Source organism: Hemitrygon akajei, unplaced genomic scaffold (assembly GCF_048418815.1).
Source record: "Hemitrygon akajei unplaced genomic scaffold, sHemAka1.3 Scf000186, whole genome shotgun sequence".
In the NCBI taxonomy this organism is placed as follows: domain Eukaryota; kingdom Metazoa; phylum Chordata; class Chondrichthyes; order Myliobatiformes; family Dasyatidae; genus Hemitrygon; species Hemitrygon akajei.
In genome coordinates, this window is record NW_027332072.1 from 247,174 (window position 1) to 510,046 (window position 262,873).

The 262,873-nt window shown below is 48.2% G+C and overlaps 1 protein-coding gene across 1 annotated transcript; it reads left to right on the plus strand.

Annotated features, from left to right (window-relative positions):
• The first annotated feature begins 52,785 nt into the window (after positions 1–52,785).
• LOC140724304 (calretinin-like) lies at positions 52,786–223,125 on the plus strand. Its single transcript, XM_073038757.1, has 10 exons — positions 52,786–52,950; positions 54,346–54,423; positions 54,831–54,887; positions 76,813–76,890; positions 77,265–77,320; positions 133,235–133,274; positions 136,884–136,901; positions 214,637–214,690; positions 217,769–217,840; positions 222,894–223,125. Exons 1-10 carry the CDS (start codon positions 52,786–52,788, stop codon positions 223,005–223,007), a joined length of 732 nt encoding a protein of 243 aa, XP_072894858.1. The 3' UTR covers positions 223,008–223,125.
• The last annotated feature ends 39,748 nt before the right edge of the window (positions 223,126–262,873 follow it).

The following is a 262,873-nucleotide window of genomic DNA, read 5'->3' on the forward strand; positions in this document are numbered from 1 at the left end:
ATCTTTATCCTGCGTTCAATGTAGACTGTGAGTGGTAGAGTGACGGCTCGATGATAACACAGAATCTTTATCCTGCGTTCAGTGTAGACTGTGAGTGGTAGTGACGGCTCGATGGTAACACAGAATCTTTGTCCTGCGTTCAGTGTAGACTGTGAGTGCTAGAGTGACGGCTCGATGGTAACACAGAATCTTTATCCTGCGTTCAGTGTAGACTGTGAGTGGTAGAGTTAAGGCTCGATGGTAACACAGAATCTTTATGCTGCGTTCAGTGTAGACTGTGAGTCGTAGAGTGACCTCTCGATGGTAACACAGAATCTTTATCCTGCGTTCAGTGTCGAGTGTGAGTTGTAGAGTGACGGCTCGATGGTAACACAGAATCTTTATCCTGCGTTCAATGTAGACTGTGAGTGGTAGAGTGACGGCTCGATGGTAACACAGAATCTTTATCCTGCGTTCAGTGTAGACTGTGAGTGGTAGTGACAGCTCGACGGTAACACAGAATCTTTATCCTGCGTTCAGTGTAGACTGTGAGTGGTAGAGTTACGGCTCGACGGTAACACAGAATCTTTATCCTGCGTTCACGGTAGACTGTGAGTGGTACAGTGATGGCTCGATGGTAACACAGAATCTTTATCCTGCGTTCACGGTAGACTGTGAGTGGTACAGTGACGGCTCGATGGTACCACAGAATCTTTATCCTGCGTTCAGTGTAGACTGTGAGTGGTAGAGTGACGGCTCGATGGTAACACAGAATCTTTATCCTGCGTACAGTGTAGACTGTGAGTGGTAGAGTGACGTCTCGATGGTAACTCAGAATCTTAATTCTGCCTTCAGTGTAGACAGTTTGTGGTAGAGTGACGGCTCGATGGTAACACAGAATCTTTATCCTGCGTTCAGTGTAGACTGTGAGTGGTAGAGTGACGGCTCGATGGTAACACAGAATCTTTATCCTGCGTTCAGTGTAGACTGTGAGTGGTAGAGTGACGGCTCGATGGTAACACAGAATCTTTATCCTGCGTTCAGTGTAGACTGTGAGTCGTAGAGTGACCGCTCGATGGTAACACAGAATCTTTATCCTGCTTTCAGTGTAGACTATGAGTGGTAGAGTGACTGCTCGACGGTAAAACAGAATCTTTATCCTGCGTTCAGTGTAGACTGTGAGTGGTAGAGTCACGTCTCGATGATAACACAGAATCTTTATCCTGCGTTCAGTGTAGACTGTGACTGGTAGAGTTACGGCTCGATGGTAACACAGAATCTTTATCCTGCGTTCAGTGTAGACTGTGAGTGGTAGAGTGACGGCTCGATGGTCACACATAATCTTTATCCTGCGTTCACGGTAGACTGTGAGTGGTACAGTGAAGGCTCGATGGTAACACAGAATCTTTATCCTGCGTTCAGTGTAGACTGTGAGTGTTAGAGTGACGGCTCGATGGTAGCACAGAATCTTTATCCTGCGTTTCGTGTAGACTCTGAGTTGTAGAGTGACGGCTCGATGGTAACACAGAATCTTTATCCTGCGTTCAGTGTAGACTGTGAGTCGTAGAGTGACCGCTCGATTGTAACACAGAATCTTTATCCTGCGTTCAGTGTCGACTGTGAGTGGTAGTGTGACGGCTCGATGGTAACACAGAATCTTTATCCTGCGTTCAATGTAGACTGTGAGTGGTAGAGTGACGGCTCGATGATAACACAGAATCTTTATCCTGCGTTCAGTGTAGACTGTGAGTGGTAGTGACGGCTCGATGGTAACACAGAATCTTTATCCTGCGTTCAGTGTAGACTGTGAGTGTTAGAGTGACAGCTCGATGGTAGCAGAGAATCTTTATCCTGCGTTTCGTGTAGACTGTGAGTGGTAGAGTGACGGCTCGATGGTAACACAGAATCTTTATCCTGCGTTCAGTGTAGACTGTGAGTGTTAGAGTGACGGCTCGATTGTAGCACAGAATCTTTATCCTGCGTTTCGTGTAGACTGTGAGTGGTAGAGTGATGGCTCGATGGTAACACAGAATCTTTATCCTGCGTTCAGTGTAGACTGTGAGTGGTAGAGTTACGGCTCGATGGTCACACAGAATCTTTATCCTGCGTTCAGTGTAGACTGTGACTGGTAGAGTTACGGCTCGATGGTAACACAGAATCTTTATCCTGCGTTCAGTGTAGACTGTGAGTGGTAGAGTGACGGCTCGATGGTAACACAGAATCGTTATCCTGTGTTCAGTGTAGACTGTGAGTGGTAGAGTTACGGCTCGATGGTCACACAGAATCTTTATCCTGCGTTCAGTGTAGACTGTGAGTGGTAGAGTTACGGCTCGATGGTAACACAGAATCTTTATCCTGCGTTCACGGTAGACTGTGAGTGGTACAGTGAAGGCTCGATGGTAACACAGAATCTTTATCCTGCGTTCAGTGTAGACTGTGAGTGTTAGAGTGACGGCTCGATGGTAGCACAGAATCTTTATCCTGCGTTTCGTGTAGACTCTGAGTTGTAGAGTGACGGCTCGATGGTAACACAGAATCTTTATCCTGCGTTCAGTGTAGACTGTGAGTCGTAGAGTGACCGCTCGATTGTAACACAGAATCTTTATCCTGCGTTCAGTGTCGACTGTGAGTGGTAGTGTGACGGCTCGATGGTAACACAGAATCTTTATCCTGCGTTCAATGTAGACTGTGAGTGGTAGAGTGACGGCTCGATGATAACACAGAATCTTTATCCTGCGTTCAGTGTAGACTGTGAGTGGTAGTGACGGCTCGATGGTAACACAGAATCTTTGTCCTGCGTTCAGTGTAGACTGTGAGTGCTAGAGTGACGGCTCGATGGTAACACAGAATCTTTATCCTGCGTTCAGTGTAGACTGTGAGTGGTAGAGTTAAGGCTCGATGGTAACACAGAATCTTTATGCTGCGTTCAGTGTAGACTGTGAGTCGTAGAGTGACCTCTCGATGGTAACACAGAATCTTTATCCTGCGTTCAGTGTCGAGTGTGAGTTGTAGAGTGACGGCTCGATGGTAACACAGAATCTTTATCCTGCGTTCAATGTAGACTGTGAGTGGTAGAGTGACGGCTCGATGGTAACACAGAATCTTTATCCTGCGTTCAGTGTAGACTGTGAGTGGTAGTGACAGCTCGACGGTAACACAGAATCTTTATCCTGCGTTCAGTGTAGACTGTGAGTGGTAGAGTTACGGCTCGACGGTAACACAGAATCTTTATCCTGCGTTCACGGTAGACTGTGAGTGGTACAGTGATGGCTCGATGGTAACACAGAATCTTTATCCTGCGTTCACGGTAGACTGTGAGTGGTACAGTGACGGCTCGATGGTACCACAGAATCTTTATCCTGCGTTCAGTGTAGACTGTGAGTGGTAGAGTGACGTCTCGATGGTAACACAGAATCTTTATCCTGCGTTCAGTGTAGACTGTGAGTGGTAGAGTGACGTCTCGATGGTAACTCAGAATCTTAATTCTGCCTTCAGTGTAGACAGTTTGTGGTAGAGTGACGGCTCGATGGTAACACAGAATCTTTATCCTGCGTTCAGTGTAGACTGTGAGTGGTAGAGTGACGGCTCGATGGTAACACAGAATCTTTATCCTGCGTTCAGTGTAGACTGTGAGTGGTAGAGTGACGGCTCGATGGTAACACAGAATCTTTATCCTGCGTTCAGTGTAGACTGTGAGTGGTAGAGTTACGGCTCGATGGTAACACAGAATATTTATCCTGCGTTCAGTGTAGACTGTGAGTGGTAGAGTGACGGCTCGATGGTAACACAGAATCTTTATCCTGCGTTCAGTGTAGACTGTGAGTGGTAGAGTTACGGCTCGATGGTAACACAGAATATTTATCCTGCGTTCAGTGTAGACTGTGAGTGGTAGAGTTACGGCTCGATGGTAACACAGAATCTTTATCCTGCGTTCAGTGTAGACTGTGAGTCGTAGAGTGACCGCTCGATGGTAACACAGAATCTTTATCCTGCGTTCAGTGTAGACTGTGAGTGGTAGAGTGACGGCTCGATGGTAACACAGAATCTTTATCCTGCGTTCAGTGTAGACTGTGAGTCGTAGAGTGACCGCTCGATGGTAACACAGAATCTTTATCCTGCTTTCAGTGTAGACTATGAGTGGTAGAGTGACTGCTCGACGGTAAAACAGAATCTTTATCCTGCGTTCAGTGTAGACTGTGAGTGGTAGAGTCACGTCTCGATGATAACACAGAATCTTTATCCTGCGTTCAGTGTAGACTGTGACTGGTAGAGTTACGGCTCGATGGTAACACAGAATCTTTATCCTGCGTTCAGTGTAGACTGTGAGTGGTAGAGTGACGGCTCGATGGTCACACATAATCTTTATCCTGCGTTCACGGTAGACTGTGAGTGGTACAGTGAAGGCTCGATGGTAACACAGAATCTTTATCCTGCGTTCAGTGTAGACTGTGAGTGTTAGAGTGACGGCTCGATGGTAGCACAGAATCTTTATCCTGCGTTTCGTGTAGACTCTGAGTTGTAGAGTGACGGCTCGATGGTAACACAGAATCTTTATCCTGCGTTCAGTGTAGACTGTGAGTCGTAGAGTGACCGCTCGATTGTAACACAGAATCTTTATCCTGCGTTCAGTGTCGACTGTGAGTGGTAGTGTGACGGCTCGATGGTAACACAGAATCTTTATCCTGCGTTCAATGTAGACTGTGAGTGGTAGAGTGACGGCTCGATGATAACACAGAATCTTTATCCTGCGTTCAGTGTAGACTGTGAGTGGTAGTGACGGCTCGATGGTAACACAGAATCTTTATCCTGCGTTCAGTGTAGACTGTGAGTGGTAGAGTGACGGCTCGATGGTAACACAGAATCTTTATCCTGCGTTCAGTGTAGACTGTGAGTGGTAGAGTTACGGCTCGATGGTAACACAGAATATTTATCCTGCGTTCAGTGTAGACTGTGAGTGGTAGAGTGACGGCTCGATGGTAACACAGAATCTTTATCCTGCGTTCAGTGTAGACTGTGAGTGGTAGAGTTACGGCTCGATGGTAACACAGAATATTTATCCTGCGTTCAGTGTAGACTGTGAGTGGTAGAGTTACGGCTCGATGGTAACACAGAATCTTTATCCTGCGTTCAGTGTAGACTGTGAGTCGTAGAGTGACCGCTCGATGGTAACACAGAATCTTTATCCTGCGTTCAGTGTAGACTGTGAGTGGTAGAGTGACGGCTCGATGGTAACACAGAATCTTTATCCTGCGTTCAGTGTAGACTGTGAGTCGTAGAGTGACCGCTCGATGGTAACACAGAATCTTTATCCTGCTTTCAGTGTAGACTATGAGTGGTAGAGTGACTGCTCGACGGTAAAACAGAATCTTTATCCTGCGTTCAGTGTAGACTGTGAGTGGTAGAGTCACGTCTCGATGATAACACAGAATCTTTATCCTGCGTTCAGTGTAGACTGTGACTGGTAGAGTTACGGCTCGATGGTAACACAGAATCTTTATCCTGCGTTCAGTGTAGACTGTGAGTGGTAGAGTGACGGCTCGATGGTCACACATAATCTTTATCCTGCGTTCACGGTAGACTGTGAGTGGTACAGTGAAGGCTCGATGGTAACACAGAATCTTTATCCTGCGTTCAGTGTAGACTGTGAGTGTTAGAGTGACGGCTCGATGGTAGCACAGAATCTTTATCCTGCGTTTCGTGTAGACTCTGAGTTGTAGAGTGACGGCTCGATGGTAACACAGAATCTTTATCCTGCGTTCAGTGTAGACTGTGAGTCGTAGAGTGACCGCTCGATTGTAACACAGAATCTTTATCCTGCGTTCAGTGTCGACTGTGAGTGGTAGTGTGACGGCTCGATGGTAACACAGAATCTTTATCCTGCGTTCAATGTAGACTGTGAGTGGTAGAGTGACGGCTCGATGATAACACAGAATCTTTATCCTGCGTTCAGTGTAGACTGTGAGTGGTAGTGACGGCTCGATGGTAACACAGAATCTTTATCCTGCGTTCAGTGTAGACTGTGAGTGTTAGAGTGACAGCTCGATGGTAGCAGAGAATCTTTATCCTGCGTTTCGTGTAGACTGTGAGTGGTAGAGTGACGGCTCGATGGTAACACAGAATCTTTATCCTGCGTTCAGTGTAGACTGTGAGTGGTAGTGACAGCTCGACGGTAACACAGAATCTTTATCCTGCGTTCAGTGTAGACTGTGAGTGGTAGAGTTACGGCTCGACGGTAACACAGAATCTTTATCCTGCGTTCACGGTAGACTGTGAGTGGTACAGTGACGGCTCGATGGTAACACAGAATCTTTATCCTGCGTTCACGGTAGACTGTGAGTGGTACAGTGACGGCTCGATGGTACCACAGAATCTTTATCCTGCGTTCAGTGTAGACTGTGAGTGGTAGAGTGACGGCTCGATGGTAACACAGAATCTTTATCCTGCGTTCAGTGTAGACTGTGAGTGGTAGAGTGACGGCTCGATGGTAACACAGAATCTTTATCCTGCGTTCAGTGTAGACTGTGAGTGGTAGAGTGACGGCTCGATGGTAACACAGAATCTTTATCCTGCGTTCAGTGTAGATTGTGAGTGGTACAGTGACGTCTCGATGGTAACACAGAATCTTTATCCTGCGTTCAGTGTAGACTGTGAGTGGTAGAGTGACGGCTCGATGGTAACACAGAATCTTTATCCTGCGTACAGTGTAGACTGTGAGTGGTAGAGTGACGTCTCGATGGTAACTCAGAATCTTAATTCTGCCTTCAGTGTAGACAGTTTGTGGTAGAGTGACGGCTCGATGGTAACACAGAATCTTTATCCTGCGTTCAGTGTAGACTGTGAGTGGTAGAGTGACGGCTCGATGGTAACACAGAATCTTTATCCTGCGTTCAGTGTAGACTGTGAGTGGTAGAGTGACGGCTCGATGGTAACACAGAATCTTTATCCTGCGTTCAGTGTAGACTGTGAGTGGTAGAGTTACGGCTCGATGGTAACACAGAATATTTATCCTGCGTTCAGTGTAGACTGTGAGTGGTAGAGTGACGGCTCGATGGTAACACAGAATCTTTATCCTGCGTTCAGTGTAGACTGTGAGTGGTAGAGTTACGGCTCGATGGTAACACAGAATATTTATCCTGCGTTCAGTGTAGACTGTGAGTGGTAGAGTTACGGCTCGATGGTAACACAGAATCTTTATCCTGCGTTCAGTGTAGACTGTGAGTCGTAGAGTGACCGCTCGATGGTAACACAGAATCTTTATCCTGCTTTCAGTGTAGACTATGAGTGGTAGAGTGACTGCTCGACGGTAAAACAGAATCTTTATCCTGCGTTCAGTGTAGACTGTGAGTGGTAGAGTCACGTCTCGATGATAACACAGAATCTTTATCCTGCGTTCAGTGTAGACTGTGACTGGTAGAGTTACGGCTCGATGGTAACACAGAATCTTTATCCTGCGTTCAGTGTAGACTGTGAGTGGTAGAGTGACGGCTCGATGGTCACACATAATCTTTATCCTGCGTTCACGGTAGACTGTGAGTGGTACAGTGAAGGCTCGATGGTAACACAGAATCTTTATCCTGCGTTCAGTGTAGACTGTGAGTGTTAGAGAGACGGCTCGATGGTAGCACAGAATCTTTATCCTGCATTTCGTGTAGACTCTGAGTTGTAGAGTGACGGCTCGATGGTAACACAGAATCTTTATCCTGCGTTCAGTGTAGACTGTGAGTCGTAGAGTGACCGCTCGATTGTAACACAGAATCTTTATCCTGCGTTCAGTGTCGACTGTGAGTGGTAGTGTGACGGCTCGATGGTAACACAGAATCTTTATCCTGCGTTCAATGTAGACTGTGAGTGGTAGAGTGACGGCTCGATGATAACACAGAATCTTTATCCTGCGTTCAGTGTAGACTGTGAGTGGTAGTGACGGCTCGATGGTAACACAGAATCTTTATCCTGCGTTCAGTGTAGACTGTGAGTGTTAGAGTGACAGCTCGATGGTAGCAGAGAATCTTTATCCTGCGTTTCGTGTAGACTGTGAGTGGTAGAGTGACGGCTCGATGGTAACACAGAATCTTTATCCTGCGTTCAGTGTAGACTGTGAGTGTTAGAGTGACGGCTCGATTGTAGCACAGAATCTTTATCCTGCGTTTCGTGTAGACTGTGAGTGGTAGAGTGATGGCTCGATGGTAACACAGAATCTTTATCCTGCGTTCAGTGTAGACTGTGAGTGGTAGAGTTACGGCTCGATGGTCACACAGAATCTTTATCCTGCGTTCAGTGTAGACTGTGACTGGTAGAGTTACGGCTCGATGGTAACACAGAATCTTTATCCTGCGTTCAGTGTAGACTGTGAGTAGTAGAGTTACGGCTCGATGGTCACACAGAATCTTTATCCTGCGTTCAGTGTAGACTGTGAGTGGTAGAGTGACGGCTCGATGGTAACACAGAATCGTTATCCTGTGTTCAGTGTAGACTGTGAGTGGTAGAGTTACGGCTCGATGGTAACACAGAATCTTTATCCTGCGTTCAGTGTAGACTGTGAGTGGTAGAGTTACGGCTCGATGGTCACACAGAATCTTTATCCTGCGTTCAGTGTAGACTGTGAGTGGTAGAGTTACGGCTCGATGGTAACACAGAATCTTTATCCTGCGTTCACGGTAGACTGTGAGTGGTACAGTGAAGGCTCGATGGTAACACAGAATCTTTATCCTGCGTTCAGTGTAGACTGTGAGTGTTAGAGTGACGGCTCGATGGTAGCACAGAATCTTTATCCTGCGTTTCGTGTAGACTCTGAGTTGTAGAGTGACGGCTCGATGGTAACACAGAATCTTTATCCTGCGTTCAGTGTAGACTGTGAGTCGTAGAGTGACCGCTCGATTGTAACACAGAATCTTTATCCTGCGTTCAGTGTCGACTGTGAGTGGTAGTGTGACGGCTCGATGGTAACACAGAATCTTTATCCTGCGTTCAATGTAGACTGTGAGTGGTAGAGTGACGGCTCGATGATAACACAGAATCTTTATCCTGCGTTCAGTGTAGACTGTGAGTGGTAGTGACGGCTCGATGGTAACACAGAATCTTTGTCCTGCGTTCAGTGTAGACTGTGAGTGCTAGAGTGACGGCTCGATGGTAACACAGAATCTTTATCCTGCGTTCAGTGTAGACTGTGAGTGGTAGAGTTAAGGCTCGATGGTAACACAGAATCTTTATGCTGCGTTCAGTGTAGACTGTGAGTCGTAGAGTGACCTCTCGATGGTAACACAGAATCTTTATCCTGCGTTCAGTGTCGAGTGTGAGTTGTAGAGTGACGGCTCGATGGTAACACAGAATCTTTATCCTGCGTTCAATGTAGACTGTGAGTGGTAGAGTGACGGCTCGATGGTAACACAGAATCTTTATCCTGCGTTCAGTGTAGACTGTGAGTGGTAGTGACAGCTCGACGGTAACACAGAATCTTTATCCTGCGTTCAGTGTAGACTGTGAGTGGTAGAGTTACGGCTCGACGGTAACACAGAATCTTTATCCTGCGTTCACGGTAGACTGTGAGTGGTACAGTGATGGCTCGATGGTAACACAGAATCTTTATCCTGCGTTCACGGTAGACTGTGAGTGGTACAGTGACGGCTCGATGGTACCACAGAATCTTTATCCTGCGTTCAGTGTAGACTGTGAGTGGTAGAGTGACGGCTCGATGGTAACACAGAATCTTTATCCTGCGTACAGTGTAGACTGTGAGTGGTAGAGTGACGTCTCGATGGTAACTCAGAATCTTAATTCTGCCTTCAGTGTAGACAGTTTGTGGTAGAGTGACGGCTCGATGGTAACACAGAATCTTTATCCTGCGTTCAGTGTAGACTGTGAGTGGTAGAGTGACGGCTCGATGGTAACACAGAATCTTTATCCTGCGTTCAGTGTAGACTGTGAGTGGTAGAGTGACGGCTCGATGGTAACACAGAATCTTTATCCTGCGTTCAGTGTAGACTGTGAGTCGTAGAGTTACCGCTCGATGGTAACACAGAATCTTTATCCTGCTTTCAGTGTAGACTATGAGTGGTAGAGTGACTGCTCGACGGTAAAACAGAATCTTTATCCTGCGTTCAGTGTAGACTGTGAGTGGTAGAGTCACGTCTCGATGATAACACAGAATCTTTATCCTGCGTTCAGTGTAGACTGTGACTGGTAGAGTTACGGCTCGATGGTAACACAGAATCTTTATCCTGCGTTCAGTGTAGACTGTGAGTGGTAGAGTGACGGCTCGATGGTCACACATAATCTTTATCCTGCGTTCACGGTAGACTGTGAGTGGTACAGTGAAGGCTCGATGGTAACACAGAATCTTTATCCTGCGTTCAGTGTAGACTGTGAGTGTTAGAGTGACGGCTCGATGGTAGCACAGAATCTTTATCCTGCGTTTCGTGTAGACTCTGAGTTGTAGAGTGACGGCGCGATGGTAACACAGAATCTTTATCCTGCGTTCAGTGTAGACTGTGAGTCGTAGAGTGACCGCTCGATTGTAACACAGAATCTTTATCCTGCGTTCAGTGTCGACTGTGAGTGGTAGTGTGACGGCTCGATGGTAACACAGAATCTTTATCCTGCGTTCAATGTAGACTGTGAGTGGTAGAGTGACGGCTCGATGATAACACAGAATCTTTATCCTGCGTTCAGTGTAGACTGTGAGTGGTAGTGACGGCTCGATGGTAACACAGAATCTTTATCCTGCGTTCAGTGTAGACTGTGAGTGTTAGAGTGACAGCTCGATGGTAGCAGAGAATCTTTATCCTGCGTTTCGTGTAGACTGTGAGTGGTAGAGTGACGGCTCGATGGTAACACAGAATCTTTATCCTGCGTTCAGTGTAGACTGTGAGTGTTAGAGTGACGGCTCGATTGTAGCACAGAATCTTTATCCTGCGTTTCGTGTAGACTGTGAGTGGTAGAGTGATGGCTCGATGGTAACACAGAATCTTTATCCTGCGTTCAGTGTAGACTGTGAGTGGTAGAGTTACGGCTCGATGGTCACACAGAATCTTTATCCTGCGTTCAGTGTAGACTGTGACTGGTAGAGTTACGGCTCGATGGTAACACAGAATCTTTATCCTGCGTTCAGTGTAGACTGTGAGTGGTAGAGTGACGGCTCGATGGTAACACAGAATCGTTATCCTGTGTTCAGTGTAGACTGTGAGTGGTAGAGTTACGGCTCGATGGTAACACAGAATCTTTATCCTGCGTTCAGTGTAGACTGTGAGTGGTAGAGTTACGGCTCGATGGTCACACAGAATCTTTATCCTGCGTTCAGTGTAGACTGTGAGTGGTAGAGTTACGGCTCGATGGTAACACAGAATCTTTATCCTGCGTTCACGGTAGACTGTGAGTGGTACAGTGAAGGCTCGATGGTAACACAGAATCTTTATCCTGCGTTCAGTGTAGACTGTGAGTGTTAGAGTGACGGCTCGATGGTAGCACAGAATCTTTATCCTGCGTTTCGTGTAGACTCTGAGTTGTAGAGTGACGGCTCGATGGTAACACAGAATCTTTATCCTGCGTTCAGTGTAGACTGTGAGTCGTAGAGTGACCGCTCGATTGTAACACAGAATCTTTATCCTGCGTTCAGTGTCGACTGTGAGTGGTAGTGTGACGGCTCGATGGTAACACAGAATCTTTATCCTGCGTTCAATGTAGACTGTGAGTGGTAGAGTGACGGCTCGATGATAACACAGAATCTTTATCCTGCGTTCAGTGTAGACTGTGAGTGGTAGTGACGGCTCGATGGTAACACAGAATCTTTGTCCTGCGTTCAGTGTAGACTGTGAGTGCTAGAGTGACGGCTCGATGGTAACACAGAATCTTTATCCTGCGTTCAGTGTAGACTGTGAGTGGTAGAGTTAAGGCTCGATGGTAACACAGAATCTTTATGCTGCGTTCAGTGTAGACTGTGAGTCGTAGAGTGACCTCTCGATGGTAACACAGAATCTTTATCCTGCGTTCAGTGTCGAGTGTGAGTTGTAGAGTGACGGCTCGATGGTAACACAGAATCTTTATCCTGCGTTCAATGTAGACTGTGAGTGGTAGAGTGACGGCTCGATGGTAACACAGAATCTTTATCCTGCGTTCAGTGTAGACTGTGAGTGGTAGTGACAGCTCGACGGTAACACAGAATCTTTATCCTGCGTTCAGTGTAGACTGTGAGTGGTAGAGTTACGGCTCGACGGTAACACAGAATCTTTATCCTGCGTTCACGGTAGACTGTGAGTGGTACAGTGATGGCTCGATGGTAACACAGAATCTTTATCCTGCGTTCACGGTAGACTGTGAGTGGTACAGTGACGGCTCGATGGTACCACAGAATCTTTATCCTGCGTTCAGTGTAGACTGTGAGTGGTAGAGTGACGGCTCGATGGTAACACAGAATCTTTATCCTGCGTTCAGTGTAGACTGTGAGTGGTAGAGTGACGTCTCGATGGTAACTCAGAATCTTAATTCTGCCTTCAGTGTAGACAGTTTGTGGTAGAGTGACGGCTCGATGGTAACACAGAATCTTTATCCTGCGTTCAGTGTAGACTGTGAGTGGTAGAGTGACGGCTCGATGGTAACACAGAATCTTTATCCTGCGTTCAGTGTAGACTGTGAGTGGTAGAGTGACGGCTCGATGGTAACACAGAATCTTTATCCTGCGTTCAGTGTAGACTGTGAGTGGTAGAGTTACGGCTCGATGGTAACACAGAATATTTATCCTGCGTTCAGTGTAGACTGTGAGTGGTAGAGTGACGGCTCGATGGTAACACAGAATCTTTATCCTGCGTTCAGTGTAGACTGTGAGTGGTAGAGTTACGGCTCGATGGTAACACAGAATATTTATCCTGCGTTCAGTGTAGACTGTGAGTGGTAGAGTTACGGCTCGATGGTAACACAGAATCTTTATCCTGCGTTCAGTGTAGACTGTGAGTCGTAGAGTGACCGCTCGATGGTAACACAGAATCTTTATCCTGCGTTCAGTGTAGACTGTGAGTGGTAGAGTGACGGCTCGATGGTAACACAGAATCTTTATCCTGCGTTCAGTGTAGACTGTGAGTCGTAGAGTGACCGCTCGATGGTAACACAGAATCTTTATCCTGCTTTCAGTGTAGACTATGAGTGGTAGAGTGACTGCTCGACGGTAAAACAGAATCTTTATCCTGCGTTCAGTGTAGACTGTGAGTGGTAGAGTCACGTCTCGATGATAACACAGAATCTTTATCCTGCGTTCAGTGTAGACTGTGACTGGTAGAGTTACGGCTCGATGGTAACACAGAATCTTTATCCTGCGTTCAGTGTAGACTGTGAGTGGTAGAGTGACGGCTCGATGGTCACACATAATCTTTATCCTGCGTTCACGGTAGACTGTGAGTGGTACAGTGAAGGCTCGATGGTAACACAGAATCTTTATCCTGCGTTCAGTGTAGACTGTGAGTGTTAGAGTGACGGCTCGATGGTAGCACAGAATCTTTATCCTGCGTTTCGTGTAGACTCTGAGTTGTAGAGTGACGGCTCGATGGTAACACAGAATCTTTATCCTGCGTTCAGTGTAGACTGTGAGTCGTAGAGTGACCGCTCGATTGTAACACAGAATCTTTATCCTGCGTTCAGTGTCGACTGTGAGTGGTAGTGTGACGGCTCGATGGTAACACAGAATCTTTATCCTGCGTTCAATGTAGACTGTGAGTGGTAGAGTGACGGCTCGATGATAACACAGAATCTTTATCCTGCGTTCAGTGTAGACTGTGAGTGGTAGTGACGGCTCGATGGTAACACAGAATCTTTATCCTGCGTTCAGTGTAGACTGTGAGTGGTAGAGTGACGGCTCGATGGTAACACAGAATCTTTATCCTGCGTTCAGTGTAGACTGTGAGTGGTAGAGTTACGGCTCGATGGTAACACAGAATATTTATCCTGCGTTCAGTGTAGACTGTGAGTGGTAGAGTGACGGCTCGATGGTAACACAGAATCTTTATCCTGCGTTCAGTGTAGACTGTGAGTGGTAGAGTTACGGCTCGATGGTAACACAGAATATTTATCCTGCGTTCAGTGTAGACTGTGAGTGGTAGAGTTACGGCTCGATGGTAACACAGAATCTTTATCCTGCGTTCAGTGTAGACTGTGAGTCGTAGAGTGACCGCTCGATGGTAACACAGAATCTTTATCCTGCGTTCAGTGTAGACTGTGAGTGGTAGAGTGACGGCTCGATGGTAACACAGAATCTTTATCCTGCGTTCAGTGTAGACTGTGAGTCGTAGAGTGACCGCTCGATGGTAACACAGAATCTTTATCCTGCTTTCAGTGTAGACTATGAGTGGTAGAGTGACTGCTCGACGGTAAAACAGAATCTTTATCCTGCGTTCAGTGTAGACTGTGAGTGGTAGAGTCACGTCTCGATGATAACACAGAATCTTTATCCTGCGTTCAGTGTAGACTGTGACTGGTAGAGTTACGGCTCGATGGTAACACAGAATCTTTATCCTGCGTTCAGTGTAGACTGTGAGTGGTAGAGTGACGGCTCGATGGTCACACATAATCTTTATCCTGCGTTCACGGTAGACTGTGAGTGGTACAGTGAAGGCTCGATGGTAACACAGAATCTTTATCCTGCGTTCAGTGTAGACTGTGAGTGTTAGAGTGACGGCTCGATGGTAGCACAGAATCTTTATCCTGCGTTTCGTGTAGACTCTGAGTTGTAGAGTGACGGCTCGATGGTAACACAGAATCTTTATCCTGCGTTCAGTGTAGACTGTGAGTCGTAGAGTGACCGCTCGATTGTAACACAGAATCTTTATCCTGCGTTCAGTGTCGACTGTGAGTGGTAGTGTGACGGCTCGATGGTAACACAGAATCTTTATCCTGCGTTCAATGTAGACTGTGAGTGGTAGAGTGACGGCTCGATGATAACACAGAATCTTTATCCTGCGTTCAGTGTAGACTGTGAGTGGTAGTGACGGCTCGATGGTAACACAGAATCTTTATCCTGCGTTCAGTGTAGACTGTGAGTGTTAGAGTGACAGCTCGATGGTAGCAGAGAATCTTTATCCTGCGTTTCGTGTAGACTGTGAGTGGTAGAGTGACGGCTCGATGGTAACACAGAATCTTTATCCTGCGTTCAGTGTAGACTGTGAGTGTTAGAGTGACGGCTCGATTGTAGCACAGAATCTTTATCCTGCGTTTCGTGTAGATTGTGAGTGGTAGAGTGATGGCTCGATGGTAACACAGAATCTTTATCCTGCGTTCAGTGTAGACTGTGAGTGGTAGAGTTACGGCTCGATGGTCACACAGAATCTTTATCCTGCGTTCAGTGTAGACTGTGACTGGTAGAGTTACGGCTCGATGGTAACACAGAATCTTTATCCTGCGTTCAGTGTAGACTGTGAGTAGTAGAGTTACGGCTCGATGGTCACACAGAATCTTTATCCTGCGTTCAGTGTAGACTGTGAGTGGTAGAGTGACGGCTCGATGGTAACACAGAATCGTTATCCTGTGTTCAGTGTAGACTGTGAGTGGTAGAGTTACGGCTCGATGGTAACACAGAATCTTTATCCTGCGTTCAGTGTAGACTGTGAGTGGTAGAGTTACGGCTCGATGGTCACACAGAATCTTTATCCTGCGTTCAGTGTAGACTGTGAGTGGTAGAGTTACGGCTCGATGGTAACACAGAATCTTTATCCTGCGTTCACGGTAGACTGTGAGTGGTACAGTGAAGGCTCGATGGTAACACAGAATCTTTATCCTGCGTTCAGTGTAGACTGTGAGTGTTAGAGTGACGGCTCGATGGTAGCACAGAATCTTTATCCTGCGTTTCGTGTAGACTCTGAGTTGTAGAGTGACGGCTCGATGGTAACACAGAATCTTTATCCTGCGTTCAGTGTAGACTGTGAGTCGTAGAGTGACCGCTCGATTGTAACACAGAATCTTTATCCTGCGTTCAGTGTCGACTGTGAGTGGTAGTGTGACGGCTCGATGGTAACACAGAATCTTTATCCTGCGTTCAATGTAGACTGTGAGTGGTAGAGTGACGGCTCGATGATAACACAGAATCTTTATCCTGCGTTCAGTGTAGACTGTGAGTGGTAGTGACGGCTCGATGGTAACACAGAATCTTTATCCTGCGTTTAGTGTAGACTGTGAGTGCTAGAGTGACGGCTCGATGGTAACACAGAATCTTTATCCTGCGTTCAGTGTAGACTGTGAGTGGTAGAGTTAAGGCTCGATGGTAACACAGAATCTTTATGCTGCGTTCAGTGTAGACTGTGAGTCGTAGAGTGACCTCTCGATGGTAACACAGAATCTTTATCCTGCGTTCAGTGTCGAGTGTGAGTTGTAGAGTGACGGCTCGATGGTAACACAGAATCTTTATCCTGCGTTCAATGTAGACTGTGAGTGGTAGAGTGACGGCTCGATGGTAACACAGAATCTTTATCCTGCGTTCAGTGTAGACTGTGAGTGGTAGTGACAGCTCGACGGTAACACAGAATCTTTATCCTGCGTTCAGTGTAGACTGTGAGTGGTAGAGTTACGGCTCGACGGTAACACAGAATCTTTATCCTGCGTTCACGGTAGACTGTGAGTGGTAGAGTTACGGCTCGATGGTAACACAGAATCTTTATCCTGCGTTCACGGTAGACTGTGAGTGGTACAGTGACGGCTCGATGGTACCACAGAATCTTTATCCTGCGTTCAGTGTAGACTGTGAGTGGTAGAGTGACGGCTCGATGGTAACACAGAATCTTTATCCTGCGTTCAGTGTAGATTGTGAGTGGTACAGTGACGTCTCGATGGTAACACAGAATCTTTATCCTGCGTTCAGTGTAGACTGTGAGTGGTAGAGTGACGGCTCGATGGTAACACAGAATCTTTATCCTGCGTACAGTGTAGACTGTGAGTGGTAGAGTGACGTCTCGATGGTAACTCAGAATCTTAATTCTGCCTTCAGTGTAGACAGTTTGTGGTAGAGTGACGGCTCGATGGTAACACAGAATCTTTATCCTGCGTTCAGTGTAGACTGTGAGTGGTAGAGTGACGGCTCGATGGTAACACAGAATCTTTATCCTGCGTTCAGTGTAGACTGTGAGTGGTAGAGTGACGGCTCGATGGTAACACAGAATCTTTATCCTGCGTTCAGTGTAGACTGTGAGTGGTAGAGTTACGGCTCGATGGTAACACAGAATATTTATCCTGCGTTCAGTGTAGACTGTGAGTGGTAGAGTGACGGCTCGATGGTAACACAGAATCTTTATCCTGCGTTCAGTGTAGACTGTGAGTGGTAGAGTTACAGCTCGATGGTAACACAGAATATTTATCCTGCGTTCAGTGTAGACTGTGAGTGGTAGAGTTACGGCTCGATGGTAACACAGAATCTTTATCCTGCGTTCAGTGTAGACTGTGAGTCGTAGAGTGACCGCTCGATGGTAACACAGAATCTTTATCCTGCGTTCAGTGTAGACTGTGAGTGGTAGAGTGACGGCTCGATGGTAACACAGAATCTTTATCCTGCGTTCAGTGTAGACTGTGAGTCGTAGAGTGACCGCTCGATGGTAACACAGAATCTTTATCCTGCTTTCAGTGTAGACTATGAGTGGTAGAGTGACTGCTCGACGGTAAAACAGAATCTTTATCCTGCGTTCAGTGTAGACTGTGAGTGGTAGAGTCACGTCTCGATGATAACACAGAATCTTTATCCTGCGTTCAGTGTAGACTGTGACTGGTAGAGTTACGGCTCGATGGTAACACAGAATCTTTATCCTGCGTTCAGTGTAGACTGTGAGTGGTAGAGTGACGGCTCGATGGTCACACATAATCTTTATCCTGCGTTCACGGTAGACTGTGAGTGGTACAGTGAAGGCTCGATGGTAACACAGAATCTTTATCCTGCGTTCAGTGTAGACTGTGAGTGTTAGAGTGACGGCTCGATGGTAGCACAGAATCTTTATCCTGCGTTTCGTGTAGACTCTGAGTTGTAGAGTGACGGCTCGATGGTAACACAGAATCTTTATCCTGCGTTCAGTGTAGACTGTGAGTCGTAGAGTGACCGCTCGATTGTAACACAGAATCTTTATCCTGCGTTCAGTGTCGACTGTGAGTGGTAGTGTGACGGCTCGATGGTAACACAGAATCTTTATCCTGCGTTCAATGTAGACTGTGAGTGGTAGAGTGACGGCTCGATGATAACACAGAATCTTTATCCTGCGTTCAGTGTAGACTGTGAGTGGTAGTGACGGCTCGATGGTAACACAGAATCTTTATCCTGCGTTCAGTGTAGACTGTGAGTGTTAGAGTGACAGCTCGATGGTAGCAGAGAATCTTTATCCTGCGTTTCGTGTAGACTGTGAGTGGTAGAGTGACGGCTCGATGGTAACACAGAATCTTTATCCTGCGTTCAGTGTAGACTGTGAGTGTTAGAGTGACGGCTCGATTGTAGCACAGAATCTTTATCCTGCGTTTCGTGTAGACTGTGAGTGGTAGAGTGATGGCTCGATGGTAACACAGAATCTTTATCCTGCGTTCAGTGTAGACTGTGAGTGGTAGAGTTACGGCTCGATGGTCACACAGAATCTTTATCCTGCGTTCAGTGTAGACTGTGACTGGTAGAGTTACGGCTCGATGGTAACACAGAATCTTTATCCTGCGTTCAGTGTAGACTGTGAGTAGTAGAGTTACGGCTCGATGGTCACACAGAATCTTTATCCTGCGTTCAGTGTAGACTGTGAGTGGTAGAGTGACGGCTCGATGGTAACACAGAATCGTTATCCTGTGTTCAGTGTAGACTGTGAGTGGTAGAGTTACGGCTCGATGGTAACACAGAATCTTTATCCTGCGTTCAGTGTAGACTGTGAGTGGTAGAGTTACGGCTCGATGGTCACACAGAATCTTTATCCTGCGTTCAGTGTAGACTGTGAGTGGTAGAGTTACGGCTCGATGGTAACACAGAATCTTTATCCTGCGTTCACGGTAGACTGTGAGTGGTACAGTGAAGGCTCGATGGTAACACAGAATCTTTATCCTGCGTTCAGTGTAGACTGTGAGTGTTAGAGTGACGGCTCGATGGTAGCACAGAATCTTTATCCTGCGTTTCGTGTAGACTCTGAGTTGTAGAGTGACGGCTCGATGGTAACACAGAATCTTTATCCTGCGTTCAGTGTAGACTGTGAGTCGTAGAGTGACCGCTCGATTGTAACACAGAATCTTTATCCTGCGTTCAGTGTCGACTGTGAGTGGTAGTGTGACGGCTCGATGGTAACACAGAATCTTTATCCTGCGTTCAATGTAGACTGTGAGTGGTAGAGTGACGGCTCGATGATAACACAGAATCTTTATCCTGCGTTCAGTGTAGACTGTGAGTGGTAGTGACGGCTCGATGGTAACACAGAATCTTTGTCCTGCGTTCAGTGTAGACTGTGAGTGCTAGAGTGACGGCTCGATGGTAACACAGAATCTTTATCCTGCGTTCAGTGTAGACTGTGAGTGGTAGAGTTAAGGCTCGATGGTAACACAGAATCTTTATGCTGCGTTCAGTGTAGTCTGTGAGTCGTAGAGTGACCTCTCGATGGTAACACAGAATCTTTATCCTGCGTTCAGTGTCGAGTGTGAGTTGTAGAGTGACGGCTCGATGGTAACACAGAATCTTTATCCTGCGTTCAATGTAGACTGTGAGTGGTAGAGTGACGGCTCGATGGTAACACAGAATCTTTATCCTGCGTTCAGTGTAGACTGTGAGTGGTAGTGACAGCTCGACGGTAACACAGAATCTTTATCCTGCGTTCAGTGTAGACTGTGAGTGGTAGAGTTACGGCTCGACGGTAACACAGAATCTTTATCCTGCGTTCACGGTAGACTGTGAGTGGTACAGTGATGGCTCGATGGTAACACAGAATCTTTATCCTGCGTTCACGGTAGACTGTGAGTGGTACAGTGACGGCTCGATGGTACCACAGAATCTTTATCCTGCGTTCAGTGTAGACTGTGAGTGGTAGAGTGACGGCTCGATGGTAACACAGAATCTTTATCCTGCGTACAGTGTAGACTGTGAGTGGTAGAGTGACGTCTCGATGGTAACTCAGAATCTTAATTCTGCCTTCAGTGTAGACAGTTTGTGGTAGAGTGACGGCTCGATGGTAACACAGAATCTTTATCCTGCGTTCAGTGTAGACTGTGAGTGGTAGAGTGACGGCTCGATGGTAACACAGAATCTTTATCCTGCGTTCAGTGTAGACTGTGAGTGGTAGAGTGACGGCTCGATGGTAACACAGAATCTTTATCCTGCGTTCAGTGTAGACTGTGAGTGGTAGAGTTACGGCTCGATGGTAACACAGAATATTTATCCTGCGTTCAGTGTAGACTGTGAGTGGTAGAGTGACGGCTCGATGGTAACACAGAATCTTTATCCTGCGTTCAGTGTAGACTGTGAGTGGTAGAGTTACGGCTCGATGGTAACACAGAATATTTATCCTGCGTTCAGTGTAGACTGTGAGTGGTAGAGTTACGGCTCGATGGTAACACAGAATCTTTATCCTGCGTTCAGTGTAGACTGTGAGTCGTAGAGTGACCGCTCGATGGTAACACAGAATCTTTATCCTGCGTTCAGTGTAGACTGTGAGTGGTAGAGTGACGGCTCGATGGTAACACAGAATCTTTATCCTGCGTTCAGTGTAGACTGTGAGTCGTAGAGTGACCGCTCGATGGTAACACAGAATCTTTATCCTGCTTTCAGTGTAGACTATGAGTGGTAGAGTGACTGCTCGACGGTAAAACAGAATCTTTATCCTGCGTTCAGTGTAGACTGTGAGTGGTAGAGTCACGTCTCGATGATAACACAGAATCTTTATCCTGCGTTCAGTGTAGACTGTGACTGGTAGAGTTACGGCTCGATGGTAACACAGAATCTTTATCCTGCGTTCAGTGTAGACTGTGAGTGGTAGAGTGACGGCTCGATGGTCACACATAATCTTTATCCTGCGTTCACGGTAGACTGTGAGTGGTACAGTGAAGGCTCGATGGTAACACAGAATCTTTATCCTGCGTTCAGTGTAGACTGTGAGTGTTAGAGTGACGGCTCGATGGTAGCACAGAATCTTTATCCTGCGTTTCGTGTAGACTCTGAGTTGTAGAGTGACGGCTCGATGGTAACACAGAATCTTTATCCTGCGTTCAGTGTAGACTGTGAGTCGTAGAGTGACCGCTCGATTGTAACACAGAATCTTTATCCTGCGTTCAGTGTCGACTGTGAGTGGTAGTGTGACGGCTCGATGGTAACACAGAATCTTTATCCTGCGTTCAATGTAGACTGTGAGTGGTAGAGTGACGGCTCGATGATAACACAGAATCTTTATCCTGCGTTCAGTGTAGACTGTGAGTGGTAGTGACGGCTCGATGGTAACACAGAATCTTTATCCTGCGTTCAGTGTAGACTGTGAGTGTTAGAGTGACAGCTCGATGGTAGCAGAGAATCTTTATCCTGCGTTTCGTGTAGACTGTGAGTGGTAGAGTGACGGCTCGATGGTAACACAGAATCTTTATCCTGCGTTCAGTGTAGACTGTGAGTGTTAGAGTGACGGCTCGATTGTAGCACAGAATCTTTATCCTGCGTTCAGTGTAGACTGTGAGTGGTAGAGTTACGGCTCGATGGTCACACAGAATCTTTATCCTGCGTTCAGTGTAGACTGTGACTGGTAGAGTTACGGCTCGATGGTAACACAGAATCTTTATCCTGCGTTCAGTGTAGACTGTGAGTAGTAGAGTTACGGCTCGATGGTCACACAGAATCTTTATCCTGCGTTCAGTGTAGACTGTGAGTGGTAGAGTGACGGCTCGATGGTAACACAGAATCGTTATCCTGTGTTCAGTGTAGACTGTGAGTGGTAGAGTTACGGCTCGATGGTAACACAGAATCTTTATCCTGCGTTCAGTGTAGACTGTGAGTGGTAGAGTTACGGCTCGATGGTCACACAGAATCTTTATCCTGCGTTCAGTGTAGACTGTGAGTGGTAGAGTTACGGCTCGATGGTAACACAGAATCTTTATCCTGCGTTCACGGTAGACTGTGAGTGGTACAGTGAAGGCTCGATGGTAACACAGAATCTTTATCCTGCGTTCAGTGTAGACTGTGAGTGTTAGAGTGACGGCTCGATGGTAGCACAGAATCTTTATCCTGCGTTTCGTGTAGACTCTGAGTTGTAGAGTGACGGCTCGATGGTAACACAGAATCTTTATCCTGCGTTCAGTGTAGACTGTGAGTCGTAGAGTGACCGCTCGATTGTAACACAGAATCTTTATCCTGCGTTCAGTGTCGACTGTGAGTGGTAGTGTGACGGCTCGATGGTAACACAGAATCTTTATCCTGCGTTCAATGTAGACTGTGAGTGGTAGAGTGACGGCTCGATGATAACACAGAATCTTTATCCTGCGTTCAGTGTAGACTGTGAGTGGTAGTGACGGCTCGATGGTAACACAGAATCTTTATCCTGCGTTTAGTGTAGACTGTGAGTGCTAGAGTGACGGCTCGATGGTAACACAGAATCTTTATCCTGCGTTCAGTGTAGACTGTGAGTGGTAGAGTTAAGGCTCGATGGTAACACAGAATCTTTATGCTGCGTTCAGTGTAGACTGTGAGTGTTAGAGTGACAGCTCGATGGTAGCAGAGAATCTTTATCCTGCGTTTCGTGTAGACTGTGAGTGGTAGAGTGACGGCTCGATGGTAACACAGAATCTTTATCCTGCGTTCAGTGTAGACTGTGAGTGGTAGAGTGACGGCTCGATGGTAACACAGAATCTTTATCCTGCGTTCAGTGTAGACTGTGAGTGGTAGAGTGACGGCTCGATGGTAACACAGAATCTTTATCCTGCGTTCAGTGTAGACTGTGAGTGGTAGTGACAGCTCGACGGTAACACAGAATCTTTATCCTGCGTTCAGTGTAGACTGTGAGTGGTAGAGTTACGGCTCGACGGTAACACAGAATCTTTATCCTGCGTTCACGGTAGACTGTGAGTGGTACAGTGACGGCTCGATGGTAACACAGAATCTTTATCCTGCGTTCACGGTAGACTGTGAGTGGTACAGTGACGGCTCGATGGTACCACAGAATCTTTATCCTGCGTTCAGTGTAGACTGTGAGTGGTAGAGTGACGGCTCGATGGTAACACAGAATCTTTATCCTGCGTTCAGTGTAGATTGTGAGTGGTACAGTGACGTCTCGATGGTAACACAGAATCTTTATCCTGCGTTCAGTGTAGACTGTGAGTGGTAGAGTGACGGCTCGATGGTAACACAGAATCTTTATCCTGCGTACAGTGTAGACTGTGAGTGGTAGAGTGACGTCTCGATGGTAACTCAGAATCTTAATTCTGCCTTCAGTGTAGACAGTTTGTGGTAGAGTGACGGCTCGATGGTAACACAGAATCTTTATCCTGCGTTCAGTGTAGACTGTGAGTGGTAGAGTGACGGCTCGATGGTAACACAGAATCTTTATCCTGCGTTCAGTGTAGACTGTGAGTGGTAGAGTGACGGCTCGATGGTAACACAGAATCTTTATCCTGCGTTCAGTGTAGACTGTGAGTGGTAGAGTTACGGCTCGATGGTAACACAGAATATTTATCCTGCGTTCAGTGTAGACTGTGAGTGGTAGAGTGACGGCTCGATGGTAACACAGAATCTTTATCCTGCGTTCAGTGTAGACTGTGAGTGGTAGAGTTACGGCTCGATGGTAACACAGAATATTTATCCTGCGTTCAGTGTAGACTGTGAGTGGTAGAGTTACGGCTCGATGGTAACACAGAATCTTTATCCTGCGTTCAGTGTAGACTGTGAGTCGTAGAGTGACCGCTCGATGGTAACACAGAATCTTTATCCTGCGTTCAGTGTAGACTGTGAGTGGTAGAGTGACGGCTCGATGGTAACACAGAATCTTTATCCTGCGTTCAGTGTAGACTGTGAGTCGTAGAGTGACCGCTCGATGGTAACACAGAATCTTTATCCTGCTTTCAGTGTAGACTATGAGTGGTAGAGTGACTGCTCGACGGTAAAACAGAATCTTTATCCTGCGTTCAGTGTAGACTGTGAGTGGTAGAGTCACGTCTCGATGATAACACAGAATCTTTATCCTGCGTTCAGTGTAGACTGTGACTGGTAGAGTTACGGCTCGATGGTAACACAGAATCTTTATCCTGCGTTCAGTGTAGACTGTGAGTGGTAGAGTGACGGCTCGATGGTCACACATAATCTTTATCCTGCGTTCACGGTAGACTGTGAGTGGTACAGTGAAGGCTCGATGGTAACACAGAATCTTTATCCTGCGTTCAGTGTAGACTGTGAGTGTTAGAGTGACGGCTCGATGGTAGCACAGAATCTTTATCCTGCGTTTCGTGTAGACTCTGAGTTGTAGAGTGACGGCTCGATGGTAACACAGAATCTTTATCCTGCGTTCAGTGTAGACTGTGAGTGGTAGAGTTACGGCTCGATGGTAACACAGAATCTTTATCCTGCGTTCAGTGTAGACTGTGAGTGGTAGAGTGACGGCTCGATGGTAACACAGAATCTTTATCCTGCGTTCAGTGTAGACTGTGAGTGGTAGAGTTACGGCTCGATGGTAACACAGAACCTTTATCCTGCGTTCAGTGTAGACTGTTAGTGGTAGAGTTACGGCTCGATGGTAACACAGAATCTTTATCCTGCGTTCAGTGTAGACTGTGAGTGGTAGAGTGACGGCTCGATGGTAACACAGAATCTTTATCCTGCGTTCAGTGTAGACTGTGAGTGGTAGAGTGACGGCTCGATGGTAACACAGAATCTTTATCCTGCGTTCAGTGTAGACTGTGAGTGGTAGAGTTACGGCTCGATGGTAACACAGAACCTTTATCCTGCGTTCAGTGTAGACTGTGAGTGGTAGAGTGACGGCTCGATGGTAACACAGTATCTTTATCCTGCGTTCAGTGTAGACTGAGCGTGGTAGAGTTACGGCTCGACGGTAACACAGAATCTTTATCCTGCGTTCAGTGTAGACTGTGAGTGGTAGAGTGACGGCTCGATGGTAACACAGAATCTTTATCCTGCGTTCAGTGTAGACTGTGAGTGGTAGAGTTACGGCTCGATGGTCACACAGAATCTTTATCCTGCGTTCAGTGTAGACTGTGACTGGTAGAGTTACGGCTCGATGGTAACACAGAATCTTTATCCTGCGTTCAGTGTAGACTGTGAGTGGTAGAGTTACGGCTCGATGGTCACACAGAATCTTTATCCTGCGTTCAGTGTAGACTGTGACTGGTAGAGTTACGGCTCGATGGTAACACAGAATCTTTATCCTGCGTTCAGTGTAGACTGTGACTGGTAGAGTTACGGCTCGATGGTAACACAGAATCTTTATCCTGCGTTCAGTGTAGACTGTGACTGGTAGAGTTACGGCTCGATGGTAACACAGAATCTTTATCCTGCGTTCGGTGTAGACTGTGACTGGTAGAGTTACGGCTCGATGGTAACACAGAACCTTTATCCTGCGTTCAGTGTAGACTGTGAGTGGTAGAGTTACGGCTCGATGGTAACACAGAATCTTTATCCTGCGTTCAGTGTAGACTGTGAGTGGTAGAGTGACGGCTCGATGGTACCACAGAATCTTTATCCTGCGTTCAGTGTAGACTGTGAGTGGTAGAGTGACGGCTCGATGGTAACACAGAATCTTTATCCTGCGTTCAGTGTAGACTGTGAGTGGTAGATTTACGGCTCGATGGTAACACAGAATCTTTATCCTGCGTTCAGTGTAGACTGTGAGTGGTAGAGTGACGGCTCGATGGTAACACAGAAACTTTATCCTGCGTTCAGTGTTGACTGTGACTGGTAGAGTTACGGCTCGATGGTAACACAGAAACTTTATCCTGCGTTCAGTGTAGACTGTGAGTGGTACAGTGACGGCTCGATGGTAACACAGAATCTTTATCCTGCGTTCAGTGTAGACTGTGAGTGGTAGAGTGACGGCTCGATGGTAACACAGAATCTTTATCCTGCGTTCAGTGTAGACTGTGAGTGGTAGAGTGACGGCTCGATGGTAACACAGAATCTTTATCCTGCGTTCAGTGTAGACTGTGTGTGATAGAGTGACGGCTCGATGGTAACACAGAATCTTTATCTTGCGTTCAGTGTAGACTGTGATTGGTAGAGTGACGGCTCGATGGTAACACAGAATCTTTAACCTGCGTTCAGTGTAGACTGTGAGTGGTAGAGTGACGGCTCGATGGTAACACAGAATTTTATCCTGCGTTCAGTGTAGACTGTGAGTGGTAGAGTTACGGCTCGAGGGTAACACAGTAACTTTGTCCTGTGACGGATATAGACTGTGAGTGTTAGAATGTGATCTCGATGGTAACACAGAAACTTTCTCCTGTGTTCAATATTGACTGTGACTGGTAGAGTTACGGCTCGATGGTAACACAGAATCTTTATCCTGCGTTCAGTGTAGACTGTGAGTGGTAGAGTTACGGCTCGATGGTAACACAGAATCTTTATCCTGTGTTCAATATTGACTGTGACTGGTAGAGTTACGGCTCGATGGTAACACAGAATCTTTATCCTGCGTTCAGTGTAGACTGTGAGTGGTAGAGTGACGGCTCGATGGTAACACAGAATCTTTATCCTGCGTTCAGTGTAGACTGTGAGTGGTAGAGTGACGGCTCGATGGTAACACAGAATCTTTATCCTGCGTACAGTGTAGACTGTGAGTGGTAGAGTGACGTCTCGATGGTAACTCAGAATCTTTATCCTGCGTTCAGTGTAGACTGTGAGTGGTAGAGTGACGGCTCGATGGTAACACAGAATCTTTATCCTGCGTTCAGTGTAGACTGTGAGTCGTAGAGTGACCGCTCGATGGTAACACAGAATCTTTATCCTGCGTTCAGTGTAGACTGTGAGTGGTAGAGTGACGGCTCGATGGTAACACAGAATCTTTATCCTGCGTTCAGTGTAGACTGTGAGTCGTAGAGTGACCGCTCGATTGTAACACAGAATCTTTATCCTGCGTTCAGTGTCGACTGTGAGTGGTAGTGTGACGGCTCGATGGTAACACAGAATCTTTATCCTGCGTTCAATGTAGACTGTGAGTGGTAGAGTGACGGCTCGATGATAACACAGAATCTTTATCCTGCGTTCAGTGTAGACTGTGAGTGGTAGTGACGGCTCGATGGTAACACAGAATCTTTATCCTGCGTTCAGTGTAGACTGTGAGTGTTAGAGTGACAGCTCGATGGTAGCAGAGAATCTTTATCCTGCGTTTCGTGTAGACTGTGAGTGGTAGAGTGACGGCTCGATGGTAACACAGAATCTTTATCCTGCGTTCAGTGTAGACTGTGAGTGTTAGAGTGACGGCTCGATTGTAGCACAGAATCTTTATCCTGCGTTTCGTGTAGACTGTGAGTGGTAGAGTGATGGCTCGATGGTAACACAGAATCTTTATCCTGCGTTCAGTGTAGACTGTGAGTGGTAGAGTTACGGCTCGATGGTCACACAGAATCTTTATCCTGCGTTCAGTGTAGACTGTGACTGGTAGAGTTACGGCTCGATGGTAACACAGAATCTTTATCCTGCGTTCAGTGTAGACTGTGAGTAGTAGAGTTACGGCTCGATGGTCACACAGAATCTTTATCCTGCGTTCAGTGTAGACTGTGAGTGGTAGAGTGACGGCTCGATGGTAACACAGAATCGTTATCCTGTGTTCAGTGTAGACTGTGAGTGGTAGAGTTACGGCTCGATGGTAACACAGAATCTTTATCCTGCGTTCAGTGTAGACTGTGAGTGGTAGAGTTACGGCTCGATGGTCACACAGAATCTTTATCCTGCGTTCAGTGTAGACTGTGAGTGGTAGAGTTACGGCTCGATGGTAACACAGAATCTTTATCCTGCGTTCACGGTAGACTGTGAGTGGTACAGTGAAGGCTCGATGGTAACACAGAATCTTTATCCTGCGTTCAGTGTAGACTGTGAGTGTTAGAGTGACGGCTCGATGGTAGCACAGAATCTTTATCCTGCGTTTCGTGTAGACTCTGAGTTGTAGAGTGACGGCTCGATGGTAACACAGAATCTTTATCCTGCGTTCAGTGTAGACTGTGAGTCGTAGAGTGACCGCTCGATTGTAACACAGAATCTTTATCCTGCGTTCAGTGTCGACTGTGAGTGGTAGTGTGACGGCTCGATGGTAACACAGAATCTTTATCCTGCGTTCAATGTAGACTGTGAGTGGTAGAGTGACGGCTCGATGATAACACAGAATCTTTATCCTGCGTTCAGTGTAGACTGTGAGTGGTAGTGACGGCTCGATGGTAACACAGAATCTTTATCCTGCGTTTAGTGTAGACTGTGAGTGCTAGAGTGACGGCTCGATGGTAACACAGAATCTTTATCCTGCGTTCAGTGTAGACTGTGAGTGGTAGAGTTAAGGCTCGATGGTAACACAGAATCTTTATGCTGCGTTCAGTGTAGACTGTGAGTCGTAGAGTGACCTCTCGATGGTAACACAGAATCTTTATCCTGCGTTCAGTGTCGAGTGTGAGTTGTAGAGTGACGGCTCGATGGTAACACAGAATCTTTATCCTGCGTTCAATGTAGACTGTGAGTGGTAGAGTGACGGCTCGATGGTAACACAGAATCTTTATCCTGCGTTCAGTGTAGACTGTGAGTGGTAGTGACAGCTCGACGGTAACACAGAATCTTTATCCTGCGTTCAGTGTAGACTGTGAGTGGTAGAGTTACGGCTCGACGGTAACACAGAATCTTTATCCTGCGTTCACGGTAGACTGTGAGTGGTAGAGTGACGGCTCGATGGTAACACAGAATCTTTATCCTGCGTTCACGGTAGACTGTGAGTGGTACAGTGACGGCTCGATGGTACCACAGAATCTTTATCCTGCGTTCAGTGTAGACTGTGAGTGGTAGAGTGACGGCTCGATGGTAACACAGAATCTTTATCCTGCGTTCAGTGTAGATTGTGAGTGGTACAGTGACGTCTCGATGGTAACACAGAATCTTTATCCTGCGTTCAGTGTAGACTGTGAGTGGTAGAGTGACGGCTCGATGGTAACACAGAATCTTTATCCTGCGTACAGTGTAGACTGTGAGTGGTAGAGTGACGTCTCGATGGTAACTCAGAATCTTAATTCTGCCTTCAGTGTAGACAGTTTGTGGTAGAGTTACGGCTCGATGGTAACACAGAATCTTTATCCTGCGTTCAGTGTAGACTGTGAGTGGTAGAGTGACGGCTCGATGGTAACACAGAATCTTTATCCTGCGTTCAGTGTAGACTGTGAGTGGTAGAGTGACGGCTCGATGGTAACACAGAATCTTTATCCTGCGTTCAGTGTAGACTGTGAGTGGTAGAGTTACGGCTCGATGGTAACACAGAATATTTATCCTGCGTTCAGTGTAGACTGTGAGTGGTAGAGTGACGGCTCGATGGTAACACAGAATCTTTATCCTGCGTTCAGTGTAGACTGTGAGTGGTAGAGTTACGGCTCGATGGTAACACAGAATATTTATCCTGCGTTCAGTGTAGACTGTGAGTGGTAGAGTTACGGCTCGATGGTAACACAGAATCTTTATCCTGCGTTCAGTGTAGACTGTGAGTCGTAGAGTGACCGCTCGATGGTAACACAGAATCTTTATCCTGCGTTCAGTGTAGACTGTGAGTGGTAGAGTGACGGCTCGATGGTAACACAGAATCTTTATCCTGCGTTCAGTGTAGACTGTGAGTCGTAGAGTGACCGCTCGATGGTAACACAGAATCTTTATCCTGCTTTCAGTGTAGACTATGAGTGGTAGAGTGACTGCTCGACGGTAAAACAGAATCTTTATCCTGCGTTCAGTGTAGACTGTGAGTGGTAGAGTCACGTCTCGATGATAACACAGAATCTTTATCCTGCGTTCAGTGTAGACTGTGACTGGTAGAGTTACGGCTCGATGGTAACACAGAATCTTTATCCTGCGTTCAGTGTAGACTGTGAGTGGTAGAGTGACGGCTCGATGGTCACACATAATCTTTATCCTGCGTTCACGGTAGACTGTGAGTGGTACAGTGAAGGCTCGATGGTAACACAGAATCTTTATCCTGCGTTCAGTGTAGACTGTGAGTGTTAGAGTGACGGCTCGATGGTAGCACAGAATCTTTATCCTGCGTTTCGTGTAGACTCTGAGTTGTAGAGTGACGGCTCGATGGTAACACAGAATCTTTATCCTGCGTTCAGTGTAGACTGTGAGTCGTAGAGTGACCGCTCGATTGTAACACAGAATCTTTATCCTGCGTTCAGTGTCGACTGTGAGTGGTAGTGTGACGGCTCGATGGTAACACAGAATCTTTATCCTGCGTTCAATGTAGACTGTGAGTGGTAGAGTGACGGCTCGATGATAACACAGAATCTTTATCCTGCGTTCAGTGTAGACTGTGAGTGGTAGTGACGGCTCGATGGTAACACAGAATCTTTATCCTGCGTTCAGTGTAGACTGTGAGTGTTAGAGTGACAGCTCGATGGTAGCAGAGAATCTTTATCCTGCGTTTCGTGTAGACTGTGAGTGGTAGAGTGACGGCTCGATGGTAACACAGAATCTTTATCCTGCGTTCAGTGTAGACTGTGAGTGTTAGAGTGACGGCTCGATTGTAGCACAGAATCTTTATCCTGCGTTTCGTGTAGACTGTGAGTGGTAGAGTGATGGCTCGATGGTAACACAGAATCTTTATCCTGCGTTCAGTGTAGACTGTGAGTGGTAGAGTTACGGCTCGATGGTCACACAGAATCTTTATCCTGCGTTCAGTGTAGACTGTGACTGGTAGAGTTACGGCTCGATGGTAACACAGAATCTTTATCCTGCGTTCAGTGTAGACTGTGAGTAGTAGAGTTACGGCTCGATGGTCACACAGAATCTTTATCCTGCGTTCAGTGTAGACTGTGAGTGGTAGAGTGACGGCTCGATGGTAACACAGAATCGTTATCCTGTGTTCAGTGTAGACTGTGAGTGGTAGAGTTACGGCTCGATGGTAACACAGAATCTTTATCCTGCGTTCAGTGTAGACTGTGAGTGGTAGAGTTACGGCTCGATGGTCACACAGAATCTTTATCCTGCGTTCAGTGTAGACTGTGAGTGGTAGAGTTACGGCTCGATGGTAACACAGAATCTTTATCCTGCGTTCACGGTAGACTGTGAGTGGTACAGTGAAGGCTCGATGGTAACACAGAATCTTTATCCTGCGTTCAGTGTAGACTGTGAGTGTTAGAGTGACGGCTCGATGGTAGCACAGAATCTTTATCCTGCGTTTCGTGTAGACTCTGAGTTGTAGAGTGACGGCTCGATGGTAACACAGAATCTTTATCCTGCGTTCAGTGTAGACTGTGAGTCGTAGAGTAACCGCTCGATTGTAACACAGAATCTTTATCCTGCGTTCAGTGTCGACTGTGAGTGGTAGTGTGACGGCTCGATGGTAACACAGAATCTTTATCCTGCGTTCAATGTAGACTGTGAGTGGTAGAGTGACGGCTCGATGATAACACAGAATCTTTATCCTGCGTTCAGTGTAGACTGTGAGTGGTAGTGACGGCTCGATGGTAACACAGAATCTTTGTCCTGCGTTCAGTGTAGACTGTGAGTGCTAGAGTGACGGCTCGATGGTAACACAGAATCTTTATCCTGCGTTCAGTGTAGACTGTGAGTGGTAGAGTTAAGGCTCGATGGTAACACAGAATCTTTATGCTGCGTTCAGTGTAGTCTGTGAGTCGTAGAGTGACCTCTCGATGGTAACACAGAATCTTTATCCTGCGTTCAGTGTCGAGTGTGAGTTGTAGAGTGACGGCTCGATGGTAACACAGAATCTTTATCCTGCGTTCAATGTAGACTGTGAGTGGTAGAGTGACGGCTCGATGGTAACACAGAATCTTTATCCTGCGTTCAGTGTAGACTGTGAGTGGTAGTGACAGCTCGACGGTAACACAGAATCTTTATCCTGCGTTCAGTGTAGACTGTGAGTGGTAGAGTTACGGCTCGACGGTAACACAGAATCTTTATCCTGCGTTCACGGTAGACTGTGAGTGGTACAGTGATGGCTCGATGGTAACACAGAATCTTTATCCTGCGTTCACGGTAGACTGTGAGTGGTACAGTGACGGCTCGATGGTACCACAGAATCTTTATCCTGCGTTCAGTGTAGACTGTGAGTGGTAGAGTGACGGCTCGATGGTAACACAGAATCTTTATCCTGCGTACAGTGTAGACTGTGAGTGGTAGAGTGACGTCTCGATGGTAACTCAGAATCTTAATTCTGCCTTCAGTGTAGACAGTTTGTGGTAGAGTGACGGCTCGATGGTAACACAGAATCTTTATCCTGCGTTCAGTGTAGACTGTGAGTGGTAGAGTGACGGCTCGATGGTAACACAGAATCTTTATCCTGCGTTCAGTGTAGACTGTGAGTGGTAGAGTGACGGCTCGATGGTAACACAGAATCTTTATCCTGCGTTCAGTGTAGACTGTGAGTGGTAGAGTTACGGCTCGATGGTAACACAGAATATTTATCCTGCGTTCAGTGTAGACTGTGAGTGGTAGAGTGACGGCTCGATGGTAACACAGAATCTTTATCCTGCGTTCAGTGTAGACTGTGAGTGGTAGAGTTACGGCTCGATGGTAACACAGAATATTTATCCTGCGTTCAGTGTAGACTGTGAGTGGTAGAGTTACGGCTCGATGGTAACACAGAATCTTTATCCTGCGTTCAGTGTAGACTGTGAGTCGTAGAGTGACCGCTCGATGGTAACACAGAATCTTTATCCTGCGTTCAGTGTAGACTGTGAGTGGTAGAGTGACGGCTCGATGGTAACACAGAATCTTTATCCTGCGTTCAGTGTAGACTGTGAGTCGTAGAGTGACCGCTCGATGGTAACACAGAATCTTTATCCTGCTTTCAGTGTAGACTATGAGTGGTAGAGTGACTGCTCGACGGTAAAACAGAATCTTTATCCTGCGTTCAGTGTAGACTGTGAGTGGTAGAGTCACGTCTCGATGATAACACAGAATCTTTATCCTGCGTTCAGTGTAGACTGTGACTGGTAGAGTTACGGCTCGATGGTAACACAGAATCTTTATCCTGCGTTCAGTGTAGACTGTGAGTGGTAGAGTGACGGCTCGATGGTCACACATAATCTTTATCCTGCGTTCACGGTAGACTGTGAGTGGTACAGTGAAGGCTCGATGGTAACACAGAATCTTTATCCTGCGTTCAGTGTAGACTGTGAGTGTTAGAGTGACGGCTCGATGGTAGCACAGAATCTTTATCCTGCGTTTCGTGTAGACTCTGAGTTGTAGAGTGACGGCTCGATGGTAACACAGAATCTTTATCCTGCGTTCAGTGTAGACTGTGAGTCGTAGAGTGACCGCTCGATTGTAACACAGAATCTTTATCCTGCGTTCAGTGTCGACTGTGAGTGGTAGTGTGACGGCTCGATGGTAACACAGAATCTTTATCCTGCGTTCAATGTAGACTGTGAGTGGTAGAGTGACGGCTCGATGATAACACAGAATCTTTATCCTGCGTTCAGTGTAGACTGTGAGTGGTAGTGACGGCTCGATGGTAACACAGAATCTTTATCCTGCGTTCAGTGTAGACTGTGAGTGTTAGAGTGACAGCTCGATGGTAGCAGAGAATCTTTATCCTGCGTTTCGTGTAGACTGTGAGTGGTAGAGTGACGGCTCGATGGTAACACAGAATCTTTATCCTGCGTTCAGTGTAGACTGTGAGTGTTAGAGTGACGGCTCGATTGTAGCACAGAATCTTTATCCTGCGTTCAGTGTAGACTGTGAGTGGTAGAGTTACGGCTCGATGGTCACACAGAATCTTTATCCTGCGTTCAGTGTAGACTGTGACTGGTAGAGTTACGGCTCGATGGTAACACAGAATCTTTATCCTGCGTTCAGTGTAGACTGTGAGTAGTAGAGTTACGGCTCGATGGTCACACAGAATCTTTATCCTGCGTTCAGTGTAGACTGTGAGTGGTAGAGTGACGGCTCGATGGTAACACAGAATCGTTATCCTGTGTTCAGTGTAGACTGTGAGTGGTAGAGTTACGGCTCGATGGTAACACAGAATCTTTATCCTGCGTTCAGTGTAGACTGTGAGTGGTAGAGTTACGGCTCGATGGTCACACAGAATCTTTATCCTGCGTTCAGTGTAGACTGTGAGTGGTAGAGTTACGGCTCGATGGTAACACAGAATCTTTATCCTGCGTTCACGGTAGACTGTGAGTGGTACAGTGAAGGCTCGATGGTAACACAGAATCTTTATCCTGCGTTCAGTGTAGACTGTGAGTGTTAGAGTGACGGCTCGATGGTAGCACAGAATCTTTATCCTGCGTTTCGTGTAGACTCTGAGTTGTAGAGTGACGGCTCGATGGTAACACAGAATCTTTATCCTGCGTTCAGTGTAGACTGTGAGTCGTAGAGTGACCGCTCGATTGTAACACAGAATCTTTATCCTGCGTTCAGTGTCGACTGTGAGTGGTAGTGTGACGGCTCGATGGTAACACAGAATCTTTATCCTGCGTTCAATGTAGACTGTGAGTGGTAGAGTGACGGCTCGATGATAACACAGAATCTTTATCCTGCGTTCAGTGTAGACTGTGAGTGGTAGTGACGGCTCGATGGTAACACAGAATCTTTATCCTGCGTTTAGTGTAGACTGTGAGTGCTAGAGTGACGGCTCGATGGTAACACAGAATCTTTATCCTGCGTTCAGTGTAGACTGTGAGTGGTAGAGTTAAGGCTCGATGGTAACACAGAATCTTTATGCTGCGTTCAGTGTAGACTGTGAGTGTTAGAGTGACAGCTCGATGGTAGCAGAGAATCTTTATCCTGCGTTTCGTGTAGACTGTGAGTGGTAGAGTGACGGCTCGATGGTAACACAGAATCTTTATCCTGCGTTCAGTGTAGACTGTGAGTGGTAGAGTGACGGCTCGATGGTAACACAGAATCTTTATCCTGCGTTCAGTGTAGACTGTGAGTGGTAGAGTGACGGCTCGATGGTAACACAGAATCTTTATCCTGCGTTCAGTGTAGACTGTGAGTGGTAGTGACAGCTCGACGGTAACACAGAATCTTTATCCTGCGTTCAGTGTAGACTGTGAGTGGTAGAGTTACGGCTCGACGGTAACACAGAATCTTTATCCTGCGTTCACGGTAGACTGTGAGTGGTACAGTGACGGCTCGATGGTAACACAGAATCTTTATCCTGCGTTCACGGTAGACTGTGAGTGGTACAGTGACGGCTCGATGGTACCACAGAATCTTTATCCTGCGTTCAGTGTAGACTGTGAGTGGTAGAGTGACGGCTCGATGGTAACACAGAATCTTTATCCTGCGTTCAGTGTAGATTGTGAGTGGTACAGTGACGTCTCGATGGTAACACAGAATCTTTATCCTGCGTTCAGTGTAGACTGTGAGTGGTAGAGTGACGGCTCGATGGTAACACAGAATCTTTATCCTGCGTACAGTGTAGACTGTGAGTGGTAGAGTGACGTCTCGATGGTAACTCAGAATCTTAATTCTGCCTTCAGTGTAGACAGTTTGTGGTAGAGTGACGGCTCGATGGTAACACAGAATCTTTATCCTGCGTTCAGTGTAGACTGTGAGTGGTAGAGTGACGGCTCGATGGTAACACAGAATCTTTATCCTGCGTTCAGTGTAGACTGTGAGTGGTAGAGTGACGGCTCGATGGTAACACAGAATCTTTATCCTGCGTTCAGTGTAGACTGTGAGTGGTAGAGTTACGGCTCGATGGTAACACAGAATATTTATCCTGCGTTCAGTGTAGACTGTGAGTGGTAGAGTGACGGCTCGATGGTAACACAGAATCTTTATCCTGCGTTCAGTGTAGACTGTGAGTGGTAGAGTTACGGCTCGATGGTAACACAGAATATTTATCCTGCGTTCAGTGTAGACTGTGAGTGGTAGAGTTACGGCTCGATGGTAACACAGAATCTTTATCCTGCGTTCAGTGTAGACTGTGAGTCGTAGAGTGACCGCTCGATGGTAACACAGAATCTTTATCCTGCGTTCAGTGTAGACTGTGAGTGGTAGAGTGACGGCTCGATGGTAACACAGAATCTTTATCCTGCGTTCAGTGTAGACTGTGAGTCGTAGAGTGACCGCTCGATGGTAACACAGAATCTTTATCCTGCTTTCAGTGTAGACTATGAGTGGTAGAGTGACTGCTCGACGGTAAAACAGAATCTTTATCCTGCGTTCAGTGTAGACTGTGAGTGGTAGAGTCACGTCTCGATGATAACACAGAATCTTTATCCTGCGTTCAGTGTAGACTGTGACTGGTAGAGTTACGGCTCGATGGTAACACAGAATCTTTATCCTGCGTTCAGTGTAGACTGTGAGTGGTAGAGTGACGGCTCGATGGTCACACATAATCTTTATCCTGCGTTCACGGTAGACTGTGAGTGGTACAGTGAAGGCTCGATGGTAACACAGAATCTTTATCCTGCGTTCAGTGTAGACTGTGAGTGTTAGAGTGACGGCTCGATGGTAGCACAGAATCTTTATCCTGCGTTTCGTGTAGACTCTGAGTTGTAGAGTGACGGCTCGATGGTAACACAGAATCTTTATCCTGCGTTCAGTGTAGACTGTGAGTGGTAGAGTTACGGCTCGATGGTAACACAGAATCTTTATCCTGCGTTCAGTGTAGACTGTGAGTGGTAGAGTGACGGCTCGATGGTAACACAGAATCTTTATCCTGCGTTCAGTGTAGACTGTGAGTGGTAGAGTTACGGCTCGATGGTAACACAGAACCTTTATCCTGCGTTCAGTGTAGACTGTTAGTGGTAGAGTTACGGCTCGATGGTAACACAGAATCTTTATCCTGCGTTCAGTGTAGACTGTGAGTGGTAGAGTGACGGCTCGATGGTAACACAGAATCTTTATCCTGCGTTCAGTGTAGACTGTGAGTGGTAGAGTGACGGCTCGATGGTAACACAGAATCTTTATCCTGCGTTCAGTGTAGACTGTGAGTGGTAGAGTTACGGCTCGATGGTAACACAGAACCTTTATCCTGCGTTCAGTGTAGACTGTGAGTGGTAGAGTGACGGCTCGATGGTAACACAGTATCTTTATCCTGCGTTCAGTGTAGACTGAGCGTGGTAGAGTTACGGCTCGACGGTAACACAGAATCTTTATCCTGCGTTCAGTGTAGACTGTGAGTGGTAGAGTGACGGCTCGATGGTAACACAGAATCTTTATCCTGCGTTCAGTGTAGACTGTGAGTGGTAGAGTTACGGCTCGATGGTCACACAGAATCTTTATCCTGCGTTCAGTGTAGACTGTGACTGGTAGAGTTACGGCTCGATGGTAACACAGAATCTTTATCCTGCGTTCAGTGTAGACTGTGAGTGGTAGAGTTACGGCTCGATGGTCACACAGAATCTTTATCCTGCGTTCAGTGTAGACTGTGACTGGTAGAGTTACGGCTCGATGGTAACACAGAATCTTTATCCTGCGTTCAGTGTAGACTGTGACTGGTAGAGTTACGGCTCGATGGTAACACAGAATCTTTATCCTGCGTTCAGTGTAGACTGTGACTGGTAGAGTTACGGCTCGATGGTAACACAGAATCTTTATCCTGCGTTCGGTGTAGACTGTGACTGGTAGAGTTACGGCTCGATGGTAACACAGAACCTTTATCCTGCGTTCAGTGTAGACTGTGAGTGGTAGAGTTACGGCTCGATGGTAACTCAGAATCTTAATTCTGCCTTCAGTGTAGACAGTTTGTGGTAGAGTGACGGCTCGATGGTAACACAGAATCTTTATCCTGCGTTCAGTGTAGATTGTGAGTGGTACAGTGACGTCTCGATGGTAACACAGAATCTTTATCCTGCGTTCAGTGTAGACTGTGAGTGGTAGAGTGACGGCTCGATGGTAACACAGAATCTTTATCCTGCGTACAGTGTAGACTGTGAGTGGTAGAGTGACGTCTCGATGGTAACTCAGAATCTTAATTCTGCCTTCAGTGTAGACAGTTTGTGGTAGAGTGACGGCTCGATGGTAACACAGAATCTTTATCCTGCGTTCAGTGTAGACTGTGAGTGGTAGAGTGACGGCTCGATGGTAACACAGAATCTTTATCCTGCGTTCAGTGTAGACTGTGAGTGGTAGAGTGACGGCTCGATGGTAACACAGAATCTTTATCCTGCGTTCAGTGTAGACTGTGAGTGGTAGAGTTACGGCTCGATGGTAACACAGAATATTTATCCTGCGTTCAGTGTAGACTGTGAGTGGTAGAGTGACGGCTCGATGGTAACACAGAATCTTTATCCTGCGTTCAGTGTAGACTGTGAGTGGTAGAGTTACGGCTCGATGGTAACACAGAATATTTATCCTGCGTTCAGTGTAGACTGTGAGTGGTAGAGTTACGGCTCGATGGTAACACAGAATCTTTATCCTGCGTTCAGTGTAGACTGTGAGTCGTAGAGTGACCGCTCGATGGTAACACAGAATCTTTATCCTGCGTTCAGTGTAGACTGTGAGTGGTAGAGTGACGGCTCGATGGTAACACAGAATCTTTATCCTGCGTTCAGTGTAGACTGTGAGTCGTAGAGTGACCGCTCGATGGTAACACAGAATCTTTATCCTGCTTTCAGTGTAGACTATGAGTGGTAGAGTGACTGCTCGACGGTAAAACAGAATCTTTATCCTGCGTTCAGTGTAGACTGTGAGTGGTAGAGTCACGTCTCGATGATAACACAGAATCTTTATCCTGCGTTCAGTGTAGACTGTGACTGGTAGAGTTACGGCTCGATGGTAACACAGAATCTTTATCCTGCGTTCAGTGTAGACTGTGAGTGGTAGAGTGACGGCTCGATGGTCACACATAATCTTTATCCTGCGTTCACGGTAGACTGTGAGTGGTACAGTGAAGGCTCGATGGTAACACAGAATCTTTATCCTGCGTTCAGTGTAGACTGTGAGTGTTAGAGTGACGGCTCGATGGTAGCACAGAATCTTTATCCTGCGTTTCGTGTAGACTCTGAGTTGTAGAGTGACGGCTCGATGGTAACACAGAATCTTTATCCTGCGTTCAGTGTAGACTGTGAGTGGTAGAGTTACGGCTCGATGGTAACACAGAATCTTTATCCTGCGTTCAGTGTAGACTGTGAGTGGTAGAGTGACGGCTCGATGGTAACACAGAATCTTTATCCTGCGTTCAGTGTAGACTGTGAGTGGTAGAGTTACGGCTCGATGGTAACACAGAACCTTTATCCTGCGTTCAGTGTAGACTGTTAGTGGTAGAGTTACGGCTCGATGGTAACACAGAATCTTTATCCTGCGTTCAGTGTAGACTGTGAGTGGTAGAGTGACGGCTCGATGGTAACACAGAATCTTTATCCTGCGTTCAGTGTAGACTGTGAGTGGTAGAGTGACGGCTCGATGGTAACACAGAATCTTTATCCTGCGTTCAGTGTAGACTGTGAGTGGTAGAGTTACGGCTCGATGGTAACACAGAACCTTTATCCTGCGTTCAGTGTAGACTGTGAGTGGTAGAGTGACGGCTCGATGGTAACACAGTATCTTTATCCTGCGTTCAGTGTAGACTGAGCGTGGTAGAGTTACGGCTCGACGGTAACACAGAATCTTTATCCTGCGTTCAGTGTAGACTGTGAGTGGTAGAGTGACGGCTCGATGGTAACACAGAATCTTTATCCTGCGTTCAGTGTAGACTGTGAGTGGTAGAGTTACGGCTCGATGGTCACACAGAATCTTTATCCTGCGTTCAGTGTAGACTGTGACTGGTAGAGTTACGGCTCGATGGTAACACAGAATCTTTATCCTGCGTTCAGTGTAGACTGTGAGTGGTAGAGTTACGGCTCGATGGTCACACAGAATCTTTATCCTGCGTTCAGTGTAGACTGTGACTGGTAGAGTTACGGCTCGATGGTAACACAGAATCTTTATCCTGCGTTCAGTGTAGACTGTGACTGGTAGAGTTACGGCTCGATGGTAACACAGAATCTTTATCCTGCGTTCAGTGTAGACTGTGACTGGTAGAGTTACGGCTCGATGGTAACACAGAATCTTTATCCTGCGTTCGGTGTAGACTGTGACTGGTAGAGTTACGGCTCGATGGTAACACAGAACCTTTATCCTGCGTTCAGTGTAGACTGTGAGTGGTAGAGTTACGGCTCGATGGTAACTCAGAATCTTAATTCTGCCTTCAGTGTAGACAGTTTGTGGTAGAGTGACGGCTCGATGGTAACACAGAATCTTTATCCTGCGTTCAGTGTAGACTGTGAGTGGTAGAGTGACGGCTCGATGGTAACACAGAATCTTTATCCTGCGTTCAGTGTAGACTGTGAGTGGTAGAGTGACGGCTCGATGGTAACACAGAATCTTTATCCTGCGTTCAGTGTAGACTGTGAGTGGTAGAGTTACGGCTCGATGGTAACACAGAATATTTATCCTGCGTTCAGTGTAGACTGTGAGTGGTAGAGTGACGGCTCGATGGTAACACAGAATCTTTATCCTGCGTTCAGTGTAGACTGTGAGTGGTAGAGTTACGGCTCGATGGTAACACAGAATATTTATCCTGCGTTCAGTGTAGACTGTGAGTGGTAGAGTTACGGCTCGATGGTAACACAGAATCTTTATCCTGCGTTCAGTGTAGACTGTGAGTCGTAGAGTGACCGCTCGATGGTAACACAGAATCTTTATCCTGCGTTCAGTGTAGACTGTGAGTGGTAGAGTGACGGCTCGATGGTAACACAGAATCTTTATCCTGCGTTCAGTGTAGACTGTGAGTCGTAGAGTGACCGCTCGATGGTAACACAGAATCTTTATCCTGCTTTCAGTGTAGACTATGAGTGGTAGAGTGACTGCTCGACGGTAAAACAGAATCTTTATCCTGCGTTCAGTGTAGACTGTGAGTGGTAGAGTCACGTCTCGATGATAACACAGAATCTTTATCCTGCGTTCAGTGTAGACTGTGACTGGTAGAGTTACGGCTCGATGGTAACACAGAATCTTTATCCTGCGTTCAGTGTAGACTGTGAGTGGTAGAGTGACGGCTCGATGGTCACACATAATCTTTATCCTGCGTTCACGGTAGACTGTGAGTGGTACAGTGAAGGCTCGATGGTAACACAGAATCTTTATCCTGCGTTCAGTGTAGACTGTGAGTGTTAGAGTGACGGCTCGATGGTAGCACAGAATCTTTATCCTGCGTTTCGTGTAGACTCTGAGTTGTAGAGTGACGGCTCGATGGTAACACAGAATCTTTATCCTGCGTTCAGTGTAGACTGTGAGTCGTAGAGTGACCGCTCGATTGTAACACAGAATCTTTATCCTGCGTTCAGTGTCGACTGTGAGTGGTAGTGTGACGGCTCGATGGTAACACAGAATCTTTATCCTGCGTTCAATGTAGACTGTGAGTGGTAGAGTGACGGCTCGATGATAACACAGAATCTTTATCCTGCGTTCAGTGTAGACTGTGAGTGGTAGTGACGGCTCGATGGTAACACAGAATCTTTATCCTGCGTTCAGTGTAGACTGTGAGTGTTAGAGTGACAGCTCGATGGTAGCAGAGAATCTTTATCCTGCGTTTCGTGTAGACTGTGAGTGGTAGAGTGACGGCTCGATGGTAACACAGAATCTTTATCCTGCGTTCAGTGTAGACTGTGAGTGTTAGAGTGACGGCTCGATTGTAGCACAGAATCTTTATCCTGCGTTCAGTGTAGACTGTGAGTGGTAGAGTTACGGCTCGATGGTCACACAGAATCTTTATCCTGCGTTCAGTGTAGACTGTGACTGGTAGAGTTACGGCTCGATGGTAACACAGAATCTTTATCCTGCGTTCAGTGTAGACTGTGAGTAGTAGAGTTACGGCTCGATGGTCACACAGAATCTTTATCCTGCGTTCAGTGTAGACTGTGAGTGGTAGAGTGACGGCTCGATGGTAACACAGAATCGTTATCCTGTGTTCAGTGTAGACTGTGAGTGGTAGAGTTACGGCTCGATGGTAACACAGAATCTTTATCCTGCGTTCAGTGTAGACTGTGAGTGGTAGAGTTACGGCTCGATGGTCACACAGAATCTTTATCCTGCGTTCAGTGTAGACTGTGAGTGGTAGAGTTACGGCTCGATGGTAACACAGAATCTTTATCCTGCGTTCACGGTAGACTGTGAGTGGTACAGTGAAGGCTCGATGGTAACACAGAATCTTTATCCTGCGTTCAGTGTAGACTGTGAGTGTTAGAGTGACGGCTCGATGGTAGCACAGAATCTTTATCCTGCGTTTCGTGTAGACTCTGAGTTGTAGAGTGACGGCTCGATGGTAACACAGAATCTTTATCCTGCGTTCAGTGTAGACTGTGAGTCGTAGAGTGACCGCTCGATTGTAACACAGAATCTTTATCCTGCGTTCAGTGTAGACTGTGAGTGGTAGAGTTACGGCTCGATGGTAACACAGAATCTTTATCCTGCGTTCAGTGTAGACTGTGAGTGGTAGAGTTACGGCTCGATGGTAACACAGAATCTTTATCCTGCGTTCAGTGTCGACTGTGAGTGGTAGTGTGACGGCTCGATGGTAACACAGAATCTTTATCCTGCGTTCAATGTAGACTGTGAGTGGTAGAGTGACGGCTCGATGATAACACAGAATCTTTATCCTGCGTTCAGTGTAGACTGTGAGTGGTAGTGACGGCTCGATGGTAACACAGAATCTTTATCCTGCGTTTAGTGTAGACTGTGAGTGCTAGAGTGACGGCTCGATGGTAACACAGAATCTTTATCCTGCGTTCAGTGTAGACTGTGAGTGGTAGAGTTAAGGCTCGATGGTAACACAGAATCTTTATGCTGCGTTCAGTGTAGACTGTGAGTGTTAGAGTGACAGCTCGATGGTAGCAGAGAATCTTTATCCTGCGTTTCGTGTAGACTGTGAGTGGTAGAGTGACGGCTCGATGGTAACACAGAATCTTTATCCTGCGTTCAGTGTAGACTGTGAGTGGTAGAGTGACGGCTCGATGGTAACACAGAATCTTTATCCTGCGTTCAGTGTAGACTGTGAGTGGTAGAGTGACGGCTCGATGGTAACACAGAATCTTTATCCTGCGTTCAGTGTAGACTGTGAGTGGTAGTGACAGCTCGACGGTAACACAGAATCTTTATCCTGCGTTCAGTGTAGACTGTGAGTGGTAGAGTTACGGCTCGACGGTAACACAGAATCTTTATCCTGCGTTCACGGTAGACTGTGAGTGGTACAGTGACGGCTCGATGGTAACACAGAATCTTTATCCTGCGTTCACGGTAGACTGTGAGTGGTACAGTGACGGCTCGATGGTACCACAGAATCTTTATCCTGCGTTCAGTGTAGACTGTGAGTGGTAGAGTGACGGCTCGATGGTAACACAGAATCTTTATCCTGCGTTCAGTGTAGATTGTGAGTGGTACAGTGACGTCTCGATGGTAACACAGAATCTTTATCCTGCGTTCAGTGTAGACTGTGAGTGGTAGAGTGACGGCTCGATGGTAACACAGAATCTTTATCCTGCGTACAGTGTAGACTGTGAGTGGTAGAGTGACGTCTCGATGGTAACTCAGAATCTTAATTCTGCCTTCAGTGTAGACAGTTTGTGGTAGAGTGACGGCTCGATGGTAACACAGAATCTTTATCCTGCGTTCAGTGTAGACTGTGAGTGGTAGAGTGACGGCTCGATGGTAACACAGAATCTTTATCCTGCGTTCAGTGTAGACTGTGAGTGGTAGAGTGACGGCTCGATGGTAACACAGAATCTTTATCCTGCGTTCAGTGTAGACTGTGAGTGGTAGAGTTACGGCTCGATGGTAACACAGAATATTTATCCTGCGTTCAGTGTAGACTGTGAGTGGTAGAGTGACGGCTCGATGGTAACACAGAATCTTTATCCTGCGTTCAGTGTAGACTGTGAGTGGTAGAGTTACGGCTCGATGGTAACACAGAATATTTATCCTGCGTTCAGTGTAGACTGTGAGTGGTAGAGTTACGGCTCGATGGTAACACAGAATCTTTATCCTGCGTTCAGTGTAGACTGTGAGTCGTAGAGTGACCGCTCGATGGTAACACAGAATCTTTATCCTGCGTTCAGTGTAGACTGTGAGTGGTAGAGTGACGGCTCGATGGTAACACAGAATCTTTATCCTGCGTTCAGTGTAGACTGTGAGTCGTAGAGTGACCGCTCGATGGTAACACAGAATCTTTATCCTGCTTTCAGTGTAGACTATGAGTGGTAGAGTGACTGCTCGACGGTAAAACAGAATCTTTATCCTGCGTTCAGTGTAGACTGTGAGTGGTAGAGTCACGTCTCGATGATAACACAGAATCTTTATCCTGCGTTCAGTGTAGACTGTGACTGGTAGAGTTACGGCTCGATGGTAACACAGAATCTTTATCCTGCGTTCAGTGTAGACTGTGAGTGGTAGAGTGACGGCTCGATGGTCACACATAATCTTTATCCTGCGTTCACGGTAGACTGTGAGTGGTACAGTGAAGGCTCGATGGTAACACAGAATCTTTATCCTGCGTTCAGTGTAGACTGTGAGTGTTAGAGTGACGGCTCGATGGTAGCACAGAATCTTTATCCTGCGTTTCGTGTAGACTCTGAGTTGTAGAGTGACGGCTCGATGGTAACACAGAATCTTTATCCTGCGTTCAGTGTAGACTGTGAGTGGTAGAGTTACGGCTCGATGGTAACACAGAATCTTTATCCTGCGTTCAGTGTAGACTGTGAGTGGTAGAGTGACGGCTCGATGGTAACACAGAATCTTTATCCTGCGTTCAGTGTAGACTGTGAGTGGTAGAGTTACGGCTCGATGGTAACACAGAACCTTTATCCTGCGTTCAGTGTAGACTGTTAGTGGTAGAGTTACGGCTCGATGGTAACACAGAATCTTTATCCTGCGTTCAGTGTAGACTGTGAGTGGTAGAGTGACGGCTCGATGGTAACACAGAATCTTTATCCTGCGTTCAGTGTAGACTGTGAGTGGTAGAGTGACGGCTCGATGGTAACACAGAATCTTTATCCTGCGTTCAGTGTAGACTGTGAGTGGTAGAGTTACGGCTCGATGGTAACACAGAACCTTTATCCTGCGTTCAGTGTAGACTGTGAGTGGTAGAGTGACGGCTCGATGGTAACACAGTATCTTTATCCTGCGTTCAGTGTAGACTGAGCGTGGTAGAGTTACGGCTCGACGGTAACACAGAATCTTTATCCTGCGTTCAGTGTAGACTGTGAGTGGTAGAGTGACGGCTCGATGGTAACACAGAATCTTTATCCTGCGTTCAGTGTAGACTGTGAGTGGTAGAGTTACGGCTCGATGGTCACACAGAATCTTTATCCTGCGTTCAGTGTAGACTGTGACTGGTAGAGTTACGGCTCGATGGTAACACAGAATCTTTATCCTGCGTTCAGTGTAGACTGTGAGTGGTAGAGTTACGGCTCGATGGTCACACAGAATCTTTATCCTGCGTTCAGTGTAGACTGTGACTGGTAGAGTTACGGCTCGATGGTAACACAGAATCTTTATCCTGCGTTCAGTGTAGACTGTGACTGGTAGAGTTACGGCTCGATGGTAACACAGAATCTTTATCCTGCGTTCAGTGTAGACTGTGACTGGTAGAGTTACGGCTCGATGGTAAAACAGAATCTTTATCCTGCGTTCGGTGTAGACTGTGACTGGTAGAGTTACGGCTCGATGGTAACACAGAACCTTTATCCTGCGTTCAGTGTAGACTGTGAGTGGTAGAGTTACGGCTCGATGGTAACACAGAATCTTTATCCTGCGTTCAGTGTAGACTGTGAGTGGTAGAGTGACGGCTCGATGGTACCACAGAATCTTTATCCTGCGTTCAGTGTAGACTGTGAGTGGTAGAGTGACGGCTCGATGGTAACACAGAATCTTTATCCTGCGTTCAGTGTAGACTGTGAGTGGTAGATTTACGGCTCGATGGTAACACAGAATCTTTATCCTGCGTTCAGTGTAGACTGTGAGTGGTAGAGTGACGGCTCGATGGTAACACAGAAACTTTATCCTGCGTTCAGTGTTGACTGTGACTGGTAGAGTTACGGCTCGATGGTAACACAGAAACTTTATCCTGCGTTCAGTGTAGACTGTGAGTGGTACAGTGACGGCTCGATGGTAACACAGAATCTTTATCCTGCGTTCAGTGTAGACTGTGAGTGGTAGAGTGACGGCTCGATGGTAACACAGAATCTTTATCCTGCGTTCAGTGTAGACTGTGTGTGATAGAGTGACGGCTCGATGGTAACACAGAATCTTTATCTTGCGTTCAGTGTAGACTGTGATTGGTAGAGTGACGGCTCGATGGTAACACAGAATCTTTAACCTGCGTTCAGTGTAGACTGTGAGTGGTAGAGTGACGGCTCGATGGTAACACAGAATTTTATCCTGCGTTCAGTGTAGACTGTGAGTGGTAGAGTTACGGCTCGAGGGTAACACAGTAACTTTGTCCTGTGACGGATATAGACTGTGAGTGTTAGAATGTGATCTCGATGGTAACACAGAAACTTTCTCCTGTGTTCAATATTGACTGTGACTGGTAGAGTTACGGCTCGATGGTAACACAGAATCTTTATCCTGCGTTCAGTGTAGACTGTGAGTGGTAGAGTTACGGCTCGATGGTAACACAGAATCTTTATCCTGTGTTCAATATTGACTGTGACTGGTAGAGTTACGGCTCGATGGTAACACAGAATCTTTATCCTGCGTTCAGTGTAGACTGTGAGTGGTAGAGTGACGGCTCGATGGTAACACAGAATCTTTATCCTGCGTTCAGTGTAGACTGTGAGTGGTAGAGTGACGGCTCGATGGTAACACAGAATCTTTATCCTGCGTACAGTGTAGACTGTGAGTGGTAGAGTGACGTCTCGATGGTAACTCAGAATCTTTATCCTGCGTTCAGTGTAGACTGTGAGTGGTAGAGTGACGGCTCGATGGTAACACAGAATCTTTATCCTGCGTTCAGTGTAGACTGTGAGTCGTAGAGTGACCGCTCGATGGTAACACAGAATCTTTATCCTGCGTTCAGTGTAGACTGTGAGTGGTAGAGTGACGGCTCGATGGTAACACAGAATCTTTATCCTGCGTTCAGTGTAGACTGTGAGTCGTAGAGTGACCGCTCGATGGTAACACAGAATCTTTATCCTGCTTTCAGTGTAGACTATGAGTGGTAGAGTGACTGCTCGACGGTAAAACAGAATCTTTATCCTGCGTTCAGTGTAGACTGTGAGTGGTAGAGTCACGTCTCGATGATAACACAGAATCTTTATCCTGCGTTCAGTGTAGACTGTGACTGGTAGAGTTACGGCTCGATGGTAACACAGAATCTTTATCCTGCGTTCAGTGTAGACTGTGAGTGGTAGAGTGACGGCTCGATGGTCACACATAATCTTTATCCTGCGTTCACGGTAGACTGTGAGTGGTACAGTGAAGGCTCGATGGTAACACAGAATCTTTATCCTGCGTTCAGTGTAGACTGTGAGTGTTAGAGTGACGGCTCGATGGTAGCACAGAATCTTTATCCTGCGTTTCGTGTAGACTCTGAGTTGTAGAGTGACGGCTCGATGGTAACACAGAATCTTTATCCTGCGTTCAGTGTAGACTGTGAGTCGTATAGTGACCGCTCGATTGTAACACAGAATCTTTATCCTGCGTTCAGTGTCGACTGTGAGTGGTAGTGTGACGGCTCGATGGTAACACAGAATCTTTATCCTGCGTTCAATGTAGACTGTGAGTGGTAGAGTGACGGCTCGATGATAACACAGAATCTTTATCCTGCGTTCAGTGTAGACTGTGAGTGGTAGTGACGGCTCGATGGTAACACAGAATCTTTATCCTGCGTTCAGTGTAGACTGTGAGTGTTAGAGTGACAGCTCGATGGTAGCACAGAATCTTTATCCTGCGTTCAGTGTAGACTGTGAGTGGTAGAGTGACGGCTCGATGGTAACACAGAATCTTTATCCTGCGTTCAGTGTAGACTGTGAGTGGTAGAGTGACGGCTCGATGGTAACACAGAATCTTTATCCTGCGTTCAGTGTAGACTGTGAGTGGTACAGTGACGGCTCGATTGTAACCAGAAACTTTATCCTGCTTTCAGTGTAGACTATGAGTGGTAGAGTAACTGCTCGATGGTAAAACAGAATCTTTATCCTGCGTTCAGTGTAGACTGTGAGTGGTAGAGTCACGTCTCGATGATAACACAGAATCTTTATCCTGTGTTCAGTGTAGACTGTGACTGGTAGAGTTACGGCTGGATGGTAACACAGAATCTTTATCCTGCGTTCACGGTAGACTGTGAGTGGTACACTGAAGGCTCGATGGTAACACAGAATCTTTATCCTGCGTTCTGTGTAGACTGTGAGTGTTAGAGTGACGGCTCGATGGTAGCACAGAATCTTTATCCTGCGTTTCGTGTAGACTGTGAGTTGTAGAGTGACGGCTCGATGGTAACACAGAATCTTTATCCTGCGTTCAGTGTCGACTGTGAGTGGTAGAGTGACGGCTCGATGGTAACACAGAATCTTTATCCTGCGTTCAATGTAGACTGTGTGTGGTAGAGTGACGGCTCGATGGTAACGCAGAATCTTTATCCTGCGTTCAGTGTAGACTGTGTGTGGTAGAGTGACGGCTCGATGGTAACACAGAATCTTTATCCTGCGTTCAGTGTAGACTGTGAGTGGTAGAGTGACGGCTCGATGGTAACACAGAATCTTTATCCTGCGTTCAGTGTAGTCTGTGAGTGGTAGAGTTACGGCTCGATGGTAACACAGAATCTTTATCCTGCGTTTAGTGTAGACTGTGAGTGGTAGAGTGACGGCTCGACGGTAACACAGAATCTTTATCCTGTGTTCAATATTGACTGTGAGTGGTAGAGTGACGGCTCGATGGTAACACAGAATCTTTATCCTGTGTTCAATATTGACTGTGAGTGGTAGAGTGACGGCTGGATGGTAACGCAGTAAATTTGTTCTATGATGGATATAGACTGTGAGTGTTAGAGTGTGATCTCGATGGTAACACAGAAACTTTCTCCTGTGTTTGATACATACTGTGACCGGAGGAACGATCGATCCCTGTTATCAGTTCTCACCCCTCCTGTCATTGCTCTGCACTACTGCGGAATAAATGGAAGAAAAGTTTGTGCACTACCCTCTGTTTTTAGAAGACGATACATTACAGAAATTGTTCTCCTCGATATACTGATGAATACATTATTAAAACACTGAATTTGATTTGTTAAGCATGGCTTTTCCTTCGTCATTTACTGAACTTCTAAAACCCTGTACCCCTCTTAGCAATGAATTTCTCGATTCACCTAGCAACTGATGTCAGTCTAAACTATCAGTAACACCATTATCTTTCTGATTTATTTCCCAAACTCTGCAATGTTTCCTATGTTCCTGCCAACTGGGAACATTGCAGAACTGATGGATTTCTGAATGAAGCTACTAATTCTGAGCCAAGAATTCAGACAGACAGATCCAGGGGGTTGGTTGAACATTGGTCCCTGGATTTCCCACCATCTCTTTGCTAATGTTATTTACTTTGTTCCTCACTGTCATCAGGCCCATTGGTTCCCAACAACTTGTTTGAACATAGAACAGTACAGCACAGTACAGGCCCTTCGGCCCACAATGTTTTGCCGACCCTTAAACCCGGCATCTCATATAACCCTCCACCTTAAATTCCTCCATGTACCTGTCTAGTAGTCTCTTAAACTTCACTAGTGTATCTGCCTCCACCACTGACTCAGGCAGTGCATTCCACTCACCAACCACTCTCTGAGTGATAAACCTTCCTCTAATATCCCCCTTGAACTTCCCTCCCCTTACCTTAAAGCCATGTCCTCTTGTACTGAGCAGTGTTGCCCTGGGGAAGAGGCGCTGGCTGTCCACTCTATCTATTCCTCTGAATATCTTGTATACCTCTATCAGGTCTCCTCTCATCCTCCTTCTCTCCAAAGAGTAAAGCCCTAGCTCCCTTAATCTCTGATCATAATCCATACTCTCTAAACCAGGCAGCATCCTGGTAAATCTCCTCTGTACCCTTTCCAATGCTTCCACATCCTTCCTACAGTGACCAGAACTGGACACAGTCCTCCAAGTGTGGCCTAACTAGAGTTTTATAGAGTTGCATCATTACCCCGCGACTGTTGTTTGTGCAAGAGATACGAAAGAGTTATTTCAAGAGTCCAACAGTACAGAGAGAGGCCCTTTGGTCCATCTATTCCACACTGAGAACAGCACAGAGAGAGGCCCTATGGTCCATCTATTCCACACTGAGAACAGCACAGAGAGAGGCCCTATGGTCCATCTATTCCACACTGAGAACAGTACAGAGAGAGGCCCTTTGGTCCATCTATTCCACACTGAGAACAGTACAGAGAGAGGCCCTTTGGTCCATCTATTCCACACTGAGAACAGCACAGAGAGAGGCCCTATGGTCCATCTATTCCACACTGAGAACAGTACAGAGAGAGGCCCTTTGGTCCATCTATTCCACACTGAGAATAGTACAGACAGAGGCCCTTTGGTCCATCTATTCCACACTGAGAACAGCACAGAGAGAGGCCCTTTGGTCCATCTATTCCACACTGAGAACAGTACAGAGAGAGGCCCTTTGGTCCATCTATTCCACACTGAGAACAGTACAGAGAGAGGCCCTTTGGTCCATCTATTCCACACTGAGAACAGTACAGACAGAGGCCCTTTGGTCCATCTATTCCACACTGAGAACAGCACAGAGAGAGGCCCTTTGGTCCATCTATTCCACACTGAGAACAGTACAGAGAGAGGCCCTTTGGTCCATCTATTCCACACTGAGAAGAGTACAGAGAGAGGCCCTTTGGTCCATCTATTCCACACTGAGAAGAGTACAGAGAGAGGCCCTTTGGTCCATCTATTCGACACTGAGAACAGTACAGAGAGAGGCCCTTTGGTCCATCTATTCCACACTGAGAACAGTACAGACAGAGGCTCTTTGGTCCATCGATTCCACACTGAGAACAGTACAGAGAGAGGCCCTTTGGTCCATCTCGTCCATGTTGAACTGATAGTTTGCCTCTTTCCCTTGGATCCACATTTGGACCATGGCCCATTGAGTTACTTATCCAAACTTGTCTTAAATGTTGAAATCAAACCCACCACTTCCAGTGGCAGCTCGTTGCGCATTCTCACCACCCTCTGAGTGAGAAGGCCATATCTTTATTTCCCATTTTAGTTTCTCCAGCCATCCCTCTATTATATTTGGCACACCCTTCTTCTTTACCTTCACATAATTTTAAATATCTGTTCCACCGCTCTCTGGGAGCTACAGTTCACCCTCAGATCCTCTCAAAATCCTTTCCCCTTGACTGTAGATCTCTGTACTCTGGCTCCCTCTGATATGGGGAAAGGTTTCTGCTGGTCTACCTGATGTCCCTCAGAACGTCGTACATCTCAGGTCTACCTGATGTCCCTCAGAACGTCGTACATCTCAGGTCTACCTGATGTCCCTCAGAACGTCGTACATCTCAGGTCTACCTGATGTCCCTCAGAACGTCGTACATCTCAGGTCTGCCTGATGTCCCTCAAAACATCGTACATCTCAGGTCTACCTGATGCCCCTCTAAACGTCGTACATCTCAGGTCTACCTGATGCCCCTCTAAACGTCGTACATCTCAGGTCTGCCTGATGTCCCTCAAAACATCGTACATCTCAGGTCTGCCTGATGTCCCTCAAAACATCGTACGTCTCAGGTCTACCTGATGTCCCTCAGAACATCGTACATCTCAGGTATACCTGATGTCCCTCAGAACATCGTACATCTCAGGTCTACCTGATGTCCCTCAGAACATCGTACATCTCAGGTCTACCTGATGTCCCTCAGAACATCGTACATCTCAGGTCTACCAGATGTCCCTCAGAACGTCATACATCTCAGGTCTACCTGATGTCCCTCAGAACATCGTACATCTCAGGTCTACCTGATGTCCCTCGAAACATCGTACAGTTCAGGTCTACCTGATGTCCCTCAGAACGTCGTACATCTCAGGTCTACCTGATGTCCCTCAGAACATCGTACATCTCAGGTCTACCTGATGTCCCTCAGAACGTCATACATCTCAGGTCTACCTGATGCCCCTCTAAACGTCGTACATCTCAGGTCTGCCTGATGTCTCTCAAAACATCATACATCTCAGGTCTACCTGATGTCCCTCAGATCATCGTACATCTCAGGTCTGCCTGATGTCCCTCAGAACATCGTACATCTCAGGTCTACCTGATGTCCCTCAGAACATCGTACATCTCAGGTCTGCCTGATGTCCCTCAGAACGTCGTACATCTCAGGTCTACCTGATGTCCCTCAAAACATCATACATCTCAGGTCTACCTGATGTCCCTCTAAATGTCATACATCTCAGGTCTGCCTGATGTCCCTCAGAATGTCGTACATCTCAGGTCTACCTGATGTCCCTCTAAACGTCGTACATCTCAGGTCTGCCTGATGTCCCTCAGAACATCGTACATCTCAGGTCTACCTGATGTCCCTCAAAACATCATACATCTCAGGTCTACCTGATGTCCCTCTAAATGTCATACATCTCAGGTCTGCCTGATGTCCCTCAGAATGTCGTACATCTCAGGTCTACCTGATGTCCCTCTAAACGTCGTACATCTCAGGTCTGCCTGATGTCCCTCAGAACATCGTACATCTCAGGTCTACCTGATGTCCCTCGAAACGTCGTACATCTCAGGTCTACCTGATGTCCCTCAGAACATCGTACATCTCAGGTCTACCTGATGTCCCTCAGAACATCGTACATCTCAGGTCTACCAGATGTCCCTCAGAACATCGTACATCTCAGGTCTACCTGATGTCCCTCGAAACATCGTACATCTCAGGTCTACCTGATGTCCCTCAGAACGTCGTACATCTCAGGTCTACCTGATGTCCCTCAGATCATCGTACATCTCAGGTCTACCTGATGTCCCTCAGAACGTCGTACATCTCAGGTCTACCTGATGTCCCCGGAAACATCGTACATCTCAGGTCTACCTGATGTCCCTCAGATCCTCGTACATCTCAGGTCTACCTGATGTCCCTCAGAACGTCGTACATCTCAGGTCTACCTGATGTCCCTCAGAACGTCGTACATCTCAGGTCTACCTGATGTCCCTCAGATCCTCGTACATCTCAGGTCTACCTGATGTCCCTCAGTTCATCGTACATCTCAGGTCTACCTGATGTCCCTCAGAACATCGTACATCTCAGGTCTACCTGATGTCCCTCAAAACATCGTACATCTCAGGTCTACCTGATGTCCCTCAAAACATCGTACATCTCAGGTCTACCTGATGTCCCTCAGAACGTCGTACATCTCAGGTCTACCTGATGTCCCTCAGAACGTCGTACATCTCAGGTCTACCTGATGTCCCTCAGAACATCGTACATCTCAGGTCTACCTGATGTCCCTCAGAACGTCGTCCATCTCAGGTCTACCTGATGTCCCCTGAAACATCGTCCATCTCAGTTCTACCTGATGTCCCTCAGAACATCGTACATCTCAGGTCTACCCGATGTCCCTCAAAACATCGTACATCTCAGGTCTACCTGATGTCCCCTGAAACATCATACATCTCAGGTCTACCTGATGTCCCTCGAAACATCGTCCATCTCAGGTCTACCTGATGTCCCTCGAAACATCGTCCATCTCAGGTCTACCTGATGTCCCTCTAAACATCGTACATCTCAGGTCTACCTGATATCCCTCAGAACATCGTACATCTCAGGTCTACCTGATATCCCTCAGAACGTCGTACATCTCAGGTGTACCTGTATGTCCCTCAGAACATCGTACATCTCAGGTCTACCTGATGTCCCTCAGAACGTCGTACATCTCAGGTCTACCTGATGTCCCTCAAAACATCGTACATCTCAGGTCTACCTGATGTCCCTCAGAACGTCGTACATCTCAGGTCTACCTGATGTCCCTCAGAACGTCGTACATCTCAGGTCTACCTGATGTCCCTCGAAACATTGTACATCTCAGGTCTACTTGATGTCCCTCTAAACGTCGTACATCTCAGGTGTGACCCCTAACTTGAACAGCTCCAGGAAGAACAAACAAGAGCCTGTCCAGTCTCTTCCTCGTAACAAAGACGCTGCATTCCTGGTGAATCTGCTCTGCAGCCACTACCAAACTATCACATTCTGTCACGCTCTGATCATTTTCCTCAATCAGAGAACTTGTTTTCAGAGTTTTAAGTTAAGCTTGTCTCCTTGTTACACAGCACACTCCAGGAAATCCTGCTTCCTGCTTTAGTTTGCCTTCGCCCAGTCACGTACAACAGCAAGAAAGCATCAAATACGTTCTGTCAATTTGTCCTCCGAGTTATTTCTAGTGAGTTGAAGATTACAATTCCCTCTGGTTATTGCATTATCTCTACTGCATGCTTTATGCTTCGATTGGTAATATTGCTGTAACGATGGCCGTAAACTGCTCTCACGGTGGTTTATTTTATCCCTTGTCTTCTCTTAATGCCACCTGGGCTAAACTATCACTGCTCTTCCGGCACGCTTTCTACTCCGAAGGCAGAGGGGTGCCGTCAAATGGATCATCATTGGTTTGAAAAGGCCCGTGTTAAAAGCTCATGGGATTAAAATTAATGGCTTAACTGAAAGAAGTGTTAACTCTGAAGTGAAGGCCCATAATTCCCTGGGAGAAAACGGTACAAGTTTCTGTCACTGTGTAATCCTACCTGCACAGTGTCGAGTGAGCTCAAGTTGTTTCTCTTTTTTGTTTCACAGACCTGGAGGAAGTACGACGCAGACTGCAGTGGCTATATCGAAGCAAATGAGCTGAAGGTGCCTGTGTTTTCCTTTCAGTTTGTCTGAGCCACTCTGAATTATGTGGCCAGTATTCCATAAATCGCATCAGAACAGAGGTGGTGCTTGCTGTTTTGAAGGACTGGGTGAGATTGGGTGGCCTGGAGAGAATATACTGACTGGTACTTGGTAAGGTGGCCACTAACTGCTCATGTCAGTGAGATGGTCACAGGAGGGCTTAGTCATGTCTGATTCCTTGGAACAGGAGATAATTTCCAGAGTGGAACTTTTCCTAACATAGTCCCGGACAGAAATTCTCAGTGAAGGGGTCCTGGGCTGGATTCCTTGGTGGGATTGGCAAGTACGTCCGAAGCTGGGTTCTTCATCGAGACTGTTCAAGGGTGGGTCTCTCACTAAGTGCCGTGATTCTCTCGGGCTTGAACTCTCAGTGAGATTATCCTGGCTGTTAATGCTGAGTCAGATTCACTTTGAGATGGTCCTGGCCTGAGGTTCCCGTTTGAGTTTAACCAAGCCTGATTTTGTGTCTGACACAAGATTTCTTAATCACAATGTCTTACATTGGGTCCCCGCTGCTCTTCCCTCTGGAAAATTTCCAGTCTTACACTGGGCCCCCCGCTGCTCTTCCCTCTGGAAATTTTCCCGTCTTACACTCCCCCCCTCCCCGCTGCTCTTCCCTCTGGAAATTTCCCGTCTTACACTGCCCCCCCCCCCCCGCTGCTCTTCCCTCTGGAAAATTTCCCGTCTTACACTCCCCCCCTCCCCGCTGCTCTTCCCTCTGGAAAATTTCCCGTCTTACACTCCCCCGCCCCCGCTGCTCTTCCCTCTGGAAAATTTCCAGTCTTACACTGGGTCCCCGCTGCTCTTCCCTCTGGAAATTTTCCCGTCTTACACTCCCCCCTCCCCGCTGCTCTTCCCTCTGGAAATTTTCCAGTCTTACACTGGGCCCCCCCTCCCCGCTGCTCTTCCCTCTGGAAAATTTCCCGTCTTACACTGCCCCCCCTCCCCGCTGCTCTTCCCTCTGGAAATTTTCCAGTCTTACACTGGGCCCCCCCGCCCCCGCTGCTCTTCCCTCTGGAAATTTTCCAGTCTTACACTGCCCCCCCCCCCCGCTGCTCTTCCCTCTGGAAAATTTCCCGTCTTACACTCCCCCGCCCCCGCTGCTCTTCCCTCTGGAAAATTTCCAGTCTTACACTGGGTCCCCGCTGCTCTTCCCTCTGGAAATTTTCCAGTCTTACACTGGGCCCCCCCGCCCCCGCTGCTCTTCCCCCTGGAAATTTTCCCGTCTTACACTCCCCCCCCTCCCCCGCTGCTCTTCCCTCTGGAAATTTTCCCGTCTTACACTCCCCCGCCCCCGCTGCTCTTCCCTCTGGAAAATTTCCAGTCTTACACTGGGTCCCCGCTGCTCTTCCCTCTGGAAAATTTCCCGTCTTACACTCCCCCGCCCCCGCTGCTCTTCCCTCTGGAAAATTTCCCGTCTTACACTCCCCCGCCCCCGCTGCTCTTCCCTCTGGAAAATTTCCAGTCTTACACTGGGTCCCCGCTGCTCTTCCCTCTGGAAATTTTCCAGTCTTACACTGGGCCCCCGCTGCTCTTCCCTCTGGAAATTTTCCCGTCTTACACTGGGTCCCCGCTGCTCTTCCCTCTGGAAATTTTCCAGTCTTACACTGGGCCCCCCCCCCGCCCCCGCTGCTCTTCCCTCTGGAAAATTTCCAGTCTTACACTGGGTCCCCGCTGCTCTTCCCTCTGGAAATTTTCCAGTCTTACACTGGGTCCCCGCTGCTCTTCCCTCTGGAAAATTTCCAGTCTTACACTGGGTCCCCGCTGCTCTTCCCTCTGGAAAATTTCCCGTCTTACACTCCCCCGCCCCCGCTGCTCTTCCCTCTGGAAAATTTCCCGTCTTACACTCCCCCGCCCCCGCTGCTCTTCCCTCTGGAAAATTTCCAGTCTTACACTGGGTCCCCGCTGCTCTTCCCTCTGGAAATTTTCCAGTCTTACACTGGGCCCCCGCTGCTCTTCCCTCTGGAAATTTTCCCGTCTTACACTGGGTCCCCGCTGCTCTTCCCTCTGGAAATTTTCCAGTCTTACACTGGGCCCCCCCCCCGCCCCCGCTGCTCTTCCCTCTGGAAAATTTCCAGTCTTACACTGGGTCCCCGCTGCTCTTCCCTCTGGAAATTTTCCAGTCTTACACTGGGCCCCCCCCCCCCCCCCGCTGCTCTTCCCTCTGGAAAATTTCCAGTCTTACACTGCCCCCCCCCCACTGCTCTTCCCTCTGGAAAATTTCCAGTCTTACACTGCCCCCCCCCACTGCTCTTCCCCCTGGAAATTTTCCAGTCTTACACTGGGCCCCCCCGCCCCCGCTGCTCTTCCCTCTGGAAAATTTCCAGTCTTACACTGCCCCCCCCCGCTGCTCTTCCCTCTGGAAAATTTCCAGTCTTACACTGCCCCCCCCCCCGCTGCTCTTCCCTCTGGAAAATTTCCAGTCTTACACTGCCCCCCCCGCTGCTCTTCCCTCTGGAAATTTTCCAGTCTTACACTGCCCCCCCCCGCTGCTCTTCCCTCTGGAAATTTTCCAGTCTTACACTGCCCCCCCCCCCACTGCTCTTCCCTCTGGAAAATTTCCAGTCTTACACTGGCCCCCTGCTGCTCTTCCCTCTGGAAATTTTCCAGTCTTACACTGCCCCCCCCCGCTGCTCTTCCCTCTGGAAATTTTCCAGTCTTACACTGCCCCCCCCCGCTGCTCTTCCCTCTGGAAATTTTCCAGTCTTACACTGCCCCCCCCCCCACTGCTCTTCCCTCTGGAAAATTTCCAGTCTTACACTGGCCCCCTGCTGCTCTTCCCTCTGGAAATTTTCCAGTCTTACACTGCCCCCCCCCCGCTGCTCTTCCCTCTGGAAATTTTCCAGTCTTACACTGCCCCCCCCCCCGCTGTTCTTCCCCCTGGAAAATTTCCAGTCTTACACTGCCCCCCCCCCCCCCACTGCTCTTCCCTCTGGAAAATTTCCAGTCTTACACTGGCCCCCTGCTGCTCTTCCCTCTGGAAATTTTCCATCAGTTTCCCTGTGTTAAGTTTGCACACTCTCCTGTATCTGGTTTCTCCTGGGTGCTCTGGTTTCCACCCAGATCCCAAAGATGTGCTAGTTTATGTATTAATATGTTAATAGGATGCTGTTGATTTTGCCTGAGTTTGGGTAAATGGTCAAAAAGTTTGGCGAGAGGGAGAGAGTGGTGGCCGAGGAATCAGAGAGAGCACTGGACTGATGGAATTGCCCTGCTAGGACCAGCATGAAGCTGATGGAACAATGCCCTCCTTCACTGCCATAACAGAGATATACTCATACATCTTGCAGACCGGATTTTTGATTGGAAAATCCCACTCAGGGTTTTTAAGATTTGCCTGAGACTGAATTTCTTTGTCCAATTATTCAGACTTGATTAGACCATAAGACCATAAGACATCGGAGCAGAATTAGGCCATTCAGCCCATCGAGTCTTCTCCGCCATTCCATCATGGCTGATCCTGAATCCCACTCAACCCCATACATCTGCCTTCTTGCCGTATCCTATGGTGCCCTGACCAATCAGGAAACTATCAACTTCCGCCTTAAATATTCCCACGGACTTGGCCTCCACCGCACTCTGTCGCAGAGCATTCCACAGATTCACCACTCTCTGGCTGAAAAAGATTCCTCCTTACCTTTGTTCTAAAAGGGTTGCCCATCGATTTTGAGGCTGTGCCCTCTCATTCTAGATACCCTCACCATAGGAAACATCCTCTCTACATCCACCTTATCTAATCTCAATGAGATCCCCTCGCATTCTTCTAAATTTCAGTGAATACAGGCCCAAAGCTGCCAAACACTCCTCATATGTCAACACTTCCATTCCTGAAGTCATCCTCACGAATCTCCTCAGGACTCTGTCCAATGATTTGTTGATGGAATTGTCTGGTTGGTTTCATTGTGTGTTTGCCACAGACTGCTCTCCTTGGTGATACTGCTCAGAACAGACTTCCTGTTGGGCTTCCACCCAGCGTGGGTCTCTGCCTGACGGAGACCCATTTTGGATTTATTGACAAGGTTGCAAGAGACTGGAATTCATGATGAGGTTTTCCAGGCTGAAATTCTCAGTGTCTTTATTCCAGTCAGTAATTAGAACCATTTCACCAGGAAGATGGCAGAGTTGGTCATCGAAACATCGCTTATAATCGATCCTAACCCTGACTGGAAGCCCGAGGAGAGTTTATTCGTCACTAGATTTAACTTTATAAGAAGTGATGCCACAGCTGTCGAGCATTCAGATGTAGCCTGTGATTGCCACTTTGCTCCTGAGCTGCCTTTCCAGAGATTGTACCCCAACCTCCTGTAACTTCCTTAAACCCCTGGTTTAGAGCGATAGATACCAAACGCAGATGTGCTCAGAGAGGCACCTTGCAGAATCGGTAGATGTTGTGCACTTGGATTTTCAGAAGCCCTTTGACAGGGTGCCACACATGAGGCTGCAAGCCCCTGGTATCACAGGAAAGATTCTAGCCTGGATAAAGCAGTGGCTGATCAGCAGGAGGCAAAGAGTGGGGATAAAGGGAGCCTTTTTGTGGTTGGCTGCTGGTGACGAGTGATGTTCCACAGGGCTGTGTGTTGGGACCAATGCTTATTACGTTACATGTCAATGATTTGGATGATGCAATTGATTACTTTGTTCCAAAGTTTACAGATGTTATGAAGATAGAAAGTGTATGGTCATGTACTTTGGAGGAAGAAATGAAAGAGTTGACTATTTTCTAAATGGAGAGAAAATACCGAAAACCGAAAAATAAGGGACTTAGAGTCATTGTGTAGGATTCCCGAAGGGTTAATTTGCGGGTGAGTCTTGTGAGGAAGGCAAATGTGATGTTAGCATTCATTTCGAAAGACTTTATAAAGCACTGGTGAGGCCTCGTCTGGAGAACTGTGAGCAGTTTTGGGCCCCTTATCTTAGAAATGATGTACTGACACTGGAGAGGGTTCAAAGGAAGTTCACAAAAATGATTCCAGCATTGAATGGCTTGTAATGTGAAGAGTGTTTGATGATTCACTAGAATTCGGAAAACTGAGGGGTGACCTCATTAAAACCTAGCAAATGTATGCCTGCTTATCATGGATGAATGCCTCACAGACTGTCCTCAGCCAGCTTGATTCCATTCACAGAAAGGCTCTCAGGATTATAGGTGTAGATGAAGCCACAGCTCGTGAGAAGCTAGCCATCAGTAGCTTACACCACAGACGACAGGTTGCTGCAGCTACTGTGCTATACAAAATGCACACCAGCCACAGCCCTACAGACCTTCACGCCATGCTGCCTTCATCTTACGAGAGACGGCGCACCACACGATCAAGTTCATCTATGCCTGCTCATGCTGTTTCTGTGCCTGATGCCAGAACCTACACACTGGACAGAAGCTTCCTTCACTGTGCTATCAGAATTTGGAACAGCCTTCCAGATGCTGTGGTTGGAAACATCTGAGACGATGGGGTCCAAGCCTTCAAGAGTCGAGTGAACAAACACCTATCATCTCTGGGAGGGAAGTCACAAACTTCTTCATAAGCTATCATGAAGGGGACCAGGATGGCAATGCTTGGTTATGGGCAGGTAGGGTTAATACCTGACTTTCAAAAGCACTTGTGAGTTATGTTCCAGCTGGACTTAGTCCTTAAACTGCTGGAGAACAGTGCGGAAAGATCAGGTGCTGTTTTCTCCCGGTAGGGATTAGTTTTCAGTTCCAAGTGCTCCTGTCACATTTTGTCACCCTGTAACCTTACCCTTCAATCTCTCTGAATTATGGAGGACGGCATGTGTATAAATGTCTCTCTCCATCATGATCATCATGACTCCAGTATCTCTACTATTTTTTAAAGTTTCTTTATTGTACGTATGATTTTTTGTGTTCTATCGCTGAGCAGCAGCGACCCATCTGATTGGCCTATCAGAGTTCTCTTTGGGAACTAGTTGATCAGCCTTTCTGATCTGGCTATTGTTCACCATTCCACTTAATTAAAAAACATGTAAGGTTACGGGGAGAAGGCGGCTGGAGAATAGGGTTAAGAGGGAAATGGATCAGCCATGATAAAATTGCAGAGCAGACTCGATGGGCCAAATGGCCTAATTCTGCAACTTAGTCTGCATTTTCGAGTCGGGCAGTGACTGACCCCGGGCAATCTATCGCCTGGTGCAGACGCCCTCCAGCTGACCACCCTGTCTGGAAAAGCATCCACACCAAGCACTCTGACTGTCACAGTCCCCACTCCCGGAGGCTCCAGACAGGGTCTGTCCCTGGAATGTTTCCCACCACCCACGCCAAACGTTTCCCTTTGTCTGCCCCGGGCAAACGACATTTATACACATGCTGTCCTCCATAATTCAGAGAGATTGAAGGGAAACGTCGCCTGCTGCAGACACACTCCAGGTGAGCTCCCCTTCTGGAAAAGCATCTTCCCCATGCACTCTATCACAGTCCCCACTCCCGGAGGCTCCAGACAGGGTCTGTCCCTGCAACGTTTCCGGTTGTGGCTGCGATCTGCATCATGTCTGCCCCCGGGCAAACGGGATCCCTGTCCACTGGGGAGAGCCAGCACCGATAAGTGAGAGTGCGTCTGTGTGCGTACAACAGTGACTGGGATTGCCGAGCCTCCTGTCCACACTTCATCCACACGGAGAGTGAAATCCCCTCCCGTTTCTCTCTGACCTGCCCAGGTGCCCAGTGTGGGGCACCACACGGAGAGTGAAATCCCCTCCCGTTTCTCTCTGACCTGCCCAGGTGCCCAGTGTGGGGCACCACACGGAGAGTGAAATCCCCTCCCGTTTCTCTCTGACCTGCCCAGGTGCCCAGTGTGGGGCACCACACGGAGAGTGAAATCCCCTCCCGTTTCTCTCTGACCTGCCCAGTTGCCCAGTGTGGGGCACCACACGGAGAGTGAAATCCCCTCCCGTTTCTCTCTGACCTGCCCAGGTGCCCAGTGTGGGGCACCACACGGAGAGTGAAATCCCCTCCCGTTTCTCTCTGACCTGCCCAGGTGCCCAGTGTGGGGCATCCACACGGAGAGTGAAATCCCCTCCCGTTTCTCTCTGACCTGCCCAGGTGCCCAGTGTGGGGCACCACACGGAGAGTGAAATCCCCTCCCGTTTCTCTCTGACCTGCCCAGGTGCCCAGTGTGGGGCACCACACGGAGAGTGAAATCCCCTCCCGTTTCTCTCTGACCTGCCCAGGTGCCCAGTGTGGGGCACCACACGGAGAGTGAAATCCCCTCCCGTTTCTCTCTGACCTGCCCAGGTGCCCAGTGTGGGGCACCACACGGAGAGTGAAATCCCCTCCCGTTTCTCTCTGACCTGCCCAGGTGCCCAGTGTGGGGCACCACACGGAGAGTGAAATCCCCTCCCGTTTCTCTCTGACCTGCCCAGGTGCCCAGTGTGGGGCACCACACGGAGAGTGAAATCCCCTCCCGTTTCTCTCTGACCTGCCCAGGTGCCCAGTGTGGGGCACCACACGGAGAGTGAAATCCCCTCCCGTTTCTCTCTGACCTGCCCACGGTGCCCAGTGTGGGGCACCACACGGAGAGTGAAATCCCCTCCCGTTTCTCTCTGACCTGCCCAGGTGCCCAGTGTGGGGCACCACACGGAGAGTGAAATCCCCTCCCGTTTCTCTCTGACCTGCCCAGGTGCCCAGTGTGGGGCACCACACGGAGAGTGAAATCCCCTCCCGTTTCTCTCTGACCTGCCCAGGTGCCCAGTGTGGGGCACCACACGGAGAGTGAAATCCCCTCCCGTTTCTCTCTGACCTGCCCAGGTGCCCAGTGTGGGGCACCACACGGAGAGTGAAATCCCCTCCCGTTTCTCTCTGACCTGCCCACGGTGCCCAGTGTGGGGCATCCACACGGAGAGTGAAATCCCCTCCCGTTTCTCTCTGACCTGCCCAGGTGCCCAGTGTGGGGCATCCACACGGAGAGTGAAATCCCCTCCCGTTTCTCTCTGACCTGCCCAGGTGCCCAGTGTGGGGCACCACACGGAGAGTGAAATCCCCTCCCGTTTCTCTCTGACCTGCCCACGGTGCCCAGTGTGGGGCATCCACACGGAGAGTGAAATCCCCTCCCGTTTCTCTCTGACCTGCCCAGGTGCCCAGTGTGGGGCACCACACGGAGAGTGAAATCCCCTCCCGTTTCTCTCTGACCTGCCCAGGTGCCCAGTGTGGGGCACCACACGGAGAGTGAAATCCCCTCCCGTTTCTCTCTGACCTGCCCAGGTGCCCAGTGTGGGGCACCACACGGAGAGTGAAATCCCCTCCCGTTTCTCTCTGACCTGCCCAGGTGCCCAGTGTGGGGCACCACACGGAGAGTGAAATCCCCTCCCGTTTCTCTCTGACCTGCCCAGGTGCCCAGTGTGGGGCATCCACACGGAGAGTGAAATCCCCTCCCGTTTCTCTCTGACCTGCCCAGGTGCCCAGTGTGGGGCACCACACGGAGAGTGAAATCCCCTCCCGTTTCTCTCTGACCTGCCCAGGTGCCCAGTGTGGGGCACCACACGGAGAGTGAAATCCCCTCCCGTTTCTCTCTGACCTGCCCAGGTGCCCAGTGTGGGGCACCACACGGAGAGTGAAATCCCCTCCCGTTTCTCTCTGACCTGCCCAGGTGCCCAGTGTGGGGCACCACACGGAGAGTGAAATCCCCTCCCGTTTCTCTCTGACCTGCCCAGGTGCCCAGTGTGGGGCACCACACGGAGAGTGAAATCCCCTCCCGTTTCTCTCTGACCTGCCCAGGTGCCCAGTGTGGGGCACCACACGGAGAGTGAAATCCCCTCCCGTTTCTCTCTGACCTGCCCAGGTGCCCAGTGTGGGGCACCACACGGAGAGTGAAATCCCCTCCCGTTTCTCTCTGACCTGCCCAGGTGCCCAGTGTGGGGCACCACACGGAGAGTGAAATCCCCTCCCGTTTCTCTCTGACCTGCCCAGGTGCCCAGTGTGGGGCACCACACGGAGAGTGAAATCCCCTCCCGTTTCTCTCTGACCTGCCCAGGTGCCCAGTGTGGGGCACCACACGGAGAGTGAAATCCCCTCCCGTTTCTCTCTGACCTGCCCAGGTGCCCAGTGTGGGGCATCCACACGGAGAGTGAAATCCCCTCCCGTTTCTCTCTGACCTGCCCAGGTGCCCAGTGTGGGGCACCACACGGAGAGTGAAATCCCCTCCCGTTTCTCTCTGACCTGCCCAGGTGCCCAGTGTGGGGCACCACACGGAGAGTGAAATCCCCTCCCGTTTCTCTCTGACCTGCCCAGGTGCCCAGTGTGGGGCACCACACGGAGAGTGAAATCCCCTCCCGTTTCTCTCTGACCTGCCCAGGTGCCCAGTGTGGGGCACCACACGGAGAGTGAAATCCCCTCCCGTTTCTCTCTGACCTGCCCACGGTGCCCAGTGTGGGGCATCCACACGGAGAGTGAAATCCCCTCCCGTTTCTCTCTGACCTGCCCAGGTGCCCAGTGTGGGGCATCCACACGGAGAGTGAAATCCCCTCCCGTTTCTCTCTGACCTGCCCAGGTGCCCAGTGTGGGGCACCACACGGAGAGTGAAATCCCCTCCCGTTTCTCTCTGACCTGCCCACGGTGCCCAGTGTGGGGCATCCACACGGAGAGTGAAATCCCCTCCCGTTTCTCTCTGACCTGCCCAGGTGCCCAGTGTGGGGCACCACACGGAGAGTGAAATCCCCTCCCGTTTCTCTCTGACCTGCCCAGGTGCCCAGTGTGGGGCACCACACGGAGAGTGAAATCCCCTCCCGTTTCTCTCTGACCTGCCCAGGTGCCCAGTGTGGGGCACCACACGGAGAGTGAAATCCCCTCCCGTTTCTCTCTGACCTGCCCAGGTGCCCAGTGTGGGGCACCACACGGAGAGTGAAATCCCCTCCCGTTTCTCTCTGACCTGCCCAGGTGCCCAGTGTGGGGCATCCACACGGAGAGTGAAATCCCCTCCCGTTTCTCTCTGACCTGCCCAGGTGCCCAGTGTGGGGCACCACACGGAGAGTGAAATCCCCTCCCGTTTCTCTCTGACCTGCCCAGGTGCCCAGTGTGGGGCACCACACGGAGAGTGAAATCCCCTCCCGTTTCTCTCTGACCTGCCCAGGTGCCCAGTGTGGGGCACCACACGGAGAGTGAAATCCCCTCCCGTTTCTCTCTGACCTGCCCAGGTGCCCAGTGTGGGGCACCACACGGAGAGTGAAATCCCCTCCCGTTTCTCTCTGACCTGCCCAGGTGCCCAGTGTGGGGCACCACACGGAGAGTGAAATCCCCTCCCGTTTCTCTCTGACCTGCCCAGGTGCCCAGTGTGGGGCACCACACGGAGAGTGAAATCCCCTCCCGTTTCTCTCTGACCTGCCCAGGTGCCCAGTGTGGGGCACCACACGGAGAGTGAAATCCCCTCCCGTTTCTCTCTGACCTGCCCAGGTGCCCAGTGTGGGGCACCACACGGAGAGTGAAATCCCCTCCCGTTTCTCTCTGACCTGCCCAGGTGCCCAGTGTGGGGCACCACACGGAGAGTGAAATCCCCTCCCGTTTCTCTCTGACCTGCCCAGGTGCCCAGTGTGGGGCACCACACGGAGAGTGAAATCCCCTCCCGTTTCTCTCTGACCTGCCCAGGTGCCCAGTGTGGGGCATCCACACGGAGAGTGAAATCCCCTCCCGTTTCTCTCTGACCTGCCCAGGTGCCCAGTGTGGGGCACCACACGGAGAGTGAAATCCCCTCCCGTTTCTCTCTGACCTGCCCAGGTGCCCAGTGTGGGGCACCACACGGAGAGTGAAATCCCCTCCCGTTTCTCTCTGACCTGCCCAGGTGCCCAGTGTGGGGCACCACACGGAGAGTGAAATCCCCTCCCGTTTCTCTCTGACCTGCCCAGGTGCCCAGTGTGGGGCACCACACGGAGAGTGAAATCCCCTCCCGTTTCTCTCTGACCTGCCCAGGTGCCCAGTGTGGGGCACCACACGGAGAGTGAAATCCCCTCCCGTTTCTCTCTGACCTGCCCAGGTGCCCAGTGTGGGGCACCACACGGAGAGTGAAATCCCCTCCCGTTTCTCTCTGACCTGCCCAGGTGCCCAGTGTGGGGCACCACACGGAGAGTGAAATCCCCTCCCGTTTCTCTCTGACCTGCCCAGGTGCCCAGTGTGGGGCACCACACGGAGAGTGAAATCCCCTCCCGTTTCTCTCTGACCTGCCCAGGTGCCCAGTGTGGGGCACCACACGGAGAGTGAAATCCCCTCCCGTTTCTCTCTGACCTGCCCAGGTGCCCAGTGTGGGGCACCACACGGAGAGTGAAATCCCCTCCCGTTTCTCTCTGACCTGCCCAGGTGCCCAGTGTGGTGCATCCACACGGAGAGTGAAATCCCCTCCCGTTTCTCTCTGACCTGCCCACGGTGCCCAGTGTGGGGCACCACACGGAGAGTGAAATCCCCTCCCGTTTCTCTCTGACCTGCCCAGGTGCCCAGTGTGGGGCACCACACGGAGAGTGAAATCCCCTCCCGTTTCTCTCTGACCTGCCCAGGTGCCCAGTGTGGGGCATCCACACGGAGAGTGAAATCCCCTCCCGTTTCTCTCTGACCTGCCCAGGTGCCCAGTGTGGTGCAGCTGGTGCACAGACAAAGACCAGCTCTCCTGTCCAGCATCCTGCCGTTGTAGATGTGACCCGAGGCTTCCTGCAGCACTCTTCAGAGAGAGCCACCAACTGCCTGAAGCCCCTGTAAGGGGCAGAAATGTGGGTATGTCTCTTTCTAAACCCGCTCCAGAGGTTTTGCGGAGAGTCCTATCCCACGGGTAGAGAGCTGTAACTGGGCCAACTCGGTCAGTCCGTCCACTTGGGGCTGCTCGGTTAGACCATGTTTAGACTATGGTTCACCTGGTTTGCCCTCAAAGATGCAACTGTGGGCCCTGCCAGCAGTGAGTTTTGAGGACATGGGTGACTGAAGACACTGGTGTAAATGCCATAGTTTCCCTGGCGTGGAACTCGTTGCTGAGGACAGAGTGGCTGACTCGAGGCTGCGTGTTCTACATTAAACAGTTACCGAGTCACTTGAAGGCCGGGCCTGTCCCAGGAGTTGCCCGTGCACAGATTTGCAGCAATGAGAGTAATGACGGGGAGATGAGGGCAGAACCCCTCCCTGCCCCGCGTGATTCCACCTGCCTCCTCGTCTGTGTCCCTGTGTGCGTCTAGTAAACAGCAACCAGAAGTAAAGTTTGCCAGGAGCCCTCTGCTCCTGAAACCTTCACACAGTAATTCTCCTGTGCACGAGGAAGAAAGTTGGTGATGGATAATTTCAGCCCCTCCCCCACTTCACAATGCTTAATCCAGTTAGTGTTGATACAAACAGCCCAAGAGGAAATGACAGAGATTTCCAATGCCTTACCTGTTCAAGAAAAACTCCGTATGCAAGGGAAGGGCTCCTGAAGCCATGTATTGACACTTCCCCAGACGTGTTTAGCACTGAATCCACGCCCGTCAGCCGCCAGGTCTCCTCCCCTCTCTCAAAATGCTGGAGAACTCAGTGAGTCAGGCAGCATCTACAAGGGGAAATAAACAGCTGATATTCAGGCCCACACCTCATTTCCTTCAATAGAAGCTGCCTGATATACTGAGGAGTGTGTCTGTCTGTCTGTCTGCCCATCTCTGTGTGTGTCTCTCTGTCTGTGTGTCAGTCTGTCTATCTGTGTGTCTTTTATGTGTCTGCCTATCTGTATGTGTGTGTGTGTATCTATCTGTGTGTGTGAGTGTGTGTGTGTGTGTCTATCTGTGTGTGAGTGTGTGTGTATCTATCTGTGTGTGTGTGTATCTGTGAGTGTGTGTGTGTATCTATGTGTGTGTATCTGTGAGTGTGTGTGTGTATCTGTGTGTGTGTGTGTATCTATCTGTGTGTGTGTATCTGTGAGTGTGTGTGTGTCTATCTGTGTGTGTATCTATCTGTGTGTGTGTGTGTGTATCTGTGAGTGTGTGTGTGTATCTGTGTGTGTGTGTATCTATCTGTTGTGTGTGTATCTGTGAGTGTGTGTGTATCTGTGTGTGTGTGTGTGTGTGTATCTATCTGTGTGTGTGTGTGTCTATCAGTGAGTGTGAGTGTGTGTGCGTGTGTGTATCTATCTGAGTGTGTGTGTGTGTGCGTGCGTGTGTGTATCTATCTGTGAGTGTGTGTGTATCTGTGAGTGTGTGTATCTGTGTGTGTGTGTGTATCTATCTGTGTGTGTGTGTGTCTATCTGTGAGTGTGTGTGCGTGTGTGTATCTATCTGAGTGTGTGTGTGTGCGTGCGTGTGTGTGTATCTATCTGTGAGTGTGTGTGTATCTATCTGTGTGTGTGTGCGTGTGTGTATCTATCTGTGAGTGTGTGTGTGTATTTATCTGTGTGTGTGTGTATCTGTGAGTGTGTGTGTGTGCGTGTGTGTGTATCTATCTGTGAGTGTGTGTGTGTGCGTGTGTGTGTATCTATCTGTGAGTGTGTGTGTGTACGTGTGTGTGTGTATCTATCTGTGTGTGTGTGTGCGTGTGTGTGTGTATCTGTGAGTGTGTGTGTGTGCGTGTGTGTATCTATCTGTGAGTGTGTGTGTGTATCTATCTGAGTGTGCGTGTGTGTGTATCTATCTGTGAGTGTGTGTGTGTGTATCTATCTGTGAGTGAGTGTGTGTGTGTGTGTGCATGTGTGTGTGTGTGTGCATGTGTGTGTGTGCGTGTGTGTATCTATCTGTGAGTGTGTGTATGTATCTATCTGAGTGTGTGTGTGTGCGTGTGTGTGTATCTGTGAGTGTGTGTGTGTATCTATCTGAGTGTGTGTGTGTGCGTGTGTGTGTATCTATCTGTGAGTGTGTGTGTGTATCTATCTGAGTGTGTGTGTGTGCGTGTGTGTGTATCTATCTGTGAGGGTGTGTGTGTGTATCTATCTGTGAGTGTGTGTGTGCATGTGTGTGTGTGCGTGTGTGTATCTATCTGTGAGTGTGTGTGTGTATCTATCTGAGTGTGTGTGTGCGTGTGTGTGTATCTATCTGTGTGTGTGTGCGTGTGTGTGTGTGTATCTATCTGTGTGTGTGTGTGTGTGCGTGTGTGTATCTATCTGTGAGTGTGTGTGTGTGTACGTGTGTGTGTGTATCTATCTGTGAGTGTGTGTGTGTATTTATCTGTGTGTGTGTGTGTGTATCTGTGAGTGTGTGTGTGTGCGTGTGTGTGTGTATCTGTGAGTGTGTGTGTGTGTACGTGTGTGTGTATCTATCTGTGAGTGTGTGTGTGTGTGCGTGTGTGTATCTATCTGTGTGTGTGCGTGTGTGTGTGTGTATCTGTGAGTGTGTGTGTGTGTGTGCGTGTGTGTATCTATCTGTGAGTGTGTGTGTATCTATCTGTGAGTGTGTGTGTGTATCTGTGAGTGTGTGTGTATCTATCTGAGTGTGTGTGTGTGTGTGTATCTATCTGTGTGTGTGTGTGCGTGTGTGTATCTATCTGTGAGTGTGTGTGTGTATCTATCTGTGAGTGTGTGTGTATATATATTTATCTGTGTGTGTGTGTGTGTCTGTGAGTGTGTGTGTGTGCGTGTGTGTGTATCTATCTGTGAGTGTGTGTGTGTATGTGTGTGTGTATCTATCTGTGAGTGTGTGTGTATCTATCTGAGTGTGTGTGTGTGCGTGTGTGTGTGTATCTGTGAGTGTGTGTGTGTGTGTGCGTGTGTGTATCTGTGAGTGTGTGTGTATCTATCTGAGTGTGTGTGTGTGTATCTATCTGTGAGTGTGTGTGTGTGTGTGTGTGCGTGTGTGTATCTATCTGTAAGTGTGTGTGTGTGTGTATCTGAGTGTGTGTGTGTGTACGTGTGTGTGTATCTATCTGTGTGTGTGTGCGTGTGTGTGTATCTGTGAGTGTGTGTGTGTGCGTGTGTGTATCTATCTGTGAGTGTGTGTGTGTATCTATCTGAGTGTGCATGTGTGTGTATCTATCTGTGAGTGTGTGTGTGTGTGTATCTATCTGTGAGTGTGTGTGTGTGTGTGCATGTGTGTGTGTGCGTGTGTGTATCTATCTGTGAGTGTGTGTGTGTGTATCTATCTGAGTGTGTGTGTGTGTATCTATCTGTGAGTGTGTGTGTGTGTGTGTGTGCGTGTGTGTATCTATCTGTAAGTGTGTGTGTGTATCTGAGTGTGTGTGTGTGTACGTGTGTGTGTATCTATCTGTGTGTGTGTGCGTGTGTGTGTATCTGTGAGTGTGTGTGTGTGCGTGTGTGTATCTATCTGTGAGTGTGTGTGTGTATCTATCTGAGTGTGCATGTGTGTGTATCTATCTGTGAGTGTGTGTGTGTGTGTATCTATCTGTGAGTGTGTGTGTGTGTGTGTGCATGTGTGTGTGTGCGTGTGTGTATCTATCTGTGAGTGTGTGTGTGTGTATCTATCTGAGTGTGTGTGTGTGCGTGTGTGTGTATCTGTGAGTGTGTGTGTATCTATCTGAGTGTGTGTGTGCGTGTGTGTGTATCTATCTGTGAGTGTGTGTGTGTGTGTATCTATCTGTGAGTGTGTGTGTGTGTATCTATCTGAGTGTGTGTGTGTGCGTGTGTGTGTATCTATCTGTGAGTGTGTGTGTGTATCTATCTGAGTGTGTGTGTGTGCGTGTGTGTGTATCTATCTGTGTGTGTGTGTGTATCTATCTGTGAGTGTGTGTGTGTGTGTGCATGTGTGTGTGTGTGTGTGTATCTATCTGTGAGTGTGTGTGTGTATCTATCTGAGTGTGTGTGTGTGCGTGTGTGTGTATCTATCTGTGAGTGTGTGTGTGTATCTATCTGAGTGTGTGTGTGCGTGTGTGTGTGTATCTATCTCTGTGTGTGTGCGTGTGTGTGTATCTATCTGTGTGTGTGTGCGTGTGTGTATCTATCTGTGAGTGTGTGTGTGTGTACGTGTGTGTGTGTATCTATCTGTGAGTGTGTGTGTGTATTTATCTGTGTGTGTGTGTGTATCTGTGAGTGTGTGTGTGTGCGTGTGTGTGTGTATCTGTGAGTGTGTGTGTGTGTACGTGTGTGTGTATCTATCTGTGAGTGTGTGTGTGTGTGTGCGTGTGTGTATCTATCTGTGTGTGTGCGTGTGTGTGTGTATCTGTGAGTGTGTGTGTGTGTGTGCGTGTGTGTATCTATCTGTGAGTGTGTGTGTGTATCTATCTGTGAGTGTGTGTGTGTATCTGTGAGTGTGTGTGTATCTATCTGAGTGTGTGTGTGTGTGTATCTATCTGTGTGTGTGTGCGTGTGTGTATCTATCTGTGAGTGTGTGTGTGTATCTATCTGTGAGTGTGTGTGTGTGTATGTATTTATCTGTGTGTGTGTGTCTGTGAGTGTGTGTGTGTGCGTGTGTGTGTATCTATCTGTGAGTGAGTGTGTGTGTGTGTATGTGTGTGTATCTATCTGTGAGTGTGTGTGTATCTATCTGAGTGTGTGTGTGTGCGTGTGTGTGTGTATCTGTGAGTGTGTGTGTGTGTGTGCGTGTGTGTATCTGTGAGTGTGTGTGTATCTATCTGAGTGTGTGTGTGTGTGTGTATCTATCTGTGAGTGTGTGTGTGTGTGTGTGTGCGTGTGTGTATCTATCTGTGAGTGTGTGTGTGTGTGTGTATCTGAGTGTGTGTGTGTGTGCGTGTGTGTGTATCTATCTGTGAGTGTGTGTGTGTATCTGTGAGTGTGTGTGTATCTGAGTGTGTGTGTATCTATCTGTGAGTGTGTGTATCTATCTGTGAGTGTGTGTGTGTGTGTGTATCTGAGTGTGTGTGTGTGTGCGTGTGTGTGTATCTATCTGTGAGTGTGTGTGTGTATCTGTGAGTGTGTGTGTATCTGAGTGTGTGTGTATCTATCTGTGAGTGTGTGTATCTATCTGTGAGTGTGTGTGTGTGTATCTGTGAGTGTGTGTGTGTATCTATCTGAGTGTGTGTGTATCTATCTGTGAGTGTGTGTGTGTGTATGTGTGTGTGTGTGCGTGTGTGTATCTATCTGTGAGCGTGTGTGTGTGTATCTGTGAGTGTGTGTGTGTATCTATCTGAGTGTGTGTGTATCTATCTGTGAGTGTGTGTGTGTGTATGTGTGTGTGTGTGCGTGTGTGTGTATCTATCTGTGAGTGTGTGTGTGTGTATCTGTGAGTGTGTGTGTGTATCTATCTGAGTGTGTGTGTATCTATCTGTGAGTGTGTGTGTGTGTGTGTGTGTGTGTGTATCTATCTGAGTGTGTGTGTGTGCGTGTGTGTGTATCTATCTGTGAGTGTGTGTGTGTGTGTGAGTGTTGCGTCAGATTTCCAGCACCTGCAGAATCTCTTACGTCAATGAAAAACTTACTTGCTGCAGCAACGCAAACACATGGTATCACAAGGAAAATGCAAAATTTTCACAGTTGTTATATGATTGCTGTTATATTGAGTGTTGTTATATTGAAGTGGAGATTAGGGTTTTGCTGATTGGTTCAAGACCGAATGGTTGAAGGGATGTAGTTGTTCTTGAACCTGATTGAACTCCATCTGCCATTTTTCAGCGCATTTTTCCAGCAGAGGGATTTGGACCAGCTGGAAAAATGGGCTGACAAATGGCAGATGGAGTTTAATACAGACAAGTGTGAGGAATTGCACTTTCACAAGATCACAAGACAAAGGAGCAGAAGTAGGCCATTCGGCCCATCGAGTCTGCTCCGCCACTCCACCATGAGCTAAACTATTCTCCCATCTAGTTCCAATTTCCGGCTTTTTCCCCATATCCCTTGATGCCCTGACTAATTAGATACCTATCAATCTCCTCCTTAAACACCCTCAATGATTGGGCCTCCATGGCTGTATGTGGCAACGAATTCCATAAATCCAAGACCCTCTGGCTAGAAAAAATTCTACTCAACTCTGTTTTAAATGGGTGCCCTCTAATTCTAAGACTGTGGCCTCTTGTCCTGGACTCACCCACCAAGGGAAACAGCCTTTCCACATCTACTCTGTCCAACCCTTTCAACATTGGAAATGTTTCTAGGAGATCCCCTCTCATTCTTCTATACTCTAATGAATACAATCCAAGAGCCGTCAAACACTCCTCATATGTTAGCCCCTGCATTCCAGGAATCATCCTCGTAAATCTTCTCTGAACTCTCTCCAACATCAGTACATCCTTTCTAAGATAGGGGGCCCAAAACTGCATACAGTATTCCAAATGGGGTCTCACCAGTGCCCCATAGAGCCTCATCAACACCTCCTTCACTATTCCTCTTGAAAAGAATGCCAACATAGCATTCGCTTTCCTTACTGCTGATCCAACCTGGTGGTTAACCTTTAGAGTATCCTGCACGAGGACCCCCAAGTCCCTTTGCACTTCTGGTTTTTGAATTTTCTCCCCATCTAAATAATAATCTGCCTGATTATTTCTTCTTCCAAAATGTACAACCGTACATTTCTCAACATTATATTTCATCTGTCATTTCTTTGCCCACTCTCCTAAACTGACTAAGTCACTCTGCAAACTTTCCGTTTCTTCAACACTTCCTGCTCCTCTATCTGTCTTGGTGTCATCTGCAACCTTAGCCACAAAACCATTTAATCCATAATCTAAATCATCGATCTACAATGTAAAAAGAAGAGGCCCCAACATCGACCCCTGCGGAACACCACTAGTAACCGGCAACCAACCAGAATAGGATCCCTGTATTCCCACTCTTTGCTTTCTGCCTATCAGCCAATGCACACCCATTCCAATATCCTTCCTGTAATTCCATGGGCCCTCATCTTATTAAGCAGCCTTTTATGCGGCACCTTATCAAAGGCCTTTTGAAAATCCAAATACACAACATCCATAGCCTCTCCCTGTCAATCTTATTTGAAATTACCTCAAAAAATTCCAATAGGTCGGTGAGGCAGGATCTTCCCTTCATGAAACCATGTTGGCTTGGGCCTATTTTGTCATGCACCTCGAGGTATTTCATAACCTCGTCCTTGAGGATCGACTCCAATAACTTTCCAACTACCGATGTCAGACTAATAGTTCTGTAATTTTCTTTTTGCTGCCTCCCTCCTTTCTTAAACAGTGGAACTACATTTGTGACCTTCCAGTCCTCTGGAATGATGCCAGAGTCTACTGATTCCTGGAAGATTATTTCCAATGCCTCCACAATCTCCAAAGCCACCTCCTTCAGAACCCATGGGTGCAGAGACTTATCTATCCTTAGTCCATTTAGCTTCTCAAGCACTTTCTCTCTAGTAATCTTGACTGTACCTAATTCTATTCCCTGAGACCTCTGGCTATCAGGTATGTTGCTAATGTCTTCCACTGTGAAGACTGATGCAAAATACTCGTTTAGTTCCTTTGCCATCTCTTTGTTACCCATTGTAATTACTCCAGCATCATTTTCAATCGGTCCTATATCTACCCATGTCACTCTTTTACTCTTCGTATATTTAATAAAACTCTTACTGTCCTTTTTTATGTTAATTGCCAACTTCCTTTCATAATTCATCTTTTCTTTCCTAATGACTTTCTTAGTTTCCTTCTGTAAGTTTTTAAAAGTCGTCCAGTCCTCAGTTTTCCCACTAATTTTTGCTTTCTTGTACACCATCTCTTTTGCTTTTATTTTAGCCTTAACCTCTCTCGTTAGCCACATTTGTGCCATTTTTCCATTCATGATTTTCTTTTTTCTTGGAAAATATTTTTCCTGCACTTTCCTTATTTCTTGTAGGAATTTCATCAAATTTTGCTCTACTGTCCCTCCATCTAGCTTACTTTTCCAATCAACTTGGGCCAGTTCCTCTCTCATACCACTGTAATTTCCTTTGTTCTACTGAAATATTGATACGCTTGACACCAGCTTCTCCTTTTCAAATTTGAAACTGAACTCGATCATATTATGATCACTACTTCCAAGGGGTTCCATTACCTCTAGCTCCCTAATCGCCTCAGGTTCATTACACAGCACCCAATCCAAAACAGCCGATCCCCTGGTGGGCTTATGGACAAGCTGCTCCAGAAAGCCATCCCGTAGGCATTCTACAAACTCCCTCTCCTGAGATCCAGTATCTTCATGACTTTCCCAATCCACTTCCATATTAAAATCCCCCATAATTATCTTGACATTTTCCTTCTGACACGCTTTTTCTATTTCCAGCTGTAACTTGTAGTCCACATCCCAGCTGCTGTTTGGAGGCCCGTATATAACTGCTATTAGTGTCTTTTTACCCTTGCCATTTCTTAACTTGACCCATAGGGATTATACTTCTTCTGATCCTATGTCCCTTCTTTCTAGTGATTTGATATCATTGCTTACCATCAGGGCCACGCCACCCCCTCTACCTACCTTCCTATCTTTCCTATACACTGTGTATCCTTGGACATTCAGCTCCCAATCACATCCATCATTTAGCCATGACTTTGGAAGGGCAAACCAAGGTAGAATATACAAGGTAAATGGTAGGGCACTGAGGAGTGCAGTAGAACAGAGGGATCTGGGAATACAGATACAAAATTCCCTAAAAGTGGTGTCACAGGTAGATAGGGTAGTAAAGAGAGCTTTTGGTACATTGGCCTTTATAAATCAAAATATTGAGTATAAGAGTTGGAATGTTATGGTGAGGTTGTATAAGACATTGGTGAGGCCGAATTTGGAGTATTGTGTGCAGTTTTGGTCACCTAATTACAGGAAGGATATTAATAAGGCTGAAAGAGTGCAGAGAAGGTTTACAAGGATGTTGCCGGGACTTGAGAAACTGAGTTACAGAGAAAGGTTGAATAGGTTAGGACTTTATTCCCTGGAGCGTAGAAGAATGAGGGGAGATTGGATAGAGGTGTATAAAATTATGATGGGTATAGATAGAGTGAATGCAAGCAGGCTTTTTCCACTGAGGCTAGGGGAGAAAAAAACCAGAGGACATGGGTTAAGGGTGAAGGGGGAAAAGTTTAAAGGGAACATTGGGGGAGGGGCTTCTTCACACAGAGAGTGGTGGGAGTGTGGAATGAGCTGCCAGATGAAGTTGTAAATGCGGGCTCACTTTTAACATTTAAGAAAAACTTGAACAGGTACATTGTACAAGGCATTGGTAAGGCCGAATTTGGAGTATTGTGTACAGTTCTGGTCACCGAATTATAGGAAAGATATCAACGAAGTAGAGAGAGTACAGAGAAGATTTACCAAAATGATATCTGGGTTTCAGCACCTAAGTTACAGGGAAAGGCTGAACAAGTTAGGTCTTTATTCTTTGGAGCGTAGAAAGTTGAGGGGGGACTTGATAGAGGTATTTAAAATAATGAGGGGGATAGATCAAGTTGACATGGATATGCTTTTTCCATTGAGAGTAGGGGAGATTCAAACAAGAGGACATGAATTGAGAGTTAGGGGGCAAAAGTTTAAGGGTAACACGAGGGGGAATTTCTTTACTCAGACAGTGGTAACTGTGATAGATAGATAGATAGATAGATACTTTATTCATCCCCATGGGGAAATTCAACTTTTTTTCCAATGTGGTAGAGGCAGGTTTGGTATTGCCGTTTAAAGTAAAATTGGATAGGTATATGGACAGGAAAGGAATGGAGGGTTATGGGCTGAGTGCAGGTAGGTGGGACTAGGTGAGAGTAAGCGTTCGGCATGGACTAGAAGGGCCGAGTTGGCCTGTCTCCGTGCTGTAATTGTTATATGGTTATACGTGGATGAGAGTTGTATGGAGGGATATGGTCTAGGTGCAGGTCAGTGGGACTAGGCAGAAAAATGGTTCGGCACAGCTAAGAAGGGCCAAAAGGCCTGTTTCTGTGCTGTAATGCTCTGTGGCTCTATGGTGGTGTGAGACTTCAGACTTCCATACCTCCTGAAGATGTTGAGAAATGTTAAAGAGGGCTGGGCTACCGGCCAGCCATGGTCTAGTTGGATGGTGCTGTAGAGCTGGGGGTAACCATTGACCTGCTCCTTTGCTATAATGTCAGCCAGCTAACTGAGGCCTTCTCTCTCCACAGAGCTTCCTGAGGGACCTGTTGAAGAAAGCCAACAGACACTATGATGACAAGAAACTGCAGGAGTACACACAGACGATAGTGAGTGGTGGCTGGGCGCAGGTTAATTCTGCCGACACTCCCACCTCTCCCCTGTCCCAGCTGGAGTTGTGGCAGCCGGGCACACCCGCAAACTCCCGTAGGCATAGTTCTTCATGAAGTACCCTGTTTCCTGATTCTCCCTCCCCTGCCCAACGTACCACACAGCCTACCACTCCCCTCCCCCGGTGACCACTCTCAAATCCCAATCCGCAGGGAACCACCTTGGCCAGTCGCAGTCCAGCCCGGCTATCGGCTGTGAGCTCCCCCAAGCCCGGCACTCTCTCCCTGCCGGAGGGTCACCACTCAGCCTCCAGGAACTGGTGTCAGCAGCACTGGAATCAGTCACCAGGCCTTTTGTTCTTCTTCCTTTGCAGCTGAAAATGTTTGACGCAAATGGCGATGGGAAGCTGGGGCTCTCAGAGATGGCACGGTGAGATGGCTCCTCAAGATCTGGCAGGCTGTCAGTGGAATGGGGGTGAGAATGGGAGGGTGTGTCTAGACCTGATGAGAAGTCTTCAAGGTCGGGTAAGATTCATCGTATCCTGTTGGTTAGTTTTCTGGGTTCACCTGACACCAAGAGTTTTTAAAGAACAGTCCAAGTTTATTGTCCTGTGCACAGCTACGGGTGTGTGCAGAGATGCAATGAAAACTGGCCTGCAGCAGCATCACAGGCACATGGAAACAGAGACAGCATGCTCACGAGAAAAGATTCAACAGGAATTATACAAACTGATAACAAAAGAGAAAACATTTCAAACAAAGAAGTGCATTGTAGGGTAAGCCACAAAGTATTATAATACCATGTCTTTGCACTGTACTGCTGCTGCAAATTAACAAGTGTTTTACTTATGTTGAGCGAGAGGTCTCAACCTGTCAAAAAAATGAGGCTGTTGGAAAGTTTGGGAGATTCAGAAGGTACACCAGTCACTGGGGGCTGCTGGATTTGAGGATGTTGGAGAGTTTGGGAGATTCAGAAGGTACACGAGTCACTAGGATCTGCTGGATTTGAGGATGTTGGAGAGTTTGGGAGATTCAGAAGGTACAAGAATCACTGGGATCTGCTGGATTTGAGGATGTTGGAGAGTTTGGGAGATTCAGAAGGTACAAGAATCACTGGGATCTGCTGGATTTGAGAATGTTGAAGAGTTTGGGAGATTCAGAAGGTACACAAGTCACTGGGATCTGCTGGATTTGAGGATGTTGGAGAGTTTGGGAGATTCAGAAGGTACAAGAATCACTGGGATCTGCTGGATTTGAGGATGTTGGAGAGTTTGGGAGATTCAGAAGGTACACGAGTCACTGGGGGGCTGCTGGATTTGAGGATGTTGGAGAGTTTGGGAGATTCAGAAGGTACAAGAGTCACTGGGATCTGCTGGATTTGAGGATGTTGGAGAGTTTGGGAGATTCAGAAGGTACACGAGTCACTGGGGGGCTGCTGGATTTGAGGATGTTGGAGAGTTTGGGAGATTCAGAAGGTACAAGAGTCACTGGGATCTGCTGGATTTGAGGATGTTGGAGAGTTTGGGAGATTCAGAAGGTACAAGAGTCACTGGGATCTGCTGGATTTGAGGATGTTGGAGAGTTTGGGTGATTCAGAAGGTACACCAGTCACTGGGATCTGCTGGATTTGAGAATGTTGGAGAGTTTGGGAGATTCAGAAGGTACACAAGTCACTGGGGGCTGCTGGATTTGAGGATGTTGGAGAGTTTGGGAGATTCAGAAGGTACACGAGTCACTGGGATCTGCTGGATTTGAGGATGTTGGAGAGTTTGGGAGATTCGGAAGGTACACGAGTCACTGGGATCAGCTGGATTTGAGGATGTTGGAGTGTTTGGGAGATTCAGAAGGTACACGAGTCACTGGGATCAGCTGGATTTGAGAATGTTGGAGAGTTTGGGAGATTCAGAAGGTACACGAGTCACTGGGATCAGCTGGATTTGAGGATGTTGGAGAGTTTGGGTGATTCAGAAGGTACACGAGTCACTGGGGGATGCTGGATTTGAGGATGTTGGAGAGTTTGGGAGATTCAGAAGGTACACGAGTCACTGGGGGATGCTGGATTTGAGGATGTTGGAGAGTTTGGGAGATTCAGAAGGTACACGAGTCACTGGGATCTGCTGGATTTGAGGATGTTGGAGAGTTTGGGAGATTCGGAAGGTACACGAGTCACTGGGATCTACTGGATTTGAGGATGTTGGAGAGTTTGGGAGATTCAGAAGGTACACGAGTCACTGGGATCAGCTGGATTTGAGGATGTTGGAGAGTTTGGGAGATTCAGAAGGTACACGAGTCACTGGGATCAGCTGGATTTGAGGATGTTGGAGAGTTTGGGAGATTCAGAAGGTACACCAGTCACTGGGGGCTGCTGGATTTGAGGCTGTTGGAGAGTTTGGGAGATTCAGAAGGTACACCAGTCACTGGGATCAGCTGGATTTGAGGATGTTGGAGAGTTTGGGAGATTCGGAAGGTACACCAGTCACTGGGATCAGCTGGATTTGAGGATGTTGGAGAGTTTGGGAGATTCGGAAGGTACACGAGTCACTGGGATCAGCTGGGTTTGAGGATGTTGGAGAGTTTGGGAGATTCAGAAGGTACACGAGTCACTGGGGGCTGCTGGATTTGAGGATGTTGGAGAGTTTGGGAGATTCGGAAGGTACACGAGTCACTGGGATCTGCTGGATTTGAGAATGTTGGAGAGTTTGGGCGATTCAGAAGGTACAAGAGTCACTGGGGGATGCTGGATTTGAGGATGTTGGAGAGTTTGGGAGATTCAGAAGGTACACAAGTCACTGGGGGCTGCTGGATTTGTGGATGTTGGAGAGTTTGGGAGATTCAGAAGGTACAAGAATCACTGGGATCTGCTGGATTTGAGGATGTTGGAGAGTTTGGGAGATTCAGAAGGTACACGAGTCACTGGGATCAGCTGGATTTGAGGATGTTGGAGAGTTTGGGAGATTCAGAAGGTACACGAGTCACTGGGATCTGCTGGATTTGAGGATGTTGGAGAGTTTGGGAGGTTCAGAAGGTACACGAGTCACTGGGATCTGCTGGATTTGAGGATGTTGGAGAGTTTGGGAGATTCAGAAGGTACACGAGTCACTGGGATCAGCTGGATTTGAGGATGTTGGAGAGTTTGGGAGGTTCAGAAGGTACACGAGTCACTGGGATCTGCTGGATTTGAGGATGTTGGAGAGTTTGGGAGATTCAGAAGGTACACGAGTCACTGGGATCAGCTGGGTTTGAGGATCTTGGAGAGTTTGGGAGATTCGGAAGGTACACGAGTCACTGGGATCTGCTGGATTTGAGAATGTTGGAGAGTTTGGGAGATTCGGAAGGTACAAGAGTCACTGGGATCTGCTGGATTTGAGAATGTTGGAGAGTTTGGGCGATTTGGAAGGTACACAAGTCACCGGGGGTTGCTGGATTTGAGGATGTTGGAGAGTTTGGGAGGTTCAGAAGGTACACGAGTCACTGGGATCAGCTGGATTTGAGGATGTTGGAGAGTTTGGGAGATTCGGAAGGTACACAAGTCACTGGGGGCTGCTGGATTTGAGGATGTTGGAGAGTTCGGGAGATTCAGAAGGTACACGAGTCACTGGGATCTGCTGGATTTGAGGATGTTGGAGAGTTTGGGAGGTTCAGAAGGTACACGAGTCACTGGGATCTGCTGGATTTGAGGATGTTGGAGAGTTTGGGAGGTTCAGAAGGTACACGAGTTACTGAGATCTGCTGGATTTGAGGATGTTGGAGAGTTTGGGAGATTCGAAAGGTACACGAGTCACTGGGGGCTGCTGGATTTGAGAATGTTGGAGAGTGTGGGAGATTCAGAAGGTACACAAGTCACTGGGGGATGCTGGATTTGAGGATGTTGGAGAGTTTGGGAGATTCAGAAGGTACACGAGTCACTGGGGGCTGCTGGATTTGAGAATGTTGGAGAGTTTGGGAGATTCAGAAGGTACACAAGTCACTGGGATCAGCTGGATTTGAGGATGTTGGAGAGTTTGGGAGATTCGGAAGGTACACGAGTCACTGGGGGCTGCTGGATTTGAGAATGTTGGAGAGTTTGGGAGATTCGGAAGGTACACGAGTCACTGGGATCAGCTGGATTTGTGGATGTTGGAGAGTTTGGGAGATTCAGAAGGTACACGAGTCACTGGGATCTGCTGGATTTGAGGATGTTGGAGAGTTTGGGAGATTCGGAAGGTACACGAGTCACTGGGATCAGCTGGATTTGAGGATGTTGGAGAGTTTGGGAGATTTGGAAGGTACACAAGTCACTGGGGGCTGCTGGATTTGAGGATGTTGGAGAGTTTGGGAGATTCAGAAGTTACACGAGTCACTGGGATCTGCTGGATTTGAGGATGTTGGAGAGTTTGGGAGATTCAGAAGGTACACGAGTCACTGGGATCAGCTGGGTTTGAGGATGTTGGAGAGTTTGGGAGATTCGGAAGGTACACGAGTCTCTGGGGGCTGCTGGATTTGAGGATGTTGGAGAGTTTGGGAGATTCAGAAGGTACACGAGTCACTGGGGACTGCTGGATTTGAGGATGTTGGAGAGTTTGGGAGATTCAGAAGGTACAAGAGTCACTGGGATCTGCTGGATTTGAGGATGTTGGAGAGTTTGGGAGATTCAGAAGGTACAAGAGTCACTGGGATCTGCTGGATTTGAGGATGTTGGAGAGTTTGGGAGATTCGGAAGGTACACCAGTCACTGGGGGCTGCTGGATTTGAGAATGTTGGAGAGTTTGGGAGATTCAGAAGGTACACGAGTCACTGGGATCTGCTGGATTTGAGGATGTTGGAGAGTTTGGGAGATTCAGAAGGTACACGAGTCACTGGGATCAGCTGGATTTGAGGATGTTGGAGAGTTTGGGAGATTCAGAAGGTACACGAGTCACTGGGATCAGCTGGGTTTGAGGATGTTGGAGAGTTTGGGAGATTCGGAAGGTACACGAGTCACTGGGATCAGCTGGATTTGAGGATGTTGGAGTGTTTGGGAGATTCAGAAGGTACACGAGTCACTGGGATCAGCTGGATTTGAGAATGTTGGAGAGTTTGGGAGATTCAGAAGGTACACGAGTCACTGGGATCAGCTGGATTTGAGGATGTTGGAGAGTTTGGGTGATTCAGAAGGTACACGAGTCACTGGGGGATGCTGGATTTGAGGATGTTGGAGAGTTTGGGAGATTCAGAAGGTACACGAGTCACTGGGGGATGCTGGATTTGAGGATGTTGGAGAGTTTGGGAGATTCAGAAGGTACACGAGTCACTGGGATCTGCTGGATTTGAGGATGTTGGAGAGTTTGGGAGATTCGGAAGGTACACGAGTCACTGGGATCTACTGGATTTGAGGATGTTGGAGAGTTTGGGAGATTCAGAAGGTACACGAGTCACTGGGATCAGCTGGATTTGAGGATGTTGGAGAGTTTGGGTGATTCAGAAGGTACAAGAGTCACTGGGATCTGCTGGATTTGAGGATGTTGGAGAGTTTGGGAGATTCAGAAGGTACACGAGTCACTGGGGGCTGCTGGATTTGAGGCTGTTGGAGAGTTTGGGAGATTCAGAAGGTACACGAGTCACTGGGATCAGCTGGATTTGAGGATGTTGGAGAGTTTGGGAGATTCAGAAGGTACACCAGTCACTGGGGGCTGCTGGATTTGAGGCTGTTGGAGAGTTTGGGAGATTCAGAAGGTACACCAGTCACTGGGATCTGCTGGATTTGAGAATGTTGGAGAGTTTGGGAGATTCAGAAGGTACACCAGTCACTGGGATCAGCTGGATTTGAGGATGTTGGAGAGTTTGGGAGATTCGGAAGGTACACCAGTCACTGGGATCAGCTGGATTTGAGGATGTTGGAGAGTTTGGGAGATTCGGAAGGTACACGAGTCACTGGGATCAGCTGGGTTTGAGGATGTTGGAGAGTTTGGGAGATTCAGAAGGTACACGAGTCACTGGGGGCTGCTGGATTTGAGGATGTTGGAGAGTTTGGGAGATTCGGAAGGTACACGAGTCACTGGGATCTGCTGGATTTGAGAATGTTGGAGAGTTTGGGCGATTCAGAAGGTACAAGAGTCACTGGGGGATGCTGGATTTGAGGATGTTGGAGAGTTTGGGAGATTCAGAAGGTACACAAGTCACTGGGGGCTGCTGGATTTGTGGATGTTGGAGAGTTTGGGAGATTCAGAAGGTACAAGAATCACTGGGATCTGCTGGATTTGAGGATGTTGGAGAGTTTGGGAGATTCAGAAGGTACACGAGTCACTGGGATCAGCTGGATTTGAGGATGTTGGAGAGTTTGGGAGATTCAGAAGGTACACGAGTCACTGGGATCTGCTGGATTTGAGGATGTTGGAGAGTTTGGGAGGTTCAGAAGGTACACGAGTCACTGGGATCTGCTGGATTTGAGGATGTTGGAGAGTTTGGGAGATTCAGAAGGTACACGAGTCACTGGGATCAGCTGGATTTGAGGATGTTGGAGAGTTTGGGAGGTTCAGAAGGTACACGAGTCACTGGGATCTGCTGGATTTGAGGATGTTGGAGAGTTTGGGAGATTCAGAAGGTACACGAGTCACTGGGATCAGCTGGGTTTGAGGATCTTGGAGAGTTTGGGAGATTCGGAAGGTACACGAGTCACTGGGATCTGCTGGATTTGAGAATGTTGGAGAGTTTGGGAGATTCGGAAGGTACAAGAGTCACTGGGATCTGCTGGATTTGAGAATGTTGGAGAGTTTGGGCGATTTGGAAGGTACACAAGTCACCGGGGGTTGCTGGATTTGAGGATGTTGGAGAGTTTGGGAGGTTCAGAAGGTACACGAGTCACTGGGATCAGCTGGATTTGAGGATGTTGGAGAGTTTGGGAGATTCGGAAGGTACACAAGTCACTGGGGGCTGCTGGATTTGAGGATGTTGGAGAGTTCGGGAGATTCAGAAGGTACACGAGTCACTGGGATCTGCTGGATTTGAGGATGTTGGAGAGTTTGGGAGGTTCAGAAGGTACACGAGTCAATGGGATCTGCTGGATTTGAGGATGTTGGAGAGTTTGGGAGGTTCAGAAGGTACACGAGTTACTGAGATCTGCTGGATTTGAGGATGTTGGAGAGTTTGGGAGATTCGAAAGGTACACGAGTCACTGGGGGCTGCTGGATTTGAGAATGTTGGAGAGTTTGGGAGATTCAGAAGGTACACCAGTCACTGGGATCTGCTGGATTTGAGAATGTTGGAGAGTTTGGGCGATTCAGAAGGTACAAGAGTCACTGGGGGATGCTGGATTTGAGGATGTTGGAGAGTTTGGGAGATTCAGAAGGTACACAAGTCACTGGGGGCTGCTGGATTTGTGGATGTTGGAGAGTTTGGGAGATTCAGAAGGTACAAGAATCACTGGGATCTGCTGGATTTGAGGATGTTGGAGAGTTTGGGAGATTCAGAAGGTACACGAGTCACTGGGATCAGCTGGATTTGAGGATGTTGGAGAGTTTGGGAGATTCAGAAGGTACACGAGTCACTGGGATCTGCTGGATTTGAGGATGTTGGAGAGTTTGGGAGGTTCAGAAGGTACACGAGTCACTGGGATCTGCTGGATTTGAGGATGTTGGAGAGTTTGGGAGATTCAGAAGGTACACGAGTCACTGGGATCAGCTGGATTTGAGGATGTTGGAGAGTTTGGGAGGTTCAGAAGGTACACGAGTCACTGGGATCTGCTGGATTTGAGGATGTTGGAGAGTTTGGGAGATTCAGAAGGTACACGAGTCACTGGGATCAGCTGGGTTTGAGGATCTTGGAGAGTTTGGGAGATTCGGAAGGTACACGAGTCACTGGGATCTGCTGGATTTGAGAATGTTGGAGAGTTTGGGAGATTCGGAAGGTACAAGAGTCACTGGGATCTGCTGGATTTGAGAATGTTGGAGAGTTTGGGCGATTTGGAAGGTACACAAGTCACCGGGGGTTGCTGGATTTGAGGATGTTGGAGAGTTTGGGAGGTTCAGAAGGTACACGAGTCACTGGGATCAGCTGGATTTGAGGATGTTGGAGAGTTTGGGAGATTCGGAAGGTACACAAGTCACTGGGGGCTGCTGGATTTGAGGATGTTGGAGAGTTCGGGAGATTCAGAAGGTACACGAGTCACTGGGATCTGCTGGATTTGAGGATGTTGGAGAGTTTGGGAGGTTCAGAAGGTACACGAGTCACTGGGATCTGCTGGATTTGAGGATGTTGGAGAGTTTGGGAGGTTCAGAAGGTACACGAGTTACTGAGATCTGCTGGATTTGAGGATGTTGGAGAGTTTGGGAGATTCGAAAGGTACACGAGTCACTGGGGGCTGCTGGATTTGAGAATGTTGGAGAGTTTGGGAGATTCAGAAGGTACACAAATCACTGGGGGATGCTGGATTTGAGGATGTTGGAGAGTTTGGGAGATTCAGAAGGTACACGAGTCACTGGGGGCTGCTGGATTTGAGAATGTTGGAGAGTTTGGGAGATTCAGAAGGTACACAAGTCACTGGGATCTGCTGGATTTGAGGATGTTGGAGAGTTTGGGAGATTCGGAAGGTACACGAGTCACTGGGGGCTGCTGGATTTGAGAATGTTGGAGAGTTTGGGAGATTCGGAAGGTACACGAGTCACTGGGATCAGCTGGATTTGTGGATGTTGGAGAGTTTGGGAGATTCAGAAGGTACACGAGTCACTGGGATCTGCTGGATTTGAGGATGTTGGAGAGTTTGGGAGATTCGGAAGGTACACGAGTCACTGGGATCAGCTGGATTTGAGGATGTTGGAGAGTTTGGGAGATTTGGAAGGTACACAAGTCACTGGGGGCTGCTGGATTTGAGGATGTTGGAGAGTTTGGGAGATTCAGAAGTTACACGAGTCACTGGGATCTGCTGGATTTGAGGATGTTGGAGAGTTTGGGAGATTCAGAAGGTACACGAGTCACTGGGATCAGCTGGGTTTGAGGATGTTGGAGAGTTTGGGAGATTCGGAAGGTACACGAGTCTCTGGGGGCTGCTGGATTTGAGGATGTTGGAGAGTTTGGGAGATTCAGAAGGTACACGAGTCACTGGGGACTGCTGGATTTGAGGATGTTGGAGAGTTTGGGAGATTCAGAAGGTACAAGAGTCACTGGGATCTGCTGGATTTGAGGATGTTGGAGAGTTTGGGAGATTCAGAAGGTACAAGAGTCACTGGGATCTGCTGGATTTGAGGATGTTGGAGAGTTTGGGAGATTCGGAAGGTACACCAGTCACTGGGGGCTGCTGGATTTGAGAATGTTGGAGAGTTTGGGAGATTCAGAAGGTACACGAGTCACTGGGATCTGCTGGATTTGAGGATGTTGGAGAGTTTGGGAGATTCAGAAGGTACACGAGTCACTGGGATCAGCTGGATTTGAGGATGTTGGAGAGTTTGGGAGATTCAGAAGGTACACGAGTCACTGGGATCAGCTGGGTTTGAGGATGTTGGAGAGTTTGGGAGATTCGGAAGGTACACGAGTCACTGGGATCAGCTGGATTTGAGGATGTTGGAGTGTTTGGGAGATTCAGAAGGTACACGAGTCACTGGGATCAGCTGGATTTGAGAATGTTGGAGAGTTTGGGAGATTCAGAAGGTACACGAGTCACTGGGATCAGCTGGATTTGAGGATGTTGGAGAGTTTGGGTGATTCAGAAGGTACACGAGTCACTGGGGGATGCTGGATTTGAGGATGTTGGAGAGTTTGGGAGATTCAGAAGGTACACGAGTCACTGGGGGATGCTGGATTTGAGGATGTTGGAGAGTTTGGGAGATTCAGAAGGTACACGAGTCACTGGGATCTGCTGGATTTGAGGATGTTGGAGAGTTTGGGAGATTCGGAAGGTACACGAGTCACTGGGATCTACTGGATTTGAGGATGTTGGAGAGTTTGGGAGATTCAGAAGGTACACGAGTCACTGGGGGCTGCTGGATTTGAGAATGTTGGAGAGTTTGGGAGATTCAGAAGGTACACAAGTCACTGGGATCAGCTGGATTTGAGGATGTTGGAGAGTTTGGGAGATTCGGAAGGTACACGAGTCACTGGGGGCTGCTGGATTTGAGAATGTTGGAGAGTTTGGGAGATTCGGAAGGTACACGAGTCACTGGGATCAGCTGGATTTGTGGATGTTGGAGAGTTTGGGAGATTCAGAAGGTACACGAGTCACTGGGATCTGCTGGATTTGAGGATGTTGGAGAGTTTGGGAGATTCGGAAGGTACACGAGTCACTGGGATCAGCTGGATTTGAGGATGTTGGAGAGTTTGGGAGATTTGGAAGGTACACAAGTCACTGGGGGCTGCTGGATTTGAGGATGTTGGAGAGTTTGGGAGATTCAGAAGTTACACGAGTCACTGGGATCTGCTGGATTTGAGGATGTTGGAGAGTTTGGGAGATTCAGAAGGTACACGAGTCACTGGGATCAGCTGGGTTTGAGGATGTTGGAGAGTTTGGGAGATTCGGAAGGTACACGAGTCTCTGGGGGCTGCTGGATTTGAGGATGTTGGAGAGTTTGGGAGATTCAGAAGGTACACGAGTCACTGGGGACTGCTGGATTTGAGGATGTTGGAGAGTTTGGGAGATTCAGAAGGTACAAGAGTCACTGGGATCTGCTGGATTTGAGGATGTTGGAGAGTTTGGGAGATTCAGAAGGTACAAGAGTCACTGGGATCTGCTGGATTTGAGGATGTTGGAGAGTTTGGGAGATTCGGAAGGTACACCAGTCACTGGGGGCTGCTGGATTTGAGAATGTTGGAGAGTTTGGGAGATTCAGAAGGTACACGAGTCACTGGGATCTGCTGGATTTGAGGATGTTGGAGAGTTTGGGAGATTCAGAAGGTACACGAGTCACTGGGATCAGCTGGATTTGAGGATGTTGGAGAGTTTGGGAGATTCAGAAGGTACACGAGTCACTGGGATCAGCTGGGTTTGAGGATGTTGGAGAGTTTGGGAGATTCGGAAGGTACACGAGTCACTGGGATCAGCTGGATTTGAGGATGTTGGAGTGTTTGGGAGATTCAGAAGGTACACGAGTCACTGGGATCAGCTGGATTTGAGAATGTTGGAGAGTTTGGGAGATTCAGAAGGTACACGAGTCACTGGGATCAGCTGGATTTGAGGATGTTGGAGAGTTTGGGTGATTCAGAAGGTACACGAGTCACTGGGGGATGCTGGATTTGAGGATGTTGGAGAGTTTGGGAGATTCAGAAGGTACACGAGTCACTGGGGGATGCTGGATTTGAGGATGTTGGAGAGTTTGGGAGATTCAGAAGGTACACGAGTCACTGGGATCTGCTGGATTTGAGGATGTTGGAGAGTTTGGGAGATTCGGAAGGTACACGAGTCACTGGGATCTACTGGATTTGAGGATGTTGGAGAGTTTGGGAGATTCAGAAGGTACACGAGTCACTGGGATCAGCTGGATTTGAGGATGTTGGAGAGTTTGGGTGATTCAGAAGGTACAAGAGTCACTGGGATCTGCTGGATTTGAGGATGTTGGAGAGTTTGGGAGATTCAGAAGGTACACGAGTCACTGGGGGCTGCTGGATTTGAGGCTGTTGGAGAGTTTGGGAGATTCAGAAGGTACACGAGTCACTGGGATCAGCTGGATTTGAGGATGTTGGAGAGTTTGGGAGATTCAGAAGGTACACCAGTCACTGGGGGCTGCTGGATTTGAGGCTGTTGGAGAGTTTGGGAGATTCAGAAGGTACACCAGTCACTGGGATCTGCTGGATTTGAGAATGTTGGAGAGTTTGGGAGATTCAGAAGGTACACCAGTCACTGGGATCAGCTGGATTTGAGGATGTTGGAGAGTTTGGGAGATTCGGAAGGTACACCAGTCACTGGGATCAGCTGGATTTGAGGATGTTGGAGAGTTTGGGAGATTCGGAAGGTACACGAGTCACTGGGATCAGCTGGGTTTGAGGATGTTGGAGAGTTTGGGAGATTCAGAAGGTACACGAGTCACTGGGGGCTGCTGGATTTGAGGATGTTGGAGAGTTTGGGAGATTCGGAAGGTACACGAGTCACTGGGATCTGCTGGATTTGAGAATGTTGGAGAGTTTGGGCGATTCAGAAGGTACAAGAGTCACTGGGGGATGCTGGATTTGAGGATGTTGGAGAGTTTGGGAGATTCAGAAGGTACACAAGTCACTGGGGGCTGCTGGATTTGTGGATGTTGGAGAGTTTGGGAGATTCAGAAGGTACAAGAATCACTGGGATCTGCTGGATTTGAGGATGTTGGAGAGTTTGGGAGATTCAGAAGGTACACGAGTCACTGGGATCAGCTGGATTTGAGGATGTTGGAGAGTTTGGGAGATTCAGAAGGTACACGAGTCACTGGGATCTGCTGGATTTGAGGATGTTGGAGAGTTTGGGAGGTTCAGAAGGTACACGAGTCACTGGGATCTGCTGGATTTGAGGATGTTGGAGAGTTTGGGAGATTCAGAAGGTACACGAGTCACTGGGATCAGCTGGATTTGAGGATGTTGGAGAGTTTGGGAGGTTCAGAAGGTACACGAGTCACTGGGATCTGCTGGATTTGAGGATGTTGGAGAGTTTGGGAGATTCAGAAGGTACACGAGTCACTGGGATCAGCTGGGTTTGAGGATCTTGGAGAGTTTGGGAGATTCGGAAGGTACACGAGTCACTGGGATCTGCTGGATTTGAGAATGTTGGAGAGTTTGGGAGATTCGGAAGGTACAAGAGTCACTGGGATCTGCTGGATTTGAGAATGTTGGAGAGTTTGGGCGATTTGGAAGGTACACAAGTCACCGGGGGTTGCTGGATTTGAGGATGTTGGAGAGTTTGGGAGGTTCAGAAGGTACACGAGTCACTGGGATCAGCTGGATTTGAGGATGTTGGAGAGTTTGGGAGATTCGGAAGGTACACAAGTCACTGGGGGCTGCTGGATTTGAGGATGTTGGAGAGTTCGGGAGATTCAGAAGGTACACGAGTCACTGGGATCTGCTGGATTTGAGGATGTTGGAGAGTTTGGGAGGTTCAGAAGGTACACGAGTCAATGGGATCTGCTGGATTTGAGGATGTTGGAGAGTTTGGGAGGTTCAGAAGGTACACGAGTTACTGAGATCTGCTGGATTTGAGGATGTTGGAGAGTTTGGGAGATTCGAAAGGTACACGAGTCACTGGGGGCTGCTGGATTTGAGAATGTTGGAGAGTTTGGGAGATTCAGAAGGTACACCAGTCACTGGGATCTGCTGGATTTGAGAATGTTGGAGAGTTTGGGCGATTCAGAAGGTACAAGAGTCACTGGGGGATGCTGGATTTGAGGATGTTGGAGAGTTTGGGAGATTCAGAAGGTACACAAGTCACTGGGGGCTGCTGGATTTGTGGATGTTGGAGAGTTTGGGAGATTCAGAAGGTACAAGAATCACTGGGATCTGCTGGATTTGAGGATGTTGGAGAGTTTGGGAGATTCAGAAGGTACACGAGTCACTGGGATCAGCTGGATTTGAGGATGTTGGAGAGTTTGGGAGATTCAGAAGGTACACGAGTCACTGGGATCTGCTGGATTTGAGGATGTTGGAGAGTTTGGGAGGTTCAGAAGGTACACGAGTCACTGGGATCTGCTGGATTTGAGGATGTTGGAGAGTTTGGGAGATTCAGAAGGTACACGAGTCACTGGGATCAGCTGGATTTGAGGATGTTGGAGAGTTTGGGAGGTTCAGAAGGTACACGAGTCACTGGGATCTGCTGGATTTGAGGATGTTGGAGAGTTTGGGAGATTCAGAAGGTACACGAGTCACTGGGATCAGCTGGGTTTGAGGATCTTGGAGAGTTTGGGAGATTCGGAAGGTACACGAGTCACTGGGATCTGCTGGATTTGAGAATGTTGGAGAGTTTGGGAGATTCGGAAGGTACAAGAGTCACTGGGATCTGCTGGATTTGAGAATGTTGGAGAGTTTGGGCGATTTGGAAGGTACACAAGTCACCGGGGGTTGCTGGATTTGAGGATGTTGGAGAGTTTGGGAGGTTCAGAAGGTACACGAGTCACTGGGATCAGCTGGATTTGAGGATGTTGGAGAGTTTGGGAGATTCGGAAGGTACACAAGTCACTGGGGGCTGCTGGATTTGAGGATGTTGGAGAGTTCGGGAGATTCAGAAGGTACACGAGTCACTGGGATCTGCTGGATTTGAGGATGTTGGAGAGTTTGGGAGGTTCAGAAGGTACACGAGTCACTGGGATCTGCTGGATTTGAGGATGTTGGAGAGTTTGGGAGGTTCAGAAGGTACACGAGTTACTGAGATCTGCTGGATTTGAGGATGTTGGAGAGTTTGGGAGATTCGAAAGGTACACGAGTCACTGGGGGCTGCTGGATTTGAGAATGTTGGAGAGTTTGGGAGATTCAGAAGGTACACAAATCACTGGGGGATGCTGGATTTGAGGATGTTGGAGAGTTTGGGAGATTCAGAAGGTACACGAGTCACTGGGGGCTGCTGGATTTGAGAATGTTGGAGAGTTTGGGAGATTCAGAAGGTACACAAGTCACTGGGATCTGCTGGATTTGAGGATGTTGGAGAGTTTGGGAGATTCGGAAGGTACACGAGTCACTGGGGGCTGCTGGATTTGAGAATGTTGGAGAGTTTGGGAGATTCGGAAGGTACACGAGTCACTGGGATCAGCTGGATTTGTGGATGTTGGAGAGTTTGGGAGATTCAGAAGGTACACGAGTCACTGGGATCTGCTGGATTTGAGGATGTTGGAGAGTTTGGGAGATTCGGAAGGTACACGAGTCACTGGGATCAGCTGGATTTGAGGATGTTGGAGAGTTTGGGAGATTCGGAAGGTACACGAGTCACTGGGATCTGCTGGATTTGAGGATGTTGGAGAGTTTGGGAGATTCAGAAGGTACACGAGTCACTGGGATCAGCTGGGTTTGAGGATGTTGGAGAGTTTGGGAGATTCGGAAGGTACACGAGTCTCTGGGGGCTGCTGGATTTGAGGATGTTGGAGAGTTTGGGAGATTCAGAAGGTACACGAGTCACTGGGGACTGCTGGATTTGAGGATGTTGGAGAGTTTGGGAGATTCAGAAGGTACAAGAGTCACTGGGATCTGCTGGATTTGAGGATGTTGGAGAGTTTGGGAGATTCAGAAGGTACAAGAGTCACTGGGATCTGCTGGATTTGAGGATGTTGGAGAGTTTGGGAGATTCGGAAGGTACACCAGTCACTGGGGGCTGCTGGATTTGAGAATGTTGGAGAGTTTGGGAGATTCAGAAGGTACACGAGTCACTGGGATCTGCTGGATTTGAGGATGTTGGAGAGTTTGGGAGATTCAGAAGGTACACGAGTCACTGGGATCAGCTGGATTTGAGGATGTTGGAGAGTTTGGGAGATTCAGAAGGTACACGAGTCACTGGGATCAGCTGGGTTTGAGGATGTTGGAGAGTTTGGGAGATTCGGAAGGTACACGAGTCACTGGGATCAGCTGGATTTGAGGATGTTGGAGTGTTTGGGAGATTCAGAAGGTACACGAGTCACTGGGATCAGCTGGATTTGAGAATGTTGGAGAGTTTGGGAGATTCAGAAGGTACACGAGTCACTGGGATCAGCTGGATTTGAGGATGTTGGAGAGTTTGGGTGATTCAGAAGGTACACGAGTCACTGGGGGATGCTGGATTTGAGGATGTTGGAGAGTTTGGGAGATTCAGAAGGTACACGAGTCACTGGGGGATGCTGGATTTGAGGATGTTGGAGAGTTTGGGAGATTCAGAAGGTACACGAGTCACTGGGATCTGCTGGATTTGAGGATGTTGGAGAGTTTGGGAGATTCGGAAGGTACACGAGTCACTGGGATCTACTGGATTTGAGGATGTTGGAGAGTTTGGGAGATTCAGAAGGTACACGAGTCACTGGGATCAGCTGGATTTGAGGATGTTGGAGAGTTTGGGTGATTCAGAAGGTACAAGAGTCACTGGGATCTGCTGGATTTGAGGATGTTGGAGAGTTTGGGCGATTCAGAAGGTACAAGAGTCACTGGGGGATGCTGGATTTGAGGATGTTGGAGAGTTTGGGAGATTCAGAAGGTACACAAGTCACTGGGGGCTGCTGGATTTGTGGATGTTGGAGAGTTTGGGAGATTCAGAAGGTACAAGAATCACTGGGATCTGCTGGATTTGAGGATGTTGGAGAGTTTGGGAGATTCAGAAGGTACACGAGTCACTGGGATCAGCTGGATTTGAGGATGTTGGAGAGTTTGGGAGATTCAGAAGGTACACGAGTCACTGGGATCTGCTGGATTTGAGGATGTTGGAGAGTTTGGGAGGTTCAGAAGGTACACGAGTCACTGGGATCTGCTGGATTTGAGGATGTTGGAGAGTTTGGGAGATTCAGAAGGTACACGAGTCACTGGGATCAGCTGGATTTGAGGATGTTGGAGAGTTTGGGAGGTTCAGAAGGTACACGAGTCACTGGGATCTGCTGGATTTGAGGATGTTGGAGAGTTTGGGAGATTCAGAAGGTACACGAGTCACTGGGATCAGCTGGGTTTGAGGATCTTGGAGAGTTTGGGAGATTCGGAAGGTACACGAGTCACTGGGATCTGCTGGATTTGAGAATGTTGGAGAGTTTGGGAGATTCGGAAGGTACAAGAGTCACTGGGATCTGCTGGATTTGAGAATGTTGGAGAGTTTGGGCGATTTGGAAGGTACACAAGTCACCGGGGGTTGCTGGATTTGAGGATGTTGGAGAGTTTGGGAGGTTCAGAAGGTACACGAGTCACTGGGATCAGCTGGATTTGAGGATGTTGGAGAGTTTGGGAGATTCGGAAGGTACACAAGTCACTGGGGGCTGCTGGATTTGAGGATGTTGGAGAGTTCGGGAGATTCAGAAGGTACACGAGTCACTGGGATCTGCTGGATTTGAGGATGTTGGAGAGTTTGGGAGGTTCAGAAGGTACACGAGTCACTGGGATCTGCTGGATTTGAGGATGTTGGAGAGTTTGGGAGGTTCAGAAGGTACACGAGTTACTGAGATCTGCTGGATTTGAGGATGTTGGAGAGTTTGGGAGATTCGAAAGGTACACGAGTCACTGGGGGCTGCTGGATTTGAGAATGTTGGAGAGTTTGGGAGATTCAGAAGGTACACAAATCACTGGGGGATGCTGGATTTGAGGATGTTGGAGAGTTTGGGAGATTCAGAAGGTACACGAGTCACTGGGGGCTGCTGGATTTGAGAATGTTGGAGAGTTTGGGAGATTCAGAAGGTACACAAGTCACTGGGATCTGCTGGATTTGAGGATGTTGGAGAGTTTGGGAGATTCGGAAGGTACACGAGTCACTGGGGGCTGCTGGATTTGAGAATGTTGGAGAGTTTGGGAGATTCGGAAGGTACACGAGTCACTGGGATCAGCTGGATTTGTGGATGTTGGAGAGTTTGGGAGATTCAGAAGGTACACGAGTCACTGGGATCTGCTGGATTTGAGGATGTTGGAGAGTTTGGGAGATTCGGAAGGTACACGAGTCACTGGGATCAGCTGGATTTGAGGATGTTGGAGAGTTTGGGAGATTTGGAAGGTACACAAGTCACTGGGGGCTGCTGGATTTGAGGATGTTGGAGAGTTTGGGAGATTCAGAAGTTACACGAGTCACTGGGATCTGCTGGATTTGAGGATGTTGGAGAGTTTGGGAGATTCAGAAGGTACACGAGTCACTGGGATCAGCTGGGTTTGAGGATGTTGGAGAGTTTGGGAGATTCGGAAGGTACACGAGTCTCTGGGGGCTGCTGGATTTGAGGATGTTGGAGAGTTTGGGAGATTCAGAAGGTACACGAGTCACTGGGGACTGCTGGATTTGAGGATGTTGGAGAGTTTGGGAGATTCAGAAGGTACAAGAGTCACTGGGATCTGCTGGATTTGAGGATGTTGGAGAGTTTGGGAGATTCAGAAGGTACAAGAGTCACTGGGATCTGCTGGATTTGAGGATGTTGGAGAGTTTGGGAGATTCGGAAGGTACACCAGTCACTGGGGGCTGCTGGATTTGAGAATGTTGGAGAGTTTGGGAGATTCAGAAGGTACACGAGTCACTGGGATCTGCTGGATTTGAGGATGTTGGAGAGTTTGGGAGATTCAGAAGGTACACGAGTCACTGGGATCAGCTGGATTTGTGGATGTTGGAGAGTTTGGGAGATTCAGAAGGTACACGAGTCACTGGGGGCTGCTGGATTTGAGGATGTTGGAGAGTTTGGGAGATTCGGAAGGTACACGAGTCACTGGGATCTGCTGGATTTGAGAATGTTGGAGAGTTTGGGCGATTCAGAAGGTACAAGAGTCACTGGGGGATGCTGGATTTGAGGATGTTGGAGAGTTTGGGAGATTCAGAAGGTACACAAGTCACTGGGGGCTGCTGGATTTGTGGATGTTGGAGAGTTTGGGAGATTCAGAAGGTACAAGAATCACTGGGATCTGCTGGATTTGAGGATGTTGGAGAGTTTGGGAGATTCAGAAGGTACACGAGTCACTGGGATCAGCTGGATTTGAGGATGTTGGAGAGTTTGGGAGATTCAGAAGGTACACGAGTCACTGGGATCTGCTGGATTTGAGGATGTTGGAGAGTTTGGGAGGTTCAGAAGGTACACGAGTCACTGGGATCTGCTGGATTTGAGGATGTTGGAGAGTTTGGGAGATTCAGAAGGTACACGAGTCACTGGGATCAGCTGGATTTGAGGATGTTGGAGAGTTTGGGAGGTTCAGAAGGTACACGAGTCACTGGGATCTGCTGGATTTGAGGATGTTGGAGAGTTTGGGAGATTCAGAAGGTACACGAGTCACTGGGATCAGCTGGGTTTGAGGATCTTGGAGAGTTTGGGAGATTCGGAAGGTACACGAGTCACTGGGATCTGCTGGATTTGAGAATGTTGGAGAGTTTGGGAGATTCGGAAGGTACAAGAGTCACTGGGATCTGCTGGATTTGAGAATGTTGGAGAGTTTGGGCGATTTGGAAGGTACACAAGTCACCGGGGGTTGCTGGATTTGAGGATGTTGGAGAGTTTGGGAGGTTCAGAAGGTACACGAGTCACTGGGATCAGCTGGATTTGAGGATGTTGGAGAGTTTGGGAGATTCGGAAGGTACACAAGTCACTGGGGGCTGCTGGATTTGAGGATGTTGGAGAGTTCGGGAGATTCAGAAGGTACACGAGTCACTGGGATCTGCTGGATTTGAGGATGTTGGAGAGTTTGGGAGGTTCAGAAGGTACACGAGTCAATGGGATCTGCTGGATTTGAGGATGTTGGAGAGTTTGGGAGGTTCAGAAGGTACACGAGTTACTGAGATCTGCTGGATTTGAGGATGTTGGAGAGTTTGGGAGATTCGAAAGGTACACGAGTCACTGGGGGCTGCTGGATTTGAGAATGTTGGAGAGTTTGGGAGATTCAGAAGGTACACCAGTCACTGGGATCTGCTGGATTTGAGAATGTTGGAGAGTTTGGGCGATTCAGAAGGTACAAGAGTCACTGGGGGATGCTGGATTTGAGGATGTTGGAGAGTTTGGGAGATTCAGAAGGTACACAAGTCACTGGGGGCTGCTGGATTTGTGGATGTTGGAGAGTTTGGGAGATTCAGAAGGTACAAGAATCACTGGGATCTGCTGGATTTGAGGATGTTGGAGAGTTTGGGAGATTCAGAAGGTACACGAGTCACTGGGATCAGCTGGATTTGAGGATGTTGGAGAGTTTGGGAGATTCAGAAGGTACACGAGTCACTGGGATCTGCTGGATTTGAGGATGTTGGAGAGTTTGGGAGGTTCAGAAGGTACACGAGTCACTGGGATCTGCTGGATTTGAGGATGTTGGAGAGTTTGGGAGATTCAGAAGGTACACGAGTCACTGGGATCAGCTGGATTTGAGGATGTTGGAGAGTTTGGGAGGTTCAGAAGGTACACGAGTCACTGGGATCTGCTGGATTTGAGGATGTTGGAGAGTTTGGGAGATTCAGAAGGTACACGAGTCACTGGGATCAGCTGGGTTTGAGGATCTTGGAGAGTTTGGGAGATTCGGAAGGTACACGAGTCACTGGGATCTGCTGGATTTGAGAATGTTGGAGAGTTTGGGAGATTCGGAAGGTACAAGAGTCACTGGGATCTGCTGGATTTGAGAATGTTGGAGAGTTTGGGCGATTTGGAAGGTACACAAGTCACCGGGGGTTGCTGGATTTGAGGATGTTGGAGAGTTTGGGAGGTTCAGAAGGTACACGAGTCACTGGGATCAGCTGGATTTGAGGATGTTGGAGAGTTTGGGAGATTCGGAAGGTACACAAGTCACTGGGGGCTGCTGGATTTGAGGATGTTGGAGAGTTCGGGAGATTCAGAAGGTACACAAGTCACTGGGGGCTGCTGGATTTGAGGATGTTGGAGAGTTCGGGAGATTCAGAAGGTACACGAGTCACTGGGATCTGCTGGATTTGAGGATGTTGGAGAGTTTGGGAGGTTCAGAAGGTACACGAGTCACTGGGATCTGCTGGATTTGAGGATGTTGGAGAGTTTGGGAGGTTCAGAAGGTACACGAGTTACTGAGATCTGCTGGATTTGAGGATGTTGGAGAGTTTGGGAGATTCGAAAGGTACACGAGTCACTGGGGGCTGCTGGATTTGAGAATGTTGGAGAGTGTGGGAGATTCAGAAGGTACACAAGTCACTGGGGGATGCTGGATTTGAGGATGTTGGAGAGTTTGGGAGATTCAGAAGGTACACGAGTCACTGGGGGCTGCTGGATTTGAGAATGTTGGAGAGTTTGGGAGATTCAGAAGGTACACAAGTCACTGGGATCAGCTGGATTTGAGGATGTTGGAGAGTTTGGGAGATTCGGAAGGTACACGAGTCACTGGGGGCTGCTGGATTTGAGAATGTTGGAGAGTTTGGGAGATTCGGAAGGTACACGAGTCACTGGGATCAGCTGGATTTGTGGATGTTGGAGAGTTTGGGAGATTCAGAAGGTACACGAGTCACTGGGATCTGCTGGATTTGAGGATGTTGGAGAGTTTGGGAGATTCGGAAGGTACACGAGTCACTGGGATCAGCTGGATTTGAGGATGTTGGAGAGTTTGGGAGATTTGGAAGGTACACAAGTCACTGGGGGCTGCTGGATTTGAGGATGTTGGAGAGTTTGGGAGATTCAGAAGTTACACGAGTCACTGGGATCTGCTGGATTTGAGGATGTTGGAGAGTTTGGGAGATTCAGAAGGTACACGAGTCACTGGGATCAGCTGGGTTTGAGGATGTTGGAGAGTTTGGGAGATTCGGAAGGTACACGAGTCTCTGGGGGCTGCTGGATTTGAGGATGTTGGAGAGTTTGGGAGATTCAGAAGGTACACGAGTCACTGGGGACTGCTGGATTTGAGGATGTTGGAGAGTTTGGGAGATTCAGAAGGTACAAGAGTCACTGGGATCTGCTGGATTTGAGGATGTTGGAGAGTTTGGGAGATTCAGAAGGTACAAGAGTCACTGGGATCTGCTGGATTTGAGGATGTTGGAGAGTTTGGGAGATTCGGAAGGTACACCAGTCACTGGGGGCTGCTGGATTTGAGAATGTTGGAGAGTTTGGGAGATTCAGAAGGTACACGAGTCACTGGGATCTGCTGGATTTGAGGATGTTGGAGAGTTTGGGAGATTCAGAAGGTACACGAGTCACTGGGATCAGCTGGATTTGAGGATGTTGGAGAGTTTGGGAGATTCAGAAGGTACACGAGTCACTGGGATCAGCTGGGTTTGAGGATGTTGGAGAGTTTGGGAGATTCGGAAGGTACACGAGTCACTGGGATCAGCTGGATTTGAGGATGTTGGAGTGTTTGGGAGATTCAGAAGGTACACGAGTCACTGGGATCAGCTGGATTTGAGAATGTTGGAGAGTTTGGGAGATTCAGAAGGTACACGAGTCACTGGGATCAGCTGGATTTGAGGATGTTGGAGAGTTTGGGTGATTCAGAAGGTACACGAGTCACTGGGGGATGCTGGATTTGAGGATGTTGGAGAGTTTGGGAGATTCAGAAGGTACACGAGTCACTGGGGGATGCTGGATTTGAGGATGTTGGAGAGTTTGGGAGATTCAGAAGGTACACGAGTCACTGGGATCTGCTGGATTTGAGGATGTTGGAGAGTTTGGGAGATTCGGAAGGTACACGAGTCACTGGGATCTACTGGATTTGAGGATGTTGGAGAGTTTGGGAGATTCAGAAGGTACACGAGTCACTGGGATCAGCTGGATTTGAGGATGTTGGAGAGTTTGGGTGATTCAGAAGGTACAAGAGTCACTGGGATCTGCTGGATTTGAGGATGTTGGAGAGTTTGGGAGATTCAGAAGGTACACGAGTCACTGGGGGCTGCTGGATTTGAGGCTGTTGGAGAGTTTGGGAGATTCAGAAGGTACACGAGTCACTGGGATCAGCTGGATTTGAGGATGTTGGAGAGTTTGGGAGATTCAGAAGGTACACCAGTCACTGGGGGCTGCTGGATTTGAGGCTGTTGGAGAGTTTGGGAGATTCAGAAGGTACACCAGTCACTGGGATCTGCTGGATTTGAGAATGTTGGAGAGTTTGGGAGATTCAGAAGGTACACCAGTCACTGGGATCAGCTGGATTTGAGGATGTTGGAGAGTTTGGGAGATTCGGAAGGTACACCAGTCACTGGGATCAGCTGGATTTGAGGATGTTGGAGAGTTTGGGAGATTCGGAAGGTACACGAGTCACTGGGATCAGCTGGGTTTGAGGATGTTGGAGAGTTTGGGAGATTCAGAAGGTACACGAGTCACTGGGGGCTGCTGGATTTGAGGATGTTGGAGAGTTTGGGAGATTCGGAAGGTACACGAGTCACTGGGATCTGCTGGATTTGAGAATGTTGGAGAGTTTGGGCGATTCAGAAGGTACAAGAGTCACTGGGGGATGCTGGATTTGAGGATGTTGGAGAGTTTGGGAGATTCAGAAGGTACACAAGTCACTGGGGGCTGCTGGATTTGTGGATGTTGGAGAGTTTGGGAGATTCAGAAGGTACAAGAATCACTGGGATCTGCTGGATTTGAGGATGTTGGAGAGTTTGGGAGATTCAGAAGGTACACGAGTCACTGGGATCAGCTGGATTTGAGGATGTTGGAGAGTTTGGGAGATTCAGAAGGTACACGAGTCACTGGGATCTGCTGGATTTGAGGATGTTGGAGAGTTTGGGAGGTTCAGAAGGTACACGAGTCACTGGGATCTGCTGGATTTGAGGATGTTGGAGAGTTTGGGAGATTCAGAAGGTACACGAGTCACTGGGATCAGCTGGATTTGAGGATGTTGGAGAGTTTGGGAGGTTCAGAAGGTACACGAGTCACTGGGATCTGCTGGATTTGAGGATGTTGGAGAGTTTGGGAGATTCAGAAGGTACACGAGTCACTGGGATCAGCTGGGTTTGAGGATCTTGGAGAGTTTGGGAGATTCGGAAGGTACACGAGTCACTGGGATCTGCTGGATTTGAGAATGTTGGAGAGTTTGGGAGATTCGGAAGGTACAAGAGTCACTGGGATCTGCTGGATTTGAGAATGTTGGAGAGTTTGGGCGATTTGGAAGGTACACAAGTCACCGGGGGTTGCTGGATTTGAGGATGTTGGAGAGTTTGGGAGGTTCAGAAGGTACACGAGTCACTGGGATCAGCTGGATTTGAGGATGTTGGAGAGTTTGGGAGATTCGGAAGGTACACAAGTCACTGGGGGCTGCTGGATTTGAGGATGTTGGAGAGTTCGGGAGATTCAGAAGGTACACGAGTCACTGGGATCTGCTGGATTTGAGGATGTTGGAGAGTTTGGGAGGTTCAGAAGGTACACGAGTCAATGGGATCTGCTGGATTTGAGGATGTTGGAGAGTTTGGGAGGTTCAGAAGGTACACGAGTTACTGAGATCTGCTGGATTTGAGGATGTTGGAGAGTTTGGGAGATTCGAAAGGTACACGAGTCACTGGGGGCTGCTGGATTTGAGAATGTTGGAGAGTTTGGGAGATTCAGAAGGTACACCAGTCACTGGGATCTGCTGGATTTGAGAATGTTGGAGAGTTTGGGCGATTCAGAAGGTACAAGAGTCACTGGGGGATGCTGGATTTGAGGATGTTGGAGAGTTTGGGAGATTCAGAAGGTACACAAGTCACTGGGGGCTGCTGGATTTGTGGATGTTGGAGAGTTTGGGAGATTCAGAAGGTACAAGAATCACTGGGATCTGCTGGATTTGAGGATGTTGGAGAGTTTGGGAGATTCAGAAGGTACACGAGTCACTGGGATCAGCTGGATTTGAGGATGTTGGAGAGTTTGGGAGATTCAGAAGGTACACGAGTCACTGGGATCTGCTGGATTTGAGGATGTTGGAGAGTTTGGGAGGTTCAGAAGGTACACGAGTCACTGGGATCTGCTGGATTTGAGGATGTTGGAGAGTTTGGGAGATTCAGAAGGTACACGAGTCACTGGGATCAGCTGGATTTGAGGATGTTGGAGAGTTTGGGAGGTTCAGAAGGTACACGAGTCACTGGGATCTGCTGGATTTGAGGATGTTGGAGAGTTTGGGAGATTCAGAAGGTACACGAGTCACTGGGATCAGCTGGGTTTGAGGATCTTGGAGAGTTTGGGAGATTCGGAAGGTACACGAGTCACTGGGATCTGCTGGATTTGAGAATGTTGGAGAGTTTGGGAGATTCGGAAGGTACAAGAGTCACTGGGATCTGCTGGATTTGAGAATGTTGGAGAGTTTGGGCGATTTGGAAGGTACACAAGTCACCGGGGGTTGCTGGATTTGAGGATGTTGGAGAGTTTGGGAGGTTCAGAAGGTACACGAGTCACTGGGATCAGCTGGATTTGAGGATGTTGGAGAGTTTGGGAGATTCGGAAGGTACACAAGTCACTGGGGGCTGCTGGATTTGAGGATGTTGGAGAGTTCGGGAGATTCAGAAGGTACACGAGTCACTGGGATCTGCTGGATTTGAGGATGTTGGAGAGTTTGGGAGGTTCAGAAGGTACACGAGTCACTGGGATCTGCTGGATTTGAGGATGTTGGAGAGTTTGGGAGGTTCAGAAGGTACACGAGTTACTGAGATCTGCTGGATTTGAGGATGTTGGAGAGTTTGGGAGATTCGAAAGGTACACGAGTCACTGGGGGCTGCTGGATTTGAGAATGTTGGAGAGTTTGGGAGATTCAGAAGGTACACAAATCACTGGGGGATGCTGGATTTGAGGATGTTGGAGAGTTTGGGAGATTCAGAAGGTACACGAGTCACTGGGGGCTGCTGGATTTGAGAATGTTGGAGAGTTTGGGAGATTCAGAAGGTACACAAGTCACTGGGATCTGCTGGATTTGAGGATGTTGGAGAGTTTGGGAGATTCGGAAGGTACACGAGTCACTGGGGGCTGCTGGATTTGAGAATGTTGGAGAGTTTGGGAGATTCGGAAGGTACACGAGTCACTGGGATCAGCTGGATTTGTGGATGTTGGAGAGTTTGGGAGATTCAGAAGGTACACGAGTCACTGGGATCTGCTGGATTTGAGGATGTTGGAGAGTTTGGGAGATTCGGAAGGTACACGAGTCACTGGGATCAGCTGGATTTGAGGATGTTGGAGAGTTTGGGAGATTTGGAAGGTACACAAGTCACTGGGGGCTGCTGGATTTGAGGATGTTGGAGAGTTTGGGAGATTCAGAAGTTACACGAGTCACTGGGATCTGCTGGATTTGAGGATGTTGGAGAGTTTGGGAGATTCAGAAGGTACACGAGTCACTGGGATCAGCTGGGTTTGAGGATGTTGGAGAGTTTGGGAGATTCGGAAGGTACACGAGTCTCTGGGGGCTGCTGGATTTGAGGATGTTGGAGAGTTTGGGAGATTCAGAAGGTACACGAGTCACTGGGGACTGCTGGATTTGAGGATGTTGGAGAGTTTGGGAGATTCAGAAGGTACAAGAGTCACTGGGATCTGCTGGATTTGAGGATGTTGGAGAGTTTGGGAGATTCAGAAGGTACAAGAGTCACTGGGATCTGCTGGATTTGAGGATGTTGGAGAGTTTGGGAGATTCGGAAGGTACACCAGTCACTGGGGGCTGCTGGATTTGAGAATGTTGGAGAGTTTGGGAGATTCAGAAGGTACACGAGTCACTGGGATCTGCTGGATTTGAGGATGTTGGAGAGTTTGGGAGATTCAGAAGGTACACGAGTCACTGGGATCAGCTGGATTTGAGGATGTTGGAGAGTTTGGGAGATTCAGAAGGTACACGAGTCACTGGGATCAGCTGGGTTTGAGGATGTTGGAGAGTTTGGGAGATTCGGAAGGTACACGAGTCACTGGGATCAGCTGGATTTGAGGATGTTGGAGTGTTTGGGAGATTCAGAAGGTACACGAGTCACTGGGATCAGCTGGATTTGAGAATGTTGGAGAGTTTGGGAGATTCAGAAGGTACACGAGTCACTGGGATCAGCTGGATTTGAGGATGTTGGAGAGTTTGGGTGATTCAGAAGGTACACGAGTCACTGGGGGATGCTGGATTTGAGGATGTTGGAGAGTTTGGGAGATTCAGAAGGTACACGAGTCACTGGGGGATGCTGGATTTGAGGATGTTGGAGAGTTTGGGAGATTCAGAAGGTACACGAGTCACTGGGATCTGCTGGATTTGAGGATGTTGGAGAGTTTGGGAGATTCGGAAGGTACACGAGTCACTGGGATCTACTGGATTTGAGGATGTTGGAGAGTTTGGGAGATTCAGAAGGTACACGAGTCACTGGGATCAGCTGGATTTGAGGATGTTGGAGAGTTTGGGTGATTCAGAAGGTACAAGAGTCACTGGGATCTGCTGGATTTGAGGATGTTGGAGAGTTTGGGCGATTCAGAAGGTACAAGAGTCACTGGGGGATGCTGGATTTGAGGATGTTGGAGAGTTTGGGAGATTCAGAAGGTACACAAGTCACTGGGGGCTGCTGGATTTGTGGATGTTGGAGAGTTTGGGAGATTCAGAAGGTACAAGAATCACTGGGATCTGCTGGATTTGAGGATGTTGGAGAGTTTGGGAGATTCAGAAGGTACACGAGTCACTGGGATCAGCTGGATTTGAGGATGTTGGAGAGTTTGGGAGATTCAGAAGGTACACGAGTCACTGGGATCTGCTGGATTTGAGGATGTTGGAGAGTTTGGGAGGTTCAGAAGGTACACGAGTCACTGGGATCTGCTGGATTTGAGGATGTTGGAGAGTTTGGGAGATTCAGAAGGTACACGAGTCACTGGGATCAGCTGGATTTGAGGATGTTGGAGAGTTTGGGAGGTTCAGAAGGTACACGAGTCACTGGGATCTGCTGGATTTGAGGATGTTGGAGAGTTTGGGAGATTCAGAAGGTACACGAGTCACTGGGATCAGCTGGGTTTGAGGATCTTGGAGAGTTTGGGAGATTCGGAAGGTACACGAGTCACTGGGATCTGCTGGATTTGAGAATGTTGGAGAGTTTGGGAGATTCGGAAGGTACAAGAGTCACTGGGATCTGCTGGATTTGAGAATGTTGGAGAGTTTGGGCGATTTGGAAGGTACACAAGTCACCGGGGGTTGCTGGATTTGAGGATGTTGGAGAGTTTGGGAGGTTCAGAAGGTACACGAGTCACTGGGATCAGCTGGATTTGAGGATGTTGGAGAGTTTGGGAGATTCGGAAGGTACACAAGTCACTGGGGGCTGCTGGATTTGAGGATGTTGGAGAGTTCGGGAGATTCAGAAGGTACACGAGTCACTGGGATCTGCTGGATTTGAGGATGTTGGAGAGTTTGGGAGGTTCAGAAGGTACACGAGTCACTGGGATCTGCTGGATTTGAGGATGTTGGAGAGTTTGGGAGGTTCAGAAGGTACACGAGTTACTGAGATCTGCTGGATTTGAGGATGTTGGAGAGTTTGGGAGATTCGAAAGGTACACGAGTCACTGGGGGCTGCTGGATTTGAGAATGTTGGAGAGTTTGGGAGATTCAGAAGGTACACAAATCACTGGGGGATGCTGGATTTGAGGATGTTGGAGAGTTTGGGAGATTCAGAAGGTACACGAGTCACTGGGGGCTGCTGGATTTGAGAATGTTGGAGAGTTTGGGAGATTCAGAAGGTACACAAGTCACTGGGATCTGCTGGATTTGAGGATGTTGGAGAGTTTGGGAGATTCGGAAGGTACACGAGTCACTGGGGGCTGCTGGATTTGAGAATGTTGGAGAGTTTGGGAGATTCGGAAGGTACACGAGTCACTGGGATCAGCTGGATTTGTGGATGTTGGAGAGTTTGGGAGATTCAGAAGGTACACGAGTCACTGGGATCTGCTGGATTTGAGGATGTTGGAGAGTTTGGGAGATTCGGAAGGTACACGAGTCACTGGGATCAGCTGGATTTGAGGATGTTGGAGAGTTTGGGAGATTTGGAAGGTACACAAGTCACTGGGGGCTGCTGGATTTGAGGATGTTGGAGAGTTTGGGAGATTCAGAAGTTACACGAGTCACTGGGATCTGCTGGATTTGAGGATGTTGGAGAGTTTGGGAGATTCAGAAGGTACACGAGTCACTGGGATCAGCTGGGTTTGAGGATGTTGGAGAGTTTGGGAGATTCGGAAGGTACACGAGTCTCTGGGGGCTGCTGGATTTGAGGATGTTGGAGAGTTTGGGAGATTCAGAAGGTACACGAGTCACTGGGGACTGCTGGATTTGAGGATGTTGGAGAGTTTGGGAGATTCAGAAGGTACAAGAGTCACTGGGATCTGCTGGATTTGAGGATGTTGGAGAGTTTGGGAGATTCAGAAGGTACAAGAGTCACTGGGATCTGCTGGATTTGAGGATGTTGGAGAGTTTGGGAGATTCGGAAGGTACACCAGTCACTGGGGGCTGCTGGATTTGAGAATGTTGGAGAGTTTGGGAGATTCAGAAGGTACACGAGTCACTGGGATCTGCTGGATTTGAGGATGTTGGAGAGTTTGGGAGATTCAGAAGGTACACGAGTCACTGGGATCAGCTGGATTTGAGGATGTTGGAGAGTTTGGGAGATTCAGAAGGTACACGAGTCACTGGGATCAGCTGGGTTTGAGGATGTTGGAGAGTTTGGGAGATTCGGAAGGTACACGAGTCACTGGGATCAGCTGGATTTGAGGATGTTGGAGTGTTTGGGAGATTCAGAAGGTACACGAGTCACTGGGATCAGCTGGATTTGAGAATGTTGGAGAGTTTGGGAGATTCAGAAGGTACACGAGTCACTGGGATCAGCTGGATTTGAGGATGTTGGAGAGTTTGGGTGATTCAGAAGGTACACGAGTCACTGGGGGATGCTGGATTTGAGGATGTTGGAGAGTTTGGGAGATTCAGAAGGTACACGAGTCACTGGGGGATGCTGGATTTGAGGATGTTGGAGAGTTTGGGAGATTCAGAAGGTACACGAGTCACTGGGATCTGCTGGATTTGAGGATGTTGGAGAGTTTGGGAGATTCGGAAGGTACACGAGTCACTGGGATCTACTGGATTTGAGGATGTTGGAGAGTTTGGGAGATTCAGAAGGTACACGAGTCACTGGGATCAGCTGGATTTGAGGATGTTGGAGAGTTTGGGTGATTCAGAAGGTACAAGAGTCACTGGGATCTGCTGGATTTGAGGATGTTGGAGAGTTTGGGAGATTCAGAAGGTACACGAGTCACTGGGGGCTGCTGGATTTGAGGATGTTGGAGAGTTTGGGAGATTCGGAAGGTACACGAGTCACTGGGATCTGCTGGATTTGAGAATGTTGGAGAGTTTGGGAGATTCAGAAGGTACACCAGTCACTGGGATCAGCTGGATTTGAGGATGTTGGAGAGTTTGGGAGATTCAGAAGGTACACGAGTCACTGGGATCTGCTGGATTTGAGGATGTTGGAGAGTTTGGGAGGTTCAGAAGGTACACGAGTCACTGGGATCTGCTGGATTTGAGGATGTTGGAGAGTTTGGGAGATTCAGAAGGTACACGAGTCACTGGGATCAGCTGGATTTGAGGATGTTGGAGAGTTTGGGAGGTTCAGAAGGTACACGAGTCACTGGGATCTGCTGGATTTGAGGATGTTGGAGAGTTTGGGAGATTCAGAAGGTACACGAGTCACTGGGATCAGCTGGGTTTGAGGATCTTGGAGAGTTTGGGAGATTCGGAAGGTACACGAGTCACTGGGATCTGCTGGATTTGAGAATGTTGGAGAGTTTGGGAGATTCGGAAGGTACAAGAGTCACTGGGATCTGCTGGATTTGAGAATGTTGGAGAGTTTGGGCGATTTGGAAGGTACACAAGTCACCGGGGGTTGCTGGATTTGAGGATGTTGGAGAGTTTGGGAGGTTCAGAAGGTACACGAGTCACTGGGATCAGCTGGATTTGAGGATGTTGGAGAGTTTGGGAGATTCGGAAGGTACACAAGTCACTGGGGGCTGCTGGATTTGAGGATGTTGGAGAGTTCGGGAGATTCAGAAGGTACACGAGTCACTGGGATCTGCTGGATTTGAGGATGTTGGAGAGTTTGGGAGGTTCAGAAGGTACACGAGTCACTGGGATCTGCTGGATTTGAGGATGTTGGAGAGTTTGGGAGGTTCAGAAGGTACACGAGTTACTGAGATCTGCTGGATTTGAGGATGTTGGAGAGTTTGGGAGATTCGAAAGGTACACGAGTCACTGGGGGCTGCTGGATTTGAGAATGTTGGAGAGTTTGGGAGATTCAGAAGGTACACAAATCACTGGGGGATGCTGGATTTGAGGATGTTGGAGAGTTTGGGAGATTCAGAAGGTACACGAGTCACTGGGGGCTGCTGGATTTGAGAATGTTGGAGAGTTTGGGAGATTCAGAAGGTACACAAGTCACTGGGATCTGCTGGATTTGAGGATGTTGGAGAGTTTGGGAGATTCGGAAGGTACACGAGTCACTGGGGGCTGCTGGATTTGAGAATGTTGGAGAGTTTGGGAGATTCGGAAGGTACACGAGTCACTGGGATCAGCTGGATTTGTGGATGTTGGAGAGTTTGGGAGATTCAGAAGGTACACGAGTCACTGGGATCTGCTGGATTTGAGGATGTTGGAGAGTTTGGGAGATTCGGAAGGTACACGAGTCACTGGGATCAGCTGGATTTGAGGATGTTGGAGAGTTTGGGAGATTTGGAAGGTACACAAGTCACTGGGGGCTGCTGGATTTGAGGATGTTGGAGAGTTTGGGAGATTCAGAAGTTACACGAGTCACTGGGATCTGCTGGATTTGAGGATGTTGGAGAGTTTGGGAGATTCAGAAGGTACACGAGTCACTGGGATCAGCTGGGTTTGAGGATGTTGGAGAGTTTGGGAGATTCGGAAGGTACACGAGTCTCTGGGGGCTGCTGGATTTGAGGATGTTGGAGAGTTTGGGAGATTCAGAAGGTACACGAGTCACTGGGGACTGCTGGATTTGAGGATGTTGGAGAGTTTGGGAGATTCAGAAGGTACAAGAGTCACTGGGATCTGCTGGATTTGAGGATGTTGGAGAGTTTGGGAGATTCAGAAGGTACAAGAGTCACTGGGATCTGCTGGATTTGAGGATGTTGGAGAGTTTGGGAGATTCGGAAGGTACACCAGTCACTGGGGGCTGCTGGATTTGAGAATGTTGGAGAGTTTGGGAGATTCAGAAGGTACACGAGTCACTGGGATCTGCTGGATTTGAGGATGTTGGAGAGTTTGGGAGATTCAGAAGGTACACGAGTCACTGGGATCAGCTGGATTTGAGGATGTTGGAGAGTTTGGGAGATTCAGAAGGTACACGAGTCACTGGGATCAGCTGGGTTTGAGGATGTTGGAGAGTTTGGGAGATTCGGAAGGTACACGAGTCACTGGGATCAGCTGGATTTGAGGATGTTGGAGTGTTTGGGAGATTCAGAAGGTACACGAGTCACTGGGATCAGCTGGATTTGAGAATGTTGGAGAGTTTGGGAGATTCAGAAGGTACACGAGTCACTGGGATCAGCTGGATTTGAGGATGTTGGAGAGTTTGGGTGATTCAGAAGGTACACGAGTCACTGGGGGATGCTGGATTTGAGGATGTTGGAGAGTTTGGGAGATTCAGAAGGTACACGAGTCACTGGGGGATGCTGGATTTGAGGATGTTGGAGAGTTTGGGAGATTCAGAAGGTACACGAGTCACTGGGATCTGCTGGATTTGAGGATGTTGGAGAGTTTGGGAGATTCGGAAGGTACACGAGTCACTGGGATCTACTGGATTTGAGGATGTTGGAGAGTTTGGGAGATTCAGAAGGTACACGAGTCACTGGGATCAGCTGGATTTGAGGATGTTGGAGAGTTTGGGTGATTCAGAAGGTACAAGAGTCACTGGGATCTGCTGGATTTGAGGATGTTGGAGAGTTTGGGAGATTCAGAAGGTACACGAGTCACTGGGGGCTGCTGGATTTGAGGATGTTGGAGAGTTTGGGAGATTCGGAAGGTACACGAGTCACTGGGATCTGCTGGATTTGAGAATGTTGGAGAGTTTGGGAGATTCAGAAGGTACACCAGTCACTGGGATCAGCTGGATTTGAGGATGTTGGAGAGTTTGGGAGATTCGGAAGGTACACCAGTCACTGGGATCAGCTGGATTTGAGGATGTTGGAGAGTTTGGGAGATTCGGAAGGTACACGAGTCACTGGGATCAGCTGGGTTTGAGGATGTTGGAGAGTTTGGGAGATTCAGAAGGTACACGAGTCACTGGGGGCTGCTGGATTTGAGGATGTTGGAGAGTTTGGGAGATTCGGAAGGTACACGAGTCACTGGGATCTGTCGGATTTGAGAATGTTGGAGAGTTTGGGCGATTCAGAAGGTACAAGAGTCACTGGGGGATGCTGGATTTGAGGATGTTGGAGAGTTTGGGAGATTCAGAAGGTACACAAGTCACTGGGGGCTGCTGGATTTGTGGATGTTGGAGAGTTTGGGAGATTCAGAAGGTACAAGAATCACTGGGATCTGCTGGATTTGAGGATGTTGGAGAGTTTGGGAGATTCAGAAGGTACACGAGTCACTGGGATCAGCTGGATTTGAGGATGTTGGAGAGTTTGGGAGATTCAGAAGGTACACGAGTCACTGGGATCTGCTGGATTTGAGGATGTTGGAGAGTTTGGGAGGTTCAGAAGGTACACGGGTCACTGGGATCTGCTGGATTTGAGGATGTTGGAGAGTTTGGGAGATTCAGAAGGTACACGAGTCACTGGGATCAGCTGGATTTGAGGATGTTGGAGAGTTTGGGAGGTTCAGAAGGTACACGAGTCACTGGGATCTGCTGGATTTGAGGATGTTGGAGAGTTTGGGAGATTCAGAAGGTACACGAGTCGCTGGGATCAGCTGGGTTTGAGGATCTTGGAGAGTTTGGGAGATTCGGAAGGTACACGAGTCACTGGGATCTGCTGGATTTGAGAATGTTGGAGAGTTTGGGAGATTCGGAAGGTACAAGAGTCACTGGGATCTGCTGGATTTGAGAATGTTGGAGAGTTTGGGCGATTTGGAAGGTACACAAGTCACCGGGGGTTGCTGGATTTGAGGATGTTGGAGAGTTTGGGAGGTTCAGAAGGTACACGAGTCACTGGGATCAGCTGGATTTGAGGATGTTGGAGAGTTTGGGAGATTCGGAAGGTACACAAGTCACTGGGGGCTGCTGGATTTGAGGATGTTGGAGAGTTCGGGAGATTCAGAAGGTACACGAGTCACTGGGATCTGCTGGATTTGAGGATGTTGGAGAGTTTGGGAGGTTCAGAAGGTACACGAGTCACTGGGATCTGCTGGATTTGAGGATGTTGGAGAGTTTGGGAGGTTCAGAAGGTACACGAGTTACTGAGATCTGCTGGATTTGAGGATGTTGGAGAGTTTGGGAGATTCGAAAGGTACACGAGTCACTGGGGGCTGCTGGATTTGAGAATGTTGGAGAGTTTGGGAGATTCAGAAGGTACACAAGTCACTGGGGGATGCTGGATTTGAGGATGTTGGAGAGTTTGGGAGATTCAGAAGGTACACGAGTCACTGGGGGCTGCTGGATTTGAGAATGTTGGAGAGTTTGGGAGATTCAGAAGGTACACAAGTCACTGGGATCTGCTGGATTTGAGGATGTTGGAGAGTTTGGGAGATTCGGAACGTACACGAGTCACTGGGGGCTGCTGGATTTGAGAATGTTGGAGAGTTTGGGAGATTCGGAAGGTACACGAGTCACTGGGATCAGCTGGATTTGTGGATGTTGGAGAGTTTGGGAGATTCAGAAGGTACACGAGTCACTGGGATCTGCTGGATTTGAGGATGTTGGAGAGTTTGGGAGATTCGGAAGGTACACGAGTCACTGTGATCAGCTGGATTTGAGGATGTTGGAGAGTTTGGGAGATTTGGAAGGTACACAAGTCACTGGGATCAGCTGGGTTTGAGGATGTTGGAGAGTTTGGGAGATTCAGAAGTTACACGAGTCACTGGGATCTGCTGGATTTGAGGATGTTGGAGAGTTTGGGAGATTCAGAAGGTACACGAGTCACTGGGATCAGCTGGGTTTGAGGATGTTGGAGAGTTTGGGAGATTCGGAAGGTACACGAGTCTCTGGGGGCTGCTGGATTTGAGGATGTTGGAGAGTTTGGGAGATTCAGAAGGTACACGAGTCACTGGGGACTGCTGGATTTGAGGATGTTGGAGAGTTTGGGAGATTCAGAAGGTACAAGAGTCACTGGGATCTGCTGGATTTGAGGATGTTGGAGAGTTTGGGTGATTCAGAAGGTACACGAGTCACTGGGATCTGCTGGATTTGAGGATGTTGGAGAGTTTGGGAGATTCGGAAGGTACACGAGTCACTGGGATCTACTGGATTTGAGGATGTTGGAGAGTTTGGGAGATTCAGAAGGTACACGAGTCACTGGGATCAGCTGGATTTGAGGATGTTGGAGAGTTTGGGTGATTCAGAAGGTACAAGAGTCACTGGGATCTGCTGGATTTGAGGATGTTGGAGAGTTTGGGAGATTCAGAAGGTACACGAGTCACTGGGGGCTGCTGGATTTGAGGCTGTTGGAGTGTTTGGGAGATTCAGAAGGTACACGAGTCACTGGGATCAGCTGGATTTGAGGATGTTGGAGAGTTTGGGAGATTCAGAAGGTACACCAGTCACTGGGGGCTGCTGGATTTGAGGCTGTTGGAGAGTTTGGGAGATTCAGAAGGTACACCAGTCACTGGGATCTGCTGGATTTGAGAATGTTGGAGAGTTTGGGAGATTCAGAAGGTACACCAGTCACTGGGATCAGCTGGATTTGAGGATGTTGGAGAGTTTGGGAGATTCGGAAGGTACACGAGTCACTGGGATCTGCTGGATTTGAGAATGTTGGAGAGTTTGGGAGATTCAGAAGGTACACCAGTCACTGGGATCAGCTGGATTTGAGGATGTTGGAGAGTTTGGGAGATTCGGAAGGTACACCAGTCACTGGGATCAGCTGGATTTGAGGATGTTGGAGAGTTTGGGAGATTCGGAAGGTACACGAGTCACTGGGATCAGCTGGGTTTGAGGATGTTGGAGAGTTTGGGAGATTCAGAAGGTACACGAGTCACTGGGGGCTGCTGGATTTGAGGATGTTGGAGAGTTTGGGAGATTCGGAAGGTACACGAGTCACTGGGATCTGTCGGATTTGAGAATGTTGGAGAGTTTGGGCGATTCAGAAGGTACAAGAGTCACTGGGGGATGCTGGATTTGAGGATGTTGGAGAGTTTGGGAGATTCAGAAGGTACACAAGTCACTGGGGGCTGCTGGATTTGTGGATGTTGGAGAGTTTGGGAGATTCAGAAGGTACAAGAATCACTGGGATCTGCTGGATTTGAGGATGTTGGAGAGTTTGGGAGATTCAGAAGGTACACGAGTCACTGGGATCAGCTGGATTTGAGGATGTTGGAGAGTTTGGGAGATTCAGAAGGTACACGAGTCACTGGGATCTGCTGGATTTGAGGATGTTGGAGAGTTTGGGAGGTTCAGAAGGTACACGAGTCACTGGGATCTGCTGGATTTGAGGATGTTGGAGAGTTTGGGAGATTCAGAAGGTACACGAGTCACTGGGATCAGCTGGATTTGAGGATGTTGGAGAGTTTGGGAGGTTCAGAAGGTACACGAGTCACTGGGATCTGCTGGATTTGAGGATGTTGGAGAGTTTGGGAGATTCAGAAGGTACACGAGTCACTGGGATCAGCTGGGTTTGAGGATCTTGGAGAGTTTGGGAGATTCGGAAGGTACACGAGTCACTGGGATCTGCTGGATTTGAGAATGTTGGAGAGTTTGGGAGATTCGGAAGGTACAAGAGTCACTGGGATCTGCTGGATTTGAGAATGTTGGAGAGTTTGGGCGATTTGGAAGGTACACGAGTCACCGGGGGTTGCTGGATTTGAGGATGTTGGAGAGTTTGGGAGGTTCAGAAGGTACACGAGTCACTGGGATCAGCTGGATTTGAGGATGTTGGAGAGTTTGGGAGATTCGGAAGGTACACAAGTCACTGGGGGCTGCTGGATTTGAGGATGTTGGAGAGTTCGGGAGATTCAGAAGGTACACGAGTCACTGGGATCTGCTGGATTTGAGGATGTTGGAGAGTTTGGGAGGTTCAGAAGGTACACGAGTCACTGGGATCTGCTGGATTTGAGGATGTTGGAGAGTTTGGGAGGTTCAGAAGGTACACGAGTTACTGAGATCTGCTGGATTTGAGGATGTTGGAGAGTTTGGGAGATTCGAAAGGTACACGAGTCACTGGGGGCTGCTGGATTTGAGAATGTTGGAGAGTTTGGGAGATTCAGAAGGTACACAAGTCACTGGGGGATGCTGGATTTGAGGATGTTGGAGAGTTTGGGAGATTCAGAAGGTACACGAGTCACTGGGGGCTGCTGGATTTGAGAATGTTGGAGAGTTTGGGAGATTCAGAAGGTACACAAGTCACTGGGATCTGCTGGATTTGAGGATGTTGGAGAGTTTGGGAGATTCGGAAGGTACACGAGTCACTGGGGGCTGCTGGATTTGAGAATGTTGGAGAGTTTGGGAGATTCGGAAGGTACACGAGTCACTGGGATCAGCTGGATTTGTGGATGTTGGAGAGTTTGGGAGATTCAGAAGGTACACGAGTCACTGGGATCTGCTGGATTTGAGGATGTTGGAGAGTTTGGGAGATTCGGAAGGTACACGAGTCACTGGGATCAGCTGGATTTGAGGATGTTGGAGAGTTTGGGAGATTTGGAAGGTACACAAGTCACTGGGGGCTGCTGGATTTGAGGATGTTGGAGAGTTTGGGAGATTCAGAAGTTACACGAGTCACTGGGATCTGCTGGATTTGAGGATGTTGGAGAGTTTGGGAGATTCAGAAGGTACACGAGTCACTGGGATCAGCTGGGTTTGAGGATGTTGGAGAGTTTGGGAGATTCGGAAGGTACACGAGTCTCTGGGGGCTGCTGGATTTGAGGATGTTGGAGCGTTTGGGAGATTCAGAAGGTACACGAGTCACTGGGGACTGCTGGATTTGAGGATGTTGGAGAGTTTGGGAGATTCAGAAGGTACAAGAGTCACTGGGATCTGCTGGATTTGAGGATGTTGGAGAGTTTGGGAGATTCAGAAGGTACAAGAGTCACTGGGATCTGCTGGATTTGAGGATGTTGGAGAGTTTGGGAGATTCGGAAGGTACACCAGTCACTGGGGGCTGCTGGATTTGAGAATGTTGGAGAGTTTGGGAGATTCAGAAGGTACACGAGTCACTGGGATCTGCTGGATTTGAGGATGTTGGAGAGTTTGGGAGATTCAGAAGGTACACGAGTCACTGGGATCAGCTGGATTTGAGGATGTTGGAGAGTTTGGGAGATTCAGAAGGTACACGAGTCACTGGGATCAGCTGGGTTTGAGGATGTTGGAGAGTTTGGGAGATTCGGAAGGTACACGAGTCACTGGGATCAGCTGGATTTGAGGATGTTGGAGTGTTTGGGAGATTCAGAAGGTACACGAGTCACTGGGATCAGCTGGATTTGAGAATGTTGGAGAGTTTGGGAGATTCAGAAGGTACACGAGTCACTGGGATCAGCTGGATTTGAGGATGTTGGAGAGTTTGGGTGATTCAGAAGGTACACGAGTCACTGGGGGATGCTGGATTTGAGGATGTTGGAGAGTTTGGGAGATTCAGAAGGTACACGAGTCACTGGGGGATGCTGGATTTGAGGATGTTGGAGAGTTTGGGAGATTCAGAAGGTACACGAGTCACTGGGATCTGCTGGATTTGAGGATGTTGGAGAGTTTGGGAGATTCGGAAGGTACACGAGTCACTGGGATCAGCTGGATTTGAGGATGTTGGAGAGTTTGGGAGATTCAGAAGGTACACGAGTCACTGGGATCAGCTGGGTTTGAGGATGTTGGAGAGTTTGGGAGATTCGGAAGGTACACGAGTCACTGGGATCAGCTGGATTTGAGGATGTTGGAGTGTTTGGGAGATTCAGAAGGTACACGAGTCACTGGGATCAGCTGGATTTGAGAATGTTGGAGAGTTTGGGAGATTCAGAAGGTACACGAGTCACTGGGATCAGCTGGATTTGAGGATGTTGGAGAGTTTGGGTGATTCAGAAGGTACACGAGTCACTGGGGGATGCTGGATTTGAGGATGTTGGAGAGTTTGGGAGATTCAGAAGGTACACGAGTCACTGGGGGATGCTGGATTTGAGGATGTTGGAGAGTTTGGGAGATTCAGAAGGTACACGAGTCACTGGGATCTGCTGGATTTGAGGATGTTGGAGAGTTTGGGAGATTCGGAAGGTACACGAGTCACTGGGATCTACTGGATTTGAGGATGTTGGAGAGTTTGGGAGATTCAGAAGGTACACGAGTCACTGGGATCAGCTGGATTTGAGGATGTTGGAGAGTTTGGGTGATTCAGAAGGTACAAGAGTCACTGGGATCTGCTGGATTTGAGGATGTTGGAGAGTTTGGGAGATTCAGAAGGTACACGAGTCACTGGGGGCTGCTGGATTTGAGGATGTTGGAGAGTTTGGGAGATTCGGAAGGTACACGAGTCACTGGGATCTGCTGGATTTGAGAATGTTGGAGAGTTTGGGAGATTCAGAAGGTACACCAGTCACTGGGATCAGCTGGATTTGAGGATGTTGGAGAGTTTGGGAGATTCGGAAGGTACACCAGTCACTGGGATCAGCTGGATTTGAGGATGTTGGAGAGTTTGGGAGATTCGGAAGGTACACGAGTCACTGGGATCAGCTGGGTTTGAGGATGTTGGAGAGTTTGGGAGATTCAGAAGGTACACGAGTCACTGGGGGCTGCTGGATTTGAGGATGTTGGAGAGTTTGGGAGATTCGGAAGGTACACGAGTCACTGGGATCTGTCGGATTTGAGAATGTTGGAGAGTTTGGGCGATTCAGAAGGTACAAGAGTCACTGGGGGATGCTGGATTTGAGGATGTTGGAGAGTTTGGGAGATTCAGAAGGTACACAAGTCACTGGGGGCTGCTGGATTTGTGGATGTTGGAGAGTTTGGGAGATTCAGAAGGTACAAGAATCACTGGGATCTGCTGGATTTGAGGATGTTGGAGAGTTTGGGAGATTCAGAAGGTACACGAGTCACTGGGATCAGCTGGATTTGAGGATGTTGGAGAGTTTGGGAGATTCAGAAGGTACACGAGTCACTGGGATCTGCTGGATTTGAGGATGTTGGAGAGTTTGGGAGGTTCAGAAGGTACACGAGTCACTGGGATCTGCTGGATTTGAGGATGTTGGAGAGTTTGGGAGATTCAGAAGGTACACGAGTCACTGGGATCAGCTGGATTTGAGGATGTTGGAGAGTTTGGGAGGTTCAGAAGGTACACGAGTCACTGGGATCTGCTGGATTTGAGGATGTTGGAGAGTTTGGGAGATTCAGAAGGTACACGAGTCGCTGGGATCAGCTGGGTTTGAGGATCTTGGAGAGTTTGGGAGATTCGGAAGGTACACGAGTCACTGGGATCTGCTGGATTTGAGAATGTTGGAGAGTTTGGGAGATTCGGAAGGTACAAGAGTCACTGGGATCTGCTGGATTTGAGAATGTTGGAGAGTTTGGGCGATTTGGAAGGTACACAAGTCACCGGGGGTTGCTGGATTTGAGGATGTTGGAGAGTTTGGGAGGTTCAGAAGGTACACGAGTCACTGGGATCAGCTGGATTTGAGGATGTTGGAGAGTTTGGGAGATTCGGAAGGTACACAAGTCACTGGGGGCTGCTGGATTTGAGGATGTTGGAGAGTTCGGGAGATTCAGAAGGTACACGAGTCACTGGGATCTGCTGGATTTGAGGATGTTGGAGAGTTTGGGAGGTTCAGAAGGTACACGAGTCACTGGGATCTGCTGGATTTGAGGATGTTGGAGAGTTTGGGAGGTTCAGAAGGTACACGAGTTACTGAGATCTGCTGGATTTGAGGATGTTGGAGAGTTTGGGAGATTCGAAAGGTACACGAGTCACTGGGGGCTGCTGGATTTGAGAATGTTGGAGAGTTTGGGAGATTCAGAAGGTACACAAGTCACTGGGGGATGCTGGATTTGAGGATGTTGGAGAGTTTGGGAGATTCAGAAGGTACACGAGTCACTGGGGGCTGCTGGATTTGAGAATGTTGGAGAGTTTGGGAGATTCAGAAGGTACACAAGTCACTGGGATCTGCTGGATTTGAGGATGTTGGAGAGTTTGGGAGATTCGGAACGTACACGAGTCACTGGGGGCTGCTGGATTTGAGAATGTTGGAGAGTTTGGGAGATTCGGAAGGTACACGAGTCACTGGGATCAGCTGGATTTGTGGATGTTGGAGAGTTTGGGAGATTCAGAAGGTACACGAGTCACTGGGATCTGCTGGATTTGAGGATGTTGGAGAGTTTGGGAGATTCGGAAGGTACACGAGTCACTGTGATCAGCTGGATTTGAGGATGTTGGAGAGTTTGGGAGATTTGGAAGGTACACAAGTCACTGGGATCAGCTGGGTTTGAGGATGTTGGAGAGTTTGGGAGATTCAGAAGTTACACGAGTCACTGGGATCTGCTGGATTTGAGGATGTTGGAGAGTTTGGGAGATTCAGAAGGTACACGAGTCACTGGGATCAGCTGGGTTTGAGGATGTTGGAGAGTTTGGGAGATTCAGAAGGTACACGAGTCACTGGGGACTGCTGGATTTGAGGATGTTGGAGAGTTTGGGAGATTCAGAAGGTACAAGAGTCACTGGGATCTGCTGGATTTGAGGATGTTGGAGAGTTTGGGTGATTCAGAAGGTACACGAGTCACTGGGATCTGCTGGATTTGAGGATGTTGGAGAGTTTGGGAGATTCGGAAGGTACACGAGTCACTGGGATCTACTGGATTTGAGGATGTTGGAGAGTTTGGGAGATTCAGAAGGTACACGAGTCACTGGGATCAGCTGGATTTGAGGATGTTGGAGAGTTTGGGTGATTCAGAAGGTACAAGAGTCACTGGGATCTGCTGGATTTGAGGATGTTGGAGAGTTTGGGAGATTCAGAAGGTACACGAGTCACTGGGGGCTGCTGGATTTGAGGCTGTTGGAGAGTTTGGGAGATTCAGAAGGTACAAGAGTCACTGGGATCTGCTGGATTTGAGGATGTTGGAGAGTTTGGGTGATTCAGAAGGTACACGAGTCACTGGGATCTGCTGGATTTGAGGATGTTGGAGAGTTTGGGAGATTCGGAAGGTACACGAGTCACTGGGATCTACTGGATTTGAGGATGTTGGAGAGTTTGGGAGATTCAGAAGGTACACGAGTCACTGGGATCAGCTGGATTTGAGGATGTTGGAGAGTTTGGGTGATTCAGAAGGTACAAGAGTCACTGGGATCTGCTGGATTTGAGGATGTTGGAGAGTTTGGGAGATTCAGAAGGTACACGAGTCACTGGGATCAGCTGGGTTTGAGGATGTTGGAGAGTTTGGGAGATTCAGAAGGTACACGAGTCACTGGGGACTGCTGGATTTGAGGATGTTGGAGAGTTTGGGAGATTCAGAAGGTACAAGAGTCACTGGGATCTGCTGGATTTGAGGATGTTGGAGAGTTTGGGTGATTCAGAAGGTACACGAGTCACTGGGATCTGCTGGATTTGAGGATGTTGGAGAGTTTGGGAGATTCGGAAGGTACACGAGTCACTGGGATCTACTGGATTTGAGGATGTTGGAGAGTTTGGGAGATTCAGAAGGTACACGAGTCACTGGGATCAGCTGGATTTGAGGATGTTGGAGAGTTTGGGTGATTCAGAAGGTACAAGAGTCACTGGGATCTGCTGGATTTGAGGATGTTGGAGAGTTTGGGAGATTCAGAAGGTACACGAGTCACTGGGGGCTGCTGGATTTGAGGCTGTTGGAGAGTTTGGGAGATTCAGAAGGTACACGAGTCACTGGGATCTGCTGGATTTGAGGATGTTGGAGAGTTTGGGAGATTCAGAAGGTACACCAGTCACTGGGGGCTGCTGGATTTGAGGCTGTTGGAGAGTTTGGGAGATTCAGAAGGTACACCAGTCACTGGGATCTGCTGGATTTGAGAATGTTGGAGAGTTTGGGAGATTCAGAAGGTACACCAGTCACTGGGATCAGCTGGATTTGAGGATGTTGGAGAGTTTGGGAGGTTCAGAAGGTACACGAGTCACTGGGATCAGCTGGATTTGAGGATGTTGGAGAGTTTGGGAGATTCGGAAGGTACACAAGTCACTGGGGGCTGCTGGATTTGAGGATGTTGGAGAGTTCGGGAGATTCAGAAGGTACACGAGTCACTGGGATCTGCTGGATTTGAGGATGTTGGAGAGTTTGGGAGGTTCAGAAGGTACACGAGTCACTGGGATCTGCTGGATTTGAGGATGTTGGAGAGTTTGGGAGGTTCAGAAGGTACACGAGTTACTGAGATCTGCTGGATTTGAGGATGTTGGAGAGTTTGGGAGATTCAGAAGGTACACGAGTCACTGGGATCAGCTGGATTTGAGGATGTTGGAGAGTTTGGGTGATTCAGAAGGTACAAGAGTCACTGGGATCTGCTGGATTTGAGGATGTTGGAGAGTTTGGGAGATTCAGAAGGTACACGAGTCACTGGGGGCTGCTGGATTTGAGGCTGTTGGAGAGTTTGGGAGATTCAGAAGGTACACGAGTCACTGGGATCAGCTGGATTTGAGGATGTTGGAGAGTTTGGGAGATTCAGAAGGTACACCAGTCACTGGGGGCTGCTGGATTTGAGGCTGTTGGAGAGTTTGGGAGATTCAGAAGGTACACCAGTCACTGGGATCTGCTGGATTTGAGAATGTTGGAGAGTTTGGGAGATTCAGAAGGTACACCAGTCACTGGGATCAGCTGGATTTGAGGATGTTGGAGAGTTTGGGAGATTCGGAAGGTACACGAGTCACTGGGATCTGCTGGATTTGAGAATGTTGGAGAGTTTGGGAGATTCAGAAGGTACACCAGTCACTGGGATCAGCTGGATTTGAGGATGTTGGAGAGTTTGGGAGATTCGGAAGGTACACCAGTCACTGGGATCAGCTGGATTTGAGGATGTTGGAGAGTTTGGGAGATTCGGAAGGTACACGAGTCACTGGGATCAGCTGGGTTTGAGGATGTTGGAGAGTTTGGGAGATTCAGAAGGTACACGAGTCACTGGGGGCTGCTGGATTTGAGGATGTTGGAGAGTTTGGGAGATTCGGAAGGTACACGAGTCACTGGGATCTGTCGGATTTGAGAATGTTGGAGAGTTTGGGCGATTCAGAAGGTACAAGAGTCACTGGGGGATGCTGGATTTGAGGATGTTGGAGAGTTTGGGAGATTCAGAAGGTACACAAGTCACTGGGGGCTGCTGGATTTGTGGATGTTGGAGAGTTTGGGAGATTCAGAAGGTACAAGAATCACTGGGATCTGCTGGATTTGAGGATGTTGGAGAGTTTGGGAGATTCAGAAGGTACACGAGTCACTGGGATCAGCTGGATTTGAGGATGTTGGAGAGTTTGGGAGATTCAGAAGGTACACGAGTCACTGGGATCTGCTGGATTTGAGGATGTTGGAGAGTTTGGGAGGTTCAGAAGGTACACGAGTCACTGGGATCTGCTGGATTTGAGGATGTTGGAGAGTTTGGGAGATTCAGAAGGTACACGAGTCACTGGGATCAGCTGGATTTGAGGATGTTGGAGAGTTTGGGAGGTTCAGAAGGTACACGAGTCACTGGGATCTGCTGGATTTGAGGATGTTGGAGAGTTTGGGAGATTCAGAAGGTACACGAGTCACTGGGATCAGCTGGGTTTGAGGATCTTGGAGAGTTTGGGAGATTCGGAAGGTACACGAGTCACTGGGATCTGCTGGATTTGAGAATGTTGGAGAGTTTGGGAGATTCGGAAGGTACAAGAGTCACTGGGATCTGCTGGATTTGAGAATGTTGGAGAGTTTGGGCGATTTGGAAGGTACACAAGTCACCGGGGGTTGCTGGATTTGAGGATGTTGGAGAGTTTGGGAGGTTCAGAAGGTACACGAGTCACTGGGATCAGCTGGATTTGAGGATGTTGGAGAGTTTGGGAGATTCGGAAGGTACACAAGTCACTGGGGGCTGCTGGATTTGAGGATGTTGGAGAGTTCGGGAGATTCAGAAGGTACACGAGTCACTGGGATCTGCTGGATTTGAGGATGTTGGAGAGTTTGGGAGGTTCAGAAGGTACACGAGTCACTGGGATCTGCTGGATTTGAGGATGTTGGAGAGTTTGGGAGGTTCAGAAGGTACACGAGTTACTGAGATCTGCTGGATTTGAGGATGTTGGAGAGTTTGGGAGATTCGAAAGGTACACGAGTCACTGGGGGCTGCTGGATTTGAGAATGTTGGAGAGTTTGGGAGATTCAGAAGGTACACAAGTCACTGGGGGATGCTGGATTTGAGGATGTTGGAGAGTTTGGGAGATTCAGAAGGTACACGAGTCACTGGGGGCTGCTGGATTTGAGAATGTTGGAGAGTTTGGGAGATTCAGAAGGTACACAAGTCACTGGGATCTGCTGGATTTGAGGATGTTGGAGAGTTTGGGAGATTCGGAAGGTACACGAGTCACTGGGGGCTGCTGGATTTGAGAATGTTGGAGAGTTTGGGAGATTCGGAAGGTACACGAGTCACTGGGATCAGCTGGATTTGTGGATGTTGGAGAGTTTGGGAGATTCAGAAGGTACACGAGTCACTGGGATCTGCTGGATTTGAGGATGTTGGAGAGTTTGGGAGATTCGGAAGGTACACGAGTCACTGGGATCAGCTGGATTTGAGGATGTTGGAGAGTTTGGGAGATTTGGAAGGTACACAAGTCACTGGGGGCTGCTGGATTTGAGGATGTTGGAGAGTTTGGGAGATTCAGAAGTTACACGAGTCACTGGGATCTGCTGGATTTGAGGATGTTGGAGAGTTTGGGAGATTCAGAAGGTACACGAGTCACTGGGATCAGCTGGGTTTGAGGATGTTGGAGAGTTTGGGAGATTCGGAAGGTACACGAGTCTCTGGGGGCTGCTGGATTTGAGGATGTTGGAGAGTTTGGGAGATTCAGAAGGTACACGAGTCACTGGGGACTGCTGGATTTGAGGATGTTGGAGAGTTTGGGAGATTCAGAAGGTACAAGAGTCACTGGGATCTGCTGGATTTGAGGATGTTGGAGAGTTTGGGAGATTCAGAAGGTACAAGAGTCACTGGGATCTGCTGGATTTGAGGATGTTGGAGAGTTTGGGAGATTCGGAAGGTACACCAGTCACTGGGGGCTGCTGGATTTGAGAATGTTGGAGAGTTTGGGAGATTCAGAAGGTACACGAGTCACTGGGATCTGCTGGATTTGAGGATGTTGGAGAGTTTGGGAGATTCAGAAGGTACACGAGTCACTGGGATCAGCTGGATTTGAGGATGTTGGAGAGTTTGGGAGATTCAGAAGGTACACGAGTCACTGGGATCAGCTGGGTTTGAGGATGTTGGAGAGTTTGGGAGATTCGGAAGGTACACGAGTCACTGGGATCAGCTGGATTTGAGGATGTTGGAGTGTTTGGGAGATTCAGAAGGTACACGAGTCACTGGGATCAGCTGGATTTGAGAATGTTGGAGAGTTTGGGAGATTCAGAAGGTACACGAGTCACTGGGATCAGCTGGATTTGAGGATGTTGGAGAGTTTGGGTGATTCAGAAGGTACACGAGTCACTGGGGGATGCTGGATTTGAGGATGTTGGAGAGTTTGGGAGATTCAGAAGGTACACGAGTCACTGGGGGATGCTGGATTTGAGGATGTTGGAGAGTTTGGGAGATTCAGAAGGTACACGAGTCACTGGGATCTGCTGGATTTGAGGATGTTGGAGAGTTTGGGAGATTCGGAAGGTACACGAGTCACTGGGATCTACTGGATTTGAGGATGTTGGAGAGTTTGGGAGATTCAGAAGGTACACGAGTCACTGGGATCAGCTGGATTTGAGGATGTTGGAGAGTTTGGGTGATTCAGAAGGTACAAGAGTCACTGGGATCTGCTGGATTTGAGGATGTTGGAGAGTTTGGGAGATTCAGAAGGTACACGAGTCACTGGGGGCTGCTGGATTTGAGGCTGTTGGAGAGTTTGGGAGATTCAGAAGGTACACGAGTCACTGGGATCAGCTGGATTTGAGGATGTTGGAGAGTTTGGGAGATTCAGAAGGTACACCAGTCACTGGGGGCTGCTGGATTTGAGGCTGTTGGAGAGTTTGGGAGATTCAGAAGGTACACCAGTCACTGGGATCTGCTGGATTTGAGAATGTTGGAGAGTTTGGGAGATTCAGAAGGTACACCAGTCACTGGGATCAGCTGGATTTGAGGATCTTGGAGAGTTTGGGAGATTCGGAAGGTACACGAGTCACTGGGATCAGCTGGATTTGAGGATGTTGGAGAGTTTGGGAGATTCGGAAGGTACACGAGTCACTGGGATCAGCTGGGTTTGAGGATGTTGGAGAGTTTGGGAGATTCAGAAGGTACACGAGTCACTGGGGGCTGCTGGATTTGAGGATGTTGGAGAGTTTGGGAGATTCGGAAGGTACACGAGTCACTGGGATCTGCTGGATTTGAGAATGTTGGAGAGTTTGGGCGATTCAGAAGGTACAAGAGTCACTGGGGGATGCTGGATTTGAGGATGTTGGAGAGTTTGGGAGATTCAGAAGGTACACAAGTCACTGGGGGCTGCTGGATTTGTGGATGTTGGAGAGTTTGGGAGATTCAGAAGGTACAAGAATCACTGGGATCTGCTGGATTTGAGGATGTTGGAGAGTTTGGGAGATTCAGAAGGTACACGAGTCACTGGGATCAGCTGGATTTGAGGATGTTGGAGAGTTTGGGAGATTCAGAAGGTACACGAGTCACTGGGATCTGCTGGATTTGAGGATGTTGGAGAGTTTGGGAGGTTCAGAAGGTACACGAGTCACTGGGATCTGCTGGATTTGAGGATGTTGGAGAGTTTGGGAGATTCAGAAGGTACACGAGTCACTGGGATCAGCTGGATTTGAGGATGTTGGAGAGTTTGGGAGGTTCAGAAGGTACACGAGTCACTGGGATCTGCTGGATTTGAGGATGTTGGAGAGTTTGGGAGATTCAGAAGGTACACGAGTCACTGGGATCAGCTGGGTTTGAGGATCTTGGAGAGTTTGGGAGATTCGGAAGGTACACGAGTCACTGGGATCTGCTGGATTTGAGAATGTTGGAGAGTTTGGGAGATTCGGAAGGTACAAGAGTCACTGGGATCTGCTGGATTTGAGAATGTTGGAGAGTTTGGGCGATTTGGAAGGTACACAAGTCACCGGGGGTTGCTGGATTTGAGGATGTTGGAGAGTTTGGGAGGTTCAGAAGGTACACGAGTCACTGGGATCAGCTGGATTTGAGGATGTTGGAGAGTTTGGGAGATTCGGAAGGTACACAAGTCACTGGGGGCTGCTGGATTTGAGGATGTTGGAGAGTTCGGGAGATTCAGAAGGTACACGAGTCACTGGGATCTGCTGGATTTGAGGATGTTGGAGAGTTTGGGAGGTTCAGAAGGTACACGAGTCACTGGGATCTGCTGGATTTGAGGATGTTGGAGAGTTTGGGAGGTTCAGAAGGTACACGAGTTACTGAGATCTGCTGGATTTGAGGATGTTGGAGAGTTTGGGAGATTCGAAAGGTACACGAGTCACTGGGGGCTGCTGGATTTGAGAATGTTGGAGAGTTTGGGAGATTCAGAAGGTACACAAGTCACTGGGGGATGCTGGATTTGAGGATGTTGGAGAGTTTGGGAGATTCAGAAGGTACACGAGTCACTGGGGGCTGCTGGATTTGAGAATGTTGGAGAGTTTGGGAGATTCAGAAGGTACACAAGTCACTGGGATCTGCTGGATTTGAGGATGTTGGAGAGTTTGGGAGATTCGGAAGGTACACGAGTCACTGGGGGCTGGTGGATTTGAGAATGTTGGAGAGTTTGGGAGATTCGGAAGGTACACGAGTCACTGGGATCAGCTGGATTTGTGGATGTTGGAGAGTTTGGGAGATTCAGAAGGTACACGAGTCACTGGGATCTGCTGGATTTGAGGATGTTGGAGAGTTTGGGAGATTCGGAAGGTACACGAGTCACTGGGATCAGCTGGATTTGAGGATGTTGGAGAGTTTGGGAGATTTGGAAGGTACACAAGTCACTGGGGGCTGCTGGATTTGAGGATGTTGGAGAGTTTGGGAGATTCAGAAGTTACACGAGTCACTGGGATCTGCTGGATTTGAGGATGTTGGAGAGTTTGGGAGATTCAGAAGGTACACGAGTCACTGGGATCAGCTGGGTTTGAGGATGTTGGAGAGTTTGGGAGATTCGGAAGGTACACGAGTCACTGGGATCAGCTGGATTTGAGGATGTTGGAGAGTTTGGGAGATTCAGAAGGTACACGAGTCACTGGGGGCTGCTGGATTTGAGGATGTTGGAGAGTTTGGGAGATTCAGAAGGTACACGAGTCACTGGGGGCTGCTGGATTTGAGGATGTTGGAGAGTTTGGGAGATTCAGAAGGTACAAGAATCACTGGGGGGATGCTGGATTTGAGGATGTTGGATTGTTTGGGAGATTCAGAAGGTACAAGAATCACTGGGATCTGCTGGGTTTGAGAATGTTGGAGAGTTTGGGCGATTCAGAAGGTACACAAGTCACTGGGGGCTGCTGGATTTGAGGATGTTGGAGAGTTTGGGAGATTCGGAAGGTACACGAGTCACTGGGGACTGCTGGATTTGAGAATGTTGGAGAGTTTGGGCGATTCAGAAGGTACACAAGTCACTGGGGGCTGCTGGATTTGAGAATGTTGGAGAGTTTGGGAGATTCAGAAGGTACAAGAATCACTGGGGGGATGCTGGATTTGAGGATGTTGGAGAGTTTGGGAGATTCAGAAGGTACAAGAGTCACTGGGATCTGCTGGATTTGAGGATGTTGGAGAGTTTGGGAGATTCGGAAGGTACACGAGTCACTGGGATCTGCTGGATTTGAGAATGTTGGAGAGTTTGGGCGATTCAGAAGGTACACAAGTCACTGGGGGCTGCTGGATTTGAGAATGTTGGAGAGTTTGGGAGATTCAGAAGGTACAAGAATCACTGGGGGGATGCTGGATTTGAGGATGTTGGAGAGTTTGGGAGATTCAGAAGGTACAAGAGTCACTGGGATCTGCTGGATTTGAGGATGTTGGAGAGTTTGGGCGATTCAGAAGGTACACGAGTCACTGGGATCTGCTGGATTTGAGGATGTTGGAGAGTTTGGGAGATTCAGAAGTTACAAGAGTCACTGGGATCTGCTGGATTTGAGGATGTTGGAGAGTTTGGGAGATTCAGTAGGTACACGAGTCACTGGGATCAGCTGGATTTGAGGATGTTGGAGAGTTTGGGCGATTCAGAAGGTACACAAGTCACTGGGATCTGCTGGATTTGAGGATGTTGGAGAGTTTGGGAGATTCAGAAGGTACACGAGTCACTGGGGGATGCTGGATTTGAGGATGTTGGAGAGTTTGGGAGATTCAGAAGGTACACGAGTCACTGGGATCTGCTGGATTTGAGGATGTTGGAGAGTTTGGGAGATTCAGAAGTTACAAGAGTCACTGGGATCTGCTGGATTTGAGGGTGTTGGAGAGTTTGGGAGATTCAGAAGGTACACGAGTCACTGGGATCTACTGGATTTGAGGATGTTGGAGAGTTTGGGAGATTCGGAAGGTACAAGAGTCACTGGGATCAGCTGGATTTGAGGATGTTGGAGAGTTTGGGTGATTCAGAAGGTACAAGAGTCACTGGGATCTGCTGGATTTGAGGATGTTGGAGAGTTTGGGAGATTCGGAAGGTACACGAGTCACTGGGGGCTGGTGGATTTGAGAATGTTGGAGAGTTTGGGAGATTCGGAAGGTACACGAGTCACTGGGATCAGCTGGATTTGTGGATGTTGGAGAGTTTGGGAGATTCAGAAGGTACACGAGTCACTGGGATCTGCTGGATTTGAGGATGTTGGAGAGTTTGGGAGATTCGGAAGGTACACGAGTCACTGGGATCAGCTGGATTTGAGGATGTTGGAGAGTTTGGGAGATTTGGAAGGTACACAAGTCACTGGGGGCTGCTGGATTTGAGGATGTTGGAGAGTTTGGGAGATTCAGAAGTTACACGAGTCACTGGGATCTGCTGGATTTGAGGATGTTGGAGAGTTTGGGAGATTCAGAAGGTACACGAGTCACTGGGATCAGCTGGGTTTGAGGATGTTGGAGAGTTTGGGAGATTCGGAAGGTACACGAGTCACTGGGATCAGCTGGATTTGAGGATGTTGGAGAGTTTGGGAGATTCAGAAGGTACACGAGTCACTGGGGGCTGCTGGATTTGAGGATGTTGGAGAGTTTGGGAGATTCAGAAGGTACACGAGTCACTGGGGGCTGCTGGATTTGAGGATGTTGGAGAGTTTGGGAGATTCAGAAGGTACAAGAATCACTGGGGGGATGCTGGATTTGAGGATGTTGGATTGTTTGGGAGATTCAGAAGGTACAAGAATCACTGGGATCTGCTGGGTTTGAGAATGTTGGAGAGTTTGGGCGATTCAGAAGGTACACAAGTCACTGGGGGCTGCTGGATTTGAGGATGTTGGAGAGTTTGGGAGATTCGGAAGGTACACGAGTCACTGGGGACTGCTGGATTTGAGAATGTTGGAGAGTTTGGGCGATTCAGAAGGTACACAAGTCACTGGGGGCTGCTGGATTTGAGAATGTTGGAGAGTTTGGGAGATTCAGAAGGTACAAGAATCACTGGGGGGATGCTGGATTTGAGGATGTTGGAGAGTTTGGGAGATTCAGAAGGTACAAGAGTCACTGGGATCTGCTGGATTTGAGGATGTTGGAGAGTTTGGGAGATTCGGAAGGTACACGAGTCACTGGGATCTGATGGATTTGAGAATGTTGGAGAGTTTGGGCGATTCAGAAGGTACACAAGTCACTGGGGGCTGCTGGATTTGAGAATGTTGGAGAGTTTGGGAGATTCAGAAGGTACAAGAATCACTGGGGGGATGCTGGATTTGAGGATGTTGGAGAGTTTGGGAGATTCAGAAGGTACAAGAGTCACTGGGATCTGCTGGATTTGAGGATGTTGGAGAGTTTGGGCGATTCAGAAGGTACACGAGTCACTGGGATCTGCTGGATTTGAGGATGTTGGAGAGTTTGGGAGATTCAGAAGTTACAAGAGTCACTGGGATCTGCTGGATTTGAGGATGTTGGAGAGTTTGGGAGATTCAGTAGGTACACGAGTCACTGGGATCAGCTGGATTTGAGGATGTTGGAGAGTTTGGGCGATTCAGAAGGTACACAAGTCACTGGGATCTGCTGGATTTGAGGATGTTGGAGAGTTTGGGAGATTCAGAAGGTACACGAGTCACTGGGGGATGCTGGATTTGAGGATGTTGGAGAGTTTGGGAGATTCAGAAGGTACACGAGTCACTGGGATCTGCTGGATTTGAGGATGTTGGAGAGTTTGGGAGATTCAGAAGTTACAAGAGTCACTGGGATCTGCTGGATTTGAGGGTGTTGGAGAGTTTGGGAGATTCAGAAGGTACACGAGTCACTGGGATCTACTGGATTTGAGGATGTTGGAGAGTTTGGGAGATTCGGAAGGTACAAGAGTCACTGGGATCAGCTGGATTTGAGGATGTTGGAGAGTTTGGGTGATTCAGAAGGTACAAGAGTCACTGGGATCTGCTGGATTTGAGGATGTTGGAGAGTTTGGGAGATTCAGAAGGTACACGAGTCACTGGGATCAGCTGGATTTGAGGATGTTGGAGAGTTTGGGAGATTCAGAAGGTACACGAGTCACTGGGATCTGCTGGATTTGAGGATGTTGGAGAGTTTGGGAGGTTCAGAAGGTACACGAGTCACTGGGATCTGCTGGATTTGAGGATGTTGGAGAGTTTGGGAGATTCAGAAGGTACACGAGTCACTGGGATCAGCTGGATTTGAGGATGTTGGAGAGTTTGGGAGGTTCAGAAGGTACACGAGTCACTGGGATCTGCTGGATTTGAGGATGTTGGAGAGTTTGGGAGATTCAGAAGGTACACGAGTCACTGGGATCAGCTGGGTTTGAGGATCTTGGAGAGTTTGGGAGATTCGGAAGGTACACGAGTCACTGGGATCTGCTGGATTTGAGAATGTTGGAGAGTTTGGGAGATTCGGAAGGTACAAGAGTCACTGGGATCTGCTGGATTTGAGAATGTTGGAGAGTTTGGGCGATTTGGAAGGTACACAAGTCACCGGGGGTTGCTGGATTTGAGGATGTTGGAGAGTTTGGGAGGTTCAGAAGGTACACGAGTCACTGGGATCAGCTGGATTTGAGGATGTTGGAGAGTTTGGGAGATTCGGAAGGTACACAAGTCACTGGGGGCTGCTGGATTTGAGGATGTTGGAGAGTTCGGGAGATTCAGAAGGTACACGAGTCACTGGGATCTGCTGGATTTGAGGATGTTGGAGAGTTTGGGAGGTTCAGAAGGTACACGAGTCACTGGGATCTGCTGGATTTGAGGATGTTGGAGAGTTTGGGAGGTTCAGAAGGTACACGAGTTACTGAGATCTGCTGGATTTGAGGATGTTGGAGAGTTTGGGAGATTCGAAAGGTACACGAGTCACTGGGGGCTGCTGGATTTGAGAATGTTGGAGAGTTTGGGAGATTCAGAAGGTACACAAGTCACTGGGGGATGCTGGATTTGAGGATGTTGGAGAGTTTGGGAGATTCAGAAGGTACACGAGTCACTGGGGGCTGCTGGATTTGAGAATGTTGGAGAGTTTGGGAGATTCAGAAGGTACACAAGTCACTGGGATCTGCTGGATTTGAGGATGTTGGAGAGTTTGGGAGATTCGGAAGGTACACGAGTCACTGGGGGCTGGTGGATTTGAGAATGTTGGAGAGTTTGGGAGATTCGGAAGGTACACGAGTCACTGGGATCAGCTGGATTTGTGGATGTTGGAGAGTTTGGGAGATTCAGAAGGTACACGAGTCACTGGGATCTGCTGGATTTGAGGATGTTGGAGAGTTTGGGAGATTCGGAAGGTACACGAGTCACTGGGATCAGCTGGATTTGAGGATGTTGGAGAGTTTGGGAGATTTGGAAGGTACACAAGTCACTGGGGGCTGCTGGATTTGAGGATGTTGGAGAGTTTGGGAGATTCAGAAGTTACACGAGTCACTGGGATCTGCTGGATTTGAGGATGTTGGAGAGTTTGGGAGATTCAGAAGGTACACGAGTCACTGGGATCAGCTGGGTTTGAGGATGTTGGAGAGTTTGGGAGATTCGGAAGGTACACGAGTCACTGGGATCAGCTGGATTTGAGGATGTTGGAGAGTTTGGGAGATTCAGAAGGTACACGAGTCACTGGGGGCTGCTGGATTTGAGGATGTTGGAGAGTTTGGGAGATTCAGAAGGTACACGAGTCACTGGGGGCTGCTGGATTTGAGGATGTTGGAGAGTTTGGGAGATTCAGAAGGTACAAGAATCACTGGGGGGATGCTGGATTTGAGGATGTTGGAGAGTTTGGGAGATTCAGAAGGTACAAGAATCACTGGGATCTGCTGGGTTTGAGAATGTTGGAGAGTTTGGGCGATTCAGAAGGTACACAAGTCACTGGGGGCTGCTGGATTTGAGGATGTTGGAGAGTTTGGGAGATTCGGAAGGTACACGAGTCACTGGGGACTGCTGGATTTGAGAATGTTGGAGAGTTTGGGCGATTCAGAAGGTACACAAGTCACTGGGGGCTGCTGGATTTGAGAATGTTGGAGAGTTTGGGAGATTCAGAAGGTACAAGAATCACTGGGGGGATGCTGGATTTGAGGATGTTGGAGAGTTTGGGAGATTCAGAAGGTACAAGAGTCACTGGGATCTGCTGGATTTGAGGATGTTGGAGAGTTTGGGAGATTCGGAAGGTACACGAGTCACTGGGGACTGCTGGATTTGAGAATGTTGGAGAGTTTGGGCGATTCAGAAGGTACACAAGTCACTGGGGGCTGCTGGATTTGAGAATGTTGGAGAGTTTGGGAGATTCAGAAGGTACAAGAATCACTGGGGGGATGCTGGATTTGAGGATGTTGGAGAGTTTGGGAGATTCAGAAGGTACAAGAGTCACTGGGATCTGCTGGATTTGAGGATGTTGGAGAGTTTGGGCGATTCAGAAGGTACACGAGTCACTGGGATCTGCTGGATTTGAGGATGTTGGAGAGTTTGGGAGATTCAGAAGTTACAAGAGTCACTGGGATCTGCTGGATTTGAGGATGTTGGAGAGTTTGGGAGATTCAGTAGGTACACGAGTCACTGGGATCAGCTGGATTTGAGGATGTTGGAGAGTTTGGGAGATTCAGAAGGTACAAGAGTCACTGGGATCTGCTGGATTTGAGGATGTTGGAGAGTTTGGGCGATTCAGAAGGTACACGAGTCACTGGGATCTGCTGGATTTGAGGATGTTGGAGAGTTTGGGAGATTCAGAAGGTACACGAGTCACTGGGGGATGCTGGATTTGAGGATGTTGGAGAGTTTGGGAGATTCAGAAGGTACACGAGTCACTGGGATCTGCTGGATTTGAGGATGTTGGAGAGTTTGGGAGATTCAGAAGTTACAAGAGTCACTGGGATCTGCTGGATTTGAGGGTGTTGGAGAGTTTGGGAGATTCAGAAGGTACACGAGTCACTGGGATCTACTGGATTTGAGGATGTTGGAGAGTTTGGGAGATTCGGAAGGTACAAGAGTCACTGGGATCAGCTGGATTTGAGGATGTTGGAGAGTTTGGGTGATTCAGAAGGTACAAGAGTCACTGGGATCTGCTGGATTTGAGGATGTTGGAGAGTTTGGGAGATTCAGAAGGTACACGAGTCACTGGGATCAGCTGGATTTGAGGATGTTGGAGAGTTTGGGAGATTCGGAAGGTACACGAGTCACTGGGGGCTGCTGGATTTGAGGATGTTGGAGAGTTTGGGAGATTCAGAAGGTACAAGAATCACTGGGGGGATGCTGGATTTGAGGATGTTGGAGAGTTTGGGAGATTCAGAAGGTACAAGAATCACTGGGATCTGCTGGATTTGAGGATGTTGGAGAGTTTGGGAGATTCAGAAGGTACACGAGTCACTGGGGGCTGCTGGATTTGAGGATGTTGGAGAGTTTGGGAGATTCAGAAGGTACAAGAATCACTGGGATCTGCTGGATTTGAGGATGTTGGAGAGTTTGGGAGATTCAGAAGGTACAAGAGTCACTGGGGGCTGCTGGATTTGAGGATGTTGGAGAGTTTGGGAGATTCAGAAGGTACAGGAGTCACTGGGGGGCTGCTGGATTTGAATACAGGAGATCTCAGCATTCAATCCAGATTTGTTTTGGCACTATCCATCCATGCCAGGGGGTGCTGAGGGTGAGAACTGCCCTTTGGAATCTGGCTCTAGCATTTGAAGACTCAGCTCATCATCTACAGTGACTTTACCGACAGCTACTTCAGAAAAAAGAGATGATTGAGTTGGCATCATATCAACATTTGCTGTGTAAAGCTGGTCATGTTATGTTGGTTTTTTCACCCTGTAGTAGTGCTGATCTTTTGTTGTTAATGGCAAAGTGTACAGAACCTCCCCAGCTTATGGCTGGCTTCTGTTCCTGTGAACTGTTTGTATCCTGTACAATTTGCAAGTCAGGTACACCATCATGAACTGAGTTTCCACCTGTAAGAGGTGCCTGCAGGGATGGATCAGTAAATCCATCCCTAGCCATCCCACCGATAGCACAAATATATGTTGGTGTGTACAGACTGCAGATAGGGCATCGGTAAACTGGGGAGGTCCTTTATTATATAAATGTGACTGATATTTTGGAATCAAACACCAGTATATCTTTTTAAGACTGATTCTTTCTTTTTACTCCCTTTAGCCTATTACCTGTTCAAGAAAATTTTTTGCTAAGGTTCCAGGTAAGTGTGCTGAACTCTTTCCTCCATCTCTCCTCCCTCTCACTGAAGTCAATAACTTGCTGAGTGCACAGTGCCAGCCAGCTGGAACGCCATCTGGTGTTCACCCAGCCTTCATCTGTATGCCAGTGCTGTCTGCCCTGTCCCTTCGCAGAGCCCACTCATACCCAGTTGCCAGCACTAGACAGCAGTTGCCCCCAGCAGTCTTCAGCATTCAGTGTTGTCACCCCTACACCCTTCTGAGGTCTCCTAACTAAACATGGGTCAGAGAATTAACTCGGAATCTCCCGCCTCGGTTGGTTCATTTCAGAGAAACCCTGCAGTCCATTTACTTGATGGGCTACCATGGAGCATGTACCATTCCGGTTCCACGTGACAGGCCATAGAAATGACGTGGTGTACCTTGGGCACCGTTCCTCAATGACTGTCCAGTGGGCCTATGAAGTGCTTCTGACCAGGACTCCCGACAGTTCGAAACTCTTCAGCACCACTGCTGCTTGCTGCATTTCAGCTCCCATCTTCCCTTCAGCCCAACAACCTCTGCCTAGGATTCCTCAGTGACTTTTACTGGTCAGTTTGTGTCCTCAGCTTCTTGACCCATCAGCCTTTCGCAGCACACCACCGGCCCTTCGTAACCATGACGCAGGAGCAGAATTGGGCTATTCGGGCTGTTTAACCTGCTCTGCCATTCGAGCACAGCTGATTTATTACCCCTCTCAACCCCATTCCCCTGCCTTCTTCCTGTAACCTTTGATGCCCTGACTAGTCAAAAACCTACCGCCCTCCGCTTTAAATATACCCAGAGACTTGGACTCCACAGCCAGCTGTGGCAATGAGTGTCAGAGATTCACCACCTTCTGGCTGAAGGAATTCCTCCTCATCTCTCTTCTAAAGAGATGTCCTTGTATTCTGAGTCTGTGCTCTCTGGTCCTAGACTTCCCCACTGTAGGAAACATCCATTCCACATCCACTCTATCGCGGCCTTTCAACATACTATAGGTTTCAATGAGATTCCCACTCATTCTTCTAAAAGGCCCCAGAGCCATCAAACACTCCTTGTACATTAACCCTTTCATTTCCCAGAATCATCCTCGTGAACCTCCTCCGGTCTCTCTCCAATGCCAGCACATGCTTTATTAGATATGGGGCCCAGATCTGCTCACAGTACTGCAAGTACAGTCATGGTATTGTCCAGTTCTTTGTTCAAACCTCTGACCCCAATACAGCTGGGGTATCTTGTTTAGGGTCAGCGGTTTGCATCATCCTTGGCTGCCTCTCACCTACGCACAGCGCCTCAGCGACTTTAGCAAGGCGCTGGTCAGCTTTCAGGCACCAACCGGGGAGCTTTCTTGATTCCATCACTTGCGCTGGGTAGGCAACCCGCTAAAGTCAGGTTGAAGAGCAATTGGAATGTCCTACAGTTAAACACCGCAGTGTAAGGATGTTCGAAGGCTGTGCCTCTGATTCTCCTCGCTGGGGTGAAGGTGTTGCTGGGCTGACTTGGACTCACTTTAATCCTGGTTTCAGATTAGCGTAACAAGGACTACTCCACTGTAACCACCCTCGTTACCTCCGTGTTCAGCTTTCCTTCCCCAGTCTGTGCAGGCCTCTGCTCTAGAGTCGGGTATCTAACTTCTGGTCCGAGCCTCCTACTGCTTTTGCCACTGTATTTATTTTTTATTTTCACATTTCTACATGATCATCCTGACCCATTTCCTGGCACTGCGTTTGAGCACAGCTAGTCCTGGGTGCCTTGTGCATCCTCACCCACCAGCCTCCTTTCACCTCTCACTCCCTCCTCAATCACCACGTGCTCTCAAGCTTTGCCATTTTACCAGCTCTCTACCATAATCTTCATCGGAGCCTTCTGTCACCACTCCCAGCTCCCTTAAAACCACTGGCTGCCTTGGGTTCCACAGTGTAATGGTTTCCTATCTCAAAGGCGAGTCCAATGTCCACCAGAGGCAGCAGGTTGTTTATGTCTGTACGTTGTTTTGTGTCTGTTCAATGTCTCTGCTGTGTTCCATTTACTTTTGTTACTTTTACTTCCATCTAGAAGAGGATGTCTGTGCTGGGAAATGAAACCCGTCCCCATTTTGCAGCTGGTGACAGATACTGGCTCTGCTTTGTCTCTGATGCCCACAAAAGTCTGCCTCACTCTGCAGGGTATCCAGGTGGCACAACTGGCAGGCTGCTGCCTCAGCTCAGAGCCCTAGTTCAGTCCTGACCGTTGGCACTGTCCGTGTGGAGTTCACACGCTCTCCCTGCTGTTGTGTGGACTCCAGCTTCCTCCCAAAGAGACGTGCGGGTTGGTAGCTTGAGAATCCACTGGAAATTGCCCTTATTGAGTAGGTGAGTGGTAGAAATGAGGGCTATCACCTCCCCTTCCACCTACTTTCTTATTCTGGTATCTGGCCTCTTCCTTTCCAGCCCTGGTGAAGGGTCTTGGCCCAAAGCATCAACTGTTTATTCCCCTTCAGAGATGCTGCCTAACCTGCTGAGTTCCTCCAGCATTTTGTGCGTGTTACTATAGATTTCCAGCATCTGTAGAATTTCTTACGTCTAAGATTAATTTGAAAGTGGATTTAATTAGAGTTGATTTAAAAGGATGTGTTAGCCTGCTCATAACACATTCTTTTAAATCAACCATATTCAAATCAACTTTTGGATAAGAAGAGATAGTTTCTATTAGATGTGGAGTCTTGGACCGGGGCAGAGACTAAAAGCCGGTTCTTCTAGGAATGAAGTTGGGAAGACACTTCCACAGGCAGAGGTATGAAGCTTTCAAACTGGTGTGCAACTGGCTTGCAACAGCGCCACAGACACAGACAGCACACAGAATATAAATTGTCCTTAAAATGATACCAGACAGTGTAAAACTAAAGACTGCAAAATGAAGAATAAGCAGACACAAAGTCTGTGTGCGGTCCATCACTTGGTCCGTAGTGCTCTGTTGCTGAGGTGATGCCAGTTTTAGTGCATAAACTGCAGAATTACGCATTGGTTGGAGATCTGGGGCTGGTGGGCTTTTGCTAAGCAGACTGAAAGAAAGCTGTGTGGTAAAGTTAGGCCAAAAGTTAGCAGGAAACTCTTAACGGGCTTGAGAGGCTGTGGAGTCTCCCCCTTTTCCTCTGCCCCTGCTCTGACGGTGGCTCAGTTTGATGAGCTATTCTCCAACTAATGGGGAAACGGCTGTTGTGATCGAGTCTGGACTATGCCACTGTAGCTCTTCCATCCATGGTGTCAGAATTCCTGTAAATTTAGAGACGGTGGTCTCCTCATGTCGCTGGTTTCCTGAAAGTGTGTCATGTCCACTAAAGAGTCTGTGCAGACTCGAGCTGCACCAAATGGCGGTGAGAGAGGAGCAGACGTGGTCAGAAGCACGCCAGAAGGGTCACTGCCGGGGGAGCCTCGGCCTATACCTGCCCTCTGTGACAGACGCTCCAGCAGACAGTGTTTCATTTCCCAGCACCAACTTCCCACACATTTATAAAAACACAGAACATTTAGAGTAATTAATTAACTTGTTTCCATCATGAAGGACAAAGCTATTTACAGGTTAAACTTAAATGACATGCGTGAAAGATTGATGAAGTTCTATTTTACTCTCAGGATGACAGAGGATCAAAGGTAAGTTTCAGTGCTAAGGTGATTTTAATTTCACTTACAACATTCCATATTAACAACTGATGTCACCAGAGTTGCAGTGTTTGTGTTTGAGTTTTTGTTTTCATGAATATCTCTGTTTTACTGTGTGTTCATGTGTTCATGAATCGAAGAAAAGTTGTTGATAATTTGCAAGCTGCATAGCCAGATCAACAAATTTAGCCTTTTTATAACGTTCTTCGCTGCCCCACTTTCCATCGTCCCCCAGACCCCTGCCCCACTTCCCATCATCCCCAGACCACTGCCCCACTTCCCATCATCCCCAGACCACTGACCCAACTCCCAACATCCCCCAGACCCCTGCCCATCTCTCAAATTCCCCCGTACCCCTACCCCACTTCCCATCATTCCCCAGACCCCTGCCCCATCTTCCCTCATTCCCTCAGCCACTCTGCAGGTCTATTTCTATTCACTTCTATCTTCCCTGTACTTTTATCCTGTTTCTATTCATCCTTGCGGCTCTTAATTCACTCCTATCCAATATTTCAATCTTTTGTTCATCCAACCCCCCCCCCCCCCCCCACTACTCTGTTTTTGAAGCCATGGGCCATTGTATGCTTGTTTGCTGGACCTCTGCCCACTCCACCTGATTCACCCTCAAGACTTGGAACAGAATTAGTGTTTCACTTGGCCTCCTATGTCTCAGTCCATCTTCCCCCTCCCTTTCCAGGGATCTGCCCCCTCACATCTCACCCCATTAAACTTCAACGTGATTTTAATGAGTCTCAATTTCCTTTGCTTTCCTTTCACTTCTCTATAAGCCTGCATCTCTTCATCTTTTGTGATGCTTGTTAGGTAAATTCAAGTGTGCGGTAGCAAAATCTTAATGGGAAGAAAGTTTAGCTCTGAAGAAACATTTTTAGGTACAACTAATAATAAATGTAACATCCTGCTATTGTGACTTCTATTATTCATAAAACATTAATGGAGAGACCAGAAATCTCATACGGAACCGATTACTTATGACAAATCTTTAACCATGCGATGCATCGTCCTTATAAAATTCTAGACAGTAAACCTCAAACAAGATAACACTTCAGAGGGCCTAAAGATTGCAAGTTTTAGTATAGTTTTAAAGAAGATGGTGAAGTTAAGAGGATTAGGGATGGAACTTTTGAGCTGGAACAAGGTATGGGTGGAGGAGCTGTTTAAAATGTGGGCACAGTTGGAGTTTCACAGAAGTAAGGAGGAGTGTAGAACCAGAGGGAGTTGTGGGATGTGGAGTGACTCTGGGCTTAGGGGATACCAGAAATCAGAATAAATTGTCAATCAAAGGAGTTGATGTGGGCCAGGAGACTCAGATGAGCCATATTTAAGAAGGGAGAAGATGGAAGAACAATGGAGATGCCAGCCGCGAGTTGACAAGGGGTGAAATTAAATGTGGGCCCTGATTTGACTTGGTGATGGAACAAGTGTGTTTGGGGTTAAACACAACACGGGGATTACCAAGTGCTCCTCTTTAGCCTCAGACAGCGAGGGAAATGACAATTGGGGCAGAATAAGAGGGACTGTTCACTGCCGCTGGCTCGCAGACCCTGGTTTTCTCTGTGTGGAGTTTGCAACATTCTCCCTCAGACCATCTGAGGCTTCCCCATGGCCCCAGTTTCCTGTCCTCATGTCGCTTGGTGGGTTAATTGGCTCCAGTTTCCTGTCCTCATGTAGCTTGGTGGGTTAATTGGCCCCAGTTTCCTGTCCTCATATAGCTTGGTGGGTTAATTGGCCCCAGTTTCCTGTCCTCATGTAGCTTGGTGGGTTAATTGGCCCCAGTTTCCTGTCCTCATATAGCTTGGTGGGTTAATTGGCCCCAGTTTCCTGTCCTCATGTAGCTTGGTGGGTTAATTGGCCCCAGTTTCCTGTCCTCATATAGCTTGGTGGGTTAATTGGCCCCAGTTTCCTGTCCTCGTGTCGCTTGGTGGGTTAATTGGCTCCAGTTTCCTGTCCTCGTGTAGCATGGTGGGTTAATTGGCCCCAGTTTCCTGTCCTCATGTAGCTTGGTGGGTTAATTGGCCCCAGTTTCCTGTCCTCATGTAGCTTGGTGGGTTAATTGGCCCCAGTTTCCTGTCCTCGTGTCGCTTGGTGGGTTAATTGGCCCCAGTTTCCTGTCCTCGTGTCGCTTGGTGGGTTAATTGGCCCCAGTTTCCTGTCCTCATGTAGCTTGGTGGGTTAATTGGCCCCAGTTTCCTGTCCTCATGTAGCTTGGTGGGTTAATTGGCCCCAGTTTCCTGTCCTCGTGTCGCTTGGTGGGTTAATTGGCCCCAGTTTCCTGTCCTCGTGTCGCTTGGTGGGTTAATTGGCCCCAGTTTCCTGTCCTCATATAGCTTGGTGGGTTAATTGGCCCCAGTTTCCTGTCCTCATATAGCTTGGTGGGTTAATTGGCCCCAGTTTCCTGTCCTCGTGTCGCTTGGTGGGTTAATTGGCCCCAGTTTCCTGTCCTCATATAGCTTGGTGGGTTAATTGGCCCCAGTTTCCTGTCCTCATATAGCTTGGTGGGTTAATTGGCCCCAGTTTCCTGTCCTCATATAGTTTGGTGGGTTAATTGGCCCCAGTTTCCTGTCCTCGTGTCGCTTGGTGGGTTAATTGGCCCCAGTTTCCTGTCCTCATGTAGCTTGGTGGGTTAATTGGCCCCAGTTTCAATACATGGCAAAAGAATCAAAGTGGAAATGTGTGAGAAAGAGGACGCTGCAGGAATACAAAGGGAATAGGAATGATGTGAAGCTGAGGGATGGAATGGGAATGATGTGAAGCTGAGGGATGGAATGGGAATGATGTGAAGCTGAGGGATACAGGGGAATGGGACTGATGGGAAGCTGAGGGATACAGGGGATTGGGAGTGATGGGAAGCTGAGGGATACAGGGGATTGGCAGAGATGGGAAGCTGAGGGATACAGGGGAATGGGAATGTTGGGAAGCTGAGGGATACAGGGGAATGACAATGATGGGAAGCCGAGGGATACAGGGTATTGGGAATGATGGGAAGCTGAGGGATACAGGGGAATGGGAAGGATGGGAAGCTGAGGGATGGAATGGGAATGATGGGAAGCTGAGAAATACAGGGGAATGGGAATGATGGGAAGCTGAGGGAGAGAGGTGAATGGGAATGATGGGAAGCTGAGGGTTACAGGGTATTGGGAATGATGGGAAGCTGAGGGATACAGGGGATTGGGAATGATGGGAAGCTGAGGGTTGGAATGGCAATGATGGGAAGCTGAGGGATACAGGGGAATGGGAATGATGGGAAGCTGAGGGATACAGGGTATTGGGAATGATGGGAAGCTGAGGGTTGGAATGGGAATGATGGGAATCTGACGGATACAGGGGATTGGGAATGATGGGAAGCTGAGGGATACAGGGGAGTGGGAGTGATAGGAAGCTGAGGGATACAAGGGATTGGGAGTGATGGGAAGCTGAGGGATGGAATGGGAATAATGGGAAGATGAGGGATACAGGAAATGGGAATGATGGGAAGCTGAGGGATGGAATGGGAATGATGGGAAGCTGAGGGATACAGGGTATTGGGAATGATTGGAAGCTGAGGGATACAGGGGAATGGGAATGATGGGAAGCTGAGGGATGGAAAGGGAATGATGGGAAGATGAGGGATATAGGAAATGGGAATGATGGGAAGCTGAGGGATGGAATGGGAATGATGGGAAGCTGAGGGATACAGGGGATTGGGAATGATGGGAAGCTGAGGGATACAGGGGATTGGGAATGATGGGAAGCTGAGGGATACGGTATTGGGAATGATGGGAAGCTGAGGGATACAGGGGAATGAGAATGATGGGAAGCTGAGGGATACAGGGGAATGGGAATGATGGGAAGCTGAGGGATACAGGGGAATGGGAATGATGGGAAGTTGAGGGATACAGGGGATTGGGAATGATGAGAAGCTGAGGGATACAGGGGATTGGGAATGATGGGAAGCTGAGGGATACAGGGGAATGAGAATGATGGGAAGATGAGGGATACAGGGGATTGGGAATGATGGGAAGCTGAGGGATACAGGGAAATGGGAATGATGGGAAGCTGAGGGATACAGGGGAATGGGAATGATGGGAAGCTGAGGGATACAGGGGAAGGAGAATGATGGGAAGTAGAGGGATACAGGGGAATGGGAATGATGGGAAGCTGAGGAATGGAATGGGAATGATGGGAAGCTGAGGGATACAGGGGATTGGGAATGATGGGAAGCTGAGGGATACAGGGGAATGGGAATGATGGGAAGCTGAGGGATGGAATGGGAATGATGGGAAACTGAGGGATACAGGGGATTGGGAATGATGGGAAGCTGAGGGATACAGGGAAATGGGAATGATGTGAAGCTGAGGGATACAGGTGAATGGGAATGATGGGAAGCTGACGGATACAGGGGAATGGGAATGATGGGAAGCTGAGGGATACAGGGAAAAGGGAATGATGGGAAGCTGAGGGTAACAGGGGAATGGGAATGATGTGAAGCTGAGGGATACAGGGTATTGGGAATGATGGGAAGCTGAGCGATGGAATGCGAATGATGGGAAGCTGAGGGATATAGGAAATGGGAATGATGGGAAGCTGAGAGATACAGGGAAATGGGAATGATGGGAAGCCGAGGGAAACAGGGGAATGGGAATGATGTGAAGCTGAGGGATACAGGGTATTGGGAATGATGGGAAGCTGAGGGATATAGGAAATGGGAATGATGGGAAGCTGAGGGATGGAATGGGAATGATGGGAAGCCGAGGGATACAGGGAAATGGGAATGATGGGAAGCCGAGGGATACAGGGGAATGGGAATGATGGGAAGCCGAGGGATACAGGTGAATGGGAATGATGTGAAGCTGAGGGATACAGAGGAATGGGAATGACGGGAAGCTGAGGGATATAGGAAATGGGAATGATGGGAAGCTGAGGGATACAGGGAAATGGGAATGATGGGAAGCCGAGGGATATAGGAAATGGGAATGATGGGAAGCTGAGGGATACAGGGAAATGGGAATGATGGGAAGCCGAGGGATACAGGGGAATGGGAATGATAGGAAGCTGAGGGATACAGGGGAATGGGAATGATGTGAAGCTGAGGTATACAGGGTATTGGGAATGATGGGAAGCTGAGAGATACAGGGGAATGGGAATGATGTGAAGCTGAGGGATACTGGGTATTGGGAATGATGGGAAGCTGAGGGATATAGCAAATGGGAATGATGGGAAGCTGAGGGATGGAATGGGAATGATGGGAAGCCGAGGGATACAGGTGAATGGGAATGATGGTAAGCTGAGGGATATAGGAATTGGGAATGATGGGAAGCTGAGGGATATAGGAAATGGGGATGATGGGAAGCTGAGGGATGGAATGTGAATGATGGGAAGCTGAGGGATGGAATGGGAATGATGGGAACCTAAGGGATACAGGGAAATGGGAATGATGGGAAGCTGAGTGATACAGGGAAATGGGAATGATGGGAAGCTGAGGGATACGGGGGATTGGGAATGATGGGAAGATGAGGGATACAGGGGAATGGGAATGATGGGAAATTGAGGAATGGAATGGGAGTGATGGGAAGCTGAGGGATACAGGGTATTGGGAATGATGGGAAGCTGAGGGATACAGGGGAATGGGAATGATGTGAAGCTGAGGGATACAGGGTATTGGGAATGATGGGAAGCTGAGGGATATAGGAAATGGGAATGATGGGAAGCCGAGGGATACAGGGGAATGGGAATGATGGGAAGCCGAGGGATGCAGGTGAATGGGAATGATGTGAAGCTGAGGGATACAGGGGAATGGGAATGACGGGAAGCTGAGGGATATAGGAAATGGGAAGCTGAGGGATACAGGGGAATGGGAAAGAAGGGAAGCTGAGGGATATAGGAAATGGGAATGATGGGAAGCTGAGGGATACAGGGAAATGGGAAGGATGGGAAGCCGAGGGATATAGGAAATGGGAATGATGGGAAGCTGAGGGATACAGGGAAAAGGGAATGATGGGAAGCTGAGGGATACAGGGAAAAGGGAATGATGGGAAGCCGAGGGATACAGGGGAATGGGAATGATGGGAAGCCGAGGGATACAGGGGAATGGGAATGATGTGAAGCTGAGGTATACAGGGTATTGGGAATGATGGGAAGCTGAGGGATACAGGGGAATGGGAATGATGTGAAGCTGAGGGATACAGGGTATTGGGAATGATGGGAAGCTGAGGGATATAGGAAATGGGAATGATGGGAAGCTGAGGGATGGAATGGGAATGATGGGAAGCCGAGGGATACAGGTGAATGGGAATGATGGTAAGCTGAGGGATATAGGAATTGGGAATGATGGGAAGCTGAGGGATATAGGAAATGGGAATGATGGAAAGCTGAGGGATGGAATGTGAATGATGGGAAGCTGAGGGATGGAATGGGAATGATGGGAACCTGAGGGATACAGGGGAATGGGAATGATGGGAAGCTGAGTGATACAGGGAAATGGGAATGATGGGAAGCTGAGGGATACAGGGGATTGGGAATGATAGGAAGATGAGTGATACAGGGGAATGGGAATGATGGGAAATTGAGGAATGGAATGGGAATGATGGGAAGCTGAGGGATACAGGGTATTGGGAATGATGGGAAGCTGAGGGATACAGGGGAATGGGAATCATGTGAAGCTGAGGGATACAGGGTATTGGGAATGATGGGAAGCCGAGGGATACAGGTGAATGGGAATGATGGTAAGCTGAGGGATAAAGGAATTGGGAATGATGGGAAGCTGAGGGATATAGGAAATGGGAATGATGGAAAGCTGAGGGATGGAATGTGAATGATGGGAAGCTGAGGGATGGAATGGGAATGATGGGAACCTGAGGGATACAGGGGAATGGGAATGGCGGGAAGCTGAGGGAAATAGGAAATAGGAATGATGGGAAGCTGAGGGATACAGGGGAATGGGAATGATGGGAAGCTGAGGGATATAGGAAATGGGAATGATGGGAAGCTGAGGGATACAGGGGAATGGGAATGATGTGAAGCTGAGGTATACAGGGTATTGGGAATGATGGGAAGCTGAGGGATACAGGGGAATGGGAATGATGTGAAGCTGAGGGATACAGGGTATTGGGAATGATGGTAAGCTGAGGGATATAGGAATTGGGAATGATGGGAAGCTGAGGGATATAGGAAATGGGAATGATGGGAAGCTGAGGGATGGAATGGGTATGATGGGAAGCTGAGGGATACAGGGGAATGGGAATGATGGGAAGCTGAGGGATACAGGGAAATGGGAATGATGGGAAGCTGAAGGATACAGGGGATTGGGAATGATGGGAAGCTGAGGGATACAGGGGAATGGGAATGATGTGAAGCTGAGGGATACAGGGTATTGGGAATGATGGGAAGCTGAGGGATATAGGAAATGGGAATGATGGGAAGCTGGGGGATGGAATGGGAATGATGGGAAGCCGAGGGATACAGGGAAATGGGAATGATGGGAAGATGAGGGATATAGGGGAATGGGAATGATGATAAATTGAGGAATGGAATGGGAATGATGGGAAGCTGAGGGATACTGGAGAATGGGAATGATGGGAAGCTGAGGGATACAGGGGATTGGGAATTATGGTAAACTGAGGGATACAGGGGAATGGGAATGATGATAAATTGAGGAATGGAATGGAAATTATGGGAAGCAGAGGGATACAGGGGAATGGGAATGATGGGAAGATGTGGGTTATAGGAAATGGGAATGATGGGAAGCTGAGGGATGGAATGGGAATGATGGGAAGCTGAGGGATACAGGGAAATGTGAATGATGGGAAGCTGACGGATACAGGGAAATGGGAATGATATGAAGCTGAGGGATACAGGGGATTGGGAATGATGGGAAGCTGAGGGATACAGGGGAATGGGAATGATGGGAAGCTAAGGGAGACAGGGGAATGGGAATGATGGGAAATTGAGGAATGGAATGGGAATGATGGGAAGCTGAGGGATGGAATGGGAATGATGGGAAGCTGAGGGATACAGTGGAATGGGAATGATATGAAGCTGAGGGATACAGGGAGTTGGGAATGATGGGAAGCTGAGGGATACAGGGGATTGGGAGTGACGGGAAGCTGAGGGATACAGGGGAATGGGAATGATGGGAAATTGAGGAATGGAATGGGAATGATGGGAAGCTGAGGGATACAGGGGATTGGGAATGATGGGAATCTGAGGGTTGGAATGGGAATGATATGAAGCTGAGGGATACAGGGGAATGGGAATGATGGGAAGCCGAGGGATACAGGTGAATGGGAATGATGTGAAGCTGAGGGATACAGGGAATTGGGAATGACGGGAAGCCAAGGGATATAGGAAATGGGAATGATGGGAAGCTGAGGGGTACAGGGAATTGGGAATGATGGCAAGCTGAGGGATACAGGGGAATGGGAATGATGGGAAGCTGAGGGATGGAATGGGAATGATGGGAAGCTGAGGGATACAGGGGAATTGGAATGATGGTAAGCTGAGGGATACAGGGGAATGGGAATGATGATAAATTGAGGAATGGAATGGAAATGATGGGAAGCTGAGCGATACAGGGGAATGGGAATGATGGGAAGATGAGGGATATAGGAAATGGGAATGATGGGAAGCTGAGGGGTACAGGGAATTGGGAATGATGGCAAGCTGAGGGATGGAATAGGAGTGATGGGAAGCTGAGGGATACAGGGGAATGGGAATGATGGGAAGCTAAGGGATACAGGGGAATGGGAATGATGGGAAATTGAGGAATGGAATGGGAATGATGGGAAGATGAGGGATGGAATGGGAATGATGGGAATCTGAGGGATACAGGGGATTGTGAATGATGGGAAGCTGAGGGATGGATTGGGAACGATGGGAAGCTGAGGGATACAGGGGAATGGGAATGTTGGGAAGCTGAGGGATAGAGGGGAATGGGAATGATGGGAAGCTGAGGGATACAGGGTATTGGGAATGATGGGAAGCTGAGGGATACAGGGGAATGGGAATGATGGTAAGCTGAGGGATACAGGGGAATGGGAATGATGATAAATTGAGGAATGGAATGGGAATGAATGGAAGCTGAGGGATACAGGGGAATGGGAATGATGGGAAGATGAGGGATATAGGAAATGGGAATGATCGGAAGCTGAGGGATGGAATGGGAATGATGGGAATCTGAGCGATACAGGGAAATGGGAATGATGGGAAGCTGAGGGATACAGGGAAATGGGAATGATATGAAGCTGAGGGATACAGGAGATTGGGAATGATGGGAAGCTGAGGGATGGAATAGGAGTGATGGGAAGCTGAGGGATACAGGGAAATGGGAATGATATGAAGCTGAGGGATACAGGGGATTGGGAATGATGGAAAGCTAAGGGATACAGGGGAATGGGAATGATGGGAAATTGAGGAATGGAATGGGAATGATGGGAAGCTGAGGGATGGAATGGGAATGATGGGTATCTGAGGGATACAGGGGATTGGGAATGATGGGAAGCTGAGGGATGGAATGAGAATGATGGGAAGCTGAGGGATACAGTGGAATGGGAATGATATGAAGCTGAGGGATACAGGGAATTGGTAATAATGGGAAGCTGAGGGATGGAATGGGAATGAAGGGTATCTGAGGGATACAGGGGATTGGGAATGATGGGAAGCTGAGGGATACAGGGAATTGGTAATAATGGGAAGCTGAGGGATACAGGGGATTGGGAGTGATGGGAAGCTGAGGGATACAGGGGAATGGGAATGATGGGAAATTGAGGGTTGGAATGGGAATGATGGGAAGCTAAGGGATAAAGGGGAATGGGAATGATGATAAATTGAGGAATGGAATGGGAATGATGGGAAGCTAAGTGATAAAGGGGAATGGGAATGATGGGAATCTGAGGGATACAGGGGAATGGGAATGATGGGAAGCTGAGAGATACAGTGGATTGGGAATGATGGGAAGCTGAGGGATACAGGGGATTGGGATTGATGGGAAGCTGAGGGATACAGGGGATTGGGAGTGATGGGAAGCTGAGGGATACAGGGGAATGGGAATGATGGGAAATTGAGGAATGGAATGGGAATGATGTGAAGCTGAGGGATACAGGGTATTGGGAATGATGGGAAGCTGAGGGATACAGGGGAATGGGAATGATGATAAATTGAGGAATGGAATGGGAATGAATGGAAGCTGAGGGATACAGGGGAATGGGAATGATGGGAAGATGAGGGATATAGGAAATGGGAATGATCGGAAGCTGAGGGATGGAATGGGAATGATGGGAATCTGAGCGATACAGGGAAATGGGAATGATGGGAAGCTGAGGGATACAGGGAAATGGGAATGATATGAAGCTGAGGGATACAGGAGATTGGGAATTATGGGAATCTGAGGGATGGAATAGGAGTGATGGGAAGCTGAGGGATACAGGGAAATTGGAATGATATGAAGCTGAGGGATACAGGGGATTGGGAATGATGGGAAGCTGAGGGATACAGGGGAAAGGGAATGATGGAAAGCTAAGGGATACAGGGGAATGGGAATGATGGGAAATTGAGGAATGGAATGGGAATGATGGGAAGCTGAGGGATGGAATGGGAATGATGGGTATCTGAGGGATACAGGGGATTGGGAATGATGGGAAGCTGAGGGATGGAATGAGAATGATGGGAAGCTGAGGGATACAGTGGAATGGGAATGATATGAAGCTGAGGGATACAGGGAATTGGTAATAATGGGAAGCTGAGGGATGGAATGGGAATGATGGGTATCTGAGGGATACAGGGGATTGGGAATGATGGGAAGCTGAGGGATACAGGGAATTGGTAATAATGGGAAGCTGAGGGATACAGGGGATTGGGAGTGATGGGAAGCTGAGGGATACAGGGGAATGGGAATGATGGGAAGCTAAGGGATAAAGGGGAATGGGAATGATGATAAATTGAGGAATGGAATGGGAATGATGGGAAGCTAAGTGATAAAGGGGAATGGGAATGATGGGAAGCTGAGGGATACAGGGGAATGGGAATGATGGGAAGCTGAGAGATACAGTGGATTGGGAATGATGGGAAGCTGATGGATACAGGGGATTGGGATTGATGAGAAGCTGAGGGATACAGGGGATTGGGAGTGATGGGAAGCTGAGGGATACAGGGGAATGGGAATGATGGGAAATTGAGGAATGGAATAGGAATGATGTGAAGCTGAGGGATACAGGGTATTGGGAATGATGGGAAGCTGAGGGATACAGGGGAATGGGAATGATGATAAATTGAGGAATGGAATGGGAATGATGGGAAGCTAAGGGATACAGGGGAATGGGAATGATGGGAAGCTGAGGGATACAGGGGAATGGGAATGATGGGAAGCTGAGAGATACAGTGGATTGGGAATGATGGGAAGCTGAGGGATACAGGGGATTGGGAGTGATGGGAAGCTGAGGGATGGAATGGGAATGATGGGAAGCTGATTGATGGAATGGGAATGATGGGAAGCTGATGGATACAGGGGTTTGGGAATGTTGGGAAGCTGAGGGATACAGGGGAATGGGAATGATGGGAAGCTGAGGGATGGAATGGGAATGATGGGAAGCTGAGGGATACAGGGAAATGGGAATGATGGGAAGCTGAGGGATACAGGGGATAGGGAATGATGGGAAGCTGAGGGATGGAATGGGAATGATGGGAAGATGAGGGATATAGGAAATGGGAAGGTGAGGGATGGAATGGGAATGATGGGAAGCTGAGGGATACAGGGGATTGGGAATGATGGGAAGCTGAGGGATACAGGGGATTGGGAATGATGGGAAGCTGAGGGATACAGGGTATTGGGAATGATGGGAAGCTGAGGGATACAGGGAATGGGAATGTTGGGAAGCTGAGGGATACAGGGGAATGCGAATGATGGGAAGCTGAGGGATACAGGGTATTGGGAATGATGGGAAGCTGAGGGATACAGGGGAATGGGAATGATGGGAAGCTGAGGGATACAGGGGAATGGGAGGGATGGGAAGCTGAGGGATACAGGGGAATGGGAGGGATGGGAAGCTGAGGGATACAGGGGAATGGGAATGATGGGAAGCTGAGGGATACAGGTGAATGGGAATGATAGAAAGCTGAGGTATACAGGATATTGTGAATTATGGGAAGCTGAGGGATACGGGAAATGCGAATGATGGGAAGCTGAGGGATGGAATGGGAATGATGGGAAGATGAGGTATATAGGAAATGGGAATGATGGGAAGGTGAGGGATGGAATGGGAATGATGGGAAGCTGAGGGATACAAGGTAATGCGAATGATGGGAAGCTGAGGGATACAGGGGATTTGGAATGATGGGAAGCTGAGGGATACAAGGTAATGCGAATGATGGGAAGCTGAGGGATACAGGGGATTGGGAATGATGGGAAGCTGAGGGATACAGGGTATTGGGAATGATGGGAAGCAGAGGGATACAGGGGAATGGGAATGTTTGGAAGCTGAGGGATACAGGGGAATGGGAATGATGGGAAGCTGAGGGATAGAGGGGAATGGGAATGATGGGAAGCTGAGGGATACAGGATATTGGGAATGATGGGAAGCTGAGGGATACAGGGGAATGGGAATGATGTGAAGCTGAGGGATACAGGGTATTGGGAATGATGGGAAGCTGAGGGATACGGGATTGGGAATGATGGAAAGCTGAGGGATACAGGGGAATGGGAATGATGATAAATTGAGGAATGGAATGGGAATGATGGGAAGCTGAGAGATACGGGATTGGGAATGATGGAAAGCTGAGGGATACAGGGGAATGAGAATGATGATAAATTGAGGAATGGAATGGGAATGAATGGAAGCTGAGGGATACAGGGGAATGGGAATGATGGGAAGATGAGGGATATAGGAAATGGGAATGATCGGAAGCTGAGGGATGGAATGGGAATGATGGGAATCTGAGCGATACAGGGAAATGGGAATGATGGGAAGCTGAGGGATACAGGAGATTGGGAATGATGGGAAGCTGAGGGATGGAATGGGAATGATGGGAAGATGAGGTATATAGGAAATGGGAATGATGGGAAGGTGAGGGATGGAATGGGAATGATGGGAAGCTGAGGGATACAAGGTAATGCGAATGATGGGAAGCTGAGGGATACAGGGAATTGGGAATGATGGGAAGCTGAGGGATACAGGGGAATGGGAATGATGTGAAGCTGAGGGATACAGGGGAATGGGAATGATGATAAATTGAGGAATGGAATGGGAATGATGGGAAGCTGAGAGATACGGGATTGGGAATGATGGAAAGCTGAGGGATACAGGGGAATGAGAATGATGATAAATTGAGGAATGGAATGGGAATGAATGGAAGCTGAGGGATACAGGGGAATGGGAATGTTGGGAAGCTGAGGGATACAGGGGAATGGGAATGATGGGAAGCTGAGGGATAGAGGGGAATGGGAATGATGGGAAGCTGAGGGATACAGGGTATTGGGAATGATGGGAAGCTGAGGGATACAGGGGAATGGGAATGATGGGAAGCTGAGAGATACGGGATTGGGAATGATGGAAAGCTGAGGGATACAGGGGAATGAGAATGATGATAAATTGAGGAATGGAATGGGAATGAATGGAAGCTGAGGGATACAGGGGAATGGGAATGATGGGAAGATGAGGGATATAGGAAATGGGAATGATGGGAATCTGAGCGATACAGGGAAATGGGAATGATGGGAAGCTGAGGGATACAGGGAAATGGGAATGATATGAAGCTGAGGGATACAGGAGATTGGGAATGATGGGAAGCTGAGGGATGGAATGGGAATGATGGGAAGATGAGGTATATAGGAAATGGGAATGATGGGAAGGTGAGGGATGGAATGGGAATGATGGGAAGCTGAGGGATACAAGGTAATGCGAATGATGGGAAGCTGAGGGATACAGGGGATTGGGAATGATGGGAAGCTGAGGGATACAGGGGAATGGGAATGATGTGAAGCTGAGGGATACAGGGGAATGGGAATGATGATAAATTGAGGAATGGAATGGGAATGATGGGAAGCTGAGGGATAGAGGGGAATGGGAATGATGGGAAGCTGAGGGATACAGGGTATTGGGAATGATGGGAAGCTGAGGGATACAGGGGAATGGGAATGATGTGAAGCTGAGGGATACAGGGTATTGGGAATGATGGGAAGCTGAGGGATACGGGATTGGGAATGATGGAAAGCTGAGGGATACAGGGGAATGGGAATGATGATAAATTGAGGAATGGAATGGGAATGAATGGAAGCTGAGGGATACAGGGGAATGGGAATGATGGGAAGATGAGGGATATAGGAAATGGGAATGATCGGAAGCTGAGGGATGGAATGGGAATGATGGGAATCTGAGCGATACAGGGAAATGGGAATGATGGGAAGCTGAGGGATACAGGGAAATGGGAATGATATGAAGCTGAGGGATACAGGAGATTGGGAATGATGGGAAGCTGAGGGATGGAATGGGAATGATGGGAAGATGAGGTATATAGGAAATGGGAATGATGGGAAGGTGAGGGATGGAATGGGAATGATGGGAAGCTGAGGGATACAAGGTAATGCGAATGATGGGAAGCTGAGGGATACAGGGGATTGGGAATGATGGGAAGCTGAGGGATACAGGGGAATGGGAATGATGTGAAGCTGAGGGATACAGGGGAATGGGAATGATGATAAATTGAGGAATGGAATGGGAATGATGGGAAGCTGAGAGATACGGGATTGGGAATGATGGAAAGCTGAGGGATACAGGGGAATGAGAATGATGATAAATTGAGGAATGGAATGGGAATGAATGGAAGCTGAGGGATACAGGGGAATGGGAATGTTGGGAAGATGAGGGATACAGGGGAATGGGAATGATGGGAAGCTGAGGGATAGAGGGGAATGGGAATGATGGGAAGCTGAGGGATACAGGGTATTGGGAATGATGGGAAGCTGAGGGATACAGGGGAATGGGAATGATGGGAAGCTGAGAGATACGGGATTGGGAATGATGGAAAGCTGAGGGATACAGGGGAATGAGAATGATGATAAATTGAGGAATGGAATGGGAATGAATGGAAGCTGAGGGATACAGGGGAATGGGAATGATGGGAAGATGAGGGATATAGGAAATGGGAATGATGGGAATCTGAGCGATACAGGGAAATGGGAATGATGGGAAGCTGAGGGATACAGGGAAATGGGAATGATATGAAGCTGAGGGATACAGGAGATTGGGAATGATGGGAAGCTGAGGGATGGAATGGGAATGATGGGAAGATGAGGTATATAGGAAATGGGAATGATGGGAAGGTGAGGGATGGAATGGGAATGATGGGAAGCTGAGGGATACAAGGTAATGCGAATGATGGGAAGCTGAGGGATACAGGGGATTGGGAATGATGGGAAGCTGAGGGATACAGGGTATTGGGAATGATGGGAAGCAGAGGGATACAGGGGAATGGGAATGTTGGGAAGCTGAGGGATACAGGGGAATGGGAATGATGGGAAGCTGAGGGATAGAGGGGAATGGGAATGATGGGAAGCTGAGGGATACAGGGTATTGGGAATGATGGGAAGCTGAGGGATACAGGGGAATGGGAATGATGGGAAGCTGAGGGATACTGGGGAAAGGGAAGGATGGGAAGCTGAGGGATGGAATGGGAATGATAGGAAGCTGAGGGATTTAGGGGAATGGGAATGATGGGAAGCTGAGGGTTACAGGTGAATGGGAATGATGGGAAGCTGAGGGATACCAGGTATTGGGAATGATGGGAAGCTGAGGGATACAGGGAAATGGGAATGATGGGAAATTGAGGAATGGAATGGGAATGATGGGAAGCTGAGGGATGGAATGGGAATGATGGGTATCTGAGGGATACAGGGGATTGGGAATGATGGGAAGCTGAGGGATGGAATGAGAATAATGGGAAGCTGAGGGATACAGTGGAATGGTAATGCTATGAAGCTGAGGGATACAGGGAATTGGTAATAATGGGAAACTGACGGATGGAATGGGAATGATGGGTATCTGAGGGATACAGGGGATTGGGAATGATGGGAAGCTGAGGGATACAGGGAATTGGTAATAATGGGAAGCTGAGGGATACAGGCGATTGGGAGTGATGGGAGGCTGAGGGATACAGGGGAATGGGAATGATGGGAAATTGAGGGTTGGAATGGGAATGATAGGAAGCTAAGGGATAACGGGGAATGGGAATGATGATAAATTGAGGAATGGAATGGGAATGATGGGAAGCTGAGGGATACAGGGGAATGGGAATGATGGGAAGCTGAGGGATACAGGGGATTGGGAATGATCGGAAGCTGAGGGATACATTGGATTGGGAGTGATGGGAAGCTGAGGGATACAGGGGATTGGGAATGATGGGAAGCTGAGGGTTGGAATGGGAATGATGTGAAGCTGAGGTATACAGGGTATTGGGAATGATGGGAAGCTGAGGTATACAGGGGAATGGGAATGATGTGAAGCTGAGGGATACAGGGTATTGGGAATGATGGGAAGCTGAGGGATACAGGGAAATGGCAATGATGGGAAATTGAGGAATGGAATGGGAATGATGGGAAGCTGAGAGATACGGGATTGGGAATGATGGAAAGCTGAGGGATACAGGGGAATGGGAATGATGATAAATTGAGGAATGGAATGGGAATGAATGGAAGCTGAGGGATACAGGGGAATGGGAATGATGGGAAGATGAGGGATATAGGAAATGGGAATGATCGGAAGCTGAGGGATGGAATGGGAATGATGGGAATCTGAGCGATACAGGGAAATGGGAATGATGGGAAGCTGAGGGATACAAGGAAATGGGAATGATATGAAGCTGAGGGATACAGGAGATTGGGAATGATGGGAAGCTGAGGGATGGAATAGGAGTGATGGGAAGCTGAGGGATACAGGGAAATGGGGATATGAAGCTGAGGGATACAGGGGATTGGGAATGATGGGAAGCTGAGGGATACAGGGGAATGGGAATGATGGAAAGCTAAGGGATACAGGGGAATGGGAATGATGGGAAATTGAGGAATGGAATGGGAATGATGGGAAGCTGAGGGATGGAATGGGAATGATGGGTATCTGAGGGATACAGGGTATTGGGAATGATGGGAAGCTGAGGGATACAGGGAATTGGTAATAATGGGAAGCTGAGGGATACAGGGGATTGGGAGTGATGGGAAGCTGAGGGATACAGGTGAATGGGAATGATGTGAAGCTGAGGGATACAGAGGAATGGGAATGACGGGAAGCTGAGGGATATAGGAAATGGGAATGATGGGAAGCTGAGGGATACAGGGAAATGGGAATGATGGGAAGCCGAGGGATATAGGAAATGGGAATGATGGGAAGCTGAGGGATACAGGGAAATGGGAATGATGGGAAGCCGAGGGATACAGGGGAATGGGAATGATAGGAAGCTGAGGGATACAGGGGAATGGGAATGATGTGAAGCTGAGGTATACAGGGTATTGGGAATGATGGGAAGCTGAGAGATACAGGGGAATGGGAATGATGTGAAGCTGAGGGATACTGGGTATTGGGAATGATGGGAAGCTGAGGGATATAGCAAATGGGAATGATGGGAAGCTGAGGGATGGAATGGGAATGATGGGAAGCCGAGGGATACAGGTGAATGGGAATGATGGTAAGCTGAGGGATATAGGAATTGGGAATGATGGGAAGCTGAGGGATATAGGAAATGGGGATGATGGGAAGCTGAGGGATGGAATGTGAATGATGGGAAGCTGAGGGATGGAATGGGAATGATGGGAACCTAAGGGATACAGGGAAATGGGAATGATGGGAAGCTGAGTGATACAGGGAAATGGGAATGATGGGAAGCTGAGGGATACGGGGGATTGGGAATGATGGGAAGATGAGGGATACAGGGGAATGGGAATGATGGGAAATTGAGGAATGGAATGGGAGTGATGGGAAGCTGAGGGATACAGGGTATTGGGAATGATGGGAAGCTGAGGGATACAGGGGAATGGGAATGATGTGAAGCTGAGGGATACAGGGTATTGGGAATGATGGGAAGCTGAGGGATATAGGAAATGGGAATGATGGGAAGCCGAGGGATACAGGGGAATGGGAATGATGGGAAGCCGAGGGATGCAGGTGAATGGGAATGATGTGAAGCTGAGGGATACAGGGGAATGGGAATGACGGGAAGCTGAGGGATATAGGAAATGGGAAGCTGAGGGATACAGGGGAATGGGAAAGAAGGGAAGCTGAGGGATATAGGAAATGGGAATGATGGGAAGCTGAGGGATACAGGGAAATGGGAAGGATGGGAAGCCGAGGGATATAGGAAATGGGAATGATGGGAAGCTGAGGGATACAGGGAAAAGGGAATGATGGGAAGCTGAGGGATACAGGGAAAAGGGAATGATGGGAAGCCGAGGGATACAGGGGAATGGGAATGATGGGAAGCCGAGGGATACAGGGGAATGGGAATGATGTGAAGCTGAGGTATACAGGGTATTGGGAATGATGGGAAGCTGAGGGATACAGGGGAATGGGAATGATGTGAAGCTGAGGGATACAGGGTATTGGGAATGATGGGAAGCTGAGGGATATAGGAAATGGGAATGATGGGAAGCTGAGGGATGGAATGGGAATGATGGGAAGCCGAGGGATACAGGTGAATGGGAATGATGGTAAGCTGAGGGATATAGGAATTGGGAATGATGGGAAGCTGAGGGATATAGGAAATGGGAATGATGGAAAGCTGAGGGATGGAATGTGAATGATGGGAAGCTGAGGGATGGAATGGGAATGATGGGAACCTGAGGGATACAGGGGAATGGGAATGATGGGAAGCTGAGTGATACAGGGAAATGGGAATGATGGGAAGCTGAGGGATACAGGGGATTGGGAATGATAGGAAGATGAGTGATACAGGGGAATGGGAATGATGGGAAATTGAGGAATGGAATGGGAATGATGGGAAGCTGAGGGATACAGGGTATTGGGAATGATGGGAAGCTGAGGGATACAGGGGAATGGGAATCATGTGAAGCTGAGGGATACAGGGTATTGGGAATGATGGGAAGCCGAGGGATACAGGTGAATGGGAATGATGGTAAGCTGAGGGATAAAGGAATTGGGAATGATGGGAAGCTGAGGGATATAGGAAATGGGAATGATGGAAAGCTGAGGGATGGAATGTGAATGATGGGAAGCTGAGGGATGGAATGGGAATGATGGGAACCTGAGGGATACAGGGGAATGGGAATGGCGGGAAGCTGAGGGAAATAGGAAATAGGAATGATGGGAAGCTGAGGGATACAGGGGAATGGGAATGATGGGAAGCTGAGGGATATAGGAAATGGGAATGATGGGAAGCTGAGGGATACAGGGGAATGGGAATGATGTGAAGCTGAGGTATACAGGGTATTGGGAATGATGGGAAGCTGAGGGATACAGGGGAATGGGAATGATGTGAAGCTGAGGGATACAGGGTATTGGGAATGATGGTAAGCTGAGGGATATAGGAATTGGGAATGATGGGAAGCTGAGGGATATAGGAAATGGGAATGATGGGAAGCTGAGGGATGGAATGGGTATGATGGGAAGCTGAGGGATACAGGGGAATGGGAATGATGGGAAGCTGAGGGATACAGGGAAATGGGAATGATGGGAAGCTGAAGGATACAGGGGATTGGGAATGATGGGAAGCTGAGGGATACAGGGGAATGGGAATGATGTGAAGCTGAGGGATACAGGGTATTGGGAATGATGGGAAGCTGAGGGATATAGGAAATGGGAATGATGGGAAGCTGGGGGATGGAATGGGAATGATGGGAAGCCGAGGGATACAGGGAAATGGGAATGATGGGAAGATGAGGGATATAGGGGAATGGGAATGATGATAAATTGAGGAATGGAATGGGAATGATGGGAAGCTGAGGGATACTGGAGAATGGGAATGATGGGAAGCTGAGGGATACAGGGGATTGGGAATTATGGTAAACTGAGGGATACAGGGGAATGGGATTGATGATAAATTGAGGAATGGAATGGAAATTATGGGAAGCAGAGGGATACAGGGGAATGGGAATGATGGGAAGATGTGGGTTATAGGAAATGGGAATGATGGGAAGCTGAGGGATGGAATGGGAATGATGGGAAGCTGAGGGATACAGGGAAATGTGAATGATGGGAAGCTGACGGATACAGGGAAATGGGAATGATATGAAGCTGAGGGATACAGGGGATTGGGAATGATGGGAAGCTGAGGGATACAGGGGAATGGGAATGATGGGAAGCTAAGGGAGACAGGGGAATGGGAATGATGGGAAATTGAGGAATGGAATGGGAATGATGGGAAGCTGAGGGATGGAATGGGAATGATGGGAAGCTGAGGGATACAGTGGAATGGGAATGATATGAAGCTGAGGGATACAGGGAGTTGGGAATGATGGGAAGCTGAGGGATACAGGGGATTGGGAGTGACGGGAAGCTGAGGGATACAGGGGAATGGGAATGATGGGAAATTGAGGAATGGAATGGGAATGATGGGAAGCTGAGGGATACAGGGGATTGGGAATGATGGGAATCTGAGGGTTGGAATGGGAATGATATGAAGCTGAGGGATACAGGGGAATGGGAATGATGGGAAGCCGAGGGATACAGGTGAATGGGAATGATGTGAAGCTGAGGGATACAGGGAATTGGGAATGACGGGAAGCCAAGGGATATAGGAAATGGGAATGATGGGAAGCTGAGGGGTACAGGGAATTGGGAATGATGGCAAGCTGAGGGATACAGGGGAATGGGAATGATGGGAAGCTGAGGGATGGAATGGGAATGATGGGAAGCTGAGGGATACAGGGGAATTGGAATGATGGTAAGCTGAGGGATACAGGGGAATGGGAATGATGATAAATTGAGGAATGGAATGGAAATGATGGGAAGCTGAGCGATACAGGGGAATGGGAATGATGGGAAGATGAGGGATATAGGAAATGGGAATGATGGGAAGCTGAGGGGTACAGGGAATTGGGAATGATGGCAAGCTGAGGGATGGAATAGGAGTGATGGGAAGCTGAGGGATACAGGGGAATGGGAATGATGGGAAGCTAAGGGATACAGGGGAATGGGAATGATGGGAAATTGAGGAATGGAATGGGAATGATGGGAAGATGAGGGATGGAATGGGAATGATGGGAATCTGAGGGATACAGGGGATTGTGAATGATGGGAAGCTGAGGGATGGATTGGGAACGATGGGAAGCTGAGGGATACAGGGGAATGGGAATGTTGGGAAGCTGAGGGATAGAGGGGAATGGGAATGATGGGAAGCTGAGGGATACAGGGTATTGGGAATGATGGGAAGCTGAGGGATACAGGGGAATGGGAATGATGGTAAGCTGAGGGATACAGGGGAATGGGAATGATGATAAATTGAGGAATGGAATGGGAATGAATGGAAGCTGAGGGATACAGGGGAATGGGAATGATGGGAAGATGAGGGATATAGGAAATGGGAATGATCGGAAGCTGAGGGATGGAATGGGAATGATGGGAATCTGAGCGATACAGGGAAATGGGAATGATGGGAAGCTGAGGGATACAGGGAAATGGGAATGATATGAAGCTGAGGGATACAGGAGATTGGGAATGATGGGAAGCTGAGGGATGGAATAGGAGTGATGGGAAGCTGAGGGATACAGGGAAATGGGAATGATATGAAGCTGAGGGATACAGGGGATTGGGAATGATGGAAAGCTAAGGGATACAGGGGAATGGGAATGATGGGAAATTGAGGAATGGAATGGGAATGATGGGAAGCTGAGGGATGGAATGGGAATGATGGGTATCTGAGGGATACAGGGGATTGGGAATGATGGGAAGCTGAGGGATGGAATGAGAATGATGGGAAGCTGAGGGATACAGTGGAATGGGAATGATATGAAGCTGAGGGATACAGGGAATTGGTAATAATGGGAAGCTGAGGGATGGAATGGGAATGAAGGGTATCTGAGGGATACAGGGGATTGGGAATGATGGGAAGCTGAGGGATACAGGGAATTGGTAATAATGGGAAGCTGAGGGATACAGGGGATTGGGAGTGATGGGAAGCTGAGGGATACAGGGGAATGGGAATGATGGGAAATTGAGGGTTGGAATGGGAATGATGGGAAGCTAAGGGATAAAGGGGAATGGGAATGATGATAAATTGAGGAATGGAATGGGAATGATGGGAAGCTAAGTGATAAAGGGGAATGGGAATGATGGGAATCTGAGGGATACAGGGGAATGGGAATGATGGGAAGCTGAGAGATACAGTGGATTGGGAATGATGGGAAGCTGAGGGATACAGGGGATTGGGATTGATGGGAAGCTGAGGGATACAGGGGATTGGGAGTGATGGGAAGCTGAGGGATACAGGGGAATGGGAATGATGGGAAATTGAGGAATGGAATGGGAATGATGTGAAGCTGAGGGATACAGGGTATTGGGAATGATGGGAAGCTGAGGGATACAGGGGAATGGGAATGATGATAAATTGAGGAATGGAATGGGAATGAATGGAAGCTGAGGGATACAGGGGAATGGGAATGATGGGAAGATGAGGGATATAGGAAATGGGAATGATCGGAAGCTGAGGGATGGAATGGGAATGATGGGAATCTGAGCGATACAGGGAAATGGGAATGATGGGAAGCTGAGGGATACAGGGAAATGGGAATGATATGAAGCTGAGGGATACAGGAGATTGGGAATTATGGGAATCTGAGGGATGGAATAGGAGTGATGGGAAGCTGAGGGATACAGGGAAATTGGAATGATATGAAGCTGAGGGATACAGGGGATTGGGAATGATGGGAAGCTGAGGGATACAGGGGAAAGGGAATGATGGAAAGCTAAGGGATACAGGGGAATGGGAATGATGGGAAATTGAGGAATGGAATGGGAATGATGGGAAGCTGAGGGATGGAATGGGAATGATGGGTATCTGAGGGATACAGGGGATTGGGAATGATGGGAAGCTGAGGGATGGAATGAGAATGATGGGAAGCTGAGGGATACAGTGGAATGGGAATGATATGAAGCTGAGGGATACAGGGAATTGGTAATAATGGGAAGCTGAGGGATGGAATGGGAATGATGGGTATCTGAGGGATACAGGGGATTGGGAATGATGGGAAGCTGAGGGATACAGGGAATTGGTAATAATGGGAAGCTGAGGGATACAGGGGATTGGGAGTGATGGGAAGCTGAGGGATACAGGGGAATGGGAATGATGGGAAGCTAAGGGATAAAGGGGAATGGGAATGATGATAAATTGAGGAATGGAATGGGAATGATGGGAAGCTAAGTGATAAAGGGGAATGGGAATGATGGGAAGCTGAGGGATACAGGGGAATGGGAATGATGGGAAGCTGAGAGATACAGTGGATTGGGAATGATGGGAAGCTGATGGATACAGGGGATTGGGATTGATGAGAAGCTGAGGGATACAGGGGATTGGGAGTGATGGGAAGCTGAGGGATACAGGGGAATGGGAATGATGGGAAATTGAGGAATGGAATAGGAATGATGTGAAGCTGAGGGATACAGGGTATTGGGAATGATGGGAAGCTGAGGGATACAGGGGAATGGGAATGATGATAAATTGAGGAATGGAATGGGAATGATGGGAAGCTAAGGGATACAGGGGAATGGGAATGATGGGAAGCTGAGGGATACAGGGGAATGGGAATGATGGGAAGCTGAGAGATACAGTGGATTGGGAATGATGGGAAGCTGAGGGATACAGGGGATTGGGAGTGATGGGAAGCTGAGGGATGGAATGGGAATGATGGGAAGCTGATTGATGGAATGGGAATGATGGGAAGCTGATGGATACAGGGGTTTGGGAATGTTGGGAAGCTGAGGGATACAGGGGAATGGGAATGATGGGAAGCTGAGGGATGGAATGGGAATGATGGGAAGCTGAGGGATACAGGGAAATGGGAATGATGGGAAGCTGAGGGATACAGGGGATAGGGAATGATGGGAAGATGAGGGATATAGGAAATGGGAAGGTGAGGGATGGAATGGGAATGATGGGAAGCTGAGGGATACAGGGGATTGGGAATGATGGGAAGCTGAGGGATACAGGGGATTGGGAATGATGGGAAGCTGAGGGATACAGGGTATTGGGAATGATGGGAAGCTGAGGGATACAGGGAATGGGAATGTTGGGAAGCTGAGGGATACAGGGGAATGCGAATGATGGGAAGCTGAGGGATACAGGGTATTGGGAATGATGGGAAGCTGAGGGATACAGGGGAATGGGAATGATGGGAAGCTGAGGGATACAGGGGAATGGGAGGGATGGGAAGCTGAGGGATACAGGGGAATGGGAGGGATGGGAAGCTGAGGGATACAGGGGAATGGGAATGATGGGAAGCTGAGGGATACAGGTGAATGGGAATGATAGAAAGCTGAGGTATACAGGATATTGTGAATTATGGGAAGCTGAGGGATACGGGAAATGCGAATGATGGGAAGCTGAGGGATGGAATGGGAATGATGGGAAGATGAGGTATATAGGAAATGGGAATGATGGGAAGGTGAGGGATGGAATGGGAATGATGGGAAGCTGAGGGATACAAGGTAATGCGAATGATGGGAAGCTGAGGGATACAGGGGATTTGGAATGATGGGAAGCTGAGGGATACAAGGTAATGCGAATGATGGGAAGCTGAGGGATACAGGGGATTGGGAATGATGGGAAGCTGAGGGATACAGGGTATTGGGAATGATGGGAAGCAGAGGGATACAGGGGAATGGGAATGTTTGGAAGCTGAGGGATACAGGGGAATGGGAATGATGGGAAGCTGAGGGATAGAGGGGAATGGGAATGATGGGAAGCTGAGGGATACGGGATTGGGTATGATGGAAAGCTGAGGGATACAGGGGAATGGGAATGATGATAAATTGAGGAATGGAATGGGAATGATGGGAAGCTGAGAGATACGGGATTGGGAATGATGGAAAGCTGAGGGATACAGGGGAATGAGAATGATGATAAATTGAGGAATGGAATGGGAATGAATGGAAGCTGAGGGATACAGGGGAATGGGAATGATGGGAAGATGAGGGATATAGGAAATGGGAATGATCGGAAGCTGAGGGATGGAATGGGAATGATGGGAATCTGAGCGATACAGGGAAATGGGAATGATGGGAAGCTGAGGGATACAGGGAAATGGGAATGATATGAAGCTGAGGGATACAGGAGATTGGGAATGATGGGAAGCTGAGGGATGGAATGGGAATGATGGGAAGATGAGGTATATAGGAAATGGGAATGATGGGAAGGTGAGGGATGGAATGGGAATGATGGGAAGCTGAGGGATACAAGGTAATGCGAATGATGGGAAGCTGAGGGATACAGGGGATTGGGAATGATGGGAAGCTGAGGGATACAGGGGAATGGGAATGATGTGAAGCTGAGGGATACAGGGGAATGGGAATGATGATAAATTGAGGAATGGAATGGGAATGATGGGAAGCTGAGAGATACGGGATTGGGAATGATGGAAAGCTGAGGGATACAGGGGAATGAGAATGATGATAAATTGAGGAATGGAATGGGAATGAATGGAAGCTGAGGGATACAGGGGAATGGGAATGTTGGGAAGCTGAGGGATACAGGGGAATGGGAATGATGGGAAGCTGAGGGATACAGGGAAATGGGAATGATGGGAAGCTGAGGGATACAGGGAAATGGGAATGATATGAAGCTGAGGGATACAGGAGATTGGGAATTATGGGAATCTGAGGGATGGAATAGGAGTGATGGGAAGCTGAGGGATACAGGGAAATTGGAATGATATGAAGCTGAGGGATACAGGGGATTGGGAATGATGGGAAGCTGAGGGATACAGGGGAAAGGGAATGATGGGAAGCTGAGGGATGGAATGGGAATGATGGGTATCTGAGGGATACAGGGGATTGGGAATGATGGGAAGCTGAGGGATGGAATGAGAATGATGGGAAGCTGAGGGATACAGTGGAATGGGAATGATATGAAGCTGAGGGATACAGGGAATTGGTAATAATGGGAAGCTGAGGGATGGAATGGGAATGATGGGTATCTGAGGGATACAGGGGATTGGGAATGATGGGAAGCTGAGGGATACAGGGAATTGGTAATAATGGGAAGCTGAGGGATACAGGGGATTGGGAGTGATGGGAAGCTGAGGGATACAGGGGAATGGGAATGATGGGAAGCTAAGGGATAAAGGGGAATGGGAATGATGATAAATTGAGGAATGGAATGGGAATGATGGGAAGCTAAGTGATAAAGGGGAATGGGAATGATGGGAAGCTGAGGGATACAGGGGAATGGGAATGATGGGAAGCTGAGAGATACAGTGGATTGGGAATGATGGGAAGCTGATGGATACAGGGGATTGGGATTGATGAGAAGCTGAGGGATACAGGGGATTGGGAGTGATGGGAAGCTGAGGGATACAGGGGAATGGGAATGATGGGAAATTGAGGAATGGAATAGGAATGATGTGAAGCTGAGGGATACAGGGTATTGGGAATGATGGGAAGCTGAGGGATACAGGGGAATGGGAATGATGATAAATTGAGGAATGGAATGGGAATGATGGGAAGCTAAGGGATACAGGGGAATGGGAATGATGGGAAGCTGAGGGATACAGGGGAATGGGAATGATGGGAAGCTGAGAGATACAGTGGATTGGGAATGATGGGAAGCTGAGGGATACAGGGGATTGGGAGTGATGGGAAGCTGAGGGATGGAATGGGAATGATGGGAAGCTGATTGATGGAATGGGAATGATGGGAAGCTGATGGATACAGGGGTTTGGGAATGTTGGGAAGCTGAGGGATACAGGGGAATGGGAATGATGGGAAGCTGAGGGATGGAATGGGAATGATGGGAAGCTGAGGGATACAGGGAAATGGGAATGATGGGAAGCTGAGGGATACAGGGGATAGGGAATGATGGGAAGCTGAGGGATGGAATGGGAATGATGGGAAGATGAGGGATATAGGAAATGGGAAGGTGAGGGATGGAATGGGAATGATGGGAAGCTGAGGGATACAGGGGATTGGGAATGATGGGAAGCTGAGGGATACAGGGGATTGGGAATGATGGGAAGCTGAGGGATACAGGGTATTGGGAATGATGGGAAGCTGAGGGATACAGGGAATGGGAATGTTGGGAAGCTGAGGGATACAGGGGAATGCGAATGATGGGAAGCTGAGGGATACAGGGTATTGGGAATGATGGGAAGCTGAGGGATACAGGGGAATGGGAATGATGGGAAGCTGAGGGATACAGGGGAATGGGAGGGATGGGAAGCTGAGGGATACAGGGGAATGGGAGGGATGGGAAGCTGAGGGATACAGGGGAATGGGAATGATGGGAAGCTGAGGGATACAGGTGAATGGGAATGATAGAAAGCTGAGGTATACAGGATATTGTGAATTATGGGAAGCTGAGGGATACGGGAAATGCGAATGATGGGAAGCTGAGGGATGGAATGGGAATGATGGGAAGATGAGGTATATAGGAAATGGGAATGATGGGAAGGTGAGGGATGGAATGGGAATGATGGGAAGCTGAGGGATACAAGGTAATGCGAATGATGGGAAGCTGAGGGATACAGGGGATTTGGAATGATGGGAAGCTGAGGGATACAAGGTAATGCGAATGATGGGAAGCTGAGGGATACAGGGGATTGGGAATGATGGGAAGCTGAGGGATACAGGGTATTGGGAATGATGGGAAGCAGAGGGATACAGGGGAATGGGAATGTTTGGAAGCTGAGGGATACAGGGGAATGGGAATGATGGGAAGCTGAGGGATAGAGGGGAATGGGAATGATGGGAAGCTGAGGGATACAGGATATTGGGAATGATGGGAAGCTGAGGGATACAGGGGAATGGGAATGATGTGAAGCTGAGGGATACAGGGTATTGGGAATGATGGGAAGCTGAGGGATACGGGATTGGGAATGATGGAAAGCTGAGGGATACAGGGGAATGGGAATGATGATAAATTGAGGAATGGAATGGGAATGATGGGAAGCTGAGAGATACGGGATTGGGAATGATGGAAAGCTGAGGGATACAGGGGAATGAGAATGATGATAAATTGAGGAATGGAATGGGAATGAATGGAAGCTGAGGGATACAGGGGAATGGGAATGATGGGAAGATGAGGGATATAGGAAATGGGAATGATCGGAAGCTGAGGGATGGAATGGGAATGATGGGAATCTGAGCGATACAGGGAAATGGGAATGATGGGAAGCTGAGGGATACAGGAGATTGGGAATGATGGGAAGCTGAGGGATGGAATGGGAATGATGGGAAGATGAGGTATATAGGAAATGGGAATGATGGGAAGGTGAGGGATGGAATGGGAATGATGGGAAGCTGAGGGATACAAGGTAATGCGAATGATGGGAAGCTGAGGGATACAGGGAATTGGGAATGATGGGAAGCTGAGGGATACAGGGGAATGGGAATGATGTGAAGCTGAGGGATACAGGGGAATGGGAATGATGATAAATTGAGGAATGGAATGGGAATGATGGGAAGCTGAGAGATACGGGATTGGGAATGATGGAAAGCTGAGGGATACAGGGGAATGAGAATGATGATAAATTGAGGAATGGAATGGGAATGAATGGAAGCTGAGGGATACAGGGGAATGGGAATGTTGGGAAGCTGAGGGATACAGGGGAATGGGAATGATGGGAAGCTGAGGGATAGAGGGGAATGGGAATGATGGGAAGCTGAGGGATACAGGGTATTGGGAATGATGGGAAGCTGAGGGATACAGGGGAATGGGAATGATGGGAAGCTGAGAGATACGGGATTGGGAATGATGGAAAGCTGAGGGATACAGGGGAATGAGAATGATGATAAATTGAGGAATGGAATGGGAATGAATGGAAGCTGAGGGATACAGGGGAATGGGAATGATGGGAAGATGAGGGATATAGGAAATGGGAATGATGGGAATCTGAGCGATACAGGGAAATGGGAATGATGGGAAGCTGAGGGATACAGGGAAATGGGAATGATATGAAGCTGAGGGATACAGGAGATTGGGAATGATGGGAAGCTGAGGGATGGAATGGGAATGATGGGAAGATGAGGTATATAGGAAATGGGAATGATGGGAAGGTGAGGGATGGAATGGGAATGATGGGAAGCTGAGGGATACAAGGTAATGCGAATGATGGGAAGCTGAGGGATACAGGGGATTGGGAATGATGGGAAGCTGAGGGATACAGGGGAATGGGAATGATGTGAAGCTGAGGGATACAGGGGAATGGGAATGATGATAAATTGAGGAATGGAATGGGAATGATGGGAAGCTGAGGGATAGAGGGGAATGGGAATGATGGGAAGCTGAGGGATACAGGGTATTGGGAATGATGGGAAGCTGAGGGATACAGGGGAATGGGAATGATGTGAAGCTGAGGGATACAGGGTATTGGGAATGATGGGAAGCTGAGGGATACGGGATTGGGAATGATGGAAAGCTGAGGGATACAGGGGAATGGGAATGATGATAAATTGAGGAATGGAATGGGAATGAATGGAAGCTGAGGGATACAGGGGAATGGGAATGATGGGAAGATGAGGGATATAGGAAATGGGAATGATCGGAAGCTGAGGGATGGAATGGGAATGATGGGAATCTGAGCGATACAGGGAAATGGGAATGATGGGAAGCTGAGGGATACAGGGAAATGGGAATGATATGAAGCTGAGGGATACAGGAGATTGGGAATGATGGGAAGCTGAGGGATGGAATGGGAATGATGGGAAGATGAGGTATATAGGAAATGGGAATGATGGGAAGGTGAGGGATGGAATGGGAATGATGGGAAGCTGAGGGATACAAGGTAATGCGAATGATGGGAAGCTGAGGGATACAGGGGATTGGGAATGATGGGAAGCTGAGGGATACAGGGGAATGGGAATGATGTGAAGCTGAGGGATACAGGGGAATGGAAATGATGATAAATTGAGGAATGGAATGGGAATGATGGGAAGCTGAGAGATACGGGATTGGGAATGATGGAAAGCTGAGGGATACAGGGGAATGAGAATGATGATAAATTGAGGAATGGAATGGGAATGAATGGAAGCTGAGGGATACAGGGGAATGGGAATGTTGGGAAGATGAGGGATACAGGGGAATGGGAATGATGGGAAGCTGAGGGATAGAGGGGAATGGGAATGATGGGAAGCTGAGGGATACAGGGTATTGGGAATGATGGGAAGCTGAGGGATACAGGGGAATGGGAATGATGGGAAGCTGAGAGATACGGGATTGGGAATGATGGAAAGCTGAGGGATACAGGGGAATGAGAATGATGATAAATTGAGGAATGGAATGGGAATGAATGGAAGCTGAGGGATACAGGGGAATGGGAATGATGGGAAGATGAGGGATATAGGAAATGGGAATGATGGGAATCTGAGCGATACAGGGAAATGGGAATGATGGGAAGCTGAGGGATACAGGGAAATGGGAATGATATGAAGCTGAGGGATACAGGAGATTGGGAATGATGGGAAGCTGAGGGATGGAATGGGAATGATGGGAAGATGAGGTATATAGGAAATGGGAATGATGGGAAGGTGAGGGATGGAATGGGAATGATGGGAAGCTGAGGGATACAAGGTAATGCGAATGATGGGAAGCTGAGGGATACAGGGGATTGGGAATGATGGGAAGCTGAGGGATACAGGGTATTGGGAATGATGGGAAGCAGAGGGATACAGGGGAATGGGAATGTTGGGAAGCTGAGGGATACAGGGGAATGGGAATGATGGGAAGCTGAGGGATAGAGGGGAATGGGAATGATGGGAAGCTGAGGGATACAGGGTATTGGGAATGATGGGAAGCTGAGGGATACAGGGGAATGGGAATGATGGGAAGCTGAGGGATACTGGGGAAAGGGAAGGATGGGAAGCTGAGGGATGGAATGGGAATGATAGGAAGCTGAGGGATTTAGGGGAATGGGAATGATGGGAAGCTGAGGGTTACAGGTGAATGGGAATGATGGGAAGCTGAGGGATACAGGGTATTGGGAATGATGGGAAGCTGAGGGATACAGGGAAATGGGAATGATGGGAAATTGAGGAATGGAATGGGAATGATGGGAAGCTGAGGGATGGAATGGGAATGATGGGTATCTGAGGGATACAGGGGATTGGGAATGATGGGAAGCTGAGGGATGGAATGAGAATAATGGGAAGCTGAGGGATACAGTGGAATGGTAATGCTATGAAGCTGAGGGATACAGGGAATTGGTAATAATGGGAAACTGACGGATGGAATGGGAATGATGGGTATCTGAGGGATACAGGGGATTGGGAATGATGGGAAGCTGAGGGATACAGGGAATTGGTAATAATGGGAAGCTGAGGGATACAGGCGATTGGGAGTGATGGGAAGCTGAGGGATACAGGGGAATGGGAATGATGGGAAATTGAGGGTTGGAATGGGAATGATAGGAAGCTAAGGGATAAAGGGGAATGGGAATGATGATAAATTGAGGAATGGAATGGGAATGATGGGAAGCTGAGGGATACAGGGGAATGGGAATGATGGGAAGCTGAGGGATACAGGGGATTGGGAATGATCGGAAGCTGAGGGATACATTGGATTGGGAGTGATGGGAAGCTGAGGGATACAGGGGATTGGGAATGATGGGAAGCTGAGGGTTGGAATGGGAATGATGTGAAGCTGAGGTATACAGGGTATTGGGAATGATGGGAAGCTGAGGTATACAGGGGAATGGGAATGATGTGAAGCTGAGGGATACAGGGTATTGGGAATGATGGGAAGCTGAGGGATACAGGGAAATGGCAATGATGGGAAATTGAGGAATGGAATGGGAATGATGGGAAGCTGAGAGATACGGGATTGGGAATGATGGAAAGCTGAGGGATACAGGGGAATGGGAATGATGATAAATTGAGGAATGGAATGGGAATGAATGGAAGCTGAGGGATACAGGGGAATGGGAATGATGGGAAGATGAGGGATATAGGAAATGGGAATGATCGGAAGCTGAGGGATGGAATGGGAATGATGGGAATCTGAGCGATACAGGGAAATGGGAATGATGGGAAGCTGAGGGATACAAGGAAATGGGAATGATATGAAGCTGAGGGATACAGGAGATTGGGAATGATGGGAAGCTGAGGGATGGAATAGGAGTGATGGGAAGCTGAGGGATACAGGGAAATGGGGATATGAAGCTGAGGGATACAGGGGATTGGGAATGATGGGAAGCTGAGGGATACAGGGGAATGGGAATGATGGAAAGCTAAGGGATACAGGGGAATGGGAATGATGGGAAATTGAGGAATGGAATGGGAATGATGGGAAGCTGAGGGATGGAATGGGAATGATGGGTATCTGAGGGATACAGGGTATTGGGAATGATGGGAAGCTGAGGGATACAGGGAATTGGTAATAATGGGAAGCTGAGGGATACAGGGGATTGGGAGTGATGGGAAGCTGAGGGATACAGGGGAATGGGAATGATGGGAAGCTGAGGGATACAGGGTATTTGAATGATGGGAAGCAGAGGGATACAGGGGAATGGAATGTTGGGAAGCTGAGGGATACAGGGGAATGGGAATGATGGGAAGCTGAGGGATAGAGGGGAATGGGTATGATGGGAAGCTGAGGGATACAGGGTATTGGGAATGATGGGAAGCTGAGGGATACAGGGGAATGGGAAGGATGGGAAGCTGAGGGATGGAATGGAAATGATGGGAAGCTGAGGGTTACAGGTGAATGGGAATGATGTGAAGCTGAGGGATACAGGGTATTGGGAATGATGGGAAGCTGAGGGATACAGGGAAATGGGAATGATGGGAAATTGAGGAATGGAATGGGAATGATGGGAAGCTGAGGGATACAGGGGAATGGGAATGATGGGAAGATGAGGGATATAGGGGAATGGGAATGATGGGGAAGCTGAGGGATGGAATGGGAATGATGGGTATCTGAGGGATACAGGGTATTGGGAATAATGGGAAGCTGAGGGATACAGGGAATTGGTAATAATGGGAAGCTGAGGGATACAGGGGATTGGGAGTGATGGGAAGCTGAGGGATACAGGGAAATGGGAATGATGGGAAGCTGAGGGATACAGGGTATTGGGAATGATGGGAAGCAGAGGGATACATGGGAATGGGAATGTTGGGAAGCTGAGGGATACAGGGGAATGGGAATGATGGGAAGCTGAGGGATAGAGGGAATTGGTAATAATGGGAAGCTGAGGGATACAGGCGATTGGGAGTGATGGGAAGCTGAGGGAAACAGGGGAATGGGAATGATGTGAAGCTGAGGGATACAGGGGTATTGGGAATGATGGGAAGCTGAGGGATACAGGGAAATGGGAATGATGGGAAATTGAGGAATGGAATGGGAATGATGGGAAGCTGAGGGATACAGGGGAATGGGAATGATGGGAAGATGAGGGATATAGGGGAATGGGAATGATGGGAAGCTGAGGGATGGAATGGGAATGATGGGTATCTGAGGGATACAGGGTATTGGGAATAATGGGAAGCTGAGGGATACAGGGAATTGGTAATAATGGGAAGCTGAGGGATACAGGGGATTGGGAGTGATGGGAAGCTGAGGGATACAGGGAAATGGGAATGATGGGAAGCTGAGGGATACAGGGTATTGGGAATGATGGGAAGCAGAGGGATACAGGGGGAATGGGAATGTTGGGAAGCTGAGGGATACAGGGGAATGGGAATGATGGGAAGCTGAGGGATAGAGGGAATTGGTAATAATGGGAAGCTGAGGGATACAGGCGATTGGGAGTGATGGGAAGCTGAGGGATACAGGGTATTGGGAATGATGGGAAGCAGAGGGATACAGGGGAATGGGAATGTTGGGAAGCTGAGGGATACAGGGGAATGGGAATGATGGGAAGCTGAGGGATAGAGGGGAATTGGTAATAATGGGAAGCTGAGGGATACAGGCGATTGGGAGTGATGGGAAGCTGAGGGATACAGGGAAATGGGAATGATGGGAAGCTGAGGGATACAGGGTATTGGGAATGATGGGAAGCAGAGGGATACAGGGGGAATGGGAATGTTGGGAAGCTGAGGGATACAGGGGAATGGGAATGATGGGAAGCTGAGGGATAGAGGGAATTGGTAATAATGGGAAGCTGAGGGATACAGGCGATTGGGAGTGATGGGAAGCTGAGGGATACAGGGGAATGGGAATGATGGGAAGCTGAGGGATAGAGGGGAATGGGAATGATGGAAGCTGAGGGATACAGGGTATTGGGAATGATGGGAAGCTGAGGGATACAGGGGAATGGGAATGATGGGAAGCTGAGGGATACTGGGGAAAGGGAAGGATGGGAAGCTGAGGGATGGAATGGGAATGATAGGAAGCTGAGGGATTTAGGGGAATGGGAATGATGGGAAGCTGAGGGTTACAGGTGAATGGGGAATGATTGGAAGCTGAGGGAATACAGGGTATTGGGAATGATGGGAAGCTGAGGGATACAGGGAAATGGGAATGATGGGAAATTGAGGAATGGAATGGGAATGATGGGAAGCTGAGGGATGGAATGGGAATGATGGGTATCTGAGGGATACAGGGGATTGGGAATGATGGGAAGCTGAGGGATGGAATGAGATAATGGGAAGCTGAGGGATACAGTGGAATGGTAATGCTATGAAGCTGAGGGATACAGGGAATTGGTAATAATGGGAAACTGACGGATGGAATGGGAATGATGGGTATCTGAGGGATACAGGGGATTGGGAATGATGGGAAGCTGAGGGATACAGGGAATTGGTAATAATGGGAAGCTGAGGGATACAGGCGATTGGGAGTGATGGGAAGCTGAGGGATACAGGGGAATGGGAATGATGGAAATTGAGGGTTGGAATGGGAATGATAGGAAGCTAAGGGATAAAGGGGAATGGGAATGATGATAAATTGAGGAATGGAATGGGAATGATGGGAAGCTGAGGGATACAGGGGAATGGGAATGATGGGAAGCTGAGGGATACAGGGATTGGGAATGATCGGAAGCTGAGGGATACATTGGATTGGGAGTGATGGGAAGCTGAGGGATACAGGGGATTGGGAATGATGGGGAAGCTGAGGGTTGGAATGGGAATGATGTGAAGCTGAGGTATACAGGGTATTGGAATGATGGGAAGCTGAGGTATACAGGGGAATGGGAATGATGTGAAGCTGAGGGATACAGGGTATTGGGAATGATGGGAAGCTGAGGGTACAGGGAAATGGCAATGATGGGAAATTGAGGAATGGAATGGGAATGATGGGAAGCTGAGAGATACGGGATTGGGAATGATGGAAAGCTGAGGGATACAGGGGAATGGGAATGATGATAAATTGAGGAATGGAATGGGAATGAAATGGAAGCTGAGGGATACAGGGGAATGGGAATGATGGGAAGATGAGGGATATAGGAAATGGGAATGATCGGAAGCTGAGGGATTGGAATGGGAATGATGGGAATCTGAGCGATACAGGGAAATGGGAATGATGGGAAGCTGAGGGATACAAGGAAATGGGAATGATATGAAGCTGAGGGATACAGGAGATTGGGAATGATGGGAAGCTGAGGGATGGAATAGGAGTGATGGGAAGCTGAGGGATACAGGGAAATGGGGATATGAAGCTGAGGGATACAGGGGATTGGGAATGATGGGAAGCTGAGGGATACAGGGGAATGGGAATGATGGAAAGCTAAGGGATCCAGGGGAATGGGAATGATGGGAAATTGAGGAATGGAATGGGAAATGATGGGAAGCTGAGGGATGGAATGGGAATGATGGGTATCTGAGGGATACAGGGTATTGGGAATGATGGGAAGCTGAGGGATACAGGGAATTGGTAATAATGGGAAGCTGAGGGATACAGGGGATTGGGAGTGATGGGAAGCTGAGGGATACAGGGGAAGGGAATGATGGGAAGCTGAGGGATACAGGGTATTTGAATGATGGGAAGCAGAGGGGATACAGGGGAATGGGAATGTTGGGAAGCTGAGGGATACAGGGGAATGGGAATGATGGGAAGCTGAGGGATAGAGGGGAATGGGTATGATGGGAAGCTGAGGGATACAGGGGTATTGGGAATGATGGGAAGCTGAGGGATACAGGGGAATGGGAAGGATGGGAAGCTGAGGGATGGAATGGAAATGATGGGAAGCTGAGGGTTACAGGTGAATGGGAATGATGTGAAGCTGAGGGATACCGGGTATTGGGAATGATGGGAAGCTGAGGGATACAGGGAAATGGGAATGATGGGAAATTGAGGAATGGAAATGGGAATGATGGGAAGCTGAGGGATACAGGGGAATGGGAAATGATGGGAAGATGAGGGATATAGGGGAATGGGAATGATGGGAAGCTGAGGGATGGAATGGGAATGATGGGTATCTGAGGGATACAGGGTATTGGGAATAATGGGAAGCTGAGGGGATACAGGGGAATTGGTAAATAATGGGAAGCTGAGGGATACAGGGGATTGGGAGTGATGGGAAGCTGAGGGATACAGGGAAATGGGAATGATGGGAAGCTGAGGGATACAGGGTATTGGGAATGATGGGAAGCAGAGGGATACAGGGGAATGGGAATGTTGGGAAGCTGAGGGATACAGGGGAATGGGAATGATGGGAAGCTGAGGGATAGAGGGGAATGGGAATGATGGGAAGCTGAGGGATACAGGGTATTGGGAATGATGGGAATCTGAGGGAAACAGGGGAATGGGAATGATGGGAAGCTGAGGGATACAGGGGAATGGGAAGGATGGGAAGCTGAGGGATGGAATGGGAATGATAGGAAGCTGGAGGGATTTAGGGGAATGGGAATGATGGGAAGCTGAGGGTTACAGGGTGAATGGGAATGATGTGAAGCTGAGGGATACAGGGTATTGGGAATGATGGGAAGCTGAGGGATACAGGGAAATGGGAATGATGGGAAATTGAGGAATGGAATGGGAATGATGGGAAGCTGAGGGATACAGGGGAATGGGAATGATGGGAAGATGAGGGATACAGGGGAATGGGAATGATGATAAATTGAGGGATGGAATGGGAATGAATGGAAGCTGAGGGATACAGGGGAATGGGAATGATGGGAAGATGAGGGATATAGGAAATGGGAATGATCGGAAGCTGAGGGATGGAATGGGAATGATGGGAATCTGAGCGATACTGGGAAATGGGAATGATGGGAAGCTGAGGGATACAGGGAAATGGGAATGATATGAAGCTGAGGGATACAGGAGATTGGGAATGATGGGAAGCTGAGGGATGGAATAGGAGTGATGGGAAGCTGAGGGATACAGGGAAATGGGAATGATATGAAGCTGAGGGATACAGGGGATTGGGAATGATGGGAAGCTGAGGGATACAGGGGAATGGGAATGATGGAAAGCTAAGGGATACAGGGGAATTGGAATGATGGGAAATTGAGGAATGGAATGGGAATGATGGGAAGCTGAGGGATGGAATGGGAATGATGGGTATCTGAGGGATACAGGGGATTGGGAATGATGGGAAGCTGAGGGATGGAATGAGAATGATGGGAAGCTGAGGGATACAGTGGAATTGTTATGATATGAAGCTGAGGGATACAGGGAATTGGTAATAATGGGAAGCTGAGGGATACAGGGGATTGGGAGTGATGGGAAGCTGAGGGATTCAGGGGAATGGGAATGATGGGAAATTGAGGGTTGGAATGGGAATGATGGGAAGCTAAGGGATAAAGGGGAATGGGAATGATGATAAATTGAGGAATGGAATGAGAATGATGGGAAGCTGAGGGATACAGGGGAATGGGAATGATGGGAAGCTGAGGGATACAGGGGATTGGGAATGATCGGAAGCTGAGGGATACATTGGATTGGGAGTGATGGGAAGCTGAGGGATACAGGGGATTGGGAATGATGGGAAGCTGAGGGTTGGAATGGGAATGATGTGAAGCTGAGGTATTCAGGGTATTGGGAATGATGGGAAGCTGAGGGATACAGGGGAATGGGAATGATGTGAAGCTGAGGGATACACGGTATTGGGAATGATCGGAAGCTGACGGATACAGGGAAATGGGTATGATGGGAAATTGAGGAATGGAATGGGAATGATGGGAAGCTGAGGGATACAGGGGAATGGGAATGATATGAAGCTGAGGGATACAGGACATTGGGAATGATGGGAAGCTGAGGGATGGAATAGGAGTGATGGGAAGCTGAGTGATACAGGGAAATGGGAATGATATTTAGCTGAGGGATACAGGGGATTGGGAATGATGGGAAGCTGAGGGATACAGGGGAATGGGAATGATGGAAAGCTAAGGGATACAGGGGAATGGGAATGATGGGAAATTGAGGAATGGAATGGGAATGATGGGAAGCTGAGGGATGGAATGGGAATGATGGGTATCTGAGGGATACAGGGGATTGGGAATGATGGGAAGCTGAGGGATGGAATGAGAATGATGGGAAGCTGAGGGATACAGTGGAATGGGAATGATATGAAGCTGAGGGATACAGGGAATTGGTAATAATGGGAAGCTGAGGGATGGAATGGGAATGATGGGTATCTGAGGGATACAGGGGATTGGGAATGATGGGAAGCTGACGGATACAGGGAATTGGTAATAATGGGAAGCTGAGGGATACAGGGGATTGGGAGTGATGGGAAGCTGAGGGATACAGGGGAATGGGAATGATGGGAAATTGAGGGTTGGAATGGGAATGATGGGAAGCTAAGGGATAAAGGGGAATGGGAATGATGATAAATTGAGGAATGGAATGGGAATGATGGGAAGCTGAGGGATACAAGGGAATGGGAATGATGGGAAGCTGAGGGATACAGGGGATTGGGAATGATCGGAAGCTGAGGGATACATTGGATTGGGAGTGATGGGAAGCTGAGGGATACAGGGGATTGGGAATGATGGGAAGCTGAGGGTTGGAATGGGAATGATGTGAAGCTGAGGTATACAGGGTATTGGGAATGATGGGAAGCTGAGGGATACAGGGGAATGGGAATGATGTGAAGCTGAGGGATACAGGGTATTGGGAATGATGGGAAGCTGAGGGATATAGGGGAATGGGAATGATGATAAATTGAGGAATGGAATGGGAATGATGGGAATCTGAGGGATACGGGATTGGGAATGATGGTAAGCTGAGGGATACAGGGGAATGGGAATGATGATAAATTGAGGAATGGAATGGGAATGAATGGAAGCTGAGGGATACAGGGGAATGGGAATGATGGGAAGATGAGGGATATAGGAAATGGGAATGATCGGAAGCTGAGGGGTGGAATGGGAATGATGGGAATCTGAGAGATACAGGGAAATGGGAATGATGGGAAGCTGAGGGATACAGGGAAATGGGAATGATATGAAGCTGAGGGATACAGGAGGTTGGGAATGATGGGAAGCTGAGGGATGGAATAGGAGTGATGGGAAGCTGAGGGATACAGGGAAATGGGAATGATATGAAGCTGAGGGATGAAGGGGATTGGGAATGATGGGAAGCTGAGGGATACAGGGGAATGGGAATGATGGAAAGCTAAGGGATACAGGGGAATGGGAATGATGGGAAATTGAGGAATGGAATGGGAATGATGGGAAGCTGAGGGATGGAATGGGAATGATGGGTATCTGAGGGATACAGGGGATTGGGAATGATGGGAAGCTGAGGGATGGAATGAGAATGATGGGAAGCTGAGGGATGCAGTGGAATGGGAATGATATGAAGCTGAAGGATACAGGGAATTGGTAATAATGGGAAGCTGAGGGATGGAATGGGAATAATGGGTATCTGAGGGATACAGGGGATTGGGAATGATGGGAAGCTGAGGGATACAGGGAAATGGGAATGATATGAAGCTGAGGGATACAGGGGATTGGGAATGATGGGAAGCTGAGGGATACAGGGGAATGGGAATGATGGAAAGCTAAAGGATACAGGGGAATGGGAATGATGGGAAATTGAGGAATGGAATGCGAATGATGGGAAGCTGAGGGATGGAATGGGAATGATGGGTATCTGAAGGATACAGGGGATTGGGAATGATGGGAAGCTGAGGGATGGAATGAGAATGATGGGAAGCTGAGGGATACAGTGGAATGGGAATGATATGAAGCTGAGGGATACAGGGAATTGGTAATAATGGGAAGCTGAGGGATGGAATGGGAATGATGGGTATCTGAGGGATACAGGGGATTGGGAATGATGGGAAGCTGAGGGATACAGGGAATTGGTAATAATGGGAAGCTGAGGGATACAGGGGATTGGGAGTGATGGGAAGCTGAGGGATACAGGGGAATGGGAACGATGGGAAATTGAGGGTTGGAATGGGAATGATGGGAAGCTAAGGGATAAAGGGGAATGGGAATGATGATAAATTGAGGAATGGAATGGGAATGATGGGAAGCTGAGGGATACAGGGGAATGGGAATGATGGGAAGCTGAGGGATACAGGGGATTGGGAATGATCGGAAGCTGAGGGATACATTGGATTGGGAGTGATGGGAAGCTGAGGGATACAGGGGATTGGGAATGATGGGAACCTGAGGGTTGGAATGGGAATGATGTGAAGCTGAGGTATACAGGGTATTGGGAATGATTGGAAGCTGAGGGATACAGGGGAATGGGAATGATGTGAAGCTGAGGGATACAGGGTATTGGGAATGATGGTAAGCTGAGGGATATAGGAACTGGGAATGATGGGAAGCTGAGGGATATAGGAAATGGGTATGATGGGAAGCTGATGGATGGAATGGGAATGATGGGAAGTTGACGGATGGAATGGGAATGATGGGAAGCTGAGGGATACAGGGGAATGGGAATGATGGGAAGCTGAGGGATACAGGGGATTGGGAATGATGGGAAGATGAGGGATACAGGGGAATGGGAATGATCGGAAATTGAGGAATGGAATGGGAATGATGGGAAGCTGAGGGATACAGGGGTATGGGAATGATGGGAAGATGAGGGATATAGGGGAATGGGCATGATGATAAATTGAGTAATGGAATGGGAATGATAGGAAGCTGAGGGATTCAGGGGAATGGGAATGATGGGAAGCTGAGGGATACAGGGGATTGGGAATGATGGTAAGCTGAGGGATACAGGGGAATGGGAATGATGATAAATTGAGGAATGGAATGGAAATGATGGGAAGCTGAGGGATACAGGGGAATGGGAATGCTGGGAAGATGAGGGATATAGGAAATGGGAATGATGGGAAGCTGAGGTATGGAATGGGAATGATGGGAAGCTGAGGGGTACAGGGAAATGGGAATGATATGAAGCTGAGGGATACAGGAGATTGGGAATGATGGCAAGCTGAGGGATGGAATAGGAGTGATGGGAAGCTGAGGGATACAGGGAAATGGGAATGATATGAAGCTGAGGGATACAGGGTATTGGGAATGATGGGAAGCTGAGGGATACAGGGAAATGGGAATGATATGAAGCTGAGGGATACAGGGTATTGGGAATGATGGGAAGCTGAGGGATACAGGGGAATGGAATGATGGGAAGCTAAGGGATACAGGGGAATGGGAATGATGGGAAATTGAGGAATGGAATGGGAATGATGTGAAGCTGAGGGATATAGGGGAATGGGCATGATGATAAATTGAGTAATGGAATGGGAATGATGGGAAGATGAGGGATATAGGAAATGGGAATGATGGGAATCTGAGCGATACAGGGAAATGGGAATGATGGGAAGCTGAGGGATACAGGGGAATGGGAATGATATGAAGCTGAGGGATACAGGAGATTGGGAATGATGGCAAGCTGAGGGATGGAATAGGAGTGATGGGAAGCTGAGGGATACAGGGAAATGGGAATGATATGAAGCTGAGGGATACAGGGTATTGGGAATGATGGGAAGCTGAGGGATACAGGGGAATGGGAATGATGGGAAGCTGATGGATACAGTGGAATGGGAATGATGGGAAGCTGAGGGATGGTATGGGAATGATGGGAAGCTGAGGGATGGAATGGGAATGATGGGCAGCTGAGGGATGGAATGGGAATGATGGGAAGCTGAGAGATACAGTGGATTGGGAATGATGGGAAGCTGAGGGATGGAATGGGAATGATGGGAAGCTGATTGATGGAATGGGAATGATGGGAAGCTGATGGATACAGGGGATTGGGAATGTTGGGAAGCTGAGGGATACACGGGAATGGGAATGATGGGAAGCTGAGGGATGGAATGGGAATGATGGGAAGCTGAGGGATACAGTGAAATGGGAATGATGGGAAGCTGAGGGATACAGGGGATAGGGAATGATGGGAAGCTCTGGGATGGAATGGGAATGATGGGAAGATGAGGGATATAGGAAATGGGAAGGTGAGGGATGGAATGGGAATGATGGGAAGCTGAGGGATACAGGGGATTGGGAATGATGGGAAGCTGAGGGATACAGGGGATTGGGAATGATGGGAAGCTGAGGGATACAGGGTATTGGGAATGATGGGAAGCTGAGGGATACAGGGGAATGGGAATGTTGGGAAGCTGAGGGATACAGGGGAATGCGAATGATGGGAAGCTGAGGGATACAGGGGAATGGGAATGATGGGAAGCTGAGGGATACAGGGTATTGGGAATGATGGGAAGCTGAGGGATACAGGGGAATGGAAATGATGGGAAGCTGAGGGATACAGGGGAATGGGAAGGATGGGAAGCTGAGGGATGGAATGGGAATGATGGGAAGCTGAGGGATACAGGGGAATGGGAATGATGGGAAGCTGAGGGATACAGGATATTGTGAATTATGGGAAGCTGAGGGATACGGGAAATGGGAATGATGGGCTGAGGGGTGGAATGGGAATGATGGGAAGATGAGGTATATAGGAAATGGGAATGATGGGAAGGTGAGGAATGGAATGGGAATGATGGGAAGCTGAGGGATACAAGGTAATGCGAATGATGGGAAGCTGAGGGATACAGGGGATTGGGAATGATGGGAAGCTGAGGGATACAGGGTATTGGGAATGATGGGAAGCAGAGGGATACAGGGGAATGGGAATGTTGGGAAGCTGAGGGATACAGGGGAATGGGAATGATGGGAAGCTGAGGGATAGAGGGGAATGGGAATGATGGGAAGCTGAGGGATACAGGGTATTGGGAATGATGGGAAGCTGAGGGATACAGGGGAATGGGAATGATGGGAAGCTGAGGGATACAGGGGAATGGGAAGGATGGGAAGCTGAGGGTTGGAATGGGAATGATGTGAAGCTGAGGTATACAGGGTATTGGGAATGATGGGAAGCTGAGGGATACAGGGGAATGGGAATGATGTGAAGCTGAGGGATACAGGGTATTGGGAATGATGGGAAGCTGAGGGATAAAGGGGAATGGGAATGATGATAAATTGAGGAATGGAATGAGAATGATGGGAAGCTGAGGGATACAGGGGAATGGGAATGATGGGAAGCTGAGGGATACAGGGGATTGGGAATGATCGGAAGCTGAGGGATACATTGGATTGGGAGTGATGGGAAGCTGAGGGATACAGGGGATTGGGAATGATGGGAAGCTGAGGGTTGGAATGGGAATGATGTGAAGCTGAGGTATACAGGGTATTGGGAATGATGGGAAGCTGAGGGATACAGGGGAATGGGAATGATGTGAAGCTGAGGGATACAGGGTATTGGGAATGATGGGAAGCTGAGGGATACAGGGAAATGGGAATGATGGGAAATTGAGGAATGGAATGGGAATGATGGGAAGCTGAGGGATACAGGGGAATGTGAATGATGGGAAGATAAGGGATATTGGGGAATGGGAATGATGATAAATTGAGGAATGGAATGGGAATGATGGGCAGCTGCGGGATACAGGGTATTGGGAATGATGGGAAGCTGAGGGATACAGGGGAATGGGAATGATGATAAATTGAGGAATGGAATGGGAATGATGGGAAGATGAGGGATATAGGAAATGGGAATGATCGGAAGCTGAGGGATGGAATGGGAATGATGGGAATCTGAGCGATACAGGGAAATGGGAATGATGGGAAGCTGAGGGATACAGGGAAATGGGAATGATATGAAGCTGAGGGATACAGGAGATTGGGAATGATGGGAAGCTGAGGGATGGAATAGGAGTGATGGGAAGCTGAGGGATACAGGGAAATGGGAATGATATGAAGCTGAGGGATACAGGGGATTGGGAATGATGGGAAGCTGAGGGATACAGGGGAATGGGAATGATGGAAAGCTAAGGGATACAGGGGAATGGGAATGATGGGAAATTGAGGAATGGAATGGGAATGATGGGAAGCTGAGGGTTGGAATGGGAATGATGTGAAGCTGAGGTATACAGGGTATTGGGAATGATGGGAAGCTGAGGGATACAGGGGAATGGGAATGATGTGAAGCTGAGGGATACAGGGTATTGGGAATGATGGTAAGCTGAGGGATATAGGAACTGGGAATGATGGGACGCTGAGGGATATAGGAAATGGGAATGATGGGAAGCTGATGGATGGAATGGGAATGATGGGAAGTTGACGGATGGAATGGGAATGATGGGAAGCTGAGGGATACAGGGGAATGGGAATGATGGGAAGCTGAGGGATACAGGGGATTGGGAATGATTGGAAGATGAGGGATACAGGGGAATGGGAATGATCGGAAATTGAGGAATGGAATGGGAATGATGGGAAGCTGAGGGATACAGGGGAATGGGAATGATGGGAAGATGAGGGATATAGGGGAATGGGCATGATGATAAATTGAGTAATGGAATGGGAATGATGGGAAGCTGAGGGATACAGGGGAATGGGAATGATGGGAAGCTGAGGGATACAGGGGATTGGGAATGATGGTAAGCTGAGGGATACAGGGGAATGGCAATGATGGGAAGATGAGGGATATAGGAAATGGGAATGATGAGAAGCTGAGGGATACAGGGAAATGGGAATGATATGAAGCTGAGGGATACAGGAGATTGGGAATGATGGCAAGCTGAGGGATGGAATAGGAGTGATGGGAAGCTGAGGGATACAGGGAAATGGGAATGATGATAAATTGAGGAATGGAATGGGAATGATGGGAAGCTGAGGGATGGAATGGGAATGATGTGAAGCTGAGGGATACAGGGGAATGGGAATGATGATAAATTGAGGAATGGAATGGGAATGATGGGAAGCTGAGGGATACAGGGAAATGGGAATGATATGAAGCTGAGGGATACAGGGGATTGCGAATGATGGGAAGCTGAGGGATACAGGGGAATGGAATGATGGGAAGCTAAGGGATACAGGGGAATGGGAATGTTGGGAAATTGAGGAATGGAATGGGAATGATGTGAAGCTGAGGGATATAGGGGAATGGGCATGATGATAAATTGAGTAATGGAATGGGAATGATGGGAAGCTGAGGGATACAGGGGAATGGGAATGATGGGAAGATGAGGGATATAGGAAATGGGAATGATCGGAAGCTGAGGGATGGAATGGGAATGATGGGAATCTGAGCGATACAGGGAAATGGGAATGATGGGAAGCTGAGGGATACAGGGAAATGGGAATGATATGAAGCTGAGGGATACAGGAGATTGGGAATGATGGGAAGCTGAGGGATGGAATAGGAGTGATGGGAAGCTGAGTGATACAGGGAAATGGGAATGATATTTAGCTGAGGGATACAGGGGATTGGGAATGATGGGAAGCTGAGGGATACAGGGGAATGGGAATGATGGAAAGCTAAGGGATACAGGGGAATGGGAATGATGGGAAATTGAGGAATGGAATGGGAATGATGGGAAGCTGAGGGATGGAATGGGAATGATGGGTATCTGAGGGATACAGGGGATTGGGAATGATGGGAAGCTGAGGGATGGAATGAGAATGATGGGAAGCTGAGGGATACAGTGGAATGGGAATGATATGAAGCTGAGGGATACAGGGAATTGGTAATAATGGGAAGCTGAGGGATGGAATGGGAATGATGGGTATCTGAGGGATACAGGGGATTGGGAATGATGGGAAGCTGACGGATACATGGAATTGGTAATAATGGGAAGCTGAGGGATACAGGGGATTGGGAGTGATGGGAAGCTGAGGGATACAGGGGAATGGGAATGATGGGAAATTGAGGGTTGGAATGGGAATGATGGGAAGCTAAGGGATAAAGGGGAATGGGAATGATGATAAATTGAGGAATGGAATGGGAATGATGGGAAGCTGAGGGATACAAGGGAATGGGAATGATGGGAAGCTGAGGGATACAGGGGATTGGGAATGATCGGAAGCTGAGGGATACATTGGATTGGGAGTGATGGGAAGCTGAGGGATACAGGGGATTGGGAATGATGGGAAGCTGAGGGTTGGAATGGGAATGATGTGAAGCTGAGGTATACAGGGTATTGGGAATGATGGGAAGCTGAGGGATACAGGGGAATGGGAATGATGTGAAGCTGAGGGATACAGGGTATTGGGAATGATGGGAAGCTGAGGGATATAGGGGAATGGGAATGATGATAAATTGAGGAATGGAATGGGAATGATGGGAATCTGAGGGATACGGGATTGGGAATGATGGTAAGCTGAGGGATACAGGGGAATGGGAATGATGATAAATTGAGGAATGGAATGGGAATGAATGGAAGCTGAGGGATACAGGGGAATGGGAATGATGGGAAGATGAGGGCTATAGGAAATGGGAATGATCGGAAGCTGAGGGGTGGAATGGGAATGATGGGAATCTGAGAGATACAGGGAAATGGGAATGATGGGAAGCTGAGGGATACAGGGAAATGGGAATGATATGAAGCTGAGGGATACAGGAGGTTGGGAATGATGGGAAGCTGAGGGATGGAATAGGAGTGATGGGAAGCTGAGGGATACAGGGAAATGGGAATGATATGAAGCTGAGGGATGCAGGGGATTGGGAATGATGGGAAGCTAAAGGATACAGGGGAATGGGAATGATGGGAAATTGAGGAATGGAATGCGAATGATGGGAAGCTGAGGGTTGGAATGGGAATGATGTGAAGCTGAGGTATACAGGGTATTGGGAATGATGGGAAGCTGAGGGATACAGGGGAATGGGAATGATGTGAAGCTGAGGGATACAGGGTATTGGGAATGATGGTAAGCTGAGGGATATAGGAACTGGGAATGATGGGACGCTGAGGGATATAGGAAATGGGAATGATGGGAAGCTGATGGATGGAATGGGAATGATGGGAAGTTGACGGATGGAATGGGAATGATGGGAAGCTGAGGGATACAGGGGAATGGGAATGATGGGAAGCTGAGGGATACAGGGGATTGGGAATGATTGGAAGATGAGGGATACAGGGGAATGGGAATGATCGGAAATTGAGGAATGGAATGGGAATGATGGGAAGCTGAGGGATACAGGGGAATGGGAATGATGGGAAGATGAGAGATATAGGGGAATGGGCATGATGATAAATTGAGTAATGGAATGGGAATGATGGGAAGCTGAGGGATACAGGGGAATGGGAATGATGGGAAGCTGAGGGATACAGGGGATTGGGAATGATGGTAAGCTGAGGGATACAGGGGAATGGGAATGATGGGAAGATGAGGGATATAGGAAATGGGAATGATGAGAAGCTGAGGGATACAGGGAAATGGGAATGATATGAAGCTGAGGGATACAGGAGATTGGGAATGATGGCAAGCTGAGGGATGGAATAGGAGTGATGGGAAGCTGAGGGATACAGGGAAATGGGAATGATATGAAGCTGAGGGATACAGGGGATTGGGAATGATGGGAAGCTGAGGGATACAGGGGAATGGAATGATGGGAAGCTAAGGGATACAGGGGAATGGGAATGTTGGGAAATTGAGGAATGGAATGGGAATGATGTGAAGCTGAGGGATATAGGGGAATGGGCATGATGATAAATTGAGTAATGGAATGGGAATGATGGGAAGCTGAGGGATACAGGGGAATGGGAATGATGGGAAGATGAGGGATATAGGAAATGGGAATGATCGGAAGCTGAGGGATGGAATAGGAGTGATGGGAAGCTGAGTGATACAGGGAAATGGGAATGATATGAAGCTGAGGGATACAGGAGATTGGGAATGATGGGAAGCTGAGGGATGGAATAGGAGTGATGGGAAGCTGAGTGATACAGGGAAATGGGAATGATATTTAGCTGAGGGATACAGGGGATTGGGAATGATGGGAAGCTGAGGGATACAGGGGAATGGGAATGATGGAAAGCTAAGGGATACAGGGGAATGGGAATGATGGGAAATTGAGGAATGGAATGGGAATGATGGGAAGCTGAGGGATGGAATGGGAATGATGGGTATCTGAGGGATACAGGGGATTGGGAATGATGGGAAGCTGAGGGATGGAATGAGAATGATGGGAAGCTGAGGGATACAGTGGAATGGGAATGATATGAAGCTGAGGGATACAGGGAATTGGTAATAATGGGAAGCTGAGGGATGGAATGGGAATGATGGGTATCTGAGGGATACAGGGGATTGGGAATGATGGGAAGCTGACGGATACAGGGAATTGGTAATAATGGGAAGCTGAGGGATACAGGGGATTGGGAGTGATGGGAAGCTGAGGGATACAGGGGAATGGGAATGATGGGAAATTGAGGGTTGGAATGGGAATGATGGGAAGCTAAGGGATAAAGGGGAATGGGAATGATGATAAATTGAGGAATGGAATGGGAATGATGGGAAGCTGAGGGATACAAGGGAATGGGAATGATGGGAAGCTGAGGGATACAGGGGATTGGGAATGATCGGAAGCTGAGGGATACATTGGATTGGGAGTGATGGGAAGCTGAGGGATACAGGGGATTGGGAATGATGGGAAGCTGAGGGTTGGAATGGGAATGATGTGAAGCTGAGGTATACAGGGTATTGGGAATGATGGGAAGCTGAGGGATACAGGGGAATGGGAATGATGTGAAGCTGAGGGATACAGGGTATTGGGAATGATGGGAAGCTGAGGGATATAGGGGAATGGGAATGATGATAAATTGAGGAATGGAATGGGAATGATGGGAATCTGAGGGATACGGGATTGGGAATGATGGTAAGCTGAGGGATACAGGGGAATGGGAATGATGATAAATTGAGGAATGGAATGGGAATGAATGGAAGCTGAGGGATACAGGGGAATGGGAATGATGGGAAGATGAGGGCTATAGGAAATGGGAATGATCGGAAGCTGAGGGGTGGAATGGGAATGATGGGAATCTGAGAGATACAGGGAAATGGGAATGATGGGAAGCTGAGGGATACAGGGAAATGGGAATGATATGAAGCTGAGGGATACAGGAGGTTGGGAATGATGGGAAGCTGAGGGATGGAATAGGAGTGATGGGAAGCTGAGGGATACAGGGAAATGGGAATGATATGAAGCTGAGGGATGCAGGGGATTGGGAATGATGGGAAGCTGAGGGATACAGGGGAATGGGAATGATGGAAAGCTAAGGGATACAGGGGAATGGGAATGATGGGAAATTGAGGAATGGAATGGGAATGATGGGAAGCTGAGGGATGGAATGGGAATGATGGGTATCTGAGGGATACAGGGGATTGGGAATGATGGGAAGCTGAGGGATGGAATGAGAATGATGGGAAGCTGAGGGATGCAGTGGAATGGGAATGATATGAAGCTGAAGGATACAGGGAATTGGTAATAATGGGAAGCTGAGGGATGGAATGGGAATAATGGGTATCTGAGGGATACAGGGGATTGGGAATGATGGGAAGCTGAGGGATACAGGGAAATGGGAATGATATGAAGCTGAGGGATACAGGGGATTGGGAATGATGGGAAGCTGAGGGATACAGGGGAATGGGAATGATGGAAAGCTAAAGGATACAGGGGAATGGGAATGATGGGAAATTGAGGAATGGAATGCGAATGATGGGAAGCTGAGGGATGGAATGGGAATGATGGGTATCTGAAGGATACAGGGGATTGGGAATGATGGGAAGCTGAGGGATGGAATGAGAATGATGGGAAGCTGAGGGATACAGTGGAATGGGAATGATATGAAGCTGAGGGATACAGGGAATTGGTAATAATGGGAAGCTGAGGGATGGAATGGGAATGATGGGTATCTGAGGGATACAGGGGATTGGGAATGATGGGAAGCTGAGGGATACAGGGAATTGGTAATAATGGGAAGCTGAGGGATACAGGTGATTGGGAGTGATGGGAAGCTGAGGGATACAGGGGAATGGGAACGATGGGAAATTGAGGGTTGGAATGGGAATGATGGGAAGCTAAGGGATAAAGGGGAATGGGAATGATGATAAATTGAGGAATGGAATGGGAATGATGGGAAGCTGAGGGATACAGGGGAATGGGAATGATGGGAAGCTGAGGGATACAGTGGATTGGGAATGATCGGAAGCTGAGGGATACATTGGATTGGGAGTGATGGGAAGCTGAGGGATACAGGGGATTGGGAATGATGGGAACCTGAGGGTTGGAATGGGAATGATGTGAAGCTGAGGTATACAGGGTATTGGGAATGATGGGAAGCTGAGGGATACAGGGGAATGGGAATGATGTGAAGCTGAGGGATACAGGGTATTGGGAATGATGGGAAGCTGAGGGATATAGGAAATGGGAATGATGGGAAGCTGATGGATGGAATGGGAATGATGGGAAGTTGACGGATGGAATGGGAATGATGGGAAGCTGAGGGATACAGGGGAATGGGAATGATGGGAAGCTTAGGGATACAGGGGATTGGGAATGATGGGAAGATGAGGGATACAGGGGAATGGGAATGATCGGAAATTGAGGAATGGAATGGGAATGATGGGAAGCTGAGGGATACAGGGGAATGGGAATGATGGGAAGATGAGGGATATAGGGGAATGGGCATGATGATAAATTGAGTAATGGAATGGGAATGATAGGAAGCTGAGGGATACAGGGGAATGGGAATGATGGGAAGCTGAGGGATACAGGGGATTGGGAATGATGGTAAGCTGAGGGATACAGGGGAATGGGAATGATGATAAATTGAGGAATGGAATGGAAATGATGGGAAGCTGAGGGATACAGGGGAATGGGAATGATGGGAAGATGAGGGATATAGGAAATGGGAATGATGGGAAGCTGAGGTATGGAATGGGAATGATGGGAAGCTGAGGGATGGAATGGGAATGATGGGAAGCTGAGGGGTACAGGGAAATGGGAATGATGAGAAGCTGAGGGATACAGGGAAATGGGAATGATATGAAGCTGAGGGATACAGGGGATTGGGAATGATGGGAAGCTGAGGGATACAGGGGAATGGAATGATGGGAAGCTAAGGGATACAGGGGAATGGGAATGATGGGAAATTGAGGAATGGAATGGGAATGATGTGAAGCTGAGGGATATAGGGGAATGGGCATGATGATAAATTGAGTAATGGAATGGGAATGATGGGAAGCTGAGGGATACAGGGGAATGGGAATGATGATAAATTGAGTAATGGAATGGGAATGATGGGAAGCTGAGGGATACAGGGGAATGGGAATGATGGGAAGCTGATGGATACAGTGGAATGGGAATGATGGGAAGCTGAGGGATGGTATGGGAATGATGGGAAGCTGAGGGATGGAATGGGAATGATGGGCAGCTGAGGGATGGAATGGGAATGATGGGAAGCTGAGAGATACAGTGGATTGGGAATGATGGGAAGCTGAGGGATGGAATGGGAATGATGGGAAGCTGATTGATGGAATGGGAATGATGGGAAGCTGATGGATACAGGGGATTGGGAATGATGGGAAGCTGAGGGATACAGGGGATAGGGAATGATGGGAAGCTCTGGGATGGAATGGGAATGATGGGAAGATGAGGGATATAGGAAATGGGAAGGTGAGGGATGGAATGGGAATGATGGGAAGCTGAGGGATACAGTGAAATGGGAATGATGGGAAGCTGAGGGATACAGGGGATAGGGAATGATGGGAAGCTCTGGGATGGAATGGGAATGATGGGAAGATGAGGGATATAGGAAATGGGAAGGTGAGGGATGGAATGGGAATGATGGGAAGCTGAGGGATACAGGGGATTGGGAATGATGGGAAGCTGAGGGATACAGGGGATTGGGAATGATGGGAAGCTGAGGGATACAGGGTATTGGGAATGATGGGAAGCTGAGGGATACAGGGGAATGGGAATGTTGGGAAGCTGAGGGATACAGGGGAATGCGAATGATGGGAAGCTGAGGGATACAGGGGAATGGGAATGATGGGAAGCTGAGGGATACAGGGTATTGGGAATGATGGGAAGCTGAGGGATACAGGGGAATGGAAATGATGGGAAGCTGAGGGATACAGGGGAATGGGAAGGATGGGAATCTGAGGGATGGAATGGGAATGATGGGAAGCTGAGGGATACAGGATATTGTGAATTATGGGAAGCTGAGGGATACGGGAAATGGGAATGATGGGCTGAGGGGTGGAATGGGAATGATGGGAAGATGAGGTATATAGGAAATGGGAATGATGGGAAGGTGAGGGATGGAATGGGAATGATGGGAAGCTGAGGGATACAAGGTAGTGCGAATGATGGGAAGCTGAGGGATACAGGGGATTGGGAATGATGGGAAGCTGAGGGATACAGGGTATTGGGAATGATGGGAAGCAGAGGGATACAGGGGAATGGGAATGTTGGGAAGCTGAGGGATACAGGGGAATGGGAATGATGGGAAGCTGAGGGATAGAGGGGAATGGGAATGATGGGAAGCTGAGGGATACAGGGTATTGGGAATGATGGGAAGCTGAGGGATACAGGGGAATGGGAATGATGGGAAGCTGAGGGATACAGGGGAATGGAAAGGATGGGAAGCTGAGGGTTGGAATGGGAATGATGTGAAGCTGAGGTATACAGGGTATTGGGAATGATGGGAAGCTGAGGGATACAGGGGAATGGGAATGATGGGAAGCTGAGGGATACAGGGTATTGGGAATGATGGGAAGCTGAGGGATAAAGGGAAATGGGAATGATGATAAATTGAGGAATGGAATGAGAATGATGGGAAGCTGAGGGATACAGGGGAATGGGAATGATGGGAAGCTGAGGGATACAGGGGATTGGGAATGATCGGAAGCTGAGGGATACATTGGATTGGGAGTGATGGGAAGCTGAGGGATACAGGGGATTGGGAATGATGGGAAGCTGAGGGTTGGAATGGGAATGATGTGAAGCTGAGGTATACAGGGTATTGGGAATGATGGGAAGCTGAGGGATACAGGGGAATGGGATTGATGTGAAGCTGAGGGATACAGGGTATTGGGAATGATGGGAAGCTGAGGGATACAGGGAAATGGGAATGATGGGAAATTGAGGAATGGAATGGGAATGATGGGAAGCTGAGGGATACAGGGGAATGGGAATGATGGGAAGATAAGGGATATAGGGGAATGGGAATGATGATAAATTGAGGAATGGAATGGGAATGATGGGAAGCTGCGGGATACAGGGTATTGGGAATGATGGGAAGCTGAGGGATACAGGGGAATGGGAATGATGATAAATTGAGGAATGGAATGGGAATGATGGGAAGATGAGGGATATAGGAAATGGGAATGATCGGAAGCTGAGGGATGGAATGGGAATGATGGGAATCTGAGCGATACAGGGAAATGGGAATGATGGGAAGCTGAGGGATACAGGGAAATGGGAATGATATGAAGCTGAGGGATACAGGAGATTGGGAATGATGGGAAGCTGAGGGATGGAATAGGAGAGATGGGAAGCTGAGGGATACAGGGAAATGGGAATGATATGAAGCTGAGGGATACAGGGGATTGGGAATGATGGGAAGCTGAGGGATACAGGGGAATGGGAATGATGGAAAGCTAAGGGATACAGGGGAATGGGAATGATGGGAAATTGAGGAATGGAATGGGAATGATGGGAAGCTGAGGGTTGGAATGGGAATGATGTGAAGCTGAGGTATACAGGGTATTGGGAATGATGGGAAGCTGAGGGATACAGGGGAATGGGAATGATGTGAAGCTGAGGGATACAGGGTATTGGGAATGATGGTAAACTGAGGGATATAGGAACTGGGAACGATGGGAAGCTGAGGGATATAGGAAATGGGAATGATGGGAAGCTGATGGATGGAATGGGAATGATGGGAAGTTGACGGATGGAATGGGAATGATGGGAAGCTGAGGGATACAGGGGAATGGGAATGATGGGAAGCTGAGGGATACAGGGGATTGGGAATGATGGGAACATGAGGGATACAGGGGAATGGGAATGATCGGAAATTGAGGAATGGAATGGGAATGATGGAAAGCTGAGGGATACAGGGGAATGGGAATGATGGGAAGATGAGGGATATAGGGGAATGGGCATGATGATAAATTGAGTAATGGAATGGGAATGATGGGAAGCTGAGGGATACAGGGGAATGGGAATGATGGGAAGCTGAGGGATACAGGGGATTGGGAATGATGGTAAGCTGAGGGATACAGTGGAATGGGAATGATGGGAAGATGAGGGATATAGGAAATGGGAATGATGAGAAGCTGAGGGATACAGGGAAATGGGAATGATATGAAGCTGAGGGATACAGGAGATTGGGAATGATGGCAAGCTGAGGGATGGAATAGGAGTGATGGGAAGCTGAGGGATACAGGGAAATGGGAATGATATGAAGCTGAGGGATACAGGGGATTGGGAATGATGGGAAGCTGAGGGATACAGCGGAATGGAATGATGGGAAGCTAAGGGATACAGGGGAATGGGAATGATGGGAAATTGAGGAATGGAATGGGAATGATGTGAAGCTGAGGGATACAGGGTATTGGGAATGATGGGAAGCTGAGGGATACAGGGGAATGGGAATGATGATAAATTGAGGAATGGAATGGGAATGATGGGAAGCTGATGGATACAGTGGAATGGGAATGATATGAAGCTGAGGGATACAGGGAATTGGGAATGATGGGAAGCTGAGGGATACAGGGGATTGGGAGTGATGGGAAGCTGAGGGATACAGGGGAATGGGAATGATGGGAAATTGAGGAATGGAATGTGAATGATGGGAAGCTAAGGGATAATGGGGAATGGGAATGATGATAAATTGAGGAATGGAATGGGAATGATGGGAAGCTGAGGGATACAGGGGAATGTGAATGATTGGAAGCTGAGGGATACAGTGGATTGGGAATGATGGGAAGCTGAGGGATACAGGGGATTGGGAGTGATGGGAAGCTGAGGGATACAGGGGATTGGGAGTGATGGGAAGCTGAGGGATACAGGGGAATGGGAATGATGGGAAGATGAGGGATATAGTGGAATGGGCATGATGATAAATTGAGTAATGGAATGGGAATGATGGGAAGCTGAGGGATACAGGGGATTGGGAATGATGGTAAGCTGAGGGATACAGGGGAATGGGAATGATGGGAAGATGAGGGATATAGGAAATGGGAATGATGAGAAGCTGAGGGATACAGGGAAATGGGAATGATATGAAGCTGAGGGATACAGGGGATTGGGAATGATGGGAAGCTGAGGGATACAGGGGAATGGAATGATGGGAAGCTAAGGGATACAGGGGAATGGGAATGATGGGAAATTGAGGAATGGAATGGGAATGATGTGAAGCTGAGGGATACAGGGTATTGGGAATGATGGGAAGCTGAGGGATACAGGGGAATGGGAATGATGATAAATTGAGGAATGGAATGGGAATGATGGGAAGCTGATGGATACAGTGGAATGGGAATGATATGAAGCTGAGGGATACAGGGAATTGGGAATGATGGGAAGCTGAGGGATACAGGGGATTGGGAGTGATGGGAAGCTGAGGGATACAGGGGAATGGGAATGATGGGAAATTGAGGAATGGAATGTGAATGATGGGAAGCTAAGGGATAATGGGGAATGGTAATGATGATAAATTGAGGAATGGAATGGGAATGATGGGAAGCTGTGGGATACAGGGGAATGTGAATGATTGGTAGCTGAGGGATACAGTGGATTGGGAATGATGGGAAGCTGAGGGATACAGGGGATTGGCAGTGATGGGAAGCTGAGGGATACAGGGGATTGGGAGTGATGGGAAGCTGAGGGATACAGGGGAATGGGAATGATGGGAAATTGAGGAATGGAATGGGAATGATGGGAAGCTGAGGGATACAGGGTATTGGGAATTATGGGAAGCTGAGGGATACAGGGGAATGGGAATGATGATAAATTGAGGAATGGAATGGGAATGATGGGAAGCTAAGGGATACAGGGGAATGGGAATGATGGTAAGCTGAGGGATACAGGGGAATGGGAATGATGGGAAGCTGACGGATACAGGGGATTGGGAGAGATGGGAAGCTGAGGGATACAGGGGAATGGGAATGATGGGAAGCTGAGGGATGGTATGGGAATGATGGGAAGCTGAGGGATGGAATGGGAATGATGGGAAGCTGAGGGATACAGGGGAATGGGAATGATGGGAAGCTGAGGGATGGAATGGGAATGATGGGAAGCTGAGGGATACAGGGGATTGGGAATGTTGGGAAGCTGAGGGATACACGGGAATGGGAATGATGGGAAATTGAGGAATGGAATGGGAATGATGGGAAGCTGCGGGATACAGTGTATTGGGAATGATGGGAAGCTGAGGGATACAGGGGAATGGGAATGATGATAAATTGAGGAATGGAATGGGAATGATGGGAAGCTAAGGGATACAGGGGAATGGGAATGATGGGAAGCTGAGGGATACAGGGGAATGGGAATGATGGGAAGCTGACGGATACAGGGGATTGGGAGAGATGGGAAGCTGAAGGATACAGGGGAATGGGAATGATGGGAAGCTGAGGGATGGTATGGGAATGATGGGAAGCTGAGGGATGGAATGGGAATGATGGGAAGCTGAGGGATACAGGGGAATGGGAATGATGGGAAGCTGAGGGATGGAATGGGAATGATGGGAAGCTGAGGGATACTGGGGATTGGGAATGTTGGAAAGCTGAGGGATACACGGGAATGGGAATGATGGGAAACTGAGGGATGGAATGGGAATGATGGGAAACTGAGGGATACAGGGAAATGGGAATGATGGGAAGCTGAGGGATACAGGGGATAGGGAATATTGGGAAGCTGAGGGATGGAATGGGAATGATGGGAAGCTGAGGGATACAGGGGATTGGGAATGATGGGAAGCTGAGGGATACAGGGTATTGGGAATGATGGGAAGCTGAGGGATACAGGGGAATGAGAATGTTGGGAAGCTGAGGAATACAGGGGAATGGGAATGATGGGAAGCTGAGGGATACAGGGGAATGGGAATGATGGGAAGCTGAGGGATACAGGGTATTGGGAATGATGGGAAGCTGAGTGATACATGGGTATGTGAATGTTGGGAAGCTGAGGGATACAGGGGAATGGGAAGGATGGGAAGCTGAGGGATGGAATGGGAATGATGGGAAGCTGAGGGATACACGGGAATGGGAATGATGGGAAGCTGAGGGATACGGGGGATTGGGAATGATGGGAAGCTGAGGGATGGTATATGAATGATGGGAAGCTGGGGGATACAGGGGATTAGAAGTGATGGGAAGCTGAGGGATACAGGGGATTGGGAATGATGGGAAGCTGAGGGATACGGGGGAATGGGTATGATGTGATTAACATGGATACAATGAGTTGAACAGCAAGGACCAGAAACCGCATCATTATTCTCAATTCGCAGAACACAGATGATTCTGGTAATAATTGATTTGTTGTATTCAGTATTGAGTCCAATATTCAGAGACAGATTTTAGTCTGCGCTCTCTGGGAAAAAATAAATATATTTATTTCATGATACAACACATCATCAGGTCGTTCCGATCCAACAAGCCTGCAACCCCCAACTACACCCATGTGATCAATTAACGTAACGGATACATTTCAGACTGTGGGAGGAAACCGGAGCACCCGGAGGAAACCCACGTGGTCACAGGGACAGTGGACCAACTCCTTACAGGCAGCAATGGAATTGAACCCGAGTTGCCGCTGCTGTAAAATTCGACGGTACTGAACCTCCCCAAATGGAACTTAATAAGCAAAACTTATACAAAAAAACAGCTCGATGACTTGTGGAATGGGTGACCTGTCAAACAGTGTGAGTGTCAAACAGATCTCTGACTAGGTGTTTATAGATGCAGAGATTGGAAATCTGTGGGCTGCAGAAGGGAGTCTTCAGATGTTGGGTGAGAGTCAGGGTGTGTCTTTTAGGGAAATGATCGTGGAAGAAAAAATGCTGGTGGGTGGGAGGGAAACAATGGAGGAAAGGATACTTGCAACTGGGACATGGTAGGTCATCAGTCCAGGAGATGAGTGATGCATCAATGGATTGTGAGGGGTTGAAGGTCGATCAAGGGTCGAAGGACATTGGCAGCAGGAGGCTTAGGCTGGGAGAGAGGAAGCTACCTGATAAAGAGTAAATCCCTGTTACGCCACACAGCTTGTGTCCAGGGTGAGATTGGACAGAGACACCAGGGACCTGTGTCCAGGGTGAGGTTGGACTGAGACACCAGGGACCTGTGTCCAGGGTGAGGTTGGACTGAGACACCAGGGACCTTGCGTCCAGGGTGAGGTTGGACTGAGACACCAGGGACCTTGCGTCCAGGGTGAGGTTGGACTGAGACACCAGGGTCCTGTGTCCAGGGTGAGGTTGGACTGAGACACCAGGGACCTGCGTCCAGGGAGAGGTTGGTCTGAGACACCAGGGACCTGCGTCCAGGGTGAGATTGGACTGAGACACCAGGGACCTGCGTCCAGGGTGAGATTGGACTGAGACACCAGGGACCTGCGTCCAGGCTGAGATTGGACTGAGACACCAGGGACCTGCGTCCAGGCTGAGATTGGACTGAGACACCAGACACCGTGTGTCCAGGGTGAGATTGGACTGAGACACCAGACACCGTGTGTCCAGGGTGAGATTGGACTGAGACACCAGACACCGTGTGTCCAGGGTGAGATTGGACAGAGACACCAGACACCGTATGTCCAGGGTGAGAGTGGACTGAGACACCAGACACCGTATGTCCAGGGTGAGATTGGACTGAGACACCAGGGACCTGCGTCCAGGGTGAGATTGGACTGAGACACCAGGGACCTGCGTCCAGGGTGAGATTGGACTGAGACACCAGGGACCTGCGTCCAGGGTGAGATTGGACTGAGACACCAGGGACCTGCGTCCAGGGTGAGGTTGGACTGAGACACCAGGGACCTGCGTCCAGGGTGAGGTTGGACTGAGACACCAGGGACCTGCGTCCAGGGTGAGGTTGGACTGAGACACCAGGGACCTGCGTCCAGGGTGAGGTTGGACTGAGACACCAGGGACCTGCGTCCAGGGTGAGGTTGGACTGAGACACCAGGGACCTGCGTCCAGGGTAAGGTTGGACTGAGACACCAGGGACCTGCGTCCAGGGTGAGGTTGGACTGAGACACCAGGGACCTGCGTCCAGGGTGAGGTTGGACTGAGACACCAGGGACCTGCGTCCAGGGTGAGGTTGGACTGAGACACCAGGGACCTGCGTCCAGGGTGAGATTGGACTGAGACACCAGGGACCTGTGTCCAGGGTGAGGTTGAACTGAGACGCCAGACACCGTGTGTCCAGGGTGAGGTTGGACTGAGACGCCAGACACCGTATGTCCAGGGTGAGGTTGGACTGAGACACCAGGGACCTGTGTCCAGGGTGAGATTGGACTGAGACACCGGGGACCTGTGTCCAGGGTGAGGTTGGACTGAGACACCGGGGACCTTGTGTCCAGTGTGAGGTTGGACTGAGACACCAGGGACCTGTGTCCAGGGTGAGGTTGGACTGAGACACCGGGGACCTTGTGTCCAGGGTGAGGTTGGACAGAGACACCAGACACTGTGTGTCCAGGGTGAGGTTGGACAGAGACACCAGACACTGTGTGTCCAGGGTGAGGTTGGACAGAGACAGCAGACACTGTGTGTCCAGGGTGAGGTTGGACAGAGACACCAGGGACCTGCGTCCAGGGTGAGGTTGGACTGAGACACCAGGGACCTGCGTCCAGGGTGAGGTTGGACTGAGACACCAGGGACCTGCGTCCAGGGTGAGATTGGACTGAGACACCAGGGACCTTGTGTCCATGGTGAGATTGGACTGAGACACCAGGGACCTGTGTCCAGGGTGAGGTTGGACTGAGACACCGGGGACCTGTGTCCAGGGTGAGATTTGACTGAGACGCCGGGGACCTTGTGTCCAGTGTGAGATTGGACAGAGACACCAGGGACCTTGCGTCCAGGGTGAGGTTGGACTGAGACACCAGGGACCTGTGTCCAGGGTGAGATTGGACTGAGACACCAGGGACCTGTGTCCAGGGTGAGGTTGGACAGAGACACCAGGGACCTTGTGTCCAGGGTGAGGTTGGACTGAGACACCAGGGACCTGCGTCCAGGGTGAGATTGGACTGAGACACCAGGGACCTTGTGTCCAGGGTGAGATTGGACTGAGATGCCAGAGACCTGTGTCCAGGGTGAGGTTGGACTGAGACACCAGGGACCTTGTGTCCAGGGTGAGATTGGACTGAGACACCAGGGACCTGCGTCCAGGGTGAGATTGGACTGAGACACCAGGGACCTTGTGTCCAGGGTGAGATTGGACTGAGACACCAGGGACCTGTGTCCAGGGTGAGATTGGACTGAGACGCCAGACACCGTGTGTCCAGGGTGAGGTTGGACTGAGACGCCAGGGACCTGTGTCCAGGGTGAGATTGGACTGAGACGCCAGACACCGTGTGTCCAGGGTGAGGTTGGACTGAGACGCCAGGGACCTGTGTCCAGGGTGAGATTGGACTGAGACGCCAGACACCGTGTGTCCAGGGTGAGGTTGGACTGAGACACCAGGGACCTGCGTCCAGGGTGAGGTTGGACTGAGACACCAGGGACCTGCGTCCAGGGTGAGGTTGGACTGAGACACCAGGGACCTGCGTCCAGGGTGAGATTGGACTGAGACACCAGGGACTTTGTGTCCAGGGTGAGATTGGACTGAGACACCAGGGACCTGCGTCCAGGGTGAGGTTGGACTGAGACACCAGGGACCTGTGTCCAGGGTGAGATTGGACTGAGACACCAGGGACCTGTGTCCAGGGTGAGGTTGGACTGAGACACCGGGGACCTGTGTCCAGGGTGAGATTGGACTGAGACACCAGGGACCTGTGTCCAGGGTGAGATTGGACTGAGACACCAGGGACCTGCGTCCAGGGTTAAGTTGGACAGAGACAGCAGACACCTATTGGCCAGGGTGAAGTTCGACTGAGCCACTATGTGCCTTATGGTCAAGGTGAGGTTGATCTGCCCCTTTAAGTCACATAGGTCACCCCTCCAGTTAAGACATGGGTCAGGTAGAAGGTACACCCCGGGAATATAGTTTGCCTAGAAAGTTGAATAACAGAACTGGTCCCAGACAGCAGAGATGGCCAGTGGAAGGATCCCAACCCAAGGTGTCATCTGTCCATTTCCCTCCAGAAATGCCACCTGACCTGCTGAGTTCTTCCAGTGCGTGTGTTTTGGAAGGGACAAAGGAATTTTATTGGTCCGTTAAGAATGTTGGTTACCTTACTGGAATAAATAATTGTTCAGTTGGGTGGGCACCCGTCTCTTGCTTGGCCTTCGTGTCCTCGTACTAGGCTGCCTGCCTGTTACCCTTTTACCAGGTGGAAGAGTTCCCACATGGTTGGACCAAAGCTCCCTGCCCATCACTTGCCCAGTCCCTTAACCCACTGAGCAAAGCAATTACAAACAAACAGATCTCTAACCAGCCCTTCCTTGAATAGGTAATGTCGTGTGACTCCTCGTCTCCAACCCCACTCAGGTGACTTTGGCCTGTCCTGCCTAGACAATTGCTCCAGGTAAGCCCACCCTGGTGACACCACCTTATTGACATGACTGTTCCACCAGGCCTTCCCCCCGCCCCACCCTCATTCCAACCAGCATGGCGTGTCCATCTCATCTGAGACTAATGCTTCCCAACCCCACCATATTCCTTGGCCTTTGCTGGGAACTGTAGTTTTGAAGTTCTTCAGCTAAGAACACACTTTTCACATTTCCTCCATTCCTGTGTGGTTCCCTCTCTTTCCCAGTACAAAATGATGTGGCTTTTATGAATATCACAACCTTTCTAACTCTGTTGCTAACTAATCCATAAGTCATTCAGCTAACTTTGGCATATTAACAATGCTGTACCCACACCTCTCTGTAACAGTGTGCAGGTGATGTGAAAACAGCCACTTACTGTATTTTACACACAAACAGTGCTAAGTGGACCGTGCAGGGTAGATGGTGTGTTTATTTTTTCCGTCCCTCTATGTAGTTAGGTCTTTGATAACATTCTATTCTGTGGGATGTAGAAATGTTGCCCAGATGGAGTTTCTGGGCAAGTTTCTACTTCACCAAGCCAGTTGGAGCTCTGTCACCCATAGAGACCAGCAGAAAGTAGGCCTCAAACCAGGCCCAAGCCCAAGGCAGTGGGTTCAGAGGCAGTTCAGTTTGTTTCTGCATCCAGGAGTTTCCTGCAGCACTGTCGGCTTCAGATCAACGAGCTGTGCGTGTGGAAGTAAGCGTGTGTTTGTGTAGTACAGTATTTGTGTGAGTGTTCAGATGTTTTGTGTGTTATATTTGTACATGTGTGTGTATCAGTGTGTTTCTCCGGTCCAGCCTCTTGCCCAGCTGTCAGCCTCTCTCCGCCATCATCCTGCTCCCTGTTGGCATTTGCCCATGTTTGTTTTCTGTCTCTCTGTCCTCCCGTCTCAGTGTGGGATGATCTCTACGCCCCCTTTTCTTGCTCTCCCTCTCTCACACCTCTTGATTCCTCTTTCTGTTCTTCCACCCTGCCTGTCTTTCCATTTGTGTACCTTAATCTTGCTCATTCTTTTATTCAATCTCTTCTCTCTTTCCTTTTCTTTTACCCCCCTCTCTTTTTATTTTAATATCATTTCCTCTCTTTTTATCTTCCCCCTCTTCTTCTCTATCTCTATCTCCCTTACTTTATATTCTTGCCTAATCCCTGAGCCCCTACCTCTCTTGATATTCAGTAAAACAGTCTCCCATTAAACACACTGGAGGGCAGGTACAGCACAGAATCTAGTCTCAAGAATCCCCTTCTTCAGTGCCCCAGAGTAGAGTTAATGCCAAGTGGGGAGAACACAGAAACCCACGCGGTCACGGGGAGAGTGTAGAAACCCAACTGGTCATGGGGAGAGTGTAGAAACCCACGCGGTCACGGGGAGAGTGTAGAAACCCACGCGGTCATGGGGATAGTGTAGAAACCCACGCGGTCACGGGGAGACATGGAAACCCACGCGGTCACGGGGAGACATGGAAACCCACGCGGTCACGGGGAGAGTGTAGAAACCCACGCGGTCACGGGGAGACATGGAAACCCACGCGGTCACGGGGAGAGTGCAGAAACCCACGTGGTCACGGGGAGAGTGCAGAAACCCACGAGGTCACGGGGAGACACGGAAACCCATGAGGTCACGGGGAGACACGGAAACCCACGCGGTCACGGGGAGACATGGAAACCCACGTGGTCACGGGGAGAACACGGAAACCCACGTGGTCATGGGGAGAGTGTAGAAACCCACGAGGTCACGGGGAGACACGGAAACCCACGCGGTCACGGGGAGACATGGAAACCCACGTGGTCACGGGGAGAACACGGAAACCCACGTGGTCACGGGGAGAGTGTAGAAACCCACGAGGTCACGGGGAGACACGGAAACCCACGCTGTCACGGGGAGACACGGAAACCCACGCGGTCATGGGGAGACATGGAAACCCACGCGGTCACGGGGAGAGTGTAGAAACCCACGTGGTCACGGGGAGACATGGAAACCCACGCGGTCACGGGGAGAGTGTAGAAACCCACGTGGTCACGGGGAGAGTGTAGAAACCCACGAGGTCACGGGGAGACACGGAAACCCACGCGGTCACGGGGAGAACACAGAAACCCACGAGGTCACGGGGAGACACGGAAACCCACGCGGTCACGGGGAGAACACAGAAACCCACGCGGTCACGGGGAGAGTGTAGAAACCCACGTGGTCACGGGGAGAGTGTAGAAACCCACGAGGTCACGGGGAGACACGGAAACCCACGCGGTCACGGGGAGACATGGAAACCCACGTGGTCACGGGGAGAACACGGAAACCCACGTGGTCACGGGGAGAGTGTAGAAACCCACGCGGTCATGGGGAGACATGGAAACCCACGCGGTCACGGGGAGAGTGTAGAAACCCACGTGGTCACGGGGAGACATGGAAACCCACGCGGTCACGGGGAGAGTGCAGAAACCCACGTGGTCACGGGGAGAGTGCAGAAACCCACGAGGTCACGGGGAGACACGGAAACCCATGAGGTCACGGGGAGACACGGAAACCCACGCGGTCACGGGGAGACATGGAAACCCACGTGGTCACGGGGAGAACACGGAAACCCACGTGGTCATGGGGAGAGTGTAGAAACCCACGAGGTCACGGGGAGACACGGAAACCCACGCGGTCACGGGGAGACATGGAAACCCACGTGGTCACGGGGAGAACACGGAAACCCACGTGGTCACGGGGAGAGTGTAGAAACCCACGAGGTCACGGGGAGACATGGAAACCCACGCGGTCACGGGGAGAGTGTAGAAACCCACGTGGTCACGGGGAGACATGGAAACCCACGCGGTCACGGGGAGAGTGTAGAAACCCACGAGGTCACGGGGAGACACGGAAACCCACGCGGTCACGGGGAGACATGGAAACCCACGTGGTCACGGGGAGAACACGGAAACCCACGTGGTCACGGGGAGAGTGTAGAAACCCACGCGGTCATGGGGAGACACGGAAACCCATGAGGTCACGGGGAGACACGGAAACCCACGCGGTCACGGGGAGACATGGAAACCCACGTGGTCACGGGGAGAACACGGAAACCCACGTGGTCATGGGGAGAGTGTAGAAACCCACGAGGTCACGGGGAGACACGGAAACCCACGCGGTCACGGGGAGACATGGAAACCCACGTGGTCACGGGGAGAACACGGAAACCCACGTGGTCACGGGGAGAGTGTAGAAACCCACGAGGTCACGGGGAGACACGGAAACCCACGCTGTCACGGGGAGACACGGAAACCCACGCGGTCATGGGGAGACATGGAAACCCACGCGGTCACGGGGAGAGTGTAGAAACCCACGTGGTCACGGGGAGACATGGAAACCCACGCGGTCACGGGGAGAGTGCAGAAACCCACGTGGTCACGGGGAGAGTGCAGAAACCCACGAGGTCACGGGGAGACACGGAAACCCATGAGGTCACGGGGAGACACGGAAACCCACGCGGTCACGGGGAGACATGGAAACCCACGTGGTCACGGGGAGAACACGGAAACCCACGTGGTCATGGGGAGAGTGTAGAAACCCACGAGGTCACGGGGAGACACGGAAACCCACGCGGTCACGGGGAGACATGGAAACCCACGTGGTCACGGGGAGAACACGGAAACCCACGTGGTCACGGGGAGAGTGTAGAAACCCACGAGGTCACGGGGAGACATGGAAACCCACGCGGTCACGGGGAGAGTGTAGAAACCCACGTGGTCACGGGGAGACATGGAAACCCACGCGGTCACGGGGAGAGTGTAGAAACCCACGAGGTCACGGGGAGACACGGAAACCCACGCGGTCACGGGGAGACATGGAAACCCACGTGGTCACGGGGAGAACACGGAAACCCACGTGGTCACGGGGAGAGTGTAGAAACCCACGCGGTCATGGGGAGACATGGAAACCCACGCGGTCACGGGGAGAGTGTAGAAACCCACGTGGTCACGGGGAGACATGGAAACCCACGCGGTCACGGGGAGAGTGTAGAAACCCACGAGGTCACGGGGAGACACGGAAACCCACGCGGTCACGGGGAGACATGGAAACCCACGTGGTCACGGGGAGAACACGGAAACCCACGTGGTCACGGGGAGAGTGTAGAAACCCACGAGGTCACGGGGAGACATGGAAACCCACGCGGTCACGGGGAGAGTGTAGAAACCCACGTGGTCACGGGGAGACATGGAAACCCACGTGGTCATGGGGAGAGTGTAGAAACCCACGAGGTCACGGGGAGACACGGAAACCCACGCGGTCACGGGGAGACATGGAAACCCACGTGGTCACGGGGAGAACACGGAAACCCACGTGGTCACGGGGAGAGTGTAGAAACCCACGCGGTCATGGGGAGACATGGAAACCCACGCGGTCACGGGGAGAGTGTAGAAACCCACGTGGTCACGGGGAGACATGGAAACCCACGCGGTCACGGGGAGAGTGTAGAAACCCACGTGGTCACGGGGAGAGTGTAGAAACCCACGAGGTCACGGGGAGACACGGAAACCCACGCGGTCACGGGGAGAACACAGAAACCCACGAGGTCACGGGGAGACACGGAAACCCACGCGGTCACGGGGAGAACACAGAAACCCACGCGGTCACGGGGAGAGTGTAGAAACCCACGTGGTCACGGGGAGAGTGTAGAAACCCACGAGGTCACGGGGAGACACGGAAACCCACGCGGTCACGGGGAGAACACAGAAACCCACGCGGTCACGGGGAGAACACGGAAACCCACGCGGTCATGGGGAGAGTGTAGAAACCCACGTGGTCACGGGGAGAACACAGAAACCCACGCGGTCACGGGGAGAGTGTAGAAACCCACGCGGTTACGGGGAAACATGGAAACCCACGTGGTCACTGGGAGAGTGTAGAAACCCACGTGGTCACGGGGAGAACACAGAAACCCACGCGGTCACGGGGAGAACACGGAAACCCACGCGGTCATGGGGAGAGTGTAGAAACCCACGTGGTCACGGGGAGAACACAGAAACCCACGCGGTCACGGGGAGAGTGTAGAAACCCACGCGGTTACGGGGAAACATGGAAACCCACGTGGTCACTGGGAGAGTGTAGAAACCCACGCGGTCACGGGGAGAACTTGGAAACTCACGTGGTCATGGGGAGAACACAGAAACCCACGCGGTCACGGGGAGAGTGTAGAAACCCCACGCGGTCACGGGGAGAGTGTAGAATCCCACGCGGTCACGGGAAGAACATGGAAACCCACGCGATCACGGGGAGAGTGTAGAAACCCACGTGGTCACGGTGAGACATGGAAACCCACATGGTCACGGGGAGAACACGGAAACCCACGTGGTCACGGGGAGAACACAGAAACCCACGCGGTCACGGGGAGAGTGTAGAAACACACGCGGTCACGGGGAGAACACGGAAACCCATGCGGTCAAGGGGAGAGTGTAGAAACCCACGCGGTCACGGGGAGAACACGGAAACCCACGCGGTCACGGGGAGAGTGTAGAAACCCACGTGGTCACGGGGAGAACATGGAAACCCACGCGGTCACGGGGAGAGTGTAGAAACCCACGCGGTCACGGGGAGAACATGGAAACCCACGCGGTCACGGGGAGAGTGTAGAAACCCACGTGGTCACAGGGAGAACACAGAAACCCACGTGGTCACGGGGATTCACGGGGAGAGTGTAGAATCCCACGCGGTCATGGGGAGAACACGGAAACCCACGCGCTCACGGGGAGAGTGTAGAAACCCACGCGGTCACAGGGAGAGTATAGAATCCCACGCGGTCACGGGGAGAACATGGAAACCCACGCGGTCACGGGGAGAGTGTAGAAACCCACGCGGTCACGGGGAGAACACAGGAACCCACGCGGTCACGGGGAGAACACGGAAACCCACGCGGTCACGGGGAGAACGTAGAAACCCACGCGGTCACGGGGAGAGTGTAGAATCCCACGCGGTCACGGGGAGAACATGGAAACCCACGCGGTCACGGGGAGAACACAGGAACCCACCCGGTCACGGGGAGAGTGTAGAATCCCACGCGGTCACGGGGAGAACATGGAAACCCACGCGGTCACGGGGAGAACACAGGAACCCACCCGGTCACGGGGAGAGTGTAGAATCCCACGCGGTCACGGGGAGAACACAGGAACCCACCCGGTCACGGGGAGAACACAGAAACCCACGAGGTCACGGGGAGAGTGTAGAATCCCACGCGGTCACGGGGAGAACATGGAAACCCACGCGGTCACGGGGAGAACACAGGAACCCACCCGGTCACGGGGAGACATGGAAACCCACATGGTCACGGGGAGAACACGGAAACCCACGCGGTCACGGGGAGAACGTAGAAACCCACGCGGTCACGGGGAGAGTGTAGAAACCGCACGCGGTCACGGGGAGAGTGTAGAAACCCACGTGGTCATGGGGAGACACAGAAACCCACGCGGTCACGGGGAGAACACGGAAACCCACGCGGTCACGGGGAGAACACAGAAACCCACGTGGTCACGGGGAGAACACGGAAACCCACGCGGTCACGGGGAGAACACAGAAACCCACGTGGTCACGGGGAGAACACGGAAACCCACGCGGTCACGGGGAGAACACGGAAACCCACGCGGTCACGGGGAGAGTGTAGAAACACACGCGGTCACAGGGAGAACACAGAAACCCACGCGGTCACGGGGAGAGTGTAGAAACACACGCGGTCACAGGGAGAACACAGAAACCCACGCGGTCACGGGGAGACACGGAAACCCACGCGGTCACGGGGAGACATGGAAAACCACGCGGTCACGGGGAGAACACAGAAACCCACGCGGTCACGGGGAGAGTGTAGAAACCCACGCGGTCACGGGGAGAGTGTAGAAACCCACGTGGTCACGGGGAGAACACGGAGACCCACGCGGTCACGGGGAGACATGGAAAACCACGCGGTCACGGGGAGAACACGGAAACCCACGCGGTCACGGGGAGAGTGTAGAAACACACGCGGTCACAGGGAGAACACAGAAACCCACGCGGTCACGGGGAGAGTGTAGAAACACACGCGGTCACAGGGAGAACACGGAAACCCACGCGGTCATGGGGAGAGTGTAGAAACCCACGTGGTCACGGGGAGAACACAGAAACCCACGCGGTCACGGGGAGAGTGTAGAAACCCACGCGGTTACGGGGAAACATGGAAACCCACGTGGTCACTGGGAGAGTGTAGAAACCCACGCGGTCACGGGGAGAACTTGGAAACTCACGTGGTCATGGGGAGAACACAGAAACCCACGCGGTCACGGGGAGAGTGTAGAAACCCCACGCGGTCACGGGGAGAGTGTAGAATCCCACGCGGTCACGGGAAGAACATGGAAACCCACGCGATCACGGGGAGAGTGTAGAAACCCACGTGGTCACGGTGAGACATGGAAACCCACATGGTCACGGGGAGAACACGGAAACCCACGTGGTCACGGGGAGAACACGGAAACCCACGCGGTCACGGGGAGAACACAGAAACCCACGCGGTCACGGGGAGAGTGTAGAAACCCACGCGGTCACGGGGAGAGTGTAGAATCCCACGCGGTCACGGGGAGAACACAGGAACCCACCCGGTCACGGGGAGAACACAGAAACCCACGAGGTCACGGGGAGAGTGTAGAATCCCACGCGGTCACGGGGAGAACATGGAAACCCACGCGGTCACGGGGAGAACACAGGAACCCACCCGGTCACGGGGAGACATGGAAACCCACATGGTCACGGGGAGAACACGGAAACCCACGCGGTCACGGGGAGAACGTAGAAACCCACGCGGTCACGGGGAGAGTGTAGAAACCGCACGCGGTCACGGGGAGAGTGTAGAAACCCACGTGGTCATGGGGAGACACAGAAACCCACGCGGTCACGGGGAGAACACGGAAACCCACGCGGTCACGGGGAGAACACAGAAACCCACGTGGTCACGGGGAGAACACGGAAACCCACGCGGTCACGGGGAGAACACAGAAACCCACGTGGTCACGGGGAGAACACGGAAACCCACGCGGTCACGGGGAGAACACGGAAACCCACGCGGTCACGGGGAGAGTGTAGAAACACACGCGGTCACAGGGAGAACACAGAAACCCACGCGGTCACGGGGAGAGTGTAGAAACACACGCGGTCACAGGGAGAACACAGAAACCCACGCGGTCACGGGGAGACACGGAAACCCACGCGGTCACGGGGAGACATGGAAAACCACGCGGTCACGGGGAGAACACAGAAACCCACGCGGTCACGGGGAGAGTGTAGAAACCCACGCGGTCACGGGGAGAGTGTAGAAACCCACGTGGTCACGGGGAGAACACGGAGACCCACGTGGTCACGGGGAGAACACGGAAACCCACGCGGTCACGGGGAGAGTGTAGAATCCCACGCGGTCACGGGGAGAACCTGGAAACCCACGCGGTCACGGGGAGAACCTGGAAACCCACGCGGTCACGGGGAGACACGGAAACCCACGCGGTCACGGGGAGAGTGTAGAAACACACGCGGTCACGGGGAGAACACGGAAACCCACGCGGTCACGGGGAGAACACGGAAACCCACGCGGTCACGGGGAGAGTGTAGAAACCCACGCGGTCACGGGGAGAGTGTAGAAACCCACGAGGTCACGGGGAGACACGGAAACCCACGCGGTCACGGGGAGAACACAGAAACCCACGAGGTCACGGGGAGACACGGAAACCCACGCGGTCACGGGGAGAACACAGAAACCCACGCGGTCACGGGGAGAGTGTAGAAACCCACGTGGTCACGGGGAGAGTGTAGAAACCCACGAGGTCACGGGGAGACACGGAAACCCACGCGGTCACGGGGAGAACACAGAAACCCACGCGGTCACGGGGAGAACACGGAAACCCACGCGGTCATGGGGAGAGTGTAGAAACCCACGTGGTCACGGGGAGAACACAGAAACCCACGCGGTCACGGGGAGAGTGTAGAAACCCACGCGGTTACGGGGAAACATGGAAACCCACGTGGTCACTGGGAGAGTGTAGAAACCCACGTGGTCACGGGGAGAACACAGAAACCCACGCGGTCACGGGGAGAACACGGAAACCCACGCGGTCATGGGGAGAGTGTAGAAACCCACGTGGTCACGGGGAGAACACAGAAACCCACGCGGTCACGGGGAGAGTGTAGAAACCCCACGCGGTCACGGGGAGAGTGTAGAATCCCACGCGGTCACGGGAAGAACATGGAAACCCACGCGATCACGGGGAGAGTGTAGAAACCCACGTGGTCACGGTGAGACATGGAAACCCACATGGTCACGGGGAGAACACGGAAACCCACGTGGTCACGGGGAGAACACGGAAACCCACGCGGTCACGGGGAGAACACAGAAACCCACGTGGTCACGGGGAGAACACGGAAACCCACGCGGTCACGGGGAGAACACGGAAACCCACGCGGTCACGGGGAGAGTGTAGAAACACACGCGGTCACAGGGAGAACACAGAAACCCACGCGGTCACGGGGAGACACGGAAACCCACGCGGTCACGGGGAGACATGGAAAACCACGCGGTCACGGGGAGAACACAGAAACCCACGCGGTCACGGGGAGAGTGTAGAAACCCACGCGGTCACGGGGAGAGTGTAGAAACCCACGTGGTCACGGGGAGAACACGGAGACCCACGTGGTCACGGGGAGAACACGGAAACCCACGCGGTCACGGGGAGAGTGTAGAATCCCACGCGGTCACGGGGAGAACCTGGAAACCCACGCGGTCACGGGAAGAACATGGAAACCCACGCGATCACGGGGAGAGTGTAGAAACCCACCCGGTCACGGTGAGACATGGAAACCCACATGGTCACGGGGAGAACACGGAAACCCACGCGGTCACGGGGAGAACACAGAAACCCACGTGGTCACGGGGAGAACACGGAAACCCACGCGGTCACGGGGAGAACACGGAAACCCACGCGGTCACGGGGAGAGTGTAGAAACACACGCGGTCACAGGGAGAACACAGAAACCCACGCGGTCACGGGGAGAGTGTAGAAACCCACGTGGTCACGGGGAGAACACAGAAACCCACGCGGTCACGGGGAGAGTGTAGAAACCCACGCGGTTACGGGGAAACATGGAAACCCACGTGGTCACTGGGAGAGTGTAGAAACCCACGTGGTCACGGGGAGAACACAGAAACCCACGCGGTCACGGGGAGAACACGGAAACCCACGCGGTCATGGGGAGAGTGTAGAAACCCACGTGGTCACGGGGAGAACACAGAAACCCACGCGGTCACGGGGAGAGTGTAGAAACCCACGCGGTTACGGGGAAACATGGAAACCCACGTGGTCACTGGGAGAGTGTAGAAACCCACGCGGTCACGGGGAGAACTTGGAAACTCACGTGGTCATGGGGAGAACACAGAAACCCACGCGGTCACGGGGAGAGTGTAGAAACCCCACGCGGTCACGGGGAGAGTGTAGAATCCCACGCGGTCACGGGAAGAACATGGAAACCCACGCGATCACGGGGAGAGTGTAGAAACCCACGTGGTCACGGTGAGACATGGAAACCCACATGGTCACGGGGAGAACACGGAAACCCACGTGGTCACGGGGAGAACACAGAAACCCACGCGGTCACGGGGAGAGTGTAGAAACACACGCGGTCACGGGGAGAACACGGAAACCCATGCGGTCAAGGGGAGAGTGTAGAAACCCACGCGGTCACGGGGAGAACACGGAAACCCACGCGGTCACGGGGAGAGTGTAGAAACCCACGTGGTCACGGGGAGAACATGGAAACCCACGCGGTCACGGGGAGAGTGTAGAAACCCACGCGGTCACGGGGAGAACATGGAAACCCACGCGGTCACGGGGAGAGTGTAGAAACCCACGTGGTCACAGGGAGAACACAGAAACCCACGTGGTCACGGGGATTCACGGGGAGAGTGTAGAATCCCACGCGGTCATGGGGAGAACACGGAAACCCACGCGCTCACGGGGAGAGTGTAGAAACCCACGCGGTCACAGGGAGAGTGTAGAATCCCACGCGGTCACGGGGAGAACATGGAAACCCACGCGGTCACGGGGAGAGTGTAGAAACCCACGCGGTCACGGGGAGAACACAGGAACCCACGCGGTCACGGGGAGAACACGGAAACCCACGCGGTCACGGGGAGAACGTAGAAACCCACGCGGTCACGGGGAGAGTGTAGAATCCCACGCGGTCACGGGGAGAACATGGAAACCCACGCGGTCACGGGGAGAACACAGGAACCCACCCGGTCACGGGGAGAGTGTAGAATCCCATGCGGTCACGGGGAGAACATGGAAACCCACGCGGTCACGGGGAGAACACAGGAACCCACCCGGTCACGGGGAGAGTGTAGAATCCCACGCGGTCACGGGGAGAACATGGAAACCCACGCGGTCACGGGGAGAACACAGGAACCCACCCGGTCACGGGGAGAACACAGAAACCCACGAGGTCACGGGGAGAGTGTAGAATCCCACGCGGTCACGGGGAGAACATGGAAACCCACGCGGTCACGGGGAGAACACAGGAACCCACCCGGTCACGGGGAGACATGGAAACCCACATGGTCACGGGGAGAACACGGAAACCCACGCGGTCACGGGGAGAACGTAGAAACCCACGCGGTCACGGGGAGAGTGTAGAAACCGCACGCGGTCACGGGGAGAGTGTAGAAACCCACGTGGTCATGGGGAGACACAGAAACCCACGCGGTCACGGGGAGAACACGGAAACCCACGCGGTCACGGGGAGAACACAGAAACCCACGTGGTCACGGGGAGAACACGGAAACCCACGCGGTCACGGGGAGAACACAGAAACCCACGTGGTCACGGGGAGAACACGGAAACCCACGCGGTCACGGGGAGAACACGGAAACCCACGCGGTCACGGGGAGAGTGTAGAAACACACGCGGTCACAGGGAGAACACAGAAACCCACGCGGTCACGGGGAGAGTGTAGAAACACACGCGGTCACAGGGAGAACACAGAAACCCACGCGGTCACGGGGAGACACGGAAACCCACGCGGTCACGGGGAGACATGGAAAACCACGCGGTCACGGGGAGAACACAGAAACCCACGCGGTCACGGGGAGAGTGTAGAAACCCACGCGGTCACGGGGAGAGTGTAGAATCCCACGCGGTCACGGGAAGAACATGGAAACCCACGTGGTCACGGGGAGAACACGGAGACCCACGTGGTCACGGGAAGAACACGGAGACCCACGTGGTCACGGGAAGAACACGGAGACCCACGTGGTCACGGGGAGAACACGGAGACCCACGTGGTCACGGGGAGAACACGGAGACCCACGCGGTCACGGGGAGAACACGGAGACCCACGCGGTCACGGGGAGAACACGGAGACCCACGCGGTCACGGGAAGAACACGGAAACCCACGCGGTCACGGGGAGAACACGGAGACCCACGTGGTCACGGGGAGAACACGGAGACCCACGCGGTCACGGGGAGAGTGTAGAATCCCACGCGGTCACGGGGAGAACCTGGAAACCCACGCGGTCACGGGGAGAACCTGGAAACCCACGCGGTCACGGGGAGACACGGAAACCCACGCGGTCACGGGGAGAATGTAGAAACACACGCGGTCACGGGGAGAACACGGAAACCCACGCGGTCACGGGGAGAACACGGAAACCCACGCGGTCACGGGGAGAACACGGAAACCCACGCGGTCACGGGGAGAGTGTAGAAACCCACGCGGTCACGGGGAGAACACAGCAACCCACGCGGTCACGGGGAGAGTGTAGAAACCCACGCGGTCACGGGGAGAGTGTAGAAACCCACGTGGTCACGGGGAGAACACGGAAACCCACGCGGTCACGGGGAGAGTATAGAAACCCACGCGGTCACGGGGAGAGTGTAGAAACCCACGTGGTCACGGGGAGAACACGGAAACCCACGCGGTCACGGGGAGAGTGTAGAAACACACGCGGTCACAGGGAGAACACAGAAACCCACGCGGTCACGGGGAGAACACGGAAACCCACACGGTCACGGGGAGAACACGGAAACCCACGTGGTCATGGGGAGAACACAGAAACCCCTTACAGCCAGCAGTGGGAATTGTTCCTCTGCTGTTCCTACTCGCCTCCATGCGGTCCCAGTTAAACCTTGGGTACAACACCAAGTGAAACTCCATTCCCTGCACCACACCAAACACTCCCAGGCAGGTACAGTACAAGACAGAAACACAGTTCTTTTTGTACTTGTGTTGGAACTAAGTATGCTTTTCCAGGAATTTGAGCCCTGAATTAATCCAAGCTGAACTTTGAACAGTATAGCACAGAAACAGGCTTCCGTGTCTGTGCCGAACGCGATGCCAAATTAAACTGAGTCCCTTCTGCCTACACGTGATCTGTATCCCTTCATTCCTTGTATATTCGTGTGACATGAGAAAATGTTTTGGACTCCACTATCTTATCTGCTTACACCACCACCACTGGCTGCTGTTTCAGACCCACACCGCTCTCTTTGCGGAAAAAAAACTTGCCCTGTGCATTTCCTTTAAACTTAACCCCTTGCACTTCCAAGTACTTGACATTTCTACCTTGGGAAAAAGATACTGGCTCTGTCTACATCTCTCGTAATGTAATAAATTCCCGTTAGGCCTCTGCCGCTCCTGAGAAAACAACCCACGATTGCCCAACATCTGATAACGCATGCCCTCTCATCCTGGTATTGTCAGGAGGGTGTGTGACTTGGAGAACAACTTCCAGCTGGTATGCTCTCTGTGCTTTTGCTGCCCTTGTCTTTCCAGCTGGGAGAGGTGGTGGGTTTGGAAGGTGCTGTCTGAGTTGCTGCAGTGCATCCTGTAGACGGTACACACTGCTGACACTGTGTGTCGGTGGTGGAGTGAGAGGTTGTGGATAGGGTGACTATCGATAAGGCTGCATTGGGTTTGGAAGGTGCTGTCTGAGGAGTCTGTCTGAGTTGCTGCAGTGCATCCTGTAGACGGTACTCACTGCTGACACTGTGCGTCAGTGGTGGAGTGAGAGGTTGTGGATAGGGTGACTATCGTTAAGGCTGCATTGGGTTTGGAAGGTGCTGTCTGAGGAGTCTGTCTGAGTTGCTGCAGTGCATCCTGTAGACGGTACACACTGCTGACACTGTGTGTCGGTGGTGGAGTGAGAGGTTGTGGATAGGGTGACTATCGTTAAGGCTGCATTGGGTTTGGAAGGTGCTGTCTGAGTTGCTGCAGTGCATCCTGTAGACGGTACACACTGCTGACACTGTGTGTCGGTGGTGCAGCGAGTGAGAGGTTGTGGATAGGGTGACTATCGATAAGGCTGCATTGGGTTTGGAAGGTGCTGTCTGAGTTGCTGCAGTGCATCCTGTAGAGGGTACACACTGCTGACACTGTGTGTCGGTGGTGGAGTGAGTGGTTGTGGATAGGGTGACTATCGATAAGGCTGCATTGGGTTTGGAAGGTGCTGTCTGAGTTGCTGCAGTGCATCCTGTAGACGGTACTCACTGCTGACACTGTGTGTCGGTGGTGGAGTGAGAGATTGTGGATAGGGTGACTATCGATAAGGCTGCATTGGGTTTGGAAGGTGCTGTCTGAGTTGCTGCAGTGCATCCTGTAGACGGTACACACTGCTGACACTGTGCGTCGGTGGTGGAGTGAGAGGTTGTGGATAGGGTGACTATCGATAAGGCTGCATTGGGTTTGGAAGGTGCTGTCTGAGTTGCTGCAGTGCATCCTGTAGACGGTACTCACTGCTGACACTGTGTGTCGGTGGTGCAGCGAGTGAGTGAGTGGTTGTGGATAGGGTGACTATCGATAAGGCTGCATTGGGTTTGGAAGGTGCTGTCTGAGTTGCTGCAGTGCATCCTGTAGACGGTACTCACTGCTGACACTGTGTGTCGGTGGTGGAGTGAGAGGTTGTGGATAGGGTGACTATCGATAAGGCTGCATTGGGTTTGGAAGGTGCTGTCTGAGTTGCTGCAGTGCATCCTGTAGACGGTACTCACTGCTGACACTGTGCGTCGGTGGTGGAGTGAGAGGTTGTGGATAGGGTGACTATCGATAAGGCTGCATTGGGTTTGGAAGGTGCTGTCTGAGTTGCTGCAGTGCATCCTGTAGACGGTACTCACTGCTGACACTGTGCGTCGGTGGTGGAGTGAGAGGTTGTGGATAGGGTGACTATCGATAAGGCTGCATTGGGTTTGGAAGGTGCTGTCTGAGTTGCTGCAGTGCATCCTGTAGACGGTACACACTGCTGTTACCGTGTGTCGGTGGTGGAGCGAGTGAGTGAGTGGTTGTGAATGGGGTATCTGTCAAATGGGCTGCAATATCCGGGATGGTGTTCAGCTCCTGGAGTGGTGAAGCTGCCCATGACCAGTGAAGGTTCTGAGAACACTAAGCTGATGAGAGGGCCAGAGGGAACGGGTAGAGTGTGCATCTCCTCAGCTCAGACCCTGGGATGTACAGCAAAACACAGAAAACCGCACGTTTAATCCCGATGGTGTGCCAAGTGTAAAACGTCTCCTTAAAGCCCTCTTTCTGATGCTTTCCTTCACTGGACACAGTGAGAGGCCTCTCCTATGTCCTGGCATCAGCTGGCCATTCTCTCACCCAGCTGTGTGCGTGTGAGACCAGTGGAAAGCAGAAGCCCTATGTCCAGTTGAAGCAGGTTAGACAACAGGCAGAGTGTGGTCTGGAGAATGGACCTGACAGAAATGTACTGTCAAATGTTTCTAATTTTGTTTTTTTGCATTTACAGGGCATGAAACTGAATGCAGAAGAGTTCAATGCAATATTCACATTTTATGACAGGGTAACTATCACCTCCTGATCATGTGAAATCCATCGGAAGTGTTGCTGGATCTGCAGGCCTTTGTCTGAACGGGCGAAATGGTGTCGCCCTCACCCCTGGAGTTGGATGGGAGATACCCTCAGGGCAGAGTGGGATGAGACTGTGGTGATGATGACTCTGTGCTGGCTTGAGTTTAGATGGTGGCCCTGGAAAATCCAGAAAGACGGAGAGGATTGTTCCTAACTTTGAAGAGATTAGAACAAGTAACATAGTCTCAGGGAAAGTGGATGGCGTTCGGGTCATAGAATCATCATGGAAACAGCTCCTTCAACCTGATTGGTCTGTGGCAACCCAGTTTCACACCTAAGCTAGGCCCATTTGCCCCATATCCCTCTAAACCTTTACTGTCCAGGTTCATTTGGTATGTTATTAATGTACCTGCTTCCATATATCAACCACTCTCCAGATAAAAAAGTTGCCCCTTAGTGTTCCTATTAATTCTCTTGCCTCTCATCTTAAGCCAATGTTTTCTAATTCTTGATTTCCCAACTGTGGGAAAGAGTGTGCTCATTCACTGTATCTCTGCCCCTCAATTTTACCCACCTCTCATTCTCCTAGACTCCAATGAAACTAGTTTCAACCTGCTCAACCTCTCCAAGTCCCTCGAGTCCTGCCAAGTTTCCTCTGTGCTCATTCCAGGTCTGAACTTGCAGGAACTCTTTCTGCCGGGGACCTTGGGTAGCAGCAACAGGTGTTTGGATGCTTAGGGAAGGGGGGATTAAGGGGGAAATGGGCTTGTGGTACAAGGAATTGAGTAGACACTCCTGCGCTTGTTTCTCTGATCATTAAGGGGCAGTGTCATCCAATCCCATAAAATATTTCCCCTTCATGGGGGAGGAGGCTTGGTGATGCATATGGAGGGCTGAAATGCCCCATCATTCTCTTTCAGACTAGGTTAGGACTTTAACCAGTGGTGTGTTATTGGGGTTGGTGCTGAGTTCACCATTGTTCCTCATATCGTTTAATGATCTGGCTGTGAATGTCAGTAAATGTGCAGATGACACTGGAATTGGTGCTGCATTGGGCTGTCTAGAGTTACAACAAGATATAGATCAACATATATGCACGGGTACTTTGATAATAAATTTTACTTTGAACTGGGAAACTGGGCAAGGGAATGGCAGATGGGATGTAACTTGGACAAGTGGGAATGATGCATTTTGGAAGGTTAAATTAGAACAGGACTTGCACTGCGAGTGGCAGGATACAGGGAGTATTGCTGAGCAGAGACATCTTGGAATACAGGTACGTAGCTCCCTGAAAGTGGTAGCACAGGATTGTGAACAAGCCCTTTGGCATGCTGGCCTTCACTGGCGAGACACTGAGTACAAGGGAAAGGGGGAAAGGGCGTTGTGTTACAGTTGTATGGTTGGTAGTAGATTAGGTGTTCTGTGCTACACAACTCCGTCTTTAAAACTGCCACAAAGCATATTTTTCCAGCTAAAAAGGTGTGATGTACATAGCTGATGAGAGAGCAAGATGCATTCTGACTACCCTGTGTGTCCAATATCTTTAACTGCATTACATTCAGGTGGTTTCTGGCTGTGTCCTCAGGATAGAAATGCTTACATCAACAGGTTTTACCTTCTTTGCCCAAAGAGACTGTGGATATCTTGTCATGCTGTACTTAGCAACTTAGGAATCCCCATTGACAGGAATGTGCGTCGGCCAGGGGGCAGAGATTCAGCAGGAAGTTGGCTGGAATGGAGTGTTGTAGTTATGAGGAGAGACAGGAGAGGTCTGTACTCCCTAGGGCGGAGGATGTTGGCAGGGGTGGAGTGTTGTAGTTATGAGGAGAGACTGGACAGGTCTGTACTCCCTAGGGCGGAGGATGTTGGCAAGGGTGGAGTGTTGTAGTTATGAGGAGAGACTGGACAGGTCTGTACTCCCTAGGGCGGAGGATGTTGGCAGGGGTGGAGTGTTGTAGTTATGAGGAGAGACTGGACAGGTCTGTACTCCCTAGGGCGGAGGATGTTGGCAAGGGTGGAGTGTTGTAGTTATGAGGAGAGACTGGAGAGGTCTGTACTCCCTAGGGCGGAGGATGTTGGCAGGGGTGGAGTGTTGTAGTTATGAGGAGAGACTGGAGAGGTCTGTACTCCCTAGGGCAGAGGATGTTGGCAGGGGTGGAGTGTTGTAGTTATGAGGAGAGACTGGAGAGGTCTGTACTCCCTAGGGCAGAGGATGTTGGCAGGGGTGGAGTGTTGTAGTTATGAGGAGAGACTGGACAGGTCTGTACTCCCTAGGGCAGAGGATGTTGGCAGGGGTGGAGTGTTGTAGTTATGAGGAGAGACTGGAGAGGTCTGTACTCCCTAGGGCAGAGGATGTTGGCAGGGGTGGAGTGTTGTAGTTATGAGGAGAGACTGGAGAGGTCTGTACTCCCTAGGGCAGAGGATGTTGGCAGGGGTGGAGTGTTGTAGTTATGAGGAGAGACTGGAGAGGTCTGTACTCCCTAGGGCAGAGGATGTTGGCAAGGGTGGAGTGTTGTAGTTATGAGGAGAGACTGGAGAGGTCTGTTCTCACCCAACCTTCGTTTTATCTGTAAATTCACTAATCCTCCCTTCCACTTCCTTATCCAAGTCATTTATAAAAATCACAAAGAGCAGGGGACCCAGAACAGATCGTGTGTAACATCACTGGTCACTGACCTCCAGGCAAATAAATACCCTCTGCCTTCTATGGGCAAGTCAGTTCGGAATCCTTATATGCCCTTATGCAATATGGTGTTGCTGTTCACCATCCACGTGTCCTGGGTAGTTTGAAAGCTGTGCTGGGTTTATTAAGGTTTGACAGAGTGTTGCTGTCAGCTGCAGCGGCTCTTACCTCCGCTGTGAAGGACAAACCAGGCTCGGGGGCCAATGGGGTAGGTAACCTGACCTCGAGGGTCAGGGAGCCCTGTCAGTGTTCTGCAGAGCAGAGGTTGATGGGTGAAAGGTCAGAGTCCCAAATTAGTGAGCAGTGAAACTGGCGGGTGCTGCAGCTTCTACTCTGACTGTGTGTTTTTACCGTCTAATTCCCACTGCTTTCTCTCTGTTTCCTCAGGATGGAAATGGTTACATTGACAGTCAGGAGCTGGATGCATTACTGAAAGATTTGTATGAGAAAAATAAGAAGGTGGGTCACAGGCTGCTCACATTCCCCCGTCACTGCTCGGGGAAGCAAGCATTTCTCAGCCCTGCCCCGAACAACACTGACCTGATGGTCACTGTACGTGTTAGATACCTTCCACCCCACCCTGACAGGTGGAGACTGTGGGTCATGGGCACAAATCAGCCCATCGAGTCTGCTTCACCATTCAATCACAATCACATTCTCCCTATAACCCTTAACCCCCTGCCAGTCAGGAACTCTGCCCTAAATACACCCAACAACTTGCCTCCATTCTGTGACAGCAAATTCCACAGATTCACCACAGTCTGGTTGAAGAAATTCCTCCTCATCTCTATTTTAAAAGGACATCCCTTTATTCTGCGGTGTGCCTCAGACTCACTACTACTGGAAGCATCCTTTCTGCGCCCACCCCATCCAGTATCTGTCAAAGCCACCCCTGTAAGGTCTGAGTTGGTGTCAGTAACAAATCTGCTCCTCCATTCATTCTTTCGATGAGCCCTGATGTTTGGGGGTGGGTGATAGAGTATATGGTACACCGAATGAATTCCTCTACTGACAGTCCAGTCTTTCACAAGTTGCCTCAAGAATTGAGACCCATTATCTGACTGTATCTCTTGAGGGCCCCCAATAATAACTATTTAACTTCTGCAATCCCTTCAGAGTGTGATCCTGACCAGCTTTTCTACAATGAATTGCCATTAACTGTCCTAAGCAGGTGTCAACCATGGGAAGCAAATAGTTGAATTGTCGCTGCTGTGGAAAGGGTCTGATGTAATCGATCTGCCATCCCTTTTAATGTAGGCAGTCAGCTTCTCTGGGAGTGCTCTTCTTTTAACCTGCTGACAAATATCACGTGCAGTAATAACTCCTATCATCTCGTCTACTGGTAGTTGTATACCTTGTTGTTTAGCCCGTTCAGTCGTACCATCCACTTCCAAATGACCAGCCTTTTTATGTGCCCATTCTCCCATCACACGGAATTCAGGGGTGCCCACCTGAAATACCTGGATTATCTAGTCTACTTTATTATTAAAGGCAGTGGATAGAGACTATCTACATAGGGAAAAAAAACAATCTTCACTCGTTGGTATGCTACCCAGATTTCTTCTGTCCCAACAAAGGCTTTCTCTGTATCTGCCCACTTCATTGCTGCCATCCTCTCATTCCTTTGGCAACTGCCATGAGAGTGTGTGTGTGTCCAGCTGACTGAAATGGTAAGGACTCTGGAAGCTAGCTGGCAGTCCAGCTGACTGAAATGGTAAGGACTCTGGAAGCTAGCTGGCAGTCCAGCTGACTGAAATGGTAAGGAGACTGGAAGCTAGCTGGCAGTCCAGCTGACTGAAATGGTAAGGACTCTGGAAGCTAGCTGGCAGTCCAGCTGACTGAAATGGTAAGGACTCTGGAAGCTAGCTGGCAGTCCAGCTGACTGAAATGGTAAGGAGACTGGAAGCTAGCTGGCAGTCCAGCTGACTGAAATGGTAAGGACTCTGGAAGCTAGCTGGCAGTCCAGCTGACTGAAATGGTAAGGAGACTGGAAGCTAGCTGGCAGTCCAGCTGACTGAAATGGTAAGGACTCTGGAAGCTAGCTGGCAGTCCAGCTGACTGAAATGGTAAGGACTCTGGAAGCTAGCTGGCAGTCCAGCTGACTGAAATGGTAAGGAGACTGGAAGCTAGCTGGCAGTCCAGCTGACTGAAATGGTAAGGAGACTGGAAGCTAGCTGGCAGTCCAGCTGACTGAAATGGTAAGGACTCTGGAAGCTAGCTGGCAGTCCAGCTGACTGAAATGGTAAGGACTCTGGAAGCTAGCTGGCAGTCCAGCTGACTGAAATGGTAAGGAGACTGGAAGCTAGCTGGCAGTCCAGCTGACTGAAATGGTAAGGAGACTGGAAGCTAGCTGGCAGTCCAGCTGACTGAAATGGTAAGGACTCTGGAAGCTAGCTGGCAGTCCAGCTGACTGAAATGGTAAGGAGACTGGAAGCTAGCTGGCAGTCCAGCTGACTGAAATGGTAAGGAGACTGGAAGCTAGCTGGCAGTCCAGCTGACTGAAATGGTAAGGACTCTGGAAGCTAGCTGGCAGTCCAGCTGACTGAAATGGTAAGGACTCTGGAAGCTAGCTGGCAGTCCAGCTGACTGAAATGGTAAGGACTCTGGAAGCTAGCTGGCAGTCCAGCTGACTGAAATGGTAAGGAGACTGGAAGCTAGCTGGCAGTCCAGCTGACTGAAATGGTAAGGACTCTGGAAGCTAGCTGGCAGTCCAGCTGACTGAAATGGTAAGGAGACTGGAAGCTAGCTGGCAGTCCAGCTGACTGAAATGGTAAGGAGACTGGAAGCTAGCTGGCTGGAAACACCCTCTCCCTGCTGCCGCTTCATTGCTGCCATCCTCTCATTCCTTTGGCAACTGCCATGAGAGTGTGTGTGTGTCCAGCTGACTGAAATGGTAAGGAGACTGCTACCAGTTCAGCTAGCTGGCTGGAAACACCCTCTCCCTGCTGCTGCAGGACTGCACCTGTAATTAGATCCAGTATGGCGGCTTTCCGGCAACTGTAGTTGTCTGTAAACCAGGTGTGGCGTTTGTCTGCTTCAGGTTCATTTAGATACCCAAGTAACAGCAGAGGGAAACACTGGTGTAGAGAGTTCTGGTTCTATCTATGAACATGTCGGCTACACTTTTTGTGTAATTTGCTGACACCCTCTGTGCCCTTATTTGCCTGTTCTGCAATGTACCACTTCCATTTTACGATGGAGGCTTGCAGCACCCTCTCTGCCCTGTTAGTAGTGGAGCTCTCTGGAAGCACCTACGTCATAATGGGATGGCCAGGTCTCATGATTACCTTGCTTACCTCTGTAGATATCTCAGTCTTCACCAAAAGTAGCAGGCTAGCAGCTGTCTTTCAAAGGATGTATATCTTTCAGCTGCAGGGTTTGGGACCAGAACCCAAGGGGAATTTTCACCCTATTCTGCCTTTGCCATAAACTCCATGCACCAGTGTTCTGATGTAAGGATGGATATCTACAGCTCAGAGGATAATCCGGATAAATGAGGATTCAGTGAACATTGCTCCTTGCCAGCCTTGAACACCTGCTGCTCTGGACCCCATTCAAAAGTTGCTTTCTTCCTAGTTTTTCCCCCGTTTTCTCCCCTGTTTTTCGAACGTTCTCTTTACAACAGCTCGCTGTTACGAAAGACCTACATTAGTACCTGTTTTCACTAATCAAAGAGGATTTCCCTTTTATGAAAAAAAGACACCCGCTTTATGCGTGTGTTTACCCCAAGAAAGACTACAATGACCGTGAAGCCTTGTGCGGGCAGTTGTTTGTGCATGTGTGTACGTGCGTAGGTGTGTATGTGCTGATTTCTTTTTCTCCAAATCGATTTTGGCTTGCTGTCTTCCCAATTTTGCTAAGTGAAACTACACCGTACATACAATATTTCTACTTTATATAGGCTGTATATTTATCATATCATTCCTGCTTTTACTATATGTTAGTGGTATTTGAGGTTTATGTGTTAAATTTGGTTTGATTTGGTAGGTGTTTTTTGGGTCTAGGAATGCTCAAAAACTTTTACCATATAATTTAATGGTAATTGCTTCCTCGCTTTATGACATTTCGGCTTACAAATGGTTTCATAGGAACGCTGTGCCTTTGGATAGCGGGGGAAATCTGTACTTTATATAAGGGTTGTAAAAGGACAGTTGGGTGTGATATGTGCCACCTTCAGTAGTACAAAAGCTCCATGAACCTTTGGGTCTCTTTTTTATTGGGGGGGTGACCATTTCAGTTGTCACAATCTGTACTTTGGGATTACTTGATGTCTTGAGACCTGCTGGATATGCAGTACTGGACTGCCTGGCTCAGCGCCTCCCTGTATTTTCTGTGGATTCACTACCCATCTTTGGTCCCTCGTTGCTTACTAGTATATCCAGGGCTTCATCTACCTCCTTGGTAGATCCTCTTCACATGATGTCATCGATACATATCTATATCAGGCAAGAGAGTACATGCTTGTATGAGGCTCCCACTAGCCCCACTAAAACAGTTGCTTTTAAAATGCCATATGTGAACTTCCCCAATTTTGTTGGCACAGTCTGTCCCTGCAGCGCATTCATTCCAGTCATATTTTCAGGTATCACAGCTGTCAGTACTTGGGCTTCCATCGTGGTCCCACCCCAATAGCCAGTCAGACTGTTGTTTCCTGTGCTTTTATGTTTCCTCCTAAACTCTCCACTTGCACCAGTGGCTCCTGATGCCCCTCGTCAACCTGCTTTAATACCTCAGTCCTTTCTAGTGCCTCACCCATGGGGTGTTTCATTTGCATCCTCAAAAGGCGTACCAGATTTTCCTTTAAATATGAGGGCGGATAGTGAGCCATCTTGTTCACATGCCCCGATTCAATATCTCATCCAGACTATCTGACTGCAATCTGCAGTGAATGCCTGTATGTGTATCGCAGTTTCTTTGTCTACAGTGTGCCAAGGTGTACCCAGCTGTCCCCAGTCTACTGCAGAGGGATCATTCCTCACTAACATACATCAGAGTCTTGAGAACAAATCTGCGGGATCATCATTGTCATTCCACATCTGATTATCAGTACTGTTTTGTGTAGAGAGAGGGAGCAAGTCATTAGCCTCCTCCATGGTCAGATAAGTCTTGTCAGTACCCGTATCCCAGAAGTGAGCCAACATACAGCAAGATATTCTTAACTCTTCTGCACATATTTATCTCAAATGGCCCCTTTTCCTCAGTCTTCCATGTGCTAGTCATTCTCTCCCCCCGCATCAACAGACCACGTGACCCCCCCCCCCCCCCCCCATCTTCTTGTAGTCGTCTGACTGTGCATGGTCACCAGCGAGTCTGTACAGCCGGGTCCTCACTTGCAATGTCCTGTTCAGGTCTCAGTGGCAGATCCCCTCTCTGTCCCCAAAACCATCCCTACAAGCTTACAAAAACAGCTAACCCTGAGCCACGACTTCGACAGGCTCCAAACACGATGATATATTTCTCAACATGCTGATCAAAGCTGTTAACTGATGTATTGTTCATTAATTGTCCCCAGGAGATGGATATTAAGAAAATGACTGCGTACAAGAAAAACATCTTGTCTCTGTCGCACGGTGGCAAGCTGTATCGGAGAGAGCTGGAGATGATATTGTGCACAGAACCTTTGTAGAAAGGGTCTCGCTGGCAAAGAAAGCACCGCCTATGTCATTCATGGCACCATCCACCCACAGAACAAAACCGTGGTCTGAAAAGCACAGTTTTATCCTGTAGATTAAAAATGCCAGAAGGGACAGGTGTCACACAGATTCATCATTCTTTTCTATGTCTCTCCTTTCCCCCAGCATCTTAAAGCAACAAATGGTATAATTATATACGTACATACATACATATACATATATAATATATATATATATATACTGTAATATATACACAGAGAGAAGCACATTGTGTTTTGGTAAATGTTTTTGTTTGCTAAAAGTATGCCTGGGATTTAAAGCAGAAGATCAGTTAAGCAAGAGGCAATTAATTTTTGATTACTCTGCTGCATTCACATTCAATATCTTGTCCTGGCTCTGAAGTTTCGATAGTCCACAGGCTGAAGGGTTAGCAGGATCTGTGCTGGCTGGCCTGCCTCCCATTCTTGTGAGGAAGGATCAGGTCTCGTGCATCTCTGGCCTTTCATCGTTTACTGCCTTTCCCATCCATCCCTCTCTCCAAAGGAAATCCACCTTCAATTATTCAGGTCCTCCAAGTAAAGTGGTTGGTAAGATTGAAAGATAAAATTCATAAAGTTTAGAGGTAAAGAGATGTCAAGCAGAATCTCTTCACCCAAAGGGCAATTCAGATTCAGGTTTTATATATCACAGGTACAATGAAATGCATTAGCAACCAACACACCTTTAGATGTGCTGGGGGCAGCCCACAAGTGTTGCCACACCTTCTGGCACCAATATTCAACATTCTGGATAGTTGGGGCAGAAATCGGTTAACAAAGGACATTGAATAAACAATTAGAATTCTTCCTTCACCCAACAGATCTGGTAAAGAAAATGGGAATGTTGGAAAACCTCTGTGGACAGGCAGCATCCGTGGAGAGAGTGTCAGATTCAACACTTCTGGTCGATGAACTTCTGTTGGAACTCTCAGAGTAGTTCCTGGCATGAGAGGTCAGGCGTTTCTCCCTCCAGAGATGCTGTCTAACCTGTTGAGTGTTTCCAGCTTTGAGCAGGTGAGATTACTGGAAGGAGCCCAGGCTGAATGAGCAGGCAGGGACGTGGTGACTGAGTCCTGGAGCACTACAGCATGGAAACTGGTCCATGCTTAACTATTCTGTCTAGTCCCATTGACCCCTCACCTCTTAAATGTCGCAATTGAGACTGCACCCACCACTTCCGCTGGCAGCTGGCTCCAGCCTCTTTCGACATGGAAAGTCATTGGCCCACTTCTCATCTGACAGATATTTTAGCGCACGGCCTTCAGTAGCTTCGCATGGGACTGGCAGATGTTTTTGATGTAGATCTAAAGGCACCTGCTAATGTCAGGGGTCAGTGATGTCAATGTTACTGTAGAGTAATGCAAATGTAAATAGTCTGTAGGGTGAATATCACAGTACATTCCTACGTGGGTTAATGATGCAACAAAAAATGTTAGACCCTCACAGAGGCCAGTGAGGAAGCTACAACTTTACAGTCTAAGATGTAAAGTTGATCAAGTCAAGGTTCTAGGACAGAAGTTCAAAACTCACCATTTGCCGGGGATGAATTGAGACAGAGTGAAAAGCTTTGCATCTCATCCCATCCAGCCAGATCACTATTAACATCAGTAAGTACACTGGTGTAGTACAAAGGGGAAACAAAAATGCAGGATGTAGTGTTGCAGACACAGAGAAAGTGCGGAGCACATGGATAAGTTAGTTGTAAGGAACACGTCAAGGTAGAATGAGAGATTACACAAGAGATCATTTCAAGAATCTTATTACAGTGGGATAGAGGCTGTCACTGTGGTAATGGGGGGGGGGGGGGGTCTTTCATTATCCCGAGGCAGTTGGAGGTATGGACAGTCAATGGAAGGGAGGCCGCTTTTTGTGATAGACTGGGCTCTGTTCAAAACTCTGCAATCTCCTGCAGTCTGGGACAGAGCATCTGTGATGTAAACGATTATTAAAGCTTGTTGAGTTAATGAATAATCATTACTGTCTATTAATTATGTAAATACAATCTTTACAGTCTCTTTGCATCCAATTAGTACCTAAATGATAAGCAAGTTCCAGATTCCATTAATCTATCTAGCAATTTATTTCGAGTGTTGTCACTTGTTGCATGGTGATACATCCTAAATTTCCTTTTCACTAAATTGATTTCCTATCCTGTATTCTCAATGCTTAAAGTTCCAACAGCATATTTCAATACAGTGCTGTTCCCCAGGGGCAGGTATTAGCATTTGATAGGTGTCCATGATTTGGATGAATTGGGCATAACTTCCAAATCTATAATTGGTACAACGTTTGGAGGCATAGTGAATGGAGGGAGTAGTGAGAACCGCCAGCCGTCAGTTAGGCTGGAGGAACGGGTGTGGGGGATGTTTGTCAATGTGTTTGGAAGACCGAGGAGAGGTAATACAGACCAAAGGGCATATTCTATAAAACGTATTGGAGGAGCAAATCTGGAACTATCTGGAAAAAAAATCATTGGTTATAAATAAAGATGAAGAGAATAAGAGCAAGAAAGTCATGGTGGAACTTTGTCAAATGCTGGTTCAGCCAAAGTTGAAGTGTTGTGTTGGTTCTGGGCACTGCACTGGAGGAGAGGTGTCAAGGTTTTGGAGAGGACAAGGAAGGGATTACTGAAGTGATTCTAGAGGTGAGGAACAGTAGTTTTGTGGATGGATTGGAGGGGCTGGGGTTGTGAGGAGATCTTAGAGAGGCATTGAGTACAGATATAGATAGAGACAACTGTGCCCATGGTGGGGGTTTGGGGGTAACGAGTGTGAGACTGGTGATAGTGAGAGGTTGGTTGTGGAGTTCACAGCTGGGGGAGGAGAAGGTTCAGTTACTGCAAGACCAGGAACGAGGACAGGAATGGGACCAACATTCAGCCAGTATTGACTCTGGGTCAGATAGCCATCCACGATATTGTGTGCTTCTGTGGTTTACAGCTCAACGTTCACCTTCAGTGGGGTTTCCTCCCTAGACTGAATACCCCACTTGTCTCCATTCTTTATAGAGTGGAGTCTGTTTCATTACACATCATTCTTGACACTTCCTCCTTGCTGAGCATCCAGAGCTGGAAACATTATTCCCGTCTGGGTTCTCAGCATGGCATGGTATGGTTCTACTTCATCAGAAGTTGCATTGTTTTTGAGAGAACTGTCAATCACGTCTTTCTGGCATGAAAGGTGAGCATTATCCACAGGGGAAGCTGGTGTCACATTGACACCTTCAGTCAGTACTGGTCACATCATGGAGAATTCCTTCTCCCGTGCCACCACTACCAAATGACGGCTTCACTCCTGTTTTTTATGTCTACTGTGTCAGCAGATTAGTCCTGAGGAAAGAACATGGCTGGGTTTGAATCTGGAGTGTGGGGAGTACCTGTAGTCAGGGGTCAGGAACACGGCTAAAACTCTCCAAGCTCCCTTTAAACTCACCAGTTTCACTGGGGAAATGATTACATGTGTGTAACAAAATGAACTAAGTGTTTGGTGCTTAGGTGGAGTGCAGAAGATCTGCTGGTCCAACACCAGAGTACGGGGTGAGTGAGATAATCAAAGACTTAAAGTGCTTGGTTTGCACAGAGACTTTAAAAGGGTTTCAGAAAAATCAACAGAAGAGCCCTTTGCTTGTGATTGCTCCCCAAGGAAACCCAACAAAAACTGCTTTTATTTGACAGCCAATAAAAGTGGTGTGATGCTGGGCTGTAGACTGCCTCACAGAATCAATATTCTACCAATTCTCTGGCTTTTAGTTGGGAGCCAGACCACTATCAGTCAGTGATAAACCAGTGCTCCTGTGTGAGGTCGTCCAGATAACTGACCTTCTGCTGTTTTATTTGCTTTGTGTGTGAACAGGTTTTAGTTTTTACACTGCCTTTTCCTACTTTATACACAGTTGTGGAAAGCTAAGCCTCGTGTCTAGATGTACCTATTGCAATGATTGTCATCCCTTTTTCCAATGAGTTCCAACCTTCCTTTCCTGTTCCATGACTACAAAGCTAAGTTGCTCCGTCAATAAAAATCTTTGCATTAAACATGTTCTTTTTATGTGTTTTTTTTAATATATGTTGAAATTCAATTTGAAATATTGCTGCGAGACAAAAAGTTCAAAATAAACATAGTGGCAATGAACCAGGCATTCTTCCACTGTCCTCTCGTCCACTCACTACTTCTCCCTGGCCTCAATTGCACTGTTGTTGCAATAATCACTCAATCTCCTACATATATTGCGTAGAATCTGACTGCTTCACTGCACTCTTGCTGCCTCTCACTAGCCTGCACGTCGCATGAGGAGTGTAATCCTTCACACAGGTGAGTGTTAACACTTACATTCTCTGGTGTATCTCCACAGCTTACCACACCCATTCGCTCCCTATTGCACCATGCCAGTCGTCTCCTACGTATGAACTGACTTTAGTTTTTACCTTGAATATACAGCTGTGCAAGCTTCATGTTTAGATGCTCTGGTGCAAAGACCTCTGACACTCACCGCTCCCTGTTACAGCCCCCAGCAGTGTCACTCACTGGCTCTAATGACATATTATCCTTCCATTTTAATGTGATGGCACTTGCTCAGCCATATTGCATTCCCTGTTGTGGTGAGGATGTAACTCAGTAATGTACTGTTACAATTCAACTCATTACACTCTCAGTTTAGGCCTGTCACTTAACTCCGTGTCTTTCCTTTAACCTATACAACTTCCAGTTAAGTATGACTACCTCTCAACGCACCATGACACGTAACACTTCCATTCATTTGTCACTCGATCACATCTTGTTAAACTGCTTCTGTCAACGTGTACCCTCGGTATTTGACTGGCGGTGGATTCCCACTGCGCGGAGTTTGCGGAGAAAGGAAGGTGAACTTGTAACACAGTTACAGATCGGTAAGAAAGATGTTGTCGGCAGCACTGAATCGTGGCTGGAAGAAAATTATAGCTGGGAGCTTAATGTCCAAGGATACACATTGTATCAGAAGAAAGGCAGAGGGGGTGAGGGGTGAGGTGCTCTATTGGTAAAAAAAAATGAAATCAAATTGTTAGAAAGAGATGACGCAGGGCTGGAAGGTGTTGAATTATTGTGGATAGAGCTAAGGAACTGCAAGGATAAAGAGACCCTGATGGGAGTTGTATACAGACCTTCAAATGCCAGTAAGGATGTGGTCTACAAATTACAACGGGAGATAAGAAATGCATGCCAAAAGGGAAATGCTACAATTGTGGTGGGGGACTTCAATGTGCAGATAGATGGAGAAAGTTAGGGTGGTGCTGGGAATTTCAAGAATGGATACGAGATGGCTTTTTAGAGCAGCTCATGGTTGAGCCCACTAGGGGATCAGCTATTCTGGATTGGGTAAACATGAGGAAATCTGCAGATGCTGGAAATTCAAACAACAACACACACAAAATGCTGGTGGAACACAGCAGGCCAGACAGCATCTATAGGGAGAACCGCTGTCGATGTTTTGGGCCGAGACCCTTCATCAGGACTAACCGAAAGGAAAAATAGTAAGAGATTTGAAAGTAGTAGGGGGAGGGGAAATGCGAAATGATAGGAGAAGACCGGAGGGGGTGGGGTGAAGCTAAGAGCTGGAAAGGTGATTGGCGAAAGTGATACAGAGCTGGAGAAGGGAAAGGATCATGGGACAGGAGGCCTCAGGAGAAAGAAAGGGGGGGTGGGGAGCACCAGAGGGAGATGGAGAACAGGCAAACAACTAAATATGTCAGGGATGGGGTAAGAAGAGGAGGAGGGGCATTAACGGAAGTTAGAGAAGTCAATGTTCATGCCATCAGGTTGGAGCCGGTATATAAGGTGTTGTTCCTCCAACCTGAGTTTGGATTCATTTTGACAGTAGAGGAGGCCATGGATAGACATATCAGAATGGGAATGGGATGTGGAATTAAAATGTGTGGCCACTGGGAGATCCTGCTTTTTCTGGCGGACCAAGCTTAGGTTTTCAGCGAAACGGTCTCCCAGTCTGCGTCGGGTGTTGTGCTATGAACTGAAATTGGTTAGAGAGCTTAAGGTAAAATAACCCTTAGTGATAAATGATAATATGATCAAATTCAGCCTGAAATTTGGGAAGGAGAAGCTAAAGTCAGTTATATCAGTATTACAGTGGAGTAAAGGGAATTACAGAGGCATGAGAGAGGAGCTGGCCAGAATTGATTGGAAAGGAACACTGGCAGGGATGACAGCAGAAAAATGGCTGGAATTTCTGGAAGCAATTCGGAAAGCACAGGATATATAGATCCCAAAGAGGAAGAAAACATTCTAAAGGCAAGATGACACAACCGTGGCTAACAAGAGAAGATAAAGCCAACATAAAAGCCAAAGAGAGGGCATATAATAGAGCAAAAATTCGTGGAAAGTTAGAGGATTGGGAAGTTTTCAAATCCCAACAGAAAGCAACTAAAAATGTAATTAAGAAGGTAAAGATGGAATAAGCTAGTTAATAATATTAAAGAAGATACCAAAAGTTTCTTCAGATACATAAAGTGTAAAAGAGGTGAAAAGTGAATATCAGACCACTGGAAGATGATATTGGAGAGGTAGTAATGGGGGCCAACGAAATGGCGGACAACCTCAATAAATATTTTGTCTCAGTCTTCACTGTGGAAGACACTAGCAGTATGGTGGAAGTTCCAGGTGTCAGGGGTCATGAAGTGCATGAAGTTACCATAACTAGAGAGTAGAATCTTGGGAAACTGAAAGGTCTGAAGGTTGATAAGTCACCTGGACCAGATGGTATACACACCAGGGTTCTGAAAAAGGTGGCTGAAGAGATTATGGAGACATTAGTAATCTTTCACTAGATGTCAGTCCTCTCTTCAAGAAGAGAGAGGAACAGAAGAAAATAAACTATTGGCCAGTTAGACTGACCTCAGTTATTGGAAAGCTGTTGGAGTTGATTGCTAAGGACGTGGCTTCAGGGAACTTGGGGGCACATGACAAAACAGGCCATATTCAGCGTGGTTTCCTCAAGGGAAAAGCTTGCCTGAAAAATCTGTTGGAATTCTTTGAATAAATAACAACTAGGATAGACAAAGGAGATTTGGTTGATGTTGTGAATTTGGACTTTCAGGCCTTTGACGAGCTGCCACACATGAGGCTGTGTTAGAAGCTATGAGCCCATGGTATTACAGGAAAGATTCGAGCATGGATAAAGCAGTGGCTGATTGGCAGGAGGGAAAGAGTGGGAATAAAGGGAGCCTTCTCTGAATGGCTGCCAGTAACTAGTGTTGTTCCACAGAGGTCAGTGTTGGGACCGATTATTTTAGCATTATATGTCAATGATTTGGATGATGGAATTGATTATTGCAAAGTTTGCAGATGATATGAAGATAGGTGGAGGAGCAGGTAATTTTGAGGTAGTAGAGAGGCTACAGAAAGACTTAGACAGATTAGGAGAATGGGCAAAGAAGTGGTAAATTCAATACAGGGTCAGAAAATGTATATTCATGCACTTTGGTAGAAGAAATAAAAGGGTTAACTATTTTCTAACCAGAGAGAAAATACAAATAATTGAGCCGCAAAGGAACTTGAGTCTTTGTGCTAAAGGTTCTTTTCAGGTTGAGTCTGTGGTGTGGAAGGTAAATATGTGGTTAGCATTTATTTCAAGAGGACTAGAATATAAAAGCAAGGATGTAATATTGAAGCTTTATGAAGCACTGGTGAGGCCTCACTTGGAGTATTGTGAGCAGGTTTGGGTTCAGTATCTTAGAAAGGATGTGCTGAAACTGGAGAGGGTTCAAAGGAGGTTCGCGAAAATGATTCCAGGTTTGAACAGCGATGGCTCTGAGCCTTCATTCACTGGAATTCAAAAGTATGAGGGATTTCTTCATTGAAATCTATCGGTTGGTGAAAGGCCTTGATAGAATGCATGTGGAGAGGATGTTTCCTACGGAATACACACATTACAATAGAGGGGTGGCCTTTTAAAATGGAAATAAGGAGGAATTTCTTTAGCCAGAGTGGTGAATCTGTGGAACTTGTTGCCACAGGCAACCGTGGAGGCCAAGTCTGTATGTATTTTTAAGACAGGTTGATAGATTCTTGACTGGTGAGGGCATGAGGGATACGAGGAGAAGGCAGAAGATTGGGGCTGAGAGGAAAATTGGATCAGCCATGATGAAATGGCAGAGCAGATTTGATGGGCCAAATGGACTAATTCTGCTCTTATGGTCTGATATTTGATTTTGCCATGTCTGACTCTCTCACTTTGAGGTTATGTGGAGCCGCCATAGATGAATTCCAGTGGTGTATTGTGTAAGTAGCACACACAGTCATCGGGGATATTAATGGCGGGTACTCAGGCTGCTTTGACCTGCAAGGATTTAAGCTTTTAAAATGTTGAAGCTGCACTTACCTGGACAAGCAGTGTCTCACCCTTTTCACTCTCATGCCTTGTGAATGCTTTGGGAAGTGGAGGAGAATTACTTGCCTCTTGTTGTCAAGGTACTTATGTGTTCCATCCAGTCAGTAGTTGCCCCAGCATGTTGACGTGAGAGAACTTGGCTATGATTAAATGTCCAGAAGAGGGATTAAACTGTCTTTATCTGGCTAGGATATTCCCTGTTACTCTGCCACCTGGCAGTTCAAGCTGCATACAAACACGGTCAGCTTCACTGTTGGAGGAGATGGTTGGAACTGGGCATGGTGCAGTTACAACTGAGCGTTCCCATTCTTCAAACATACAAACACTGTCAGCTTCACTGTTGGAGGAGATGGTTGGAACTGGGCATGGTGCAGTCACAACTGAGTGTTCCCATTCTTCAAACATACAAACACGGTCAGCTTCACTGTTGGAGGAGATGGTTGGAACTGGGCATGGTGTAGTCACAACTGAGCGTTCCCATTCTTCAAACATACAAACACGGTCAGCTTCACTGTTGGAGGAGATGGTTGGAACTGGGCATGGTGTAGTCACAACTGAGTGTTCCCATTCTCCTCCTGGACTTGGAATGCACCAGGCATTCTCACTCCCTTTACATTACCTGTTAAAGTACACTACCACCCTCTTGTACTTATGAAATAGAGCCGCAACTCCATTGTACCCTACGTCACATGTTTGTCTGTCATTCACTGGCTTTCTATTTCCCGCATATTTCCTATCATTACCCTCGTCACAATGGCTCGTTCATTTATCTCTATTGCACTTCCAGATTTGGAATGATGTGTCCATTGATGGAGTTTCTGGGAGTAATTCTGAAGATGCAAGTTCAGTTCATCCCAAAGAAGAAGTATTCTAAAGGTTCCGGTTACGGCGCCGCGCTGAGCGGGCGTGTGTCGGAGCCCCATCGAAAAGTTTTGAAATTACGCAACTAAACAACTTTGAAATACCTGAACTGTTCCAGTTTGATCTGATTGGGAATCGAAGGAAAGCCAAAATGCCACCGAAGGCAACAAAGCAGAGGCAAAAGTCTCCAAAATTGGGCTCCTCTTGGTGCAGACCACCGACAATACCGGCGAGGAGGGGCAAATCCTGAACGCCATTCATGTAATGAAGGCTGACTTTGTGTCGAGATTTGAAGGGCTACTGAACGCAACACAAGGAATACAAGCGGATTTGAAATCTGTTACAGCGCGCATTTCAGAAGCCGAAAAGAGAATTAACACCAATCAGGACGATACCGCCTCTTCACGTACTCAGAAAAGGTTTGGCGGCGTCAGGAAGCTTTCATTATCAGGTGGGTGGGTGATTTCACTTTGGGAAATACACTCAGTTACGTTCACATGTTTTAAAATTTACTTTTCACGGGTTTTTATCTATTCTTTTTTGTCACGTTGTTATCCCAGTTAGCAGTCATTCTAAATCAATTCAGCTCAACATTATAACTAATAGTCTGTGTCCTGCGGACTTCAGTTTATCTCTTGGAATGTAAGAGGATTAAAAAAACTTGTCAAGTTAAAGCAAGTAATGAGTAGGAAAAGACAGTTAAAAGCCAAAATAGTTTTTCTGCAGGAGACCCACTTAACCCCTGAAGATATAGTTAGAGGAAGGAAGAGATGGGCGGGACAGGTTTTTTCAGCATCTTTTAACTCCCACTCAAAGGGGGGTAATTACCCTTATACATAAGTTGGTGCCTTTTCACCTTGTTAATGTTACTGAAGATCAATCTGGCAGATACCTTATTATTCAATGTGAAATTTTCTCAACCAGGTTCAATTTGGTCAATGTGTATGGGACAAATGACGACAATCCAGCTTTTTTCAGACATCTGTTTTTATCATTAGCTGCTCTGCCGGGCTACCTTATTATAGATGGTGATTTTAATTGTGCACTTCAACCTGAACTAGACAGATCTAAGGGGAAAGATACCTCTCACAATCAAACAAGAGTTATTGCGATGTGTTAAAGACTTTAATTTAGTTGATGTGTGGAGAAGGAAGTACCCAGATAAACCAGCTTTTTCTCGTTATTCTAGCACTTGCCAGATCTTTTCCAGAAATGATTATTACTTAGTTTCAGCTACCTTAATATCTACAGTTTCAAGCTGCTGGTATGACAGCATATTAATTTCTGATCATGCTCCAGTTTCATTTACTTGGAACCAGTCTAACGCTTTACATTACTCCCCAAGATGGCGGCTTCAAAATATTTGGCTCAGGGATCCAGAATTTATAAAGTTTATTGGAGAACAGATAGACTACTATTTTGGAATTAATATGGACCAGACATCTGTGGCTATAAGATGGGAAGCCTTTAAAGCTTTTCTAAGAGGTCAGATGATTAGCTTCACCAGCTTTAAGCAGAAATCTTTTAGATTTGAAATAGAACAGCTCGAGAAAAGAATAAAAGAGACTGAATCTGAAATTTTTCAAAATTCCTCTCAGCAGCTATTCGCAGAACTTAACAAACTGAGAGCTAGATATAATGTATTGTCCATTGATAAGGCAACAAAAAGTTTACTGAGATTGAAGCAATCCTATTATGAGCAGGGTGAAAAGGCTAGTAAACTCTTGGCCTGGCGTATCAAACAGATACAAACAGAAAGGACAATAAACTCCCTACAATCAGATGAGGGGGTGACAACTGCTGACCCAAAAGAAATAAATAATATCTTTTTGAGATTTTACCAAAATTTGTATACATCAGAATATTCGGATTCAACTCCACAAATACAAAAGGAATTTCTGGATTTGCTAGAATTTACACCCCTGGATGAAATGTCCTTGACTTTGCTGGAGTATAACTTAGAGGATAAAGAATTGTCTGAAGCCATAACTAATGTGAAGGGAGGGAAAAGTCCTGAGCCTGATGGCATTCCGATTGAAATATATAAAATCTTTAAAACTAAATTAATACCACCTCTGCTTGATATGTATCAGGAGTCATTTGATACTGGATCCCTTCCCCCCCTCTCTTAATATGGCAGTAATTACACTACTACTAAAACCTGGAAAATCACTGTCCCTATGTGGATCTTATAGACCAATTTCACTTCTGAATAATGATCTCAAAATTCTTTGTAAGGTATTAGCTAGGAGGCTGGAGCCACTCTTGCCAAAATGGTTTTGTTAAGGGAAGACAGGGCTTCCACACCATCCAAAGAGTGCTTAATATACTCTACGAAAAGTCTGGAAGCTCTGATAGTGCTATTCTGTCACTGGATGCCGGGAAAGCTTTTGACAGAGTGGAATGACAGTATTTGTTTAAAGTTTTAGAAAGATTCGGTATAGGGGGGAAGTTTTTACGATGGATACAGCTTCTTTATTCTAACCCACAGGCTGAAATTTTAACTAATGGGCTTTTTTTGGCACCTTTCAAACTCCAAAGGGGAACAAGACAGGGCTGTCCCCATCTCCCCTCCTGCTTATCCTGGCCATTGAGCCGCTTGCTAAGGCAATTCAAAAAGAGGCTACCATAGCAGGAATAACTATAGACGATATAGAACATCGCATAGCCCTGTACGCGGATGACGTAATTTTGTTTTGTTCGAACTTGAAACAAACATTACCTGCCTTAACTGACCTGATAAGTACTTTTGGTACTTTTGCAGGCTACAAAATAGACAACAATAAATCTGTAATATTATTCATGGATAAAGATGAGAGACTCAATCCCTCATTTCAAACTCCATTCATAGTGTCAGTACAGGGTTTTACTTATTTGGGTGTTAAAATCACTCCTACTATTGATGAAATTATCCCAACTAATTATAATCCTCTCACAGACTCAGTTATTCAACTTATAAACAGATGGTCGAAATTGCCCATATCTCTGATTGGATGCATAAACATTCTAAAAATGTCAATTTTACCGAAGTTCCTGTACCTTTTTCAATCTATCCCACTTTCTCCTCCATCATCTTTCTTTAATTTATTAAAGAAAGTTTTTTCTAACTTTATCTGGAATAATAGACGTCCAAGACTCAGGCTTTCCCTATTATATTTGCCGTATGACACAGGCGGCCTACAGCTACCAAATCTTATATGGTATTTTTGGGCGGCCCAAATTAGAGCAGGAATGTTCTACTTTGTTAAAGATCACTCCCCTACTTGGGTCTCAATGGAATCCCAGTCGATCAATATCCCTCTAGATCTTTATTTGTATTCAGCAGATAAGAAAAAACTGATTAAACAAACTAAAAATCCTTTTTTAAAAAATACAGTGATGATTTGGCATGATGCTGATGCATATTTGGGAGAGACATCACAGTTATCCCAGTTTACCCCCATCTTTGGTAATGATGGCTTTAGGCCCGGCAGAGCAGACCCTGGTTTTAAAACTTGGTCGACCCGAGGCATAGTAAATGTGTCTGATCTTTATAAGGGCAATACATTTATGTCACTTGAAGAACTCAAGGCCACATATGGAATTCCAACAAAACACTTTTTTAAATACCTTCAGTTGCGAAGTTTTATTATGTCCAGGCAGGGCAACAGTTTGAAACTCCCTCCTTTATCTACCCTAGAAGACATCACTCTGAACTTATCTGAAGCCAGGGGACATGTTTCTGTACTATACAATTTATTTGCAAGCAGATGCAAAGAGTCATCAAACAACATACTTCAAGCATGGAGAATTGATTTGAATGAGAATCTATCTCTGAAAGAATGATCAGAAGCTTGTTCCTTAGCTCAAACCCAATCAGTGAACATTCAGTCTAAATTATTACAATATAAATGGATAACCAGACAGTACATTACTCCAGTCAGATTGCATCATTTTAACCCCAACATTCCAGACACTTGCATTAAATGTAACCATCAGAAGGGATCTTTGTTTCATTGTATGTGGGAGTGCCCCCGGATAATCTGTTTCTGGAAGAAGGTGCTGGATTTGATTGGTCAGATTATTGAGAAAAAGGTGCCCCTCAATCCTAAATTATGTATTCTGAATACTTATCCAAATGACTTTGTAACCTCCAAAAATGTAAGGTCTCTGCTTCACATTTGTTTTTTGGAAGTTAAACGCTGTATAGCCTATTCATGGAAGAAACCATCAACCAGTGGACTCTCACAATGGTTGAAAGGAATGACTTCTTATCTTCCTCTGGAAAAGATAAGCTACATTACAAAAAACAAACTTGACAAATTTCGAGAAAAATGGAACACCTTCTGCAAGTTCCTGGAAAATAATGTTCAAGATGATGAAAGTAATGAACTGAATTCTCTGCTTTTTTTTCACGGTGGGATGGTTGTGTCTTTTTTTTAATATATTTTTTTCCTCTCTTTTGTTTTTCAATTTTTTTTTCTTCAACTTTGTTATATTTTCAACTTATGAATGATATATATTGTGTTTTTTTCTTTTTATTCCGTTAAAACAATAAAGAGATGTTTTTAAAAAAAGAAGTATTCTTGATGCACCATCAATAACTCTGGGAGACGGGAGGCGAACGATTGGCTTTTATTAGCTGCAAGAGACCACCACACAACATCCTGGAGACTGAGGCTGGGGCTGTGTCTCCAATCGCCTTTATACAGAGGTCTGTGGGAGGAGCCAGAGGAGCAGTCAGCGGGGGGTGGGGGGGGGGGGCCTGTCGAGACAGGGATATGTAGTTCACCACAATTCTAAAGGGAAATTGATGCAACTGTGGTTGAGAAGGAAAGTCAAAGACAGCATAAAAGCAAAAGAGAGGGTATAAAAATTAGTGGGAAATTAGACTGGGAAGCTTTTAAAAAACAACAGAAAGCAACCAAAAAAGCAATAAAGAGAGAAAAGATGTGATACGAAGATAAGCTAGCCAATAACATAAAAGAATTCCAAAGGTTTTTCAAATATTGAAAGTAAAAGAGAGACAAGAGTGGACATTGGACCACAGGAAAATGATGCAAGAGAGGTAGTAATAATGAATAAAGAAATGGCAGATGGACTAAGTAAGTATTTCACGTCAGTCTTCACTGTGGAATAGACAATAGGTGCAGGAGTAGGCCATTCAGCCCTTTGAGCCAGCACCGCCATTCAATGGGATCATGGCTGATCATCCACAATCAGTACCCAGTTCCTGCCTTCTGCCCATATCCCTTGACTCCGCTATCTTTAAGAGCTCTATCTAACTCTTTCTTGAAAGCATCCAGAGAATTGGCCTCCACTGCCTTCTGAGGCAGAGCATTCCATTGATCCACTACTCTCTGGGTGAAAAAGTTTTTCCTGAACTCCATTCTAAATGGCCTACTCCTTATTCTTAAACTGTGGCCTCTGGTTCTGGACTCCCCCAACATTGGGAACATGTTTCCTGCCTGTAGTGTGCCCAATCCCTTAATAATCTTATATGTTTCAATCAGATCCCCTCTCACCCTTCTAAATTCCAGTGTATACAAGCCCAGTTGCTCCAATCTTTCAACATATGACAGTCCCACCATCCTGGGAATTAACCTTGTGAACCTACGCTGCACTCCCTCAATAGCAAGAATGTCCTTCCTCAAATTTGGAGACCAAAACTGCACACAGTACTCCAGGTGTGGTCACGACCAGGGCCCTGTACAACTGCAGAAGGACCTCTTTGCTCCTCTGCTCAACTCCCCTTGTTATGAAGGCCAACATGCCATTAGCTTTCTTCACTGCCTGCTGTACCTGCATGCTTACTTTCAGTGACTGATGAACAAGGACACCTAGATCTCGTTGTACTTCCCCTTTTCCTAACTTGACACCATTCAGATAGTACACCAACAACATGCCAGAAGCTTGAAACAGTCATGGGTCAGAAGTGAGTGTAGTCATTATTACTGAGGAGAAGGTGGTTAGGAAGCTGAAAAGTCTAAAGTTGGATAAGTCACCTGGGCCGGATGGGCTACACCCCAGGGTTCTCAAAAAGATAGCTGAAGAGATTGTGGAGACATGAGTCTTTCAAGAATTTTGGACATAGATCCAGAGGAATGGAAAATCACAAATATCACTCAACTCTTCATAAAAAGAGGGAGACAGAAGTCAGGAAATGTTAGGCCAGTAAGCCTGATTTCCGTGGTTAGGAAGATGTTAGAGTCCATTATTAAGGCCCATGATAAAATATGCTGAAATCACCATGTTTCCTTGCCTGACAAATCTGTTGGAATTGTCTGAGGAAGCCACACACAGGATCCACAAAGGAGAGTCAGGGGATGTTGTTTACTTGGATTTTCGAAAGGTGCAGCAATTGAGGCTGCTAAATAAGATAGGAGACCATGGCGTTATATGAAAGTTACCAGCATGGATAAAAGATTGCCTGACTGGCAGGAGGCAAAGAATGTGAATAAAGGTTGAGACGGTAGTAAGGAAGGCAAATGTAATGTTAGCACTCATTTCCAGAGGACAGTATTAAAAGAGCAAGGATCTGATGCTGAAGCTTTATAAAGCACATCTGGAGCAGGTGAGAAGTTGTGGACGCATCTCTAAGAAACAATATACTGGCATTGGAGAGGTCCAGAGGAGGTTTACGGGAAGCATCCCAGGAATACTCACAGGAATTTAGAGGAATGAAAGGAGATCTGTTTGAAGCCCACTGAATATTGAAAAGCCTGGTAGAGGTGACAGGTTGAGAAGTTTTTAACAGTGGGAGAGTCTAGGATCAGAGGGCACTGCCTCAGAATGAAAGGGTGTCCCTTCAGACCAGGGCAGTTGTGGAATTCATCGCCACGGACGGCTGTGGAGGCCAGATCATTGGGTATATTTAAAACAGAGGTTGATTGTTTTTGTTAAGTAAGGGTATTTGTCAAAGGTTATGGGGGGAAGAGGAGAATGGGTTTGAGGGGGAAAATAAGTCAGCAAACACAATACACAGTGAAATGGCCTAACTATATCTACTGAGCAGTAATTAACTTCACAATACGCTGATCTTCACTGATCATTACAGCTGGCTGGAAAGGATCCTCATTCGTTCTAATACAGCTTCTGATGTGCCTCATTGATGTCTCAAACACATTGTGCTTCAGCTTGTCTGCTATTGGAGAAGTGGGTACATTTACCAGGTTGAATGACACATACACTGACAGTGTGTGACAGTCACACACACTAATCACACACTCTGACAGTGTGACTGTCACTCACACCAATCACACCCTCTGACAGTGTGACTGTCACTCACACCAATCACACCCTCTGACAATGAGACTGTCACTCACACCAATCACTCCCTCTGACAGTGTTACTGTCCTCACACCAATCACACCCTCTGACAATGTAACAGTCACACACACTAATCACACACTCTGACAGTGTGACTGTCTCTCACACCAATCACACCCTCTGACAGTGTGACTGACACTAACACCAATCACACCGTCTGACAATGTGACTGTCACTCACTCTAATCACACCGTCTGACAGTGTGACTGTCACTCACTCTAATCACACCATCTGACAGTGTGACTGTCTCTCACACCAATCACATCCTGTGACAGTCTGACTGTCTCTCACACCAATCACACCCTCTGACAATGTTACTGTCACTCACACCAATCACACCCTGTGACAGTCTGACTGTCTCTCACACCAATCACACCCTCTGACAATGTTACTGTCACTCACACCAATCACTCCCTCTGACAGTGTGACTGTCCTCACACCAATCACACCCTCTGACAGTGTGACTGTCACTCACAGCAATCACTCCCTCTGACAGTGTGACTGTCACTCTAATCACACCGTCTGACAGTGTGACTGTCACTCACTCTAATCACACCATCTGACAATGTGACTGTCACACTAATCACACCATCTGACAATGTGACTGTCACTCACACCAATCACACCCTCTGACAGTGTGACTGTCACTCACACCAATCACATCCTGTGACAGTTTGACTGTCTCTCACACCAATCACACCCTCTGACAATGTTACTGTCACTCACACCAATCACTCCCTCTGACAGTGTGACTGTCCTCACACCAATCACACCCTCTGACAGTGTGACTGTCACTCACAGCAATCACTCCCTCTGACAGTGTGACTGTCACTCACACTAATCACACCGTCTGACAGTGTGACTGTCACTCACTCTAATCACATCCTGTGACAGTGTGACTGTCACTCACTCTAATCACACCCTCTGACAGTGTGACTGTCACTCACAGCAATCACTCCCTCTGACAGTGTGACTGTCACTCACTCTAATCACATCCTGTGACAGTGTGACTGTCACTCACTCTAATCACACCATCTGACAGTGTGACTGTCACTCACACTAATCACACCGTCTGACAATGTGACTGTCACTCACTCTAATCACACCGTCTGACAATGTGACTGTCACTCACTCTAATCACACCGTCTGACAGTGTGACTGTCACTCACTCTAATCACATCCTGTGACAGTGTGACTGTCACTCACTCTAATCACACCATCTGACAGTGTGACTGTCACTCACACTAATCACACCGTCTGACAATGTGACTGTCACTCACTCTAATCACACCGTCTGACAATGTGACTGTCACTCACTCTAATCACACCGTCTGACAGTGTGACTGTCACTCACTCTAATCACACTGTCTGACAGTGTGACTGTCACTCACTCTAATCACACCGCCTGGCAATGTGACTGTCACTCACTCTAATCACACTCTCTGACAGTGTGACTGTCCTCACACCAATAACACCGTCTGACAGTGTGACTGTCCTCACACCAATCACACCCTCTGACAGTGTGACTGACACTAACACCAATCACACCGTCTGACAATGTGATAGTCACTCACACTAATTACACCCTCCAACAGTGTGACTGTCACTAACACCAATCACACCGTCTGACAATGTGACTGACACTAACACCAATCACACCGTCTGACAATGTGATAGTCACTCACACTAATTACACCCTCCAACAGTGTGACTCACTCACACCAATCACACCCTCTGACAATGTGACTGTCTCTCACACTAATCAACCCTCTGGTAGAATGTGACTGTCACTCACACTAATCAAATCCCTGACACTGTGACAGTGACACGCACCAAACACACACACACACACTGACAGAGGGTGACCATCACACACACTAATCACACCCTCTGACAGTGTGACTGTCACTCACACTAATCACACCATCTGACAATGTGACTGTCACTCACACCAATCACACCCTCTGACAGTGTGACTGTCACTCACACCAATCACATCCTGTGACAGTTTGACTGTCTCTCACACCAATCACACCCTCTGACAATGTTACTGTCACTCACACCAATCACTCCCTCTGACAGTGTGACTGTCCTCACACCAATCACACCCTCTGACAGTGTGACTGTCACTCACAGCAATCACTCCCTCTGACAGTGTGACTGTCACTCACACTAATCACACCGTCTGACAGTGTGACTGTCACTCACTCTAATCACATCCTGTGACAGTGTGACTGTCACTCACTCTAATCACACCATCTGACAATGTGACTGTCACTCACTCTAATCACACCGTCTGACAATGTGACTGTCACTCACTCTAATCACACCGTCTGACAGTGTGACTGTCACTCACTCTAATCACACCATCTGACAATGTGACTGTCACTCACACTAATCACACCATCTGACAATGTGACTGTCACTCACTCTAATCACACCGCCTGACAATGTGACTGTCACTCACTCTAATCACACTCTCTGACAGTGTGACTGTCCTCACACCAATAACACCCTCTGACAGTGTGACTGTCCTCACACCAATCACACCCTCTGACAGTGTGACTGACACTAACACCAATCACACCGTCTGACAATGTGACTGACACTAACACCAATCACACCGTCTGACAATGTGATAGTCACTCACACTAATTACACCCTCCAACAGTGTGACTCACTCACACCAATCACACCCTCTGACAATGTGACTGTCTCTCACACTAATCAACCCTCTGGTAGAATGTGACTGTCACTCACACTAATCGAATCCCTGACACTGTGACAGTGACACGCACCAAACACACACACACTGACAGAGGGTGACCATCACACACACTAATCACACCCTCTGACAGTGTGACTGTCACTCACACTAATCACACCATCTGACAATGTGACTGTCACTCACTCTAATCACACCGCCTGACAATGTGACTGTCACTCACTCTAATCACACTCTCTGACAGTGTGACTGTCCTCACACCAATAACACCCTCTGACAATGTGACTGTCCTCACACCAATCACATCATGTGACAGTGTGACTATCTCTCACACCAATCACACCCTCTGACATTGTGACTGTCACTCACACCAATCACACCCTCTGACATTGTGACTGTCACTCACGCCAATCACACCCTCTGACAATGTGACTGTCCTCACACCAATCACACCCTCTGACAATGTGACCGTCACTCACACCAATCACATCCTGTGACAGTGTGACTGTGTCTCACACCAATCACACCCTCTGACAATGTGACTGACACACACAGCAATCACACACCCTGACAATGTGACTGTCCTCACACCAATCACACCCTCTGACAGTGTGACTGTCACTCACACTAATCACACCCTCTGACAATGTGACTGTCACTCACACTAATCGAATCCCTGACACTGTGACAGTGACACGCACCAAACACACACACTGACAGAGGGTGACCATCACACACACTAATCACACCCTCTGACAGTGTGACTGCCACTCACACCTATCACACCCTCTGACAGTGTGACTGTCACTCACACCAATCACACCCTCTGACAATGTGACTGTCTCTCACACTAATCAACTCTCTGGTAGAATGTGACTGCCACTCACACCAATTACACCCTCTGACAGTGTGACTGCCACTCACACCAATTACACCCTCTGACAGTGTGACTGTCACTCACACCAATCAGACGGTCTGTCAGAGCTTAACTGTGCTCACACCAATCACACCCTGTGACAGTGTGACTGTCACTGACACCAATCACACCCTGTGACAGTGTGACTGTGCTCACACCAATCACACCCTGTGACAGTGTGACTGTCACCGACACCAATCACACCCTGTGACAGTGTGACTGTGCTCACACCAATCACTCAGTGACTGTTAACTCTCTGTTTATTTTCTGATATCCTCAGACCTCCTTCTACACTCCCAGGTTCTTTCTCAATTCATGACTTGCCTTGCGTTCCTCTGCTGGATGCTAGTTGCTCACTCCACTTCAATCCCTGTCACAATGTGATTATAACTCATTTGTCCTTTCTGAACCTCTGTTATTTCATAAGTATGGCTCTTTCTTGCTGCATTACTTTTAATATTTCAGGGAATAGAGTGAATAGATCAGTTTCATTTTCTAATATGTCTTTCTGGACCATGTTTTGCTCCCTCTCTATGCCCGATTGTTGAAGTGACTTTTGTCCCAGGATACACACACTCTTCCAACTCAAGCATTCTTTCTATTTTAGTTGAGCACAAGGTGGCCCTTGTTACCCACACTGTTGAAGCCTGACCAGGAAACTGCTATTTTTATTCAGAATTAGCTTATGAATTGTGGATATTGATCATTGTAAATTGTATACATTTGAATTCTTTACTCGCAAGATCAATTGCCATTTACAATAGAGGTGTTAAAGTCAATCGGAACTTCAGGTAGACAGCCGATGATATTTTGAAGTTAGTAAGGACAATAGAGTCTTAGTTGTTGGGTATGTTTCACATCCTTCCATTGTGCTTATCTCGTCTGTCTCTGGCACCCCATTGTGTAAAGCAATGCTCTGCCTCAAGAAGACCTTTCCAGAATATTCTCCCTACAGAGAGAGGCCTTGATTGCTTGGCTTGAGTAGATAACAAGACTTTGCCAAGGTAAGGTGTAGGGGGAAAGGATAATTGGCAAGTATTTCAGGCTAGCAGAAATTCTTCAAGTTTCAGGAGCCCGAATTAGATAGATGCTTGTTGTGACCAGCAGGCTGAGTGATCGGCAAACCAAATAAGTTTGGGCGTGGGATCAAAGGAGCGGTGTTGGAGTATTTGCTTTATTTCAATAACTTAACATTGCATTCCATTAAACCGATGTTGCTTTAAAATGCTATTGAGATTGCAGCATTTACTGGATGAGAGTTTGGATGATTTGCAAAAGCTGTATGAAAAACAATCCAAGCCCAATGAAATACTGAGACAGAAGATTATTGATCTGGAAAACAGAAGTAGGAGGAACAACTTATGAATCTTGGGACTTAAAGAACAAACAGAAGGAGATAACCCTAAAGAGTTCTTTGCAGACCTTTTGATGGAATTATTCCTTGATATTATGAAGTCTCTGCCTTTGATTGATCATGCTCACAGGTCGCCTATTCACGGACCGACTTCAAAATCAAAACCAAGATCAGCCATTATATGTTTCCATGAATTTCCAATAAAGGATCGTCTGATTCGTGCTGCCCGTGGAAAAGATATGATTGACTACCAAGATCAAAAGATTCGTATTGTTGAAGATTTTTCATCAGAAGTTATGGCAGAATGTGGCAAGTTTAAAAAAGTTATGGCGGAGCTATACAGCCAAAATTTTAAACCCTCTCTTCTTTCTCGGGCTCGACTGAGAATTACAACGGAAGATGGATCATTTAAATGGTTTTATACGAAGGAGCAGGCGCAAGTATTTTTAAATTCAAAAAAAATAACTGTATACATATATTGAATAGATTAAAAATCGTGCAACAACAGAAATACTACATATTAAAAAATGACTTTAATATTTTTTCAGTATGAATAATTGATATTTCTGTTCAATAAACCTGTCTAAGCTTGTTTGTCACTATGTGTTATTTAGTCTTGGTTGGAACAGTAAATAACTTTGGATTCTTTGGAGTTGTTCCAACAGGCTTTCTAAGGGAATGTGTTCAGGGGAGTATCTTTTCTAAACAAGAGCATTAAACCACTTGTACACAGTCCCCAGGATTACATCTGTGCATTATTTATCCTCAATTGAGTTAACACTTAAATGGATGTCAGAAACCCCCACAATAATCAAAGTGGTTCATTATTGAGGGTTGTTATATATTTTTTTTAAATGATATACGTTGTTCTTTGACTGAGTTTCTCTCTTTGGGAGGAGGGAGTGGGATGGGGAGTTCTTTTTTCTTGAAGCTGATTTGGGAATCTAGCCAATTCTGTTGCTTAGCTAATATATCTCAAGTTTTATTATTTGGGTTTAATATACATTTTTCTGATTGCTACTTTAACTTTTCTTATAAATAGTTTTTAAATGGATCGAAGTATTAATTTACCTAGTTTTAAGGTGAAAGGACTAAATCACCCTGTGAAAAGACATAAGATTTTTGCCTATATTAAAAAACAAGATACCAATTGTTTTTCTTCAAGAAACCCATGTACGTAAGTGTGACAATTCACGTCCTTTTAATCAACGGAGAGAATCTCATTTCCTTTCCTCCTTACAGGCCAAAGCTAGAGGGGCTTCAATCTTATAGATAATGAAGTTCCCTTTGTTCAACATAAAGTAATTTCTGATACTAATGGGCATTTTGTTATACTATCAGGGAAACTAAAAGACAAATTAATGGTATTTGCCAATGTGTATGCTCCGAATATAGATGACCCAGGTTTCTTTGGGCGTTTTTGGTGATGGGTGGGGATTTTAATTGTTGCTTAGATCCAGTTTTAGATCATTCATCTTCTAAACCAATGATACCAAATAAATCAGCTGTGTTTATTAAATCTTTTTTAATGAAAAGTGGTATTGTTGGTGGATTTTCTGGAGAATTTTACAAGTCGTTTTCCTCACTGCTTATACCTCATTTATGTTCAGTTTTTTCAGATTCATTTAAGTCGGGCAGACTCCCTCAATCTTTTTATGAGGCTTCCATTTCGCTTATTCTTAAAAAGAACAAGGATCCAACTGAACGCTCTTCTTATAGACCAGTTTCTTTACTTAATGTTGATATTAAGATCCTATCTAAAGTTTTGGCCCATAGGATGAAAATATTTTACCATCTGTCATTTCTGATAACCAAACTGGATTTATCAAAAATCGATATTCTCACTTTAATATCTGTCGGTTATTAAATGTTATTTATTCTCCTTCTAACATGATATCGGAATGTGTGGCATCCCTAGATGCTGAGAAAGCTTTTGACAGATTTGACTGGAATTATTTATCTTAAACTTTAGAAAAATTCAATTTTGGACCCGCTTTCATTCAATGGGTTAAATTACTTTATTTAGCTTCTTCCGCTAGGGTTATCACCAGTTCTCATAATTCCAAACCATTTAAGCTTCAACGTGGCACTAGACAAGGCTGTCCGTTGAGCCCTTTGCTTTTTGATCTAGCCTTAGAACCCTTAGCCATTGCCTTTCGAGAATCTAATGTTATCACCAGTATTTTATGGAGAGACACTATTCACAATGCCTTGCTGTACGCTGATGATCTGCTGCTATTTATTTCTAATGTTGAGCCTTCATTACCCCATGTGCTTTCTTTACTCTCCTGTTTTAGCCAGTTCTCAGGTCATAAATTAAACCTACATAAAGGTGAACTTTTCCCTTTGAACAATTTGATACCAACAAATTCTATCCTTCCTTTTAAAATTGTAAGAAACCAATTTACTTACTTAGGTGTAACAATCACTAAAAACTATGAGCATCTATTTAAAGAAAATTTTCTTACCCTATTGAATCACATAAAAAGGATACTATTAAATTGGTCGCCTCTTTTGTTATCGCTGATTGGTCGAATTAACTCTATCAAGATGAATATATTACCTAAATTTATATATTTTTATTCCTGAATCTTTCTGATTCTCTTGACTCTATTATATCTGCTTATATATGGAAGAATAAGCGTTCTAGATTAAATAAAATTCATCTTCAGAAAGATAAAAAGAAAGGAGGATTAGCCTTACCAAACTTCAGATTTTATTATTGGGCAGTTAATATAAGAACTCTTACATTCTGGTTATATTAAATAAATTGTGAGGATTGCCCGATGTGAGTTTTTTTAGAAGCTAACTCTGTTAATAAATTTTCTATTATTTCTCTTCTTGGATGCTCGCTCCCTTTGTCTCTGAGTAAGTTAACTGATAATCTGGCAGTTAAGCACACTATGAGAATTTAGATATAATTTCGGAAATACTTTGGTTTACTGAGATTTTCTCTTTCAAGTCCTATTTTTTCTAATTATTTTTTAAACCCTCTATGATTGATGTGGCTTTTAAAGAATGGGATAGATTATGTATTAAATGCTTTCAGAACCTGTTTGTAGAGGGAAGTCTCTTTTTGTTTGAACAACTGTCAACTAAATATAGTTTACCCAAATCTCATTTTTTTCGATACCTACAAATAAGAAATTTTTTACGGTCTCAAATAAGTACATTTCCTAAAAGTTCTGATGAGAATCTACTAGATGTAACTTTTAATTTGAAACTTTTTTATAATGGATCTATATCTAATATTTTTAATATGCTGCTGGGAATGAGAAGTGTTCCTTTAGATAAAATTAAAAATCCTTGGGAACAAGATTACAGACTTCAATTTCTGAGGAAACTTGGAATCAAATTTTTTAATTAGTTAACACTTCATCGTTATGTGCCCGCCACTCTCTCCTACAATTTAAAGTGGTCCATCAGGCCCATATGACCAAGGATAAGTTGTCTCATTTTTATTCAGATATATCTCTGTATTGTGATAAATGTAATAATGCAGAAGCTTCACTCATTCATTTGTTTTGGACATGTCTGAGTCTTGGAAAATATTGGAAAGAAGTACTTCAAATTTTCTCCATACTTTTTAGAGTAAACTTTAAGCCCAATCCTTTGACTGCTTTATTTGGTATTGTTGGAGGAAAGGATATTATTTTGGAGTCATCTGACTTGCACATTTTGGCTTTTATTTCTCTCATGGCCAGAAGGACGCTCTTCCTTAAATGGAAAGATGCGGCCCCTCCTATTCACACCCAATGGTTACGTGATGTGATGTCATGTTTAAATTTGGAGAAGATTCGATGTTCAATCTCCAAATCTAGTCAAGACTTGCAAACATTGTGGGGACCTTTTCTGAATTATTTTCAAAACCTTTGATTTGCTTTTAAAGCACAGATGATGACTAACATTTTTTTCTTTACTAATCAGCTTCAGTCTTGGTAGTGGGTTAGATTTTTTTAATATAATAAAATTACTATATTTCAATGTTACGAATTAATTACCCTTTATGAATATAGGGTAAGGAGTCTTTATATGCGATTTAGTATAATGTATTGATATATATTTTTTTCCCTGTACTCTGTATTCTTATATGTAAATTAATTAATAAAAATATTGGAAAAGAGATTGCAGCATTGATTAAGGCTAAAGCATGATTTAAATATGACAGAAAAATAAATGCTGATGTAGAGATGCAGTTGAAGTAAGGTTTGGACAGAATATAAGACACAATAAAAAATCACTAAATGATTAATGAGGGAAATTAAGGCTTGCCAAAATAGTAAAAGCAATCAGTGAGAGTTTCTATGGATAATTAACTATGTGTGTATTTGCCCTGTGGAAAGTTGAGTGTGGGAGGCCTGGGAGACGGTGTGCTCCCCCTGTGTTGGAAGAAGTTCACTGAATGTTTACTGGACTGATAGAGGGAGATAGTTTTAAAACGGAAAATTGTTATCAATTGGAATTTATGAGAGTCATAGTGACCTTGCTCAAAACACAAGATATAAGATTCTGGATGATGTGAAGAGATTTTTTCTTGTGGCAAAACCAGGAACTAGGGGTAGTTTAAAAAATATAAGGAGTGAACAGTTTAAGACAAGGACAAGGTGAATTTTTTTGTCAGAGCCCGACAGAAATTAGGAGAGAGAGGAAAAAGGAGAAGATTCAGGCAAGGCCGGTCTTTTTGGGCAGCGCAGGCGTGGGAAGTGTCAGTGTCAGAGTCAGAGGCCTAAACAGCTGCAAATGAAAGGAGAGTAGGCTTAAGCAGAGCTGCCAATGATAGAGTGTGAAGGTTTTGGCTTTACAGGCTTTGACATGAACAGGTAAAGGCACACTTAAGAAGAGTTAGGCCTTTTCTTTTTAGTGTGGAGTAGTCAGGATGAAATGCTCTTCCTGTCAATATCTGATGGTTTTCCTGATGACTACGTCTGTGGGAAGTGAACACTGACCGGGTCAAAGAGTTGGAGCTGGATTTGGATGTACTGAGGATCATTCGGGAGGATGAAGATATTATGGATGAGACTTTTGAAGATGTGGTCCCACCCAGAGTACAGGCTTCAGACAGTAGATGGGTGACTATCAGGTGAGGTAGCAGGATTAGGAAGGTTCCCTGTGGCCATTCCCCTCAGCAGCATGTATAACTCTTTGGATACTGCTGAGGGGAGAGGATAGCTTCCAACCTGATGGAGTGAACATTGATTTCTCAAACTTCTGGTAATGGCCCCCCTCCCCATTTCCCTATCTCCTTTCCTCCCTCACTCACCTCATCTCCTTGCCTGCCCATCCCCTCCCTCTGCTGCTCCTCCCCCCTTTTCTTTCTTCCATGGCCTTCTGTCCTCTCCTGTTAGATTCCCCCTTCTCCAGCCCCGTTTCTCTTTCACCCATCACTTTCCCAGCTCCTTACTTCACCCCTCCCCACCCCCCAGTTTCACTACCTCCCCTCCTCCCACCTTCTAGCTCTGTCTCCTCATCTTTTCCCCAGACCAGCACGACATTGACTGTACTTGTTTCCATGGATGCCACCTGGCCTGCGGAGTTCCTCCAGCTCGTAAAGCTCCAAATTGGGCCTCAGCAATGTCTTACACAACTTCAACTTAACATCCCATCTCCTGTACTCGGTACATTGATTTATGAAGGCCAACTTGCCAAAAGCTTTCTTTACAACTGTGGTGCCACTGTATTCCCAGTTCCCTTTGTTCTACCACACTCCGTTCACTGTGTAAAACCTACCCTGACTGGTCCTACCAAAATGAAAAGCCTTGCACCTGTCTGCACTAAATTCCATCTGCACTTTTCAGCCCATTTTTCCAGCTGATGCAGATCCCTCTGCAAGCCACGATAACCTTCCTCACTGTCCACTACACCCCCAATCTTGGCATCATCCACAAACTTGTTGTTCCAGTTAATCACATTTTTATCCAGATCATTGATATAGATGACAAATAACACTGATCTCTGTGGTACACCACCAGTCCCAGGCCTCCAGTCAGAGAGACAACCCTCTACTACCACTCTCTGGCTCTCTTACAAAGACAAGGTCTCATCCAATTTACGACCTCATCCTGAATGCCAAGTGACTGAACCTTCTTGACCGGCCTCCCATGTGGGACTTTGCCAAATGTCCATGTAGACAACATCCTTTTCCTTGCCTTCATCTACAAAGTACTTTCCTGGTTACTTGCTCAAAAAAACCCTATCAGATTGGTTAGATATGACCTACCACATACCAAAGCATGCTGTCTACCCTTAATCAGTCCATGTCTAGCCAAATACTTAATATCCGGTTCCTTCGAATACCTTCCAATAACACAACTGATATCAGACTCACTGGCCTATAATTTCCTGCTTTTCGTTTGGAGCCCTTTTTAAACAGTGAAACAACATTGACTATCCTCCAAACCTCTGCTACCACTCCTGTCACGAAGGATGTTTTAAGTATTTCTGCTATGTTCCATGTTCTTGGAAGATTTTTTTGGAAGTTCCTCATTAAATAGATTCCGGATAATCGAGTGGAGATTGATTACCAGAACTGGCTAGGAATGCAGAGTTGAGATTGTAGTTGGATCAGTAATTATCTTACTAAAAGCCTGAGTGAGTTCAAGAGGCCATAAGACATCAGAGCAGAATTAGGCCATGTGGGCCACCATTCCATCATGGCTGATTTATTGACCCTCTCAACCCTGTTCTCCTGCTCTCTCCCCGTAACCTCTGATGCCTTTACTCAGGGGTGTCAAACTCATTTTAGGTCGCGGGCCGGATTGAGCAAAATGCAGCTTCATGCGGGCCGGATCAGTCGGACGCGTGCGAACGCAGCTTTCATTGCCTCCGTTTTTTCAGCCTGCTCTCATGTGTCTCAGTCTCTGCTATAACTACAAAGTGTTTCACTTTACAAATTCTGTTTCTTATGAAGAAGACTGCCGAGCAAGACTGCCGAATAAACACTAAAAACCCTGAAAACCTGGTACCTGAATAAACTCAGCATTAGCCATATCATACGCCATAGGCGCTTCGATTACTGGGGCCAGCTTTAATAGTAATTAGATATTATCTCGCGGACCAAAGATAATTCCACCGCGGGCCGGATTTGGCCCGCGGGCCTTGAGTTTGACATATATGCCTTTACTAATCAAGGACCTATCAACCTCCCAAAGACAGCCTCCACTGGTCTGAGCTGAGAACTGCGTGGCACTTTAAACCACAAACACGAGGAAATCTGCAGATGCTGGAAATTCAAGCAACACACACAAAATGCTGGTGGAACACAGCAGGCCAGGCAGCATCTATAGGAAGAAGTACAGTTGACGTTTCGGGCCGAGACCCTTCTCCCTATAGATGCTGCCTGGCCTGCTGCGTTCCACCAGCATTTTGTATGTGTTGCTTTGGAAAATATTTCACGTTTTGTAAACTTTTCCTAGCTGCGTCCAATTTCATCTGCACAGCAACAAAGTCTACGTGCGCGGGAGTATTTCAGCTTCTGCGTGGCCTCGTACCCGGGAATATTGTTCTCCAATCCACTCTGCCTAGGCCTTTCGATACTCAATATGTCTGTATGTATGAAAAACAAAAGAAACATAAACCCACGTGAAAATGTTTCCAATGAAGGAAACACCTTTGTTGTACAGAAGTGATGGATTCTGGAGTCTGGAGTAAAACAGACTGCTGGAGGAACTCAGAGGGTGAAATAGCACATTGAAAGACAAAGGGGTGGTCAGATTTTTGACCCTGCAGGGCTGAGAGTGTAGGGGGGAGACAGTAAAGAGGTGAGATGTAGGGAGTGAGGCAGGGGCTGGAGGTTGTTAGGTGGGTCCGGGTAAGGTGGAGGAATGCTGGGCAGAAGGAGCCAAGTAGAATGGGTGTGGGGTGGGGGGGGGGGGGAAGTGGGAATTAGGAGTCAGAAGTTGGCGGGTTCTTAGATGGAAATAAATAATGAAAAGAATTGTACCAATGGATCCAGATTTGCAATTAGACCCAATCTGTACATGATCTGATATCAAACATGACTAAATTATCAACATTTGATCACATAAAACTTACTTTACATGAGCAGCCCTCGAAGGTGATTAGGATTGTCAACCTCATCCTCCATTCAACATTGCTGCACACTAGAGGAAATCTGCAGATGCTGGAAATCCGAGCAACACACACAAAATGATGGAGGAACTCAGCAGGCCAGGCAGCATCTAGGAGAAGAGTACAGTCGATGTTTTGGCTCACAGCCGACAGGTTTCAGCCTGAAGTGTTGACTGTCTCAGAAGGCGCCCGGCCTGCTGAGTTCCTCCAGCGTTTTGAGTGCGTTACTGCGCACTACTGGTTCACGCCAGTACATGGCGGCCAAACAAACACCCGAATTTGGTGACAAGCTTCTTGGTGTTGGAGCTGTACGCTACCAGGGCACTCCTCACCCACAGCTCTTGGTGAAAAGATTTCAAACGTGGCTGGCGAAATCACTCTCACAATAACCAGCCTCAGGCCTGCCTCCTGTACTCGTAGTACAATTGTATCTAGTCAATTCTTCAGATAATTGAATTGAATTGGTTACTAATGTCACATGTACTGACATACAGTGAGAAGCTTTTCTGTCTGTGCAGATTGGGGTGTAGAATGGTTATTTCTCCTGCAGTTTAATTTTCCTATGCTTGCTTGTATTTTATATAATCACGCATATAATCACGTAATTGTCCACTAAGGTTATAATAGTTGCTTCAATACTTTTCTAGAAACTCCTTAATTTTCAGTAGCAGGCGTTCCACCACTTGAGTCTGGCTATTTTACACGGTAACTGTTATCAACGGAATTCTGGCATCTCTAGTCTGAGTATGAGAGACCACAAACTACTTATTGGACGTTTCTTTGTTCTCTGGACACCCCTTTCTTCTCTGCTCTTTAACACCTAATAAAATGCCAGCAGGCAATAAGTTTTATGCCTCATTCTTGACTTCCAAAGAACTTTCAGATCACAAAAGCATCAGGGTCCAAGAGCTTGGAGTAGTTGGGAGGATGATGACAAAAATTTAAGGACATGGAAGAATCCAAGATGAAGGGGAAAGTTTTGATGAGCACATTTTGTAGGATGTAAGACTTTTCTCCTTAGTTTCCCAATCATCAGAAAAATCCTCTATTTCGGGCTTCAATGCACTATCTGAAAGAAGTTTAAAAGTGAAGGAAAACCCTATTATACTTTCCTTTGGACTCTTTTAATAAAGTTAACTGCACAAAAAAATAGAATTTTGGTTGCAATCTAGTGATAAAAGCAAGCACAAATTAAATGTTCTGTGCAACAAAAATTGTTACAAGCTGGCAAAGTATCAATAAAATTAAAAGTAGCAATAAAACTAGAAATCATCAGATTGTACAAGTCAACGGTAAAAGCCAGCACAAATTAAGTGCATGGCAAAGTTAAGGCAATGGCCAAAGTAGTGAAACCTGCAACAGAAAAGGGGGCCTTGGCCTTCTGTTGGTGTGTGTCAGCAGATGACTGAGGGCTTGGGTTCCTACCTGAACAAAGTATTTCAATTTAGTAAGAGTAAAGAAGAAATTAGAACAAAATTTAGATTCAATGTTGGGTCTAATGAAAACTAGCTGCTAGACAATAGTTAAAAAAAGCATGGGGTAAGACCAGAGAATACCCGGGGAAAAGAGAAAAAAACTGGATGGACATTAGCAGCTTTTTCATGGTTAAAGAAACGTGAGTATGCAGAGTTAGAAAATCAAATATGGGGTTGAAATGAGAGTGTGTTGATTCTGAAAATCAAATATGGGGGTGAAACGAGAGTGTGTTGATTCTGAAAATCAAATATGGGGTTGAAACAAGAGTGTGTTGATTCTGAAAATCAAATATGGGGGTGAAACGAGAGTGTGTTGATTCTGAAAATCAAATATGGGGTTGAAACGAGAGTGTGTTGATTCTGAAAATCAAATATTGGGTTGAAACAAGAGTGTGTTGATTCTGAAAATCAAATATGGGGTTGAAACAAGAGTGTGTTGATTCTGAAAATCAAATATGGGGGTGAAACGAGAGTGTGTTGATTCTGAAAATCAAATATGGGGTTGAAACATGATTGTGTTGAGTTAACTGAATTGAATTGACATTATTTTTTACATCCTTCACATACATAAAGAGTAAAAATCTTTACATCTCTATCTGAATGTGCAATGTGTAAATTTTAGTAATTTGTAATGTTACGTATCCCGTAACTGGATCACTTACCAGCAAAGATAGAGAGGTCCGCTGAAGTCTGATGGTACCATTTTTAAACGTTTTTATTTATAAAGGGGCACAAAAGGAAAATTAATACAAACATTTTGATAACATACGTCGTCAATACTCAATCTAAAGCGCAGGTATAGTAATAATCAATCAGAGATAAGCTCTATCGTTGTCTAGGGGATAATATCTTGTCCATTTGGAAATATAACAGTCATTCAAAAGTCTGCAGGCTTCAGCCTTTTGGGAACCGCTGGGTTTCCTGTGTTGGAGTGAGAGAGAGAGAGAGATTGGTGAGAAAAGGAACACTTGCCCGGGTCCTTACGAAGCAAAGCCGTGGAATCAGGGGAGCAGGCTTTCCTGTTGTTAGTTAAAAGCGATTTTCCGTGATTCCAGCCACAGACTCCCGATTCGGAATCTAACGCACGTGGCTTCCTTCAAAATGGCTTCCCGCTACGACGGGATCGCTATCGTGTCTCCTTGGTGCGTCTGGAGGGGTCGTGTCCCCCCCCCCCCAGACCCTCCTTTATACTTCCTCACGGGATCGCAGGTGTCAATCTCTCTCTCAACCAGCCCACTTTGCCCGAGGGCTTTACACGTGGTCTCCATGAGACAATAGTCAAGGTCGCCTTATTCTGCATCCCGGTGGAATGCGGTATTCAGCACGTCTCTCTCTCTCTCTCCCATTTCCTGTGTCTATTCAGCACGTCTCTCTCTCTCTCTTGGGTCATTGACCCCCCCCCCCCTTCACTAGGGCTCTTGCGATTCTCACAAAGGAGGGGGCTGGTATCATAACAGTAATAAATAGTATGTACAATAAGATACACAACAGAACAGCCAATATAGCTTAAAATACAATTGTATCAGCATGAATTAATCAGTCTGATGGCCTGGTGGAAGAAGCTGTCCCAGAGCCTGTTGGTCCTGGTTTTAATGCTGCAATACCGTTACCTATGGTAGCAGCTGGAAGTTTGTGGCTGGGGGGGACTTGAATGATCCTTTGGGTCCTTTTTACACATCTGTTTTTGTAAATGTCCTGAATAGTGGGAAGTTCACATCCACAGATGTGCTGGGCTGTCCTGCGATTAAGGGAAGTACCAGGCAGTGATAGAACCAGACAGCTCTCAATTGTGCCCCTATAGAAAATCCTTAGGATTTGGAGGCCCATACCAAACTTCCTCAACCATCTGAGGTGAAAGAGGTGTTGTTGTGCCTTTTTCACCACACAGCTGGTGTATACAGACCACGTGAGGTCCTTGGTGATGTGGATGCCGAGGAACTTGAAGCTGTTTACCATCTCAACCCCAGATCCATTGATGTCAATAGGGGTTAGCCAGTCTCCATTCCTTCTGTAGTCCACAAACAGCTCCTTTGTTATGGCGACACTGAGGGAGAGGTTGTTTTCTTGACACCACTGTGTCAGGGTAATTACCTCTTCTCCATAGGCCACCTCATTATTGTTTGAGATCAGCCCAATCAGTGTAGTATTGTCAGCAAATTTAATTAGCAGGTTGGAGCTGTGGGTGGTGGCACAGTCATGGGTATACAGAGAGTAAAGGAGGGGACTTAGGATACAGGTCTGAGGGGCACCTGTGTTGAGGGTCAGAGGATTGGAGGTGAGGGAGCCCACTCTTACCACCTGCCGGTGATCTGATTGGAAGTGCAGGCTCCAGTTACACAAGTCATGGTGAAGGCCGAGGTCTCTGAGCTTCTTGTTGAGCCTGGAGGGATTATGGTGTTGAATGCTGGTCCAAGAACAGCATTCTCACATAAACATCTCTCTTCTCCAGATGTGTAAGGATGGTGTGCAGAGCTGTGGCTATTGTGTCGTCTGTCGATCAGTTATGTCAGTAGGCGAATTGTAGGGGGTCCAGTGTGGGTGGTAGCATGCTGCAGATGTAGTCCTTGACCAGTCTCTCAAAGCATTTGCTTATTATTGAGGTGAGTGTGACAGGACGCCAGTCGTTCAGACATGCTACCTTGGTCTTTTTCGGTACAGGGACAATGGTGGAGCAGGAGGGCACTCTACACTGGGAGAGGGAGAGATGAAAACTGTCTGTAAACACACCTGCCGGTTGTGCCACGCACTCTGAGTACCCACCCTGGGATGCCGTCCGGTCCCGCAGCCTTGTGACTGTCCACTCGTTGGAAACACCTGCGTATTTCAGCCTCAGAGATGACCAAGGTGCAGGTTGCATTGGCAGCTCTCCTCAGGGGCTCAGTGTTGACGACATCGAACCGAGCGTAAAAAAAAGATTCAGCTCATCTGGGAGAGAGGCAGTGAGTTGGAAACTCCACTGCATTTAGCTTTGAAGTCTGCAATGGTGTGCAGACCTTGTCATAAGCTGCGTGTGTTAACAGAATAAGTGAGAATGTAACTGAGCAAGTGGAAAAGGAAAGTATAACTGTGATAAATTACAATATCAGTATGACAGAGACAGTAGAAAAGTTCACCTCGGCAGAAAAACAGAACAAGTGTAATCAGATCAAAATGCAGACGGTCAGGACAAATTAAACAGTATCAGAAAACTCAGCAGAGATGTTAAGTAACACACACAAAATGCTGGTGGAACGCAGCAGGCCAGGCAGCATCTATAGGAAGAAGCACTGTCGACGTTTCGTCAGGACTGATGTCAGGATGTTAAGTAGGTGGTTTTGGGCCAAGACACTTCATCTAGACTATTTACTCTTCACCATAGATGCTGCCTGACCTGCTGAGTACCTCCAGCATTCTGTGTGTGTTGCTCGGATTTGCAGCATCCGCAGATTTTCTTGTCTTTATGATTATTAACAAGATTGGATTGGCTCCATGTTTTGAATAAATCTCCACAATAAGGAACCAATCTGGTTGGACTAATTCTCCCTAAGTTGTCATACTGTGCTGAGGTCAAGAACCCATCTTATCAGGCACAAGTTGTCAGCACTACAGCCAGGACCTTGTTAGGGCCATGGCCTATCTAGGGCACACAACTTTATTTTTTTCTACTTCATTTGTATTTGCTTTTCATAAAATTTGCAAATACGATACGTGACATGTGGCTGCATCATCTTAGCCTCCATATCCTTCACCTAACCAATTCATGGCACAGTTCCCGGCAGCACATCAGAGACGTCAGTAATGTTCCCCACTTAGAGTGAGGGTGCTTCATCCTATAGAGGCAGCAGTTGCTGCCAAGATTGCTGGCTTCTCAGAGCTGTGATGGTGCCACATGAGTCCTGTCTTTGGGCTTCCCATTGAACCTAGAGCTCTGGGCGATTTGCAAGCACTAGCACTGCCTGAGCTTGTAGCTCCCATGTGACCTGGGAAGTACGTGTTGCAGTCATAAGCTGGAGGTAGCTGGGAGCAATGCTGGGAAGGAAGGCTCCAGGAAATTACATTTTAGGATTCTCAGGAAGACAAGGAGGCTGACTTCTATTTAGAAATCAACAGATTTCTGACAGAACCCAGCCTGAACTGCCAGGCACATCCTCCCGCTGTGCAGTTAACAACTCCTGTATTCGTTAGTCTGTGTTCTCAGTCTCTAATTCCAACTGCTTCTTCACCTTGTGTATATGACAGGACTGTGTGATCTCTTCATGAAGCACCTCTGTCTCCTCCACGTCTCTTCGGGCAACAAGTACAGACACCATGCACACTTCCTAACTCCTAACATTGATAGTATTTACTCACTCATCTCTCCCTTTCACACTCGGCCAACCTTCAAAGTTGAAAGTAAATTTATTAACAAGGTATGCGTCTGTCAATCATATGCTACCCTGACATTCCGTTTCTTGCAGGCATTTACACAGAACATAAAGAACAATAAAATTTATGAAAAATTACACAACAAAGACTGACAGCCAATGTGAAAAAGACATATCATGCAAATAATTACAAATAAATAACACTGAGAACATGAGTTGAAGAGTGCTTGAAAGTGAGCCTGCAGGTTGTGGAATCAGTTCAGAGTTGAGGTGAGTGAAGTTATCCACACTGGTTCGGGAGTCTGGTGGATGTAGGGTGAATTGTTCCTGGACCTGGTGCTGTGGGATTCCTCCTGCCTGATGGTAGTGGTGAGACCATGGCCTGGATGGTGGGGGGCAGGGGGCGTCCTCACTGATGGATGCTGCTGTATTGTGGCAGCTTTCCTCGTAGGTGCACACAATGACGGGGCAGGACTTTGTCTGGGATGTATCCACTACCTCTGCAAAGCAGGCCAAGGTGCAACCAGTCAGGGTACACTCCACTGTGCATCTGGAGTTTTCCAAAGTTTTAGATGACATGGCGAAACTGTGCAAATTTCTAAGAAAACAGAAGCGCTATTGTGCTTTCCTTGTGATGCTACTCACATGCTGGTCCCAGGACAGATCCTCTGATATGGTAAAACGAAAAGGAATTGAAAGTTACTGACCCTCTCTACCTCCGATCCCCTAAAGAGGACTGGCTCACTGACCTCCAGTTTCTTCCTTCTGTAATCAATAACCAGCTCTTAGGTTTTGCTGTCAGTATAGACAACTACTGCGATAGGTGTAAAACTGAAGTAGCTACTTTGTCACATATGTTCTGGTCATGTTCTTCATTAAAATCATTTTGGAAATCTTTATTTTCTACTATTTCTAAAGCTCTAAAAATTAATTTACAACCTAACAGATTGAGTGTTCTATTTGGAATAGTTTCGCACAATATTCAGGGTATTTCATCTTCAGATCAATGTGTAACTGCATTTGTTACATTATTGGCAAGAAGGGCTATTTCATTGAAATGGAAATATATCTCTGTCCCTACATTAATTCAATGGTTTTCTCAAGTAATGTTATGCCTCAATTTGGAAAACATTAGAAGTAGAACTTTTGATCCCCGATTAAATTTTGAGAGAGATGGGGCTCTTTTGCCAAATATTATCATTTAATTTGAATTATTTTATATGGTTTCCTTCCAATCTTATTCTATATAAACATGAATTGGCGGTTGATGATTCTTTTTCTTTATATATATATGGATGATGGTAAGGCATATTGCTCCGGGGGTTGATTCCTAATTGGGTTTTTCCCTTTTTGTGTAGTCAGTGGGGTTTTTTTTTTAGTTAGTTAGGGCTCTTTTTTTTCCTTCTTTTCCTTATATATAATTTTTTTTTCATTTTCATATATTACGATCAACTTTCTTTTCTTCAGCTTTATTAATTGTATACATATTATCTTGTTGAAGTTTTGTATAATTTTATAGCTGTAGAAGATTATGTACCAATAAGAAGATTCTAAAAATGAAAAGGTTTTGCTGTCGTTGAATGAAAGATTGTTGTGACACAAAGTTGAAAGTTTAAAGTACATTTATTATCAAAGTAGGTATACTATATACAACCTTGAGATTCATCTCCTTACAGGCAGCCACTAAACAAAGATATCCAATAATAATAAAGAACCAATCGTGCAAACAGCAAAAACATTCACAAAAGTGAGTTTGCAGCCACGACCAGTCATCGCTGCAGGCCGTAGTTGTAGGTCACAGCCTCAGATCAGTGCAGAGACTGAACCCTCACTGAGCAGCAATCTGAACACCAGCCCGTCCTTTGGCTCCGGCTCCGGCCCCGACACACTGAGCTTTTCAACCTGGACCAATTGCCCAAACACCAGCTCGTTCCTTGGCTCCAGCTCCGACACACTGAGCTTTTCAACCTGGACCAATTGCCCAAACACCAGCTCGTTCCTTGGCTCCAGCCCCGACACACTGAGCTTTTCAACCTGGACCAATTGCCCAAGCACCAGCTCGTTCCTTGGCTCCGGCTCCAGCCCCGACACACTGAGCTTTTCAACCTGGACCAATTGCCCAAACACCAGCTCGTTCCTTGGCTCCGACTCCGGCCCCGACACACTGAGCTTTTCAACCTGGACCAATTGCCCAAACACCAGCTCGTTCCTTGGCTCCGACTCCGGCCCCGACACACTGAGCTTTTCAACCTGGACCAATTGCCCAAACACCAGCTCGTTCCTTGGCTCCGGCTCCAGCCCCGACACACTGAGCTTTTCAACCTGGACCAATTGCCCAAACACCAGCTCGTTCCTTGGCTCCAGCCCCGACACACTGAGCTTTTCAACCTGGACCAATTGCCCAAACACCAGCTCGTTCCTTGGCTCCAGCCCCGACACACTGAGCTTTTCAACCTGGACCAATTGCCCAAACACCAGCTCGTTCCTTGGCTCCAGCCCCGACACACTGAGCTTTTCAACCTGGACCAATTGCCCAAACACCAGCTCGTTCCTTGGCTCCGACTCCGGCCCCGACACACTGAGCTTTTCAACCTGGACCAATTGCCCAAACACCAGCTCGTTCCTTGGCTCCAGCCCCGACACACTGAGCTTTTCAACCTGGACCAATTGCCCAAACACCAGCTCGTTCCTTGGCTCCAGCCCCGACACACTGAGCTTTTCAACTTGGACCAATTGCCCAAACACCAGCTCGTTCCTTGGCTCCGGCTCCGACACACTGAGCTTTTCAACCTGGACCAATTGCCCAAACACCAGCTCGTTCCTTGGCTCCAGCCCCGACACACTGAGCTTTTCAACCTGGACCAATTGCCCAAACACCAGCTCGTTCCTTGGCTCCAGCCCCAACACACTGAGCTTTTCAACCTGGACCAATTGCCCAAACACCAGCTCGTTCCTTGGCTCCGGCCCCAACACACTGAGCTTTTCAACCTGGACCAATTGCCCAAACACCAGCTCGTTCCTTGGCTCCGGCTCCGACACACTGAGCTTTTCAACCTGGACCAATTGCCCAAACACCGGCTCGTTCCTTGGCTCCGGCTCCAGCCCCGACACACTGAGTTTTTCAACCTGGACCAATTGCCCAAACACCAGCTCGTTCCTTGGCTCCGGCCCCAACACACTGAGCTTTTCAACCTGGACCAATTGCCCAAACACCAGCTCGTTCCTTGGCTCCGGCCCCGACACACTGAGCTTTTCAACCTGGACCAATTGCCCAAACACCAGCTCGTTCCTTGGCTCCGACTCCGGCCCCGACACACTGAGCTTTTCAACCTGGACCAATTGCCCAAACACCAGCTCGTTCCTTGGCTCCGGCTCCGGCCCCGACACACTGAGCTTTTCAACCTGGACCAATTGCCCAAACACCAGCTCGTTCCTTGGCTCCAGCCCCGACACACTGAGCTTTTCAACTTGGACCAATTGCCCAAACACCAGCTCGTTCCTTGGCTCCAGCCCCGACACACTGAGCTTTTCAACCTGGACCAATTGCCCAAACACCAGCTCGTTCCTTGGCTCCAGCCCCGACACACTGAGCTTTTCAACCTGGACCAGCACCTAAATCAGCCAAGCATCAGCTCGTTTCTCACTCTCAGATCTGGATCCTGCCACTTCGATACGATCTCAGGCCCTAGCCCCACCATCTCGATTTGACCCATACTTTGACCAGATTTTCAATTTCCCTTCTAGATGCTGATTCATCACCACCTTTGTTACTGCCAAGAACAGTGATGTTGTCAGCAAACTTAAACAAAGCCTCATGGTCACAGGTACAAAGCTGGGCAAAGTGGAGACCTGTGATGATGGTACAGCGATTGTAGAGGTGGTACAGCGATTGTACAGATGATACAGCGATTGTAGAGGTGGTACAGCGATTGTAGAGGTGGTACAGTGATTGTACAGATGATACAGCGATTGTAGTGGTACAGCGATTGTAGAGGTGGTACAGCGATTGTAGAGGTGGTACAGCGATTGTACAGATGATACAGCGATTGTAGAGGTGGTACAGCGATTGTAGAGGTGATACAGTGATTGTAGAGGTGGTACAGCGATTGTAGAGGTGGTACAGCGATTGTACAGATGATACAGCGATTGTACAGATGATACAGCGATTGTAGAGGTGGTACAGCGATTGTACAGATGATACAGCGATTGTAGAGGTGGTACAGCGATTGTACAGATGATACAGCGATTGTAGAGGTGGTACAGCGATTGTACAGATGATACAGCGATTGTAGAGGTGGTACAGTGATTGTACAGATGATACAGCGATTGTAGAGGTGGTACAGTGATTGTACAGATGATACAGCGATTGTAGAGGTGGTACAGTGATTGTACAGATGAT

What these genes read in the sequence shown, in the direction of transcription:
- LOC140724304 (XM_073038757.1), top strand. Translation starts at nt 52,786, where the DNA reads ATGTCCCTCAGAACATCGTACATCTCAGGTCTACCTGATGTCCCTCAG. An exon ending in CTGATGTCCCTCAGAACGTC is followed by an intron (nt 52,951 to 54,345) that starts GTACATCTCAGG and finishes TTCCTGCTTTAG; the next exon opens with TTTGCCTTCGCCCAGTCACG. An exon ending in AGGAGTACACACAGACGATA is followed by an intron (nt 76,891 to 77,264) that starts GTGAGTGGTGGC and finishes CTTCCTTTGCAG; the next exon opens with CTGAAAATGTTTGACGCAAA.